The sequence below is a fragment of the Chelonia mydas genome, chromosome 6, assembly GCF_015237465.2.
Source record: "Chelonia mydas isolate rCheMyd1 chromosome 6, rCheMyd1.pri.v2, whole genome shotgun sequence".
NCBI lineage: Eukaryota > Metazoa > Chordata > Testudines > Cheloniidae > Chelonia > Chelonia mydas.
In genome coordinates this window covers 124,193,650-124,464,658 of record NC_051246.2, presented here as the reverse complement: position 1 = coordinate 124,464,658, position 271,009 = coordinate 124,193,650, and the positions used below count along the sequence as shown (strand labels likewise).

Genomic DNA, 271,009 nt, shown 5'->3' with positions numbered 1-271,009 from the left:
AAAGATGCATGTATCATGCACCTTCCCTTTACCACCCTGCACTGATGTCAGTGAAACGGCACTGGTGATCCATCAGCGCCTGCAAGACCATGGAGAAGTAGCCTTTTTATTTGATGTACTCTGTCGCAAGATGGTCAGGGTCCAAAACTGAGATATGCAATGCATTCCATCTATCGCCCTGCCACCGTTAGGGAATCCCATTGCCTCAAAGCCATCAGTTATTTCCTGCACATCACTGCGAGTCACAGTCCTTCATAGCAGGAGGCAATTAATGGCCCTGCACACTTGCATCACCACAACCCCCATGGTGGACTCTCCAACTCCAAATTGATTCACAACTGCCCAGTAGCAATCTGGAGTTGCCAGTTTCCACATAGCACTCACCACTTGCTTTTCCACAGTCAGGGCCGTATTAACTCTCCTGTGGGCCCGGGGCTATTAGATTCTGTGGGGCCTCTATACAAGTCTTTTTCCTAATTTAAAACGAAATGATCACAATTATGGCATCGAGGCTATTAACGCTGTACTAAACTTGCTTTTTAATTAACATAAAGCCGTTCTGTGGTTACATTTCAGTCTTAAAACACGTAGAATATAGTTAAGTTAATTCAAAATAGCCCACTTCTTACCTTAGAATAGCTGTTATATTAGTTTCTTTCTGGGAGGGAGTTTGGGTGCAGGAGCAGGCTCCAGGCTGGAGCAGAGTGTTGGGGTGTAGGAGAGGGTGAGGGGTGCGGGCTCTGGGAAGGAGCTTGGTGCAGGAGGGGATTCTGACCTGGGGCAAGGGGTTGGGGTGCAGGAGGGGGTGTGGGGTGCAGGCTCCAGCTGGGAGGTGCTTACCACAGGTGGCTCCCAGCCGGCGGCGCAGCTGGGCTCAGGCAGGCTGCATGCCGTGGCCCCACGCCACTCCTGGAAGTGGCCAGCTGCTGGCACGTCTCTGCTTGCCCCTGAGGAGAGGACGACAGCGTGTCTCCATCTGCTGCCTGTGCCCACAAGTGCCACACCCGCAGCTCCCAGTGGCCGGAGCTGTGGGGACGGTTCTGGGGGCAGTGGCAGCACGTGGAGCCACCTGCCCCTCCCCAGGGGCCACAGAAATGTGCCAGCAGCCAGCTGCTTCCTGAGCCCTGCTGTGCTGCTGGACCTTTAGCGGCCCAGAGATCGTGATCAACTGGCAGAGGCTCCAGGATTGACCAGTCGATCGCGATCAACGGGTTGGTGACCACTGAATTGTATATAATTATGGATTTATTTTTGTGGGGGCCCCCTTAGCCCGAGGGCCTGGGCTGCAGCCCCTAAAGCCCCTGCGTTAATCCAGCCCTGTCCACAGTGAGAGCAGTTCTCATTCTGGCGTCCTTGCACCAGAGTGCTGGGGTACGCTCTGCACACAGTTCGTCATCCCATACATGCATCACAATGCAACCGCGCCACTCAGTGCTTGTTTCCCGAGCCCAGTACTGACAGTCCATCATGGCAAGCTGTTCTGTGAATGCCAGCAGCAATCCTGAATTATTTGTTTTCATGGCAGACAGTAGGGTAGACATCACCAATTCACTCTCTGTTTCACAGTTCATGAAATACTGCAGGACCAGCCGTGTTCTGTTCATAACATTCATCACCACACCGGCCAGCAGCTCAGAATCCATGCTATCAGGCAGAGAGGGTGGTGCACAGTTTACAAGGGCTGTTGAAAAACGGTGCAAAACAAAGTAGGAAGCCCATGGAATTATGGGATGGAAAGAACTGCATCGCAGGATGGCGAGCATGTCCCCATGATGCACCATGATCCGTTCCCAGAGTTCCCACTAGCAGAGGGTGGCGAGTTGCATAGTGGGATAGCTACCCACCATACAATGCTCTTTCTCTCAATGCAAGAACAATGACTGTAAACATGCTCTGCCGACACAAGGAGCATTGTGTGGACATGCACAACTGATGTTATTAAAATGACTTATGATCATCGACATAATTTAAATGAACTTAACTCTGTAGTGTAGACATGACCTTAGCTTCTCCACAATGGCTTTGTGTGACATTATCTGATTAAAACATGAGCATGTAGATCATTGTTGCTACCACTGTTATATACAGTAATTGCAACAAATCTTGTACAAAGTGTGTCAAGGAAGGTGTCTATGGAAAGGTTATGATTGCTGAATATGATTATGCTATTTGTATGCATGTATAATTGTTGTATCTGAAGTTATGAATATTAACTATGTACCTGTATTTCAAATGTTTGCTCATATGGTAACACCCACAAGATATTTAGCCTGCACATCTTGAAGGGACTATTCAAATTAAATGGCTCACTTAAGTCACAGTGGACCATGGGAGACGCCTATCTACACTTAATGGCTTCTGCTATGACCAACCAAAATCATGCATGGACATGTGACTTGTCCTTGTGACTCCAAACACCATCTTGTTACCTGTAATTTTCCACAGTGAGAACAATGGGATTCCCTTCACTTGGCAGATTCTATAAAAGGCCTTGGAAACATCAACATTTTGCCTCTTTCCTGCTCAAACCTCTGGACTATGAACTTATGCTAATGGGAGCATTCTAACCAAGGGACTGAGGACCTTCCAGTGATTTGGAAGCAACCAGAGACTTAACAAGCCAGCAGTTTATTCCACCACTGCTACAAGCCTGAACCAAGAACTTTGCAATTATTGTATGTATTTGATTCCTTTAGCCAATTTTAACTCTCACCTTTCTTTCTTTCTTTTTATAAATAAACCTTTAGATTTCAGATACTAAAGGATTGGCAACACTGTGATTATTGGGTAAGATCAGAGTTATATATTGACCTGGATGTGTGGCTGGTCCTTTGGGATCAAAAGAACCCTTTTGTTTGATTAAATTGGTTGTAAACAGCCACTTATTATTAAGTCTAGTGTTTTTGGTGGTGGTACAAGGACTGGAATGCCTAAGAAAACTGCTTTTCTCACTTCTTGTTAGTCAGTGTGGTGAAACAGAAGTTTACTTTTGTTGCTGGTTTGGTATATCTTATAGGAAAATAACCACCAGTTTTGGGTGTATCTGCCCTATTTCTCAGCACTTTGTCCTGAATTTGGTATTTTCAGTTATGATCCATGAAGGCACCATGACACCTTGTCTCCTTCGAGTGCTCCTTTAGCAATTCAATCATCCAGTGGCTTCACTGACTGTTTGGCAGGCTTCCTGCTTGTGATGTACTTAAAAAAATGTTGCAATTAGTTTTTATGTCTTTTGGTAGTTGCTCTTCAAATTCTTTTTTGGCCTGTCTAAGTATATTTTTACACTTGACCTGCCAGAGTTTCATGCTCCGTTCTGTTTTCCTCAGTAGGATTTGACTTCCAATTTTTAAACGATGTCTTTTTGTCTCTAACCACTTCTCTTACTCTTTTGTTTAGCCATGGTGGCATTTTTTTGGTCCTCTTACTGTAGTTTTTTGTTTGGGATATACATTTAATTTGAGCCTCTATTATATTTAAAAAAATTTCCATGCAGCTTGCAGGCATTTCACACTTGTGACTGTTCCTTTTAATTTCTATTTAACTAGCTTCCTCATTTTTGTGTAATTCCTCTTTTGGAAGTTGAATACTACTGTGGTGGGTTTCTCTGACATTTTTGCCCCTACAAGGATGTTAAATTTAATAACTTTATGGTCACTATTACTGAGCAGTTCAGCTATATTCACCTCTTGGACTAGATCCTATCTCCACCTAGGATTAAACCAAACATTGCCTCTCTCCTTGTGGGTTCCAGGACTAGCTGCTCCAAGAAGCAGTCATTAATGGTGTCTAGAAATTTTATTTTTGCATCCCTTCCTGAAGTGACATATACCCAGTCCATATGGTGATAGTTGAAATCCCCATTACTGGGTTTTCTGTTTTTTTTAGTCTCTCTAATCTATCTGAGCATTTCATAATGCTTGTCACCATCCAGGTCAGATAGTTGGTAGTAGATTCCTGTTGCTACACTCATTATTCAAGCATGGCATTTCTATCCATAGAGATTCTATCGAGTACAGTTTAATTCATTTAAGATTATTCGCAAAAAGGAGTACTTGTGGCACCTTAGAGACTAACCAATTTATTTGAGCATAAGCTTTCGTGAGCTACAGCTCACTTCATCGGACATTCGATGAAGTGAGCTGTAGTTCACGAAAGCTTATGCTCAAATAAATTGGTTAGTCTCTAAGGTGCCACAAGTACTCCTTTTCTTTTTGCGAATTCAGACTAACACGGCTGCTACTCTGAAACCTTTAAGATTATTGTTATAGCTGACTTTATGCTTTCTTTCACATATACTGCCATTTCCCCACCAGCAAGACCTAGTCTCACATTCCAATATATTTTGTACTCTAGTATTACCATGTGCCATTGATTATCATCATGCCACCATGTTTCTGTAATGTCTATTATATCAATATCCTCATTTAATACCAGGCATGCAAGTCCACCCATCTTAGTATTTAGACTTCTAGCATTTGTATACAGGCACTTATACAATTTACCAATATTTAGTTATCTGCCTTCATGTGATGTAATTCAACGGGACTCTTTTTTGTTTGACTATTTCTCTTCAGTTCCCAGATCCACTAGATTTTTCTTGTTCCCTATTGGAAACTCAGATCAGAATTCTAAAGCCTATCTATATATTTATATTCTTCTCCATCTCTTCTCCATCATCCCACATCCCCTGCATATCTACGTCTCCTGGCCTCCATTCCCACATCATGCTCTCTCATCTCCTACTTTATCCATTCACAGCCTCTGAGCTGCTCCATCTGCCCACCCCCTCCACCAGAGTTGTTTCTTTGCCCTCCTGTTCCAGTCCAACTCCAAGCATTCAAAAACCACAAGCCAGGCTCCTACAAACCATGAAACTGGTTTAAAAATATATGATTTTTTTTTTAAAAGATAAGTCTGCAACAGTCATTTCATTCGGTTTCGGATTAGTCCTCGGAGTGCATCGAGATGGTCGTGTTTTCAAGTGCGCTCCGGGACCCTGAGCACTAGGCAGTGGCTTTTTTTTAAAAATGGAAGCTGAGAGTCTCACCTGCTCACTGTACTCCAGCAGCTGGGTCTTTAAGAAAACATCCCCTCAAGGGAGACTCCCAATCCAAGCAGGAGAACTAGCAACGCTTGCACATGCTGCCCTTCCCCCACCCCTCCCGATCACCCCCTTGCCCTACCCCTGCGTTCCACGTGCCATCCCCTGCTACGCTCCCGCTCCCGCACCAAACTCAGGGCAGACTAAGGGCAGCAGCTTCAGTGGGGCCTCACGTTCCTAGTGGGCATGCGCAAACGCCGTGCACATGCGCAGTAGAGCTGCAGCCGTCAGAGTTGGAACGAGCGCGGCCGGTTCGGAGGCCGGGCGGCTGGTTCCGCTGGCAGCCCCCCCCCCGCCCGAGCTGGGGAGGCCGCGGGGCCCCATGGCTGCCGTGTTCCTGGTGACGCTCTACGAATACTCCCCGCTCTTCTACATCGCTGTGGTGTTTGTCTGCTTCCTGGTCACCAGCGGCCTGGTGCTGGGCTGGTGAGCGCGGGGGGGCGGGGCTGGTGAGCGCGGGGGCCGGGAGCGGGCCGGGGGGCGGGGCTGGTGAGCGCGGGGGCCGGGAGCGGGCCGGCGGGGCGGGGCTGCTGAGGGCGGGGGCCGGGAGCGGGTCGGGGGGGCGGGGCTGCTGAGGGCGGGGGCCGGGAGCGGGCTGGGGGGGCGGGGCTGCTGAGGGCGGGGGCCGGGAGCGGGCCGGGGGGGCGGGGCTGCTGAGGGCGGGGGCCCGGGATAGGTCGGGGGGGCGGGCCTGGTGAGGGCGGGGCCCGGGATGGGGGCGGGGCTGGTGAGCTCGGGGGCCCGGGATAGGGCCGGGGAGGCGGGGCCGGTGAGCGCGTTGCCCGGTATCGGGGCTGGGGAGGGGAGCCCGGGGGCGGTGGGAGGCGGGGCCGGGGCCGGGTCTGGCTTAGAGGCCGCCTGAGGCCTGCTGAATGTGGAGAGGGCAGGGAGGGTCCCCTGTCAGAGTTACCCTGCCTGCCTTGGAAAGGATTCAGCAGCAGTCTTACTACTGTCAGCTACTTTCAGAAACAGCTACCCCTGTTCCCACAGAGATGGGCAACGCCTGCTAGACCCCTCTGTCCACATCTGACAAGACAGGATTGCTTCCTACAGGTCATAGCAATAAATGCAGATCTTAATCAAGTGGTAGGCTGGGATGCCATGCAGTTGCAGCTAATGAGGAATGTGGCCATTCCAGCAGAGCCTAGTCCCTGATGCTCAGTCGGTTAGTCAACTGATAAATAATCTAAAGCATCTAGGTGGCTGTTGCCTGGAAAGCCATGTTTGCATAGGAAATTCCAGGTTCGGAAATTGATTCAGCATAGATCATAAGAACATAAGAATGGCCATACTGGGTCAGACCAAAGGTCCATCAAGCCCAGTATCCTGTCCTCTGACAGTGGGAATGAACAGACAGGTTATCATCACGTGATCCATGCCCTGTCACCCATTCCCAGCTTCTGGCAAACAGAGGCTCTGGACACCATCCCTGCCCATCCTGGCCAATAGCCATTGATGGATCCTGCCTCTTTATTGAATTAGCATTGATACCTGTAGTACTGAGTCTCAATATTTTCCTCATCCTTTGAAACCAGTTGCTCTGGTTACTGGTATTGGTACTTTTGGTAGCTTATAAATATTCTGCTTGACTTTTCCTTTAGTGTAATATCCTTTCTATGTTATCACCTCTTATTTAGTAGTTGCTAGTTTAAATAAACTTGTAGCATTAATTCCTTTGAGTAGTATGTAAAGTTACCTCTTGATTTCTTTCCCAGTGATTAGAAGCATAAGCTTTTTGTATAACTGGGGTTCTCAAGTATGTTTTCGGATCAAATAATGTTCTCATTTTTGATTAACTCCCCTCGTATTATACTGGTGTAAATGAGAGCAGAATTAGATCCTTCCTTGCTTGCTAGTAAACACTCCAACCTTATTGTGCATCAGAGAATCTGCACAACAGAGATACTCCATAAATGTATTGAGTGTGGGAAAAGCTGTCATGGGAACTCTCCTTTTTCTTCCTTGTGGAATCCCTGCCTCATGGATGATACCAATGTTCTAAATGTAACCTGTATTGGGAGAGAATAAGAGATTGATTACAGGGACAGCATTTCTATAGTTGAGTTCTATCCTGCAAACACCACTCTGGTTCCCATCTCCCTTAATGGAAGATGCCGGGTGCTCAGCACTTCTGAAAATCAGGCTTCTTATTTAAGTACATGAATAATGGGGCCTAATTTTAGGAAAGTCTTATCTTAAATTGTATAGATTATAACATTTCTGTCACCTTATTAAACATCACAGAATCAACTCTGAGTATAAATCTGTGGTGGTTCTTCTCTTGGGGCATTGCATCATCTGAAGAAATACCTGATGGAAACCAGGCATTGTGTGTGCACGGGAGGTAGAACACAATTAAGGTGGTGTTTCCTTTTTAACATTCTCCTTCTCTCCCCCCTCACATGTTAACCTTAGAACACTGTTGTCTGCTTCTCACCTCTTGCACATTTTTGCACTCTCAGTTTTTAATATTTTTATAAAAACAGAAGAACTCACAATAGCAAATCACTACTTAAACAATTCCTCAGTGTGTATGTGTGTGCGTGCGTGGAAACATGTCTGCATATCTATGTAAGGGGATTTTATGAGTCACTGTGCTCCTAAGGGCAGCTAATCATCAACAGCGTCCCTCTGCTTTGGCTGCAGTGGGTTTCAGTGGCCTGGGTTCTTAGCCACTAACTGGTGGTGCTTCCACCTGACTGTTTACAGTAATCAGGAACCGTACCTTACCTCCCTATGTCATTTCGATTATTCATCACCCAGTACTTACTCTTGTGCCTACTCTGATACCTGATACATATATTCTTCTGACACCTCTCTAACGGATGAATCAACAATCAAAGTACACGGTACCTACAAGGGGAAATATAGAGGAAACATAAAGGGAAGAGGAAGACTGATTTGGACTGGGTACATCTGTAATACCATACAACTGCCAAGTAACACTATCCCCAGGGTGGATTTCCATAGATTCACAAGTCCAGTTTGCTCCATACTAGTGGGCTCTGTAATGTGGAGGAACCACATATCTTGATGAGTCATTCTAGGCCTGAAGGCGTTTGAGTGCGAGAAGGCGATGAGGGTGCCGATTTGCCTAGGGAGCTGGCCTCTCTTCGGCAACAATAGGCATTACTCATTGTGGAGAAAGTCTCCACAACATAGGAGGCCTCCTCAGTGTTTAAATCCAGTTGGTCGCTCCCAGAATAGTTCAACAAACCCCTTTAAGGGTAACATAGGCAACTCCCTCAGACAAAGGAAGAGAGGCAGGAGATTGCCCATGCCCCCTTGGGCAGAGCTCTCCTCCTTTCATCCCCCCTCTGATTGGCTCAGTCAGCCTTGTCTGTCATGTCCATTGGTGAGGTGAACACACTGTAGTCTTCCCCATCTCTCATCTACCCACCAATAAGCTTGGTTCCCTTTTGCATCAGACCCATTAACCCAGGTTACACACACACACACACATATATATATATATATATATATATATATATATATATATATATATATATAATAAAATGAAAAATTAGACTTGGAATGAACAAGATGTGCATGAAACATAAGCAATATCTTGTGATCCTTTGATATCTTAAAGATTACTTACCCTCTCACCTTTTGTTCATGGACATCCCTTGCTCTGTTATGTGTGATTTAGGCCCTAATCCTGTAATTAGGTGCATACAGGCAGACTCCTTTACTCACACAGGTTTCCGTTGGCCTCAGCAGGGCTACAAGTGTGTTTGGGAGCTCCCTGCATGTGTTTCATTGCAGAAACAGGATTTAAAATTGTAAACTCAGGGCAGGGAATTGCCGCTTTGTTCGTTCTGTAGAGTGCTGTGCATGCCTATGGTGCAATCTAAACAATAAATAATAATTTGATACAATCTCCTTTTCTATAATGTTGTTTGTCTCTTGTTTTCCAGTCATTTTCAGCAAGCAATCAGCAGTCCCATTTTATGGAGGTGTTCCTGACTAAGCAAGTCAACCTGAGGCACACCAACAAAGTATGAACGCTAAGGCTTACGTTTGCAAAAGCATCCACTATCTTTCCATGCCTCCATTTTCGTGGCATGCCTGAGACACCTAGGGTCTGATTTTCAGTGGAGCTGAGTACCTGCTTCCCGAAATGCTGCCAACAGGAACTGTGGGCGTAGCACTCTGAAAAAGACGTCCCAAGGGATTTCAAGTTGGGCATTCAAAATTAGTGGACAGTCTTTGAAAATGTTGGCCTTACTTGTTATGCAGATTTTTGACTCCTGAATTTTCACGTGGCTTCAGTCTAGTGTCACACGAGCAGTATTATAAGGCTTATACTTTTGAAAACCGGGGACAGACCCTTAGCCTGTATAAATTGATGTGGCTCCATTGATTTGAATGGAGCTACATGAGTTTCCACATGTTAAGGATCTGGCCTCTGATAACTAGAATGTCATATTCTAAACTTGATTACGCTCTCCTTACAGTGCTATTGTAATTTCAAATTTAGTATTCATAAGGCTCTTCATTTTCAGTTTTTACTTTCTTTTTAACTGAAAGATTCCCTGGTTTGATGGAAGCCATTATTAGGTTTTTACTACTACCTGAATTTTGGAATGCCAGAACTCCGAGGACTGCGCCAAGAAGAAGCTGTGGAAAAGGTGGAGGAAGCGAAGACACCATCTTCTCACACTGTCTCCTCTGCCTGTTCCACTTCTGTGCCCACTCCAGAAGGAGAGATGGTGGCGCAGTAACCAGGACCAGAGTGGGAAGCTTGGTCAGAAGTACTGGAATGACTTGAGCACTAGTGTATATACTGTTGTCAAATCCCCCACCCACCCCATATTCAGCCATCCTATATGTAAAAGTGGTAATCAGCATTCAAAGCAAATAAGTTAGTGAACTACTTTTTATGCTAAAATGGGTCAAAAATGAAAAACTGTTTACAACTATGTTTCAGAATGTTTTTAAGATTAAAAAAAAGGAAAAGAAAAGTGTTATTTACCTAAAAAACTGCAAAGTTAATTTTTTGCACTAATTTTTCACTTTTTAAAATATTTTTATAATCAACACTGATAAATTCCTGGGAAACTTTAAACAAGATAAAAGCTGAAAATGAGGGGCCTTGCATATTCATTACATCTAGTTGTTGATCAACACATTTTTTGCCTTTAGCTTCTGAAAAAACTCTATACCACAGGCTTGTTTTTCCATGTCTACTTGTCCTGGTGAATATCTTATTGCTACTGACCAATGAAAAATGCTTCCAAAGACAAAAGGCTTTTTGCCTTTGGAATCAACCAGGGGGCATAAAACAGCAGGTATATTAAAAAAAAAAAATCATTGGGGAGATTACCTGCAAAATACTAAATCCACCCCACTCAGGGTCAGGACTGCAACTAATGTAAATCAGTATAATACCAATGAAGTCAGTACAGCTATGCTGATTGAGGATTTGGCCCTTTGTGCACAAGTTGAACACTGCTGAATTACCAGGTTACTCAGTTTACTGTAGAAAAAGTGTGAACGTTGCTAACGTAGTGCAGTTAAATGTAAGCTTGGTTACCAAATATTGTTGTCTCCTTCTTTGAGTATGGTCATGAGAAAGCATTTTTATTTAAAAGATGAATGGGTATCGATTTTTCCAGCCTATTAGCCCTCCCTTCTGTGAATATGCACAATCCTGATATGCAGGCTAAGGAAGCTAATGGTTCTTAAGCTACTGGGAATGTATCGCTGCTACCAAGAACCATCTTGAGGGGTTTTTTCTTCTTAAAGAGACACTGTCAACCTGAAAATCACACATCTGTCTGATGTTTTACTTGCTATTGTTCCAAGTGACACCTTATGTTTTATAAAACGCTAACAGACTAGAGGAAAAACAAATCTCATTTTAGTTGTCCATTTGCCAGCACTTTGTGTATAGTTCTGCTTCCCCTGTTGTTTTTCGTGGTCCTTTCACACAGCAGCAGAGGAGGGCAGTGTTTTTAAAAACAGGACAAATTGGTTGCGAAGCCACAAAAATTCAGACAGGCTCAAAGACAGACCTTGTAGCTGAAACTTTTTTTTATCACTTTTTAAAACTGACTAGATTTAAACTGACAGTGTCCCTTTAAGCTTGAGTTGCTTGTATGAGACCCATCTCATTGTGACAGCAAACTATTCTAGCATATTTAATGGAAACAATAAATCTGGGGAAGTTCATACATTTCGTGCCATCCTTATCAGGGAGTTTGTTGTGAAGAAGCAGGTAGAGCACCCCAAAGAATTCCCCAGGGTGTAATATGCTGATGACTGAGGGAACCAACACTGTACACCCTTTAAAAGGGCCATCACTTCAGCTTTACAGCTAGCAGTGGCATATGTACTAGGTCATAAACGTTAATGGTGCAGCCGGAGCCAATAAATGACAATATATAAAATGAGGTGACCAAAAAAAAACCCCCTTCAAGCTATGTCTGCTGCCTCCTTTGTGTAAAATCTGGGATAGATGAATATAGAAACAAAACCTCTCCTGTTCAGTCCCTAAAATTGTCTTCTGAATTAGAATAACGTTTACAGGACTGCATCCCCAGTCACTTCTAAAGGTGAACTTATCTCTATCTGAAAACAGGAATGAGTGTGTATCTTGATCTTATATTGTGTACGTCACGGCTTTCTGTGGCTGGTGCATTTTAAAAGCTGCAGTCAAAGAATATGAAAATCCTGCCTTTTGTATTTGATAGATAGGATCCTCCTGCCGTGTTCCCTCTTGGTTCCTTCAGGTTGAATATCATGCTTAACTGTGCCTGTGAGTAAAGATAGGTAGGGAGTTGTGATTTTAAAAAATGGTGGCCAAGGATCCTGACTGATACAAATGACCTCACTTGGACTGGCATGCCAACCTCAGCCTTGAGGGTCTGATCCAAACCCTGTTGAAATCAATTGGAGCCTCCCCGTTGACTTCTTTGGGCTTTGATTCTGGGCCTGAAGCAGAAACTGAAGTCCCTGACTCAAAGAAACATCTTTATAATCAAGATTAAAATGTTAAACCTGGATCTTGTGGTCCTCATGAATGCAAATCCCAGTGGCTATAACAAAAGCTATACGAATTCAAGGGCTGCAGGATCAGGCTCTAATTTCTTAGTACTGCTGAAAGTACACAGTGCATCAGGTTTGTCCCAACACTGAAAGTAACTTCACTTGCCACTGAGCAGCCGCTCCCATAGATCTGGTTTTGGGGAAGTTTAGCTAAAACTTTACCACTAGAGGGCACCAATTATCTTCATTACTTTAGCTCTGCAAAACTTTGAAAAAGAGGGAAAATATTCTCCCTTCAAAAGTTTGTCTGTAACAGGATTCAAAAAGATCTAGATAAATTCATGGAGGATAGGTCCATCAATGACTATTAGCCAGGATCGGCTGAGGTGGTGTCGCTCTGTTTTCCAACAGCTGGGAATGGGCAACAGGGGAGAGATCACTTGATGATTACCTGTTCTGTTCATTCCCTCTGAAGCACCTGCCATTGGCGACTGTCAGAAGACAGGATACTGGGCTTTATGGACCTTTGGTCTGACCCAGGATGGCCGTTCGTATATTCTGACTAGAATTAAAGATTCCCACTTTTATTACTGTAAAGTACTGTATTGTATGGATCCAGCTTTGATTGACAGCATATACTATGCATGCATCCTAGCAAATATTCTGTAATTCCAAGATGTAGTTCTGTTTGTTTTGTTGCTTGTTATTGACATCTGAAAGGCAGTTCGAATATGCTAGCACTAACACATGCCCACTTATGCATCTGGTTGTTCCATGTTGCTTAGGTTTGGTTGGGATGTTCCTGTGATACTGAGAAATTCAGAAGAAATAGAATCCAGCGTAAGAATATCCAAAAAGCAGATGAGACAAGTGAAGAATCCTTTTGGCCTAGAAATTCCGCATCCTGCTGCAGTTTCCATAACAAGTCAGTGTATTTTTTTTGTTAGGTTTTATTGAGTTCCCTTTCCCCACCTATAGCTCCCAGCTCTGACTTTCATGGCCATAACGTGTTCCCTTACACAGTCGCCATAGATATAGCTCTATTGGTGCAGCTTACCGAAACGTTGTGTGTTTTAAAGTGCCACTGTCAATATTGTGGGGCTCACAAATTAGATTGGGCCCCATGCGGGTGAATTGCAGAGAGGCAGGGGATCTGTGCCCTTCTGCACCAATTGGGAACAGGGAGCTCAGCTGATAAGCAGCTTTCCACTGCTGCTGTTGCAGCTTATGGGCTGCTATAGGAGCCCCTTCATGCCCCTGGCACAAAGTGTGGGGCAGCTGGATCTATGTAAATGCAATGCCAGGTCCCAGCCCAGCCCCCTTACTCCCAATCTCCTCCCAGAATGGCCTTCCGTATGGCTGTCCACACCAGCCAACGAAAAAAGATATTTGTATGTGCTTGTGATGTAAACCTAAGTGGTGGCTTGCAGTTTGTCTGGGTGTTTTTTTAAAGTGCTGCTTTGTTCAAACATCCAGTACATTCCTGAGCCTCCGCAGAATTCAGGAGATCCTCTCCCAGCCTGTGTCAAAGTCAGGCAGCAAACCTGTAAAACCTTCCTGTAAGCAAATAAAACGCACTGCAGTAATGAGCTCAAGTCTCTTCATCCCTTTTCCCACAACGAGTCTTGGCGTTACAGGGCCAGAATTTCCAGAAGCACTGACAACTCCCGCTCAGGCACCAAAATAATTGATCAGAGTTTCAAAACAGCTCGGCATATTGGGTGTTGGGTGCTTCTGTAAATCTGACCATTATTTGCTGCTTAATGGGAGCTGAGCACCTCTGAAAATCTGTCCCAAGCTGTGGGTGCTGAGTTCTTGAAAGTCTGGCCTACACCTCTTTTTAAAATCTGTCCCTAATGGCTAATTATTGCTGTCTACTGCACTGATAACTAGTGGGGAAAGAAACATGACACATAGTTTTATCCCCACTGTACACACGCAGTAGGGCCTGATTCTTCCATAGAGCACAGGAACGTGCTAGGATGTGGGTCTAGTTAAATATCATTTTCCAAACGGCATAGTCTTTGGGGTAAGAGTCATACTCAGCCCCCTAGGAGAGCTAGTACATATAATGCTGTTAGCTGTAAACCTTACCTGGCACGAGGTGCATATGGAGCAACAAAAGGTACCTCATGGCCTTCCCCTTTCAAGTGCATGAAACCCACTCTAAATTAAAAAAAAAATCTGGGTACTGGCATTGCTTTCCCTCTGCTGCATTTAAGGAATTACAGCTGGTAAATTCAGGATTCCTGTATACTGGTGAGCTGATGAAGCTTGCATTGTGTAGGATGCATTTTCTGTCCATGTACTTATATGTTTTTCTCTAAGGGGGTATAACACTGACACCTGATTGTCTGGAAGACTGTATCCTTACATGCTACTGGGGATGCAGTGTTCAAAAACTACATGAAGCTTTGCAGAAACACGTCTATTGCTTCAGAATAAAGACTCCGCAGGCACTAGAAGATGCTCTCTACAGCGAATATATCTATCGACAGCAGTATTTGTATCCTTTTATTTAAAAACAATATTTTGACAAACTATGCTAATTTTCTGGCACGGTGAGAATTGAGCCTCATGAGCAGTCTGCAGCTTTTGGCACCATGTATTTATGAATGAATAAGATTGAGAATACTCTTAGTGCAAGTGCCACATTTGTCTTCAATTGCAGTGACATTGTTTTCCTTTACACAAATAAAGCATTAAAAAAACCAACAAGGAAGAAAAATACTGTCAGTTGCCAGAAGATGCTCAAATTGCAGGCTTTGGCCCAGTGCCTAGATCTCGTTACCCACTGGTAGCTTTGTTGACTTTAGCTGATGAAGAAAACAGAGAAATATACGACATTGTGAGTAATTTTAGAATGTATAGCAGGGCACTGTACTGATGCGTTTGGATGCTTCAGAACGTACGTTAGGATTGAGAAGAAAGACTGGCTTGCTCTTCGCACGTTGGCCGAAAAGAGAATCTAGCCCTCACCTCTGCACCAAGGGTGGCTCCCTAAACAGGAGAACCTGGGTGGTCCTGCTGTGCCTGGGGTAGGGATGAATGTATATGTGGGCCATTCAAGAAGTGCTCACCCTCTGCACAACACAGAGCTCATATCTGTGAAGGTCTTTGTGTGCTAGCACATTGAAGCAGGGCATGAGGGCTAAGGAAGTGTCAGGCCAGGGTATCAAAAACTGTGCAAATCTTTCTTTTCCCTACCGTATGGAGGTGCTGTGGAGCCTTTGATTTGGTTTAGCCTTTGTAACTTCTGTGGGTCAAGAAGAGGGATTCACCCCAGTACCTGGCAGAACTATTTGGACTGATCTCTGGGGAGAGGATTAAGACTGTAAGAATTGCCATACCAGATCAGACCCGTTGTTCATCTTGTCCAGTATTATGTCTCCGACAATTGCAACATTGGATGTTTCAGAGAAAGTTGTGAAAATCCCACAGGACATGGATACTCAGTAATCTACTCCCCATGAAGATCTTCTTCTAATTCCTAATAGTTAGAGATTAGCTTAAATGTTGAAGCAAGAGGTTTAATATCCCTTCCAAAACTCTTTTTTTCCACAGAGGAATTGATTCTAGTTCCTGAGTGTCCAATGTGCAATATGTATATTTATTCAGTGACTTTCTGAGTTTAAGTGTTATACTTTGTTCCAATAGCTTTAGGTGCATGAACATTAATGTATATTGAGGCATACACATTTGAAGGCAAACTCCCCAATCCGCTTGACCTTCTCCACATACTAATATAGAAATCAGTCATGGCCAAAATAATACCCAGGAGAACTTACATATTACCTTTTCCAACTCTTTCTATCCCTCAGCTTCCTGCCACCCCACCATAAAGGCCTCAAAAGAACAATGTATCCAGCTCCTCCCCCAATCAATACAGCCGAGTATGCTTATAATTCAGTTTAGTTTAATAAAGATAAAATGTAGATTTAACAAACTTGCAAGAAGGTTTCTTAAATTAACATGAGAAAGATGGATTGTTTAACATGACATTTTTTGCATCACTTACCATGGGGGGAAACCCACTTTATTTTCCTTTCTTTTCTTTTTTTTTCCTTTTGTAGAAGTTTTTCTTCCTGATTGTTGTCATTGTCAAACACCCTTCAATTGGCCAAAGCAGCAGAAGCAGAATCCACTTGTACATTAAAAGCAGAAACAGATTCTAGACTTTTTCATGGTCCAAATGGAAGGATTGACTCTAACTTTGTTGCAAAACTTCAAAAATATAACCACTAAATGAAAATGGTAAATGCTGAAATATCCTTAATCAAAAACATTTTTGATATGTAAAAATCTTAAGGAAACAATTATATATTTAAGTCTTACAATAGATCCAAGGTAAACCTCTGGTATATTCCCCTGCAAACACATGCTTGTTTTTTTTTTTTAATAGCTGTCACACAACTGGCATTTGTTGGTACGTAAATAATGTGTGGTTTTTTTAATTGAGCATGGGATTGTAGGAATCATGAGTTTTCATGCCTCAAAGGTCTCATCTATGTGGAGAAAACGAAATGTACTTATCAGAAATGTCAGCTAATACATTTAAAATATGTTTATTATTTAAAACACCACCAAATGTTTAAAAGACCACCAAAGACCACAGTGGGTTGACCCTGACCTGACCCAATTTTAAATGCCACTGATATTGTCTACAATAGTTAATTTATAATAGGTAGTGTTAATTTAAACACATGAGTTAATATGTTCTCAGTGTAGACAAGATCCAGGAGGGAGAATCCTATATAACGATGATACAGCTTGTAATTCCTGTGTTGTTGCACTTTATTACTCACCAAGTCCTGGTGTGTAGCAATGGCCTGAAATTCATAGAATCGTAGGCAGGGAGGGGACCTCGAGGGGTCATCTAGTCTAGTCCCCTGCACTCATGGTAGTACTAAGTATTATCTAGACCATCCCTCACAGGTGGTTGTCTAATATACTCTTTAAAATCTCCAATGGTGGACATTCCATAACCTCCCTAGGCAATTTATTCCAATGCCTAACTACCCTGATAGGAAGTTTTATCTGATGTCCAGTCTAAATCGCCCTTGCTGTAATTTAAGCCCGTTGCTTCTTGTCCTATCCTCAGTGTTTAAGGAGAACAATTTTTCTCCCTCCTCCTTGTAACAGTCTTTTATGTACTTGAAAACTGTTATCATGTCTTCTCCAGATTAACAAACCCAGTTTTTTCAGTCTTCCCTCATAGGTCATGTTTTCTAGACCTTTAATCATTTCTGTTACTCTTCTGTGGACATTCTCCAATTTGTCCACGTCTTTCCTGAAATGTGGTGTCCAGAACTGGACACAATAACTCCAGTTGAGGCGCAGAGTAAGAGCGGAAGAATTACTTCTCGTGTCTTGCTTACAACACTCCAGCTAATTCATCCCAGAATGATGTTCGCTTTTTTTTTGGCAACAGTGTTATACCACTCTTGGCACATCTTTTCCCGTAATCTTGTGGCATGGTGTTATTCTTTGGTCACTATCCTATGTCAAGCATTTCTTAAGCCTCTGGCCTAGTATGGCTAAGCTGACATTTTATAGGCCTCAGCCTGTAGGCTTTGCATTTCAATCCTACTTAGGTACCTAATACATACTTATCCCTTCTGACTACTGTTCAACTTTATACTTCGATAATTCTACACTTAAATCTATTCAACATACAATGACTATAAATGACGTGACATGTTAGTTAATCAGAATATCACACAATAAATAAACGATAAATAACAATGAGGGCAGGGGAATCATACAGAGCAGTCTGGGTTGTTTGGTAAGCTCAGCCCATTCAAACAAAATGTGTTTAAATACAGCCACATGCAAAGTTTTACATCAACAGATAAGGGGTGCAGCTCATGCCTACTGGAAAGCAGTGACTCTGAAAAGGATTTAGGGTTTACAGTGGGTAAGCAACTTAACATGAGCTCCCAGAGCCATGCCATGACTAGACAGACTAATGCGATCCTTGGATGTATAAACACGGGAGTAGTGAGTTACGCGTAAGTTGATGATGTTTACCTCTGTATACTGCATTGGTGAGACTAATAACTGTGTCCACGTTTTAAAAAGGAAGTTGCAAAATTGGAGAGGGTGCAGAAAAGAGCCACAGGAATGATTTGAGATCTGGAGAAAATGCATTTGAGAGAGGCTTAAAGAGCTCAATCTTTCTGATAAAATGAAACTGACTGAGAGTTGATTTGATTACAGTGTGTAAGTACTGAGTGGGGAGAAAAATACCAAGGGTTAAAATGCTCTTAATGTAGTGGAGAAAGCAGAACAAGAACCAATGTCTAGAAAACTGAACCCAGAGAAATTTAAATTAGAAATTAAGTACAAAAGTTAAGGTGATTGTTAAATCTACTAAGGGGAGTGGTGGATTTTCTATATCTTAACGTCTTCAAGACTGGTTGCCTTTCTGGAAAATATGATTAAGCCAAATGCACATTATGCTTTAGTCAAACAAGTTATTGGGCTCAATAACTAGGTGAAATTTAACAGCCTGTAATATCCAGGAAGTCAGATCTAATGGTCCTTTCTGGTCTTAAACTCTGTGAATCTATATACACTGCTGCTTCTCCTGGGTTTTTTAGCAGCTTCTGGAACATGGAGGATAGTGAGAACCCTAACAGTACGTCTACACTGCAGTTAGACACCCACTGCTGGCCCGTGCCAGCTGACTCAGGCTCGCGGGACTTGGGCTGCGGAGCTGTTTCATTGCAGTGTAGACTTCTGGGCTCAGACTGCAGCCTCAGCTCTGGGACCCTCCCACCTCGCAGGGTCCTTGGGCTCAGGCTGGAGCCCAGGCTCTAGGACCCTGCAAGGTGGGAGGGTCCCAGAGGTGAGGCTGCAGTCTGAGCCCGGAAGTCTACACTGCAGTGAAACAGCCCTACAGCCCAAGTCCCGCGAGCCTGAGTCAGCTGGCATGGGCCAGCTATAGATTTTTAATTGCAGTGTATAGATACCCATAGAGGGGTTGCAAACTATTTTAAGGGATACTACCCAATATATTCTATTGTTCTATTGTATATTTTTTTCTTGTGAACTAAAACATAGCTTTGGGAGTTTTGATAATGCAGCTGTAGACCAGGTCCCATTTATTAAGCGGGGATCTATGTAATAATCATTGCTTATTGCAAATCGACACAGTGTAATTGCACAAATAGAACTGGGGCTGTTGGCTCTTAAATTATTGTTATCTAATACCAAATCTGTCATTCTGAGAATTAGGGGCATCTTGATGCCAAAACTAAATAAATGGATCACTATTAAGATGTAAAATATACTGTGATTAAAAAATGAGGCTCTAGTTGGCCCTGGGGGATAGTAAATGTAATTAGTATAAATACATATGTTTAATTCATTTAATCTCTGCATGCTTTATATTTGCATTAGCTAACTAGAGGTATCCTAAGTGCATGTCTGATCCCCAAGCTTGTTAAATAACTTCAAACAAAAAACATCTTATAGATTCCTTTTTCTTCCGAGAGCCTTGGAATTTGCAATTATATTGGGCTTCTCTCTCTTCTTTACAATCAGTTATGGTTGGTTGGTTGGTTGTTTTCTTGGCTTGAAAACAATACATAAGCATAAAATACTATTATTGTCAGCAAAGTGACTGTAAAAATCATTCTGTGGTTCCATATCTTGTCCTTCTCAGTGACTTTTATGTCCAGTATTTGCTCTGTTTACAGGCTGAATGATGATACCTCTAAATGCCATCTGGAATCTGAAAACCAACATCTAAGTGTTTTGTGGTAGCAGGGAGAACACCTCCACTGTCACTTTCCTATTTGTGTTCTCCCTGCACATCATCAGTAACAGACATTCTGCAATCAGAACTTAGCTGAAAGGTTACTGCTATTGTCCAGGGCAGGATAGAATCCAGCCACAGAAGAGAAAGTCGTATTGGACTTGTACTATATACGGTTCTTTAAGGCCAGATTGTGACTGGCTTTTACTGGATACTCAGGGAGTTTCCTTCCCTCTCCCCCTCTTTGTGTGCCCCTGTGCAAGAGCCAGTCACAATTTCAGTCATGCTCTCTCTGGATGAAATTCATTGCTGTGCAGAGGTCCAGCATGGGGCACATACAATAGTAAATAGTAATGTATTATCGTAGCATCTAGGAGCTCTAGTCATGGACCAAGACCGCATTGTGCTAGGTGCTGTACAGACACAGAACTTAAAGACAGCTTCTGTCCCAAAGGGGTTATAATCATCGCTTAAGTCCCGAGTTAAGCAAGGTATTTAAGAAAAGGAGGACTTGTGGCACTTCAGAGACTAACCAGTTTATTTGAGCATAAGCTTTCGTGAGCTACAGCTCACACGAAAGCTTATGCTTGAATAAATTGGTTAGTCTCTAAGGTGCCACAAGTACTCCTTTTCTTTTTGCGAATACAGACTAACACGGCTGTTACTCTGAAAGGTATTTAAGCATTTGCCTGCCTTTGACTACATGTGCTTAAGTGTTTTTCTGGTTGGGGCCCAAGTCCATTAGCTGGGAGCAGTAGTAGGATAATCTTCTCTGTGGATTAGCCACAGAAGAAGTTACGCAGCACAGAGTGGCTGTAGAATCTGATGCTTGGATTGGTCTGTTTGATCACATGTTCAACAGCTATATGGGACAGTACCGTAAGCAGCCCTTAGAAACAAGGCAAACAGGCTATGAAGAGAAATAAACTGAACCATATACTTGTTTTACCTTGTCTAATCTCTTAATAGACTCCCTGTTGTTTGTATGTGATGTGCGTGTCACTGCACGTATATAAATCAACAAGCCATACACCTGAAAGGGGAGAGTGCTAAAGAAAACTTCTGTTTTTAGATTTCAATGGTGTCCGTAATTCATATTCCCGATGAGAGTTACAGACTTTCCTGCAGAATATTATATCAGTATCTACTTCTGGCGCAAGGTCAATTCCATGACCTTAAGGTAAGCTGTGTCCTGAATCTTACTTCACTCTGACTGCAATATTCATTTTGTTTGTGAAGACTATAGTTACCCTAAATTGGTACAGTATCTGGCTTTTTCAGTCTGTTATTATGCAAGGAACTGGATGATGGTTAAATTTATCTTGTCACTAAATTAGTTCCATGCAGACTTACAATGCAACCTACATTCGTATCTGAAAATATCTGAACTCTCCTACAGAAATCCCTTATTGTTATATATTTATATTCCAGGCAACCCCAGGCCCTCCTGATTTATCAAGGTGGCAGTAACAGATAGATAGGAATAATAGCTGCAAATATTATAGAGTATTCAGAATGGGCCTGATGCAAAGCCCATTGAGGTCAATGAAAGTGCTTCTGTTGACTTCCATGACTTTGGATCAGGCCCAGTGAGCAGCATAAATTCAGTATGCTGAAAGGAAACATAAGTTGTTATGATCACTTCTAAAGCCTTTGTTTTTATAGTATAACAGTAAAATATAATATATTTAATACACAGATAATGTCTATACAGTATCCATGAATTATAAACAATGGGCCAAATTCATTCCTTGATGAAACTCAGTTGACTTGAAGTTTAAGCCACGAATAGATTTGTCTCAATAAGTCCAGCAATTTGTGTGGTAGATATTTGCTCCACGTAACCCACCCTAAAAAATTCCCATATGCTTTAAGTGGGGGAATTGTTACCGCATCAAACATACTGTTGGCAATAAACAATAATGGATCTGCAAAATTGCTACAATTTTGAATTGTTTGTACAAATGTGTGTTTATATACATAGATATACACTCTCTGTGTATGCAAAAAGAAAAGGAGTACTAGTGGCACCGCAGAGACTAACCAATTTATTTGAGCATAAGCTTTCATGAGCTACAGCTCACTTCATCGGATGCATTCAGTGGAAAATACAGTGAGGAGATTTATATACACACAGAACATGAAAAAATGCGTGTTATCGTACACACTGTAAGGAGAGTGATCACTTAAGATGAGCTAATACCAGCAGGAGAGCGGGGGTCTCTAAGGTGCCACTAGTACTCCTTTTCTTTTTGTGAATACAGACTAACACGGCTGCTACTTTGAAATCTGGTGTATATGGTATCACAACTGCTTTTTTAAATAGAATATAAGAGCAGGTTTCCATGCAGATAAGTCAATAGCCAGATATCTTCAAAAAGTTCTGTTTCCCCTTGCAATTGAACACTTTAGGAAGTTTAATGTAGACTTCAGTGTTACCCATTCTCTTAATGAGTCAGGTGTTCCTTTTCCAGTGCCTAGGAATTATATGTTTGACATATGTCAGTAATGCTGTTGTTTTACACACAATGCTTATATAGCATCATAAGTGTTAGGTAGTTCTTCGTAAACACAGATCCTTTGCAAACATGAAAGACTTATTCCCCTGCCCTGAAGAACTTGCAGTCTAGATAAAATGAGACAGGAAAGCACAAGAGATGATAAAATGTGGTGGATTTGAAGGCAGAGAGAGTATGTGCTTGGTAGAAGAGGTTAGGGACATAACACCAGGCCTATGGAACAGCATGCTAGAAAGTACAAAGCCTTGACCAGAACCTCATCCATTGTAAACCTGTATAGCTCCACTGAAGTCAATGAACTATGCTGATTTGTGACAGCTGGGGATCTGGTCCCTTATCTCTAATTTTCCCCTTAGTGTTTCTGCACCTCTTTATCTTCCCCAAATATCCATAACTGAAGTCAAAGGAGTTGTGTCCTGTCACTCCAAGGCTGAATTTGAACTTGTGTTGAACTTAATAGGAAGCGTGTGTAGAGAGAAGAAAGGCCCCATTAGTTTGCCTTTGATCTTTTGTAGATCACATTAGAATATAAAGACAATGTGCAGTTACTGAATTCTGCTGAAACTTGTTTGTGTGTGTTTTGTCCATAGCAACTCTTTATGTCTGCAAGCAGCAGTGCCCCGCCCTCGAGCAATGCCTCTGGAGACAGCAGCACTGACAAAAGCTTGCTGGAAAAGGTTGGACTGGCCGAAGTTGAATCAGAATTACATGAGGAAAACAGTAAAGACTGTGTCGTCTGCCAGAACGGAACGGTGAACTGGGTCCTCCTGCCCTGCAGGCATACGTGTCTGTGCGATGGGTGTGTGAAATATTTTCAACAGTGTCCAATGTGTAGGCAGTTTGTTCAAGAATCTTTTCCACTTTGCAGTAAAAAGGAGCAAGATAAAGATGAACCCGAACACAGTTTCCAGGATGCTCCCCACGGAGCAGACTTATAGTGGAAAACGAAGAATGATCAGGTTGTACTCTCAAATGCGTGATGTAGAACCGAAAGCATTTTCTGTCCATGGAAAGATCTGCAGTGTAACTTTATGGTTTTGCTGGTAGTTACTAGACCAATTTAAGCATCCTTTTCACATCCACACTGCATACAATTGCTAGAACATTGCATATACACTGGGAATATGGACAGAAGAAGTATGTAGGAGATGTATGAAGAATGAGTTTTTTGATAACTGCTTACTGGATGTTCATGAAGTATTAGAGATTATTTTGACACATAGATTTAGGTGAGCTAAACATTAAAAAGAAAAGAACAAATGCTTACATACAACTGAAACTGAAAAATGCTTTTCATATATATATATGAATATATATATAGGCTTTTAAATGTGAAGTTAGAAGAAAATATAATTTTAATCCTGTATACTTTAGATATTTAGCACTTTAAAGAATGAAAAATGAAGGAAACCAAATATTTAAGAATCTGTTCTTAGTTTGGGTATAAATTGGTATGTATTTATTTTGTATCTGATGGACTTGGCCATGGGAAGTGCTGGGCTGCTCAACTCCTGTTCAAGTTACTGGGAGTTAAGGATATTCAAGTCATTAGTGGGTCTGGACCTCTTGTAATTGTATTTTGTTTCTACTGCTTTGGAAGAGATTTTCTGTGTGCACGGGGCCTGATCCAAAGCCCCTTGAAGTGATTGGAAATATTCCCATTGATGTTAGTGAGTTTTAGTTCAGGCCCCTACTGACTATTAAGCAAATAGAACATCTAAATGTGCCCACTGTTTATAGAGTTTCATACTGCACTTATAGGACTTTAACTCTTGCTAGTGTGACAGCTATGGATGATGAAGGGCTAACTTTTGCAAGGAGAAGAGACTAATTATTTTGCAGATGACATTAGTTTGGCAGCATGTCATGTTCCATAACATGGACAGCCTAGTCTGTGGGGTTGCCAACTCTCCCATATCTTTCATTACCTCTGCGTGGATGAGAACAGGCTAATCATATCACTTCCCTCATATCACTAGTGAGAAAAGGAGCTGAAAGACAGCAGAAAACACAGTTGTCTTCTTTCAAAAAGTAAAATAAAATAAAATAAAATAAAAATGGGTGTTGAGAAGAGAAATGATTCTGTTCACTTCTTAATACAGGAAGGGCTAATGTAATTCAGGGTGATGTAACTTCTAGGCCAAGACTTCTCATCTGGTGGGATGAGACACCAAAGTAAAAATAGCAAACTCCCACCCTCACAAGGGAGACAGGGGCTTGGAGAGAAGGAGCCATTTGCTCCCTCCTCCTTGCTCTGCCACTGCTCCACCAGCCCCTCCATTCCCAGAGCAGTTTCTCAGGCCTCCCCCTTCCCTCCACACAGCACTCACTTTGTGGAGAGAAAGCATGGCTTCAAGAGGCATCTCCCACAGCCTCTTCTACCGGTGCTGCCCTGGAGCTGAGCACTGTGCACAGAAGGAATCCCCAATCCAGAGCCCTAAATTATCTGCAGTTTCTTGCCATGACTCCAAATGCAAAAACCTTCATGGCTGGAATGGATTATGGGAGCTGGAAAGTCATGCCAAGAAGCCATGGGTGGTCTTCGGGAGGAAGGGGGGTGTTTGAGAGACAATGCACTAGGCCACCAGTGATTTATTAGGAAGTGGCATGGTTTATTAAAGTGAGTATTGGGATTGCCTCTAGAATTCTAATCTCAGCTCCCCCCTCACTCCCTTGGTAACTTTAAGGGAGCATCACTTGCACCATGTATCAAACAGAGATAACAGCCATGGGTGTTGTGAGGATTGAATAATGTTTGCAAAGAGCTTTGGAAAGTAGAAAGTGCTGGCTGGATGCTAAGTATTATTATTTCTAATTTAACTGTGTATTGAGTATGAGAACATCCCTCATCACACAGGTGCACTCCCAGAGACAAAGTTGCAGTGTCTCAGAGCCACTTGTCTGAGATTCCCTGAGCAGGGTTAGCCCCTTTGAACATTGAGCCTCCTGTGCCCTGCATTACGGATGCTCTCAGAAGCAGCGATGACTGTGATCTTATGCAGTCTCTGGCCAGATGATGGCCACCCATCAGCGTTTTACATCGATCAGACCAGAGCATATTTTAAAGTGGTAATAGTTCAGCATTTACAGATAATCACAGGTGGCTGGTATAGTGATACATAATGAGAAAGAGCCCCAAGCACTCAAGTGATGGACATCATAAATCCTATGGGCCCCATGTTCCTTTCTATTATACAGCCTACGGGGGAGTAAAAGGGATGGAATGATGGCATTAACCTCATGGAAAGGAAGGAGTAGAACTATGCAGCATGTTCCCCCACTTCACTGAGTCTGCAGGTGGCCGCCTGAATCTGCTTCACGAAGCTGGGACTGTGCAGTTTTCAGGCATGGAGCAGTGGCTGTCCCCAGCATGTTCCCCTCTAGACCCCACAGATTCTTGAGTGGAATTTCACAGCACAGTTAATGAGGGATTCCCCCAGCATCACTCTACTTTGCAGCTGCCACTACCCAATGTCAGCCTGGTTCCTGATGCTGTTTTGTGGTCAGGAGTCTGGGGGCCTGCAGAACAACGTAGCTGGGTGGACTCTTTATGCGGAAGTCCCAAGATTCCCAGGACTAGCCCCTGATTTTCCTGGAACTCAGTGCAATTTGGGGATTTTCCCCTCCAGCCTGTTCCAGGAAACCATTAACCTTTTTGCTCAAGAGGCCCCTAGACACCTGCCCCTTCAGACAGTTTAACTTCATTTTCCCGTGTCCACTGGCTTTTTTCATGGGCATGTAGTACCAGGCCATATAACATTAGGGGCTGGATCTCCCAAAGTCCTCAGCAATGTGAACTAACTGCTCCCATTGAAGCTAATGATAAATCTCTCTGTGACTTCAATGAGAGCAGAGTTCGGCTACCACTGAGCACTTGAGGAAATCCCATCCCAGATACCTATTTCTGGCATGAGCCGAAGTGGCACGTTTCAAAGCTGTTACAGAAACAGTTTGAACCAAACTCTTCCTCTGTCCATGATGACATTTCATGTCCTCCTACAAGTCCCACTCTTGGAGTCCCAGAAAGAAGTTTCTGAAACCCACTTTCCTGATGTGAGAGTTGTTCCTTTCGGCCTCGGGATGAGGTCAGAGCTCTGAAATGGCACTGGGTTTGCAGCTGGGGTTTCTCCCCATTAAGTATTTTGACTGGACTTCCTCTGACTGGTGAAGGAGCATCTGTGTCTACCTCAGACAAGAATAACACACAGGGATATTTCCCAGTTACCTCCCACTCTGTTCAAGTCTCATCATTGTGAAGAGGATCTTGATCTACCAAATTGAATATCTTCTTCAGGGGGTAGCCATGTTAGTCTGTATCCACAAAAACAACAAGGAGTCCTGTGGCACCTTAAAGACTAACAGATTTATTTGGGCATAAGCTTTTTGGACATGCATCTGAAGAAGTGGGTTTTTTTTACCCACAAAAGCTTATGCCCAAATAAATCTGTTAGTTTTTAAGGTGCCACCGGACTCCTTGTTTTTTCCACAAGAAGTGTTTCCCCTCAGCCCCTTACCACCTGATTATACCGATAGTTTTTCTTCCTTGATTCAGGGGCTATTTATTTATTTATTTTACAGGCGCATCTAGAGACACCAGCTGAGATCTGGCCCCATTGTGCTGCGTGCTGTGAATACACATAACCAGCTCGGAACAGCTAGCAATCTACATAGACAAATACAAATACAGGTGTAGAGAGGTGAGCTGATTTGCTTAAGGACACATAGTAGGTCAGTACCATGGGCGGCGGGTGACCTGCTGGCTCAGGGAGGCTAGCCCCCTCCCCTCCCTGTGGCTTCAAGCCTCTCCCCCCAGCTCGCCGGGCTGGGTGGTGTCCGGCCCCTGGCCCCAGAGTGTCAGAGAGGTAGCACACAGCCCCCCCCGTCCCCAAGCACCAGGCGGGCAGCACACGGCCCCGCAAGCGCTGGGTGGGTGGTGCACAGCCCCCACCCCTAGCGCAGAGGGGGCAGCCCCAGCGTCCGGGGGCCTCTCAGCATTTGGAGGCCCCAGCAACCCCAAGTCCCAGCCACAGGCCAGCCACGGCCTCCCTAACCCTGGCCCCAGCCCCAGCACGCTTCCCTGAAGACGAGTGACCAGCCTGCCTGGGCTGGGGCCAAAAGGGGAGGGCATTAGGGCAAGCAGGAGGGGGCCTTCTGGGCAGAGCGTGGGCAGGGCCACACCAGGCTCTTTGGGGAGGCATAGCCTTCCCCTACCTATGCTACGCGCTGCCCATGGTCAGTACCAGCTCTTGGAGGAGAACCCAGGCATCCTGAGTCCCACTCTAGTGCTCTGTACATCAGACCACACATGAGCGATTCCTCCCTGCAGTATAAGGGCTGGTTTACACAGTGTTTTTGTATTACTTTAACTTTGTCACTTTACAAATCAGCATAGTTAAAACTATAACCCCCTCTAGAGAATGCAGTTATACCAGTGTACAAGTGCTTATACCCTTGTAGCTTATTCTTCTTCAAGTGCTTGCACATGTCCAACGGATACCACTAAGGGAAACATCTCCGACAGCTGTGCTCAGGGTGCTTGCACACCTAAATCAGAATGGACACGTGCAACACATCTCAAAGAACATGTTACAAAAGGTAGGTAACCATTTGTTCCTGAACATTTATGGGAATAATCTATGCTGTTGTAGGCACCTTTACAGCGACATAACTGCATCCACACTAAGGAGGGGGTTGTAGTACTTTAATTAGGTCAGTTTCTAAACAGATACAGATAAAGCTGTCTATTAACAAGTCCTAAGACTGGCTGATGCCTTACAATGCCTTTCAATTTAAAATGAAGTAATCACCAGCCATGGCTTTTCCAATTAGATTGATCAAACATGTCCTGTTTATAATGCCTTCGGCCTTTTACTTTCCACGAGAAGATGGTCAAGAATATAGTTAGGGGGAAAAAAGCAAACAACCTAATGGATATATAACAACAACCCCGTGCTGCCCAGGGAGGAGAAATGTCCCCATTTATTCTGGATACATGTGGAAGGCCATCAGACATCCTACCATTGGCCGGCATCCTACCCCATCATCTGTCTGCCACAGTGAGTGATTGATAACCCAGGCTTTGGTTCCATGCGCTTGTTTCTGTGTATTTCCATCTGGTGCAAGGAATGTGCCATGGAGAGTAGCTGAGGGACAGCTGAGTTTGGGTATTGGAGAGGCAGCATTTACCATGAATGGGGGTGTATAAATACGTTACTGTTTACGACCTATCCGTAGGGCGAACAACATGTGATGCACGATTTGAGCTGAACGCATGGGTACCAATGTAGGCAGCCCTCGGAGGCTTACACATGTGAGCATCAGGTCTTATTTGTGAGGCAATCGAGCAGGGCATTGCCCAATTTGCTGTTTGTACTGAGCTTCTGGGCCTGTTGTCAAGCTGAAGTGCCAGCCACCACTTATGCAGCTCTGTTGAGGAGTAACAGAAAAACAGCAAAGAGTGCAAAGAGACTTTATTCTTGGCAATATTCTTGGAACAGGAGTGAGTCCTAATTTAATATATCCAGCTTCGCTACAGACTCTGTGAGAGGTCCCTGCAGAACAGGATTTAACAATCTTGACTCTATCTCCCATCTGCATGCTGCTTCCTAAGCATAAAGTGGCCTTCCTATCCCAGTTGCTAGTCTAGTTAATAGTCTGTTCACAGCCAAGACCCTCTTTAACCCTCACTTCTACCAGACATTCATGAAACGGAAAAATGTCACTCAAAATTATTCGTTCCTCTGGGCTCCTCAATGAGTCTTGTCTTCTTATTTCCATTGGGTCACATTCAGACACTCAGCCTGCTCCTCTGTGCAGACCTACGCATACCATAAGTAGAACTGGTTGAAAACTAAAAACTAGTTTTACAACAAAAGTTTCAAATTTCAACAATGATTTAATTTGAAAGGATTCAGAATAGACAAATTATTCACATATTTGAAATTCTGCAAGGATTTCTTTTAATCAAACTTTTTTCCACATTTTTTTATCAAAATGGTGTTTGGCATTTTTTCAGGACCTGAGCCCAGTTTTTATTAAACAAACAAACTCCCCAATAACCAGTTGAAGAATATTTTTGAATAAAATATACAAACATTTTCACACAAAATGAAAATTTTGGACAATGTTAACAATTTATCATGAAAAAAAATCCTCTTTTGAAAAAAGGGGAACGCAACACATAATTAGACTGTGGAACTCACTGCCACAGGATCCCATTGAGGCCAAGAACTTAACAGGATTCAAAAAGACTGGATAATTGTATGAATATCAAGAATATCCAGTTATAATAATTCATGATAACACAGATTTTGGAAGGTGTATTAAACCTCCTGCTTCAGGACTTAAGACAATATCTATTAAAGAGCTGAAGAACCTGAGTGGAGGACAGGTTATCTCACAGCTGCCTTCTGATGCATCTGCTGTTGACTGCCATCAGAGACCGGCAACTGGATAGATTATGTGAGTGATCCAGTCTGGGAGCTCCTATGGAATTTCCCCCTTAGATTATAACCACTTTGCAGCAGGGATGGCCTTCGTTCTCTGTCTCGTACAGTGCCAAGCACGTTACCAGCATTTAATTAATAATTAATTAAGAAAGCACTGATTGTGCTTGGTGCCACCCTCATTTGTTTACCAAGATCTAGTGGGCCAAGCTTCCCAAGAGAATTGCTGGCACAAAGGGGCTGTTACATGAGTGATTTCCCAGCCTGTGCAGATTTCTCAGCCCTTTGGGAACAGCTGGGCCCAAGCCCTCAAGCATTCAGTTGAACAGTGCCTCAGGAGAGATCAGCGTCTTGTTTCACCAAGCCCATGTGCCTGCAGCATACCCACATTCACCTCCGACTCCTCAGACAAGCCGCTGTCACTACCAGCAGAACTGACTGGAGATGTTTTGAAAAATCAGACTACTATGTGTAAACATGATGAGAGGATATGGGAGATAGCCATCTCGCCACCAGGCACGTACGGTGCAGGCCTATGCACGAAGGCCCCAATTCTGCAAACACTTATGCATGTGCTTGACTTTAATGGGTCTCCTCAGCTGGGCACAGTTAAGCGCGTGCAAAAGTGTTGGCACACTTGGGGCCCACACTTGTGTTTAAATGTAGGGGGTCAGTTGAAGTTGGAAGCTCAAAATATGACACCCGCCCTCTTTAAATAAATGCATCAGAGCCCATTTTTCCTTAGCTCCTCTTAATCAGGGATTGCGCAGATCACCATATTAGACAGCTGCCAAGAACATTTTTGTGAGGGGTGTTTTGTATGACCGGTTAGTCTATTCATTTTGTTTAAGTGTCAGTAGCCCAGTTCTCATGAGCAACCTTATACCAATGAATTAACACGGGCTTATGGCAGAGACAAACATTCCATGAAAGGCTGGAACTCTGGTTCATTCACTATAGACGTGTGATGGTCCATGAGGCAGGGGTTAACAAAACAACCACTTGACAATGATTTGGGAATAGGTGAATTATGACCACAGCCTATCCTGCTGACAAGTACTGCCTCACCATCTCCATGTGCTCCCCCTCTTTGGTGCATTTGCTTGTCATCTCTTGTCTGATATTAGATTGCAAGCGTGTCAGGGCAGGGACTGTTTTTTTTGTTCTGTGTTTGTACAGCGCCTAGCACCAGGAGGCCTTGATGCACGGTTGAGGTGTGTAGGTACTGCCAGAACAGAAATAATAATCATTAATAATAGAAAAATAATTCACTGCCTTATTCACTGTGGATTTGGAGGGATTGCAGGCTATGAATATGGGCAACACATTGAACGATGAGGATGAAAATAAATCATGAACGGCTGTCTCATCCAACTTGGGCACTGAGGGTGAAATTTAGCCCTCTTCAGAGAATAAGAATAAGGCTCATGCACCTCTGAAACTTAAATCATCAAAAAATAAGGCTTCCAGAGGACTAAAGTAGGGCCCAGACCTTTTGCCGACTCTCTGCATGGGGTTGAATTTCACCCGTAATGAGACAGGAATCCTTCAGGGAAAAATAGCTTGTGATCATGTTAAGGACTGTGTCATAATGCACAATGGGGAGGCATTAAGGTTGCTTTTTCTGACTTTGTGGGCTTGACTTTGCAAGTTTATGATTCTTTTACTGTAGTTCTTTGGTATAGATTTTTGTATGGAGTATGTATTTTAATTTCAGAATACAAAGTGGTTTAAACAGAAAGCCCTGGCATTTGGTTGACTGTTCCCTGTCGACCATTCCAGTAGTGAAGGCAGGAGGTTCTGTAGTTCATTATTTTATTATGCAGATACTAATGTTGTTATTAATGTTGGGTTTTAGTGAGATCAGACATGTGGGTTCTGATGTGATGGACACCACGGTACGCGTCTACGTACATAGATATGCTGTCATTTAGTGTCATCTGAGGTGAGCAATGGTTTCCATTTAACTCATATTAGAAATTTTTTCCTACTATCTGGGCATCAATGGGAGTTAGGCACATAAATATCTTTGAAAATCTGGGCCATAGTGATGCATCACTTGAGCTGATTGTTTCCAGCCAATTATGCACCAGGGTATTTCTTTTGTATGTAACAATAACACTTCTGTTTTAAAAATTGCCATAAACACCTACAGTCATGATTAAAAAGCATATAGGTGTAACAATAGCACGGCAGTGCTTTGGCTTCCTACTGTGGGTCAGCCCCATATTTCTTTTTATAAGGGTATGTATCTCACCAGGGCATTGCGAGAGTTAATTAATTAGTGTTTATCAAGTGTCCTGAGCTCCTTCAGATGATAGTTGCAATGGTTTATGAATAATAGTGATAAGTATTACTTTATTTATTTGTGTTGCAGAAGGGCAATAGATTAGTATTTCCACAAATGTGGCAAAATGTAAAACTTCATTGGAGTAGCCCCAAACCCAAGATCAGCCATTGGTAAAACTGTGCTATGTAACTATGAGCGAACTCTTGATGTTAGGTGTTCTGTCTTGAGCTCATTGTACTATGGATGAATATAGTTTATTATCCCTTGTAATATGTTCCTATGCAAGATGTGCACACAAACCCAGCAGATGGTGTATCCTCTCAGCTCCAGTTGCCATTCGTCAACACGTTATAACTGTATGAGTTCTGTCAGCACCAATGTAAGGAAATGGGAGATTCTTTGATTGACCATTTATTATGACTGAGTTATAGGTTTAACAGATGGCTCCATTTTGTTGGCAGGGAACATTTCATGTTTGTTTAATTAGCTGCAAGTCATATTGAAAACTAAAGCATGTTACATGCAGATACATAAGCGTGTCTGTGAGATGGATCTTTCGTGCGGGATGTATAGGGAGTTGTTGGAAAGTGCATTTCATACAACAGAGTTCCTGACTGGATTTCGTATCCTCAAATATAAACCTCTTGAAAAATGGAGGCTAGTGCATTCATTGGTTGACTAGAAGTCCTTATCTCACTGACGGTAAGATTTACGGCAATCATTTTCTCCCTTTAAGGGATGGCTGCATATAGTTTCATTATTTTAAATCAAGGCCTAGACAGTGTCATGAATTTCCCTTGCAATGCTAACGAATGGCGAAGATAGACTTGGAGAAAGCACTGTGCTAGGTTCAATTCCCAGTTCAGCCACAGACTACGTGGTTTTGCGTAAGTCACTTAACTTATCTGTGCCTCACTTTTTCTAGCTCCTTCCCTGCCACACAGAGGGGAAGATAGTGACTCCTGCTGCTTAGGTTCCCTGTTTGAAAAGCACTGTAAGACTCTGAGATGGAAGAGGCCGTTGAGGTGCCCATGGTATTATGACGATGAAGCACAAGCAGTGCATGGATTCCATGTTTCATATTTTTCCGCTGTGCTCCCTTGGGAGACAATAATTAAAACTTTCGTGTATTTGTACAGAGTTCTTGTCAGATTTCCACTTCTGCGTTTGAAATATTTGTTGAATTCTTTAACGTACATGCAGTGCAGTGTTCAGGCTCCTTCTGCTGGGGTTTATTTATTTAGTCCAGCAGCCAAGTACTAGGTACACTAAAATCTGAGGAATAAAATCAATATCCTGAAAGCCAAATCTTGCCCTCTGTTACACCCCTGCAGCCCCACTGTACTCAGTGCTGAGTTAAGCCCTCTATCCCTATTGATTCAATAGTGTTGCAGTGGCATAAGTGAGAGCAGAAGTTGACTTAGAGAGTTTGGAACATAAACATCAGAATCAGAACTACTTCCCCCAGTGTTCGTGCCCCAAACACCTACCAGGTAAAATGTTATTGATTCAGTAGAATCAATGCACCGCATTGTCAGGAGGCAGTGCTGATCTAGTGACTTGGGGTTAGAGCTGAGAATCAAGCAACCTGGATTCTGTTCCTGGTTCACTGTGTGATCCTGGGCAAGCTGCTTCACCTCCTGCCTCAGTTTCCCCCATCTGCAATGCAAGGCAAAGAAATTGTGCATGTCTGTAAAGTGCTCTGAGAGCTTTACATGAAAATACTATGTTAGGGCAAAGCATTATTATCATGGATTGTTCCGCTTTCTAACACTCCAGAATGGCTCCAGGGAAAAGCAATTGGCCACTATGGCAAACCCTGGTCTCCTCATCTTCTTTGGACTCCTTTTGGGAGACTAGGTGCTTGTGTTCCACAGAACAGGATGCAGAGGAATTCTTCCCGTCACCGGGGTCATTAGAGAGACAAGGTGGGTGAGGTGATATCTTTTACTGGACCAACTTCTGTTGGTGAGAGAGACAAGCTTTCGAGCTTACACAGAGCTCTTCTGCAGGATACAAGATACCTGGTCTCCCTAATATCCTGGGACCAACACAGCTACAACAATACTGCATGCATCGGTGTCATTGGCATTTGCGCATGCTCCTCTCCCAGGCTCAGTCATTTGCAGACAGACAGACAGACAGACGGCAGTGTGGGATGGAGATGTGGTTGCAGTAAGACAGTGGGCATGAATGTATTAACCCTGAACTGAGAATGACAAAAGCTAGATCTATACTAGAGACTTTTGCCGGTATAGCTACGTCCGTTGGGGGGGATGTTTTATGACATTTTTATACTGGCAAAAGGCTTACTGTCAGCTCAGCTTTACTGGCAATGCTTTTGCCAATATAGCTTATTTTGTTCAGGGAACCGCTATAAGCTGCGTCTACACGAGGTATAGACTGGTATTGTCACACCGCCTCGCTACACTGCCAAAGCTTTTCTAGTGTAGACTAGGCCTCAAACACCAGGGAGATAAATAGTCCTTACTGAGTTAATGCCATCAACCCTTCTAATACAGCTGCTGAGATGGCACAGATAGCACTATGCCCCCAGACCCCTCCATGGGCTCTGCGTGTACTACACTGGTCTACACTACAAAGTTAGGTCAATGTAAGTCACCTTGTGTCAACCTATATCTGCCTGTGTCTACACTCCAGTTTGTCTCTGGCTGAAGTGCTCCATTACAGCAGTGCATTAAAACCATCTGCTGAATGGTGCTGAGCCATGGTCCACATACTGTGATGGATGCAGTGCGAGTGTAGACACTGTGTGACCTATGTCAACTCTAACAGTCCTCCAGCATCTGTCCCACAATGCCCCACACTGTCCACTCTGGTCACAATTGTGAACTCCATTGCACAGGGGTCACGGAGACCAGCAGCCACCCCCACTCCTTTAAAACCGTCCCATGATTTTGCATGCCTCCTCCTGATTGCCCAGCCTGGTGACCCCAGTTAGGAGCTCTCCCTTGTTGTGTGCAACTGCCCAGCCAACCATAGTGGCTACACATTGCAGAGGAATCACAGAATCATAGAATATCAGGTTTGGAAGGGACCTCAGGAGGTCATCTAGTCCAACCCCCTATTTTTGTCCATATCCCTAAATGGTCCCCTCAAGGATTGAACTCACAACCCTGGGTTTAGCAGGCCAAAGCTCAAACCACTGAGCTATCCCTGGGAGCTGCTGCCTGGAGTAGACAGGAGGTATTGGATCTCCAGGGCTGTGGGGAGACGAGGCGGTGCAGGCGCAACTGCGGAGTTGTCAGAAGCACGCACACCTTAGGGTTGCCAGTTGTCCAGTTTTTGACCGGAAAGGTTTGACCTCGTAGAAAAGGGACGCTGGCAGCTCAGGTCAGCACTGTTGACTGGGCTGTTAAAAGTCCGGTTGGTGTGGGGCTGGCAGGCTCCCTACCCAGCTCCGCGCAGCTCCCGGGAAGTTGCTGGCATGTCCCTCCGGCTCCTAGGTGTAGGGGCAGCCATGGGGGCTCTGCGTGCTGCCCCTGCCCTGAGCACTGGCTCCACAGCGTCCATTGGCCCGGAACCGTGGCCAATAGGAGCTGCGGGGGCGGTGCCTTTGGGCGGGGGCAGCATGCAGAGCCCCGTGGCCACCCCTCCCTCTAGGAGCTGGAGGGACATGCCAGCAACTTCCCAGGAGCCGCCTGAGGTAAGTGCCACCCAGAGCCTGCACCCCTCATCCCCTCCTACACCCCAACCCCCTGCCTCAGCCCTCCCGCACTCCAAACCCTTCTGCCCCAGTCCAGAGACCCCTCCTACACCCCAAGCCCCTCATCCCTGACCCCACTCCAGAGCCTACACCCCCAGCTTGAGCCCTCATCCCCTCCCACACCCAAACCCCCTGCCCCAGACCGGAACCCCCTCCCACACCCTGAACCCCTCATTTCTGGTCCCAGCCCACAGCCCACAGCCGGAGCTCTCACTCCATCCCACACCCACACCCCCTGAGCCAGCCCAGTGAAAATGAGCGAGTGAGTGAGGGTTTGGGAGAGCGAGCGAGGAAGGGAGGGGGAATGGAGTGAGCAGGGACAGGGCCTCAGAGAGGGGGCGGGGCCTTGGGGAAGGGACAGGGCAGGGGGCGGGGCAAGAGTGTTCAGTTTTCTGTGATTAGAAAGTTGGCAACTATGAGCAGATTGCACAGGATGCAGGAGAACGGATACCACAAGGACCAACAGCAGACCCATGTGAAAGCCAAGGAACCGCAGCAGGTGTACCAGAAGGCCAGGGAAGCCAACAATTGATCCGGTGCTGAGCCACAGACCTGCCGCTTTCACCATGAGCTGCATATCATACTTAGCGGGGACCCCACCACCCCTCTGCAGGCCACTGTGAATACCAAGGATCCTGAGACATAGACCCCTGCCATGAAGGGTAAGGAGGAGGAAGTGAATGGGGGCAAGTGACAGGGGAGCCAGCTATGCCATGAGCCAAGTCCTGTTCAGGACACCACTGCAATCCCGTCAGTCCTAGCGGCTGAGCACGGATGGGCCCGATGCTGGAGCAGGAGCCTCGGCTAAGTGTGTGAAATCATTTTCCGTTACAATGTTTAAATGTACAGATGGCACCTGACCCCAACTTAGCAGAACCCAGCTATCAATTTTATTCCTGCTAGAAGAGGTCCTGGTACCGCAACGAGAGGTAGCACTGTTCTCTGCTTTTCATTCCCCTCTAGAGTTAGGTGGGCCAGGGTGTGTTGGGGAGGCGATGCAGAGCAATTTGTTTATGCGCACAGGGATGTCCCTTGAATCCTCCGGAGAGATCTCGATGAAACATTCAGGTACTCTGCAATCCTCTCCTGAAGGTTTCTAAGGATGTCAGCCTGTCATCGGGTCCACTCGCTGCATATGGCACCTCCTCCTGGCGGCTCTGGGGATTAGGTCTTGCCAGGTGCTGCCCTCCTCTGGCGGTGTCTCTTCCCGTCATCTCTTTCACCCTTCGGTCCCTCTCACTCCCAGAGCTGTAGCTTCCTGTTCGTGGCTTGGCCTTCCCCTTCCAGGAAAATCAAAGTCCTTCCAGACTAGCTGTCTGGCTGGTGTCTCCAATGCCCTGTGCCACTACCCAGTGGGTGGTAAGGGAATGCAGGCCTGCCCTTTAGGCTGGGTTCCAGCCCAGGGACCTTGTGACAGGCAGCCAAGTCTGTACGGCCCTACCCCTAGCTGCTGTTTCCCTGGGCTTCTTTCTACTTCTCTGGCTTCCCCCTCTTTCTGGGTTTGCCAGCCTAAGGTCCCTCCTCTAGGGCGTGGTTACAGATACTTCCTTATAGTCCTCGCTGCTCACAGCTCCTGGGCTTTATACAGGCCCATCCTGCTCCTGCTCAGCTGAGCCCATTTTCCCCACTTCTGAGCTGGGTTGCTCCCTGTCTCCCTCTTTAGGTGCAGCCTGGGCAGTTAATTGGCCTGCCTAGCCACTTTACCCCCTCCAGGCTTTGTGTGGGGTGGGCACTCCATCACACAGCTTTCTTTCTTTCTCCGCAGTAGGACACTTTCCCATGCCAGGCACCATTGCAGTAAACAAGCTAGCGGCATCCAAGCCCAGCCAGCTTCTAAATGCCAGCAACCACTGAGCTCTCCGTGCCTTTGTCACACTCAGGAATGAGATATCAGCTGAATCACCACCGCCTGTGGAAAACTGCCATTGCCCTGTACTCATACCCATGGAAATAGTGGGTGAACTTTTACTGTTTTGTGCAGCCGCACAATTCCCTTCTAATTTTCCTGGCCCCTCGCTCCTGGTGGGCCATACTCCCCATAGCTAAGACTGCAGAGTGGTGCTGTGCAGAGGTGCTCTGAAGCGTCTTGTTTGAAACTCTAGGGAAACAAGGGAAGGGAGTTCTGAAACCTAACTTTTGCTTGCCGTTGTGACTGCAAATACAATGACACCTCTGTGTGTTTTATCTGTAGCTGCTGCCGTTGTAGCCTTGAGGGGTGGCTATAACCACTGGGATGTTTTTTCACTGAGGTCCAATCTTCTGAGTAATCAACGCCAGTGTCCCTTCATTCTGCCAAAAGCCCATTTAGCTGTCATTCTGCACCTGCTGAGCCAGCAGTTGACTCTTTCCTTGGTGCTGTCGAGGTGGCTGGTGTAGAGTTTCATGAGGCCGGGGAGCAAGGGGTAGACTGGGTCCTCCAGGATCACTATGGGTATTTCAACATTGCCAATGGTAATTCAGCGGTCAGGAAAGAAAGTCCCTGCTTGTAGCTTTCTGAACAGTCCAGTGCTCTTAAAGATGGGAACATGCGGTGTAGTTGTAGCCATGTCGACCCCAGGATATTAGAGAATCACGGTGGGTGACGTAATCTCTTTTATTGGACTAACTTTGGTTTGTGAGAAGAACAGGAGGACTCGTGGCACCTTAGAGACTAACCAATTTATTTGAGCAGAAGCTTTCGTGAGCTACAGCTCACTTCATCGGATGCACAAGCTTTCAAGCCACACAGAGCTCGTCTTCAGGTCTGGGAAAGATGCTCTGAGCACCGCAGCTAAATGCAAGGTGGGAACAGATTGTTTAGCATAAGTAGTTAGCACATAGAATATGCTAAACAATCTGTTCCCATCTTGCATTTAGCTGTGACGCTTGGCGCTCCTTTCCCACACCTGCAGAAGAGCTCTGTGTGAGCTCGAAAGCTCGTCTCTCTCACCAACAGACGTCAGTCCAATAAATGCTGTTACCTCACCCACCTCGTTTCTCTAAAGATGCGAGAGTCACGCACTTCCCCTAACCAGCCAATGTTGATTTTGGTGGAGTGTCCCCAGTAATCCAATGCTTGCATAACCATAGAAAAGTTGCCCTTTCTGTTGCTGTACTCTGTGACAAGGGTGGCCTGGTGCCAAAATAGGGTGTAATAGAGTCCTCAGTGGGTTAGGGGGCCGAGTGGTTAGCACACGTAGTGCCACCTCCCAGTGGGGAGGTCTTGCGGTCCAGGCCCTCTTTTAATCAGAGGAGGGCAAGAGGCTTGGGTCCCTCTGGTCACAGGGCAGTGATAGGGGAGCCCGGGCCTACCCACTCCACCAGGCTCTGACCCAGGGCCCTAGGAAGGTCAACAGTGCCTGGCCCCCGAAGGTGCCCTGTGAGTTACCCTCCCTGGTCACTTCTTCCTGCTGCTTTCCTCTCCCAGCTTCCAGTTCAACATAAAGAGAAAAAGAAAGGGGAACCAAACTGCCAGCCCCAGCCGGGCTCAGCAGAGTCATATCCCCTTGGGGAGGCTTTTCTGGAGCCCTTGTCAGCAACCTTCAGGGTCGATATGTCCTCCTCCCCACTTCTGAGCTGGGTTGCTCCCTTTTCAACCCTTCCTCCAATAGGAGCATGCTCTGCAGGGCTGGCGGGGTGGAGCTACCTGGGCCCAGTACTGTCCTTTAATCCTTTCTGGCCCCGTGTGGGGTTTGTACACCCCATCACACAGGGATATTCAGGCCATCTATCACCCCCACCAAAGTCCGGGAACCCCACTGCTGCAAATCCATCCACCATGTCCTGCACAGTACTGAGACTCGCAGTCCTCCATAGCAGGAGTAGATTAATGGCCCTGCACGCTTGCATGACAACAGCCCCCACAGTGGCCTTTCTAGCTCCAAAGTCATTTCCCACTGACCAGTAGCATCCAGTGTTGCAAGCTTCCACAGTGCGATTGCCACTCACTTCGCCGCCGCTAGGACAGCTCTGATTTTGGTGTTGCTGTGCTGGAGGGGTGGGGTGAGCTAAGCGCACAGAACAAGGAACGTGGCCTTTTGCACTGAAAACTTCTGCATCCTCCCAAACCTGCATTATGATGAGATCCCACCAGTCAGGGCTTGGTTCTCAAGCCCAGAAGCAGCACCCCACCATCTGCAGCTGCTCCATGAACACCACCTTGACTTGGTTTTTGCTGTAGCCCACAGCAATCTGTCCTCCTTGAAATCATCATATCTCCTGCTGCTGCATTTCTTCTTGTGGCTCTTCAGATACCGTTGTATCGTGTTTTCCTGTGTTTGCAACGCTTACCACAATAGGGCAGAGCTGTGCAGCGTCCAACCTTCCGTCAGAGATGGCAGACAGCAAAATGTGCCACACAGGTGTGTGGGGTTTTTAAAAAAAGCACAAAAATTATGGGATATGGATGGCATTATGGGAGGGAGAAAGTTGCATGATGATAGCTTGATCCCTGGCTCCTACTCACTCCTGCATTACTCATTTCTGCCCCACTATGCATTGCCAGAATTTCCCAGGAGGCATTGTGCTGGATGATGGTGAGTTGCACACTGCGATACCCACCCATGGTGCACTGTAGTGGGCATCGACACGAGCACTCCTGCTGAGGACTATCAGCGCCGACAGAAGGAGTCAAGTATGCACACGCACGAGCAATATGCTAACTGCAGCGGCTTTACTCAGACATTACTTGCATTAACAAAAGTTTGTAGTGGAGACATGGTCATAGGCCCAGATCCCCAAAGCTATTTAGGCTCCTAACTTCTACTGGTTTCAGTGGAAGTTAGGAGCCAAAATACCTATATGTATCTGGGTCTAAGGGCCAGCCAGCCCCACCCTCTGGGTCAACTGTGCCTTGCGCCCACTATCCTGTGGAATCAGGCCATGGCCCGTAATGTGCAGCCTCACCTGTTAAAAATGGGCCAGATGGAAGCTGGGGGTGTCACCCATTAAGTGTGTCCCTTCCTCTCTGAAGGCCACCATTTCAGCAGTGGTCCTGCACCCCTCTTTGATGTAGCCTACTTCTTCCTGGCCCCACTCATTTCTACTGCTCCTCTCCCTGGCCCACCTTCCAGATCCCCTCATTGTCCAGATGCCTGTTCCCCCTGCCCCCCTGGGAACCTACTGACTTCTAGCTCCCTATGGCCTTCCCTCCAGCTCCTTCTACGTCCAGTGGCCTCTCAAACATCCTTCCTCATCTGTCTCTCCTCTCCATTTGCAGTTGCCACTCTGTCTCAGCTGTCAGCTTCATTTTCCACTTGATCTAACCTCTCTCCCACCACTTCCCACCTCCTCCACCTTCCAACTGCAGCTTTGCACAATTACACCCACTCCTTTGGCTCACAGGCTGTTCCTTCACCACCCACCATTGCCCACCACCCCATCTGCGGCCCAGTTGTCATTCCAGGCCCCTCTCTGTGTGGCATGATAAGAAAACACAAGCCATGGGGGATAGTAAAAGATCCCCTCTGTATACGATGCTATGATGTATGGGACCAAGCCTTGGGTTGTCCTACATCAAACCCCTTATTTGATCTTCCCAGTAGCCATCATTTTTTCTAACGGCTCCAAACTTCTTCACCTCCTGGACCTGCCTGGTACTCCAGAAAGCCCAACATCATCAGGGGCCAAGGGCACAGAGCATGTGGGGATTTGTGCTGCCGTGCTTCTAAAAAGGGAATGCATTAGCCAGACAGTTCCCAATATATCTGCTTTGTAAATCTTGTCCAGAAACTGATATGTGAAGGTAGAGAGCGGAGACCAAAAGCTCACACCAAATGCATGAGCTTCCCTGTTTAGGGGTGTCTGGTTATTACCAAAATAGATCAGGTGGGCCTGCATTATTCCCGCCCAGTGTGTAGGACTTGGGAACACTCTGTTGTCTTACCAATCAGTGGTGTGATTACCACTGCTGTCCACTAGATGGTGTTTTCCTCTAACAGCATCCAGGGAGTTGATTTGGAGATTATATTTTGGCAATTTTTTAGAATACCGTTAATTTTGTGTGTGAATTTGCTGCTCATCAAAGATGCTGGACCGACACTGGTGGAGATGGAAGTCCTCCATTTATCCACAGAACAGCTACAGGCATACCAATTCAAATTCCCCCACCAGCCTGTGCCTGGTGGGGGAACCAGTGCTAGGGACCAGACTAAGCCCAAGTCCACACTAGAAACTTTCGGCAGGAAAGCAATGTCAGCTAGGGATGGGAGCTTTGTGACATTTCTATGCTGACAGAAGCCCTAGTATCGACACAGCTGGCATAAAAGTGCTTTTCACTTGCCAAACCAGAGTAAGCTCTACAAGGAAAAGCACTTTTTTGCTGGTATAAGCTGCACCTATGCTAGAAAGATTTTGTTGTTATAGGTATAATGACAACATTTGTAAGTGGAGGCTAAGGCTAAATGTAGTCTCCTTGCCTTATAGGAAAATCCTACGGCATTTAAGTTTTTTTATAGGGTTGGGTTTTTGTTTGGCTCATCCTGTAGAATTTAACAGAAAATTAAATCCCTGAGGAAGAATTCAGTAGAATGGTTAGAAAGTCCAATGGGAAGAATGACATTCCCTACAAAATGACTATTCCACTTCTGATTTTGACTTTTGGCCCTTTTAGATTCAGAATGGTTCCCATTCATTCCTCAGTCTTTCTGCTGGGTCAGCCAGCCCGGTTTGCAACAAGTGTCAATTGTGTTGGCGGTTTTTATGATGCAGACACTCGTGCGTGGGGGAAAAGGCTGAAATCACTGAACTCAATGTACCTAGGCTATCAAATGGCCTTCATCTGCAGGCAACTGTTGGTCATTATTGCTACAAGCTGGATTCAAACTAACCCCTACAGATAAAGGCGGCAGAACCAATTACCTCTGCTGTAAACTACCCCATCCTCTTGGCTTTGCCCATTACTTTATTTTATGTCATTATCATAACGCCAGCTAGGGAAAATTTGCACAATCCTTTCACAATGTTGATTTTCATTTAAAATGTAGTGGAGTCAGTTTTACAATTGGTATCGATGAAACGTGCACCAGTCACAAACACTCTGCTGATACTTTGACACCTAAATCACAGCCAAGTGAGACTGAAATTGCTTACATAGTTGTGATTTGTGCCTGCTTGGCTGAATTCAGGTGACATGTTACAATGTGTGTACAGCTAGTCTCTGTGAAAATATGCTCATTTGATGGTCACGTCTTGTCTGCCCTCTCTCCCACCCCTACCCATCTGTTTGTTTTATTCACCTGGGATGTCTTGTCATTAACCAGGATCGTGAGCTGTCTGGGTCAGAGACGGTCTCTCTGCTACATGTTTATACAGTGCCCAGCACAATGGGGCCCTGCATTGTGATTGGAGCGTCTCAGTTCTATTATGCTATGAATAGTTAATGATTGCATAAATCATTTATGCATACAAAATATTAAGTTCATGTTTCATTTTTAAAATAAATATTTGCATATGATTGAAGTATAGCGGGTCATTATTATTATTTATTGGTCTTATCATAGTGCCTAGCTCTTGGTTACACGGGGGTACATCTGGAGTAGAACCACTGCAGTCATTGGAATTACTTCGAATTTACACTAGTGTAGCCTGACCCATTCACATTTGTGAAATTTCAAAGTGATTTTAATACCCATCTAAAAACAACAATGCAGCATGGGACTGGTTAATTTCCACAGGCACTTGGGTCTCCTACACCATACCATTTTGATCTCATTCACTTTTTTTTTCCCATATGTGCTACACAAATTGTTGATTTGTATCACCATCAGCAACTCATTGCACACCCTGGAAAGCATCATTTCACTGCACCAAGGAGTCAGCCCAGGCCACAGGGAATGTGTACTTTGCAGAATGGTTTCCACCCAGATTGTGGCAAGTTCTCCCTGCTTCATTCAAGTGGCTTAATCCACAGAGATGCTCCAAGCCAATGTGCTTGCATTGCAATGCTTTGGGACATCCTTATATGAGCATTTTCCACATTCGCCCCCCTGTCCTCTTGTATTTGCTGATAATGGTAAGTGGCGGTGATATTCCCTTTTTCGTTTTCCCTTGTGGATTGCTGTTACAGTCTTGCAGAGAATACACTCTGTGTGACTCTCATGCAAAGCTCCTGCTTACACTTGGTACATTGTTTCTCAAGCTGCAAGCTCTAGGCATTGCTTGGTTGATTTTTTTTTTTTTTTGAATGAGTATCCAATGGCTCAGTGTACCGTCTGACTAGCCATCCAAATAGGCTCTGCGGCAGCAACAGTGTGGAACCCCGCCTGCCCCATCCACAGCCATGCAGGCCTGCTTTCCGAACCCAGTGGAGATGCACTGGTGTAAAGGAGGGTGGATTTTTAACCCTCTCCCTTTAGCAAGAGAGGTGAGGCTTGCTCTCCCAGCCACCCAGAAAGCTTCCCTGAGTCACTTTAAAGGGCAATCAAAGGTCTTTACAGACCGGCTTTGTTACTTAGGAGAAAAGAACGTTTCTCCTCCACTCCCTGGTCAGTGGCCCATTGACAAGTGCTGCAATGTGTAACACACACACACACACTGGCATGAAAGGAGAGCTCATTCACAGTTGATATTTGCAATAAACCCTTATTAAGAGAGTCCTAGAGTATCTACAATCATGGTCCGAACATGGGCTTCCTATCTTCCCACTGCAGGGTTCTGAAGGATTGCCACCAACCTATGTTCTGCACATGTGCACGCACAATTTGATTCACAGAAAGATTGTGGTGCAAAGGGAAAAGTTCTTAGCCTGTGACATTTGCACCAATATGCATCCAGTGGTGCAAAGGGGAATCGCTGTCCAGTGGTGGTGTTTGCCCCATTTTACAAACAGAGGCAAACACACCTGCAGAACAGTGGAAAGGAAAGCTTTGCCAATTACAGTATTTGGAAAACATCTATATATTGTGCAAGGAAAAGCTCAGGTGATTGGGAGTACAGTATTTACAACATACACGCACAGTAGGTGTGAAGCACAGCTGGTGGTGTATTTGCAGCACACGCACACACACACTCTGAATATGAAACCCCGCTGCGGTGTATTTGCAGCACTCACACACACACACACACACACAGTGAGAAACCCTGCTGGAGTGTATTTGCAGCACACACACAGAGTGTGAAGCCCACTGGGGTGAATTTGCAGCACATACACGCACACACAGTGTGAAGCCCGCTGGGGTGCATTTGCAGCACACACACGCACAGAGTGTGAAACCCCACTGGAGTGTATTTGCAGCACACACACAGAGTGTGAAGCCCGCTGGGGTGAATTTGCAGCACACACACACACAGTGTGAAGCCCGCTGGGGTGTATTTGCAGCACACACACACACAGTGTGAAGCCCGCTGGGGTGTATTTGCAGCACACACACACACACAGTGTGAAACCCCACTGGAGTGTATTTGCAGCACACACACACACACAGTGTGAAGCCTGCTGGAGTGTATTTGCAACACACACACACACACACAGTGTGAAGCCCGCTGTAGTGTATTTGCAGCACACACACAGAGTGTGAAACCCCGCTGGAGTGTATTTGCAGCACACACACAGTGTGAAGCCTGCTGGGGTGCATTTGCACCACACATACACACACACACAGAGCGTGAACCCCGCTGGGGTGCATTTGCAGCACACACCCACCCCGGGACGCGGCGGGCCCCCGGCCCGGTCTCCCACACCCCGCGGCGCAGGGCAGGGCAGGGAGCGTGGCGGGCCCCGTGCCCGGGGTGCTGAGGCCCCGCAGCAGGGGCCGGCCGAGGCGGGAAGGAGCCGCCCCGCGGCCGCGAGCCCGGCCCGCTCCGGGCTCCCCTGGCGCTGCCCCGGCCCGGGGGGCGGGGGCCTCGCGCGGCGAGCCCATGACGTAATGGGTTATGCTAATGACTCGCATGTGGGGAGCTGGGGCGCGGGGCTCGGCGCGGCTCAGTCTCGCCCAGCCAGGCGCCCGGCGCTGCTGCACCGCCCGGCGGGATCGCCCGCTCCCCCGCCATGGCACGGCCGGGGCGCCGCCAGCCGCAGCCCGCGTGACAGCAGCGAGGCACCTGCCTCGGCCTCCCGAGAGAGCCGGGGGGCAGCATGGGGGTGAGCCCGGCGCAGGGCGCGATGGTGCAGCGGTGGGGCGGGAGGGGTCGTGCTTTCCCTGGGGCTGCACCAAGCTCTTCTCCCTGCCCTGGCCCTTGTCTGTGCCCTGCTCCGCGCTCGGCAATAGCTGGGGGTCCCCGGCAACTCCGGGGGGGGGCCCTTATTACTTATTACGTGTTGCATGTGGGGGGGTTCCCCAAAACATCCCTGCAGTGTTTAGAGCCCCCAATGGGCTGGCACTGCCCTGCCCACGTCTGTGCCACCCCCCATGGGCTGGGGGCAAAAGCGGGGGGGGGGGAGTGGAAGAAGCAGCTGCGGGGGGGTGTTGCTGAGAGCCATCCTAGGTGAAGCAGAAAAGCCGCAGGAGCCCAACTTTGGGGGGGGGGGTTGCAGTTATGTGGAGGGACGGGGCTCGTTGCTCTGCGCTCATGTGCAGTTTGCAAACCTCCCTCGAGGCGAATGGACCTGGTCGCTCCGTAGGTCACAAGGCGATGCCTTGACTGTGGAAAATGCGTATGTAAAACCGGGCTGATTTCATGAGCGCTTCAGTAGGACAGAGAGAGAGAGAGAGAGAGACATCCCCCTTCCCCCCCGCCCGCTCGAGCAGTGGATCGGTGAAGATATTTGGAAAATAGCTTGGGGGGGGGGGAAGAGGAGGGGGGGACCATTTTTTTTAGCAGCCTAAAAAGGGAGAGGGGGACCCGAAGACGCCCTGGGCTGGCCTGTGCCTGCCGGGCTGTGTGATGAAGTCGGGGGTGGGTAGAGTTTATTTTTGTCTCACGCTGCTGCTGCTTAGGGCCTCAATCCAAAGGGGCTGGCTAGAGATGCTGGATTGCTGTAGATGGAGCTGCAGCAACTCGGCTGCTTCCCGGGGAGGAGGAGGTGGAGAGGAAGGCACCAGGGCTGCTCCTGCTTTGCATTAGAGCTTTATAGCCGCAGTGTAAGTTTTCTTGTGCGCCAATGGTCTGTTGCAGCAGTTCCAGTTTAAAGCAGGTAGGTCCCTAAAGAACCTGCCCAGTACTAGGAGCCCTTTTCCGGCAGCAACAGGGAGCTCCCTCCTCCACTTTCTGTGGAGGAGGGAGGTTTCTTTAAACCGTTAGCTGCAAAGCCTGCATCTCTCAGTTGCTGTGTATGGGGGCTGAATTTTTAGAGGTTCGGTGTCTTCCTCCCTCCCCCTTTCTTCCTCATCCCCCCGTTATCCTTCCCTATGTTGTTGACCTGAAATCTCCTTCGGTACGTTAGGAAGCTGGCTCTGCTGCTGTCATGCTGAATCATAGCGTTTCCTTGCAAAGTGTGTCATCATCATCAGCAATTCTTTTCTCTTTCCAGTTGTGAACATTTGCTTTGGGAGGAATGCGGGTGTGGAAGGTCCAGATTGCCACCCAGGGGAGGAGAGAGCTGGAGACGCTAGGCTAAAATAACCCGAGGGGAAAGAAGAAGAAGCTATACACCCACTCCTGTGCCTTGTTGAGATTTATATATATAGATGTGTGTGTATATATAATATACAATTTCCCCTCCCTGTTTCCCTGTGCCACTTTGTGTCATCATCTTTGGGGAATTTAACAAGAAGCCACTAGGACACTGAACTGAAGATAGAAAGAGGAGAAGAGAAACCAGACCCACATCTGAGCTGACGGCTGTGTCCAAAAATCCATTTGATTAATAAATAAAATTGTGAGACAGACACGGGGGAAAAAACTTTGGAGGGAATTTTTTTTTCCCTGCAGAGGGTTTTTTTTTTCTTTTTTTTTTTCCCCCTCCACTCCCTACCCCAATCTAATCATGATGTTTCGAGATCAGGTTGGAGTGCTGGCTGGTTGGTTTAAAGGCTGGAATGAATGCGAGCAGACTGTTGCTTTGCTCTCCTTGTTGAAGCGGGTGAGTCGAACCCAAGCCCGTTTCCTCCAGCTCTGCCTGGAGCATTCATTGGCAGATTGCACTGAGCTGCACATTCTTGAAGGGGAAGCCAACAACCCTGGTAAGTTTTGGTGCAACCAATCCATTTTGAATGCTACATTGTTCTCTGATTGATACCCTAATGATGGCAAAAAAGGGGAGGTCAGGGAGCTGGGGCTCCAAATGAACCAGCCTCATTGTTAACAGCTTCCCTTTTCACATTTTATGTTTCAGACTAGTGATGACTTATTTCAGTTTGATTTTTCACAGCAAACTACTACAGTCTATTCAGTGGTGTAACTACGGTAGCATGAATGATTGATTTTTCTCTCATGCAGTTTCCTATGAAATAAGTAAGTCAGGTCACGTAGAGTCTGGATTTTCTAGGCTTCTTTTGGACAACGTGGCTTGCTTTGCTTTAAGCAACATGCAGAAGAATCTCCTCATTATCTTATACAAACGAGTATTTTCTTGAGCTGTGGCTAGCTGAGATATCTTAATCTTTTGTTAAATGGTAATTTGTTTCATCATTCAGGTCCTGTTTGAACACTTTTTTTCCTTGCAGCTCTGAATGCTCTATATAGTCCACAGAAGCTCTGGGAAGATATTAGTAGACCATTTAGGCTGCTATACACAATTCAGTTAGTGTATACTGTGCATGTACTTTCCCAGGGATGTACATTTAATATATATGGGCAATGATTTTGATCGCATTTATACATCAGTGAAAGTTAGGAGAACTAAAATGGTGTAAGTAAAATTTAAACTCATGCTTTGTGTGTGAACCCCAGTGTGTGCACACACTTTTTAAAAGAAACCTTCCAAAATAAAACCACAAACTACTCTTTGCAGAGATGAGGTTAAACACATAGCTAAATTACCTAGTTCTATTCCATTTGAAAAAAATCCCCCCCAAAATAAATATAATCCCTCCTATTCTTGTCTCAGATATTTTAATATAGCTTGTAGGATTAAATGTGTACACCTTGGACTTCTGCACACTGTTAAAATAACGCAAAAAGCATAGTCTGTGGAGGGGGGAAAGTCTGTCGGTTGATAGGTGAAATTCTTTAGGCTTTATTGCAGTAGGATACTGAACAGAGCCCCCAGTGTTTACTGAGAGAAAAGAATGCAGGGTCCTCTTCCAGCTGTTCCATATTAGAGCACTGAGCCTGCAAGATTTGGCAGCTGTCTATGCTGCCATTTGATGACAACGTCCAGTACAATGTTGTTAGGCCTAGGATATATTTAAGTACGCCTTTAGGAAACCAACTCAGGGGCTGCTCCAGTGTACAGAGCTCTATCCTCACAATGGTGAACACCCTGGAATTGGATATTTCCTTATATAGTTCGTATGAGTGCCGGGGAAGAATGTTGCAGTGTGCATTTCAGTGCAATACTGCATTTTATAAACAGCTGAACAGTCTAACCTCATACATTTGGGGGTGGAGTCCTAACTAAGAATAAATTGGGAAGGAGAGCACACTCTTTTAAACTGATCTTCCACAGCATAGAATCGCCATTCCTCTTACCTGCATTAGCACGGGTTATCTTTGGTTCCCAGTGTATGTGGCTGTGTACCATTGTATAAATGTCTGGTTTTTCGTTTTACCTGGATTTTCTGTAATAGTTACGTCACATTTATTTGTCAGAAGATTACACATGAATGATTTATGTGCAGACTGCAGTAGCAGTTGCATACCTGTTTAAATTATGGTAGAAAAATTTCCTCTAAAGCCCATCCAAATATTATGTATGAATGAAAGGGATTTCTGCATGATGATCAGTCTCTTGCCAAAACAGTAGTAGAAACCAAGGTCCTGATCATTCCAGTATTTACACGTGTGACTAATCCCATTGACCCCAGTGGGTATAAGGATTACTCCTGGGAATAAAGCTTGTGGAATTGGGCCCTTGGTTTGCCTCTTAATGATTACATTTGTGATGCTGATAGAACAAACATCTGAGCAAGTGCTAATAATCAGCTGTTCTTTTAGGGCTCTTATAGGCTCAATAGCAAAACTTAGGGTGACCAGATGTCCCGATTTTGGGGGCTTTTTCTTATATAGGTACCTATTTACCCCTCCCGTCCCAGTTTTTCACACTTGTTTTCTGGTCATCCTAGCAAGACTTGAGAACCTTTGTTAAATTTCTGATACCACTAGCCATTTCTTCTTCTTGTAACTTTGATGCTTGGTAAACATAAGGCAAACATCACTTTGCATCAGAGAGTCAAGATGTTTACTTTTTGATCAGGGTGATCCTATTGTTACAAAGGAATGCCTGGACTCTGTGTTTGGCAATGAAGAAATGATAGGAAGTGACTTTTAGTTTGGTATTAACATTACATACTTTGTAAAGACACCCGTCTTTTAAAGTGCTCTGAGGTCTCCTGTTGAAATAATATTAAATAGCCCTTATTCACCACACATTTCATACCGTGGCATTTGTCACTTGACTAGACATGAAATCACACCAGGTTCTCTTAACAACCACAACTTAATACTGCTAGATGCCAAATATCGTGGACTCAACAGGGACACTGATTTCATGGCTCATTACAACAATCTGTAACACACACCTGCCTGCTAACCCTTCGTGGCCCACTTCAAACCCCTTTTGCATAGCAACCCTTACTGCCCACTCCATCTCAAATGAACTTCTATGACATGCGTCACCTCTTACGTTTAACTCTTGGTCCCAACTTGTATTTAGCTTGGACACTCCAGTTTTGTTCCCCAGACCTGGAGAACTCTGTGTAGTTCGAAGGCTTATACCTGCCACTAACAGAATTTTGGTCAGATAAAAGTTATCTCACCTACCTTGTGTCTAACAACAATTAACTTTTTATTGCTCTTACTACTTGAATTCCACAATGTACACAATTAACCTGGGCTTGTTTCTTCCGGGGCTGGTGATGATGACAGTGATACCTACAGATCTCAATGTGTGCCCTACTTTTTGGCCTCATTTTTCCTCCTTGGTGAGAGTTGTGCCAATGACACAGGCCTGACCCTGCAACTTCTTGCATGGAAGCTGACCACTGTGCCTCTGTGTTTGAATTAATGGGTCTGCACTTGGATGCAGCAATCTGCCCAAATACAAGAGGTTTTGGGATCAGAGCTGTAACTTGGGAACAGTATTGGGCCATAAATTTTTACATGTGGTGTATTGATCTTACTGTCGGTTAAATTCCATGCTATCTCTAGCTTCCTCAGTGCAGTAAAAAGACAAAAATAGTGATGAGGGCACAAACATGGTCCTGTTTTCTCTAGTGAAGCTAGTGTGAAAGCAACATGTGAGTCTAAGATGCCAATGTGAATGTTTGAAATGACTTTAAAGTTGGTCTCTCATGGGAAAAGAGTCATTCTGTGGACACAGAGCCTATGCTGCTTGTGAAAATCTGACTGAAATGGACAGTGACTCTATCTGACCGCTGTTGAAATGAGTATGTCGACTCATCACATTTCTTATTGGATTGATGTCCACCTCACAAATATCACCATAGGTAACTGAAGTTAGCACAGAGGCCAATGGCTGAAGAGACATGGAAGGCAAAGTACCTTCTCTCCAGCAGATCCCACAAGACAGGGCTTGAGGCATGTTGACTGGGCATTGGGAGAGAACTTGATCTTTCACAGATGGGTTTTGTTTTTGTTGTTGTTGCTCTGTTGTGCGGACCCCAGTCTTCAGTGCTGCCTTCCTACCTCTTCTCGCAAGTATTGAAAATGAAACGAAAAACATTGAAAAAGAAAATTAATTTTTTAAAACGGATTGGTTTTAATAGTGAAGCCAGCACGTTTGGTAGACTTTCATCTCTCTGTTTTCTTCATGTGGTTTTCTTTACTATGTTTTTCCTTTGCCTATTAATGAAAATTTAGCTCTCATTTATAGCACCTGACACGTAAAATGTAAATCTGATTGGAATGCACAGCTGCAGCGTAACGCTCAAAAAGGGATTTTTCTAAGAAATCTACTGTTCCTGCAGCCATTTTGTTACCAGTGGCGCTTAACAGGCAAAATAGCTGCGTACAGAATCCTTAGAATGGGTCTCCATAGGCTTTGCCGGGTTGAAAGCTACTCTGTTGTCTCTGATGTAACTGAGGCACGTTTTGACTAGAAGTGATGCAGGTGCCACAGTGAACGTATATGTCGTTCTAAAACCACACGAAAATGTCGTCTTGTTTAAAATTACTGGTGGTTGATCGGAAACAAAAAAATCAAAGCAAAAAATCTCTACGGGTCACTTTTGGATAAGATGCACAATCCATGTCGGAGATCTTTAATGGTTGTAGCACACACAGTAAAATGCAATTTAGAAATCCGCAAAGATCAAACAAACAAAGCAAAGAGAACCCCAAACGAGCTTTGGCTCTTCAGCACTCAAACTGCTGGGGGGCTGGTAAGGAAAAAAACAACAACCAAACAACGAGTAAATAAATCCAGGCTGATGTGGGCAATGGGAACCGTAGCATCGAAGAAAACCGTCTGAGTCCCCTGGGAGTTTAAATGTGTACAAGGCCTGTTCCTGCTTCCACTGAGATCAGTGCCTACCGCTGTGAAGTCGTGGTCCATGACTAGGGCTCCTAGGTGCTATGGTAATATAAGTAATAATAGGGAAAATCCCATTGACTTCACTGGGAACAGGATTGGGTGTGCAGATAGCACCAGTGAGGAATTCAAGATACTTCCACCATGACTTAATGAATGAGAATGGTTTAGTGTGTGGGTGGGTGGGTGGGGGGTGTTGGAAACCAGGTTAGACACCAGAAGTTTCTCCCACTGCAAGTTACTGTTTTTCAGTATTATCAATTACATTTATTTTTTTATTTGTTTTCAAATGTGGTTTTGCTGTGGGGGCTTGTGACAGGGCGCTGAGCAGGAACTGCTGAGCCAGCCCTTTGTCATGCCAGCTCCAAGTAAGGTAGATTGGAGCTGTCTAGAGAAACCTGTACCTCACTGGCAAAGGGGAAAGAGCTGCCTGCTTAATTAGCCTGGGGCTGCATAAAAGCCTCCGAGGAAGGAAGCCGGGGGGCAGACAGAGAGGGGTAGCTCTTCCCTCCTGGCTGCAGAGATTGAGAAGCCCTTAAGGCTGAAACGCTCAAGCTGTAGATAGTAAGAAGGTGGTGGGATTCCATGCTGTAAATAAACTGCACCAGTGATTGCTGAGCCAGAAGGTCTCTGAGTGGTGTTTGGATCAGAGCAGGGGCAGGACCAGGGGTGGGCTCTGCTACATCCTGTTACAAGGCTACGTGGGTAGCTTCAAATCCAGCTGGAAAGAGCTGTCCGGACATAACAAATGTCTTGGAGTCACAAATAAAAGGTTTCAGAGTAGCAGCCGTGTTAGTCTGTATTCGCAAAAAGAAAAGGAGTACTTGTGGCACCTTAGAGACTAACAAATTTAAGGTGCCACAAGTACTCCTTTTCTTTTTACAAATAAAAGGGTTAGACAAGAGTGAAATTGAGCCCATGTAGCAAGGTGGCACAAGGGCTCTGCTTCGTTTGTGACCTCAGAATAGGGTTTAAGTGGGATTAAGTGGTTTGTAGATCTTATGCTGGCTCTCTGCACAGGAGCATTTCACCCTAAAAGTGACTATCACGCTCAGTTAATAGCTGAAAATGCTCTACTATGAGAACTGGGAAAAGAGGGCTCTGGGAGGAGATAGCAGATGGAGACTGGAGTAGCGTGTGTCTTGGTTTGGACACAGGGACGACCTCTGTAACTCAGGGTATGTCTGTGCGGCAATCACGGGGTGTGATTGCAGCTCGCATAGGCTTGCCTAAACTAGCTTTATACTGAGATAGCTCATGTGCTGGAGCTGTGATACCATGGCAGTACGGACTTCAGCACAGGTGGTACAAACCCAGTGGGAGCCTTGGGTAATTAGGTAGCTAGCTCATGCTGAAGCCCGTGCTGCTGATGCTTCTGCTTGGGTATCTGAGCTAGTGAGATTAAAGCTAGCTCGGGTATGTCTGCATGAGCTGCAGTCACTCTTCATGATTGTAGGATAGATGTACCCATAGGCTGCTTCTGCCTGGCTTCCTCCTGTTGATTCCCCTACATCAGAGCCATGCTAGGCTAAATAGGGCGCTAGGATTTAGAACAAAAATGTAGTAAAAAAGCCAGGTCTCTTTGTGCATCTGGACTGGCCTATGGTGGAATCTGCAGGACGTAACCAGGCTTCCTTCTTCTGCAGGCTGGCCCGTAGGGGCCACCGTGGGAATTTACATCCTCCTGGAGTTTAGAGCTTTCCCTTCCAAGTGCTCCCACCTCCTGACTGCACTGAAAGTCCCTGTCTGGTGGCCAGATGCCTGCATCGTGCTGAGTTCGCTCTAGGCTATTGGGCCAGTCCCCATGGAATGATTGAAAAACCTGTTTCTCTGAAGTGCTGAGCACCCTACGCTCGATCAGTCCATCAAATTTGTTTCCTTTGATTTCTGAGACGTGTGCTGACCAGACACTAAGAAAGAGCCCAAAAGGCTATTGCATCCATTTAACTCTTGCTCCCATCAGGTGCAACACCTAATAAAAGAAAGTTCCTACTGGCCATGGCTGTAAACGAAGCTCTGACAGAGCAGAGAGAGTCCCTAGCTGGGCCTGCGCTGCCCCAACTCCCCTGTGAGTCCTCAAACCTTCCACTAGCCAAGAACCCAGTCCTCATTAATAACAGAACGGGAAGGGAGGAGACTCACGGCTAGCACCTCCTGATGGCTGGGTGTGGTGTTGCAGCTCCATCTTTGCAGAGGCAGACCCTCTGGCCAGATCACTTCCAAGTCTCTCCCCTTGCAGGGTAGTCTGGGAACAAAAAGCAATGTTTGGGTGAACAATTTGTTTGTGTGAACAAACAAATTGAGTCAGTACAAGAGAGAGCGGGAATGCCTCCCTCTCAGGGTGTCCCAGGATCAGGCCCTCCAGGCAGTGGTTGACTGGGAAGCTCCTGCCCTTCAGTCAGCCCTTTCCTCAGGAGCTGAGGGCTGAAGATCTGTTGACTTCCCTGCTCTGCCCATATGTGAACAGCTCTGCTCCCCTTTTAAACTCCCCCTCCAGCTTGTGCCTTACTGGTGTGGCAGAGTGGGGCCAGCTGTGCCCAGAGCAGCTCCTTAACCCCTTGTCTAGTGTGGGGTTTGCATTACCCCATCATGCAGTGTAATGACTTTAAGCGCTTGGCGCCTAGGGACAAGAACCTTTCTTTGCCGTTTGCCCAGTGCACTGACTACTGGGTGTATGAAGACTCTCATCCTTATCTCACGCAAGCCATCTATGTCAAGCGCTAAGAGCGTCATCATTGCCTGGGTGTCTTGTTTTGGGGCAGATTGACTGGAGGAAGTCTCCTGGCAAGGCTCGGCTTAACGTGAACTGTGGGTACTGCTACATGGGTCCTGCCATCAGTGAAAGTCGCTTGAGCATTTATTTTAAAGAGGCTTATTTTTTTTAGCTTGGAGTTATGATGTACTGTGTCAGGCGCATCCTTTAAACTGAGCCATTGTGTTGACTCAAGCCAAGGTAGAACAACAGCACTCGCATTCCGAAAAGCCCTTGTACGCCATTAAGACATTGGCCTGCATTGTGGGTGGTATGGAGCAGGAACCAGGAGGCATTGCACCTTAGTGAACCCCAGTGCTTCCCTGAGGTCCTGGGTATACAGAAGGCGTACTGGTGCTTCCACCTCACCTAAGGGGGTGCAGCATGATCTCCATTCTTCACCTGCTCCTTTCGTCATCTGCTCTTTGGTGGGGCTAGTCGGGCCTCTGCTTCTTCCCTTCCTTCCTCTGAAACGATGAGGGCTAAAAGTTGCCCCTTTTAAAATTGAAAGCGAAGATTTTCATCTAGTCGCTAGTCTCCTGGAGCTGGGTTTTTAAGCACACCACCAAATATCACAAGCCATCAAATTACAACAGCTGGCAACACTGCATAGGTGTACAGGACTGGACTTAAAGGGGTCTCCAGAGCAGAATGAGCAGAATGGCTAATCCCAAATGTTTAAAATCATGAGTCATGCACTCCTAAATCATGAGATGTGCTTAAAAATCATGAACATTGGGATCTTTTAATTTACCAACTGGTTTTAGAGCCTTTAGAGTTCATATTTTCAAATTTTTGGCCCACAACTCTGACGGTTAAAATTTCACTTGTTAAATTTCATGGTTAAAATTTCACGAAAGCAGAGATTTGCGCACAGTAACATGACTCCAGGAGGTGGGCTTTAAGAGAGAGACCAAATAACATGAGACTTATAGTGAAATTGCAGGAGTTGGCAACACTGCGTGGGGTTTTGGAATGATAGCACAAAGCAGTGAAACGTCTTGCATTTTTGAACAGCCCTGCTACTTAATAGGTGCCCTTCTTTCTGCATAATTTTATAGCTAGAGTATAGGAAAAGGTTGTCTCTTTCTCCTCCTCCCACTTTTAATTTTAAGGAGGAGAATCAGTTTGCAATACTTATAGGTTTCAATATGAACTAGAGGAAATATTTTCTTTGAACTCTGTGGTTCATGATTCAACTCTGTATTGTCTTTTTTTTTAAAAAAATTATTCCTTGTCATTCTCAGTGTGTTTCTGTTGCATTCAGGAACACCGGAGGAGACCCTCATTGGCTAATTAACAATCAAAAGTTCCCAGAGGTGGGAAATGGAAACATAGGTCCTAAGGCTGCATTGAGAGCCGTGCCGGCAGAAAAAGCTGCAGGATCGGGGCCATAGTAGAGAATATGTTTGCTTCATATTTCAGAGTTAGTGTGTGGTACTTTTAAAAAAAAATCCTTTAACTTTTTCCCATTAGCAGCATAAAAATAGATTCTTATCTGGTGGGTGCATTGCATTCAATGCATATTTAGTATCTGATCTGAAATATTTCATGTGTAATAAAAGTTGCATTAGAAAAATAATTGTTCGTCCCTAGCAAAATGGGAACCGGTATGTGGTTATGGTAGTAGAAGCCGGTGAATCTAGAGAGTGGTGTTCTATCCCCTACTTTGCTACTAGTTCACAAGATGATGCTGGTCGAGTCACTCTCACCCTTTCTTGCCTCAGTTTCCCCATCTAGAGAATGGATAAAATAGTGAGCTAGTTTCCACACACACCTGTGAAATAAGAGTGGGATTGAAGGCAATGTTAAAACTCCCACAAACTTCGATGGGAGCAGAGTTATTCTAATGTTGAATGCTTTTGAAATCCCACCTGAAATGTTTGTAAAGTGCTTTGGGATCCTTAAAGGAAAAGTGCAAAGTATTATTCTATACATGACCTAGTTTCTTCTAACTTGGCTTCTTTCCAAGTGAAATATTTTTATTCAGTTAAATTTCTGTGATGCTTTTTTCTTTTCTAAAATGGAAAGAACTAAATCTACTCGCTTCTCTGCATAAATGGATGAAGAATAGCTGAGGAAATTAAATGTAAAGAAGAGGAAACGACAATAGGAGCTCAGTAGCTTATGGCAGTCTTGAATTTGATAAGCTACAGATTGATGGGCTAGGTCAGGAATTGTTTTAGATTGGTAGTTTAAAAAGGGCAAACCTCAGTGCTTTAAATTAGAATAAGTGCTCACAGTCTATTTGTAAATTGAGTTCTCTTAAAATGAGATTAAATGGGAGAATGGGGTAGCTTGTCCATGAGTGCAGTCAACATTCTTGCTAGTGGATGACAGTTTGTACGTGTGCTGCACAGCATAGCTAGCGTACTGGGCATGTTAGAGGCTAACAGTTGAACAAAATTGTCCACCAAGTTGGTCCCTGTATTTGATACATTTGTTTTTAGGTAAATGGCTTTCAGTATTCCAAACGAGCCTAGCAGAAGTGCATTGGGAAGAACATTCAGGCCCAAATTATTGAAAAAATCCACTCATTTTGGATCCTTCAATTTTTTGGGTGCCCAATCTGAGACACCTAGGTGGGCCTTCATCTCTCCCACTAGGAAGGACAGGGGGAAAAAAAAAGCTTACTAGCTTTGGAAGTGATGTAAAACCTACCTGATGCCACACACTAACTATAGGGGGTTAGGAAAAACCTTTTCCGGTGTGTAAGTTATCCCAGAACTGCCTACTTCAGGGTTTTATGCACGTTCATCTGAAGCAGCTGGTACTAGCTTCTGCTGGAAACAGGGTACTGGATCAGATGAACTATTGGTCTGATCCACTATGGTTATTCCTGTGTTCCTACTAGCTTTCAAGCCTGGCCTTCTTTTCTCCTGTAATCTTAGATGTTTTTGTGGTCCAAGAACATGAATTGTTCCAAGCTGGGAGTTCTGTTTGCAATCAGAGTGAGTAATTGAAATAGTAATTAGTTTGAATGCTTGCTTTATTTTAAGATGCATTAGTCAGTACTTTAGCTTCCATGCTTCACACTTGTATCTAATGTTAACCTCTTACCCTACTGGCAGGTTAAAGCCTTACAGGCTAGATCTCCCCATATATAGTTTATTCTTCTGCAGGGACTGAAAACTTTGTGAGTTGGATTCAAGCATAACCCAGATCCTCAGGTGTGTAAATCAGCATAGCTCCCAGCATAGCTCCATCAATATCAAAGAACTTATATTGATTGGCAGAGCTGAGGATCTGGGCCATGGATTGTCTGCCTCAGGGGTGGGCAAACTTTTTGGTCCAAGGGCCACATCTGGGTATGGCAATTGTATGGCGGGCCATGAATGCTCATGAAATTGGGTGTTGGGGTGCGGGGGGGGGGGAGGGGGAGGGCTACGGCTGGGGGTGCGGGCTCCGGAGTGAGGCGAGAAATGAGGAGTTCAGGGTGTGGGAGGGGGCACCGGGCTGGGGCAGAGGGCTGGGGTGCGGAGGGGGGGGGTGAGGGCTCTGGCTGGGGGTACAGACTCTGGGGTGGGGTTGGGGATGAGGAGATGGGAGTGCAGGAGGGTGCTCCAGGCTGGCACCAAGGGGTTTGGAGGGCGGGAGGGGTGCAGTTACCTTGTGACAGTAGGGTTGGGAAAAGGGAGGAGCAGGTCATGGAACATGTTCTCCCCGTGCTGGATTCACCGTGCTTTTAGCCTCTGTTTTCAAGAAATGGATGGGAGAGTTTGGCACTGAATGCGACTTTCAAGGCTAAGCCTGACATGAACCTTGCATGCCTGTTGCCCACTTTCTCTTTTGTATGATTGAGTGAATAAATACAAAGAACATGGTTCCTTTGTAACTCTGGGTTTCCTACAAAACATCCGCCTCCATGTCGGAGCCCCCAAAGTCCTGCCATGTCTCCCCCAGCCTCTGTCTATACTGGGTGTACTATTTCTACATGGCAGTGCACAGACCTGCCATTAGGCTGTTGGTCTTTCCCTCCTCTTGGGAGCTTTAGAAGTTTTAAACTTGCGTGCTTCCTTTATACAGTAATTGTTTAGGTTAGAGGGACAGACCTAAGGCCTCCGGTGTCAGTCAGAGAGGTGTTAATTGGGCAATTATGTAAACTGCTGAGATTTCAGCCTAAATGCTCAGGTCTGAGTTTTTGCACAACTGCTCGGTTAAAGCAGGCCGCATGGCATGGAGGTTTCCACGAGCAACGTGGCCAAAGCTGAGAGGACTTTAATATTCATGACAGTTTTCAAAATTATATTTTGCACATGGAGAGAATCATAGAATTGTAGGACTGGAAGGGACCTTGAGAAGTCATCTAGTCCAGTCCCCTGCAGGGCTAAGGCAGGACTAAATATTATACAGACCATCTAGAAGTCACTATCCGGGTGTGGTTCTTTTGTACACCTCAGTTTTTAGGGGAATTAATTGTTTGCCCCATCTTTGCCTTCCCAGCTCTGGGCCAGACTGTGGTTGTGTATCTGCACAGACAATGGCAGGAGGAAGGAGACGTTGTCTAGTGGATAGAGAACTCGACTGGGAGCTAGAAAACCTGGGCTCTGTTCCCAGCTCTCCCAGTGACCTGCTGTGTGACCTTGTGTGAATTATTTCCCCTCTCTACCTCTCAGCTGTAAGGTCTTTATACAGGGATGGTCTCTTGCCATGTATATATATGGTGCCTAGCACACTGGGGTCCCAAACTCCTTTGGGGCACCTGTACGTTACTGTGATACTACTGATAGTGAGGTACAGGTGCAAAAGGGGACATTGGGAGCACAAGGACAGCTATCCAAAGCGCAAGACAATGCGGGTACCAGCCACCGGAGGGGCGTGGAGCAGGGGTTGACTTGCATCAGTGACGGATGTAGCCATGACCATTCCATGGTGTTCTGGCTACCTTGGGCCAGAGAGGTGTCAAAATGCCTTTAGGACTGGCCATGGTGGCCACCCTGAAGACCCTCCCACAGGCTGTAGCATGGAAAGCTAGAACAGAGACATTTGTTACTTACGGTGACTAAGTGCTACTTAGGTACAAAGTCCCATTCTGAGCCCCTGCTCAACCATGTTTTCCTAATGGTTTGGAGGAGGCAGGATCGCCGTCATTGTAGGATTGCTGTAGTAGTTTCGAGAGAATCGGAGTGGCTTAGAAACAAGGGACACTTGGGGCCAAATCCACCTGGGCTTTTTGCATCTGTGGAAGGTCCAGAAAATCAGTGGAATCACAGTGGTTGTTTTTGTACTGAGAGCCTGAGATAGGAGAAACTTGCACACTCCCCGTGTAAACAGCAGAGATCAGCACTCAGCAGGAGTGCCAAAGTGGTTGGAGGTTTGATGGCCAATGGATCATGACCTGGAGCCACAAATCCCATGTGCAGGCTTCCAACCTGGCAGTGCGTTTGTCCTGGCTCTGGGTTATTGTGGACAATTCCATCCCCTCCTAGTCTCTGTGTTGGCTCCCTTTAAGGTGGGCTTTAAGCAGAGTCACCAAAATATGATTTAAATTATTTCTCTTTTGGAGACAGAGTATGAAGTTGGATTTTTAAAAAGGAGTTTTGTAGACAAAACAGTACGGTACAGCCCGGGTGTTAGGATTATTGTTTGATACCTAACACACCCTGCCCTTTTCAAAGTGGGGAGTGAGGAGACCCTTCAGAGTGGAGGAGGGAGGGTGTGAAGAAATGGCTGTGGGATTAAGGGATACAATTTCCTCTGTTTTACCTGGCTGAAGTTAAAATTTGAATGGAGTTCAGAGTCATTTATTGGCCTTTCCATATAGAAGGCAGTTGTGTTTGTCTCAAGTAAGAGAGCAGATGCAGGTCCAGAGTTTCTCTGTGCAGAAATTCACACATCAGATGCCTGGCTAAAGGCTTGTAATCTATTAATTTATTTTACAGCTAGATGCTTCTTTTCATGATACAGTTGTATCAAAGATTTTGGCAGGGGCTTTTTAAATACCAGCATTTTTCTGTTTTAGGCCCTTAACTTGAAAAGACTTTTTTACATGCATAAGGGGAAGGATTCATGTGCTTAAAGTTAAGCAACTTGCATAATTTGATTCAGGTTCAGGGCCCTAATCTGTAACAAGTCTGTGCCCTCTCTATGGGCCTGAGTCAGAGTTAGTGGACTTCACTGAGCTTTGGGTCAAGCCCTAGATGGTGATTTACTACTGTCCTATTGTTAATTTTATCTCTGATCCTGCAAGGTGCCGAGTGACCTCACCTCCTGCTGAAGTCAGTGGGAGTTGTGGGTGCTCAACATTTCTTAAGATTAGGCCACAGGACTTTTGAGACCTTTGAATATTCTCACCCAGTCTGATTAAGATGGATTGGGCGAGCCAGATATGGTTACTTTAAGGTGTATAGGCTCTCAGGAGCAATTTATGTTGGAGGAGGAATTGTTTATTACTGTGGTCTGTATACAGTGCCCTGGCAGAATGGATGAGCTGAGTTCTTACAGCTCTTCTCCCTTTGAACCAGTTTGTGATGTTTATGCAATTCTGGAACTGGAAGCATGAGATGTTTCTCTTACTGTCTACAATAATGCACCCAGGAAGTATGAGGCCCTTTCTCCTTCGCAGCTTAATGGCTAGCGGACAAGCATCAGCAGACACATGGCCATTTAGTGATCTGGATTCAGGAATCTCTGTAGGATGTGGTTGTTTTTTTCTGACAGTGCTGTTGCACTGCAGGGCTGAGCCAACTTTCACTGAGTGGAAAGGGTCTCCTTGACTTTAATGGCAGCTGGATCCACTCTCGTGTGCTGAGCTGCCATGCTTGATAAAGTGTGTTTTATTTTTTTAAAATTAAAATAATTTTTTTAATACTTCAAGTATCATCTGCAGGATCGATCCCTGATTCGCTCGACTCTGTGCTCCAAAGCAATAGATCATCCTAGGGTAGGGTGGAAGCAAATATAGGTCACTTTACAGAACTCTAGCTCTGTCTTGTTATTACTCTTCGTACATAATTGGTTCCAGATTTTCCTCTAAACTTTAGTTCAGTCAGATAATTAACCTGGCCTTGCTTGTGGCGTGTTAGTTTTCCTGCTGTTTGCCATGTTGTATGACTTGCTCTGCACTTCTGTGTTGTGTTAGTAAATGTTTTATTGTTATAAAAAGTAACACCGTGTGTAAAGTACAGTTGGTGAAAATTTCTCCCTTGAAACTTTTTTCCAGTGAGAAACAGTCTTTTTGTGAAAATGAAGATTTTCACAGAAATTTTCTTTAGATTTCTGATTTTAATGAAATTGAAAAACCACTGTGTTTGGGCTTTTTTTCAGTTTTTATTTATTTTTTGTTCTTTCTCTTGTTTTTCCCCCTTTGTCTTTCTTTCCCCCCACTGGCAAAATGGGAAGAAGGAAAAGGCGGGGGGAGAAGTTGGGGAAGCCAAAAAAGCCAGGTTTTCATTTCTTCGTTGAAAATTTTTTTTGTTTTGTTTTTGAAACATACTTCCCGTTTCTCAAACAGTATTTGTGTACAGCTAAATGTTTCCCTTACAGATTTTGTCTTTGCCTGCCATTGGGATATCCCCACACCGTAATCATGGAGCACAAGTCAGCATGATTTTTTTGCCTGCTGTCTAGTTGTGCATTGGGATGGCCAGTTGTGTCAGCACAGCTCTGAAAAGAGGGTTTGTTAACTTAAAAAACACCACACTTTACAGTGCCAGAGAAGTGGATTTTAAAAATAGAAACCTTAGGCTGTTTCCCTCCAGATAATGTGAATGTTGGTGAGATGCTGAGTTTTAACTACCTGCATGACCCTTTCAGATAAGAATTGTTATTGACTTGCACTGTTATGTTAAACTGATAAGAATTCTTTAAAAAAACCTAGAAAAAATTCTTTGTATAACAATCTGCTCAGCTCATAGCCAGTAGCCCAGTCTTCCTCCTCTCACACATTCTTTGAGGTTACGATGCTTGATCTCTAAGCGTCTGACCCAGCCAGATGCTGTGGGCCCTGAGCTTTTGGTGGGAAATGCCCAGCTCAGGAGTGGACCCTTAAGAATTTTATTATAGCTTAATCTGAATACCTTGAGAAATGCTAGAGCGCTTCCTGAAATGCCTAGAGTGAAATCCTGGCTCCATTGATGTCAATGACAAAATTCCCATTGACTTCAGCAAGGTTAAGATTTCACCCCTACAGTCCAAATTGTGGCTTCTTGGGGGTTTGATCCTGCACCCATGGTAATGAGTCCAGTGACTTCAGTATTATGGGATCAGATATGGGTGGTGATTCAATGCCCACTGAAGTCCATGAGAGTCTTTCCATTGACTTCAGTGGGTGTTGGATTGGGCTGTGGGTGAGAAAAGTGTGCAGGGAGCCTTGTTCACCTCTACCCCACCAGGACCATGAGTGTCAGCACAGGGCCTGGCAGCATCTGAGTGCTGGAGCTCCCCGAGCACAAAGGTGGGCTGGCTAGCATGGCTGATGGCACTTGGTGCCCCAAAGGGGCATGTCCAGCCAGGCCGCGAGGGTACATAGGTACACAGTACACTGTGTGTGTTTGTGTGCGTGTGCTCGCACGCGTGCAGGCAGGCAAGGTTGGTATGGTGAACACTAAGGATTGCATCCCCTGCAGATTCATAGATATTTAGGTCAGAAGGGACCACTATGATCATCTGCATCCCCTGCAGATAAATGGGCCTCTGCAGCTGCTTAGCTACTATCTCTTAGAGTGGCTATTGGGCTGGAAGGCACAAGTTAGCTGCTGGTATTAGGATGGATATTTGGATCCCTTCTGTGCACATCACTGGAGGAGGTGATGGTTGCTGTTATGGGCAGTTTCAAAGTCTTTTACATCTCTGATATCCGTGTGCACTTAAAGCCCCACACATCCCCCAACTGAATGGTGTTTTGCAAAGTTTTTGCATATAAATCCAGGGGCCACTGCCAACTTAAAAAAAAATCACACTTTCATCCGCATACTGTAGCTAGTGTTACAGGTAGCTGCTAAAGTTAAGTACTGGAGCTAAAAGAGATTGAGTGAGCAGGCAAGGGGGCTGGAACTGGGGGTGCTGAGGGCACAGTAGCACTTCCTGGTTTGAAGTGGTTTCCATCATACACTGGGTTTACAGTTCAATGGCTTTCAGCACCTCCACTATACAAATAGTTCCAACGCCTCTGTGAGTGAGTGGATTTTTTTTTTATTTTTTAGCCTCTGTTTTTCAGTTTGTTTACTTCAGATTTTTGACAACAGCTTGCGTATAGTCAGTTTCATTGCTGGTGGATGGTGCACACTCTTGCCAGGGCTCTACGTGATTGGGCATTTAGCAATAAGACGAGCGGCAGAATTGGAAGTGGAAAGTGAACGGGCACCAAGCAGCAAGGGTGTGAACAAAGAGAATGAAGATGGGAAGAGAAGGGGAAGTCCTAATTATGTTTGTTGTTTTTCTCAGGCCTTCCCAAAGGAGTCTTCTAAATATATCTGTGGGCGGAGGAGGGCAGAAATATCCTTATAACAATTTTTTAAGGATTATTTTTTAAATTCAGGTCATGCTATTTAAATGGTATCTTCTCAGGAAATTAATTATTTGCAATTCGTCAGCTAAAATAAATTCAAGTTTACAGTGTCCCCTTAGCAGTGCACAACTTTGTGGCTGTCAGTATTGTGTGACAGGTTTCAGAGCAACAGCCGTGTTAGTCTGTATGCGCAAAAAGAAAAGGAGTACTTGTGGCACCTTAGAGACTAACCAATTTATTTGAGCATAAGCTTTCGTGAGCTACAGCTCATGCATCCGATGAAGTGAGCTGTAGCTCACGAAAGCTAATGCTCAATAAATTGGTTAGTCTCTAAGGTGCCACAAGTATTGTGTGAAGAACACATTTTGGATGGCACATTTAGTAACCTTTCATCATAAAAGGATTCTGAAACAACCAGCTTGGCACTGAATGCTTTGTATAGTACATGTTAAACCTCCATTGTTAAGAGTATCTCTATAAATAAAGGTGTGTGGTACATTCAAATATATAATGGTAATAGCTATTATAATACCAGCTGTCCAGCCAAACTTCCCAGTCTTTTAAATGACCTACAAGAGATTCCACAAAGAATGAATATTTAGCGTGGCGGAGCTGCTAAAAGCAGTCTCTATACTAGTAAGTAACAGGTGGCCTGTATTCACACGTTTCAGTTGAGGTCCTGGTTTTATATTTCACACAAAGCAAATGTTATATTAATAGGACTTTTGTGTTGTGGTTAAAGTGCAAGGCTCTGTATTAGTTTTCTGCAAATTGCACTTGCAGCTTCAGTTTGTCCTGTCTTTTTTTGTGGGAGTGGGTAAACACTAAGAAGTCTTTCTGGACAAGTCACAGCAGCTGGAGGGTACGGGTTTCTCTGTGGAGTGAAGGAATTTCTTCAGAGAAGCTATTATTCAACTGTGTTCTCAGCATTTTGGCAACTGTTCTTCAGATTAACCCTTTGCTCTGCACAAAGAGTTTCAAAAATATAATCGGATGCTTTTGCATTGTTAGAAGTAAATATACTTTGGCCATGTCTGAGTGTGGAATAGAGGTTAAAGAGTGTGAGGTCACTGCTTTAAATCCCTCCTAACGCCATATTCATTGTCACCACTAATGTTCGGTTATTTTCTGATTTTAAAATAAAACCGTTCCTCTGATTTTTCCTGAGCAAACACAATACCAAAGAGAGATCCCAATTTAGGGGCCCTGAAGCGTGGCCCATGGAGTACTGAAGAGTGTCACCCTTCAAGTCAGAATATCCAAGACCTTGGGACTGAACATGCAACTTCATTTAGACCCATAAAGTGAAAGACATCTCTGTTCACAGCCGTTACTGTTCACCCCTTTGAGGTAATACTGGTTTGACCACTGCTAGAATGCTGTGCCCTGTTCTGGTGTCCCCAGTTCAGGAAGGATGTTGATAGTGTGGTGGGGGTTCTGAGAAGACCTGTGAGAATGATTAAAGGATTAGAAAATGTGCTTAATAGCGATAGACTCAAGGAGTTCAACATCTTTAGCTCAACAAAGGGAAGGTTAAGGGGTGACTGGATCACAGTTTATAAGTACCTAGATGGGGAACAAACCATTTGATAATGGGCTCGTCAGTCTAGCAGACAAAGGTATAACAAGAGTCAATGGTTGGAAGTTGAAGCTTGTCAAATTCAGATTGGAAATAAGTGTTGGAAAAAATTACCAAGGGTCATGGTGGATTCTCCATTATTTTTGATTTTTAAATCAAGATTGAACTACACCAGATCTTTTAGAAAAACAGCCAAACAGCAGTTAATTCAGCGAAGTCCTATGGTCTGTGCTATGCATGAGGTCAGACTAGATGATCACAATGGCCCCTACTAGCCTTGGACTCTATGAATATGTTCAGAACCACTGCAGAGCCCCCCTCCCCAATATCAGGGGGGGTGTAAGACCTGATCAGTGGCTTGCCCAGCCTGTCTCATTACACACAGGGGACTGCAGGGAGTTACAGCAGAGAGGGTATTATCAGTGGGCAGATTCCCGCTGAATGAAATAACACAGAAACCCACATAGAAGACCACTTGCTAGTTAATCCATTTTACTAGGTGCAGTGTCTACTGCATTAGGAATAAAGGTTTCATTGTGAGAGCAGTCATCAAAAAGGCTGCCTGGACTGTGCAGAAAGGAGAGAGACTTTGATGGCTGTCAGTCAGGCTTGAAATATTTATGCACTAAAGCAGATACGTGCAGGTTCTTTTTTCCCCTCCATCCTCTAGTCTGAATCTGACAGAACTGTTTACATCGCTGTACCCATTAAAGAGATGCATATCTCATTTCAGCGTTTGCATCTCCTCCAATAAACACTTCAGCAAATCTTTTCCTAGGAATGTCTCCTCCTGCGTATTAAAAAAGCCGGGAGAGTGCGTCGCTCGAGAAAATTAGCATTTCTGTTTTTAAAATGACTAACATAACAATACTAGCTCTTTCCCCATTCCTAGAAGCCTCCAGTGATGTCTCTGAAACTCCTTGGGTTGTGTGCACAAAGTAGGGCGTGGGGATGGGGGAATTTTCTCTCTCTTACCCACACACCCCCTGCCCCTTCCCCTGGTAAGTGTCAGGGGTGAGGCCAGCTGCTGGCCTGCTCCCTGCCTAACTTTGCTGCTAGGCAATCAGTGAGCTCGGCTGCACTGCCTTGATAAGTGTGGCCCCCACAGCAGATCAGTGGCTACTCAACATGTACCATGCCCACAGTTGCGCTTGCCCTGCTCCTGCTTCCGGTCCCTGCTCCTGCCTGGTTCCTGTCCTGCTTCGGCCTTGTTTCCAAACCTGCTTCTGGTCCCCCTACGGCCTGCTCCGGCTCCAGCCCCTGTTCCCCTCTGACTCCTGGCTTCGGTCCTTGACTTCCCTCCGACTTACAGCTTTGGTTGATCCTCCAGCTCTGGCGTTCGGCTACTGTCCCTCCGGTGCTGAGCCTTGGCTCGTTCCTGGACTATTCCCCTGGAACCCAGCTTTAACCAGTAGGACAAACTTTCGTTTCAAACCCTAGGTTGAGCACCCAGGGCCTAGTGGGCTACAGTAAGGGGTGCGCTCTGCGGTAACATCATAGCTGCTAGTCCAGCTTTCTGGGGGTAGCTGTCAGGGCTGCCCAGTGCAGGAGGACAGTTTGCCCCTGGCCCCCCATTTGAGAGGGCCCTCAAACCCCATCAGTTTGCGTGAGCGACATTGCGATGTGGTGTGGCAACACCATGTGCAGGGAGCTGGGCCCAGCCCTGTAAGACAGGAGCCACCATTGTGAGGGTGAGTGTGGGGCAGGCTCACTCTCCAGTCCCCATCGCGCCCCCCCACCCCACTCAGGCCTCAGTTTCAGATTTTGCCCCAGGCCCCTAAAAACCCCTGTGCAGCCTTGGCAGTTATCATTCTGCACCCCCTAGGTGGGGTGTTAGGTCACTGAATCTGTGAAGTCTCAAATCCTAGGGGGCAGGGGACCTCCCGTTGCTTGCTATCAAACCTGTTCTATGCCCAGGCGTGTTTGGGGCCAGCTTAGAGCTCCCTCCCACGGCTGGCAGTGAGCGTACACTGGAATAGGGAGGAGTCCCCTCTGTAGCTCCGTGATGGGAGAACAATAGCTTGGAAGGCCTTTTCCAGGCCAGGGGCATCATGGGAGAATCAAAGCCCACCACAGCACGGAGTTGCTTGTAAGGCATTTCCCTCTTGAGATCACCTCTGACCCTGACCATTCTTATCCATCCTTCTTCATTCTCTGCAGAACACAAGGGCTGTTGTCTTGTTCTCGCATCTAGCCTGGTCAGGAAACTGGTTTTTAAGCAATTGCTGTGCCCTGTCTTTTTTCCTGCACTTGATTTCCATTTCCTCTTCCCTGCCCATGTCACCAAAAATGTCCTTAGTTTTGTCTCTTGTGGGTCATAGGTGCCATCAGGTGTCGTATCATCTTTGCTCCCCCCCGGGTGTTATTGCATCCTGCAATTTACTGTTGTGGCAGTAGGCAGCCTCATTAGGGGCCAGACTTACTGCTTTTGTTCATGCTGAGTAGCGGTTCACTCCACGTGTAGCTGTTGATTTCAGAGGGATCACTCATGGGGTAAGATACTACACAGTGTGAGCAAGGGCATCAAAATCTGGTACTAAGTGAGGAGCATGAGGAACTGCAGTCATAGACCACGACCTGATTGTAGCTGCATCAGTGCAAACACCTAGTGCAGACACATTACATCAATGCAAAAAGTGGCTAACACCATTGCGGCTTAGCCTGAAAACTGCGGTACTGGAAACTGCCCCCCCAGACAAAACAATATTACAGTACTGCAAAAAACCCAAACTATCATCCCTTCGCTTTGTTGTCTCTGAAGTGCTAACAGGAGGGAAAGATAGTAAGTTATTTCTGGCATTAAAGGAAGCGGATCTGTCTCTAGACACAATCAGAGAGCAGTTATGTTAGGAAGGTGACATTTTTTGCGTTTGTCCAGAGTAGAACCTGTGTTTGGGATAAATTCCACTTACATTTACACTGGTGTAATGTGAAGTCAGTTGACCAGATTCTCAGTGGATGTAAATCAGTGTAGCTTCACTGACTTTAATGGAGGAAGAATGGTCTAGTGGATGGGGTGCTGGACAAGATTCAGTCCAATTTCTGACTCGGCCACAGATTTCCTGTGTGACTTTTGGCAAGTCACTTAAAATGCATCCGATTGAAGTGAGCTGTAGCTCACAAAAGCGTATGCTCAAATAAATTTGTTAGTCTCTAAGGTGCCACAAGTCCTCCTTTTCTTTTTGCGAATACAGATTAACACGGCTGCTACTCTTAAACTACTCTGCCTCACAGCCCCATTATGAGATAATACTTCCCTATCTCAATGGGGTGTTGGGAGGATAAAATCCATTAATGATTGATTGTGCCCAAATACTGGGTGATGAGGCCCAGATAAGTATTTGAATTGAAAGAAAAGGAGTACTTGTGGCACCTTAGAGACTAACCAATTTATCTGAGCATAAGCTTTCGTGAGCTACAGCTCACTTCATCGGATGAAGTACTCCTTTTCTTTTTGTGAATACAGACTAACACGGCTGTTACTCTGAAACCTATTTGAATTGAATCTGTCACAGTGTAGTAAATTGGGAGTAACTAGGGGCAGTGTTTTACTCTAAATTTATTTAACTATGAGTTCTACAAAATATAATTGAGATGTATTGATCTAATATGCGATTTTTGGTTTAATTTACCATTATAACATACGCCACTTTGTTTTATTAATATCGTATGTGAAGAGTTTAAAGATCTCTCTCTGGCAGTGAGGATTAAAAGCTAGTAATCTGTATGCTAAGAAACATCAATTTATGTTTGGGATTTCATTGGCGTTGAGAGTTCTGTAGGGTAAGAAAATCTGATTGTGTGTGTTGTTGCAGTTTTCACCAGGAGAGCATATTAAGGGCCGGTGCTAACTATTAAGTTAGCATGTTGATAGCACAAATAAAATGGAAGTGAATGAATTTCAAATATGAAACTAAATCCAACAGCATTAAGTGCTAGTGGTTATTTGTAAGAGTTTAATTTTTGCATGTGGAGTCAGAGTAATAGGTTTGCGTTATCTTTTTTAGGATTTAAGAAGTCACTCTTTAATTTTCTTTTAATGTTGCAGCACTTGAAAATAATACAGGGTCACACTAAGCGCAGTTAATTGTTGTTTAAATGCACGGTATTTTCCATTTCTCAATAGACTTGCAATTAGTGAAACAATACTTCTGTTTTCAAGAAGAACTTTACAGGAAATGGGACCACTAGAATCTTTACAGATAAAATACACACTTGTTTTGTTTGTAAGGGGAGAGAGAGCCCTTTAATGGTCTAGTTTTCATTTCAGTGTGCATAGTTTCCCACATAGCTCTCGCCCAAAAGCACTTAAAGGGAGACTCCCAATTTGAAATCTTGTTAGCTTCAACAAATAAGTTAAGTTTCATGTGGTACACCTGCCCTTTCCACCACCTGCCACTTTTTATGGTTTCACAGTCATCATATTTTCCTGTCTTTAAATATTTTTTTTCTCCCCCTTTGCTGCATGAAAGACCCACATGGGCTGGGGAACTGACTGCTTAACTATACAGGAGAAATGAGTGAACATGACTAGACACAAAGGTCCTCAGCTATGATTTGAGTCCAAAGCACTGCTCATTCTGTGTGTGTGTGTGTGTGTGTGTGTGTGTGTGAGACACACACAAAGGTAGCCTTTGCACTCCACTGACCCTGGGCACCCATGTGCCAGCCTGGTTCCCTAGATTACTTGAAAGCTGCCTAAGGGGCCGGTAGAGAAGTCAGGGAATGGTGGGAGAAGGTAAGGACATCCTGACCACACCCTCTCATCCTCAGCTCTGACACAGGAGCAGGATGGGTTGAGGCTGGTAGGTGCTCAGAACCTATGGTGATGGGTGGCAGTATAAGAGAGAGGAAAGCCACTTGGTGGCTTTGTACTTCCAGAAGCTCCTGGGAAATACACGAGTAACCTAATTCTGACATTGTTAGATTACCTCACTCACCTGCCCTTTTCTCTCCTGAAAAGGAGTTCTGGGGGCACTAGCCTAAGAGGAAGTCCATGGGAGCTCAGCAGCATGGAGGGTAGGGGGCCTGGAAGTACTGCTGTGGCACTCAGTCACTGTGCTGATGTCCCTGGCCTCTGTGGTGCCCAGAGGTCTGTGAGTCTAGGGGGCAGCTCTGCACGTGCACCTTGCTTCCTGACATCGTGATGCCATAGAAACTGTGGGTGGGGAATTGTGGCATTCCCTGTCCCCAGTGTGGGGTTTTCCCATGGGTGGACAGTCCGCCCTTAGGTTAGGAATGAATTTCTAGCAGTAAGGTTGAATACTCTAGATATGTGGTCAAAGGAGACAGCTGATGCACTGCTGGTGAAGGTCTCCCAGAGATAGAGCAATCTCTGAATTGTTTTAAGACCTCGGGTTTCAGAGTAGCAGCCGTGTTAGTCTGTGTTCGCAAAAAGAAAAGGAGGATTTAGTCTCTAAGGTGCCACAAGTACTCCTTTCCTTTCTAAGACCTCAGTGGTTCGGGGGCCAAATTAGCGGTCAGCATTACCCATGGGAGGCACAATAGTGTGAATTCATGGTTTCGTTTACTATAGTACGGTGTATTCTGATTTAAAGAGTATCATGGAGAAATATTTAGTTTATATATATAATTCTCACAGCAAAATGACTGATTTTATTTTGTCAACTGCAGTTGGTTAATAACATAGTAAAAGCCTCCTGATTGGTTAATAATTTAGATGGGTTAATAATTCAGTCACACAGTGTTTTAATATCCTGTGCTGGAAAGAGCCGCAGGAGGCGCATTAAAGAGCCACTTCTTGCTCCCAAGCCTCTGTCTGGGTATTGCTGCTCTAAGATAACCTGCACTAGGCAGGGTTTGAACTAATCCGCCACTGGAGATGTTTTTGTTTCTCAGGCATTCGGGAACCCAGTCCATGAATTACTGCGGCTGGAACCCCACTGGTAGTGGGTGTGTGGGTGTGGTGGTTGGAAGTGCTGCGTAGTTGTGGTGTGACAGGCGAGAGAGGAAGAGATGGGGGTGGGATGGGGGTTAGGGAAGAAGAGCACGTGGCAGTAGTGATAGGGTGGAGAGACCCATCACAGAAATGGGTCCAGTAGCAGAGGCAAAGGGAGCTCCAACCTGGAGAGGTAGGTGGGGAATGAGAAGGCCCAATGAGGGTTGTGAAGCAGGGAGCTCGCCCGCAGAGCCCTTCTCATTCTGTGATTGGGACCAAATTGTCAGGGCTGATTCTCTTCTCACTCTGCTATCTTAGTCCTGATTTGCACCAGGGTAAGTGAGAGCAGGATGTTTATTTGTGTGGGAATTGGATAAATACCGAATCGCTCTTATAATAACCTCGGGCAGTTCCAAACTGTTCTGACAGCTGTAGCGTAAGCAGACCTGGGCCGTCTCCAGTGCCCAGCCATGAGGGGTAAGGTTTGTTTCATTTTGCTGTATTTGTTGGGTCTTGTCCTTCACACTGCCCAATGACACTGTGTGCCCTTATCCTGGGCCCACATGGCTGTGACTGTATTATCAGGCCCTTGGGTTATAAGCCCTGCCATTGTGCTGTGGTTATTGTTTGTGTTATGGTTTGTAGTGCCTCGAAAGCCCAGTCATACATTAAGTGCTGGATTTCTTTATTATTTTTCAAACTGTTTTCATTGCTCCATTATAAAGTTTACACTGATCAGGTTGATTCCTCGATTTTAAGGCCAGACAACACCATTAGGATCGTTAGGTCTGACCTGCTGCATAGCACAGGCCAGAGATTTCCACCCATTTACCCCTGCCTTGAGCCCAGTAACTTGGTTGAACTATACAGTCCTGTGTGGTCCTGTTGGGTTTGCCCATGCCAACAAGATTGTTGTTTTGGCCAATGTTAACAGTAGTAACAGAGCATTTATATCTGTTGTGTATCATCTTAACATTTCAGGAATTCCTAGAATACATCATTGTGGTAATTTAGGAACAATTTCCAACGCGTTCTTTATTGCGTGTGTGACTTCTGTCCAAAAAGTTAGCATGAGTTGACATGATTATATTACTTTCCTTTCCAAATGGCGTAATGACTGAAGAGTTGGAGACAGTCATTCACAGTCAAAGCCACTGGAAGCAAAGACCAAGTCTTCTTAGTAGAGAGCCTAGTGACCTATGTGACTAACCAAAAAAAATAAAACTCCTATTGACTGCACTTTATTTTGTTTGCACTCTGTTCAATTCACTTTGTTTTCCTGCAGATATATTTTGGTTTAGTTGCAGCTTATGTAAAATTTAGACTGTGAATATGGAGTTTTAATCATAACTTAAGTTGATAATAACCATCGCAAATGCTTATGGAAGTGTAAACAATGCCATGCGTTAAAGAAAACTCTTGAGTGCCTTTCAGATAAGGAGGGGAATGCCCTGGGGGAGTTGTGCACCCACACCTGGTTACAGTGGGCTAAATTGTGGCTCTGGCACAAGCCCAACGTATGGGGTAGTGCTTTGTTGCGCTGTCTCAGGAACGGCCCTGGAGGCAGGTTATGAGCCAGAGAGTCGCACTCTGACTCCTGCTTCCCCTGTGCTCTGGTGGGGGGATACTCTGACAGCTCTTATTCCTGGCACAACATCCACCCCTTTTGTGTGTCGCTTAGTATGCTGCGGGGCAGAACCAGGCTCCACCCGTTCCACATCCCCATCCACCTGCACGGGAAGAGAAATAGCTGCTCTGTGAAGGACGCTGCTCTGTCTGTTCTTCTAACTGCTATGTAGTTAGCCAGTGGGGTGAGGTGGCGTTTTACCCACCCCATGTGGGTTTGCAGGATGAGTTACAGTCTGTCTCAATAAGCTTTAATCTCCATCACATTAAAATGACCCTGTACAATATTTTGAAATGACACAGTAAGTACTTCCCCAGCTCCATTGCATGAGTTAGATAGTTAATATCCTACATACCACTTGTTTGTGGGTGTGGGGCTAGTATAATAAATGGTGCTGCAGCCATTCTAGGGGAATACAGATCTCCCTTTGGTTTGAGAGACAAGGTGGGTGAGGTAATATTTTTTTATTGGACTGACTTCTGTTGTGGGGAGAGACAAGCTTTCAAGCCTCACAGAGCTCTTCTTCAGGTCTGGTTTACGATGCAGTTCCAGTTCCTAGGATGGATGATGATGGTAGCTTTTGAGCTGCATTGCTCCATTTGAATAGTGAGAAAGTGGCTGAGATTTGCTGCTTTAGGAACTGACTTTACTGGTTGTATCAGTAGCACTGTAGATTAATTTAATAATCTGATATAAAACTGGAGAGTGGTTCAATCGCTACAATTAAATCTGTTCCGAATCACTACTTTACAGATGACAGAGTTTCAGTAATTTTAATAAATACTAAATAGATTCCAGGAGAAGAAACTAGAGTTTGTAACGCCAACCTGGCAGCTAGCATTTAATATGATAAAAAGACCCCTCCTAAAGGTGCAGTTGACCAAGGCAACTGCTACACACAATATAATCTCTCAAACAGCAAAAACTATATTAAAACACTGGTTGTAATTTAAACAAAATACTTAGAATTGGTTAAAATGTTCCAAATTTTGACTTTTTCATGAAATTCTTCATTAGAAGTTTAATTTTCAAACAGAAAGGAAGAAAGAAGGGGGAAATTTTTTTACCGTGGCATTTGCGATTTTGTGTGTGTATGGATGGGGGGTGTTCAACCAAGGGTAGAGCTGGTTGGAATTTTAGATTTTTCTAAAAATTTAAAATGCCAAAAAAACTAGGAAAATGTTACTGTTGTGGCTTTATTTTTTAAATTGTGCTAAAAAATGCTCATGGGCTTTAGGCTCCATCCTGCAGACCATTACTCATGTGAGTAGTCTGCTTGCAGCTAATGGGGCTGCCCAGGTGAGTAAGCATTTGCAGGATCAGTTCCTTGCAGCTATGTCTGAGACTGTTAACTCAGCCTGTGGTGCTTATGTGCCCTAGTTTTCAGCGGTAGGTGCGCCTGTTGCAATCCGTGCCAGCACAACTGCCCACAACCCCCAAGTTTATGCAGCAGATCAGGTATGTCGGCAACAACCCGTCTGACTAGCGCATGCAGTTGGCTGATTGCATGAACAAATGCAGAGGCTCATCCCTGGTATCAGCTTTTGATAGTTTGACTCATTTTGTACCTTGCTATCTGAGGGATGTGCAGCTGGAGATGTGTTCCGGCAGATGAAACGTTCTAGCAAACTACAGATTCCACCCAATGGTGGGGATATTGGTCCTTGTTTACAGGCGAGGCAATTGGTTAACAGTGCAGGAGAGGAATTCATTCAAACTACATCTCATTGAGTAAAAGCTTAAGGTGGGAAGGGGACGTAGGGAAGTTCACCAAAGCCCAGGGAGTCTGAGGGAGAGCTCAACAGAGAATGTTGCTTTAGGATGAGTAAGTATTAGGGAGGGGTCAAATGGTTTCTGGGCCTATCAGAAGCAAGGGGGCCTGAGAGAGGATTTGGGGAAGGAGGCGTCTCACCCTTTAATAAAAAAAAAAAAAAAAAAAAAAGAGTTCCGAGCCTATCAGAACGTCCCTCTTAAACAGAATTTCAGTGTCCCTAGTTCAGAAATACCCATCAGAGTAAACTAATTGGCCTCTTTGTGTTTTATTATAGTGCCTAAATAAACTTGCTCAGAACAAGAACTCATGGCCGAGTTTTCCTTCCTTTTTATTATTATTATTTTATTTTATTATTTATTTGTATTACCACCATAGACCGGAGAAGTCCCAGTCATGGACCAGGATGCCATTTAGCTAGGTGCTGTTAAAAAAACAGAACAAAAAAAACACTCCCTGCCCCCCAAAATTTGTAGTCTTACCGTGTAATGCCACTAAAGTGATTTCCACAGAGTGGGTGAAGTGCAGTGATATCTTGGCCTCATTGAAGACAGTGTCAAAACTCTCATTGATGTCAGTGGAACGAGGATTTCACTCGTGGTGGTTATTGGCTACCAGAAAAGGGGTACATCTGCATCAAGGTAATTTGCCTGTTATGGAGTGTGCCTGGCTGAATGGATCTCCCACTTCTGGGGTCACTCTGCTTACTTTGGATAATTTCTTTTGCAAAGATTCCTAGAGTCATAGATTCCAAGGCCAGAAGGGAGCATTGTGATCATCTAATCTGACCTCCCGCATAGCACAGGCCATAGAACTTCCCCAAAATAATCCCTAGAGCAGAGCTTTTAGAAAAACATCCAATTTTGATTTAAACATTGTCAGTGACAGAGAATCTACCTTTGGCAAATTGTTCCACATGTTAATTACCCATCCCTCACTTTTAAGAACTTACACCTTATTTCCAATCTGAATTTGTCTAGTTTCAACTTCCAGCCATTGGATCGTGTTATACCTTTCTCTGTAGATTGAAGAGGTCATTATTCAATATTTGTTCTCCATATAGATATTTTTAGACTAATCAAGTCACCCTTGGCATTCTCTTTTTTAAGATAAATAGATTGAGCTCTTTGAGTCTTTCACTGTAGGGCAGGTTTTTTAATCCTTTAAACATTTCTGTGGCTTTTCTCTGAACCCTCTCCAATTTTTGAACACCCTTCTTGAATTGTGGGCACAAGAACTGGACACAGGATTCCAGCAATTGGTGCACCAGTGCCAAATATAGAGGTAAAATAACCTCTCCTACTTGAATTTCCCCTGTTCATGCATCCCAGGATCACATTAGCTCCTTTGGTCACAGTGTCACACTGGGAGCTCATATTCAGCTGATTATCCATCACGACACCTAAATCTGTTTCAGAGTCACTGTTTCCCAGGATAGAGTCCTCCATCCTGTAAATATGGCTTACATTCTCAGTTCTTAAATGTATACCTTTACATTTAGCCATATTAAAATGCATACTGTTTGCTTGCTTCCAAACCACTCTAATTCAGTGACCTGGTCTCTTCGTTATTTGCTGCTACTCCAATTTTTGTGTCCTCTGCAAACTTTATCAGTGATGATTTGATGTCTTCTTCCTGGTCATTGATAAAGATATTAAAAAGCATAGGACCAAAAACTGATCCCTCTATGACCCGGCAGGAAACACAGCTGCTCAGTGGTAATTCCCCATTTATAATAAATTTTGAGACCTATCAGTTAGCCAGTTTTTAATCCATTTAATGTGTGCCATGCTAATTTTATATGGTTCTAGTTTTTTAAATCAAAATGTAACGTGGTACCAAATCGAACACCTGAGAGAAGTCTAAGTATATTACGTCGCCACTATTACATTTATCAACCAAACTTATAATCGCATCCAAAAAGGATATCGAGTTAGGTTGATAAGATCTGTTTTCCATAAACCCCTGTTGATTTTCATTAAGTACATTATCCTCCTTTAATTCTGTATTAAATTGAGTCTCATGACAGCTGCTCCATTATCTTGACAGGGATCAATATCAGGCTGACAGGCCTATAATTACCTGGCTCATCCTGTTTACCCTTTCTAAAAACCAGCACAAGGTTCGCTTTCTTCCAATCTTCTGGAACTTCCCAGTGCTCCAAGACTTGTTGAAAAGCAACATTAACAGTCCATTCAGAAAGCTTATCAGTCAATTCCTTTAAAACTCTTGGGTGGAAGTTGTATACACTCGCTGTTTTAAAAATGTCGGATTTTAGTATCCTCTGTTTAACATCCTCCAGAGATCTACTGGAACGAAAAGAGTGTTATCATCAGCATATGATGAGACTATATCATCTGTTTTTTCCCCCAAATACAGAACAGAAATATTTATTGAACACTTCTGCCTTTTCTGTAGTATTCTGCTATTTCCATCTAGTAAGGGACCAATACCATTGTCAAGATTCTTTTTGTGCCTAGGTGCTCCAGTAATACAAATAATCATAACTTCTCAGTGGGTCACACATTGCTTTATTGTAGCTCTTGGAGGTGTCAAGATCAGAGCTTAAGATCATGATATTATTGTGTGTAGAAAAGGTATTTTTGGAGGTTTCCAAAGTCAGCTTTAATTCTGTTTCCAGGGAGCTCTGGTACTAAGGAAACATTTTTGAAAAACAATTTCAAAATCTAATACGTTCCTAAAATAGATTTTTTTGTAAATTATGTGGCACACACAGAATACATGACTTTATGATCATTTATTGTTACTCATTGCAGGTGACTTGCATGTGCATACCTGTCTTCTCCACTTGTGAATAAAGAGTGTCATGCTGATAACACTGTATAGCACACAACACTTATCATAATTTTTTCATTCTATAATATGTGTATTTTACATGTGTGATGATATATTTACAGTTGATAGGATGGCTATGCAGTTTGTCATGTGGACCCACAGTTTATCACATCAAGGAATTATGTATTGAGACCAGATAGCAGCATGACTTTAAAGATAAATATATCTGATTCTACATTTATTTTTTGCAAATATTCTGGTTTTCCGAAGATAGATCTTTCAGGGGCTCACCATTATCTGATCACATTTAATTGTACTACCTCTAGTGAATAAATAACTCACTGTTTCTTCAGTATGTTCTAGTAACCATTACTAGTAACAGGTGGAAATGAAAGATTCTGTGTTGCAGTTTGCAAGGGTAACCTTGTTGTCCAGGTCATCCTTCTTTCTAGTTTACCACCATAGGTTCAGATGGTATTAATGTTTTCAGCTGTTAGGAAATGTTGCTTAGTGCTTAATCTTCTGCATTTTCCTTCATACTGTTGATTCATTACCAGTATGTGATTGACTGCTCTTTATAAACTACTTTATTTTGAATACATGCAAAATAACTCATATATGGTAGTTAAGTTCTCAGCTTCATTTTGTTTCAAGCACTCCTGCCCTAAAAACATCTAGAATTCATTTGGTTTGCCTTAATTTATATTTTAATTTTCTATTTGGAAGTAAAGGTCAAGGATATTATTAGTTTCTTCCTATTATTATATTATAAAGGTTTCTAACAAGCAAATAACATGGGGATGCTTTACAATGTTCACAGCTGTTTGCTTGTATGTCATAGCCTCTCTCTGTGCGCGCGCGCACACACACACACATTTAAATGTAAGTAATTCCAATATATTTATATTTGAGTCCTTTAGTTGTATACTGCTGGAAGATTAAAGATGGAGGAGAAAGATTAATTGCAAGAAAATGTTTGTATTAATTTCTTTTTTAATCAGCATGTATCCTATTGTATTCATATGTGACCAACCATATGTGAGACGTTGAGATTTGAGGAAAAATCATATAACAACGTTTCAGCAACAGCTGCAACTTTAAACTTAATCTGAATTAGGAACGACTAAAGAGAACTGTCACATTTTGTTCGGGCAGTGTCACCAATACAGTCGAGAAATACTTGCAAGGAAGCATTTGTGTGCTGCTTACATTCGAGCACACTGTTTCATACAGAAAGGGGTTTGGCAGAGTTCAGTAGATGGAAGAGAAACCACACTTCTTAGTGAGAAAATTATATTTTTAGAGTGCCAAAAATGTATGCCAGGTGCTTTTACAAACAGCAAGAAGACAAAGGGTGACATCTTGGCCCATTGATAATCAGTGGACTTTTTGCTGTGGACTTCAGTGGAGACCAGATTTCACTCAAAGTCTGTCCTGAAGAACTGGAAACGTACGTATTTAGGTGGCCATTTCCCACACTTACTTTCGTCCTGTACATTTTCAGCAAATGTGTTGTTATGTAGGGTGTGTTCTCTGTCTCTTAACTTGTTTTTGCATTTCTCATTCATTAGAATTAATTTTTGGTATAAGCTGTAAAGAAACAAAGTAGCATATCATCTCTCCTTCTTCTTAACGTGTTACCATTTGAATACGTACGATTGAAACTATTACTTCTTATTTGATTATTTGAGGTGCCCTGCATGTTGTGAAGAAGGATTTGTCTGACTCTGCTGGCCATGTCTTTGTGGCTCTCCTCCATGGATCTGCATGTGTGCATGTCTTAGCTATTGAAAAATTTTATCCTTGTTGTATCACCTGCCAGCTCCTCCCCTAAGGTTTGAAAGTGGCTCCTTGTTTCTTGCCTTCTTTTGTAGTTATTTAGGCTCTACAGAAGCTTCCTCCACTAAGCTCTGGAGTCTCATCCTAATTGAACATGTGAACATTTTGTTTTTTACTGGACCAGATTCTGTTGGTTAGAGAGACAGGCTTTTGAGCTTACACAGAGCTCTTCTTCGGGTCTGGGAAACGTACTCCTGGTGTAACGCTCCGACAGTGACGGGAGAGCTTCTCCCATTAGCATTGTTAATCCACCTTCCTGAGAGGTGGTAGCTATGTCGATGGGAGAAGGTCTCCTGTTGATACAGTGTTCTCTACACAGGGGTGGAGGGGGAAGTTTAGGTCAGTGTAACTGTGTTGCTCCGGAGTGTGAATTTTCACATCCTTGAACAATGGAGTTATATTGATATCGGTCTGTAGTGTAGACCGGGCCACAATGAAATACAAGGTGGAACAAATTGTTTTTCATAAGTAGTTAACACATATTTCAAGGGACCATTCAAGGTAAAGTGGCCTGTTGTTACTTCTCCAGTCATGGGGTGAGGGGGAAAGGGAGAGAGGAGGAGGGGAAAGCTGGAGGGGAGATTAAGTGGGTTACAATTGTTGTAATAAACTATAAATCCAGTGTTTCTGTTCAGTCCATGATTTTCTGTTCAGTCCATGATTTTTAGTATCTGGCAAATTTATGAATTTAAGCTCCCAGGCTCGTCTTTTGCAGGTGTTGTGCAGGTTTCCTTTGAGGACGAGGACTGAGAAGTCAGGTATAGAATGATCACTTTGTGAAAATTGTTCACCTACAGGCAATATGGTGTTTTTGTCTTTTATCATATACTTAATATTAAAAGTAATTTTTAATGCAGTACAACTAACAAGTACTTTTGCATAAGACCCCCTTTATCGTAGCATAATCTCTGGTGTAGTGATCCTGGCAGATGGTTTTCTTTAACAGAGAATTTGACATTTAACTTGTACTGGTACGCAGACGCAGGATGACACAGACTTTTACCATTCTGTGCTCACTCAGTCTAAAAAGAGTGCTTTTTTTAATTTCCATAATCTTCAGGATGCACATAAGTGGGTACTTTATAGTTAGAAATAAAAACAAAAGTTTCATCAACACTAATGATTTTACAGGAGGAGGTTCCAAAAAGGAGTTCTCTCTTACCGAGGAGAATACGTGACTGGATTATTGCACAAAATAATGGTGATACATTTGGTTGTATTTGCTAAGGGCAAATTGCTGAGACCATCTTTTTTGCAGTCAGAAAAGTTAACCAACCTCTGGAATGCAGGTAATGCTATTCCCCGCCCCCCCCGCCCAGTTGCACTGTGCTAATTTTAGAAGGCCTATGTTTGCTGACTTCTTTGTATTGCCATGAAGTTGGCTTTACTGGTACCGTCCATTTGGTCATCCAGAACAATCTACCTCAGATGTTTGTGATCATACTCATATGAGTAGCCTCAGTACTGAATTTATACCTCCCACCCAGCAGGAGGAGACAAGATGAGAACTCTGATGGAGAAAGGATGAGAGCTGTGATAAGGCCACTGCCCCACATATGGAGCTTGCTGGCTGAGGCTCTGTTTGTTCTTGTCTCCTGCTGGTGGGAGCTGGTCTGCTGGCTGCCTTAGCTATTTTTGTTTTTAGTCCTAAGTTGCTGGAGTATTTTTAGTTTATGTTGATGAGTTTCCCCCCAGTTTTATATTCAGATTTGATAACTTTCAGGTTTTCTTTCCCCCTGTTTGACAGAGAACTCTTTGGCTGGGGATAGTAGCTTGGGTGCAAGATACTAAGACCTGCTTTTGATCTCCCTGGGCAGATCATGGTCCGCAGGGATCTGAGCAAATCAGGGTCCTTAGTTGTGAGAGCAGCTGTTGTTGAGTGAAAGAACAGACACTTCTTATCTCACAAGGAGACACTCCACCACCAAGGAGCAAGGAAAAAAGAGCTGACCTGCTCTTCCTCAGAACCATAGGTCACCTTGAATTCCAGTTCCAGGCTGTCACAACTCGGCCGTGGATGGCCTGGCATAGTGGGTAGGACCAGGAGTCAGGCTTCATTGTTGGAGCAGGTCTCAGAGTCAGAAACCAGGAGTCAAGCCAAAGATCAGAACTGGAATCAGGAGTCTAGTCAGAGGTTGTAGCTGGAGTCAGAGATCAGGAGTCAAGCCAAAGCTTGGAACCAGAGTCAGGAATCAGGAGTCTGCTTGGAGATCAGAGATCAGGAGTCAAGCTAAGGGCCACAGAACAGAGCCAGGGTCTGAAGCAGGGAACAAGAGCAGGGTCTGTTGCAGCAGCAGGTCAAGTACTGCTCGGTTGCACAGGCAGCTTCCTGGAACTTCCTCCATGCTTAAATAGTGTGCCTGGACCAATCTGGGGGGCAGGTGGAGGTGCTGCCAATCGGGTCTTCTGTAAGCAGCACTTCCTGTGGTACTTAGTCTCCCCGGGTTTATAGTGCATTGACTGCGGCATTCCCATTGCTGCCAGGTTGGGACGTTGAAGTGCTGGTCACGCGGAGGCCTGCAGACCTGGGTTCAGGTCCTCTTGATCCTTTCCTTCAAGCCAGTTTCTTCTCTCCTGCTGCAGTGGGAGCTCTAGCAGAGACCCTAGGGGAGCAGAAATCCATTCCCACCAATGTTCTCTCTGTGGGGGAGAGCTCCTAGTCCGTGAAAGGGCTGCCCTAAGACCTCAGGTTCTTCTTCGAGTGCTTGCTCATGTCGATCCCATTCTAGGTGTGCGTGCGCCCATGTGCACAGTTGTCGGAATTTTTTGCCTTAGCAGTATCTGTAGGGCTGGCGGTGGCTCCCTCTGCGGTGGCATGCTCCTGCGTTGGTATATGAGGCGCTGCCAGCCCTACGCCCTCTGTTCCTCCTTAGCGCCCATGACAGTTGGTCGGCAGCGTGATCCCCCAGAGGCAGGGGACGCCCTGGCTGGACCTCTTCGTGTCCAGACTGAACAGGAAATGCCACGTATTCTGCTCGATTCAGGGGATCGATAGAGGCTCCGTGTGCAACGCCTTCTTGCTCCCATGGTCGGGGGCCTAATGTACGCCTTTCTGCCAGTGCTTTTAGTCCAGAGTCCTCATGAAGACCAAGCAGGGCAAGGTGAAGGTAATCCTGTTAGCTCTGGCTTGGCCTTGCCAACACTGGTTTGGCACGCTGCTCAGCCTCTCGGTGGCTGCTCTGCTGTCCCAGAACCACGGCAGATTGCTGCACCCGAACCTGGCTGCGTTGCACCTGACAGCTTGGCTGCTGCATGGTTGAATGTGGAAGAACAGGAATGTGGAAGAACAGGAATGCCCAACAGGACCCGGGTCCAACGGGTCCTGTTGGGCAGCAGATGTCAGGTTCTTTTTAATTTCTGCTAGATCATGGAATCCATACTCACATCAATGTGCAGTGACTTGCATGAGTGGTCCCATTGGAGTCAATCAGATTTGATTCACTGTCTGACTTCCAGATTGTGTTTAAATCCCATTTAAATCAGTCTGGAATTGAGATTGTGAATCAAATCGTATTGTCTCCAAAAGGACTTTAGCACATGCTTAAAAGTAAGCTGGTGCCTAAGTGCTTTCCTGGGTAGGGATCTCTGTCATGGCACTAAAGATGGTCCAGCTAGCAGATAAGGTCTCAGAAGCTACAGTACCAACCGTCTCATCCGGTGTTTCTTTAAAAACGGTATGTTCCACAGTCCAAAGCCTGGGAGATAGATTTGACTCTTTTGAGTCCAAATCAGACATAGCTGCCAATAAGGTAGCTGAATAGGCCTTAAAAAGAACTTCAGAAATAGGAAATTTTCAGCTTTCGAAATGAAAGAGCATAATATGGAAACTTCAACAGGAATCCCATTGAAAGATAATTCATGACTGCCAGGAAAGTGTAAAACTTTGGTAAAGCATTGAGTGTTCAGATATGGAATGGTGGAGTTAGCTGATACTGCCACTTTATTGTTACATTCTTCAGAGGATTTCAACTCTTCCCTCATATATCAAATATCAGGTAAAGGAGAAGTACTGTGTGTACATTTTCTGACAAATCAGTTTCCTTCTGCATTACTGTTGTGGCTTTTATATCCGCCTTGGACTGGGAAGGTGTAATGTAGGCTGTGTGGGAGGAAAGATGGAAGGGAAAATTCTGCTTAATAATAAGAAAACTCTTATTATCCCAGATGTTTCTAGGGCCACACAGTCAGCTGTAAAGAGTACTTGTTCAGGGTTCAATTTATAGCTTTGTTTCTCAGTTTCAGTCCTTTTTCCCTCACTGCTGAAGGCCACACAAAGCTCAGAAACAAAATATTTTTTATTATTATCATGATAGGGGAAACTTTTCTTTTGTCTGAAATAACAAACAATATGATTCCTTGGGTAATATGAAGATGGTTCTGATATTGGATCATCTGACCTGAGTTGAATCTGTAATGGCTCCTTGTATACTTTAATGTTTGTTTCTCACGGATTCTTATGTCACTAAGAATAATGTTTAGTGCTTTATCGGGTATTTGGATCATACTCAAGATGTTCAAGCTCTGCTTGCTTTTTCTTTCCCCCTTGGTAGTTTGGGGAACCTTTGCTCCCTATACAATGTATTGCCATGTCTGTTTTGTAGCCTTTGCTTTCCCCCTACCCCCATTTATGTGTGCATATGCGCGTGTTTTAAGCTTATTAATCTGATGTAATAGCATGTAAAGTTAATAAAATAAAAGAGAGTGTAACAGGGTGACTGGGGAGGAGAGCCTGGGGTTAAGCCAACCCTGACTACAGAATAAGCCCCACCTGAGAGGGGTCAGGTGGCTGCCGTATAAAAGGAGCAGGAAGTTGTAGTGAAGGGGGGAAGTTTAGAAAACCACAGCTATGCCTGTAGACACTGTAAGGAGTAGTAAGGAGGGTCCTGCAGGCCGTGAGTCAGCAGTGGGAGTGCACCAGCTGAGAATGCCTGTGGAGAAGGACAAACTCCAGGCAGCAGGTATTGGGATGTAGGCAGACGGACCCCCAGGGAGGAGGGGCTGTGCCCAGCTGAAAGTGGGATGAAGACAAAAAGTTTGTGTTCTGTTTTCAAAGATTGTGTTATTTTTGAGCTACTGCAAGGGAGAGACCTGCAGGGTCGGTGTGTAGCCAGATGACTTAATTAACAGGACCGCTGGTGGGGACTGTTTGAATTACTAGGGGTCTGTAGAGTTTTGAAAGGGCACTGAAGAAGGGGAATGGATGCAGGCCATAGCAAAGGGAACTCTGGATATGAAAGGGACTCTCAGGAGGTGACTTCCCATGTTACCGGGAGAAAAAGACAAAACCTCCTATTCTACATTGAGGGCCTGATCCAATTTCCTTTACAATGAATGCAAATACTCCCATTGTAGGATCAGCCCCTGTGATCTCAACTTGATCCTGATTGATTTGTTTGAGCCTCAAGGAGGTTACAATTATTATATATTATTGTAGCACCTAGAGACCCCAACCAAGACTGAGGTGCCAATGTGCTAGACTCAACGTGTGAGGTAGTCCATGTCTTGAAGAGCTTACAGTCTAATGGTTCTAAAGACCATGTTCTTGGTGGCTCATTGAGAAGAGAAGAGGAGTTGTAGTCTCTCTCCTGCTTGGTTTTCTACCAAGACAAGGCATGGTCATGGTTGTTCCCCATTTTCTCCCTAATGTGGTCTCTTCCTTCCACCTTGAGTCTAGAAGAGTGACTCCCTATTCTCCCAAGAACCTTGCCCATTTTATTCAGGGGTCCTAAACAGAACATGGCATTGTCCTGTTTGGTAACATCATGAAGACTCGCGTGGGCCCAGGTGACCTCTGGGAGTAAAAACTTATCCTATTAAGACAGTGTCAACTTCGGAGGTGAAGATAGTGGGTGATTCTTCCCAAGGGTAGTGACTACACATACATTCACAAGTACAAGGTCTAGTCTGTTTTACCAGTTTTATTAAAATTATGATTACCCAAGCATATAGAAATTCTATACGGACCTATGCACAAGTTACAAATATAGTTATACTCACATCCTTAACAATGGTGTTAGGGTCTGATGGATCTCTCATGGATTGATCATCAATAGAAGGAGAGCTCCTGCTGGAGTTTCCTATAGGGAGCTCAATTTTCCTGCTCTGGGTACCCTCTTTTTGTAATGTGATTCTGTCTATACCTACATTCTGCGCATGTCCATAAAAGTGTCAACCCTCTTTTTCCTTACTGGTCTGATATCCCCTAGAAACTTAAGGGACCCCAATTTCTATTGGTTGTGTAGGCCCTCTGTATTCTGATTAGCATTCACGCACAACCTGTATCCTGTGGTTAAGGATACATGTTGGAAACAGATGCTCCTTTCCAGCATTTTTATGATTTAAAATTAAGCTTCCAGCTAATATTTTGCAGTATTACCACTTCGTATCTCTTTTTCCATAACCATAGGCCATTGGATTATTCTTCGGTCACTTAACTTATGTCAGCATTTCTTAGCTCCAAGGCCTAAAATAGCTAAGCTTAAAATCTTGCAGGCCTCAGCCTACAGGCTTTGCATTTCAGCCCTACTTGCTTAGATAGCTAATACGTGATCATTCCCTCTACATGCTGATAAGTCTTCTACTTCTATAATCCTACAGTTTAACTCTATGTAGCATTCAATGGCTATATATAATATAACATGTTAATTATAACCACACAATCACTGAACCATAAACTAAAATAATTGGCTATAGTAGTTACAGCTAGATTATTCAAAAAACAAGGTCTGGCCTAATCTGCTGCTTTTAGACCTTGCATTCTCCATTGGGTTAGGGTTTTTTTCACCAGGATCTGATTTCTGACCTGAAAAGGATTCACTCTGCTGTTGAAGAACAGTTTTCTGAAGCTAGCCGTTGATTTGTTAGACGAGGAAAGATCCGCTTGTCAGTGTTTGCAGCTCCTGGAGTTAAGGGCATGGTTGATTCCATCCCCCTCTGTTCTGGGCAGTTAGAATTGTCAAGAGGACAACCTCATTGATAGCGTCCCCTCCAGCTCTTCACTCACAGCTTTGGAGCTTTTCCAAGGAAAACATTGCTAGGGAAACCTCCTGCAAAGCCACAGCCAATACAGATAATATCAGAAGCCAGCCGCCAGGCCTGAGGGGTGGGCAGATGGGAATTCGCCCTTGTCACAATGAGAAGATAGTCACCTTCTGCAACTTGACTTGGTAAATTGCCTAGGCTTAAGAGTGACAAGTAAATACCTTTTGGGAGTGTGTGTAAATCACCAAGAGCTCTCAGCTCCAGCAAGAGGATCTCTCTTGTGCAGAAGGATGACCATGAGAGAGTGACTTATGTTTAGGAAGAGCTAAACCTGTAAGCTAGCTTTATGAGCTTTTTCCATCAGGCAAATGGGAAGTGCTTAGATCAGGGGACCTGCCATCAAGTGACAGAGATGTGGTATGTACCTCAAACAGACCTATTCACTTCCAGAAGCAGTAGGTTCAGAGGTACTGTTCCAGGCATTGGAGGAGAAAACCTGAGAGTCAAACCATATATGCTTCCCCTCATTTTCTACTGGCAGGAAGAGGAGCAATGAAAGAGCCATACTAACAACTCTGTGAGCACATGGACACTGGATTTCTCACTCAATTGAAATTCATGTGAATGATTTGGCTTCATACCCTGGTTACTTCGGCATTGCTATGAGCAGATAAATGTACAGCAAAAAGAATATATTATTATCTTTTTTGTCGGGATACCGTTGACTTGAAATCTTTTTGAAAAGAGAGCAAAAAGTTGTTACAAATACAGCACTTGTCCTTGAGTCCCCTATAGTATTATGAGTGGGACTGGAGAAAGAGGGTTAGGTTTCAGGAGGAACCGAGCTTCGTGAGACACCAGGGGCCAAAGCATACAAGCTGGGGCCAAGCTGCTACCGGACAGATACAGGCCTCAGTGTGTAGCCTTGGCGTTTATGCAAGCTCCATAAAGATCTGTTTCCTACAACTCTGGCTGCCAGCTGCATAACTTATTGCTAATGAAACATCATCTGCCAATTTTTACAAACACACATTCCTGTTATGGAAGTGTTTTTCTCACCCCTGTTGTGTGAAAGACCCACACAAATAACAGGGGAACCTAACTGACAGACCAGGGGAAAAAGTGACCCTGATTACACAAAAAGGGCTGTCAGATTCGTAAAATAAACAAGGAATTCTTTTCTCTGATTTGTTTTTGTTACATTATCGTCACTTAATGTATTTGCAAAAATAGCAGGAAAATAAGTTTCAGAAGTGTGATTTGTAAGTTGAAGCTTGATTTTAAAATGTGCAGTAAGTATAGCCTCATTGTGAATGCTGTTACAAATATGAACGATTTTCATGTGTTAAGCATTGTAGATTGGTTTTCTGTCCGAGCACATTACTGGGCAGAGCATTGGAGGAATAGTGACAATTTCCAAGACAGAGGAAAAGGTCTTTTCCCCCTGTGTTACCCCACTTTTCTTTCAAGATTTTAAGAGAAACCGAAGGAAAGCGTAGGGATATATTCATTCCCTTCCCTAGCATGCGAATAACTTTGAGATTTGGCTGTTGTTTCAAAGCGTCTGTCTGTTAGCTGTTTTAAATTTAGTAGGCAGCTCACACAGCATTCTATTGTAAATGCCTGCCAGGGAATAGGATCAGAACATGGTTTTTGGTAATAATAGGTGCTATGTTTGTTAATAATTTTGAATCCATTAAAATGTAAATCCAAATTATGACTCAAATATTTATTTCCATTTTACCTATTAAACACTCACTTCTACATTAAGGGAGGTCACAAGGAATTTTTTTTGCCTGCGTTTAGAGCATATGATGACACAAACAGGAAAATTTTAAAAGTGGTTCATGGGGGCTTTTAGGAATCTGATGCCTTTAGTGTCAGCAGGAGCTGTGCACCTAAGTCCCTGAGTTTATTTCTTTGAACTGTTACCACACAATCACCTTGCACTATAAAATGAATTCCTTCCAGATCTAAAATGTTGTCAGGTGAGAATGGACTAACTCATGTACATTGGTGTAGTTTGTTAGAACTTTTACATCCAGATTCTTGAGTTTAAGTCAGAATATCAAAATGTTGCTGTGTTTTGAGGATATAGGTAGTTGTTGATCCTGGCCCTCTATGTGCGGCCTTCATATTGGAAGTTGAGCTTTTAAAAAATAAATACATAAAGTTGCATGCCAAAGACAAATGGGGCTTTCCCGCTTTAAAGAACGCTACCAATAGTCTCCACAGTTTGCTACATAAAAGCTTATTAAGTGACCTTTTAATCTCATGTGATGCCAATAGCAGAATTAAGTTAAATAAGCATGGTAGAAATGCCAGGTATTATCCTCTCTTATATTAACCAAGGCTCTGGTGTGGGATTTGATAACATCAACTTTATACCTGCACGGAGCTCCACTGAGTTCATTATAGAATAGAGATCTCAAATATCATTTTGGTCACTGTGTCCCAGTGGAGAAAATGATGGTCTTGTGCTTTAGATGAGACTGTGTGTGAGAGGGCCAGGATTGTATTGTTGGCTCTGCCCAGTATGTTATGTGAGTCAGAACACATTCTCTCTCTCTCTCTCTCTGCCTCAGTTTCCATCTCTGTGAAATGGGGATAATTTGCTTGACAGGGTTGTTGTGAGGCTTAATTAATAAATTAAATAAAAGTTTATTAAAGCATGCTGGGCTTTTCAGACAAAGTGCAATCATAAGTACAAAGTTTGGGTATATGCAAAATACTATATAATACTTATATATAGTGTGCATATGTTTACATAAAATGTGCTGACATCTCAATTTGTCTTTTAACATAATTGCTAAAAACTAGGTGTAAAGTTGTAAGTGGGAAGGATAATCCATCAAGTGCTGCTCTGTTGACCTCTACCTTCTGGGGTGAGATTTTTTTCACCTTTCATTCTGACTTCCTAATTTTATGTTTCTTTGATCGCAGCATAGATTGGAAAGATTGTTTATTTTTTCCTATCTGACTGTTCCAAAAATTTACAACTTCTCAGTGAGCTTGGCCTTCTGTCATTGGGCGATCAGGATTAAAAGTTTCTCTGGATAGAAAAAAAAAATTTCCTGTTTTTATGTCAGAATGGCTTGAAATGTTCCTGGCTGTAAACAAATAAGTGCGGAGGTGTCTGGATGCAGTTTAACAATTATTTTGGGCACACTGTGGAAGTAGGGAGGATACAACAGATTTGTTGAGACTTTGGCAGTTCTTAATGTGATAGTTCAGTAGACTAAGGGGAGAACAGATGTGCTTTCGTCGCAGAATTTTGACAGCCTAATACAGAATGGGTCAAATTCTCCCTGTGCAGTGGGCCTGCATGAAGCCAACATGTAACTGAAGTCCCTCTGAAATCCTATTTTGAGACTTCCCTGATGCATAAACCCGTTTCTGGTACTTTGAACAGTGGTGAATTTCACTCTGGGTGAGTCAGGCCCAACTTAATATCTGACCTTTTAAAAATTTCATTTAATTTAATTTTTCTGCACAGAAAACACTTAGATTCATAGTTCTGAAAGCCAGAAGGGACCAGTAGGATCATCTGGTCTGACCTGCATAACACTTGCCAGAGAATTTCACACAGTAAGTAATTCCTGCATGAAGTCCATGCCTTCTGGTAGAGCTAAATCTTATTTCAGTGTTTTCCACAGAATCTGCAAAATGGGTCAATTTTTGCTTGTTTTTTCTTTCCCGGGGCATGGCTGATGTACTGTCCCAGCAGGGGAAAAAACCTGTAGTGTGGTTAGTATTGCTGATGATAGATGTCAGGTGCAGGTAGTTGCTTTTAGCATGAGATTTTAGTAGCTTCTAAAGCACGACAGGCTGGGAATGCTGTTTTCCCCCAGCCACTGATAAGAGCTTTCCTCTCTCTTTCTCTGTGTCTCACCCAAGGAAGGGGAAAGTGAATGTTACTCAAGCCAGTGCTTTCCCCTTTGCCACACAAATCTGATGGCTCAATGTCCCCAGCCACATGGAGATGTTGGTCACCACCATAAGGAGCAAATGTCATATGAAGTTTTAGTGCCAAATCCCTGTCCAGTTTAGAACAGACAGAATATGAAGTAAAATAGTTTCTTGTTAAACATTGTGACTGCTCTCGCTTTTGCCAAGGGGAGCCAGGTTGGATGAGAATGGCCACCTTGTTTCAGTTTATTGCTTAAGCTACATTTCCCCAGCTTTCGGTTTATTTACAGAGAATATTCAAACACATAATTCCACAGGCTTTGGCTTCTTACTGAGAAGGTTGGATTATTTGTGTTCCATTGCTCAGGCCAAGAAACGCTGGGTCCAGAACATTAAAAACCAGCTCTGAGTCTGTTTTAATGGGGTTCTCCCCATTAAATGCTTTTTCCTTGTCATGCTCTCATTTCCTTTTTTTTTTTTTTTTTTAAACCACTGTCATTCCTATCTCTGTGACCCTGGTGCTCTCCCACAGTCCATTAGCTGTGTGCGCGCGCGCGCCCTTTCAGCAGCATATTGGATGTGGAATATTCTGATTTCAGTATTTCAGGCTTTTTTGTTTATTTTATCCCTCAATGGCCATTCCTCCCCCGGTGCCCGCTGCCATTTTTTCACCCATTAAAATGACTTTTCCCCCACACCAGTTCTATTGATCCAGTTACATTCTGCTTCAGAAACTGTGTGTATGTTAAGTTCCATCAGGATTTATCGTAGTGTAAGCCTGACTTGAGATGTTACACTCCTAGCAGCTTGAAATTGTTACATTTCTCTGTGTTTATCAGGTTAGGCAGTAAAACCAGTAGAAGGATAGGTTGGAGGACAGTATGAAAACAGGGTTTCTTTTGTGAGTAAATAACTAAAACATTCTTTGCACCAAATCCTGAGGTCTTTATGGAGTTTTTACTCAGTCCTTACTCAGGCAAAGTTTAAACTAAGCAAGGACTTCAGCATTATCTCTTGTTTTGTACCTAGATTGTAAGCTCTTTTGGGAAGGGACTGTCTTTTTGCTCTGGGTTTGTACCATGCCTAGAGGGGTCATGGCCCATGACTGGGACTCCTCTGCTGTGGTAATACATTAATGAATAATAGTTGGGGTTAGACCCCATTGAGTGTCAATTAGATTATGGCAGATTTAAACTCTGTTTAAAGCATCATGAGCCAAGTGCATGTATAATGCACCCAGAGGCCCTTTAGAAAAAGAGTAGGCATAGTTAGGCATCTGATATAGGTGCATTCAGAATGGTTTTTCATAGACCCACCACATGGTGCGCCAGGATGAAGCTGTTCCACTGCGAGTTTTGCTTTTGCTCCCATCACCTCTCTTTAACACATCTGTTTTTCACTTCTGCCATTTACCCTTGAAGTAGGGCTAGCCTCAGACACCAGTGGAAAGAAAAGATTGGTTGCAGAATCCAGGGAAAGCTTTGTATAAATGACATAAGTAATAGCTGGGGTGAGGATTCAGAATTAATCTGCATTCAGTACAGCACAGGTGCCCTCCTTAGTCTTCGGCATCTAGCTAAGTATGCGATAGAGGGAGATCCTGTTAATTCCATAAATTTAATGAATAGCTGTCTCAGGGCTTGATGGTGTGAGCTGCTGAGCAGTGTGACCCTGGTTTATGTGAACATATACAAATTATACGTAGTGCTGCTAGAGTCAGTGCGGCCACTCGTGCTTAGAGCGAGGCATATGCTTACATACTGCGTTGGGACTTCAGCCCTCAGTAGAATTGAGCCCTTAAAGAACGTAACGCTGCCCATGAAAAGCGTTAATGCTTTTTGCAAGTGATCTCCGATGATGTCTTACAAAGCCACTGGAGAACTTGCTGGAATCCCTTGCATTGAAAGTCAGTAACATTAGTACAAACCCAGCTATGTGCTTAATTAAACAGAGACTCCTCAACTTCGTTAATAAGAATACTCAAAAGCATCAGCGCATGGGTGGAGGAGAGTTCCCCAAACCATGAGAGCTCTAATTCTGATTCCTAACACACTGAAGTTTGATCTTCAGGACCAAGACATCTGTATGATGTGAGAAAAAACAGTGGTGCCAGCATGTGAAGGGCATTAGTCCGGAGAATCAAAATTTTGAATTCTACTTGTCAGCAAATGCAGAAAGCCAGTTCGGCAAACAAAGTACAAATATAATGTGTTCCATCATTTTCACCAGAGAAGCCTAGGTCCACTACTGTCTTGGGTGAAGTTGGAAAGTGGGTATTAGGTGAGTTCAATAAAGTCCTAAGCAAAAGTCCCTTGAAGTCAGTGAAAAGACTCCTATTGACTTAATGAACTTTGGATCAAGCCCTAAGCTTCCTCTTTACACAGGGCTTTATAACAGCTAAGAGAACAATGCAAATGTATGGAGAGCTTATAAATGCTGAATGTGATTACATTTTAAATTTCTTTTTCTCTTACAACAATATTTCCTAGCAAAAATCTACCAATATCAGGCCTCAGACTTGAACATTAACCCAAGTGCCTCCACCTCTCTCCAGATGATTCAGTTTGCAATCTTGGTGTTACTTGGTCATGAGCTTTGTGGTGGACCTGCTTAGACTCACACATAGCTCACACAGACGAAGGATTATGACATGTGGGGACATCCAGACCACTGGTGCCATTAGTACTTGACCCAAAGGGCCTCTTCCATTCACAACATCAGACACATGCTCAAAATCCAAACGCCCAAGCTGAACCACAGAACTGGTGAGGAATGAGACAGTGACTTGTAAAGAAATGTGGTTTATAATCCCACAACCCTTACTCATGTATATAGTCCCATTGATTTTAAAGAGACTGCATATGTAAGAGCAACAGGATGAGTCCTGGATTCTTTGTTATTTTTTTAATTCATCTGGCCCGTTGCAATGTGGTGATCGAGTTCCGCAGGTTGACGGTGTGTTGTGTGAAGAAGTACTTCCTTATGTGTGTTTTAACCCTTCTGCCTGTTAAGTTCATTGGTTCTTGGGTTATGTGAAGAGATAAATAACACGTCCCTATTCACTTTCTCCCCACTGTCTATGGTTTTATAGACCTCGGTCGTATCCCCCTTAGTTGTCTCTTTTCTAAGATGAACAGTCCCAGTCTTATTAATCTCTCCTCATCTGGAAGCTGCTCCATCCACCTCATCATTTTTATTGCCCCTGTCTGTACTTTTTTCAGTTCTAATATCTTTTTTGAGATGTGGCGACTAGAACTGTATGCAGCATTCAAGGTGTAGGCATCCCATGGATTTATATAATGGCATTATGATATTTTATTTCTTACTTTCTATCCCATTCCTGATGGTTCCTACCATTCTGTTAGGTGTTCTTAAAGTTTCTGTGTTGCTTGCAGGCATTTCACTCTTGTGACTGTTCCTTTTAATTTCCTTTTAACTAGCTTCTTCTTTTTTGTGTAGTTCCTCTTTTTGAAATTATTGCTACTGTGGGTTTCTTTGGTATTCCACCCCCCGACATGCAAAGATGTTACATTTAATTATGGTTAAGGCTATGTTTTAGTCACTGGTTTTTTTTAGTAAAAGTCATGGACAGGTCACGGGCAGTAAACAAAATTCACGGCCCATGATGTGTCCATGACTTGTATTATATACCCCTGACTAAAACTTGAGCCGTGGGTGCTCTGGGAGGGTGGTCTGGGGGTGCTGGGGGGGGAGGGAGCGTGCAGTGGCATGCGGCCTGGGATCTCCGTTGCTGTGGGGGAGGGGGGCCGGGTGGCAGTGCATGGCCTGGGACCTCTGCTGGTGCTGGGAGAGTGGGGGCTGGGTGTCAGGGTACAGCCTGGGACCCCCGCTGGTGCTGGGCGAGGGGGGCTGGGTAGCGGCACGTGGCTCGGGACCCCCATTGGTGCTGGGGGAGTTGGGCCAGGTGGCGGTGCACGGCCCAGGGCCCCCCTGGTGCTGGGGGAGGGTTGGCTGGGCTGGCAGGCTCCCACTCTGGCCCTGCGTGTCCTTGCAGCTCCTAGGGGGAGAGAAGGCCAGGGGGGCTCCCCGGGCTGCCCCCACCATGAGCTCTGGCTCCACAGCTCCGATTGGCTGGGAACTGCAGCCAGTGGGAGCTGAGGGGGCAGCGCCTGCGAGCGCGGGCAGTGCGCGGAGCCCCCTGGCCCCTAGTATCTGCAGAGACATGTCATCTGCTTCTGGGGAGCCCCACACCCGTGCCCCAGCCCTGAACCCCCTTCCACACCCAAACGGCCCCAGCAGCAGCCAGTGAGCTGCTCGGACCGCCCCAGAGCCGCTGCAGAAGTCACGGAGGTCCGTGACAGACACGGAGCCTTAATTATGGTTGATGTTACTGAGCAGTTCAGCTATATTCCTCTCTTGGACCAGATCCTTTACACCACTTCAGACTAAATCAAGAATTGCCTCTCCTTTGGTGGGTTCCAGGACCAGCTGCTCCAAGAAGAAATTTTATTTCTGCATTCCATCCTGAAGCGATATGTATCCAGTCAATATGGGGATAGTTGAAATCCCTCATTCTTATTGGGTTGGGTTTTTTTGGTAGCCTTTCTAATCTCCCTGAGCATTTCACAGGTCATCGTCACCATCCTGGTCAGGTGGTTGGTAGTACATTCCTACTGCTACACCCTCATTATTCAAGCGTGGGATTTCTATCCATAGAGATTCTACGGTACAGTTTGATTCATTTAAGATTTTTACTATATTTGATTTTGTTTTCTTTCACAGGTAGTGCTACTCCCTCACCAGTGTGACCTATTCTATCATTCCTATATATTTTGTACTCTGGTATTACAGTGTCCCATTGATCATCGTTGTTCCACCAAGTTTCTGTGATACCTTTTACATCAATATCCTCATTTAATACCAGGCATGCAAGTTTACTCATCTTAGTATTTAGACTTTTAGCATTTGTATACCAGCACTTACAAAATGTATCAATACTCAGTTATGTGCCTTCATGTGATGTAATTGAGTAGGACTCTTTTTCACTTGCCTGTTTCTCTTCATTTCCTACCTTCATTCTGCTCTTTTCTAGGATGTAGAGGATTCCCTTTAATAAATCCTCCCCTAAGGGATGTCTCTGTCTGAACCATGTTCACCTCTACACCCATTGGGTCTCCTCCAGCCTTAGTTTAAGACCTTTTTTTAATGTTATGTGCCAGCAATCTAGTTCTGTTTTGGTTTAGGTGGAGCCCATCCTTCCTGTATCTCCCCCTCCGTTCCCAAAGTACAGCTAGGAAAAGCAAGAAAAATGCTGCGTGGGAACTTATTAGTTTGATTTAAGGATAACTACTCTATATATTTTGAGATGTGATGATGACAATTTGTGTTTGAATGGTTATAAACCTTTAGCTTTTGGAATCTACTGTCATTAAATAATTATTGTCTGACTCCTCCTTGTATTTTCCCACACCTGTAAAAATTTAAATGGATAAAAATAGGAAAAAGGCTTTAAAATAAACATCAATATTATCCATCAAAATTAGAAACAAATAAAAATTCTGTCAGGCCTGCCAAGCGAAAAGAAAGGAAGGTCTTAGGTTAAGGCAGTGGACTGAGCCTCATTAGGTCTGGGTTCAATTCCTGGCTGTCACGGGGGCATGCTCTACTCACTGCCTGCCAGTGCCGCCTCATGGCGCATCTGGGAAATTCGCTCGCCACTGTCTGTGCGCCATCCTGTAGTCGCTCAGCCCGTTGTCTCCATCACTCGCCTTGCGGCCCCTCTCTCGATGGTCAGGAGCTGCAGTGCCTTGCCTTCATGGCTTAGTCCTCCAGCCAAGTCACCATCATCCTCCCCTTATGGGGTATTATCAGAATACCTCATCACCACTTCTGTGGTGACTGTGGCACTCCCATAGTGGCTGGTACAGGAACCCGGGCCCGCCCTCTGCACCAGGTTCCAATTCAGGGACCTTTGAACTGGCAGTTCAGGTCTAGCCCTCTCAGACCTGACCACTCCTTCCTTGGACTGCTTCCTGGCCTGCCTTTCTCAGGTTTCTTCTCCCTTGTACCAGGGAGTGTGATTGCAAAGTTCCTCGCTGTGGTCTCCCACCCATCTACTGCCAACTTCCTTTCTTTATAAATCCTGCCCAGTTCCTCCCCCAGCAGGACTTCATCAACAACTAGGTCTTAGCACTTCCTGGCTTTCCTTCAGGTGCAGCCTGTAGGTTAATTGGCCTAATTTACCCCTTCACACTGGCTCTGCCATAGATGTCCTGTGTGACCTTGGGCAAGTCATTTAGCCTCTCTGAACCCCAGTTCCCCCTCTATAAAGTGGTGCCGAAGGAATCTCGTTTCATTAATGTATTTGAGGCACTCTTGTATGAAGGTGATGGAAGCCATAGAAATTAAGACTAGAAGGGTCTATGAGAACATCTAGTCTGACCTCCTGTATATTACAGTCCATTACATCTAGTTAAGCCAGTAGAGAACCCGGTAACTTGTATTTAGCTACAGCAAACTTCCAGAAAGTCAGACAGTCTTGATTTGAAGACAGCAAGAGATGGAGAATCCGCCATTTCCCTTGGTAGTTTGTTCCAGTGGTTAATCATCCTTGCTGTTAAACCTATGTGTCTAATTTCTAATTTGAATTTGTCTGGCTTCAGCTTCCAGACATTGGTTCTTGTTCAGTCTTTCTCTGCTAGATTAAAGAACTCTTTAGTAGCTAGAATCTGCTCCCGTGACGGTACTTACAAACAGTAATCGTACTTACAAACAGTAATCAAGTCACTTCTCAGTCGTCTTTTTGGTAAGCTAAACAGATCGAGCTCTTTAAGTCTCTCACTGTAAGGCATTTTCTGTAATCCTCAAATAATTTCTGGGCTCTTTTCTGCACTTTCTCCAGTTTTTCAACATCATTTTAAAAATGTGGACACCAGAACTTCAGACAGTATTTTAGTATTGGTATCACCAATGCCATACACCGAGATAAAATCACCTCCCTACTTCTATTCATTTACCCCCTGTTTATACATTGAACGATTGCATTAGCCCTTTTTGCCACAACATTGTCCTGGGAGTTCATGTTGAGTTGCCTGTTCAGTGTGACCCCTAAATCTTTTTCAGAGGAGCTGCTTTCCAGGATTGTCCACCATTTTGTAGGTATGGCCTTCATTCCTTATTCCTAGATGCATAACATTGCATCTGTCTGTACTAAAATGCATTTTGTTCGAATAGGACCATCTTATCAAGCTAGCCAGACTGCTTAGTATGACTTCCCTGTCATCATTGTTTACCACTCCGCCAAACTTTTGTTATCCACAAATTTGATCCCCAGCAATTTTGTATTTACTTCCAGATCATTGATGAAAATATTGATTAGTGTCAGAGCTCCTACTGATTACCGTGGAACTGCATTAGAAACAGCCCCATTCAATGATTCCTCAGTGTTGACCACTTTGAGATTTGTCAGTAACTTGTTAATCCATTTAACATGTGCTTTATTAATATTGTGTAGTGCTAATTTTCTAGTCAGAATGTAGTGCAGTGCTAAATCAAACACCTTACCAAGTCTAAGGCTTTTACATCTATACAGATACTTTTAATGACCAAACTTATCTCTTCAGAGAATGAATTCAGGTTTTTTAACAAGATCCATTTGCCATAAAAGTATGTTAGCTGGCATTAGTTATATTCCTATCCTTTATTTCTTTATCAGTTTAATCCTGTATTAACTTTTCCATTATTTTTCTTGGGATTGATGTTAGGTTAACCACCTCATAGTAACCCAGGTCATCTCGCTTGCCCTTTTTGAATACAGGCATGACATTAGCATTCTTCTAGTCTTCTGGAATTTCCCCAGTATTCCAAGATCTACAACAGCGGGCGAGAGATCTCCTCAGCCAGCTCTTTTAGGACTCTTTTCGGTGTAAGTTATCTGTGCCTGCTAATTTAAAAATATTTATTCTTAGTAGAAGTTGTTTAATATTCTTCTTAGTTACTAATGGATTGTAAAGTACTTCATCGTCCTCTTATGATACAAGTACATCATCCTGCTTCTTTCCAAATAGAAAAGAGATAGATATAACTGTTCCAGGAAGAGCTTTCAACAGTAAAGGAGGTTCTATGGTTGATAAAGCAGTATAATTACTGAGGTATTTCTTCCACACAAACAGCGCTTGAAATGTGCTTGGGGGATAGCAGGAGTATAAGTGATTATGATATACCCACATTGTTCATTGCTGCATGTTGGCACATACCATCCTCCCCGCAATTTGAGCTCTACACACACACACGAATAGCTGAACCGTGAAAAGTGTGGTCCAGTACAACTACTGAATTTTCTTTTTGTTCTGACCAACTGCATGTTACTCTCACTTGCTCTGCACTTCCTTTTGTGTTAAGATTACAGGACCTAGCTGTGGTAATTATGTATGTTTGGGAGACCAAGAGCACAAAACAAAAATCAGTAAGAAGCTCTTTGAGAAACTTTTCCTTTATTTTTAAGTAAAATATTTTTAAGAGTCTCCTTCTTCATCCTGAAGAAAACAAATCTTAGTTTTATTTGTTTTGTTTTTTGTTGGTCTTTACTTTTTAGTCCAGCACATTAAAAGTATGTTTTCTTTTACCAGCTTTTGTATCAAGGAGCAGTTGCTGCTGCTGATGTGTCAAGAGAGCCTGTACTTGACAGATTCTGTGTTTGCCAGTCTGGGGGCTAGGCATAATACTGGCAGTGCTTAGTACTTATTTAGCACTTTGCATCTTCAAAACACCATACAACTTTAAGTAATTAATCCAACAAATCTTTGAGCCCTGCAGTTCATTCTTCTCTTTGGTCAGCTTTGTTTCGAATCTTATAGTCTTTAATCAGATTGATGAGCAAGTTAATCACATGAGGAGCCCTGCTGACTTCAAGGGGGTTTCTTGTATGAGTAATGGCTCACCTGTGTAAGGACTGTCTACACTTGAAAGTTAACGCAGGTTAACTTAAAGTGGGTTAAGCTAAGCAGGAACAAGGTACCGTTCTTCTGGAATAAGTGTGTCCACACATGGAGTTGATCAGGAACAGCTCCACGGTATGTCTACATTGCACTCAGAGGTGTGACTGCAACATGTGTAGAAATATCCGAACTAGCTTTGATCTAGCTAGCGTAACAATAGCAATGATGCTTGTGACAGTTCAGGGGGTGGGCGCTCAACTATGTACCCAGGTTTCTGGGGGGAGGGAGAAAGAAGGCGGGGGGGGGGGGGGTCGTGCTAGCCAGTACAGCTGCTTCTGCTGCTTCATTGCTTTTATTACTTGAGTTCGCTCGGGTAAGTCTACAGGTGCTGCAGTCGTATCTTCGCATTGCCGTGTAGATGTACCCTGTGTGTAGACAAGTCCTTGGGAGATTCACACTCTGGCCTTACAATAGTTCTGCTTGCCTTTATTTAACAAGGCAGAAGAGACTGAGCTGGGAGATACTGTGCTTTAGTTTACTACAGATGCTTCTTAGTAGTTTCTGAGGTAAACACATTGAGGTTTGCATACACGTCAAGGTTTACGTACAGCAATTTGCAAAGGCCTCAGATCTCCTCCATCGGATCTCAGATTAGCCTTTTCCTTCTGCCTGATGTGTGCAGCTGAGGCGGAATAGAATGTCAGATCACAAAAGGAAGGAACTGTTCGAGTCCATAAAATGTTTGACATTTGAGAGTTGTTTTGAAGACATGACCTCCAGGCGACGGTTTGGTGCTTTTCAACTCCCAGATTTCCTGTTTGAATTTTTAAATAGTAACACTTGAGCTGCATAATCACAGGATAGTCCTTATGCTGACTACCACGGAGAGGCTGTGAGTGCAGATAATAAAGTCTATTAGACTTCTATATTTTTAAAAAATGCTCCGTATGGTGTTTCAAGTGGCAGTTTTGTTTCAAACTTGACTTTGCAATGAAAGGACAGAGCTAGGATCTAGAAATACCCAAGGCGTTAGCTGTGTCTTTCCTCTTCTTCACTTTCCATCCAAAGATAATAAAGGTTATAGGCCTAGCCCTCCTCCCCAAAGCTGCAGGGTTTGTGTTGCTTTTTACTGCATAATTTTGGCAGCAAAAATATCCTTGAAGTTTGGAGGAAGATAGAAACAGATTCCAAGAGCTTTTAATGTGCCAGAGCATCAAGAATGAAATAGATCTCTTTGGGGACAGAGTGAGATAACAGAGATTATTTTCTTTGTTTGCTGCTGCTGTGAAGTCATGATGAGCAAAGTTTTTGTTTTAGGGAAGGAATATCACAAATCTTTTCCTTGGTGGGAGAAATGGTTCAAACTGTTACAGCTTTCAAAGTGAAAACAGAACAAGTGAAGGGCTGGATTTTCAGCAACAAAATTCTTGCTCTGTTTGCACAATTTTCTTTTGTCTCCAAGTAACTTTTTAAAAAGTAACATTTGTTTTGCGGTTTTTATGATTTAGCAGCGTAATTGATCAGGCTGTGACTTAATGATGCAAAACCAATGTAATTCCTAAGTATTTCCTTAGATTCTGGTATTGTCAGTTTCCATAGGAGTGGGCAGAGGTATGTGTTCATTTGTTTCAGTACTTTTGTCTTTTTTTAAATGTAGTTCAGAATGAAGGAGCAGCCGCGGAGAGTGGAAAATTGTTGTTCTTATCTCCAAACTGCTGTCAGAAATCCACTTCAACCCCAGGGGCCGAGTCTCTTTTTCCCTCTCACCAATTGACACCAGAGTAAAAACTCCATTGGTTTAACTGGAGTCTCTCCTGATTTACACTGGCATGAGATGAGAATCTGGCTGTAGATTATTTAATAGAGGGACATGGAGCTCTGTTTCTATTCAAGTGTCCTGCAGATCTTTAAGGGCACTGAATTTACTTTGCCTGTGGGAGGTTCTGGGCTAGAGTCCCCTGTTTTTTGCAAATGTGAAATAAAATGAAAAACTCACCCCATAGCGGCAGCTTGTAGGGCTCCTGTCCCATGTGTGGCTGTGCCCAGCTCCCTGCTTCAAGCATTGTTGCCTGGTGCATGGGGTTGCAGCACCACTTGCTCAGGTTTGGCCCAACCTCCCGTCTGTCATGACATGGGGGTGCCTGGGCCAAACCTGAGTGGCACTGCAACCCTGGATGCCGGGTCGCAACACCTGGAGCAGGGAACTGGGCCTGACAGGCCAGGGGCTGCTGCTGTGGGGTGGGTTTACTTTGAAGCCCCCCACCAGGTCACAGCACCTGGAGCAGGGAGCCCAGCTCAGCCCCATGGGACAGGAACTGTAGAAGCTGCTGCTGTGGGGTGAGTGCAGAGTGGGCTCACTCTCCAACTCCCCACCCCCAGTCCCCACTGGACCTCCCCCCTCAGGGATAGGACCACCCCCACCTCCCCATGGATTAAATGAAATAAAAAAATTTAAACATACCGCAAAATTATTAAAAAATAAATAAATAAAAAGAATCTCCTGGGGCTGTAATCATGGCCACTTGAAAGGTCTTTCAGTGATGGGATGTTACTGCACCGAATTTTCCGGATACAGTGAATATAGGATAATAGATGTCCTGGATCAGGGAGTGAAAGGTGAGTCTGGATGTTAAAATTCCAGAACAGGATAGCTGGGGCCACTGGAAGTTAGGAGTGAGGTACATTTGCAGAGGACACACGCAGAGTGCTCCTCGAAGTCTGCCCGGGCCATTAGCTCCTCGAATTTCTAAGCACCAGACACACAAGCCAACCATACATATGTATATGAATGATTTAGGGCCAAATCAGCCCATTTCCTCAAAAGCATCGAGAGCAGGGAAACGGGGAAAACCTGATGAACTGCTCCCAGGTGTGTCTGGGGTAGGACAAAGTGAGACAGCACTTTCTTTTCCCTCTCGCGTTACGGAAATTGTGCAGTTGCAGTGGGTTTGTTTGCATTATGCATCATGAGATGTGTGGCAGGGCAGGGATGCGATGAGATTGGGAGAGAGCCACCATCCCTCAGCAACATGAGCCCTCTAAGCTCACTGAGGATTTCCCTGCAGAAGGTGATGCTGCATTTTCCAATACACCGTCACACCCCACACCTTTTGGGGGGCGGGCAGGACTGGGGCTCCATTGGCATGAGAGAGCCACGGTGCTGTGAAAGCTAAGGGGTGTGTAACCCTTCCTGTGGATGGGTCACACCTTATACCTGCTCTGTGGGGGAGTAATCCTGTCCCAAGACTGGTTGATTTGCAGGAAACTCTGTGAGTTGAAACTCAGATTTTCCTGGCCCTCCTATCTTGGGCTCTTCCTGCAGAGAGGATGATTGGGCACATAGATTTTGGTGAGTATGGTCTGGTCTGCACTTAAAATTTAGGTTGACATAGCTGCAGCGCTTAGGGGTATGAAAAACCCACACCCTGAGCACTATGCTCTGCTGACCTAACTCCAGGAGTAGATGCAGTTAAGTGAACAGAAAAATGTCTCTGGTGACCTAGCTGCTATCGCTTGGGGAGGCAATGTTCTTACAGCAATGGGAAAACCCCCTTTTTCCCTGTATGGCTGCGTCTACACTACGGGGTTATGCTGAAAAAGTAACGGTGCTGTAATTATGCTGGTGTAATCCCTGTAGTGTAGACATGGCCTAAGTATCGGTAGCTCTCATCTCTATGTTCACCCACAAACCACTCAGTGTGGGCTTCACTCTGACTTCAGTGGGGGCAGAGTTAGGCCAATGGCAAATGCTTTTTTAAAACTTGCTCCAAAATTTCTGCTTTATATCCTACTGAAACTGCTGGCGACCAGGAGAGCTTGCTCAGAGGACCCAAGCATCATTTTTGCTGTGTCAGGGCTTTTGGCTACATTAACAGCCTGGGAAAAACTTAAGTCTTCTTCCAATCAGCCCCATCAACCACTTCCGCTGAGCCAATCGTCACCATTGATGGTGCAAAACTAAAGAACAGAGATCATTTTACATACCTGGACAGGGCCATCTCCAGTGAGGGTTCCCTGGATCAGGAAATATCAAACAAAATATGGAAAGCAAGCCAGGCTTTTGTGGAAGACTTGGTCATCAGATTATTAACCATCATACCACCAAACCGTCAGTAAAACTGATGATTTGCAGCACGACGGGGATAGCATCCCTTTCATGCAGGTGTGAAACATGTACAGTTTTTACTACAGATACATCAAGCAACTTGAAACATTTTGCATGCGCTGTCTTTGGTCTGTTCTGAAGGTCCACTGGCAAGACAAAAAGAAAAGGAGTACTTGTGGCACCTTAGAGACTAACCAATTTATTTGAGCATAAGCTTTCATGAGCTACAGCTCACTTCATCGGATGCATTCACTGGATGTAGCTCACGAAAGCTTATGCTCAAATATATTGGTTAGTCTCTAAGGTGCCGCAAGTAGATGAAGTGAGCTGTAGCTCACGAAAGCTTATGCTCAAATATATTTGTTAATCTCTAAGATGCCACGAGTCCTCCTTTTCTTTTTGCGAATACAGACTAACATGGCTGCTACTCTGAAACCTGGCAAGACAAAGTGTCACACATTAACATCCCTGAGAGAGCAGAAACAAACAGTATTGAGGGAATGATTATCCAGGCTCATCTTAGATGAACAGGTCATGCCATCAGAATGGGCGATCCCGGACTCCTGAAGAAAGTCCACTATGGAGAGCTGAAACTTGGAAAGCACAGGAAGGGCAATCCACCAAAATGCTTCAGACACACCCTTAAGTAGAATATCAACTCATGCAGCATAAATATTGATCACTTCAAAGACACAGCCAAGGACACACCTGAATGGAAAGCAGCTATCAATAAAGGTTGTAAACACATCTAAGAAGGATAAATGTGAAAAACTGTTTGAAAAAGGTGCCAACCATCATGCTAAGTCTTCAGCGAGAACCCACAAGTACCATGTGACATTTGTTTATGACTTTGCTCTTCTCAGATGGGACTGTGCTGCTACAAGAGAACACACTAGATGCTGCGATGCCATCATCGGATATGATGGACAGTCACACACAGCAGCCGTGGTGAAGATTTTCCCTGCTGAGTTGAGAGATTCACAGCTGCTGAGGGCTTCTCTGCTAACTGTAGATACTGGCTCTTCCTCTTGTGAAGGCCCTTTAGCCATCGTGCCATTCTGCTGCAGAAAGGTTTGGCGTGTGAAAAGAGCTAGCAGGCATGGAACCGTAGGGTGACATCTGAAGACCTCTTGAGATCAACTGGTCTTGTTTTTTCACTTGTTTTTTCCCCAACACTGACATTATTTCCCAGCACTAATTTAAGTGAGTACACCTGACATGCCCATCTTGCATTAAAGACAGGCACTCATTTTCTGTGTTTTCAGCTGTATGCACTTCTGAATGCTCCCTGATAAGTAACTGACTGAAGACATTTAACAACCACTGGCTCAAATTCTGCTCTGTTACACCAACATAAATCTGGCTTAACTCCATCAAAGTCAATCGAGATTTGCCAAATTGACGCCCACTGTAACTGAGATCAGATTTTGGCCCAGGAGAAAAGTCATTTTGCTCTATTGCTCAACATGTTTCCTCAGTTAATTCTGTCTGGCTAGCTAATCTTGTACTGTGCCCATCACTACGCTAGTGTCTAAATTCAAATGACGAGTTTAATGATAAACATCAGACTCTTTGGGGAGGAAGAGAGGAGAGCTCTTTTGAAAAGTGACCAAGAAATGACCATTCATGATAAACCAGCACAGCCCTGATCTAAACAAGAGAGCTCTGTAGTTCAAAAAAAAAAAAAAGAGCAGAGAAAAATGCACAGTGTATCAGTGATGCCTTCAGCAAAAAAAAAAATTATTCCAGATCGCAAAATGCAAGGAATCTGTCTGCTACGGTACTTTTTGTGAAACATCTTGTGCATGCAGCAGATTACTCTCTCGCTATTGGGCGTCCTTTGTTTTAATTTACTGACTAGAGCCCTGTGAGCCGTATTTCATCACTGTGTTTTAATTCTGCTTTTACATAATACTGAGTCGCTTCTTTTGGAAATTCACCTTCTCTGCAAAAAGATACGTTTATAGCATACACAGTTTAATCAGTCTTTCAAGAGGTTATGCAACTCAAGAAAACAACTAGTGTTAGCATTTGGCTGGTCCTGACTGCATTTTTGTAATTGTGACTCCAAAGGCATATTAATTCCTTTCAGATTATCAGTGTGATTTCAGCCATTGGAGGAATGATTTCTCCTTCTGTCATATCTATTGTGATGGTTTCCCTCCAGACGTTTGCCTCAATATCACCTAACCTTGGTTCCCAATAGCAGGTGTAAAGAGAGCTTTGTATACTGGGCTGAATTCCGCGCTCATTTACACTTGTGCGACGCCACTGAACTCCTTGGGGTTGGTTGGGCGTAAACACAGAATTTACCACGTCATCAGAGCACCCACTTTTGTGGTACGTTCGTGCCATAACCAAACATTAAAAGAATATCCGTTCAGTCCCATCCCTGATTATTGATGCCGCTTGTCGAGGCAGGCTTCTCACTGTGTCTGCAGATTTCAGAGTAACAGCCGTGTTAGTCTGTATTTGCAAAAAGAAAAGGAGTACTTGTGGCACCTTAGAGACTAACCAGTTTATTTGAGCATGAGCTTTCGTGAGCTACCACTCACTTCATCGGATGCATACTGTGGAAGCTGCAGAAGACTTCTTTTTGTGTCTGCAGAGGAGACGGTGCCAGTCCTTCTGCAGCTGTTGCTATTAAGGGGAGTGCAACAGGACTGCTGATTAGTGACAATGACAGAGCTTCCTCTGCAGCAGCCTCCCTCTGTCCTCCCTTGTTAGGGCCCCTTACAGACTCGCACCCTCCAGCCTCTTTTAGGTCCTGCCACCCTCCGCTTGGGGATGGTTTAATGACTGCAAACAGTTCCAAACAGTCCCACCAGTAAAGTCCATCACTGAAATTCGAAGGTTCACGCTTTCTGGCTCTTCTGCTATAAACGCACAACTCTTCCCTGTCACAGCCGGCTCTTCACAGGGTCAGTTCTCATTGCAGTCTCCCGCTGGAGTTTAGCCTTCTGACCTGGCTTCCTTCTCTTACCAGTGTCTTCCATGATCTGAGAGAGAAGGTGGTCTATATACTGACCTCCTCCAGAGAACTCCTCCTGATTGGCTGGAAGAGGGGGGAGCCCTGCCCCACCCTACATTACAGGGCTCCTGATCCTGGGCCTTTAAAGGAACAGTGTCCTGGGGTTCCCCTCCATCCAGCTCCTAATTCCCCAGGACTGCTTCCTCGCTTCTGCTACCAGGCAATTTCCTGGGCCTTTGTTCATTCCAAATCCCTGGAATGGAGTTTTCTGCCCCCCCTCTACTACTAAAGGACCAGTATAGCCTATTACAAGAAGGCATACGCAAAGAGGTGTCTATCTTTGCACTCCACTGATGGCAAGACTAGTCTCTTGATCTGTAGTGGTAGGAATCTTCTGTGAGGTCCTCACTACTCACCAATACCAAATCTAAAACCTCTTGTTGGTTCAGCAACTATTTGTTGAAGAAATCTGTCAGCTATCACATCCAGGAAAAGCTGGGCCCTACTATTATTAGAAGCACTTGTCCTCCAATCCATATCTGGGAAGTTAAAGTCTCCCATAATCACACAATTCCCAGTAGTATTTATTTCATTAAAAACATTAAAGAGGTCTCTATCCATATTGAAATTGGATCCTGCGAGTCTGTAGCATACCCTATCAGGGGAACCTCTAGTACAGAGGTAGGAAAACTATGGCCCACGGGCCACATCCGGCCTGCAGGACCGTTCTGCCCGGCCCCTGAGCTCCTGGCCCGGGAGGCTGTCCCACTTCCCCCGCAGCCACGCCGCCACGCAGCGCAATGCTCTGGGCAGCGGGGCTGCAGAGCATGGCCTGACCCGGTGCTCTGTGCTGCACAGCGCGGCTGCCTGACCTGGTGCAGCCACGCTGTCAGCCACCGGTGTGCCAGGCAGCGAGGTAAGGGGGCAGGAAGTGGGGGGGGGGTTGGATAGAGGCCAGGGGAGTTCGGGGGGTGGTCGGGGCGTGGATAGGGGTCGGGGCAGTCAGAGGGCAGGGAATGGGGGTTGAATGGGGGCAAGGGTCCCGGGGGGGGCAGTCGGGAAGGAAAGGAGGGGTTGGATGGGGTGGCGGGGGGCGGTCAGGGAGCAGGGAGGGTGGATGGGGCAGGGGTCCTGGGGGCAGTCAGGAAAGGGGGGGTTGAATAGGGTGGTGGAGGGCAGTTAGGGGTAGGGGGCAGTTAGGGGCGAGGGATCTGGGGGCGGTCAGGGAGAAGGGGTGGTTGGCTGGGGCAGTCAGGAGGGGGGGGGGTTGGATGGGGCGGCGGGGGGCAGTTGGGGGCGGTCAGGGGACCGAGAGCAGGGGGTGTGTGGATGGGGCAGGGGTCCCCGGGGGGCCATCAGGGAACAGGGGGGTTTGGATGGGGCAGGAGTCCCGGGGGGGGCCGTCAGGTGGTGAGAAGCGGGGTGGGTGGGGTGTCAGATGGGGGCGGGGGCTGGGCTATGTCTGGCTGTTTGGGGAGGCACAGCCTCCCCTAACCGGCCCGCCATACAATTTCAGAAACCCGACGCGGCCCTCAGGCCAAAAAGTTTGCCCACCCCTGCTCTAGTAGCTTCTTTCCTCAAAGTGATTTTGGACCAAACAGACTCTCTTATCCATTCCATCACTTTTAATTTCTTTACAGTCTACCTCATCATTAATATACAATACTACTCCACCATCTTTGCCTTTATTTTTGTCTTTCCTGAACAGCACATACCCTTCAATACCTATACTCCAGTCATGACTCCTATTCCACCATGTTTCTGTTATCCCTATAATATATGGCTGAATTTACTGGCTCTTGTTAATTTGTCAGAATATTAATAGTGACCACGATTTGGCCCTTTAGTGAATTGAGCACTCGTGAAAGGTGCCATTCTCATGGCCCCGGAGACAGAGGGCTACATTCTCAAGAGTAGATAGGCAGCTAAAGATGAAGATAGGTACCATGTAGGATTTTCAAAAGCTCCTAAGCAAGTTAAGTACCTAACACCCATTGAAGCCGATGGGAGTTAGGTGCCTAAGTTGCACTGGTGCTGTTGTAAATCCAACAAAGTGCTTGGTTGCATTTTTCGACATCATTTAGGCTCAAAAGCTCTCTAGTGACCCACAGCATAAGATGGGGCTGGGAGGGACAGCTTAATCGGTGCAGTTACAATGCGTGGGACTCCTGCCACCCTGGACTGAAATGGTTTGAACTGAAGCAGTGTAGAAAAAGGTGTTTTCAAGGCTTGTAACAAATTACTAGGGACACTAGGGCAAAGGGCTTTTGTGGGAGGAGAGAATAGTGTCTGAAACAATCCTGGAAGGTCCAAATCCCTTGAGGTAGTATCTCTGTCTGTTTGTTGCTCTTCCCTTTGCCAGAGAAGTAGCGGGTAAAATTTTCAGAAGCTCCTGTGTGACTTAGCAGCCTGAGTTCCTGTGAAATCAATAGGACTTAGGCTGCTATGCAATGTAGGCACTTGTGAACACAGTACCCAGCATTCTTGGTTGTGGCACACCGGTGGTGGAAGATTTGGCATTTTGGCTTGTAGTCCACCCATCCACATCATCTAGTTTTCCATAAAGACAACAGATCCCTTAGCTTTGTGCTGGATTTCACCCCTGCCAGTTTTGTTTGTAACCCTGGCTTAAAAAAAGAAGGCCTAGCTCAGACCTATGTTAAGAAAAGTCTTAAGTGTTTTCCCAAGGCAGCATAGATATTCCACAAAGATGATTTCCGTTTTGCTCTCAGAGAGTAGGGAATAAGCAGCACAAGGCGTCTGGCCGCACTAGTAATTGAAGCCTGTGTAATGATGCAGAACGTGTCCTTTGCCTTTGTGGACTTGAGTTGCACCCAACAAGAGCTGTCTGAGCCTCTTGGTAGTCTAGACCAGTGGTTTTCAAACTTTTTTTTCTGGCGACCCAGTTGAAGAAAATTGTTGATGCCCGTGACCCAATGGAGCTGGGGATGAGGGGTTTGGGATTTGGGAGGGGGTCAGGGCTGGGCAGAGAGTTGGGGTGCGGGAGTGAGGGCTGTGGGGTGGGGCTGGGAATGAGGGGTTCAGGGTGTAGGAGGGGGCTCTGGGCTGGGGCAGGGGGTTGTAGTGTGGGAGGGGGTCAGGCCTCTGGGTTGGGAATGCAGACTCTGGGGCGGGGCTGGGGATGAGGGGTTTGGGGTGCATGAGGGGGCTCTGGGTTTGAGTGGGGGCTCAGAGCTGGAGGAGGGGACTGGGGCGCGGGCTTACCTTGGGCGGCTCCTGGTCAGCAGCGCAGCAGGGGTGCAGAGGCAGGCTTCCTGGCTGTCTTGGCACCGTGGACCGTGCTGTGCCTGGAAGCGGCCAGTAGCTGGTCCGGCTCCTAGGCGGAGGCGCGCAAATGGCTCCGCATGGCTCTTGCACGTAGGCACTGCCCTCCCCTCCCGCCCCCAGCTCCTGTTGGCCAGGAACCGACCACTGGGAGTGCGGAGCTGGTGCTTGGGGCGGGGGCAGCGCGCGGAGCCCAGTGGACCCCCACCTAGGAGCCGGAACTGCTGCTGGCCGGTTCCAGGACACAGTGCGGTGTTGGAACAGGTAGGGACTAGCCTGCCTTAGCTAGGCAGCACCGCCGACGGGACTTTTAACGGCCCAGTCGGTGGTGCTGACCAGAGCCGCCGCCACCCAGTGCCTTCCATTCCGCGACCCACAGGTTTTCAAAACACTGGTCTAAACAGGTTTTACTGAAGTCTCACGTATAAGCTGTCTTGTCATTTGCTGCATTTCTGTGGTGAGATCTCTGTGCCGTAGCAGATCCCTGAGTCATTTTCCTATCCCGGCCCGCCCTTCACAGGAGTTTCCATAAAGATTGTCATAACCTCTCATTCAGGATAGGTGGAGCTGAGGAAAAGCCGAGCCAGTGTTCTACCTTTGTGACTCAGAGCCCCTGTCTAGCGAAAGGCCCTGGCTTCAGTTTCCTCATGCTCTTTGTTTGATTCTAGTGCTTGACTTTTCTGGGAAGGATATGCTTCAGCTTCTCTCCGTCTCAAAAGCGCTGGACAAGGATTCCGCACAAGAAGCATGAGGACACAGGGGGTGGAGTGAGAAATGCTCAGTCTAGATCATGGATCTATCAGAGAGAGCACTGGGTTTTTAGGGAGGATTACCATCTCTCCTCTCAGGCTTCTCAAGCTGGGGCATGCCCCTCCCCACCCCAGTCAGCTGGGACACAGAACTCCTCCCAGGCAGGGAGAGTGAGCTCCTCCGCCCGGATGAGAGATGACAGTTCTTCCGGCCCTGGGGCCACAGGGGGAGATCCAGCTCCTCCAGCTGCCAGGGGAGAACCAGCTCCATGGGCACCATGGGTAGAATCAGCTCCACTGGCCCCAGGACTGTTACAGAAAGAGCCAGGTCCTGTGGCCATGGGGCGGGGGGAGAGGGGGAAGCCAGCTCCTCTGGTTGTGCAGGGTAGGGCGGCGCAGAAAGTGCCCCTCCAAAAGCAGCCACATTTTTATTCTTGTGCACACCCCTGTATGTATGAATGGGGTCAAGGAGATGCAATCCGGTGAAATTTTGGTGCGGTTTCCTTCTCATAGGAAAGGAGTCAGGGGAGGCATGTGGTGCAGCCTCCCAACTCTACTGGTCTCTACTTCACTAGTCACCCCATGCCCCTTGTGGCAGCACCAGCCCTGGAGGAACCATGCCGCCATCAGCCTGGTACCTTACACTCATGCGAAGAAACCGAAGAGGGGTGCAGGTGCAGAGACGGAGTTAGCACTGCTTGCAGTTGCAGGTGTCCACCAGGTGTCCCCAACCTTCCATTCCTGTAGAGCAGTGGTCCTCAAACTTTTGTACTGGTGACCCCTTTCACACAGCAGGGCTCTGAGTGCGACCCTCCTGCCATAAATTAGAAGCATGTTTAAAATATTGTTAACTATTATTAAATAATATTATTAACACTATTATAAATGTTGGAGGCAAAGCAGGGTTTGGGGGTGGAGACCGACAGCTCACAACTCCTACGTAATTACCTTGCAAAGCAATTCCCTGAGGGGTCACAACCCCCAGTTTGAGAACCCCTGCTGTGGATCCTGATCCGCACAGTGCATGCACGAGGTGGGGGCGGGGGGGGGGTGTTTCCATGGGAAGAAGCAGGGCTTAAATTCAGCTGGAGATGTCCAGAGTGCAGCTCCAGTAAATGTTTTCCAACCTGCGGGACAGAAGACCCGAGCCCCAGCACCTCCCATGGGGCTGAACCCCCGGGGCTCCGGGAAATACTCCGTGAGAATTTAAACCCTGGAAAGAGGGAACCATTCCATGGAAACCACTGCCCCATTTTTCCCCGACCTTCCCATGTCTGCCAGGTCTGAGTCCCCTGTGCCCATGGAAGCAGGTGGTGAAATCTGGTCCCTTGTTCAGGATGTGGGGCTTCACTATCATTTCCAGTCAGGCCCCTTTATACTGCTCTGGAAGTAGAGAGGGACCTTAAAAGGGCCGTAGTGGAAATGAGAATCTCTCCCTTGATGACATGACCTCCAAAGAATTTTATTTCTACTGCAGGAATAAAGAAAATGGTGTCTAATTTTTTTTACCTTGGCCACACATCTGTAGTGCACATTTGATTCAAGGACGCGCGCACACGTAACCACCAATGGCATGAAAGTCATTTTACCCAGTTCACTTTTCTAAGCAGGTCTTTGCTTCCGCTTATATTGTACAGCACAGAGGTTTCAGGGTTCAGCTGGTGCTGCCCAGCTCTTGGTGTTGGCATCATATCCTCCTGTCTCTGTGCGAGAAAGGATGCGTTTTGGTCAGGAAGTCTGAACAGCTGTGTTATTTATAGGCGAATATTTTTGTTTGGAAGGGAATAGCTTTGGCATTTGTCTCCAGCGCACCTATAGATCAGTGCTGTGTGCGCCTTATTGCTGCATCTCCACCAGCTAGAGAAAGCTGGGGAGACTCCGTTACCTCTTGAACCCACTTTTCTGGTCCATCAGATTTGTGTTAGCCGGGAGGGGTCAGCGTATACAGTGGAACCACAATTATCTGATCTAACTGGGGCCAGATCAGGTAACCAAAAATCTGGATAAACCAGAGAATAGGCGTCTGGGGCTCCCGCTATCAGCCCCACCCACCTGGGGCTGACAGTGGGAGCCTGAGCCCTCGTTGCCCGGGCCTGACAGCCCAAGGCCTGCCGCTGTCAGCCCCGGACAGCTGGTGGCTCCGTAAATGTGGAGAGCTGGCTAGTGGCGGCTCGGTTAAACAGGGTTCTCCTGTATCTGGTTCTCCACAGCTGCCCATTGCTTGGCTTCATGGCTCTGCATTGCAGTCTCTTTGGGCATCTCACTGACATGGCTTTTTAGCTCAGGGGTTTTAGATAGGCGTCAGCTGTGCTTCATAGCAACAAAGGCTGCTCTACGCTTGCCTGTGGCAGCTGCAGGGGTAGACTGTACCCCGTGGACAGAGGCCATGGTGCAGCATGGGAGGGATTCTGTCTCCAGTCCTGGGAAAATCCTAGGACTGTTCCTGGGAAGTGCGCGCTGTGCAAATAGCTTCACCAGCCTTGCAATGTGGGTGGTGTCCGCCCCAGCCAACTCCAGCAGCCAGTGCAGAAAGGGGCCTCAGGCCAGCTTACCTCACCTTTGTCTACTTCCTTTTGGGTAGCTAGCCCAGGGGGCAGTTCTTTGTGCCCAGATGGGTGTCCAAGGTACAGAAGCCTCCTGAGCTCTTTTCTCCACTCCTTGCTGCACAGTGTCTGGCCCACACTCTTTATGTCCTGCCGTTCGCACTCAGCTCTAATTCAGGCAGAGCTCCCAGTGGCAGCTGTATCGTTTGCTCGCGTGTTTGGATGACCAGTTAAGAAACAACACGCTTCATTTATCAGCGGGTGAAGGAGAAGGAGCATGTCAGATCCCATACTGCTTTTGGGGAATGCTGGCAGGTCTAACATCACCCTTCGGTAATCCCTGCCTCTCATGGCACTCACAGAGGGCTGGCTCACTTGTGTAGGGCCCTGTTGCCTCAGCATTATTCCCTGGGCCCACTCCCCCTTGGTAGTAAGTGGAGCTGGCTCTAGGCATGGGCGAACAGGAGGTTCCACGCCACTGTGCCGCTTGGCTGTCTTTTTTTCTCAGCCGCTCTAGAGGGCACCAAAAACGTTTTCTGCTCTGGCTGGCAAAACACCTACAATCATGCTCCCATTGGTTCTCTGCTAGGGACAAGCCCTTCCTCTCTGAAGTCTGCATGTTTGGAGCCAGATCCCGTGGCGGACAGGGGTTTGCCCTGTCTTCTTGCAGGACATTTGGAGGAGGGCACTGGAAGGGATTGATGTTCCGCCTTGCTTTGCTCCTGCCTTTCCTAGCCACTCTCCCTCGAGGAAGGAGTGCTCATACCCAGGGTCTTTTTCATGGTCCTGAGGAGGGGGCAGGAAGATGTCACTACCCGGCTCAGCTGCCTGTTCTACACTTCGGCGGGCTGCTGGTGGGTCCTGTAAATTGCACAACTCATGAGAGAGATTGCAGTGGGGAGCCTCACGGTGGTGTATTAAAAAGAGCAGTGAGTAACATTTGAAAGACTCTGGAAAAATACCTTGATAAGTGTTCACTTAATGGAACATATTTCAAGAATTCTCTTTAGCAGACTCTCCCCATACACAGCAGATAAACTTGTTCCAGTAGCTGTTAGAAACCCATTTTTTTAAAAAAAAAAAATAAATTCTGACTTAAAAATAGACACTAGTATGCGTGTGTTTGGCCATATCTTACTCATTTCACTGGTTTCCACATTTCACTTTTGAAATGAAATCATCCCTCAGCATTTAACTAATGGAAACTTGTTTTAGTTGCCAAGCGAGGTTCTCCTGCCATTGCAGCTATTTTTCCAAAGGACTGGAAACACTATGCAGCTACTATACATGAAGCAGAATGGAAATGTTCGAATTTGTTACCTCTGATACATATTTTCCAGAGAGAACCATTTAAGTCCCATGTACCGTGTTGCAATTAAATACATGTATTTTTTCTTTTTGGGATAACAGCAGAGGGCTTGATTCTCATTTACACTTTTTGCTTGTCTCCGTGATGGGATAATGCACTCTGGGGGTTGATTTCGAGAGCGCACTAACATGGTGTGCATTAATTGATCTATATAGATCCAGCTGGTGTGCTTTTAACATTCAGGTGCACTAGGGAATCTTCTTAGTGCTCACCAAGAGAGTCTACATGGGCCAATTAATGGCAACACATTAGTGTGCTTTTGAAATAATTCCCCCCATAGAGCGCAGTGCCCTTCAGTATAGACAAGCCCTCAGACCTCTTCACGCTATTCTGCCAATGTAAACTGGTCTTAAAGTGTGAGTGAATTCCATTTGCACCCACTCTAAGACCCTTTTGCACTGTCAGAGTGGTGTAAAGAGGTCTTAGCATAAATGGGAATCAAGCCCACCCTTTTTTATAAATGAAGTGTGAAAGTAAGATTTTTCACTTTATCCAAGTCAAAGTCCATATGAAATGAAATAGCATTTCTCATCGTTTTCATCTTAAATATGAAGTATGGTTGAGTAATGCAATGTTCACTGTTGACTTTAGCTGCTGTTTCCCCAAATGTGAGAATCAAGAAAAACAGGAGACTCAAAAAAAATGTGTGTGGTTTGTTTGTAGAAGGATTGGAAAACATCTGAAGTTCCTTTTCATTACATGTATATGTAATCGGCAAGCATAGTTGTTTGACTGTCCTGACTGCTTATTTAAAGGTCAGAGACTTGGAGGTGTCCCAATGTGTATCACATACCATGGTTTTTCCATATAAAAATAGTTATATTTGCCAATAATGTTTAAATTAATTTTTTTCCAATTCATTTAAATTCTAGCGGTGAAGTATTTACACTTGCACAGAACTTCATGGCGCTACAGACTGTCTCATGTGGGACGGGTACAGTGACAGCAACAACAATCTAAAGGGAAAAAGGTTTTTGAAATGCAGTTTGAGTCTCAAGTAAAAAAGTCTTTTATGGGGAAAAATAATGCATCAAAACATTTGCTTGTGGTTTTACCTCTCTCTCTCTCTCTCTCTCTCTCTCACACACACACACACACACACACACACACACACACACACACACACACACACACACACACACACACACACACACACACACACACAGAGAGAGAGAGAGAGAGAGAGAGAGAGAGAGAGAGAGAGAAAAGTAACAAAGAATTGCAGGCCAAAATGTTGTAGCATGGAACTGCCCGTGCTCAACACCTCTGAAAATCAGGCTACTTATTAAGGTGCCTAAGTAGAAATTAAATTGCCTACCTTAAGACACCCAAGTTTGCACACTCTGTCCATCAAGTTACCAGATTCTCAGTGCGAAAAAGTCCTCTCGCCACAAAACATACCCAGCACAGGCATGCAAGGTTTCCCACACTACTCCTGTGCCCCAGCTTTGATCTGGAGGTGCCACCTCACGGAGTGGGGAAGAGAACGTAGTCCCCGTTGCCATTCAGTCCTTGCTTCACTGCTGAGACTCCCAGCAAAGGTAGCAAATAACCATGATGATGGTTTTAGAATGAGTCTTTTCATGCTGTGTCTTAGAAGTTTGTTTATCTAAAGCCTTGTGTACATGCAGAAATTACACCAGTTTAATTTAAATCAATTTTCAAATTGATTTAGTTATACCTGTACAAGCCCCTGTGTGGATGCTCTTTTTTCAGTGTAAGGGTGCATCGACACTTTGCGCTGGAAGGTGTAAATTCCAGCTCAGGGAGACATACCTGCCCTATCTCTGATTGAGCTAGCACACTAAAAATAGAGCGTCGCTGTGGTGGTGCAAGTGGCGGGAGAGGCGAAGTGTCTCAGATGGGTACGTGCTCAGGGCAGCTAGCCCCTCCTGCTGCTCGTGTTGCTGCAGCTTCTTTCTGTTTTTAGCACACTAGCTTGATCAGAGCTAACACAGGTATGTCTCCTTGAGCTGGAATTTACACCTCCATCTCACAGTGTAGCCATACCCTGTGAATGACTTATATCAGTTGAGCTCACACCTGTTCCCAATCAAAGCAAAAGTGAAATAAACCTGGTTTAAACCATAATAAGTGTCCACACAACTTTTTGCACCAGTTTAACTAAATTAGTTGAAAATCTCACTTTAAGTTAAACTAGTGGCACTTTCCTAGTGTAGTAAAGCCCTTTTCTTCAAGATGAATGGGAGCATCTACAATTCACTCAGAGCAAGATAAAAGGAAGGAAGTCCTGTCTAATTACAGAGACTGTGGTTATGTTGTAGGCTTTTTCTAGAGCATTCATAGTGTATCCTGACTGTTCTTTAAGCTGGCTGGCACAATCCATGCTGATGCTGAAAGTTTTAAAATAGCACTTTACTTACCCAGCCCAGTGCAAATGAAAATACCTTTAGAAACCTGTTGGCCCTGATTCTTATTTTACTTACATAGGAATAATCCCATTGACTTCAATGGAATTTATTCCTTATTTACATCAGCACTGGGAGAAGAATTGGCCTGATGTCAAGTAAGAAGCAGCTGGTTACTGTATTGCCTGTTTTCCTCCAGGAAATTTGTTCGTGAGCACCTGGAATTTAGTAGGAATGTATTTCCTTCTCTGTGCTGTACCTTTATTTGTATACTAAACAGGGTTCCCAATCCCATTACGGTTTTGTGAATGTCGGAGACTGGTCAGAGCGCAAACACGCAGCTGGGTTAGCTTTATTTTTTTAATTGGTAACCTTACCAGGGGGTTAAAGGTCCGGAGTTGTTTTGGTGGATTGTATAAAGTATCACTGATAGAGGGAGAGTGAGGGTCAGATTGTGTGTATGTGGGTGTCCCAACAAAATAAAATTAAAAACATTTCTAAAATAGATTATCCATATTATATGCGGCATATGCAGTTGGGATGCGCTATGTAACGCACTCAAGGCTACACTCCCCACCCAGCTGTGTTTCTTTTTAACTTACCATGGGACTTAGTTAAAGGGCCTGCCCGGCTAGAGATGAACTCGTTTCAGGGAGTTGCTTTTATGTAGTTTGCAAGTGCCTATTATAAAGCAAAGTCTGTTCAGGTCTGAGCTCTGGCAGGGAGCCACTGCCGGTGTGGAGGGTGCAGAGGAAAACCCCATTGGATGACAGCTACTGGAGACATGCACAAACACTGGGGTGGCTCTCACTGCAGCTGTGCCCTGTAACTTGCTACAGTGTATACTGCCTCACTGATAGCCCCTTCACATCCCCGGTGTGGGTTTTTACTGCCACTGTTGGTGTTAGTGTCTCCTGGTTCTTATGGGCCATGGGCACAGGAATAGGTATCATGCTAGGCCTTTGGACAGGGTCACCGCAGGAGATTTAGGCTCCGGTGGTGAGCTAGGCAAAATCTAGCCCTACAAGTATAAATGCATGAGGCTGTGCACTAGCATCTGCAGGGTCAAATCTATTTAACCTGAAAACCACTAACCCTGCAATGTCCATGTGAATAACAGAGAAAGCAGTCAAAAGAATAAACTTTCTGGGCCTGATTCTCACACTAAGGCCCCTTTACACCTGTCCCTGGTAGATTTAACAGGCTGTAAAGTAAGTGGAAATGGCCCCCATAAAATACTCCCTGAGCAAAGGCCACTTTGGGTATGTCTGCACTTCAGTGTAAGCCCAGGGTTTGAACTCAGGCTAGAGGATAAGTTAGAACAGCCCTGAGGTTGCTCTGATTTACACTGGTAACTGTGTGGATCCTTTTCCAACCCCAGAATATGGGGTTGGCAAGGCTACTGTTACTCCCTTGGCCTGTCTCTGCATCATAGAATTCATATATTTTTAATAAATCGAACTGAGAAATTGTAGTTTTAAGGCCAGAAGGGACCGGTCTGACCTCTTGCCTAACACAGGCCATAGAATTTCACTTAGTAATCGCTGAATCATGTCCCTGGTGTGTATAATTGTACTGTGCACCTAGTTATGCCAGAGTTTTAGTCCAAGAAGCTTATTGTTGAATGAACACTGTTGAAAGGTGAATTTATTCTGTACACCCAGGCCCTCTCTGGGAAGCTTTCGGAGAGTGCTGGATAAGTGATGTCTCCTTTGGTCATGTGATTTTAGCCAATTGATTACACCTGGTTTTTGTACCACTTTGCTGAATGCTAAACGAATTAAAATGTCAGATCCCCAACCTATTTCCGTTGCCTGGTGTTATAAATGGATAACAGTGATCTCAAAGTGAAAGAATGTGGCTAACCACTGTCATTTGGGATCTTCTCAAGTACTACGGAAACTCCACATTCTTAAGGCCAACTTGTGGTATGCCAGCACATTCCAATACTGTGAGGTGGAAGGAATACTGGTAGTGTGTGCTGTGATTTGTATGACTGGGGTGGGGAAACACTGTTTTAAAAATACTCTTAATTATATTCTTTCTCGGCAATGCACTGATGCCATTTTTAGCCCATTACAGATGCTATGATTTTCGCTTAAAGGGAGCTCATTATCTTATTGACCTCGTTTTTATTTTTTGCTGTTGAAATGTTCTATTTTCAGACACTTCATAGCCTCTTTCACATTCAGCTCCTTGCTCGCCTGCCGATCGCAGGGCTTAGCTCTGAGTCTGGGAGCACAGATGCAGCACAAGTTGCTGTGAAGAGTCATCCTGTTTTTGTGTAATTGAACCAGTCCCCTAATTTCCTCCGGCCACAAAGCTCTAAGCAGCACTTGCCACTAACCTTCTGTCGCTCTGTTCCATTGGTCTTCCCCCGGCACCTAGCCAAGTGGTTATGCTGCAAGCCGGCCTCTTCATGCACCCGTACCCGTGAGGCCTTGAGTCAGAGCCTAAGGAGCACAGAGGGCCCCTGCTTCTGTGGTGGGCGAGGAAGCTCTGCACTAGCCTGCCTGATGCCCAAGGTTGTCAGTCTGAGATGGTAGCGGGTGCCGCTGGAGGGGCCCCGGAGGGAGAGAGGGCAGCTTGTTTTGGTGAGTTCTCTGCCCTTCCACTGAGCCAGTGCTGATCCTTTCCCGCACAGACCACACAGACTATTGCCAGCATGGGGCTGCTGGAGCTCCCCTCCATGGAGCGGGGCGGAAGAGGGAATAGAGACCAGGAGACTCAGACTCCCCCAGGGAGGTTAGCTGTCGGGTGAGGAGTAGTCAGGTAGGGGGGAAGAGTGTGGATGGATGGGTTGTGTTGCCATCTTGTCCCATGAATGCCTGTGGGGAGGGGTCCCCTGACAACTCTGCTGCTGTCAACTGGCCCTGCTTCATGAAGCAGAGGGGCTGCTCAGAGCTCTCACTGGCTGACAAAAGGCTGCTCGTCAGACAAAGCACCTCCTTCCCCCACCCTCACCATTTTTTTGCACAGGAACATAGGAGTTGTCATAGTGGACCAGAAACAACGTCCATCTCAGCCACCCTCCTGTCTGGCGGTGGGCAGGACCCAGCTGCTTCACGGGCAGGTGCAGCTACCCCAGAGTAGGTAGATGTGGGGTAATTTGCCCCCAGTAAAGTCTCTTGCCAGAGGTTGGCTTAAGCCCTGAAGCAGCAGCAGGGGTTTTTTATCCATTCCTGAATTTTCGTTAGGTGCACTCTTGGCGCTCTAGGGTGAGGTGTGTGCTGGGGGAGAGGCGGGGGGCACTTAGCCGCTAGACTAGAGGGAGGGACTGAGGTTGAGTAGCTTCAAAGCAACTCCCCTTCTCATGGCAGGGATGTGGTTTTTCTCCCTCTCTGCATCCACCTAGGACTCTGCAGGGGGAGAGCCTAGCTGGGCCACGGAGCTGTGGCCATGCTTGGGGCACACAGAGTCCCAAGATCAAGTTTTGGGCCTTTCCCTGGTATGACAATTCCCAGGGCCAGGTTCATGGTCTCTCTGGGTCGGGAATCAGTTTCTTTGGAGCCAGGAAGCTCTACAGACAATGGCTATGGACTCAGCGGTGAAATGGGGGTGGACACATGGATGGATTTAAGTGGCAGGCCGCAGCTTGTATTAAACTTTAACACGAGAGGGGCGCTACCTGCTTATCAGCCAGTCTCTCCTAACCAGGCATTTAATTGGTTCCAGTGCAGGGGTTACAGGGCTCTTACCTTATAACCCGTAACTCAGGGTAGTCTCTCCTCAGCGTAGCTGAAAGAACCACATGGTCCCCATTCCAGGTTAAATCCTGGGAGCTGGGGAATGCTGGCCAATCAGTACCCCTCCACCCCAGCTGGCCAGAGGTGCCAGAGACTCCCAAGGGGAGGGAGAGGAGCTAACTGGTGTCCCAGTCCCAGCAGTGGGAGAGGATCTCCCTTCACCGCCAGCCCCACGGAGGCAGGTAGGTAGCATTTGGAATATTTGGTCCAGGTGGGGCTCACTGGGCAGTAGAGGAGCCATAGAAACCTGCTCCTGCGTCGGCACTTAAGGTTCTGGGGATGCACAGTTGCTCCATGCTTTGCTTTCAGTTGGGGGACGGGGTGGATTTCTTCTCTTTCTGATCCCCGCAATATATTCTCCTGCACCAAACCAGGCTTTGTGAAAGGGGCTCGGCTTAAAGTAACAGTGTGTTGCCTTCTAGCCTGGAGAGAATAAACTATCTGAAACACTGATGCTCAAGCAGGTGGCTGTCTCTGGTGTGACCATCCAATTTGTAGAGAGTTTCGTGTGTATATTTATAATCTTCCTAGGTCCTGACCTAAGTACCCTCTCAGTTGCCACTCAGCAGCCTATTGAACGCCATGCAGGCGCTCAGGGCTGCGGCAGGGAGAGATGCCTCTCCCCGCCGGCCCCAGCCCTGGCCTGGACCTGCTGTGGCTGGGGGAGAGGCCCCCTCCCCCAGCCCCAACCCAGCCCAGCCCCAGAGCTGCCGTGGCAGGGAGAGGTGCCTCTCCCTCACAGCCCAGGTGCTGCTGGGGGGAGTCCTCTCTCCCCGCCATAGCCCCAGGGCATTTTTCATCCCAAACCCCTCATCCACAGCCCGCACCCACAGCCGGAGCCTTCCTCCCCGCACCCCAACCCTGTGCCCCAGCCCTGAGCCCCCTCCCACACTCCAAACCCCTTGGCCCCACCCCGCCACATGAATTTTGTTATGTGCACCAATATGGAGGTGCACATAACAAAATCCATTCTGCCCATGCGTGGGAAAAATTAGAGGGAACGCTGGTCCTGATACTTGCAGAGTGGAGCTGGGCTGTGTGCAGGTGACCTGACCTCATTGAAGGGCCAAGGAAGTCTTAAGAAAAGTTGACTTTTCCATTTTGCATGTTAGTGAAAGCGGCCTTCAGGAAAGGTGTTCAGTGCAATCTTCAACGATACAAGAGGCCAGAAGGTTTAGGTGAAACGAACAAAAGGTAACTGTCAGTTGGAGAATAAATCACTGTGGAGGACGTAGTGTAGTCATGTGTCACTCTATGGTTCTGCACCTGGAGGAGAGAAATTTGTGTGCCTTAGGGTGAGAGACTAAAGAAGCTCAATCTAATGTTTATCCCAGGCAAGGTTAAGAGGTGACTTGATCATGGTCTACACGGGGAAGTGATTTCTGACAGTAGATGGCTTTGATCTTGTAGAAAAAGACATGACAAGATCCAGTGTTTGGCGATAGGATGTCGGTCTTACCGATTCACTAGAACTCTAATAGAAGTTATACACTAGGTGCAGGAATCAGGGGGTGGAATCCTCTGCCCTGTGTTATGCAGGAGGTCAGACTTGATGATCATAAGGGCCACTTTTGGCCTTAATATCTAGGGGCCTATGGATATTCTCTCTAACCTCTGTGAAAGGAATGCCTCGCTCCACAGCCCACATGTATTTTGACATCGCACCGGGGCCTAGGCAATAAATGTATTTGTAAACACTGGCAGCTTCATATCAAGGGCAGAGGGTCCTGTAAGTGTGGGGGTCTAGGCACATGTTCCTTTGAAAGCAGGGCAGAGGAGCTGAATCATAGCGGAGAGACCATAAGCTGGCCTGGAAGTTGGGTAACTTTTATCTCTTTTAACTTTTTCCTACAAAGTTTGTTTTTTACTGCATCTGGGTCTTTCTGCATATTCTGTGCCCAAGCGTGTGTGCTCCCACCAGCTTATATTTTCGGTTTTTCTTTCTGCTCTGAAAAGCAAATCAATACTTCTTTGCTTGAAAGAGGATTTTGACTGCTTCATCTGGGGAAGGCATTGGCTGGTGTTGTTGTAGGACACGGCGCTCTGTGCTCAAGGGAGGCAGAGAACTGTGAATGGGATAACCTGTGTACTGGCCCTGAGCATGGAAAAAGCTGTGATCTTCCTCAGCAGCAGTGACAGAAAGGTACCAGTGTGAGCACAAGAGGGGCAGATGACCTAACTGCACAAGGTCTCTGTCCCAGGTTACCTGTAGTCCCCTAATTACAGGTGAAGTGTTACTGGCCTGTGAAGCAGTAGGTGCATCTGGTGCTGTTGATATTGCCAGATCACCCTTTGCTTGGATTTGCCCGGTCACAGGTGATGAACCTTTCCTTTCACCTGCATGTGGAGTTGGAGCTAAATTGTTTAGATTTGTCTTCCAAGACTAGTTTCCTGAAGTTACAGGCCCTGGTAGGCCTGTAAAGATAAAACAAAGAAGCAGAGTTACAAAGGACCCAACCCCTCCTGGGTCTATTCTTAGCCATGTACTGATACCAAGAGCATATTTTTAGAACTGCAATCATGTGTTTGCTATATCTAGTGTGCTATGCTGCCTTTTTCCCCTTCCAGTCAAATGGAAGTGGTCTTTCCTTCAGATTGCCATTCTGATGGATCTTTTCTTTACATGTGGGCTTTATTTAAAAAACAAAACAAAATCTTAACGGGATACAGTCAACTTGAATATTTTTAATTGACTTATTAAAAATAATTCAGTTTCTGATAATGCACGCTTGAAATAGTGCTATTGTAAAACAAACAAACAGAGCCCTTCAGTTTTTTCTGTAAGAGCTTTTTCTGCTCCCCTTTATGAAGTTATTTTCCTCTGTGGAGAAACTGGTTTATTGATTGACAATACAATGGGAAACGGTGAAATTAATTAGGCGTACAAAGTAAACAAACTTTTTCACCAACATCTTTCAATGATGGCGATCTTAGGTGTTAATTGTAGCTATGGCAGCTACAAAATTCTCAGACAGAAATATAATTTTCCTGGTGTTCCTTTAACCCTTGTGGACAGGAAACATAGTTTCATGGAATGAAGCTTAATTGTGCAACAGCTATTTTTTCCTGTTGAACAAATGAAAGGTAACTGAATGCAAGCCCCATGCAGATTTTAATCTGCAGGCTGCTATATTACCTGTACAGACATGAAGATCTCAAAGAAACAGTCAACATAATACAAAGAATATGCCAGTGGTATAGCTATAAAACAGAATGTAGCTGCACACTGAATGGTGGTAATCAAACTTTAATCAATATGGGATCACTCGTATTCCAAAGAGCTGCTCAAGACAGTCTTTGCACAACTCCAGACAGATGGATGGGAGTATAAGATTTACTCAAAAATAGGAAATGGAGAAACCTTTTAATACTAACTCCTCTCAAGTACATTTTTATTGACTCATTTAAAATACGATGCAGGCAAAATCTGTTTCTCCAGAGTGACTTATGTTGCAGTTAAAAACAGAAAGCCATTCTAGTCTGTCAGCCAAGTAAAACTTGGATTGCCTATCAAATCCAGAATTTCTTTGGCTAGTCATTGTATCTGGTCACATTAAAGCCAGTGCTTTGTAAACCTATTTTTCCAGCCCTTATGATGCCACCTTATCACCTCCTGTACTTGATCAATAGGCTTTCCTCTGTCACCATATGTACGCATTTTAATTAAACCTACACGTCTCAGGAAGTTTAGACAAAATGGTGTTTGTTTTTTTAAATAATTGTAGCTGAAATTCTAAACAAAAGAACTTGTAAATATTCTGTTTGGGGTTACAAGTGTGTATTCTGAGCAATGGAGTAGATACGGAACCTCACTGATTCTAAGGGTCCGAACATTCATATGATTTAAGCCAGAGATCTCAAGCTCAAATCACTGTGAAGACCACATGAGGACTAGTACATTGGCCCGAGGGCCACATTACTGAAACCTTTTCATACAAAGATACAAAAGCTGTCCCCTCTGCCCCGCCCCCGCTCCACCCCTTCCAGGAGGCCCCACCCCTTTCCCACCCCTGCCCCGCCCCCAATCCAACCCCTTCCCCAAAGTCCCCACCCCAACTCCGCCCCCTCCCTGCACCTATTCCAACCCATTTCCCAAATCCCCACCCCGGCCCTGCCTCTTCTCCACCTCCTCCCCTGAGCGCGCCGCATCCCCGCTCCTCCCTCCTGGAAAGTCCTAAGCGCCGTCAAACAGCTGTTTGGCGGCAGGAAGCACTGGGAGGTAGGTGGAGGAGCGGGGGTGGGGGGGCGCTGCGGGAAAGTTGGGGGTGAGGGGAGCTTGGCTGCCGGTGGAGTCAGCGCCTATGGCGGGCCGCAGGAAATAACTTGCGGGCCGCGTGTTTGAGACTCCTGATTTAAGCCATCTTAGGCTAGATCCTCAGATGACATATATCATTGTTGCTCTATTGGAGTCTATAGAGCTATACCAGTTTAAAGCAGTTGAGGGTCTAGCCCTAAATTCCAATGCATTTGAGAGGCTCTACCTGCATACTAATTCTGTTTTTAGAATGGAGATCCACGTCAGATCAGTTTTTTCAGAAATATATAGGAAAACTTACATGTTCCTGTTGCACTTGGAGCGGATCAACTGCTGCATTACAGGATCCTCGGGAAAAGCAAGTTTGGCACATGCATCTTTGGAAGTCGGTTAACAATTACTATTGGCTGGATTGGTATTTTTATCTTATGAAGATGACAAAGAATAACATATATGCATAACGCAAAAAAAGGTAACAGATCCTTCTAATTGGTATCAAAGCATCTTGGAAAATACTATCCATAATCATGAGATTTTGGGCAGGACACACAGCAGGAATGAAAATCAGCAGAGATGGGGCCAAGATGTATCCACTCTGCAAGTTATGTTGGGAGGGGCTTTAACACCTGCCCACACTTTTGAATGTAACATTGAAAGGAAAGTTATGCTCTTTTTATTTGACGCCTTTACAAAGGGCCCTGTAAGAGTCACCAAATTCATTCTCAACTTTCAAGGCTTGATTAAGACTATTGTGGGACAAGACCAGCACAACAACACAAAAATATTTTGAAGCTTAGAATCATGTGTAGATGAATGACCCTGATCCTGCGAAGGTATCCACCAGCATGCATATTATACCTGCATGGAGTACTGCTGAAGATAATACTGTTGAAGATAATGGGAACATAAATTATTAGGGGGCTGGAGCACATGATTTATGAGGTGAGGCTGAGGGAACTGGGATTATTTAGTCTGCGGAAGAGAAGAATGAGGGGGGATTTGATAGCTGCTTTCAACTACCTGAAAGGGGGTTCCAGAGAGGCTGGATCTAGGCTGTTCTCAGTGGTAGCAGATGATAGAACAAGGAGTAATGGTCTCAAGTTGCAGTGGGGGAGGTTTAGGTTGTATATTAGGAAAAACTTTTTCACTAGGAGGGTAGTGAAGCACTGGAATGGGTTACCTAGGGAAGTGGTGGAATCTCCTTCCTTAGATATTTTTAAGGTCAGGCTTGACAAAGCCCTGGCTGGGATGATTTAGTTGGGGATAGGTCCTGCTTTGAGCAGGGGGTTGGACTAGATGACCTCCTGAGGTCCCTTCTAACCTTGATATTCTATGATTCCATGACTTTCTGTGGCCATTAGGGCTCAAACTGGTTGTTCCCATCTCAGGATTGGGATCAGTATGGCCTGGTCTACACTACAGAGTTAGGTCAGTGTAAGGCAGCTTACGTTGACCTAACTCTGTAAGCATCTACACTAAAATGCAGCTCCCACCAATGTAACTCGCTCATGACACCAACTTAATAACTCCACCTTCGCGAGAGGTGTAGTGCTTAGGTCAATGCAATATCAGTGTAGACACTGCATTGCTTGTATCGACTGTTACTGCCTTTCAGAAGCCATCCCAAAGTCCCCCACGCTGACAGTTCAATTTGTGCAAGTGCACCTGGTGCGGATGTGCACCGTCGACACCAGGAGCGTAGTGTGGACCTGCAGAAGTGATTTAATTACCGTGGTGGCTGTATGTCAACGTAATTTAGGTCGACATAGTTTTGTAGTGTAGACATACCCACAGACTTACGGAAAAACATGACCTGCTTCTAGCACCAGAAGACACTCTGGGAAGAATCTGTTTTTCTTCTCTTCTTTATCATGCGTAAGCCATTTAATGCAATACTGTGATGCTTTCATTGCAATCAAATTATAAAAACTTGAAGCCCCTGTTGCATCAATTTAATTTAATCAATTTAAATGATTGCATTTCTGTAAACTGTTCTAAAGAGGAAGAGGGGGAAATTTTGATTCCGAATTATGGACGTTTCTGTAAGCTAAGATCTTTCCAAAGCATGGACATATAAGAGGGATGTGCTATCCCTTTCATCTCTAGAGAACGGGGGTTCAAATCTGGCAGAGATGAATTGACTAATCTCACTGAGATGAAATCTTGAATTGACTCTGTCTATATAATTCTTACCTCATATTTGTCTGAACCTCGTGTTCTTTCTCCTCTCTTCAGGAAGACAATTAATGATGTTTTCTCAATGACAGTTCCAGGACTGGAACAGCAGGAGGGTTGCAATATAAAACTGAAAAGCATTTACCACGTTGTTTGGTCATACTATGGTTGGTTGAAGCCAAAGCACTGTTAATCCTTCACCATCATAAACACTAATGTCAGGGCTCAGAGTCAGCCAGTACAGTGTCCTGGCACCTCTTTCAAACTGCCATTTTGTTCTCCAGAATCTAAGCTTTCATTTAAAAAGAAAAAATAAGTCTCTAGCAGTTACGATTGCTGGGAGCCTGGAAGATGTGTAAGGGATGTGTAATGGATGCAGTGACTTTTGTCTGTTTTCAGAATCAGAGACAGTCCTCTGAGAGATGTGAACTTCCCCATTCATCCATTGGAGGCTAACATAGAAACCCAGTAGTTACAATGCTGACATTTGCGAGCAAAAAAAAATTTTCTCAACCACCTCTGATTTTCATCACTTATGAGTCCTGCGGTGCTAGGTTAGCAGTAACTAAGCACCAGCCCATTTATAGAGGAAGGCTGTAAAATATAATCCCCAGATTTTTTTAAAATAAGATTTTCTGTAATGTCTTTGGTATATCTCATCGCATCTGATTTCCCTGGAGCTCATTCTCATCTCCTCCCTTACTCTTCTCCTTAAACCTTCACTCTCATCTGGCTCCGTTCCCTCACAATACAAGCATGCTTTAGACTCTTCCATCTTAAATCCCCCCCACCTTGACTCCACTTGTCTCTCCAACCGTCACCCCATATCCTCTTTCCCTTTTCACCTCTAAACTCATTTAACTCCTACTCTACAGTCTGTGCCTGGAATTCCTCTTCTCTAATTCCATCCTAAACCCTCTCTATTCCAGCTTCCACTCCTGGCACTCCACTGAAACCGCTCTCACCAAATAAATAATACTTAATAATAATGATGATGATGGGATGGTGTGGAAAAAATATTCAAGGCTGGATTTTCAAAACCACCTAAGTGATATAGGACCACAAATCCTGTATTGGTTTTCTGTACTCATCTGCACTTGTGGACCTGCATAATTTGCTGTACTGCTTGTGAGGAATGTGTCCATCCCAAATTCATGCTGATAAAACTATTAAACCACACCATCGTGCATTCTATCTAGAGACAGGGTCAATGAAAAAGTTCTCATTCTTGGTCCCATTTTGCTGGCAGTCTGGAAAATGCCAGTATTCTACTTACTGGTAGCCGACTAGGGTGCGTTCATAGGGTACCGGTAATGTAAAGGTGCTGGGTATTAAAAAAAATAACGAGGAGTCCTTGTGGCACCTTAGAGACTAACAAATTTATGTGGGCATAAGCTTTCGTGGGCTAGAACCACTTCATCAGATGCATGGAATGAAAAGACAGGAGCAGGTATAAATACATGAAAGGATGGGGGTTGCTTTACCAAGTGTGAGGTCAGTCTAACGAGATAAATCAATTAACAGCAGGATACCAAGGGAGGAAAAATAACTTTTGAAGTGGGTCATTACAAAACCTAAACTTACTTTCCCCAATACTAATTTCTTCCTACTGTTACTCACACCTTGTCAACTGTCTGTAATGGGACACTCTCTTACCACTTCAGAAGTTATTTTTCCTCCCTTGGTATTCTGCTGTTAATTGATTTATCTCGTTAGAGTGACCTCACACTTGGTAAACCATCCCCCATCCTTTCATGTATTTATACCTGCTCCTGTATTTTCACTCCATGCATCTGATGAAGTGGGTTCTAGCCCACGAAAGCTTATGCCCAAATAAATTTGTTAGTCGCTAAGGTGCCTCAAGGACTCCTCATTGTTTTTGCTGATACAGACTAAGATGGCTACCACTCTGAAACTTTTAAAGAAATTCAGTAGCAAAAGTGAGATTTTTGATTATTCTCTTCTTCTTTTCCCTTGGGCTAGATTTTGTTGATGTCAGACCGATTTCACTCGAGTTGCTGAAGGCATAAACTGGTATCAGTAGCAAGTTCTTGTAGTGTATGTTAGGTGTGAGTTCATGTAGACATAGAACTGTTATTCTCTCCCTCCTAAAGCCTGTTTGTCTGGCATGGCAGCTTTTGTTCAGCTCTGAGGGGACATGAAAGAGCATGATTGTCTAAGACAGACACTGAGTCCACTGGCAGATTTCTCGAGTGAAGAGTGGGAACAAATTTGCTCTGCCCATCCCTGCTAGACAGAACAGCACATCAACTTCGTTAAGTTAGGTCTCCAGTGCCCAAGAGAACAACAGCACCAGTTCCTTCTCTGAAGCCAGCTCGTCTGCATACAGCTGTCATGGAATCACAGAAGTGTAGGACTGGAAAGGACTTCAGTAGGTCATCTCGTCCAGTCTCCTGCGCTCAAGGCAGGACTAAATCATACACTGTTTTGGAAGGCCTTTCTCTACTGCACTGGATCCACTGCAGTGTGGATTGTCTGAGCATCCCTCCAAATAATTTTCTGCGAGATGGGACCAGTCCGCACCCTCCCAGTCTTCCCACATCCCAGTCCCTACGGTAAAGCAATATTTACTGGGAGGCTGCCGTGCCCGGTGCTGTCGATTTCACAGCTGCAGAGGGGCAGCTGTAACGTGTTGGCTTCAGGGGTGGCTCTTGAGTGTGTCTTTTCTCCTACGGACACCTAGGTAGAGAAGGAATCGGTAACTGAAAGGTTTGATCTCTGTAACTGCAGACAGTTGCACTGCATTGCTTTTTTTTAAATGTGCCATCGGTGCCCGTGCCAGAACAGCAGCCTCAGATCTTATGAAATCGGCCAGTAAGAAATAACAAACACATCTCATCAGGACATGCTCCTTCAAACCACGCATGCCCTCCAAACCCACCTCTTCCTCAACAGCTTGAGGAGGAAGGTTGGCCCTGCAGAATGCCCTGAGGCTCAGGAGACTCGGGCTCTATCAGAACAAGGCGGGACGCATGTTGCCCTGTCAGGGGCTGCCACTGACAAAACTCGGTGACCCATGTAAACTGAGGCCGGGGTTCTCGGCCTTTTTCTTTCTGAGCCTCCCCCCTCGCCACCCTCCGACATGCTATGAAACCCCCATGGCTCACAGGAGCCACAACAAACTTTTTTTGCATGTAAAAGCCAGGGCCGGCGTTAGGGGATAGCAAGCCGGGCAATGGCCTGGGGCCCCGTGAAGCTACATGGCTCAGGCTTTGTCTTCAGCCCCAGGTGGCGGGACTTGGGGCCCTGGGCTTCAGCTCCATGTGGCGGGGCTTTGGCTTTCTGCCCTGGGCCCCAGCAAGTCTCATGCCAGCCCTGCATGGCGGCCCCCCCGGAACCTACTCACGGCCCCCCAGAAGGCCCGGACCCCTAATTGAGAGCCACTGAACTAAGGGATTGGTTGCCTGAACACCTCTGCTGATCTCTGCTGCTACTGGACCCCAGGAAGAGAGTCAGGGAGGCAGGGCTCCAGCCATTTAGGGCTTTGTTGCTCACCTTGAACTGTGCCCAGAGAGGACCTGGACGCCGGTGCAGAGCTCAGAGCACCTATGTTAAGGATGGCTGAGCACACAGGCCACTGCATTCTGCACCAAAACCGCCTCAATGCATTGCTCCTAACCCACTCTCAAGGTGACAAAGGCCTGGGTAGCTGTAGGGAGTTCCACATCCAGAAGTAGAAGCTGCAGCTTTCTAGCCTGAGCCTGAAGCAGATAAGGGTTGAACAAGGCCTCTAGGTTGCCTTCTGTTCGCTACACAGGTTGGCATGCTGTCAATAAAGGGGGCCAAATTAGCTTTGCTTTATTATTATTATTTTATTTTATTTTTGTTTGTTTGTATGATGGCAGCACTTATCAGGGCCCCGTTGTGCTGGCTGCTATACAAACACAGAAAAAAAGACGTTAACTTACAGTCTACGTCTAAGAGGAGAGACAACAGGTGGACACAACAACCAGACAGAGGCAGCACAAGGTAACAGTGAGACCTTTATGAGGCCTCAGTCTTGCTCTCCATGCTCAGAAAAGGGCTGGATCCTCCCCTCCTACAGAAAATCCTTCAGGGAAGTGGCACTGGGGCTACCCAATTCAGCAGGCTTCCTGATCATTTTCCCACAAGGTAAGACGGTTTTTCTGGATGGTGGGGGTCAGGAGAGTGAGGAATTCACAACTCTGTAGATCCTGGGAATCCTAGAGGAAAGAAGCCATCAAATTCCCAGAGGCAGAAGGGACTGCCTCTCTGCCCTGCTCCCTGCCCCAGGCAGCGTTGGCAGGGGACCACGATTCTTGGAAGGTGGTGTAAATGGAAAGTCATTGAGAGCACTGAAATGCTATATGGTTGAGTAATGCATAAAGTTTGAACAAGCAATATTTGCATAAGAAGTGTTTGGAAAGGTGTTTTATCTTTAGAAGCATTGATGCTTCATTAATCTCTTTAAACAACACTAGCCCATAAATTATATTTACATAATAGGTGTATTTACATAATGAGAGGTAGCTTAACTTGGGCATTACATGAATTAGAAGCAACTGTATCCTCAGGCAGCCTGATCATCCTCCATAAGTGTGTACCAAGCGTTCCAATTAGGGCTGTCGATTAATCGCAGTTAGCTCACGCGATTAACTCAAAAAATTAATTGTGATTAATTGCAGTTTTAATCACCCTGTTAAACAACAGAATACCAATTGAAGTGTATTAAATATTTTTAGATGTTTTTCTACATTTTCAAATATATTGATTTCAGTTACAACACAGAATACAGAGTGTACACTGTTCACTTTATATTATTATTTGTATTTCAAATATTTGCACTGTAAATGTGATAAAAGAAACAGTATTTTTCAATTCACCTCATACAAGTACCGTAGTGCAATCTCTTTATGGTGAAAATGCAACTTACAAATGGAGATTTTTTTTGTTACATAACTGCACTCAAAAACAAAACAATGCAAAACTTTAGCGACAACAAGTCCACTCAGTCCTACTTCTTGTTCAGCCAAACAAGTTTGTTTACATTTACTGGAGATAATGTTGCCCACTTCTTATTTACAGTGTCACCAGAAAGTGAGAACAGGCGTTTGCATGGGACTTTTATAGCTGGCATTGTAGGGTATTTATATGCCAGATGTGCTAAACATTCATATGCCCCTTCATTCTTCGGCCACCATTCCAGACAGCATGCTTCCATGCTGATGATGCTCATGAAAAAAATAATGCATTTTAACATTTTTTTCCCTATTTCAAAACCCAAACCTCCCACATCCGCTTGCCACACTTACAATTCATATCCTCTGGCATGTGGTCTTCCATAGCCAGGGACGTGCTCTTTGGAGTGTGCAGGTGCTGTGGATTCTGCTGTTACTGAAGAGAGACAGATATTACCACAGACTGTGAGTATGTTTGTCACAGAAATTGGCCAGAATTGCTGCTGTGGTGACAAGTCCTGATGTTTGATAGGAGAGCTGAGAAATACACTAGTGCAACTGCCTGTCTTCAACTCCACATCTGGCTAAGAGCCCAGTGTGTGCTTGGAACCTGGGCTGCGTTAGTGAAACTGCAACACTAAAGTGTACCGTTTCTGCAACCTTGTGTGCGTACTTTAAGATTCTGTATAACACCAGGGTGGGGGGAAGATCAGAGGGGGAAATCTCTGTTTCCTTGTGTGAATTTTTTGAATGGGAAGAATTTTCAGGCCCTGATTGAGTAAGGTCCATCAATGGCTATTAGCCAGGATGGGCAGGGATGGTGTCCCTAGCCTCTGTTTGCCAGAAGCTGGGAATGGGTGACAGGGGATGGATTGCTTGATGATTCCCTGTTCTGTTCATTCCCTCTGGGGCACCTGGCATTGGCCACTATCAGACAACAGGATACTGGGCTAGATGGATCTTTGGTCTGACGCAGTGTGGTCGTTCTTATGTTCTTTGGACAGTGGGTAGGCATGTGTATTTGAAGACTGGGGTTTTTTTGTTACATAAAAAAAGCCCTTTGTCTTAAATCTGTACATTTGTTGGTTTTTATTAGAGCGCTGAAAACAGAATAGTTATTTGTATATCCTTCATGTATGTACAATTAGAAAGCCTCTGTTTGGATGCAGGTGTGCATAGCTCAGAGGGACTTCAGTGGGAGCTGTGTGCGTGCGTGCGTGCGCATCCCGGGGCAGATTGTGCACAAGTCTAATGTTTTTAACATGCCATGAACCGTTACAGCTCCTAACCCGAAACACAGAAAAGGCCCTCTTTGTTACAGGTGCTGGTACAATTAGAAAATAATACAAGCATTGGAAGTCCCTTTGGGATGCATGGAGAAAATAGAGGCCGTCTTGTACGCAGTAGTCTGTCCTTGTTTGTGGAGGTGTCAGCAAAGCAATTCAGATGCAGTCCTTTATGCCTGGAGCTGGGCTAGTTTTCAGTGTACTTAGCAGCAGCCTTGCTTATGCTCTGGGGCCCAATCCTGTAGACCTTTACTGATTAAGGGCCTGATCCAAAGCCTGCCAAAGTCAATGCGAGTCTTGTTATGGACTTCCTTGGCTTTGGTTCAGGCACTAACAGAGCTAGTCCCATAGAGCGAGCACTTATGTAAGTATGCCTACACTACAATCAAACACCTCTGGCTGGCTCATGTCAGCTGACCTGGGTTTGCGGGGCTGTCTGATTGTAGTGTAGATGTTCAGGCTTGGGCTGGAGTCTAGGCTCTGGGACCCCACAAGGGGGAGGGTCCCAGCTCTCCAGCCTAAGCCCAAATGTCTACACTGCCGTTGAACAGCCCGAGCCCCATGAACCCACGCCGGCTGACATGGGCCAGCTGCAGGTGTAATTTCAGAGTAGACATACCCTAAGAGTGTGGAGAGTCAAGCCTTTAAACAGAAGTAAAATTCAGGTTAACATCAAGTTAATACCTCGCAATGCAGGGTGCATTGTTGCATCAAGGTGTTCAGACGGGCACTGTGCGCTGCTGCCAGGTGGAGGAAGACGAGGCTGTCGGGGAGGAGAGCAGCTCTGCTGGCACAGGTAGCGTTGACTTGTGGTTTACATAGGTCTTTGGCAGCCTCATCCGAGAAAGAACAGCGACACACTTCTTCCAGATCTTCCTGCTGGCGGGGCTGAAAGCAGATCAGGTTTCACCCTTAAATAACTTTCTTCTGTGCATGTAAAATGTGGCAGTTGCAAGGTTTGAAACCTAAGTTTGCCTCTGGATTGGTTACTTTATCAAGTCAGGGATTGGTTTTCTTTCTTTCTTTCTTTCTTTCTTTCTTTCTTTCTTTCTTTCTTTCTTTCTTTCTTTCTTTTTCTTTCTTTTTCTTTCTTTCTTTCTTTCTTTCTTTCTTTCTTTCTTTCTCCAAAATACTATTTCTACCTTTCAAAAAAACTACCACCAAACCCAAAACAGCCCCCTCAACCCCAAACTTCATAATACTGGGTCAGAGACTAGAGTCATTCAGCATCCTGCTGTCTTCCAGGTCTGAATCCTCTGTTGCTGTAAATTGGCGTGGCTCCATTGAAGTTAATGCAACTTCACCATTTGACACCAGCCCAGGAACTGACCCTCAGTATATCACCAAGGGGGTTTCACACTTTGGACAAACATTTCCAGCATGTCAGGTTTAGAAAAAAAGCCACCTCATTGTTTGTTTTTCATAGTTTTTCCTGACCACTTACTGATTTTCTGTCATGACACTGTGTGTGTGTGTGTTTGTTTACATATAGGTGTATGTTATACGTATGTATATATATTTTTGTGGCTTTATTCTTTTCTCCTTTCTAGCGTACTTTCCCCATTCTACTTGATCCTTTCAGTTAAACCTATTATACTCTGTTTGTGGCATTGTGTACACCACCAGGCCGAGACTGGGCAGTTGTAAACACAGGATTATGATGTCCCTGGAGGAGCAAGGAGGAGGAGAAAGTTGGATGTGAGGGCACTTGCTCTTAGTTGCTTTTCATGTCAAATTTTCTGCTCTTTCAGTGTGCTCTGATATGAAGTGCTGGTTATAAAAGTAGCACAAAATGGGGCCCAATCCTTGGAAGCCTTACTCACGTGAGTAAACCTCTTAATGGGAATACTGATATGAGTAAGGATGGCAGGACCAAGCGCCAGTTTATTGGAGGCTTATCTCTGCTAGTATGCCCAGGATGACTAGAACCGAAAGGAGAAATACTCTTGATTGTGTTTAGTGCAAAGGCCCCGGGGCAGTGAGTACAGTCCTTCCTTTGGAGGAGCATGTAATACAAAAAAATCATCACATCCTTTTCTGAGGATGGCGGGAGAGGCTGGTCCAGGGCTGAGGAGGTGGATGGTACATGAAAACATAAGAGTGGCCATACTGAGTCAGACCAATGGTCCATCTAGCCCAGTATCCTGTCTTCCGGCAGTGCCCATTGCCTATGGGAAACTGATGACTAGAGGTCTTCAGGGAAGTACGTTTTCCCCACCAAAAAATTCAATGAAAATGAAAAGTACTCATTTTTTGATGAAAATTTTCTACAGTTGTGGGGGGGATTGCATCCAAAAATGGAACATGCAAATCCACACAATTTTCAACATCTTTTCAGTGCCTGAAAACTGGAAAGTTTCTGTCAGTTGGGAGGAAAAAAATGGATCTGATTGAAAATTATCACCCAACTGGCCAAATCTTTTCAGCTTTCAGGTACCACCCACCAACACATTTATGAAAATGCTTGGGTTTTGCTAGTCAAAAAACAAAATGTTTTGGGGGGTTTTAGGTGCTCACAAACAGGGAAGAATTAGTGGGGGAAGCAAAAGTGGACGGAAATCTGGGAGGCAGTGACCATGAGTTGGTTGAGTTCAGGATCCTGACACAGGGAAGAAAGGTAAGCAGCAGGATACGGACCCTGGACTTCAGGAAAGCAGACTTCGACTCCCTCAGGGAGCGGATGGGTAGGATCCCCCGGGGGACTAACATGAAGGGGAAAGGAGTCCAGGAGAGCTGGCTGTATTTCACGGAATCCCTGTTGAGGTTACAGGGACAAACCATCCCGATGAGTCGAAAGAATAGTAAATATGGCAGGCGACCAGCTTGGCTTAACGGTGAAATCCTAGCGGATCTTAAACATAAAAAAGAAGCTTACAAGAAGTGGAAGGTTGGACATATGACCAGGGAAGAGTATAAAAATATTGCTCGGGCATGTAGGAATGAAATCAGGAGGGCCAAATCGCACCTGGAGCTGCAGCTAGCAAGAGATGTCAAGAGTAACAAGAAGGGTTTCTTCAGGTACGTTGGCAACAAGAAGAAAGCCAAGGAAAGTGTGGGCCGCTTACTGAATGAGGGAGGCAACCTAGTGACAGAGGATGTGGAAAAAGCTAATGTACTCAATGCTTTTTTTGCCTCTGTCTTCACTAACAAGGACAGCTCCCAGACTGCTGCGCTGGGCATCACAACATGGGGAGTAGATGGCCATCCCTCTGTGGAGAAAGAGGTGGTTCGGGACTATTTAGAAAAGCTGGACGTGCACAAGTCCATGGGGCCGGACGAGTTGCATCCGAGAGTGCTAAAGGAATTGGCAGATGTGATTGCAGAGCCATTGGCCATTATCTTTGAAAACTCGTGGCGAACGGGGGAAGTCCCGGATGACTGGAAAAAGGCTAATGTAGTGCCCTTTTTAAAAAAGGGAAGAAGGAGGATCCTGGGAACTACAGGCCAGTCAGCCTCACCTCAGTCCCCGGAAAAATCATGGAGCAGGTCCTCAAGGAATCAATCCTGAAGCACTTACACGAGAGGAAAGTGATCAGGAACGGTCAGCATGGATTCACCAAGGGTAGGTCATGCCTGACTAATCTAATCGCCTTCTATGATGAGATTACTGGTTCTGTGGATGAAGGGAAAGCAGTGGATGTATTGTTCCTTGACTTTAGCAAAGCTTTTGACACGGTCTCCCACAGTATTCTTGTCAGCAAGTTAAAGAAGTATGGGCTGAATGAATGCACTATAAGGTGGGTAGAAAGTTGGCTAGATTGTCGGGCTCAACGGGTAGTGATCAATGGCTCCATGTCTAGTTGGCAGCCGGTGTCAAGTGGAGTGCCCCAGGGGTCGATCCTGGGGCCGGTTTTGTTCAATATCTTCATAAATGATCTGGAGGATGGTGTGGATTGCACTCTCAGCAAATTTGCGGATGATACTAAACTGGGAGGAGTGGTAGATACGCTGGAGGGCAGGGATAGGATACAGAGGGACCTAGACAAATTGGAGGATTGGGCCAAAAGAAATCTGATGAGGTTCAATAAGGATGAGTGCAGGGTCCTGCACTTAGGACGGAAGAACCCAATGCACAGCTACAGACTAGGGACCGAATGGCTAGGCAGCAGTTCTGCGGAAAAGGACCTAGGGGTGACAGTGGACGAGAAGCTGGATATGAGTCAGCAGTGTGCCCTTGTTGCCAAGAAGGCCAGTGGCATTTTGGGATGTATAAGTAGGGGCATAGCGAGCAGATCGAGGGACGTGATCGTTCCCCTCTATTCGACATTGGTGAGGCCTCATCTGGAGTAGTGTGCCCAATTTTGGGCCCCACACTACAAGAAGGATGTGGATAAATTGGAGAGAGTCCAGCGAAGGGCAACAAAAATGATTAGGGGTCTGGAACACATGACTTATGAGGAGAGGCTGAGGGAACTGGGATTGTTTAGTCTGCAGAAGAGAAGAATGAGGGGGGATTTGATAGCTGCTTTCAACTATCTGAGAGGTGGTTCCAGAAAGGATGGTTCTAGACTATTCCCAGTGGTAGAAGAGGACAGGACAAAGAGTAATGGTCTCAAGTTGCAGTGGGGGAGGTTTAGGTTGGATATTAGGAAAAACTTTTTCACTAGGAGGGTGGTGAAACACTGGAATGCGTTACCTAGGGAGGTGGTAGAATCTCCTTCCTTAGAAGTTTTTAAGGTCAGGCTTGACAAAGCCCTGGCTGGGATGATTTAGTTGGGGATTGGTCCTGCTTTGAGCAGGGGGTTGGACTAGATGACCTCCTGAGGTCCCTTCCAACCCTGATATTCTATGATTCTATGAAATGTAGTCATAAGCAGACATTTCCCATGGAAATCTTCATTTTTTTATGAAGAAGCCATTTTAATTGTAAAACATTTTGAATGAAAAATTCTCTTCAGCTCCATTAATGAGGCTTTTGAGCAGGTGCAACACAGACTAGATCAGCTCTGTTTTGTTTCCTTCTTTCCCCTCTACCCCGAAAATCAAACGTTTTATTAGCTGGATTAATTCTGTTAGATGTGATGGGCCTGACTCTTCCCACACAGGGTTCACACCAGTATTACTCCATCTACTTTTGGTGGAGTTACTCCTGATTTACACCGCTGTGAATGAGGGCAAAATCGGGCCAGGCGGGTTTAAATCAAGTTTGTGTGTGTTGTGTGTTTGTGTTCTGTCTTAATTCTGGATTTACACCTGGATGTTGCGTGTTTTATTCTTGCGAAGTTTTGATGATGGCATGAGTACAAGAGAAAATGAACACACACTTTCAGTGCAAAAACAAACAGCAAAACATCAGGAGCATATAATTACATTGGGGTAGTATCTTCCTTTGTGTTTTTTAATCAGGTCTCCCCACTGACCTCATGTAATTTAATGTTCCAAATTATACAATCATTAGGAAATGTTCCTAATGAAACAGTTGTTATTGCTGTTAAGAGGACACTGCCAGGTCCGTTTAGCCCCAAAACCTGAATCACAGCTCAGCATCAATAAATAGTTCCATGAAACATAACATTTTTAAAAAGTCAATTACAAACTTTTTAGTTCTGAAGGAACCACATTCCTCTTTGATTTGCAACCCAAGCAGTGAAACTGACTGTAAACAGAAGTGAAACTGACCCGGCCTGTCATGCTCTAATCTGCATGCATTGCTGAAAGGCAATAGGATGAGCAGTGAGAGATGAGTTTTAACCTCACATATTTGCCTTTAGAATTATCACTACAGTAACACCTAACAGCGACAATAAAGGATCAAATTCCCAATTTGCCAAGCACTGTACAAGTCAGGTATGTCGACACTGCAGCTGGGAGCGAGCCCCCCAGCCTGAATATGCAGATTCACGCTAGCGCCACTCAAACTAGCATGCTAAAAATTGCCGTGTAGATATTGCAGTAGCAGCAGTGGTTACCCACCCAAGTGACCCACCCGAGTCCAAGCCCACCCGACCCTCTGGTCCAAGCTCGGGTGACTAACCCAAGCCATTGTCCAAGCCGCAATGACCATACTGCTATTTTTAGTGTGCTAGCTCGAGTGGAGCTAGCGCGAGTCTGTCTGTTCGGGCTGGGACACGTGGTCCCAGCTGCAGTGTAGGCATACCCCTAAAAGACAGTCACTGCCTCAGAGAGCTTACAGTCTGCAGCCAATCCTGCAGCTGTCTCTGTGTGGACGCAGGCATCTGCTGCACTTTAGGATCAGGGGCCCAAAAGTAGTAAGATGCAACAGGTGGAAGAGTTAAAACAAGTTAAGTTGCTTTAACAAGTTGCTCTGCTACAAACTGTTTAGCAGCTAGTTTTAGCCTGCTCTTTGCATACTTTAATGCAGTTTTAGAGCAATCGATGTTTTTGCTGTCCTAAGGAAAAAAATTAAAACATTTCTTTTACAAATGCATCTATTAAGTCCTCCTTTCCCACCACACATAGATGTCATATTTTAATAAAGCATGTTCCCTGTAATAGCTGACGCAGCTATTTTCCCCCCTGGAAGTTGTCATTTTCAAGTAGGATAAAAATGGGGAAATTAGTACTCTCTCCACGTTGCACATTACGATGACTCATTACTGGCTTTGTAGAGTGTTTTGTTATGGGAAATGTATTCATACATGGCACTGGCAGAGTGGATATGTGAATAAACAATGATGTAAAAAGAAAGTTGTATAGGCTGGATTTTTTGCATCTGGGGTAGAAAATGTAGAGTCTTGTGTGGTGGATTGTCCATTTCTCTGAGTTATGCATGCTGGAGTACCACAATATTGATTTAATCACGCTTTACAGCTACAGCAAAGTGTTTGGCTTCATATCCAGAGAGGAAATCCTGTTGAATCTTAGATCAGATCAGTTAAAGGACATTTTGTCTTTAGCATTTGTTCCGTTACTATTATAGAGTTTTTTAAGTGATGATGAACAGACCTAGTAGCTGTCTGGAGTTTCATGTTGCAGAGCCAGCTTTAGTTCCTGGGTTCCAGTTGGCAGGCTCTAGGAATTCGGAGGCAGTCTTCTGTCATGATGTTATTTTAACCACAGCCCTCGGGGGTAAAGAACACCTTGCTAGTCTGGTCCCTTCTGAGTAGTCTATAAGAGCAGCAGTGACATGCAACGTGAACTTTACTCAAGGACCTTGTCTACACTATAGAGTTTTAAGGTGCAAGTTCCACCAACGATCAAAACCCGCTGTAATTACATTGCTTTTGCATGTTCACACAACGCTCCTTCTGTCGGCGGAGCGTGTCCAAGGTTAGTGCTCTAGCGTCAACAGTGAGAGCAGTGCACTGTGGGTAGTTATCCCACTGTGTGCAACGCGCCACCTTCTGCAGCTAAGAGTTGTGGGAAGGAGGAGTGGATCAAAGCGCGTCATGGGTGCGGAGTCAACGTCCCACAATGCAGTTTTTTCTGCCCCATCATTCCATGGGCTTCCGATTAGGTTTTACGCTGTTTTTCAATGGCCCCTGTTTACTGTGCACCCACCATCTCTGCCTGAAAGGATGGGTCCTGCACCTCTCTGTACTGTTGTGGTCACTGTTATGAAGACATCGCAGATGGTCAGGCAGTATATCATGCGCTCGCCCATCATCCAGAATGAGAGCTGCCCTGTTGGTGGAGATGTGTGTGGCCACCACTGTGTGGAAGCTGGCAACTCCAGACTGCTACTGGTCAGTCGCAAATCCATTTGGAGTCAGGAAGTCCACCATTGGGGTTGCATTAATGCAAGTGTGCAGGGGCGTTAATCGCATCTTGCTACGAAGGACTGTGACTCTTGGAAATGTGCGTGAAATAATGGGTGGCCTTGCGGCAACGGGATTCCCTAACTGCAGCAGGGTGATAGATGGCATGTATATCCCAATTTTGGCCCTAGACCATCTTGCGACAGAGTACATCAATAGAAGGGGTACTTCTCTTTGGTATTGCAGACACTTGTGGATCACCGTGGGCGTTTCAGTGACATCCATGCAGGGTGGTCAGGGAAGGTGCACGATGCAGGCATCTTCAGGAACGCTGGCCTGTACAGAAAACTCCAAGCAGGGACTTTCTTTCCAGACCAGAAGATTCCAGTGGGAGATGTTGAAATGCCCATAGTGATCCAGGGAGACTCAGCGTACCCCTTACTCCTGTGGCTCATGAAGGCTTACATGGGAAACCTGGACAGCGGCAAGGAACACTTCAACAATAGGCCAAGCAGGTGTAGAATGACTGTTGAATGTGTATTTGGCAGATTAAAAGTTTGCTGGCACTGCCTTTATGACAGGTTAGACCTAAATGAGGAAAATATTCTCATGGTCATAGCAGCCTGCTGTGCTATATAATGTTTGTGAGGCAGGGTGAAAAGTGGAGTATGGAGGCAGATCCAAGGTGGAGTATGGAGGCAGATCGCCTGGCAGCTGATTTTGAACAGCCAGGTATAAGGGCTAATGGAGGGGCACAATAGGGGGCTATTTGAGTCAAGGAGGCTTTGAGGCACCATTTTGACAATGAGCACCAGTAATGCATCTTCCTATAAAGCACTCTGCCATGCTTTGTTAACTTTCCTCCTTGCATGAAAATTTTGATGATTGCTTCCTGACCATGATTTGTAGTCTGTAAATGTTCCCATTGCCACTGTGTGTTAATTCCAGCAGCAATCACCGTGTGTGGGAGACGCATAAAGATTGATTATCTTTCAGAGAGAATGTTTTTATTAAATACCAAGTAACAACACTCAGAAGAAGCTTGGTGGAAAGGGAGATTACAGTGAAGGGCAGTCTCCTGATGTAGGCTCCCATAGCTATGTGTAACTCCAGCTATCATTTTGGAAGCTGGGGTGGAGTGAACAGGGTACTGCGACGGGCCAGCAAGATGCAAGGAATGTGTTGGAGGAATTTGGGGAGGGCATAGAAGTAGTTCTGTATCGGCTGTAGAGGGGGTGAGCAGGGATGTATTCTGCTTGGAGCGTGATTAGGGGCTTCAGCATCTCCGTTTGCTCCTCCATCACTTTTGTTATCTGCTCCTGGCCCACTAAAATTTGCTCCTGGCTCTCCTTCCTCTACTGTTTGTCTATTTTATAATTTTCATTAACAGTCTCTCTCCGCACCCTGTGTTCTAGTTTTGCAGCATCAGAGGATTGGAGCACCTCTCGAAACATTTCCTCCTTGCTCCTTCTTGGTCGCATCCTTACCTGGCAGAGAGACTCCGCCAGTGTGTAGGAGGTTCCCATGAAGGCCACATCTGGAGAATCACAAGAAACAATAAACAGAAGCATGATTGTTAGTGCACTCACAGCAGCGAATCATTATAGTAAAATACATCTCTGTCTCACTGTCCCTTGGCAAGCACACAGCTTGGCGAGCGCCCTAACTGTGGTGAGTTTGGCCCCGAGGGGGAGGGGAGACAGCTCTCAAGATGGGGGAAAAAGGTCTTGGCAGTTTTCTAAGGAGATTGCTGCAAGAAATTAGGGACCAAGTTGTAAATTCTGCCACCATTTTTCACAGGCAGCACTCATTAAAGCCGATATCTCGGGTAAGCAAGGATGTACAGGTGCATCTCCTGCATGCGTGCAGCTTCAGACCAGGTTCCTAGGCTGTTCACCTGTGTGCCGCTTTGGTCCCTGCACAAGTGATTGCCGATTGGCATGGGAAAGTTTCCTACAACGGGGGAAGTAGCAAAGCAGCTCTGCCAAGGAATCTTCAGCAGAGGATTGGCAAGTGCCTCCAGGAAAGTTTCATTGAGATCTCTCTGGAAGATTCCTGTGAAATCTTTGTGTATTAACTCACTGTTCCACCCCACTGCGTAGCTGCACAGGGGAATGTGAAGCAGACGCAAACACAGCTAGTCTTGTACATTTCTATTCCTTAACCCACATCCAGCATGTAACAAAGCAGAGGACAGCTCTACCTCATAACTGAGCAGCATCAACTCAAAAAGATCACTTACCAGAGCTTTGCTCTCCTGCATCATGCGCATCAGAGATGGAGTGCTAGCTCAAACCCCCCTGTGTCGAGAAGAGGTCCTGGTTCACCATGGTACTGGACAACCCTGTCACCTTTCCCATCTCATCCTCCAACTCCACTTCGTCGTCCACCACTTCATCCGTGGGGTTGAGTCTGCTGTCTCCAGCTCTCCGAAGGGGCTCTTGGCAGTGGAGTGGCAGGTCTTCGGCGCAGCTCCAGAGCAACAGTTTGCCTCCCTTGCCTTCTGGTATGCTTACCTCAGCTCCTTTATCTTTGTACGGCACTGATGCGTGTCCTGTTCATAGCTCTTATCCAACATGCCACGAGAAATCTGCCTGTAGGTATCAAAGTTCCTATGGCTGGAGCGGAGCTGGGAATGTACAGCCTCCTCTCCCCACAGAGCCAGCAGATCTAACAACTGAGGTGTGCTCCAAGCAGGAGAGCATTTGCTGTGTGGAGCTGCCATGGTCAGCTGGGAAGATGTGATGCGAGCTCTCCATGCCAAGCAAACAGGAAGTCGAATTTCAAAAATTCCCGGGCCTTTAAACGGAGAGGGAGAGGATTCCTGTGTACCTGGGTGCAGGGCAGCGGAGTTTGAATTGCAGACCAGAGCGGTCAGGATGGGCATTGTGGGACACTTCCTGGAGGCCGTTTACAGCAACGTAACCAAGCGTAGCATCTACACCGCCTCTTTGTCAATGTAACTTTGCTGCAAAAAGCTCTCCGCCTCTCATCGAGGTGGTTTTATTTTGTCTGCAAAGCAGGAGAGTTTTGTCAGCGGAAGCTGTGTTATGTTATTGTACTGTGTTATGCCTCCACTGTTTTGTCAACGAAAGCCGACTTTTGTCGACAAAACTCTGTAGTGGAGACAAGGCCCTCGGTGAGGCATTGCAGTGGCTTTGCCGGGATTTTAATAGCTACAGTAGCAGAATGTGCATTTTAAAAAAAAGGCAGCATGACTCCTCTCATCTCTTATATGGGAGCCGTGGTTTCTTACCAAGGGCTTTATGCTGCAAATGCTTGCATCCCTGTGTAACTTTACTCACTGGAGCAGTGCCATTGATTTCAGTGTGATACTCAGGGTGTATCAAGTTGCTTAGGTGTGTATTCACGGCAATAGACTCTTGGTGCTCTTTGAACTGTTCTAAGATGGTAATTGAATTATATTAGAAACCCCATTCCTTTCTATAAGAAGAACACTTTTAAAAATAGCCAGTTTGGGGCCCGATCTTGTGAGTTGCTAAACTCGTACTGTGAGGTATTTCTCTCCATCTCCCATTGAGTTTCCTACAAACTGCAGGGTGTTTGGCACTCTTAAAAATCAGTCCGCTTGTTCAGGTGCCTAAATGTGAATTTAGGAATCTAATTTCATTTCCCAGTGTTTGAAAAACTTGGTCTGCAGTGCTAATATTGTTGACAATGAAAAGCCTTTTAACAATGTATCCACATCTAGAGATATTTTGTAGTACCGTAATGAAAAATATCTTTTTCCTATCTTCCAACACAATGCTGAACCATCTCTGTCATTTTAATAGGAAGCAGAGATGGGAAAAGATGCAATTGTAATGTGTAATTTTAAGTTTTAGATCCATTTTTTAGTTTTAATGAAGAAGTACTAATCATTTAAAGGGACACTGGTTTGAAGGACTGAGGTCTGACGATGTTACATAAGAACGGTCATACTGGGTCAGACCAAAGGTCCATCTAGCCCAGTATCCTGTCTTCCAACAGTGGCCAATGCAGGTGCCCCAGAGGGAATGAACAGAACAGATCATCATCAAGTGATCCATGTTATAGATAATTTACTCTTTTAATATATTATTTTAATATGACAGTGTCCCTGTTGAATTTTTGTTGTTGTCTGTTTTGTTACAGACATAGTTGCTGACAGTTATTTTGAAATAAATTACCAAAATAATTGAAACTGGCATGACTATATAGTGTTATTTTGACAAATAAAATATGCAGAATTTTAAAATATTATGAGCAGAATTTTAATTTTTGGTGCAGAATTTTTAATTTTTTGGTGCAGAATTCCCCAAGGGGTAGAATATTTAAATATTTCTATTCATGTTAGGCTTATGAAACTTTTCTTTAAATTACAGTTTGCTCCCAACCTACTGGCAAGTGGCCCTATGTATAAGAAAAGAAACAAAGAAAGAAAGAAACTGAATTCTACTATCATTAGATCAAATCTTGCTCACCTTACACACCTAAATAGTTCCATTAAAGTCAGTGGGCCACTTATAAATAGGACATGTATGATTTAGCTCAAATTCCCAATCCTGGGAGTTCTTTGTACCAATCTGATCTTGTATTGATGCTGTGAGATGCCCAGTAATAATGTCACTTTCTGTTTTGAGGTTGTCCCTCTGCTCTTAAATCTTTCATACACAGTACACTGCAGAAAAGACCCTGGCACATTTTGTAAGCAGCTTTGATATTTTATTTCTGACACTTCCCTGCGACAGGCTGAGGTAGTTGTGTGAAAGTCTTCCATTTCATTCGCCAAATGAGAATATTGGGCTAATGGTACTTGGAAGAGACTGTGTGAACCTCGGTAGAAAAAGCAAACTGATCACCTACATGAGTGGATGTGACACTATAGACTCACCTTATCACTGCTAATCCATCCTTACTAGAACACTGTCTTCAACCCCAAACATTCAAAAATCAGGAATCAGCCTCTCCCAAAATCTTAAAAATTATTAGATTTCTAAAGAATACATTTTGGTTCATTTTATTTGCCTTCTGGGTTTTGAGCTTTCAGGTGCACGTTTTCAAGCTTTTCTTTTCAACCATGAGGGCAAGAAACTTCCTTTTTTTAAAAAAAAATTAAAAGCTCAGAGTCTCCTGTAATCACCTGACTCTGGGAACTGGGACTTTAAGAAAAACACAAAATATTGCAAGATTCGCAATAAAATCATGAGAGTTGGCAATGCTGCCCCAGAAAGCAGAATGGTCACGGCAGGCTGATGGTCTGAGGTTTGAGTTTACACCTCAGTCACTATTCTACAGAAATGCCTGCTAATTGGCAGGGACATTTTCACTGAGGTGTGCAGGTGCCACATAGCCTGGCAGTGAAATATCTGTGCTGTAGTGGTAACTTGCGCTGTTTAGTGTGTACAGAATCAGGCTGTAGAGGTCTGTTTCTGCATGTCAGAGTTCTTCTGTGTTCAGTATACGTCAGGGGTGCGTGTGCGCTAGAGAAAGACGCACACAGAGTAAATAGATTATAGCACTGTGGCAATGTTGTGTAGCAATAGACTCCATGACCCTGTGGTTTGCAGGGATAGACAAATGGGTTCAGTTGAATTAAGAACCAGGCCAAACCTCAAATTGAACCACAACCTTTTCCAGTGTTTAAAAAAGTTTGGAGAGCTCTTTAATTTTTGCCCTCCCTGGTTTGGGCAAGAAGTAAAACAAGCATAGGACGGGCTATTTTTTGCAGTATTTTTTTCCGCCCAGTCCAGACACTACTTGAAATTTCAGCAAAAGGGGGTGAATACTTAACTGAATCTTCTGTGCTATGCCCATCACAGATGGACCCCTGTCTTGAGAGCTGCAGTGCAGTCTAATGGACAGAGAATGACATTAGTGCCCGGAAGTCCTGAGTTCCAGTCTTGTTTCTGACTTTCTATGGGACTTCGAACAAGTTATTAGGCCTTTAACAATACCTGCTTTGCAGTGGTGTTACAGGGAGAAGCTAATGAATGTTTGCAAAGCGTTGTGAAGAGCTAGAGAGCCAGGAAATGATCCATGATTGGAGGACAGGACAAGAGCTACGGCTGGGGTTCCTTTAATAAGGTGGAGGTGACAGGGGAGGGGGATGGTAGAAGTAAAAAATGGGAAATACAGATACACAGACCTAAGATTACATGAGGTGAGAGCCAGGTAGGGTGAAAGGAATTAGCACCTGGTCGGAGAGTGAGCGCAACATTGCTTCTCTGTGAGGAGGCCCAGTTAGTCTGGTTTTCCTGGATGCTGAAGTGGATTAAACAAAGACCTACACCAGGGCTAACCTCGCCTCCGACCTGCCAGTTGCACGAAGCTGAGGCTTGCGGGGCTTTACTTGCACACATCTAAGAAGAACCATTTGGGCACCTGGGGCCAGAGTCGGCCCTGCGGACCCAGGAAGGTGCATATTGCACCTGCCTGAACCAGTGGGGAGTGCCACGCCTGGGGGATCCATCCCAGGGGAAGGCAGGCACAGGGGAGGAGCACTGAAGTGGCCAGCCCAATCCCATCCCTTTCATCAGCTTCCTGTGGGGTTCTTTGGTAGAAGGGAAGAGAATGTTGTGCTGCCACGGCCCACCTCCAGATGGATTTTCTACTGCCGGGGACCCTGCACCAGAGCCTGTGTTTGCTTCCTCTCAGAGGCGGTGCAGTCCAGTGGGCAGGGAACTGGGCTGGGACTGAGACAACCAGACTCCTTTCCCCAGCTCTGCCACTGACCTGATGTGTGACCGTGGACACGTCACTTCATCTCTCTCTTCCTCTGTTTCCCTTCCCAGCTCTTGTCCATATAGACGGCAAGCTCTTTGGGGCAGGGCCTGTCTCTTACTGTGGGTTTGTACGGCACCAAGCACAATGGGGCCCTGATCTTGGTTGGGTGCCTCTTGACACTACCACAATTACAATCAGTAATAACTGTGGAGTAGACCCTGTGGAGTGAATCCACCCACTGGAAGTTTAAATGGAGAGTGTTACTTTTAACAAATGATCTAGTAACTGCCCATATATGGCTGATATAAAACCCAAATAAAGCTACTCCTGGGCCACGGCCTTCCCAAGATAATTAGTTACCTTGATTGTTCTCTGTTTATTTACCTACCTCCGCCTCACTTTCTGCCCCAGCTTTGGTAGCCTGAGGGAATACTCTTAACACACAGAGTATTCTGCCTCGTGATCAAGGAAGAGACACTAGAAAACTGGTAAGGGATCTGCTGGGAGCAGTTTGCCGGCAGTGGGATAGAAAATTTAAGCTGAATCATGAAGGAAAGAGACTGGTTTTAATGATGGTTTTCATATCCTTGAATGTTGAGAAATCAGAGATCGTCACAAATATTTAGAGTAATTAATTGAAGCTGAAACAGGGTGGTTTGGGTGCTGATTCACACCCAGAAACTAGAGACTGATAATGCAGCCATATTTGCATATATACTGTACCAACATAGAGCCATTAAATGTAGCAACCGGCAGAATAGGAGAGGACTTCCAGAGGCTCAAAACTCCATGCATCCTTCGAAGTGCAGAAGTTCTAAATTCTAAGGTCTGTTTGATTTTGACTCCTATTGCCTGATGTATGTTGTTGTATAATAGTAATTCAAGGAGGAATGGGGTGAGGTAGTTGCTAATGTGGTATTATTCAAACTTGATTCAGATTAGCTGGCTACGTGGATAGGGTAAATCTGATGTGGTTGGATTAGCTTCAGTGTTTGAAGACACCAAGGATTTTCAAAGACCTACAGGATTTGAGCACCCAACTCTCACTGAATTCCAGCTGCAGTTGGGCACCTGAGTTTGGCAGCTGCTTTAAAATCCCAGTCTAAGTTATGTAATGTAAGACCCTTCTCAGTGTGTTGCTGGCTGCAGACAGTTGTGCATGCCTTGGGAGCTATCGTTCCCCCATGCCTGGATGAGCACTCACTGATATATTCTGAATGTCATTTCATCCACTAAAGGTCTGTGTGGAAACTGAACCTTGGATAAGATTGTCTTTTTCAGCAGTTTCTATCTCCTAAATCATAACCTCTAAAGCAGGTCACTCAAGGTTCCCTGGAAGGCTCAGACTGTTCTCATTTCCTGTCTCTGGATTCCCTGCTGAAGTGGGTTTGCCATGTTGCTGCAACCTGGCTTTCTTAGAAACCGGGAATGTCCCTAAATATCAGCATCTAATTTACACCATTCCCAAGGACTATTGAAAAAATTGGGTGATACATCTGAGGAGAACTGGCTTGCAGGTTGGTAAACAGACCTGGAATCACACTATGAAAAATGGTGAGGACCTCCCTGGTCTGTTCCATACAAGGCTATCTAGATTGGTTTTCTAAAGGCAGCATGGCCTAGTAGCGGATATTGGAACCTCTTGGTTCTACTTCCAGTTCTGCCACACACCTAGGGTAGGTCTACACTGCGAGTGAAGGTGCGAGTGTAGCATGGATAGCCATACCCAGGCTGGTTTTAATCTGGTTAGCGTGGGTAACAATAGTATAGATGTGATGGTACAGGATTCAGTGTGGGCTAGCAAACCAGAATTCATATCCAGGGGCCCTGGCGTGGCAGGCTTGTACTCTGGCAGCTAGCCCTGTGCTGAAGCCCATCTACACTTCTAATGTTAACTCAAGATAGCTATGTTAAAGCTAACATGGGTAAATCTACCCATTCTACAACCATACCTTCACATGTAGTACATAAGAACAACCATACTGGGTCAGACCAAAGGTCCATCTAGCCCAGTATCCTGTCTTCTGACAGTGGCCAATGCCAGGTGCCCCAGAGGGAATGAACAGAACAGGTAACCATCAAGTGATCCATCCCCTGTCGCCCATTCCCAGATTCTGGCAAACAGAGGCGAGGGACACCATCCCCCCATCCTGGTTAATAGCCATTGATGGACCTATCCTCCATGAATTTATCTAGTTCTTTTTTGAACCCTATTATAATCTTGGCCTTCACAACATCCTCTGGCAAAGAGTTCCACAGTGTGCATTGTGTGAAGAAATACTTCCTTTTGTTTGTTTTAAGCCTGCTGCCTCTTAATTTCATTTGGTGACCCCTAGTTCTTGTGTTATGAGAAGGAGTAAATAACACTTCCTTATTTACTTTCTCCACACCAGTCATGACTTTATAGATCTCTATCATATCTCTCCTTAGTCTCTGTTCCAAGCTGAAAAGTCCCAGTCTTATTAATCTCTCCTCATACGGAAGCCATTCCATATCCCTAATCATTTTTGTTGCCCTTTTCTGTACCTTTTCCAATCCCAATATATCTTCTTTGAGACGTGGCGACCACATCTGCATGCAGTATTCAAGATGTGGGCGTACCATGGATTTATAAAGAGGCAATATGATAGTTTGTCTCATTATCTATCCCTTTCTTAATGATTCCCAACATTCTGTTCACTTTTTTTGACTGCCACTGCACATTGAGTGGACGTTTTCAGAGAACTATCCACAACGATCCTAAGATCTCTTTCTTGAGTGGTAACAGCTAAATTAGACGCCATCATTTTATATGTGTAGTATAAATATACCCTTGCTGAACTGACTTGCTTTGCGGCCATGGCTAATTCATTCAATTTTTCTGTGCCTCAAATTCTGCTTCTTACTCTCACGAGTGGTTGCACTGAAGCCAGTGGGACTAACGACGTGCAAGATGAGCAGGATTTGGTCCTTGGTCCATCTGTAGAAGGAGAAGAAGAATTTTACATAGCTTCTATTGAAAACACTTCTGTGGAATAGGTATGGATTCAATTACTAGGTGAAATCCAGCTTGCCTTGCTCATTTATATGGTCCCACTGAAGTCCATGATGAGTAGGATTTGGTCCAGTGTTTGAGACTTTGAAGTATTATGGGATTGCTCGGTAGTATTACAAAAGAATCCACAATCTAAAATCAGTGGCTCCCCTGACGGCAAAGAGAGTTTTGCCGTTGAGTTGAACAGGGCCAGGATTTTGCGCTGTGGGTTTGAGGTTAAGCTGGACTGTCTCCCCCTAACCCCCTCCCTTTTTACATATACATAGGGGGTTTTTGGGGGGTTTTTTAGTGAAATATTTTGCTAGGAAAGCCCATTTAGATCTGGCAGCCCAATGTTCCCCCTTGGTCCCTGTCCTTTAGAACAGCTTGAGAGATTGGTATGTGACAGAGCGAATCATGCAGATTATTAAGAATGATGAGTGATAGCATGAGGAATGGGTGGGAGAAAGCCATGGGAGGGCTGGGGATGTTCTCACTACAATTAACTTCCCTCTTTTGTGTTTCCTGTTAACTGGGGGAGTCTGGTAGATGTCATTGCTTTTCCAGTCTTCCAAGATGAATTTAATTGTGAATGATTTCATTCTGCCCTTGTGTATGTTGTAGCCAATGGTTTGCGTCATACACAGTGAATTTAGGCAGATTTTATTTGTATGTGAGTCACTGAGCTTTTCCAGCTGAATGTCACTTACTTGGAATTTTTGTCCGATTTTGTTTGTGTTTTCATCTCTTGGTGGTTTTCCACTGTGCTCTTTCACTACCCAGAGGAAAAAAAGGTATAGGAAAAGCTAAATCTGACTCCAGCAGGGCTTTGAATTGGCAACTGACAAGGAGAGTATTATGAATGTGCAAAAAACAAAAACCAACAACAAAAACGGATGCTGTATTTTGCTTTGAGGGAGGGACTGAGGCCAAGTCAAATTGAGGACTCTAATTTGGGAGTGGTGTTATTACAGGTCAAATGGAGTCAGTTACTAGCTAAATTGAGAGGACAGTCACATGCAGGAGCTGTAAATGCTGATCACATGACCGTAGTACAGAGTCTCTTTTACAACTCACTTTTATTTTGTTTACAACACTAAAAAGTTTATTAATTTTACATCTATATATTGGTCATCCCCCACAGTCTCCAACATTTGCCTGCCCTTTACACAGAAGGGTTTATAAATAGACCAGCTCCTGTATTATGTGCAACTTCAGTCTCTTTATTTTTGTACTGGAATCTGTTCAATGATTAACAGTTTAAACCATGTGCTGTATATCAATACCTCACATACCCTTCATATCTTATTTTTAGTATTATTTTTTCCCCTTCTAAATCCTTTATCCATGTTAGGCAATGCACTACTGACATTCAGATAATTTTTTTAGCCTTTGATTAAACGTGTCTGCATTTCACTGGAGCTTTTACTAAAAAGTTTGCATGAAATATAAAAATGCCAAAGGAAGATTTCCTGTGTGCGATGTGTTTATGTGCATCATATTCCACTGAAAACTATGAAGGTTTTTATCATTCTTGTGGATTAGCTATAAACGAGGGATCTAGAAACTCCAGATTTTTTAAAATTACAGTTCAGGCTCTTATATCCTACGAAGTTCCTGTAAAAATCTGAAGTTAAATTAGTGCAGGGGCATATAGGACAGTAGAGTTCTGATGTGAGGAAAAGTGGAGAGGGAATTCATAGACATCTGGTTCTTCTAGTGCCTCTTAAAGCGGCAAAGCAAACAACGTCTGGAGCATTGCTTAGGTGCGCGGTCTCCAAGAGGTCGTGGAGACTTACGGAAGCTTTCTGTAAAAATGGCTGTTCAGTTATGCCTTTAATCCTCTTTGACCAGGTCTATTGCTGTGCCTTCTGGGCTTGGCAGAGTCGTGTGTGGTTTGAAGCTGAATGCTGTTCAATCTGAGATAACTTTGTGGCACTTTGCACACCAGCCAACGAAAGCTGTTTGACACAGGAGCCAGAATGGATGTCTGTTGTCTATTGGGCCAATGGCAGCCAGTCCACCGGGCCTGACATCCCATGTTTGATAATTCCACTTCCTCACTATATTCATTGGAAACTGATAAATGACTTGTACTCCTCTCATGGTCGGAGGGCAGCAGCCCACCCAAAGTAAAGTTTGGTGCCATTTCTAGATTCCTCTGCATGTGCTGTGATGTCCTTCCTTCCCCCTCTCCAGGGAAGGACACTTGTGGCACTGGTGCTCTTGCTTTCTGTGTTCCAGTGCCTCTTTCCTGTGCAGATGACCCGAAGCAGAAGAACGTATCCATCCTGAGTGATTCCACAGCCTCTGCCCAGAATGCAGCTGGACCACACTTGTTGTTCTTGAGCTTCCATTTGCCTTGAGTGAGAAGGATCAAGCTAAGCATCTTATAGTTTGAAAGGAGTCCTCCTCACCTAATTGAGGTCAGAAACAGGATGGCCCTGGTGCACAGGAGGTCACCTGCCCAAGGAAGTGTTGAGGAAATATCAACTGGCCTTTGTGGGTTTATTCCTTAGGCTGCCGGTCCAGCAAGGCAAAGACACCCATGCTGGCTCCTATGCCCAACAGATTGCTGTAGGTCTCTTGCTGCTGTTGGAGACCAACTCTATTGGGGATGGCAAGGGCCTCTGAGTGAGGCTGCTTGTTTGTCACTGGCTGGAAATGTTTCTGCCCTCAAAAAGACGATGTTGGTTGGGAGACTAGCAAGGTTGGCTTAATTCTGCTTTCGCTTAGAAAGTGGGTCTTCTCGTTGTTTGTCACTGCCTGATATCAAGCTGTTTTAAATCCTGAGGGGAGCTTTTCCTAGTCATCTGTCCCTCAGAATGGTCCTGGAGTCCAAGCTATTTCTATGGAGTCTAAAGGAATGCTGCTCTCTCACTGGCTGCCACCATGTTTCTGTCTAATTTACCTTCTACGCTGTTTTGTACCTGTGCTTTGGGAGTACCTAGGAACCTTCAGAGGGACCCTCAGCCCATCTCGCTCTCAGGCTCACAATTGCTGCTGTCCCAGGTTTGCCAGGTTTCTTTTTGCCTGTGTCTGACCCACTCTGCATCCAGATTCTAGCGTATGAGTTTGAGAGAGGCGAGTTGTGACCTTTGGATCAACCCCGCGATGCCTGGCCTGTCGAGTTTAGAACATTCATTTCTGACAGTGAGCTTTTTCCAGCCAATCCCTCTAGCCTCTTGGCAACTGCGATGTTCTTCAGAGCCCCTGGCTCGGCCGTGCACCTTGCTGCAGCTCGCAGTGGTAAGTGCGCTAATCAGTTGGGCAGGATTCTCAGTCTCTCCATCTGTTGCTCAGGTTTGTGTGCCCTCCCTTCTCTCCAGATATTAGCAACACTTTCACTGTCACATCCGCTGCTCAGTGGGACCCTGTCTGCTGGGCCACAGCTTGTGAAATGAGTGCAGAGGATTATCTCTCCCGTGATGTGCTCGGAGCCAGTGGAGAGAGAACAGGCAAAATGTTGAAAAGCAACTGAGGGTTTGCTACATGGACACTTAGTCTGCAGCAAGCTGGGGTGTAAATCTGCATCGCACTAACATACCACTCCTTAAGTGTCTGTCTGCACTTTGGTGCCATGTACCAATTGTTCCCCAGTCCACTTTGACCTACTCCTGTTTCAAAGGTTGTGACTTGGGTGTGTTAGAAAATTTTACCAGCATGTCTTTTCCCTCTTCTGAGTAAGCCAGATGCCCTGAGGTGCTCTCCACTGACAAACGTCACATCCAAGCGTTCTAGTGCCAAGCTTAGAGTAATATTTCTAAGTAACTCTCCCGTTTTCATGGTATCTGAAGCAAAAGTGTGCAACAGCTCTGGCCTAGAAATAAAACTTCCTACCAGATGCATGGCAAGAAAATTCAAAGTCTCCGTATATTTTGGTTTGGTATTAAATATTTCTTGGAAAAAAAGACTTTATCTCCCCCCCACTCTGCTTTTGGAGTGAAACTTATAGCGTCTGTATTCAATTTAGAAAAGAAAAAATCCTGTTACTGGTACTCTCTCTCCAGAAGCACACTTAATGGGGAAGCTGATTGTAGCTTGCCATTAACAAGCACTGGAAATCTATTCCTTCTGGTCTTACACAGACCACCTTACAATAACATGAGCACTGCTAAGTTTGCTAATTACGGGGGGAAATATAGCCAAAAGTAGGAAAATCCTTGTTCTTCTGCACGCATTATAGTTCAGTAGAACCAGATTACTTTGTGGTTGCAGATGTCTATATGAAGTGCGGGACACATTGTGAAGGTTCTTCCCTTTAATACAATATGTAAACAAAATAGTTAATTTTTTCTTCATAATACTTTTTTTCTTAATGAAGAGCAATGAGCTCCCTCCATTGGCTAATTCAGCACCAGCAGAGGCCTGCATCTGTGCATTCACTGGGCTGGTTAAGTATTTGTTTATTAGGCTGTTTGGGACACAATTTCATGAAGAGTCCTCATGGCTTTTTCTCCGTCTGACCTTGGCGACTTACCCTTTGTCTTTATCATCCCCAGACTTGCTGTTGTCTTTCTGAAATATCCCAAGAACTTTTGTTCAAGCTGAACACAATAAGTTAAAGGGCTGCTCCTCCAGGCTTTCCTCACACAAAATCAGTAAGTCTCCTCACGGGAGTAAGAAATACCCCCCATGTGTCAGGGATACAGGCCTGGGCCCGAACTGTCATTGCCCTGGAGAACTGAGTGGAAAGATGAGTTCCCAGCAGCACAGAACCAAGTTTTTCATCTCCCCCAACCTGGCTTCAAAAGCAAAAATGAATTTGCTGCTCTTATTCTAGTCCCCAGTGGACATTTGTACACACCATGAAAACACCGCCCAGCATGACACACAGTTTCAGGAGTGGAATAGTAGGGTTGTTGTAGGGTAAAAGTGGGATGCATTGACAGAGCTGCACCAACAAGCTTGCTTATGTGATGCTAGCCTCAGACACTGCTCCTATCTTCTATCTTCCATAACTCCATTTTCGCAAACACATTACCATGAGACACCCTATATATGTTCCATATAATACATAGTATATGTAGAGGCTGATGTGACTTAGGGAACATACCTGTTTATGACCCTGTACTCATTTGTTGTTGAATCCTGTTCTCTGTGTATTTCTGTGTTTACATGGACATTCAGTGAATGCATACCACATATGTTCCGTACACGTATAACTACTACATCAGGCAACTATGAAATTGTTAATGTTTTTGCTGATGTCCATATGGTATCTTTTTGACAATGCCTACAAGCTAAATTAATCCCTATCGTAACTCCATTGATTTCAATGAACGAATTAGGGCCAATATGTTTAACAATCAAAGGGACATCAGGGCTTATTCTGGTGGTTAACACATATGAAACTTCTTAATCATAGAACCATCATGGACGTTAAAGCCAGAAATGACCTACTTTAGTAAATGATCTAATCTGTGCTCCTGTCAGTACAGGAGTGTTCCCTACTATAGATTTTCTAGCGCTTTGTCTTTGTTTGCTTTCGACTCTTGTCTTTGTTTTATTATCTGTGTAGCCAGAGGTGGGCAGACTACGGCTCCTGGCTGGGGAGGCTAGCCCCGGGCCCCTCCCCCACCGTTCCCCCTTCCCCGCAGCCTCAGCCGAGCAGCGTGGGCGGTGTGGCTGGCTCCGGCCAGGCAGTGGGGCTGCGAGCTCCTGCTGCTCTGAGAGGCATGGTAAGGGGACGGGGGGGGAGGTTTGGATAAGAAGCAGGGGGTTCCGGGGGACAGTCAGGGGACAGGAGGCAGGGGGTGGTTGGATAAGCGTGGGAGTCCCGGGGGGCCTGTCAGGGGTCGGGGGTGTGGACAGGGGTTGGGGCAGTCAGGGAACAGGCAGTGGGGGGGCTGGATAGGGGGTGAGGTCCCGGGGGGGGGGCGGTTATGGTCGGGGGGGTCTCGGGAGGGGGTGGTCAGGGGTCAAGGAGCAGGCAGAGGGTTGGATGGGTCAGGAGTTCTGAGGGGGGCAGTCCATTTGGGGAGGCACAGCCTTCCCTACCCGGCCCTCCATAGCGTTTCACAACGCCGATGTGGCCCTCAGGCCAAACAGTTTGCCTACCCCTGGTGTAGCCTAAAGTAGGGAGCTTTCAAACTCCTTCTTAGCATGGACTACATCTAATGGTCCATCTTCCTACCACTAGACCACTTGCCCTGCTATTCTCCATAGCATATTCACCTCTCCTCCCATTAGCAGTCGCATAACTTCTCTGCAGCTACCGTAGCAATTGCTTCTGTGGAAAAGGAACATTAGGAAAGTATTTAATGTATTTTTAGCTTCCTTTAATGTGATGTAGCAGCTGGAAATGAGGAGGGCCAGCACCGTGTGACCAGATAGCTTTCAGTGGATCACTGGCAAGTTTTCCATGGATCACTGGTGGCCCTTGGATGCAGTTTTAAGAGTCACTGGCCTACAGTGTGAGGTTGCTGAAATTGCTGTTGCAGAATGCAGATTCCAAGCCTGTGTGGGTGTGTTTTCATGTTTCAGTTTGTGCAGTATTATTTATCTATATTGCCTCTCATTGTGGTATTGATAGCTCAGTTCTCACTTATTTTTCAAAGATGGCACCTACTCTGTAAATGCTTAACATGTCCAAAAACAGACCAGTTAGAAAAAGAATGAAGTCACTCCTGTAATGAGATACAGAAAGACAGTCACATAAATGGCCAGCTGGGGCCAATGTGAATTCCTTCATGGGTTCATAAATCTAGATATGGGAGCTTTGGGAGGTAAAGAATAGAGCCCTATTTACCTTCTTTAACATTCCGTGAACAGTTCTGCTCTTTGATACTCTTTACTGAGTTCTGCTGGCCTCTACTAGCCTTTAGTGAGGCTTGAGACTTGTTCTGGTAGGGGATCTTGGCCTACTCTTCCCATATAGGCCCAAATGTTTCCATGTGCCTGCGGGCAGGTGAGAGACCTGCAGGGGAGGGGCTGCAGGGAAACAGGCCTCTAACAGATGTCCCTGGCCTCTGGCAGATCCTGTGACATGTGCTGGGACTGGACATGTCATTGGTCTGGGATAGGAATGGCCCCTGGCTGTTTTTGGCACAGATTAGAGCAGCCCCTGAGTTGGTGTGCTAACCTGTCGTGGGGACTGACTTGGCCCGCAGGAAAACAGTAGTCCAAAAGGTGGCACAAAGCCACCCTCTCTCCAGTGCTTCAACTTGTATCTATTGAAATTAATGGCAAAACTTCAGTGGTGAAGGATCCAGGTCCCCAGACCCTGTGCTCAGCTCAGCTCCAGTGCAAGGATGAGCAGCCCTAAGGAGTGTCATGGGGTCTGATTCACACCACCTTCTGCATCACTGCTGCATTGTCTGGCCCCATACCTAGACTTCTTTAGAAATGCTGTCGGCGCACTGGGTCCGGATGTTACTCGCTTTGCCCTCAGTGGCAATTTTGCGTGGACTTCGATGGAGCAGGAGCAGTCCCCAGTGTTCCTGGCAGAGACATTTAGAAGTCAGTTTCATTAAGTGCATCTAATTCTGCTATCTCTCAATATTGTTTTAAATGGCATCAGTTACCGTATGGAAAAGGCACTAATTGAAGTTCTTATTCTATGGAGCTGGAGGATTGATAGATTTCAACAACAGAAAGAAGGGATGTTCTGGATGGATATACTGAGTGATTCTAAAAGATTTAGCTGATTCGTTTTATTCCCATTTTGTTAACATTGCTCTTTTGATATCAAGTTAACTCAGGAAGAAAAGATAAGGCACCATTTCACCCATACTAAGTATAACATTTTAAAAGTTCAAGGTGCAGGTGGTAACAATTAATAATAACTAATAATTTAAATATTTTTATCTGGATGCCAGTTTTTTTCCTAACAAACGCTATATAAGGATCTCTTCACACATCATCAAAATTCAGCCACTCTTGGGGTGGAATATGGCAGCTGTTTAACGGGGCACAGCAAGAGTACACAAGAATTTAGCACAAGCAGCGAAGAATTATCTAACTGATAGTGCAGCGCGAATTAGGTCGGGAGAAGGTGGGTAGTTACCTACTGTAATAGAAATTTAGACAAGCTGGGCCAGGATCCTCTTTGGTGTAAATTGTTATAGTTTCATTGATTTCAATGTCACTATGACAGCTTACACAAGTTGAGGATTTGGCCCATGGAGGTTAATCAAACTACTTGTGCGATGCCGTAGGATCTTTATGGCCACAAGTGGTCTGGACATTATTTGTTATGCCTCAGCTGAAAGGTGGTGCGTACAATAGCACAGTCCTTCCTAAAGCCATACCAATCCTGCAAGGAACTGAAAATTGTGGGATCTGGGAGCACCCAGCTCCTTGTAGAAAACACTCAGAACCTCCCAGGATCAGGCCCTACTGAGTAAAGCTTTGTCCACACTGGAACTTTCACCACCGGTGCAAACTCTTAGTGTAGATACAATTTACACCAGTGCTGCACCAGACTGAAATTAGGGTAAATTGCACCAGCATAAATAATATCTATACTAGTAGTTTGCACCATTGGCTAGAATCCCAGTGTAGGTCGGGCTTAATCGTGCTAACTGCTGTATCACCAGTTCCACTCCCTTTGGTACACTTGCGCGTTCCTTGTAGGACTTCCATCTAGGTACTAGTCAGGCTTGGCACTGCTTAGCTTACAAGATACGAAGTGATCACAGCCTGAAGGGGTTATGCAAATAGAGGGAAAGATAAGCTGTGGCTGTTCTGGAATCACTCCTGAGGGGTTTTGGACTACTTACCAAGATGGATATTTTTTAGAGTTTATTAAAAATTCAATGAAAAAAATTACATAATTTCTAATTTTTCTCTTAGATTGCATCCCACTTGGAATATTGTTGCCATTTCGCAGTATTGTTCCATTATTCCATTTAGCCAGTAACTTTGGGATGTGCGCATCTAATTCTTAGCCATTTCTTCCCTGAACAAATTATCTGAATGCACTTGTGAGCCTTCTTTTATAATAAATGTTGTTAAACTGAAAGCAAGAGTATAATTAAAACAGCAATTTAAGTGTAATTTACTAATGATTGGAGCCCTTAAATGCGCTGACTTGCCATTGTGCAGTAATAATACCAGACTTTGTATTTAAACATGCTCTCTGCCACTCCGAGAGTCCTTGAGCAGTTTTTAAAATCATCATCGTCTTTAATTATAGTCCTTGTTACTTATTATAAGATGTCATCTAGTTTATAAATTGCAAATCATTAGTTTTTACCTCTCTGTCAATGCCCCAGATGACATATTTGTGTGCCCTCTTTGTGAAATCTGATAAACCATACATGACAGTTTGAGGATAGCCTCCTTTCTGCTGCAAAACTTTCCATTCTGTTTTGAAAATGACAGGATTTGTGTTGAGCGGTTCTTTAAAAACACTTCACGGTGGTCTCATGTTTTGAAATGGTCCCTTTCAGGTGACTCATCTAATGAGATGAATCTCTTTGTGTGCATGCTATCAACTACCCTTTCCTTTCTTCCGTACAGGGCTGATATTTTAAAAATGGAAGCCTGAGACTCCCAGGCAAAAGAAAAAAAGAATGCTTGTGCCCCCATGCACTCACAGTTGCTGCATCTCCATCTTCAAATTGCTGGACTGCAAGCACAAATCACTACGTAGCGCCAAACTTGCACGTACATTGGCCTATTTTCGTGCACATTTGCAGTAACTGTGCAAACAGTTGCGTGTCCATGTATATATTGACATTTTTCATGGATCCAGGTTGGCATTTACCTTTTGAAAAGTATAGAGCCCTGCTGTGATTGGTCTTTTTCATTGGGGGCATTAGAAAATCCACATGTCTGGCATGTGGCTGGAGTGACTACATGGCAGTCCACTTTGGGATGACCTTTTGGAATTGATTCCTTATGGTCAGCAAAGGTTTATGTTCTCGTAGTCTCCAGGCATGGATGATATTCCTTTTCATAAAGTCTTGGAAGAGGGACACTGTTGTATTTGATGGCTAGCCACTGGGGAGAGAAGATGGTGGCAGCGTAGGTACTGGAATTGAGCAGTGAAAATTTAGCAGTTCAACTCTCCTACCCTTGTTGTTCTCCTACTATACAGGTATATTACATACAAAAATATGTTAAAAGAATTGTATTTAGGTTGCAAAGTTACCTAAAGGTGCAAAAGCACTCAAAAGTTACAAAATGGCTGCCCAAGTAACCTTAATTCTGCCTCCTTGTACATCCATCCTGGGCACTGAACATGGCAGGGGTCATGTGGAAATCATAGTATGTGATCATGTAATTAACATGTGTATCATAACGCATATATACACGGAGATTGAATTAAGGTTGCACAGGCAGCCATAAATGTGGCATTTCCTAACGTCTGAGCGCTTGACTTTGCAAACTAAAGTGGCAGCTCTTTACATACATACTCTGCCTTCCTGGCTGCATCTGCTCTGAGAGCGCCCAGGCATACCCAGAACAACATGTGCTGCAGCTCTGGCTGTGGGCTGAGCCCGGCTCTTTAGAACGTTCATGTTTGGTTACTGATGTTCCTGAGCAATTAAAGCGAAATAGGTAGCAAGAATCTTGTAAGAATCTTGTAATGGAAGTTAGATAGCCAAGTGGCTACCAACACCCCCTATAATGAGGGAAAGAGAGATACTGTAATATGAATAGTGTCTGTTTGGAGACAAACGACTGTAAGACACTGCTTGGGTAGAGTGACTAGATCTCTGAAACAGGAAAGGGAGGTACTTTTCTTAACATTGTTTTATCAGGCTGGAGATGGGGAACTCTGGGAGGGAGTTTGGACAGACTGGGAAGAGGGGTTTAGGAGCTGAGGGGAAGGAAGGATCAGGACATGGGTACTTGGGAATGATTGATAACTGGTAGGGAGTCGAATTGGGGGCTCCTGTGGGAGGTGAGAGTGAGTCTGGTTGTGGGGAGTTGGTACCAGTTGGTGTTGCTGCTGGGACTGGGTGGAACTGGGAGCTTGTCACCAGGAGAGGGGAGGCAGGAGCGTTGCTTGGGAGATGAACATGCTGGTGAGCTGCTCCTGTCTCCCTGGTCAGTCACTGCCCTGCCCATCTAGTCTTCCCTCCTTCCCAGTGCCTATCACGTTCCCAGTGCCCTGCTAGTAATGGGCAACAGAACAGGCCTGACTCTTGCCCTGAACTCAGAGGGAACCAAATCCTTTTCAGATCTAATTGTTTGCCATTTCAGCTAAATTTGGCACTTCCTAGTTCTGGCCAAGAAGCAGAAAGGATTTTGCAGTTCACTGGGCCTTTGCAGAGCAGGGAGCCTTTTTTTTTTTTTTTTTTTTTACAAGATTTCTGATCCTGTTTTGCAGACTAGAGAGGTTCAGAGCCACATCTAGTCATTTTGGAATGTTGCATTGAACCTCTGGATCTCTTGGAAACCAGTCCCACTCCTGCCTGAGCTTTCCAGCATTAGTCCTTTCTCCATACCTCAGAGAGGCTCTCAGGGCGCAGGTGCCACTGTGTTTCCTTTGGCCTACACTGCTCCCCACTGAACTGTACATGTGCTGTGGGACCAGGGAGCCTTTCTGACAACATTCTAGGTACTTTCCCTAGTCCCTGGGCTGTGTCTGGTCAAGGTCCTATTTGTTTTCTTTATGCTTATCAGTGTGTACGTTTTATTTGTCAGTGGTGCCGGGCATTTTGTGGTTTCTTTGAAATCCCAGTTTATTTGAGCATGCATGGTGCACTGTTTCCTGGGTCAGAAAACCACACTGTCCTGCTTCACACAGTCTCTAGAGAGAGGGTGGAGTGCAGCGGGGGGCTGAGTGTTTTAGGGAGAGAGTGCGGAAGATGTATGCTCTGTAAGTTGGTGCATGTGTTGGGGGAGCAGATAGGTTGGAGGCACATGTCAAATGGGGGAGAGCTGGAAGGAAGACACATGTAATTGAGATGAGGTGCTCAGGATTCTCCTCCTCCACACACGCCTTCCAGCTTCCTTCCTTCTGTTGTCGCTTACCTCCGGTGCCCCTGCCCACCTTAGCCCTTGCCCTAGATGCAGCTGCCTCTCCGCTGCATTATGAGCACACTACCACAGGGGAGTGTGGAACATAATCCAGGATATCCCGTGTGAGCATACTCAGAATTCAGCGTGGAGGTGGGCAGCTGACAGGCAGGCAGCGCAGCTGGCCGGCAGTTGGACTTGAGTTGGGAAGAGCGTAGTAGGTGGAAAGCAACCAGAGCGGCAACAGTTAGCATGCCAATGATCTATTGCGATTGAAAGTATCTAGTTGGCGGGCCACTGGGAATGCCCCACCAGATAGATAGCTAGTCTCTCTGCCTGGGGGGCAGGGACACAGCCAGGGGCTGCTCTCAGCCTCCCCCTGCACCGTGGGCAGGTGGAGGGTCCACGGCAGTTCCCCATGGCTGCCCGAGCTCCCCAGCTGGGCTGCACGCTGGTCTGGCTGGGGAGGGTCCCGCAAATCCGCAGACCGTTTCTGCGGCTCATGGGTCGCATGCGGATACACATTTTTGTATCCACGCCGGGCTCTACGTGTGACGTTCACTCTCTCAGCTTGAGGATATAAAGTATTGCATGACAATAAGGACATAAAAATTGCCACACTGCATCAGACATGGGGCCTGCCTAGTCCAGGATCCTGTCCCTGAAAACGGTCAGCGCCGTTTGCGTCAGAGGAAGGTGCAAGAAACCCTGTATCGACAATTCTGGAATAAATAGCTGTCGGGGGTAGTTTGTTCCTAAGCCACATCAGTTAGAGATTATGGAAAAGGAGTGGGTCATCATAGATTTCCCATCATTTCCCACAGGGAAAAGCAAAGGAAATTGTTCTTCTCCCTCTCCATCAACAACCCTGCCCCATGGACCTTTCCCCACCCCTCATCCTCAGATTTTTGTACTGGTACTATCTTGTATGCTTATAGTCACTACCTCTGAGTGATGGGACAATTGGGACAATCGGAATTATGTGCAAAAGTGAAATTGCTGACCTATACACACATGCAATGTACTCAAATCGCGGTTCTGTTACCCAATTAAACATTTTTCCTTTTTGCTCGAGTTTGTATAGCTTTGTCACTAAATCCAGTTCACACGTTTGTCAGTTTGATGTGCAAAGAGAAATCAGACAATTTGGAAGTGATTTCGAAGAAATAAAAAGTGTAGAGTTACACTGGGGTGAGGGGAGGAAATATCTCTGCACAAAGTTTGAATTGGAATGATCAATGTTTCCAGAAAGCCATCTAGTGGTTTTGTGCTAAAACAGTTGTTTGCCGTTACACACTCTTACCAGCGTCAGATTCCTGTTTATTATGTTCTGAGAAACTGTCAACACTCATACAAGGAAATATAAGTTTAGAGCACAAATTTTGGCTCAGTTTTGCATAGATTCTATAGCAGAATCCGAGCCTTTAATAGTATGTTTTGGAATGACTCTTTCTGAATTTGAGAGACAGGGTGGGTGAGGTAATATCTTTTATTGGACCAACTTCTGTTGGTGAAGGAGAGAAGCTTTCAAACTACACAGAGCTCTTCTTCAGGTCGATAATTGTATTATGCCAATCAAAAATATGTAAATTACTGAAAGTACCAACACCTGTCTTTTCTGAAGAATTAGTTCGACGCTGTGTGGACATTCTTACAAACACAGGGCCAAATCTTCAGCTGACATAGATCGGCAGAGGTCCACTGACAGTTTACACAGGCTAGGTATTGGGCATGTGTAGAAGTCATCGTTTTATATATTGTAGGTTCTCTCTGTATCAAAACTGTCCGCTGCTTTCACAAAGAAGTAATCAGCTGGTGTTTAAAAATTGTGCTTCTGTAGTGAAATCATTCCATGGTTTTCCGTTGCAATTATAAATAACTTTCAGAGGAGACAAATTTTGCTACTAGTGTGTAGGTGCTGGGTGGTTTTGGTGGCCTGTGATATACAGAAGGTCGACCAGATGATCTGGTGATCCATTCTGGCCTTAAACTCTAGGACTGTGTGACTTCATGCATTAATAGTATTCATTTTCCCTTTTACTGAATGTAATTTTTAATCTGTGTCTTTGAAGGTGTATTTCAGTGCGTTAGTACATGAAACTATTTTCTGTATAACATATAATGTTAACAAATGTTGGGCCAAATTCTGCCATTGGTTACATCAGTGCAACCTCATTAAAGTCAGTAGAGTAACAGAGGGCAGAATTTGGGCTGCTAGCCAAAGTCTCCACATGAGCAGAGATTAAAACGACTAGGACTGTTCATCTTAGAAAAGAGACGAAGGGGGGATATGATAGAGGTCTATAAAATCGTGACTGGTGTGGAGAAAGTGAAGCGATATTTACCCCTTGATGTAACACAAGACCCAGGGGTCACCAATGACATTAATAGGCAGCAGGTTTAAAACAAACATAAGGAAGTACTTCTTCACACAACGCACAGTCATCCTGTGGAACTTGTTGCCAAGGGATATTGTGAAGGCCAAAACTGGGTTTTGAACTGGGTTCAAAAAAGAATTCGATAAGTTCATGGAGGATAGATCCATCAGTGACTATTAGCCAAGATGTTCAGGGATGCAACCCCATGTTCTAGGTGTCCCTAAATCTCCGACTGCTGGAAACTGGAACTGGATGACGGGGGACGGATAATTTGATAATTGCCCTGTTTTGTTCATTCTCTCTGAAGCATCTGGCACTGACCTCTGTCAGAAGACAGGATACAGGACTAGATAGACCATTGGTCTGACCTTCTATGGACATTCTTATGTTATGTTATGTTTTTATATTAAGATTTTCAGAAATGACTGGTAATTTTGGGTGTCCATCTTGAGATATCTTAAAAGGAGCTTAATTTTCAAAAAGTGCTGAGCCCCCCTTAAAATCAGACCTCTTTAAGGAGTTTCAAATTAGGCACCCAAAATCACAGTTACTTAAATATGTGCCATAAAAGAGAATTCCACATAGCACAGGGCATCACACACAGAAATCTCTTTGTAATGTTATATGTACCTTGTAGGAATCTATTTATTTATTTGCTGATTTCACAACTCTTTTTTTTTTACCCCTCCAACAGGAATCATTAACCAATGGCAACAGGAATCCAAGGATAAAGTGATCTCCCTATTGTTAACCCATCTGCCTTTACTGAAACCGGGAAACATTGAAGCAAAAGTGGAATACATGAAACTGTTGCCTAAAATCCTGGCTCATTCGATTGAACACAACCAACACATAGAAGAGAGCAGGCAGCTTTTGTCCTATGCTTTGATCCATCCTGCCACTTCACTGGAAGACAGGAGCGCTCTGGCCATGTGGCTCAATCACTTAGAGGATCGCACATCGGGTAGTTTTGGCAACCAAAACAGAGGTCGGTCCGATTCTGTGGATTATGGACAGACGCATTACTATCACCAAAGACAGAACTCTGACGACAAGCTGAATGGGTGGCAGAACTCTCGAGATTCTGGGATATGTGTCAGTGCTTCCAGCTGGCAGGACAAAAACCTGGGGTGTGAGAATGGCCATTTGCCCCTCTACTCCTCCTCTTCTGTTCCCACGACGATCAATACTATCGGAACTAATACAAGCACAAGTAAGTACCATAAACGTAAACCACTGCCGAGAGCCGTTTCTGGCTAGTTTCTGTGGCATGTCCGCCCCACAACTGTTTCCTTGCAGCACTTATCGTATTAGAAGAGGGGCCAGTTTTAGCTTGGCCCTGGAAAAACCCTTCTTTATGCTTGATTGCCCAGAATAGTCATTTTGCTGTTTTGCATAGTGTAGGATTTTAAACACGAAGCTGCTTGGAACAAAGATTGAACAGCTAAGAGGTTATAAGAGCAAAAACATCCGTTGTTGGAGGCCGCCACTTTCCTTTCATGCTATTAACCCCAATTCTGGGTAACATTTTCAGACGTGCCTAAGTGATTTAGAAGCCTAAGTTCCATTTTCAGAAGTGACTGAGGCACTTAGATGCCTAAGTCTCATTGGAAGTAATGGAACAAGACTCTCAAGTACCTAAGTCATTTTTGAAAATGGTACATGGCTCCTAATTCAGATGAGCACTTTATAAAACATTAGCTTTTATCTCTATTAGGCAGAGATGTGACTCTGACTGGTAACAGTGGATCTTAGCCGTGCAGTCTTCAGTGTTCTTTATTTCAGTGTTCTTTATTTCTAATGATGCAAAATTCTGGAGTCTTTCCCCATGCAAAGCTCTGACAGACTTCAGTGGGACCTACACAGGCTACGGTACTGCAGGTCTGGGCCCCAGAATTGGATAATGCAGATAAGCCAGGGCATTGTGACTGGCATTTTTAAACAAAGGTTTATGTAGCTTTTGTGTAGAGACTCATTATGGCTCTCCCCCCCTTCCCCCAAACTTTTGTGCCTGCTTACATCTTGGGTGGAGAACAAATGTAGCATCTTCACAGTACAGTTGGAGCCTGTTCTATTGACTGGCGCTTGGTCTTTGTGTCGAAAGATGTTACGAGGGCTGGCATGCCTTTTACCCTGATGAAGGGCAATCTATACCCAGAGACCTTCCTTAAGATACATTACGAGGAATTGTTGTGTCTTCATATAGTGGGTACCAGGGTTTTACAAAGACAGCCCAGATAGTTTTTTTCATAACCAGGTTTCTATCTCAGTTTTAATGGGATCAGCAAATCAGACACTTGCCCTCCCCTCCCTGCCTCTGCTATACCTTTTCCTTGCTCCCCTGCCTGACTTCAGCCTTCACAATCTCCCGCTTACAGTGCTCTTGCTTTCTAGCACTGACAGACATCTCCACTTCCCATGCCTCAAAATGATCCCAGGGTCCAACTGGGTGCTGTTCTTCATATTCAGGGCCCTGTTTTCTATTGCTACCTGAGCACAAGTGCCTGTACGTTAATGGAGAAGTTGACATCCTTCCCCATACTCCCCTGCTCCCATAATAGGAAGTTTCAACTCATCTTCCCCCTCCCTCATCCTTGTCCCCTCATGGCAGACCCCTTTAAACCCATCCGTCTACACATGCCCTTGGACAAGTCCACCCTCTCTCACCCTCTAGTTGCACAAATATCTCACACACAAATCTCCAGGCCTTCGCTGGTGAGCAGATTTAGAAAGTGCTCCTGGTCTTTCCTTTTGATGATTCTGAACACAGTAATTGTACAGAATGTAGAGATCGCTTTCTGGAGGGAAAGCTGCTTGCAGTAAAGAAACTTAACTTGTCTGTCAACCTGTGGAAATTCACAATGAAAAGTTCTGAGAGCATTAGAATGGTTATTAAAGACTTTGTGGTCTCTGTGGATAGAAAATCCATGCTTGAACAATAAGAGTATAGCAGTAGGTATAGGCCACCAAGCACCTGACCAGGATGATGATGGTGATTGTGAAATGCTATGGGAGATTAAGGAGGCTACAAAGGCAGAAAACTCAATAATATTGCGGGATTTCAACTTATCTTCATATTGTCTGTGTGTGTGTCACATCAGGAAGGGATGCAGAGAAAAAATTTCTAGACACGTTAAGTAAATGCTTCTTGGAGCACCTTGTCCTGGAAATCCACAAGGGGAGAGGCAATTCTTGATATATTTCTAAGTGGAACACAGGATCTGGTCCAAGAGGTGCATATAGCTGAATAGCTTGGTAATAGCAACCACGGTGTAATTAAATTTTTCATCCTTGTAGGGGGGAAAATTGTCAAAGAAATCCACCACAGTAGCATTTAGCTTCAGAAATGGGAACTATATACAAATGAAGAAGCTAGTTAAAGAGAAATTAAAAGGAACAGTCTCAAGGGTGAAATGCCTGCAAACCGCATGGAGAAAATTTAAAAACACCATAAAAGAGGCTCAAACTAAATGTATACCCCAATTAAAAAAAAAAACAGTAAGAGGACCAAAAAAAATGTCACCGTGGCTAAACAGCAGAGTTAAAGAGGCGGTTAGAGGCAAAAAGGCATCCTTTCAAAATTGGAAATCAAATCCTAGTGAGGAGAAATGAGAATAAATTCTGGCAAGTTAAGTGTAAAAGTATAACAAGGCAGGCCAAGAAAGAATTTGCAGAGCAACTAGCAAAAGACACAATAGCGAATAGCAATTTTTTTTTAAAATACATCAAAAGCAGGAAACCTGCCAGACTGGGGCCTTTGAATGATCAAGGTGCTGAAGGAAGATGAGGCTGTTTCAGAGAAGCTAAATTAATAATTTTCATTGGTCTTCGCTGTAGAGGCTATGCGGGAGATCCTTGCACCCCAGCCATCCTTTTTAGGTGACAGATCTGAGGAACTGTCCCAGATTGAGGTGTCAATAGAGGAAGTGTTGGAACTAACGGATCAATTAAACAGTAATAAGTCACCAGGACCAGAGGGTATCACCCGAGAGTTCTGAACAAACTCAGATATGAAATTACAGAACTACTAACTGTGATATGTAACCTGTTGCTTAAATCAGCCTCTGAACCAGATGACTGGAGGGTGGCTAATATAACACCTATTTTTTAAAAGGTGGTCCAAAGGCGATCCCACTAACTTCAGAACCAGGCAGATTGGTTGAAACCAATATTAAAGTACAGAATTATCAGACACGTAGATAAACAAAATACGTTGGGGAAGAGTCAATGCGGCTTTTGTAAAAGGAAATCATGCCTCACCAATCTATTAGACTTATTTGAGGGGGCCAACAAGCATGTGGGAAAGGGTGATCCATTGGATATAGTGTAATTGGACTTTCAGAAAGCCTTTGACAAGGTCCCTTACCAATGGCCCTTAAGCAAACTAAGCAGTCATGGGATAAGAGGGAAGATCCTCTCATGGATCAGTAACTGGGTGAAAGAAAGGCTGTTGTTTCTCTCCTTAGCTCTTGTAGCTAGGGCCCTCTTTAAGGTGGAATTTCAAATCCCCAATGATGGTTATGAATTACCATTATGACATGCATTGTTAAAGTCCCCATCCCCATGGTGTGGAGGTGCTCCCATATATATTTGGCTGGTGCATAGAATGCCATGTGGCAGGAACATTGCTCTGTCCTGCTGCACAGATTCTTTGCTGACGGGTCAGACCCCAAGTGCTCCAGGCATGATGTATGTTGAGATTCCTATCTGACTTGCCCCTTTGCCTCATCTTCAGCTAGTGCAGAAATTAAATGGCTCTTGCTGCAAGCACCTGCTGTGCAGAAAATTCTATTAGGTTGTTTCACAGACGAGTCACCCAAGAGGGGATCGTTTTCACTAGGCCCTGGTGGGAGGGTGCATGAGAGGCTGATTGTGAAAAGAGCTGTGCGAAGGATCCAGTTGCATGGCCAGTGCTTCCCAAGTTAATAATAACCACAGCCTGTTTCACTTTTGCCACACACGCTTCCTAATGGTCCTGAATGTACCGCAGCCCTTCTCTCAGCTACTGTCTTTTGCACTGGGGCCTATATTGCATGAAGGATTTAACCAGCCACTACAAAATATACGTTCATTACACCTCTGCACTGAACTAGCAAGCACTGGTCACACACCCGCGGTATCCAGGGCGTTACACCAAGGCGCCTAACCAGTCTCTGGTGATGAAAATGACCCTGTAGGTTTTTAAATGCATGGGAGATTTAAAGGAGAGGGGGAGTGTCTGCAGTGCGTGGATAGGAAGTGTCCATGTTGACAGGCAGATGTGCATTTTATTCTCTCTTTAGCAAAAGAATGGGGCATATTGTGCCTGCCCCCTGCGGAGGTGCACAAAATGGTGTAGTGGGGGAGCTTTTCTCCAGTAGGCACATCCCAGGAGCCAGGCATAGCTTCAGTCCCTGCAGTTTTCTGATCCCAGAGACCTCACCCTCCTAGCTCCCACCAGGGTGCAAGCCACCCCAAAGCGGGAGGGAGATGATAGGGTCATCCCTCCCCCTGACTGACCTGCAGGGAGTGCCTTCTGCACCCTCCTTAGGTGTGGCACAGTGGGCATGCTTCCATGCATGGGCAAGCTCCATGAAGGATAAGACCTCTGCCCAGGTGGTGCATGCACAGTCTGGCCCAGTGTCCGCAGGTTTGGAATGATGCTAGATGAGACTGCTCTGTAAGCTGCAGCATTGCCAGCGCTCGCTATTTGATCGTGAATCTTGCAATATTTGGCATTCTTCTTAAAGCCCCAGCTCCCGGAATCTGGTGATCATGAGAGAATCTCAGCTTTCGTTAAATAAAAGCAAATTCCTAGCCTTCCTGGTTGTGCTGGAAAGCTGGCAGATGGCAGATGTGTGCTGTAAAGGCTCAGAACAAGAAGGCAAATAAAAAGATAAAAAGATCCCTAAATTTATTATTATTTTTAAAAATCTTGTGATTTTGAGGGGGGGGGGCGATTTGTGATTCTTGAACGCTTTGTGTGGCAATGCTGAAATTACAAGAGGTATGTTCACACAGTGCTTTGGTCCCTTATGTTATGGGCTGAAAATGGGGCGGGTACAACACAGAGTTTAGTCTCTGGAGAGGAGGGAGAAGAGCTTGCTCTAGATGCCCTTTCTGAGTAGCTGAAGAGGAACAGAAAGACTGGGGGCACTGATAATCGGGTTTGAAAGGCAGCTGCATCAAACTCTCCTAAGGAAGAAGAGACCTGAGACCAGAGTGATGATCAGGACATTTACCTAAGGGAAAACAGACATGAAAAGGCGAAACCAGGTTGGAGAGAAATAGCTTCTGAGAAGATGGCTACGACATTCTGGCTGCAGCAGGTGAATCATTGCAGGTGGAGATATCCAGCAAGAAATTTTAAGTTCTTCGAATGCTTGCTCATGTCCATTCTGTACTAGGTCTGGGCACTCGCCACATGCACCAGTGCTGGAAACTTTTCCCTCAGTAGTATCCGTAGGGGACCGGCTCTGGCGCCCTGTGGAGTGGCACCCGTATGGCGCAGTATAAGGAGAGCCACCGGCTCCCCCCACTCTCAGTTCCTTCTTGCTGCCAGTGACGGTGCTGGAACATCTGCTGCTTCGACTAGCAGTGTTTCGTTTTCTGTTCTTGTGAACTTTGAAAATCTGTAATGTAGTTGTATATAGTTAGCAGTTTCTTAGTTACCCGTAGTAGTAGTTCTCAACTTTTCATTAGTCCCACAAGTGACAAGTGCCATATCTGCAAGTCCTTTAAAGCTAGGATCAAGAAGGAGCGCATTATCCATCTGAAAGCGCTCCTAATGGAGTCAGCACTCACTCCGGTTCCGGAGCAGCAGTCCGACTCCGCACTGAGCACCGCGGCCTCCATGCGCAGTGCTCCGCCAGCGGCATCCATGAGCCGGCACCCCTCCTCATCCACAGCTCCAGGGAAGAAGCCACTAAAGACTGGGAGAGGAAGATCCCCTACCCCCCGTAAGGGACAGGAGAGGGCTGCGGGTGAGCCACGACCCGTGCCGGGAAGTTCAACACCCCCTTTGGGAAGTCAGTCCTCATCTCAAGTCAAGCGGTGCAGCCCATCCCATGCTTTGCCTACAAGCTTGGATAGCGGTGCAGGCCCTAGGCAGCTTCAGGTGCCATTGACGCCAGAAGCTCTTCAAGTGGCTCAAGACATCCTGATGATCCTGGTACCGCCCTCACCGGCTCCCGCGGTACCCCAGTCTTGGGGAAAACCCGTGCTGGGACCTATGAGTGTCCCCACCTCAGCAGTACTGATCTCCATCAAGAGGGACGTCCCACCAGCAATTGCCCGCCTGAAGCCGTTGCCTCAGGACTGGAGGGTAGACTCAGTGGAGCCCTCTTCAGTCCCCACACCCGGGGCACCGATCGAGGAACTTGAGATGTACCTCGCCTGTAGATTGGTGCAGACCCTCTGAGGCACGCGCCACCCGGCAAGAGCTCTGGGACTGGCCCCGACCATCTCCAAGGGCCTGGTGCCGATCACAGGACCAATTGGACACCAGAGACCGCCAACGGCAGCAGACTCAGGGCCGGGGAGCCAGCCTCGGCAGGACCAGCCCCATAAACGAGCCAAAGGTTACAAGCGCTGCCCGAGCCACCCGCCTCCACCCTCGGCCCAGTCGGGCTTGAGCCGTAATAAGCAGGGGGCCAAACGGACGTTTTGAGGGTGCGACCGAGGCCAACCTACCAGACTATTCCCCAGATCCCTCTTTCCCAGTGTTCTCCGACTGCCTTTTCCCTTTCCTCCTGTCGTGGACCACTATAACTTCGGACCTTTGGGTCCTCAGTACAGTGGAACAGGTTATATCCTCCAGTTCCTTTCTATCCCCTCTCCCACCTGCCTTCCCCATCCCTCTTCAGGGACCCCTTTCACGAGAGTCTCCTCACAGAGGAGGTAAATGGGTTACTACAGCTAGGTGTGGTGGAGTGGTTCTATTCCTGGTACTTTTTAATCCCAAAGGCCATGGGTAGTCTGTGGCCCATCCTGGACCAGCCAGACTTCAACAAGTACTTTCAAAAGCTAAAGTCCCGCATGGTCTCTCTGGCTTCTATTATCCCCTTCCTGGATCCAGGAGCCTGGTATGCTGCCCTTGACTTGAAGGACGCATACTTCCACATAGCAATCTTTGGAGGACACAGACGCTTCCTCCGGTTTATGGTGGGGCCCCACCACTGCCAGTTTACAGTCCTCCCGTTCGGCCTAGTGACAGCACCGAGGGTGTTTACCAAGTGCATGTTGGTGGCGGCGGCTTACCTCAGGCGCCAGGGTATCCAGATCTACCCATACCTCGATGACTGGCTTGTTAAGGGGGGCTCCAAGTCTCAAGTCTGAAGGGATGTTGTGGTGCTTCAAGCCACGTGCCGCTCTCTGGGCCTACTGGTGAATGACAAAAAGTTGACGTTCGTCCCAGTGCAGAGGATAGAGTTCTTCGGAGCGGTCCTCGACTCTATCTGCGCCAGAGCATTCCTGCCCCTGAAAAGGTTCCACACAATGGCAAACCTCATCGCAGAAGTCTCTGCGTTCCCTCTGACTGCAGCCAGGGTCTGCCTGCGCCTGCTAGGCCACATGGCAGCGTGCATTTACGTGATCCACCATGCCAGACTCCAGATGCGACGATCTATTCCCAGTCCCGAGACCTCCTGGGGAAGACCATTACCATTCCCCAGGCAATACAAACCTTGCTGAGATAGTGGACCGACCGCAGGACAGTCCTCGAAGGGGTTCCATTCGACAACCCTCCTCACTCCATTGAGCTGGTGTCAGACGTCTTGGACCTCAGCTTGGGGGCACATCTCAGCAAACCTCCAGACACAGGGGATGTGGTCCCCCGGAGGAGGCACAGTTACACATGAATGTCAAAGAGCTCCGAGCGGTCCGGTTGGCGTGTGGAGTCTTCTTTCCCCACCTGTCGGGCAAGGTGGTATGAGTCCTGACGGACAACACAGCCTCAATGTTCTACATCAATAGGCAAGGGGGAGCCCGCTCGTCGGCTCTCTGTCAGGTCTGTGGGACTTCTGCATCAGCCATGTAATCCACCTGGAAGCTTGTCACCTTCTCAGCGTCAGGAATATGCTGGCAGACCAGCTCAGCAGGGACTTCTCCTCTCACCATGAGTGGTCACTCCATCCAGAGGTAGCCTGCAGGATCTTCCAAAGGTGGGGAACTCCCCAAGTGGACCTGTTCCCTACCAGACAGAACAGGAAATGCCACCGGTTTTGTTCTCGACAGGGTCTGAGCAAGGACTCTCTCCCTGATGACTTCCTCCTGTCGTGGTCATGGAGCCTGATGTGTGAGTTCCCTCCGATTCCTCTCATCAGCAGGGCCCTGGCATAGATCAAGAGAGACCAGGTGCAGGTTATCATGATTGCCCTGGCGTGGGCTCGTCAGCATTGGTTCAGCACACTCATGAGCCTGTCAGTGGCCCCTCCCTGACCCCTGCCCAACCGACCAGACCTGCTGTTGCAGGACCACAGTTGGCTCTTACACCCCAACCTCTGGTCCCTCCACTTCTCGGCATGGATGCTGCAGGGCTGAACCCAGAGAAGCGGATGCAAGGAGTCCAACAGGCCTTCCTGGAAAGTAGAAAGCCCTCAACTAGACTGACTTATCTGGCCAAGTGGATGAGGTTTTCCCTCTGGGCATCCGAATGGGGCATCTCTCCCTCGCGTTCCTCCATACAGGCTGTCCTGGACTACTTGCTCTGCTCTAGGCTCACTGGCCTGCCCTCTGAACCACTGGGGTCCTGCTCCCTTTCCCTTCTGTCATGGAAGGTCACGTTCCTGGTGGCGGTGACATGGTGAGACAGGTCTCAGAAATTAAAGCCTTGATCTCAGAACCGCCGTACGCTGTCTTCTACAAAGATAAGGTTCAGTTGTGGCCCCACCCAGCCTTCCTGCCAAAGGTGGTCTCCACCTTCCATATGAACCAGGACATCTTCCTCCCAGTGTTCTGTCCCAAACTGCACAAGACCAGTGAGAAAAGGCATCTTCACGCCCTGGACTTCTGGAGGGCCTTGGCTTTTTACTTAGAACGTACCAACCCTTTCTGTAAATCGACTCAACTCTTCATCGCTACAGCAGATAGGATGAAGGGTCCTCGCAGAGGATTTCCAATTGGATCACTTCGTGCATAAGGACCTATTACGACCTGGCAGTGATTTCAGGGGCATATTCAGGGGGGCGCCAGAGTCAGTCCCCTTTGGATACTGCTGAGGGGAAAACTTCTGGCACCAGTGCATGTGGAGAGCAAGCACACCACAGTGGAATGGACATGAGCAACGCATCTCGAAGAATACCAGTTACAGAAAAGGTGACTGTCTTTTCTAAAGTACTTGGCCCTCTTTTCAAAAGAAACCGTTAAACGCTTTGATGCAAAGACTCGTCCCTTCTGTTATGTTTGCACAGAGCCTAGCTCAGATCCTGATCGGGACCTTTAAGTGTTGCCACAATGCGTAGAAATAAACAAGGAGAGAATTATAAATAATTACTCCATTTTCTGAAATGCTGAGACTTTTTTGAAGTCACAGAGAATGCAAAAAAGCATCTAACTCAGCAGGCCACCCCAGGTGATTCAGCAGAAGCATCCAAGAGTAGCAGCCCGTTTTGCTGGATGGATCTGACATGGTTGGATTCCTCAGAATTGTTCTTCGTCCTGGGATTTTGTTGGGAAGCCCCCGTACTTGTCTCTCTCTCCCCGCTACCCCTTCCTATTCCATTTGTCTTTGCTCCCTCTTCCTAGTTCACCTCACCACTGATGTGGCTTGCTGTACTTTACCTCTCCTTTACATCAACGCTCCCTCACATAGCTTCCCTGCACAAACACCCCTCTCCCAGGCGAGCGATTTCCTGGCACATTACAATGACCTCTTTTTGCATCGCCAGAGCCCTCATGCCTGCCATCAAACGGCTCTGATTCCACTGAAAGATTTATAGAGCCTATATTCATGGAACCTTTCCACCAAGTTTAATGCCAGGGGCAAGTGTTCACGTTTATGAAGCCGAGTGGGTTTGCAATGTATCTAAATGTTCCCTCAGCCCAGCCCCAACCTTTAATGTTACGCTGTAACTTTGATAAACATTTGCAGTAATGGCTGCAGTGGTTCACTAATATCCTGTGAACACTGAGCTCTAGCTGTGGCCCTGTGTTTGTTTCCAATGTATTTATATAACCACATGTTCCATTGAGGGAAGCACATCGAATTCTGTGGAGAGAACCACGGGAGGGGCAGCGGCAGCCAGTCACTTTCCCCTAGCACGTTGCACTGGATCACTCATGAGAATCACAGCGTTATAAGGTGCTGACATTCAAGCCGATATGAGGTGGCAAAGCCTGCTGATGTTTTTTGATGGCAACATGTTCTGACAATCTGCAGGCACAGCTGGAGACAACCCAGTTGTACTTCATACGCTCGTCCATAACCTTCCTTAACACAATATTTGCTTGGACATGAAGCACAGTAAGTCCACAAACAGATGCTAAAAAATAAACACGGCTAGTCAGCCTTTGTCCCAGCCCCTCGATACAATCAATATGCCCATTAATCTTCTATTCCAAAGCAAATCCCTCAAATACTTAGTGTTTGTTTAGTTTTTAAAAAAAGTTCCTGTTTTATCCATAATAGCTTCTGTCCAGCCGGTGGTCTAAACAGTGTGTTCCAGGGCACAGATTTCAGCATGCTGTCTCTGCAAAGGTACTGCTTGTTTCTGACGTCAAATCTGGTCAAAGTCTTTCTCAGAGGAGTGGTGAGCTTGCTCTAGGGACACTTTGTCTGGTGCCTGGGCATATTGTTATTATACACTACTATGTGTAACCCTTCTGCCCATCAGAGTTGGCAGCAACAAGGGCCGGGTTCAATATCTAGGGGATCCATTCCAATAACAAAATGCAAACCGGCTCGAGCCCCCACCCAGTGACCTGGGACAAATATATACCACCCCCGCTGGGCGCCTCCAAGAGGCAATACTTCCCCTCTCGCAAGCACATAGTCTGAGTGTAGCAAAAAGCCTTTTAATAACAGAGAGAAACAATGTGGCATTATGTTGGGGAAACACCACCAACAGGATTCATAACACAACCCATGAGCAAAAAGAAACCACCCCAAGCAAATTGGGGCATGCCCCTTTCCCTCGGGTTCTTGAGTCCCAGCACCCAAACGTCTCTTGAGTCCAGCAATCCACAAATCACCCAAAGTCCAAAAAGTCCAGCCCCAGAGTTCAAAAGTTCATCTGCATAGTGTTACTCCCCAGTCTGGCTAAAATGTGCCTGTGTGTGGGGGGAAAGGGGTAAGGGGCACCTTACGTGTCCTGAAGCTGACTGCCCCACAGGGCTCTGCTCTGCTACGCTGTCTCACGAACGGCTCTGCTCCACCACGACCGGCTCTGCTCTGCACAGCTCGCCGTCTCACAAACACACCGCTGTCTCACGGATGGCTCCGCTCCACCACGACCGGCTCCACTCCGCACAGCTCGCCGTCTCACGAACAGCTCTGCTCAGCTCGCCGTCTCACGAACACGCCGCTGTCTCACGAACGGCTCCGCTCCACCACGACCGGCTCTGCTCTGCACAGCTCGCTGTCTCACGAACGGCTCCGCTCTGCACAGCTTGCCGTCTCACGAACAGCTCTGCTCAGCTCGCCATCTCACGAATACACCGCTGTCTCACGGACTGCTCCGCTCCACCACGACCGGCTCTGCTCGACACAGCTCGCTGTCTCACAAACAGCTCTGCTCAGCTCGCTGTCTCACGAACGGCTCCGCTCTGCACAGCTCGCCGTCTCACGAACAGCACCACTGCACGCTAGATCTTCCGGCTCCCCACTACTTGACACAGTGCTCAGTGATTTCAGCTCTCAGTGATTTCAGCTCATAGTAGTGGGGGCCTTAGTGCTGGTGCACCATAAGGCCAACGTGAATGCAGCCCAGTACCTGTAGCAAGACTCTTAATAGACCCAAAATTAGCTCTGACATTCCACAGTGGAGAGAGACAGAGGTGCAATTGGTGCTTCAGGCCCTCACAAAGGGGCCCACACCACCAGGTACTAATACCTGTCTCAAGTCTCTCTCAATTCACACAGTTTTGGAACCCATGACCCTTGCCTAGCAAGTGCTACTCAGTTGATGGTGAGTCCCTCCATCATAACAAAAGGCCAAGTACAGTTCCAAGCACAGTTCCCATAATCAGGGTAATAACAATTTACTCTTCCCGCCCCAATAACAAAGACACTGGGGATCCCACAACAGCTGAAGTGACCATTTGGGCAGCTATGGCCTCAGTCTAGGCGGGGTGGGTGTGCCTATGCAAATGAGATCGGCCCCTGAAGTTTTTTTTTCCACAACTTGCCACACCTCACCACCAGATGTCAGGGTGGAGCTCATCCTGACACTGCTTACATCCTCCCCCCAGCCGAGAATTTGTCGTCCCGACAAATCACACGCCCTTTATACCAACTCATTGGTTTCCTCCAAAGGGCCTCAGGAAGCCCACTTTAGCTTCCACAAGCCTGTGTGCTAAATGTATTGGCTCCTCACTAGTCACCCCAGGTGCATCATAAGTTAACCGTTTCACTGGTCTTATCACCCTGTCTCGTCTATTGAGACTCTCTGTTGCCGAGGTAGGGGGAACATCCTCTTGAGTGACGGATGGAGAGGCTTCCCTGGAGGGTCCCTCGGCTACTGGCGTAGGCCCCTGCACTCCTAGTTCTAATGCTGGAGGGTTCAAGGTGCCCAGGGCATCCTCTACCTGTGTGTCTCCACTGTCCAATAACCTGTGTGTGTCATCACAGGGGGGTCTCATCAGCGGCACCGGGGTGTCAGAAAGGGGCCTAAATAATTCCGCCATGGGGTTTAGGGCGGAAGAGGGAAAAATCTCGTTTGGTTCAGCTGATCGAGACTGAAATCTTGTCTCCATCCCAGGATACACCAGGGTTGTGTCTTCCTCCTCAGACTCACTCTCAGATGTGCAGAATAGGGGTAAGTTAGCTGCAGGGGGCCCGCTGTCTGTTTTGGATGGCGGCTTGGGTCTAGCACCTCTGTTCTGCCCGGCTGCCCTGTCGTGGCCCGTCTCATAAGGGATGCTTACCAATTCCCCCACAGGGAGCAAAAGGTTTCTATGCACCGTCTTTATTTGCCCTGGGCCGTCTTCAGGTTTGATCTTGTAGACCGGCAGATCTCCCAGCTTTTCCATCACCAGGTAAGGTATTGCCTTCCATCTGTCAGCTATCTTGTGTTTGCCAGCAATACCCAAATTTCGCAGCAGGACTCTGTCCCCCGGCTGGAGCTCCTGCGAACGCACTCTAGCATCATATCGATGTTTGTTGCGGTCTGCGTTCTTCCGAGCCGCAGCGGTAGCTAAGCGATAAGCATCCTGCAGCTTTTCTCTTAGTCGGGATACATATTGCTGGTGAGTTTCATAGCTATCTCCATCCTCTGATACACCAAAGCACAAGTCTATGGGTAATCTTGGTTCTCGCCCAAACATCAAGAGATATGGGGTGACTCCCGTAGCATCGTTCTTTGTGGCATTGTAGGCATGCACCAGAAATGCGACATGCTGGCTCCAGGTTGCCTTCTGCTCTGGTCGCAAAGTTCCCAACATATCTAATAGGGTTCGGTTGAACCTCTCTGGCTGAGGATCACCTTGGGGGTGATAAGGCGTTGTCCTAGACTTTTTAATTCCTGCTATCTTCAGCACCTCCTTCAGAAGGTGACTCTCAAAATCCCGCCCCTGATCAGAGTGTATCCGAGCCGGGAATCCATAGACTGAGAAATATTTGTCCCACAATACTCGAGCGACGGTGGTGGCCCTCTGATCACGTGTGGGATATGCCTGTGCATACCGCGTAAAATGGTCAGTCACTACTAGAATGTTCCCAACATTCCTCTTGTCTACCTCTACAGACAAGAAATCAATGCATACCAATTCCAAAGGTTTGTTGCTGGTGATGTTCTTGAGATATGCAGCCCTCGTGGGCAGAGTTTTCCTTTGAACACATCGAGCGCAAGTCTCACATTTCCTGCGAACATCTTCAGCCATTCGGGGCCAATAGAACCTACTACGAATAAGTTCCAGGGTCCTCTCCATCCCTAAATGCCCAAAGTCATCATGCAGAGCCCTCATGGCCAGGGCTCTGTACTTTTTTGGCAGCACTAGTTGTGCTCGTTGTTTTTGTAAAGGGTCAGTGGTCATTCGGTGTAGCACTCCCTGAATCAGTTTTAGTTTGGTCCATTCTCTCAATAGTAGTTTACCCTCCGGGTTAGGTGGGACAACCGCAGCTGGGCTTCGCCCCTCCCTTTTGGCAAGTAGTGTATCACGAATGTCAATATCTTGCCGCTGGGCTTCTTGCCAGTCCGCCGCATTGAGCATGGGCAAAGGAGATTGGTCCAATGCAATATAGTTCACTGAAGCAGAAGGCATGCATTCAGGGGGCAGGCCCAAAGCTTCTGCAACACATCCCTGAAGGCTCTCACGGGCCTCTGGCTCTCGGCGACTCACACTGCAAATAGCTCTCACTCCATCTGTGGGTATCACCGCAACTTCTGGAGCCTGTGGACGCCTGGACAATGCATCTGCATCTACATTGCTTCTCCCTGATCGGTACTGAATGCTGAACTCATAGCTAGCCAAGGCGGCTACCCATCTCTGCCCTGTAGCATCCAGCTTAGCACTTGTTAACACATAAGTCAGTGGATTGTTGTCTGTCCACACCTGGAACTGAGCACCATACAAGTAGTCTCGAAATTTCTCAGTGATGGCCCATTTCAGGGCCAAAAATTCCAGCTTGTGGGTGGGATAGCGAGTTTCACTATCAGACAATCCTCGGCTGGCAAAGGCTACAGGTTTACGTTTGCCTTCCACTTCCTGGTACAGGACTGCTCCCAGACCCTCCAAACTGGCATCAGTATGCAGGATAAAGGGTTTGCTTGGGTCAGCAAAAACTAGGACTGGAGCATGAGTTAGGCAAGTAATGATTTCTCGAAAAGCCCTTTCACATCTCTCATCCCACCGTGGCCCAAATGGTTCAAATGGGCCATAGTGTCTCTGCACAGGGGGCTTTGGAGACCTCCCCTTATTCTTGGACTTAGATTTGTTCTTGCTGGACTGATGTCCCCTGGTGAGATCGTTCAGAGGCTTTACAATCGTAGCATAGTTTTTCACAAATCTGCGGTAGTAGCCACTAAATCCGAGAAAGGTCTTGAGTTCTCTGTAGTTACTGGGACGTGGCCATGTAGTGAGTGCTTCTATTTTATCAGGATCAGTACTCACACCCTCTTGGGACACGATGTGACCCACATACTTCACTGAGGTTCTGCAGAACTGGCATTTGTCAATTGAAAGCTTCAGACCATAATCCTCCAACCTATCAAGCACTTTAAGAAGTCTTTCTTCATGCTCCTCTAAGGTTCTTCCAAACACAATCAGGTCATCCAAATAAACTAACACTTGCAGTAAATTCATGTCTCCCACAACTTTCTCCATGAGACGTTGAAAGGTGGCAGGTGCTCCAGAAATCCCTTGGGGCATGCGTTCGAACTGATAAAACCCTAATGGGCAGATGAAGGCTGTCTTCTCCTTATCTTCTTCTCCCAGAGGGATCTGGTAGTATCCACTTCGAAGATCCAACACAGAGAACCACTGGCTTCCCAGCAAACAGTCTAAGGCATCTTGCACTCGAGGCATAGTGTACTGGTCGACCACAGTACGGCTGTTTAGGGTGCGGTAGTCAATACACATCCGAATTTTCCCATTCTTTTTACGGACTACCACAATGGGTGAGGCGTATGGGCTGCGGGACTCTGTAATGATGCCATTCGCAGCCAGCTCCTGAAGATGATGTCGCACATCTTCCATCTCAGAGAGAGCAATCTTCCTAGATCTCTCCCTGAAAGGTCGAGAGTCATGGAGTCTGATATTGTGCTCTACTCCTTTTGCACATCCCACATCCCACTCATGCAGTGAGAACACCTTGGATCTTTCACAAAGTTTCTTCCTCAGGCGATCTTTCCAGTCCTCGGACACTGGTGAATCTCCAAAGTCAAACTTTGCTGGGTCTATTGTGGGAACTTGAGTTTCACACTGGGGTTTTACAATCGACTCAGGCTCAAAGAGGTCTGCTATCTTTTGTCCTTGCTTCACAACAACATCACGACTCGTTTCATTAGCAATCAGTATAGTCACCCTTTCCTGGGCTTCAGCAGGTAGGGTTATGACTCCACTGGGGACCAGCACTCCTTCAGGGAGCTCTCCTCCCATCGGCTGCTCTATCATTGCTAACGTCCCTTTACTGCCTTTCAGACAGGTACTCATGACAAGCACCTCTTGCTCCGTCCTTGCAGGCACTACTAAGGGGGTCGTGCCCGCGTACTTCAGTGCCCCAAGCGGTAGCTCAGATGTCTCCCTTTTAGAGCTCTCAATTTTCCTATAGGCTTCAGCACAAAGCGTATGGATCATCAGGGTATTCAGGTACTGGTCCCCAGCCCGCCTTCTGCAGTAATCCGCGAGTACCTTGAAGAGACTGGAGTTGGTCCCTATCAGCACAGACATATCAGAGGTCCCTTTAGGGTCAGGGCATATTAAGGCAGCTGTGTCTACCTCTTCTCTTACCCCAGCAACCTCCTCTGGGAATTCCAGGTGCACTATGACATACCCTTGGTAGGGGTATTCATCCATGCTGAGGCCACACAGGCCAAGGCCAGTCAGTGGCTGTATAGGCAGGTGCCTAAGCATCTGCTGGTAGAATGACTGAAATATAATAGTCACTTGAGATCCAGTGTCAAGCACTGCTTTACACTCCACCCCTTCAATCCTCACCGTGACCTCTGCTCGAGGCCCTATCAGTCCTGCGGGGATCCCAGCTGGACAGTCTTTTCTGGGGGAATCTTCAAATCCTGCAGAACTGGGGGGTCCCCGTCCCCAGACCCTCTGGCAGCTACCGGATCTCTCCCAACTGATCCTCAGCTTTCCATACACCAAGGAGGGGTTTTCTTCCTTACGGCACTTGGCAGCACTGTGTCCATCCTGACCACATCGGTAGCAGAAGAATTGACCTTTCCCCCTTCGCCTGGGTGGGATGGTGGCTCTAAGTGCGGGCTTCTCAATTGCCACCGGTTGAGGCTTCTTATTCCTGGAAGTCTTAACTTGGTCAATGGTACTTTGCAGCTCAGCTATCCGTTCCGTCAGGACCTGCATTTGTTGGGCAAGTTCCTCTCTGGTGCTCACCATCAGTACACTGGCCGCTTGCAGTGGTGTTGTGCTGGCTGGATCCGATGTTTGGGCTTCCCAAAACTCACTGGCAGCCTGCCTTTCTTCCTCCTCTCTGACCTCTTTCATCAGCTGGGAGTAACTTGGGGGATGTTCCCGTCGTTCTCTTAGCTGGAGATGAAGTAGAATCGGGTTCTGATACTGAGTTCCTCTTACAATTTGAGCCAGTCTGGTCCGATCCATCTGCTCAGCAGTCACTGCTCCCCTCATGACAGCTCTCTGAAGCAGTCTCTCCAGTCTCTGTATGTAGGCTGAAGCCTTCTCGCCCTTTTGTTGTCGGGAATTAAGGAACTTACAGTAGCTGTCTTCAGGGTCCTCTACACTCCCAAAGTTGTGTTCAAGGGCCTCTAGGCAGTCCTTCACACTGACCCCAGGGTCAGTGAGCTTCAGGGTGCGAATCACATCTAATGCTGGGCCGCCAAGGCTCTCTATGAGGCATCTTCGCTTTTCTGCATCTGGTACGGCCCACTCTTGCAGCATTTCAGTGGTATGCTCTAACCAGGGTTCAAACTCCTCCTCCCCAGCAAATAATCTTAACTTACGACAAGAGTTTGACGCAGCATGGGACAGCACAACCTTTTCCAATGTTTGCTCCAGAGCTTTTCTCCAATCAGCCCAGGCTGCAGCCTCTGAGCTAGAAGCTGCTGAGCCAGGGCCCAACAAACCTGACAAATTAGCCATTATACAAACAGTAATTTCCTCAAAATATAAGCACAAACAAAAAAATATATAAATTGTTTTCCAATGTAGTGGATCACTCAACAGGTGCTTGCGAGGGGTACTGACCCAGGGATCCCGGACGAGCCCCCAAAAATGTAACCCTTCTGCCCATCAGAGTTGGCAGCAACAAGGGCCGGGTTCAATATCTAGGGGATCCATTCCAATAACAAAATGCAAACCGGCTCGAGCCCCCACCCAGTGACCTGGGACAAATATATACCACCCCCGCTGGGCGCCTCCAAGAGGCAATACTTCCCCTCTCGCAAGCACATAGTCTGAGTGTAGCAAAAAGCCTTTTAATAACAGAGAGAAACAATGTGGCATTATGTTGGGGAAACACCACCAACAGGATTCATAACACAACCCATGAGCAAAAAGAAACCACCCCAAGCAAATTGGGGCATGCCCCTTTCCCTCGGGTTCTTGAGTCCCAGCACCCAAACGTCTCTTGAGTCCAGCAATCCACAAATCACCCAAAGTCCAAAAAGTCCAGCCCCAGAGTTCAAAAGTTCATCTGCATAGTGTTACTCCCCAGTCTGGCTAAAATGTGCCTGTGTGTGGGGGGAAAGGGGTAAGGGGCACCTTACGTGTCCTGAAGCTGACTGCCCCACAGGGCTCTGCTCTGCTACGCTGTCTCACGAACGGCTCTGCTCCACCACGACCGGCTCTGCTCTGCACAGCTCGCCGTCTCACAAACACACCGCTGTCTCACGGATGGCTCCGCTCCACCACGACCGGCTCCACTCCGCACAGCTCGCCGTCTCACGAACAGCTCTGCTCAGCTCGCCGTCTCACGAACACGCCGCTGTCTCACGAACGGCTCCGCTCCACCACGACCGGCTCTGCTCTGCACAGCTCGCTGTCTCACGAACGGCTCCGCTCTGCACAGCTTGCCGTCTCACGAACAGCTCTGCTCAGCTCGCCATCTCACGAATACACCGCTGTCTCACGGACTGCTCCGCTCCACCACGACCGGCTCTGCTCGACACAGCTCGCTGTCTCACAAACAGCTCTGCTCAGCTCGCTGTCTCACGAACGGCTCCGCTCTGCACAGCTCGCCGTCTCACGAACAGCACCACTGCACGCTAGATCTTCCGGCTCCCCACTACTTGACACAGTGCTCAGTGATTTCAGCTCTCAGTGATTTCAGCTCATAGTAGTGGGGGCCTTAGTGCTGGTGCACCATAAGGCCAACGTGAATGCAGCCCAGTACCTGTAGCAAGACTCTTAATAGACCCAAAATTAGCTCTGACATTCCACAGTGGAGAGAGACAGAGGTGCAATTGGTGCTTCAGGCCCTCACAAAGGGGCCCACACCACCAGGTACTAATACCTGTCTCAAGTCTCTCTCAATTCACACAGTTTTGGAACCCATGACCCTTGCCTAGCGAGTGCTACTCAGTTGATGGTGAGTCCCTCCATCATAACAAAAGGCCAAGTACAGTTCCAAGCACAGTTCCCATAATCAGGGTAATAACAATTTACTCTTCCCGCCCCAATAACAAAGACACTGGGGATCCCACAACAGCTGAAGTGACCATTTGGGCAGCTATGGCCTCAGTCTAGGCGGGGTGGGTGTGCCTATGCAAATGAGATCGGCCCCTGAAGTTTTTTTTTCCACAACTTGCCACACCTCACCACCAGATGTCAGGGTGGAGCTCATCCTGACACTGCTTACATATGTTTCAGGTTTTAAATACGATAAATTGATGTCCATTAAAGAATCCCCTTTGTGAGATGTTCCAATATTGTTTACTTCCCCATGATTCAATCTGGACCCAGAGTGACACCCCTGAGATCAGATTCTGCCCTGTCGAGTGGCTCAGCAGGCATATCAATGGCTTTGGAACATCTTCCTCTATTGCTAGTTTGCACTTCTGTTGCTGTCTTATGTGATCACAGAGTTGAGAAAATGGCCAGCAAAGGGTATTACATATATCATTTATAGGTACAATAACTATGGGCCAAATTCTGTTCTCCATTCCAACAAGTGTAAATCTAGATTAAGGCTATTTAATGGAGTTACTCTAGGTTTGCACTAATGTAAATGATATGAGAGTCCAACCCAATGTTAACAGCCGGTCGGTCACAACTGTCTGACAGTGGTCAGTCCCTACTGTTTGTGGGAAGGGTAGTAAGTGACATAGTTTTTCCTCTGTACTTAATTTACAGTGTCCCATTAATAGATGTATCTGTTTCTATGGCTGGAGAACACAAGTGGACATTAGACAAAACTTCCAGTAGGCCCAGGGAAGGAAGAAACAAAGGGCCCTTGACTGCGGATAGAACGTTGGGAGCTCTTTATAGATTTGCTCTAGTCACTGTTGTTTCAGGCTCCCAGACTGTTCAGATTCCCTACTGTCCTCAGTGCGACAGGATGCCAAGCAGAAAACCCACCCCCTTTAAAAAGCGACTGAAAAATTATGAAGTCCATATTTAATCAGGAAAAATTCCCATTGACTTTGGCGAGAGGGTCTTCTGGGTAAAGACTGAATAAAATTTAATGAAGAACTTTAAGATCTGGCCTGGGGATTGAATAGCAATTTTAGGGAAGAGTGATGCTCAAGAGAGAGATTGAAGACTCAGAGGAAGAGAGAGCAAAGGATAAGGAAGGGCAGTCCATATGGGGCTCTTAAAGGTACAGTTTTTCAAGGCACTGCTGTGTTCTCAGGATCATTGACATCATCAATTTTGTGTCCTAACACTATAGGACAGTGATGATGTCTGGTTATTCTGCTCAGCAGTCCAAGAATGAAGATCATGAGCTGGACTCTTCTCAGCTACACCAGTGCACACCCACCAGGTCTGATTGTGATCTCATGCTGGTGTAAATAGGAGCAGAATCTGGCTCATTAACTTCAATGGAGTTACTCCAGATTGACCCCAGCATAGCTGAGAGCAGAATCTTGCTCTGTGTTTTCTCACAGTGCCCCAGTTTCCTTACAAGACTATAAAGAGTCTGTTGTTTTTAAAATTTCAGTTACTGCATGTCGAATGCCAGACCATGGACGACATTTAGGCCTTGTCTTATACTTCAGTTCTTACCTGAGCTTGCAAGTTAACCAATTAATGATATGTTTGACTCTAAGCATGCTTTCTGTCTGCACACAACATGTTAATTCTTGGTTAGTAAACATGGCACCTTGCCATGTGTCATTCCTACAGGGCTAGTACATGGTTGACTTCCTGTACCCAGATCACAATGCTGTTATTTTGCAGTGTAGACAGGAGTGTACCCTTTCCCCTTACAATGTCTCTGTAACTGGTTTGATTAATTCTCCTTCCTCCTAGCTCTCTGTGCGATAAAACACCCCAGAGCACATTGCCCCATGTGTGGCTGATGACATTCTGTGTGCATGTCCTCCCTAACCCACACTGAGGCATTATGGGGTAGATGCCCGGTTTTTCCCAGAATGCACAGGTTCATACGCAGGCAGGATGATTGATGTGGGTTGCAAACTCATTTGACACATGGTTGCATTATGGAAAAAAATGACAGTATAGACCCAGCCATGGTTGTTGCAGCTGAGTCAGAGGATAATTACAAAATGACCTGGTTACAAAATCACGGCTGCATTTGCAGTGTAAATGGAGCTTTAAAAAAAATCCCAACATGAAACAATGAAAACTAAAGATCCTTTTTGCATAAAGCAAGGGGGCAGTTGTGAAGAACTGCCTTCTCTCAATGGGATTCTTACTATGCCAGCCTTCACAGAGACAAACTGTCTGTAATTTGCCCTCTCTGTTCTTGTACCTACACAAACACAATTCCTTTTAAAGTTATTAATGCATCGTTAAATATTCTGCTGTGCAGCTGGCACTGGAATGAGCAGAGTCTTTTAAAAACTCAATTTAATAAAACCAGTACAAATCTTTGGCTCCTCTCTCAAGATGTATGACAGAGAGGTAAGAAATGAAAGTTCCAGACCCATAGTTTATTACATTCAGGCACTCACTTTTTTTGCCTATGTAATTGGTTCCACCTGAAAATGAGCTTGCTGCATATGAGTTTTCATTTGTCAACTGGAAATACAGTACAGTTTAACTCCATATTCATTGTTAAGAAGCAAAATTACTCTACACCCTTTGCCTTCAGGAGAAAGGATGATTAACACCCTAGGCTGACACTGAAGAGATAGGAGTTCTGTTCCCATCTCTGCCAGACACCTCCTGTCACTCAGTGCCCTACTCCCAATATATAACATAGGAATAATATCGCCTTCTTTGTCTTTTTAGGGTGGATTTTTCACAAGTGCTTATTGCTGGCCTCACTTTGCTCCCACTGAGGTCAGTGTTAAAATCCCAGTGGGTTGTAAGCTCGGAGGGACTGTCTCACTTTCATAGACGCATAGAATATCAGGGTTGAAGGGGACCTCAGGAGATCATGTAGTCCAACCCCCTGCTCAAAGCAGGACCAATCCCCAACTAAATCATCCCAGCCAGGGCTTTGTCAAGCCTGACCTTAAAACCCTCTAAGGAAGGAGATTCCACCACCTCCCTAGGTAACCCAGTCCAGTGCTTCACCACCCTCCTAGTGAAAATGTTTTTCCTAAAATCCAACCTAAACCTCCCCCACTGCAACTTGAGACCATTACTCCTTGCTCTGTCATCTGGTACCACTAGAACTGTCTAGATCTATCCTCTTTGGAACCCCCACTTCAGGTAGTTGAAGGCTGCTATCAAATCCCCCCCTCACTCTTCTCTTCTGCAGATTAAATAACCCCAGTTACCTCAGCCTCTCCTCATAAGTCATGTGCTCTAGCCCCCTAATCATTTTTGTTGCTCTCCACTGAACTCTTTCCAATTTTTCCTCATCCTTCTTGTACTGTGGGGACCAAAACTGGACGCAGTACTCCAGATGAGGCCTCATCCACAGAGCCAGTTATCTCATCATATACTTTATATATGTACAGCCCCTAGCCCCTAGATGTTACTGTAATGAGAATAATAATTTACTCCCAAATGCTCTAATTAAACTTAAGGTCTGCCAGCCTCACCCGCAATGAGTAGTACCTGGCCGTGGAAGAAGTCCCCTTGGTTTATTAAGGAGGCCATAAATATGAGGATAAATGCAAAAAAAGACTCTTCCATGCAACAAGGCTGAGAAATCAAACACTGAACTCAGTAAATCCCAGTGGGTTGTAAGCCACTCCTACAGTGTTAACTTGGCACACCACACATCCTATAATATTAAATGAGCAACATTCATAATATAAACAATAATATATCCAAGTTTATATTGGCATCACCAGAGGGGCTCAGGGGAATCCACTGCATCCCCTCCGCCCCAGCCCTCAGATCAGTTCTGTTTAGGGTGGATTGACTTAAAACAAAGTGATTTAAATCACAGATTAAAACCAGCAAGCCAGAAACCTCCATTTAAATCATCAATTCTAATCATCTTTTGCATTTGTTATACTTTTTAAGTTATTTTCCTAAAGAAAAGTTGGTCTGATTGGTTGGTAACCATTAAAATGTGTTGAATTGCCACTAAACATAGCCTTAACACTAAATTTCATGCTTCTTTTTGCTAATCCAGGAACATACACTATGTCCTATATACATTTATTTAATCAATTATGTATCTTAACTTTTTACTAGATTATGATTAATTTTCTGCTTGTGATTTGTGTCAAGTTCTATTTGAATGGAAATTTAAATTCAATTAAAATGCACATAACCAGCATGTTTAAAAAATTATTTGATAAAACTATTTTAAATGTGCTGGATACATAAGAAAAAAGTTTATCAAAACATGCTTTGCTTTTAAAACTAAGTGATTTATTAAACAAAGGCAGCATTATCTGTAATTAGTGAATTGAACTGATTGTTTCTAGTCACTGCGTCCTTCAAGATTTTAGGGCTAGTAGATCTCATCCCCTCACACCTAGTTTTCATTCACAGGTTGGAAGAGGAAAACAAGCTTTCCAGGTTTTTAAACTGCCAGTTGGTTTCATAACTTTGAATGAACTAGTCACTGAACTGATCTAGTTGAATAAACTGTAGTAAAGAAAATATTCTCTCTGCACCTCCAGCGGAAGCTACTGCTGTCAAAAGCTGGTTTAGCACTTCAGCAAACTCAGATTCCAGTTGCTTAGCCAGTGACTTCCACCGTTTTCTTTAAAAGTTAGGGTAAACTGGGGTTCCATGGGTTGAGCTGTATGAAAATATCATTCTGGGCAGGGCAAGAGGTCAAGTGAGAGTGGGGTATGTGTTTGCTAGGAGGAAAGAAGGGATTATGGAGTAAACAAAACATTCCCTAGAGGGATGCTGCAGTGGTTTACATTTCTGTTTGGCTGTAACAGACTGGTTCTAGCACTATTGCCTCTGGGGATCTACAACTCGAGCCTCCAGCTTTGGTGACTGCAACCCTTTGATGACCGGTGACAGGTGGCAGAAGAAGTGGCAAGGTAATTGCCAGGGGTTTGGACAGATTACTTCAGAAGAGAGGGATTGTTATTATTTCAGTCACTTTCCCAACTGGCATGGGGAGAATAGACTGGAGAAGCACAGGATAGGCAAGGTGCTAGGTAGCCATTTATTATCAGTTTCACTGAGCCAGAAGTGCTAAAATATTTAGGCTCCTAAAGATGCAGAGAGGCCTAGTGGTATTTCCAGAAGTGCCTGAACATGGTAGGTGCCCAACTCCCACATAATTTCATAACACCTTAGGCTGTCAGCTCTTCAGGGCAAGTCCTGTCTCTTTGACTTATGTTTGTACAGCGTAGCCCAGTGGGGATGGAGTCTCTGGGCGCTACCACAATACAGAAGTAACAATAAGAATTAATAATAACAACAATGAGTCAGCCCATTGCACATTGACCCTGTCAAAGTGGGACAAAGTGCCATTTTCCCTCAAATGAGAGGTTGTTAAGCTCATGCTTAAGAAACTGTCTCTTAGCTTTGCCACTCAATAGCCCAGTTTTTAACTTCCCTTTTTCAGGGGAAGGTTACTAAGAAGGGAATAGTGGGGTAACTATGTTGCTTCTGAGTCCTCTGGCTTCTTGACCTCCTGTCAAGCTGGCTTTTGATCTGGGTATGGTGCAGATATGGTTAGTTTTGTTGATGGATGACCTGCTAGCAATGGAAAGACGTCAGCCATCCATGATAATTCTTTATAGGTCATAGAATATCAGGGTTGGAAGAGACCTCAGGAGGTCATCTAGTCCAACCCCCTGCTCAGAGCAGGACCAATCCCCAATTTTTGCCCCAGATCCCAAATGGCCCCCTCAAGGATTGAACTCACAACCCTGGGTTTAGCAGGCCAATGCTCAAACCACTGAGCTATCCCTCCCCCGCTCAGCAGCCTTCGGTACCTTTGACCAGGAGGTTTTGACGACTTTTCTGCAGTCCCCAAAAAGCATAGACATCCCCATGCTCACACCTGCCCCAACAGCCTGCTGTTTACAAGGTTCCATAGGTTTCTCTTCTGTCACTCCTCAGTGCATACCTGAGGCTCCTGGGAAAGGAGGAGAGAATAGTTGAGATGCACCGAGATGATGGATTTCTCAGAACTGTGGTGCACTTTCCCAGCCGCTCCAGGAACTAGCAGAAATTGTGGCATGGGTGACAGTAAGCTGCAGTGGGACTCACTCCAGAAAAGACTGTTGCCCATGCAAATGAAGAGAGATGTCTTTCTGGCTTTTCTCTGCATCCTGGGGGAATTTCTAGGTCCCCCTTTGCTCCAAAAGTGCCTTTATGCGTCTGCACTAGGTTAGGAAATGCAGTTATTGCTGATGTTCTCCCCACCAGTCTTACACCTTTGAGCTGTAGATTGGATTATTGCAATGTATTCTGCATGAGTTACCCTTGACTTCTACTCAGAAGCTAAATTTAGTGCAGAGTTCAGGGTCTACTTAATTAGTGCAGCTAGCCACAAGGAGCATATTAAAGCTATCCCTCCTTGGCTTCCAGTTTGCTTGCTGTGCAATATAAAATGGCAATGTTGATCTGTAAAGCCTGATGTTGTTTGAGTCCTGGCTATCTAAGCACTGCCTCATTCCCTCTTTGTTACATGACCGTTGAGATCAGATGGGTTGGTTTTATTGGCCTGGTTTTGCTAAGCCTTAGGCCATGTCTATATGTGCAGCCCTGCGGCAGCGCGTATGGTGAAGATGCTCTATGCTGGTGGGAGAGAGTTCTCCTGTCGGTATAAAAATACCATCTCCACAAGCGGCATAAGCTATGTTGGCGGGAGACGCTCTCCTGCTGACATAGCGCTGTGCACACAAGCACTTATGTCGGCATAACTTATGTCATTCGGGGGGGTGGAAAAGTCACATCCCTGAGCAACATACGTTTTGCTGACATAGGCTGTAGTGTAGACATAGCCTCAGATTTGAATATCTGGGGAATGGTGGCTGGGCATCCTCAATGGAGGGCCCTCGGCTGTGGACGTTCACTTCCCTTGCTGGTTCAGTGGAGCCAGAAGGCTTGCTACAAAGCTCATCTGTTCCTTTCCAGGCTTTGGTGTGGGTGAGGAATATGCTCCGTTTATCCTGGGAGGCTGCTTAGAACAGACATTGGTCAGCATGTTATGTTTTATTTTAAGCTCTTTAGACGTACCCAGAGAATGCTGGATGGATGAGACCAATAAATCTGCAAATAAATAAAACATCTTTGTCTCCCCCTCCTACTGTAGTAGGAGGTAGGTCTGATTCTGGTTTTGCCTTTCATGGCCTGGCTCAGATTGACCAGTTTAGCTTGTGAGACACCCATGGAATGGCTGACATGCTCAGGGCATTAAGAGGGAGCAGCCTCTTTGATTTCAGAGTACAGAGACTATGATTATCCCTGGCTGGTGCATGAGGGGTGCTAGGGCTTGTGAACACACACCTGCTCTCTGCACACCTGTGCAGCAGCTGGGCATAATCTGGTCCTCAGAGAGCTACCTTTCTCATCCCCCTAGCATTCCCTCCAACAGCAACCTGCTGGCAGTGTCATGAGAACTGGCTTTCCTGTGACATTTCCAGCACTTCCCAGTTTGTCTGGTGGGAAGTCCCCAGGAACTATCTCCCCACCCCATGTCGTGTTTTGCTGAACTGCGAGGCAAGCGAAAGGCGTGAAAAATGTACAAATATTAGAGATGGTTGAAAAAAATTCTAATTTCAAAATGTTTTGACCAAAAGGGTCAAATTTTTCCATGAAAATTTTCACAAAAAATGTTCCTATTTGACTATTTAGCTCTAAAAACTATATAGAAATTGCTATAGATAATATTATATACAAACCGCTTCTCTGAACATCGGGAAAAAATAGAGTGGACTGGCTCTTATTTTATCTGAATTGGATCTGGTCTGGATTTTGGTCGAACTGGATTTTGGCCGTCAGATGTTGCCTGTCAGTAACATTTGGAATGGCTGCATTACACTGATTCAGTAACACACACTGAACTAACCTCTGACTTATGGTTTAAAGAAGCAGTGTACAAAATAGTTATTTTGCTTCATTTACTAAGACTTTGAACAGCTCCCATAATTATAGCTTCCTTCCCCTTTTCAGATATTTTTTGGGGGGAAATGTTTGCTGTTATGCTTACTGATATCACATCCTTCAAATTGCTAAAGGAGGGTTGGATAATAGGTCCAGTGATTTGATGTTTCCATACTTTGTGTAAGCAACATCTGCTTCATGACTGCTTCCTATGAAAGTGCAGTGGGGAGACTGCAGCAAGGATGTTTCCTTTCCAGCTATATTAAGACTTTGTGTCTGTCTCAGATTCAAAGCAGAGCTATCCAAGCGCAAATGGATAAAATGCACGGCAATTAATGGCTCGTTATTGGCAGTCCTGAAGTTGAACTATTTGCATTAAGTGTGTTGCTCTCATTTGTTATGTAATTCTATTAGACACTGGTTGATGTTCAGTGTTCTCTTGTGACTTCTGACTTTCCAATTGGCCGATCAATATAGTTTGAGAATTTGTTTTGTTACATAGCAGATATATGTTTGCGTCAGCTTCTAGCGGGAGGAAATCTGCAATGCTGATAGAGATTGGGGCAGACTTTTTACACCTGTAAACTCTCACCTTTTGGAGAAGGTAGCAGGATGGTTAGTGAGTTTGGCTGGGGTTCTGCTGAGTAGGACTGATACGTGTGTTGTGGTAGGTTGGACAGCAGGGCTGGCGTTACCAGTGGAAGTACCAAGTATCCTTGTTAAATATTGAGTTGGGGATTATCAAGAAGCATTACCAACCAGTGCTGTTTGTGATGGAGTCAGACTAGCTTTCTGGGTAACGTGTGATGTGTAGTATCAGTTAAGTATCTTTCACATCCTCTAGTGGGGGACTGTATCCTGCATTTGCCAGGGAAAGGGCTCAGGTCTTTCCCACCGCTAACTTACATAATGCGATGGTCTGTTCAGAGCCCCCTTTGAAGCAAGAGATGTATGCAAGGGAATCTAACAAGCCTCAGCAGGTCAGGAAGGACAGATCACAACCCTTCTGGGAACAGAGCACACACAGTTGGGGCAGTGCATCTAGTGCAGCAGTTCTCAAACTTCATTGCACTGCAACCCCCTTATGACAACAAAAATTATGACACAACCTGAGGAGAGGGGACCAAAGCCTGAGCCCGCCCAAGCCCCGCTGTCCCAGGCAGGGGGGCCAAAGCCTGAGCCCAGGTCCTGCCACCCTTGGGCATTGGCTTCAGCCCCTGGCCCCACCAAGTTTAACGTCAGCCTTGGCAACCCTGTCAAAATGGGATTGTGGTCCACTTTGGGGTCCGGACCCACAGTTTGAGAACCATTGATCTAGTGTATACAAGAGAACAGGACAGAGTGAGAGCATGAGATAGGGTGAAAAGAAAAGAAAAATAATAGAAGAAGAAAAACTAACAAGTAGCCCGGATGGGAGGAGGACAGAATGATTTAATGACAAATGACAAAGGCAGTAAGTAATTCTTTTACATTCATGTAACTTCCTGTGTGGTATTTCCTAGACAGTTGTATATGATGTGACTTATACATACATCATTTTTTTTCAGTGGTTCATTACTGTCAAAAACATGCATTTTCCAAGTAGTACGTCCACTTTAGCGGTTTCTATGTGAATATTAATGACTGTTTATGGTTCTCAGGCACTATGGGAATGGACCAAAGGTTGCCCAATGCTGTGTACAGGCAGATTTCTGAAATCCACCCTACTGCGTGCTTTCCAGGATGATTGTGTAGCTTGCCCAGGGGAGGCGGAGGCACGGTGCAGGGCTATCCATCTAAAGTGTATTCCGGTATAGAAGCTAATGCTAACAAATCTACCTCTTCTTCTGAAGGGAAACATTTTCTCAAAGATGGAGTTTTTGTTGAACAGTCCCCAGCAAGTGATCGATGCATGATGCAGCTAATAAATCCACAAATAAATATCAGCACCTTTGCCTTCTCTTGCCACTGAGGCGGGGACTGGTACTTAATACCTCATCACCAGTAGCCTGCCAAGTATCTTTAATAACCTAGAGGCCAGATTTTCAGCAGATATAAATGGACACAGCTCCATTGACTTTCAGTGAAACTAGACTGATGTAAACAAGCCACAGATTTGGCCCAGAATCTCTTCATCGCTGGTTAGAGCTTTTTAAATGTTGATGCAGTGTTGCAGGAAAAGACAGTTTGATTTAGAAGTTTCCCTCTGGGAGGAGGAAGAACAAACTAGACCTCCCTCAGCTTTCTTTTGTGATTTGAGTCCCTCCAGCCTGCTGTGTAGCATCCTCAGCAGAACCTTGGGGGCTGGGAAGCTCGAGCGTGGAACACGTCAGCACAGAGCACATGGGTCCAGATTTCCAAAGGTATTTAGGTGTCTAAAGATGCAGATAGGTGCCCAGTGGAATTTTCAAAAGCATCTAAGCAGGTTAGGTGCCTAATTCCTATGGATTTCAGTAGGAGTTAGGTGCCTGACCTGCCTTGGAGCGTTTGAAAATCCCACTGGGCATCTATCTGTATCTTTAGGCACCTAGATACCTTTGGAAATATGGCCCCTGGTGAACAGGGATCTAAGGACTTGGTGAGAAAATTGTGGTATAACTTGAATATAAAGGATTGTGAAGTCCTCTGAGATTTACTGATGAAAAGTGCTATGTAAGAGCCAGGGATCATTATTATTAGTATTATCTAATATTATTATAATTATAAACCAGTATAGTTAAACTGATGTAAAAGGCTGGTGGACACTCTTATTTCAGGATATGAGTGGCTTATTCCTATTTAGTTAACCCTGTTCCTAATCAGCTTCAGCTAAACCAAAATAAGCCCCTCATACTGAAATAAGAGCATCCACAAAGACTTTTGCACCACTTTAGGTATCAGTTTAAATTCACACTTTAAGTTATATCGGTGCAGCTTTCTCAGAAAGAAACCCCAAGTTGCTTACCAGTATTTCTAAGTGACAGCTGTGAGGGAAGATCATGTGTGAAGGGAAGATAATATGAAGAAGTTCAAGTGAGAACAGGTAGTTTGGTAGCACTTCTATATGGAAGCTTACAGGAGTTTTCAACTCTTTGTGTTTCTGATTCTATTCTGGGGAGTGAAACAGAATTTACTGTCCTTTGAGGTCTCCACCTGTTAAGGGGAAAGAGAAGACGAGAGGAGATTTGCTGAGTCACCAGAGAGTTTATTTAGGAGAGCTTGGTCAGCAAGCTGGTAGGAACCCTCCCTAGGAACCAACAGCAAAATCAGCAAATTGTGGAGCAATTATTGAGACTTGGGTTAACAATGAAATGTTGCTATTCATGAACAGCCCTGGGAACTAAGATTCTTTTCATCCACAGAACAGATACAGCATGGACAGGGGTAGAGCTTTCTTGCAAAACTCCCGTAATGCCCATAACCTAGTCACTGAATACTGACCGAGAAGCCGGTGGGTGAAATCCTGGCCCCACTGAAGTCAATGGGAGTTTTGTTATTGACTTCAGTACAGCCAGGAGTTCATCCTGAGACTTTCGGTTTTTTTTTATCCCACATTTTAAATGATCACCTGAATTTAAAACTGACAGACATTAGTCACATTAATCCGCAACTGGAAGGCTTTCAGATATATTATAGTGATAAGTTTTTAAGGTCAGGCTTGACAAAGCCTTGGCTGGGATGATTTGATTGGGGATTGGTCCTGCTTTGAGCAGGGGGTTGGACTAGATGACCTCCTGAGGTCCCTTCCAACCCTGATATTCTATGATTCTATGATAAGTGTGGGTATAAGAATCTGTAGAATAGAATATTACAAGGCCTCTGCTGTTCAGTAGAATTTGCAGGGTCCCTCTCCAGAGATCGCTACTTTTTGTTTACTACAGCTGTGGGATAGCTGTGTCCATGCCTTTGGAAGCAACCAGGACACGAAGACTTAGCCGTGGTTGTGGATTTGCTCCATGTGTCAGGGCAATGACAGTGTAGCGTCAGCGTCTGTGTTTGTCCCGTGCTTAGCTCAAAAGGGTCCCAGTCCTTACTGGGGCATGTGCATGCTGCTGTCCTATGAATGAGCAAATAATAATAATACTAGCTGTGCAGTGAATTGCAACTGAAACCAAACTACCAGGTAAGAGATCACTGCTTATCGTATTTCGAAAGATTCCTACTGACTTCAGTGGACTCTGTATTAGGCCCTACAGGATCTACTTTAAAAGATCAGCAGTACTAGTAACGAATGCATTATTGCTACTGTATCTAATCTTTATCTTTTATGGGCAACCGTGCCATCATTTAAAAGAGTCAGGTTTTAGTTTGCTTGAAAAAGCTGAGCTGCAGAACGATAACGGGTTTTGGGTTGTGATTTTATTCCCCTCAGCTGTTGGTATACAGTTCAGAGACCAGAGTTTGCTTCTTTGATGCTTCAAAACTGAAGTTACAATCACAACAACAAAAGCCGGAGCATGGAGTGTAAAGAGAAGGCCTCAAGGGTTAGGGGATACATTTTTCAACACAGTAGTTTCATCAAGATCTGCTTCATACAAGCCTGAGCTTTTCCATTCGTCTGTATGTCACTGGCTATGTGAGTGAACTACTGCAGGAAAAGGGACCAATAGCAGGACAGCCTGTATGATTCATACTGGCTTTTGTTTCTGGGTTCTTTGCTAGAGAAAGCAGGAGAAACTGTGAAAGAGGCAAGCAATTTGTTTGCCTTAACAGGGTGCTTTTCCTGGAACAGACTCTTCCTAATGATTTGAATAGCAGTCGGGGGAAAAGGGCCTGTTCTGTTCTGAACTTGCTGTTTCCTTGCAAATGAACAAAAGGAGCTGTTCAGTATTGTCCCAGTCTGGTCCACGAACTGAGCAGTGCATAGAGGTGCAAGGAGCCAGGACGGGCTGAGAACACAGTGATTTCAAATGGGAAACTAGTTGGGATCAAACTGCTGCGTTATGTGTCTATTTTCTTGGGCTTTAGCTTATAACCACAGAGTTGCAGAGTCAAAAAAATACAGTAGGTGACAGGGCAACATCATTTGGTGACATATCCTAAGGAAACATGATTTACACACATGCCCCCAGAGGGCACACTGCTTCTTAAATTAAAAACAAAAAACCCCACCCAAGTGCCAGTAGGGTTAGAGATGTGCTTTGGACCATGTTTTCTTACTCCATCAACTAGAGAACTGTGTTCCACATTGTATCCACATAGTTTAGAGCCACTGCAGAACCACTCTAAATTATGCATGGCTGCAGTGGCCCTCAGGAGCCATCCAGCTAGGGTGACCCGTAGGGACGGGGGTGTGGGGTAATAGGAGCCTATATCAGAATAAGTCCCAAATATTGGGACTGTCCCTCTAAAATCGGGACATCTGGTCACCCTTCACCCAGCAATTGAAAATAGGGTGTTCTGGCCAGGTTTCCCTACCCCAGCAATATCCCTGGCAGGCCCCTTGCCCTGGAAGTTCTGAGGATGGGGGAAGCAAAGGGCCGTTCCAACAACTCCGCACCACCCAGCAAACCACCTTGCACCATGGGATTTCCCCCAGGGGCCAGGGCTGGAGTGACACAATGGGGCCTGGGAGGACCATAAATCAGGCCATTTGTGTCAAATTCAGCCACTGCAGCGTGACATCGAGGAATTTCTAGTTCAGTTTTAGAGGTAAATCTTAGTGATGGAATCACTAATATCTCCACCATTGTGCTGTGCAGAGAGTCTCACAGCACTTTAAAATATTCTTCTCCACATTTTGAGATGGGCGAACGGAGGCAGAGAAAAGTTAAGCCACTTGTCCCAGGCTGCACATTGCATCGATGGCAGAGCTGATTATAGAACCCAAGCCCCATGCTCTAATTACGGGAGGGGCTGCTTTTTGCCTTCTGAACATTTGGTCTGCCCTCCCAAGAAGCCGCAGCATAAACATCGTTTGCTGTTCCTCATGGTCATTAGTGAAAAATGCTCCTGAAATTAGCCCTTGTGTATAAAAAAGGCAACCCCACTTCAAAAAGGGAGAGAGAATAAACAAACCCCAGTCTGCATGGCCCACATCCTACACGGATCAACAGTATGGGATAAAGAGCCAGTCAGTTTGGGAGCGAACAGAGTCTGTTTCACAGAGAAAGCGATCAAAGAGATAAACCATCCCACCTCAGAATTGCCCTAAATAAGTTTCAGGATCTTCCTGCACGTCAGTCTTTTAACTGTAATGCAGTTAGTGTTATCTAATGTGCCAAAGGAGCTATGCAGATTGACAGCAGCTGAGGAGCTGGCCTTGACTGGCTACCACAGACCACACACCAGGGTTCCTGAATAAAGGATTGCAAATTTCAAGTCTTTCTCCAGTAGCTGTTTCTGCAGACTAGATGAAAATGTCTTCTCTGTTGTAAACCATAGCCTCAATCATCTGGAGAAGAAGTTATTAGCCTCTCTTTGCTACAGTACATTCAAAATCCTGGCTCTGCTAGGAAGAGTTCTGCATCCCAGCAGTGTCTGGAGTAGGTCAGGGCGTTGTCATGAGGTTTTTTTCTATTAATTTTAAGTCTAAATTGGTTTGAAACCTGAGAGATAGACTGCAGTATCTGGCAATTCCAAACACCATTGGGGAAAATTGGCTCCAGATCATTTAGTGCAACTTTCCCTGGGACACAAACCATTTAATGAGCCTATCTAGGCCCTCACAATTAATAATTAACTCCCAGAGTGTGGCTGGCCTTCGCTCAGGTGCCTCAGGGTGTGTTTGGGGGGATGAACTGACCTTTCTTGCTTCTTCCAAGTGCGGGGGACAGACCCATTTGCAGTGCATGTGCTTTCCTCATCGCTGCCTGCCAGCTCCCCTTGGGGAACAAAGCACAGCAGAGGGAACACTGGCTTATGGACCCCAATCCCTTCACCATGCTATCGAGGGAAGCTACACTACACCCTCATAAGGGCTAGGTGTGTCTACAACACACAGCTAAGCTCCCCCTGAAGGCAATGAGATCTTGGCATGAGTGTGGGCTGCAGGATCAGAGCAGCAACAGAGAAGCGAATTAATGATCTAAATTAGGACTGACAAACGAATGGCTTACCTCCCCACAGACAACGATCTGCATGCTCTGGGCCCTGCCCCATTAAACCCCAGTGCTCCAAATAAAGAGTGTCTGAGGAAGGTCTCCCCAGAATGATTCAGGAGGAGCAATAACCTAGTCCACCATCTTGGGTAGCATTCAGAGTGATAGGATGTACTGCTGCAGATGCATGAGTATCTCATGAAGAAGGTCAGGGAAAGTGTTGGACCCTTACTGAATGGGGGAGGCAACCTAGTGACGGACGATGTGGAAAAAGCTGGAGTACTCAATGCTTTTTTGCCTCGGTCTTCACAGACAAGGTCAGCTCCCAGACTGCTGCACTGCGCAGCACAGTATAGGGAGAAGATGAGCAGCCCTCAGTGGTGAAAAGAACAGGTTAAGGATTATTTTAAAAAGCTAGACATGCACAAGTCCATGGGTCCAGATCTAATACATCCAAGGATGCTGAGAGAGTTGGCTGATGTGATTGCAGAGCCATTGGCCATTATCTTTGAAAACACGTGGTGATTGGGGGAGGTTCTGGACGATTGGGAAATGGCAAATATAGTGCCCATCCTTTAAAAAGGGAAGAAGGAGAATCCAGGGAACTACAGACTGGTCAGCCTCACCTCAGTCCCTGGAAAAATCATGGAGCAGGTCCTCAAGGAATCCATTTTGAAGCACTTGGAGGAGAGGAAGGTGATTAGGAACAGTCAACATGGATTCACCAAGGGCAAGTCATGCCTGACCAACCTGATTGCCTTCTCTGATGAGATAACTGGCTCTGTGGATATGGGGAAAGCAGTGGACGTGATATAACTTGACTTTAGCAAAGCTTTTGATATGGTACGATATTCTTGTCAGCAAATTAAAGAAGTATGGGCTGGATGAATGGACTATAAGGTGGATAGAAAGCTGGCTAGATCGTCGGGCTCAACATATAGTGATCAGTGGCTCGATGTCTAGTTGGCAGCCGATACCAAGCGGAGTGCACCAGGGGTCGGTCCTGGGGCCGGTTTTGTTCAACATCTTCATTAATGATCTGGATGGTGAGATGAATTGCACCCTCAAGAAGTTCGTGGATGACACTAAGCTGTGGGAAGAGGTAGATACGCTGGAGGGATAGGGTCCAGAGTGACCTAGACAAATTGGAGGATTGGGCCAAAAGAAATCTGATGAGGTTCAGCAAGGAGAAGTGCAGAGTTGAAGTGTGTCACTAACTTTCAGAGTATGATTGCAAAGGCAAGGATGCCTCATTCATCTTCCCTGCACTTTTATCAGGGCTCACTGACCCGTCTTGTCCAACCAGAGATTCTTAAATGTATCTAGCTTCCCGGCAAGAAACCCACAACCCTTAGGAATGTTTAATTCTTCTTTGAGGTAGATGCAGACGTGTATTCCACTTAGATGTGTACATGCCCAGGGCGCCACAGCCGGAGATTTTGTCTAGCAGTACGTATAGGGGGGTGGCACTCACACCTCGGGGCTGTGACTCCTCCCCTAGCTTTATGAGGCGGCACTGCCTCGACCCCCCTCAGTTCCTTCTTACTGCCTGTGGTTGGAGTCAGAGCTCTGTGTGAGTTTTAGCCTCACAACCTTGCAAATAGACTTAGTCTCGCTTCTTATTGTATATAAACTAGTAGTTAGTGTTAGTTAGTAGTCTGTTCCCGCGGTGATGCACTCACTGGGAGTTAAACATTGTCCTTACTGTGGAGGAGCAATCCCCACCCGTGGTGCTTGCTCTGTCTCAGCACAGCTCGCCTCCAGGGGCATTGCATGATCTGTAGATTGTTCAAGAAAAGAACTTGGGTAGCTTGGGACCTTCGCCTTACGCACCATCTGCTCGGACAGGCCATGTGGCCTGATCTGGTACTGAGTCCCTCATCTGGTGGATGATGACCCTCGGGCCCCGAGAGCGCTGCCTCTTCACGTTCTGGAGCAGGTGCCTCTCTGAAGAAATGGAGGAGCCTTTCCCCGTTGACTGCGCCGAGGAAGAGGTCACATAAGACTGATCGAGATCTCGCCAGGTCTTGGGCCGACTGTTCTGCCTCCCTCAGGAAAAGCACGGACTGGCACAGAGCTGGCGCCAGCGTGCAGGACAGTGTGGGTACTTCTGACCCTTCCTTGTACTGTTGACTCCAGTTCTGACCTCCTGGCATCCTTCGAGTCTGGTAAGGACGAGGGAGATGCCGGTACCCACTGTATACGGGAGAACACCATTTTCAATACAACATCCTCCCGTTCAGCCTCTCTTCCACCCCTGAGTTTTCACCAAATGTGTGATCGTGGTTACGGCACATCTCAGAAAAAAGGGAATCCACATCTTCCTGTACCTCAACGACTGGTCACCGAGGGGCAGATCCAGAGAGGAAGTTCTTGCTCACATCAGTCCCACTCTGCATGTGCTTAACTGTGTTTGGGTCTCATTCTAAATACCAGAAAATCATCTTTGGCTCCCACTCAAAAAATGGAGTTAATTGGGATGCTATTATATTCCATGACATAGAGAGTATTCTTGCCGACCGACAGTTTTCAGATAATTTGAAATCTTTGCCTCAGTCTGCAATTTCAGCCTTCCATGACCATTCAAATGTGTCTGAGACTGCTGGAGCACATGTCCGCTTGCATGCAGGTGGTCCCGTTTGCAAGGTTGTGCCCTCGCCCCCTTCAAATGTGGCTCAGGACAATCTACTGTCCTACTCTTCATTCTCTGGACAGACTTGATTGTCTTCCTCCACCGGTCCTAGACTCCTTGCAGTGGTGGACCTATCCACAGAATGTTTGCCAAGGCATTTTCTTTGTCCGGCCATCGTCAACCAAGTCACTTATTACCAACGCCTCTTTGCTGGGTTGGAGGCATACCTGGGGTCGCTGAAGGTACAGAGACTGTGGTCTGAGCAGGAGGCCTCACTCCATATCAATGTGCTGGAACTTCAGGTCATCCACAAGGCATGTCGTGCCTTCCATGACCATATCAGACAGTGGTTCACATACTTACCGACAATACCACCATGATGTACTATGTGAATAAAAAAAGAGGAGCATACTCCAGGGCACTCTGCCTAGAGGCAATGAATTTGCATTGAGGAGAACATTACTCCAAGAGCTGTCCACTTGCCCGGGGTACAGAATCATCTCGTGGACCATCACAAGTGGTCCCTGAAGATAGGTGGTGTCCTGCAGGTCATCTTTGCATCATGGGGCATTCCTACAGTCAACCTGTTTGCTATAAGGGAGAACAGGAAATGTCACCTGTTCTACTCTCTGGGTGGGGGCTTCAGTCCAAGCTCCCCCTCAGACGCTTTCCACTGCAGTTTGTAGTCGACTAGCTTATACGCCTTTCCCCCATCCCGATAATTTCTTAGGTAACCCTCGAGCTCAGGGCAGATGAGGCCAAGCTCAGTCTCCTTGCACGGGCATGGCCAAGCCAGTGCTGGTTCTCCGACCTTCTCACGCTGTCGATTCAGCCTCCCATGTTGCTTCCTCTCCATCCCAATCTCTGCTCCCTGCATCTCATGGCATGGCTGCTGCATGGTTGAACGAAGAAGAGCTGTGCTCAGTGGCTGTCCAACAAGTCCTCATCTGTAGGAAGTCCCTACCAGGATGGCCTACTTAGCGAAGTGGAAGAGGTTTTCAGTATGGTCTTTGGCCCACATGATCCAACCAATGCAGACTTCAGTCCAGGACATCTTGGGGTACCTGCTACACCGTCAGAAGTTGGGGCTTGTGCTTAGTTCATTGAGAGTACATCTGGCAGCAGTATCTGCATTTCACCCACATGTCCAGGGAAAAATCCGTCTTCCCCAATGCCATGGTGATGAGATTTCTGAAAGGGCTTCTCCATCTACATCTATATCTTGCGCTATGAGAGCCAGTCCTAAACACTGCTCTGATGGTTCTAATGGGTCCCCCATTCGAGCCCCTAGCATCTGGTCTACTGCCCGTTTGATGTCAGAAAACTGAGTTCCTGGTAGCGATTATTATCTGCAACAAGGGTGTAAGAGTTGCAGGCTCTGATGGCAAGATCTCCTTACACACAGTTCTCTGAAGACCAGGTGACTTTGTGACCACACCCTAAATTTTTGATTGAAGTGGTTTCTCAGTTTCATTTGCACCATGCAGTATATTTACCTGTGTTGTTTCCTAAGCTGTATTCATCTCCAGAGGAGCAGCCTCTACGTACCTTGGATGTCAGGTGATGTGTAGCTTCCTATCTGGATAGGACTGAACCATTTCATGCTTTACCTCGCCTGTTCATGTCATATGCAAACCACATGAAGGGCCCAGCCGTCTCTTCACAGGCCATCTCTAGATGGATAACATCCTATATCAAGACTGCATATGAAATAGCTTCGGCTATGTCTCCTCAGTGAATGCGAGCTCCTTCAACAAGAGCTCAAGCAACTTCAATAGTGGTCCTCAGTGACATTTCCATATTGGATATTTGCAAGGCTGCCACATGGTCCTCCATCATACAGTTACAGGCCATTATGCCATTACTGCATCTTCCAGAGTGGATGCAAACTTCAGAAGGGCGCTCCTGTGATCCTTATTTCAATAGACTCCGAGCACCGCTGCTTGGAGGTGACCTAAGTGGAATACACATCTGCATGTACTCAAAGAAGAAGGAATGGTTACTTATTTTAACTGTGATTCTTTGAGATGTAATGCAGACATGTATTCCACGACCCACCCTCTGTCTCCTCTGCATCAGAGTCCCCTCTTATAGGTGTTCAGTTCAAAGGAGCTAAGGAGGGGGTCAGAGCAGCGCTGCCACATCTAGTCAGGGGAGGGGGGCTGCAGCCACAAGGCGCAAGCACCACCCCTCTATGGGTACCTCTAGACAAAATCTCCAGCTCCAGCGTGCTGGGCGCGTACATACTTAAATGGAATACACATCTGCAGCACTCCTCAAAGAACCACGGTAACAGTAAGTAACCATTTAATATTTAGCACTGCTCTTAAAGTAATACCAAGTACCCATTGACGCATCTTTTACTGTGTCATGAAAAGTTTGGAGGGAGTCACTTTCTTCAAATTGTTTAATTGAGAGAGAACCAATTAGTCTACCTGCACAATGTTCTGCTACGTTCTCAAGAGGCACCAGATTCTCTTACAGCAAGAACCTGAAGACCAAGGAACTCTTTAGAAGTTGGAGGAGTCTACGTGCTCGTGTTGTCATCTATTAGATTATGCACAGGAGCAGGCCACTTTTAAATAAATAATACCAGCCGCGAAATAAACAAAGTTACTGAGTTTCTCACTCACTTTTCCCCCTTTTTACACTATTTGTTCGTCTTGTCTCTGTGCTTCTGGTCAGTCAAGAATGTCTTGGTGACATGCTTTCACCAGAGAAATAGCTGAAATTGAAACCTGGGGTATTTTTACTGCATATCTCCTCTTCTGAGCCTGATGATGAAACTTACAGTTAAAGCAGTCAGAAATCAGGGATGTGAAGGAATCTGCCTGTGTTGTGTAATGAGCTTCTTCCGGCAGAATTTGCTCTTTTCTGCAGAAATTAAGCCTTCCTCTGGAAATATATAAATCAGAGCCATTTCTGGTAGCCATCACAACATAACCCATCCTGTCTTGAGTTTACATCCGGACCGATTTAGGAACTTGTGCCTGAGGTTCTGAACACAGAAGACTAATTGCCAACACTTAAATATTAAGAAAGTTAACTACATTTCCCCTGGCCAGTCTGTCAGTAGGCCCATCAAACAGACTTCCCCAGCACAGCTGGAATTTTCTGATGTTCTGTTTGTTTTAACAGATGTGCCACCGAGAGACCACTATTAAAACTCAAGATCACCAGTTAGAGCAGTTTACTAGAACCTGCAAACAAGTGGATCCAGAAGTATTTTGACTTGGAGCAAACAGCCCCCCCAAAAACTGACCACTTCCATTCAATGCACTATAATAAAACGTGTTTAAATGGACGTTTAAACCTTACTTATCTAGATTAAAACAAATACCCTAAATGCATCTGTAGTTCAGTCAGTCTGTGTCAAATTAATGACTCTACAAATAATTGAATTTGAATTTTCTGAAGCAAAACAGAGCAATCTTTTCAGATACATTTAACCCATAGAAAACAGAGATAAGTCCTCAGTTTCCCTCCTCTCCCCCACACACTTCAAGTTGCCCCTATTTACAACCAAAATGAACTGACGAGAGAGGCTCATTGACAGGCCCCTAAAAATTAATTAGATGGTACCTTGAAAGGTCACTGAAAAAATGTTGAAATGTATTTGAGTAGTAGCCTGAAACTCAGATCCTTCAATAAAATAATTGCATTTAAATTATATTCAGAATTAAACACTCTTCCAGAAAAGTCTCAGAAATCCTAAAACTTCTTTTTTTTTAACTTCTCAAGCAAGAGCATCTGCATTGCTATTTAAACTCAAAGCCAGGTAAATACACACCCAGCTTTGAAATCTCTCAGATGTTGCTAAAACTCTCCAAGAAATAATCCCAAATCACAGGAGTTTGCATTGTTCTTCTTTTCCCTAGTATTGTAAATGTTAGTTGCCAAAAACAAATTGAACAGGGTTATGTTAATATATCAGTCAGGGAAAATGTAAATACATATATAACCGGAGAGAAAAACCTCAAACGGTTCTAAGAGAGAGATTCTTGGGAATCTGATTAATCTGTTTGTCACATAGGCATATTTATAGCATAATTTCTGATGTCTGTTTTTTCTGGAAGGTTGAAAGACATGCACTTTATAGCCCACCTGCTAGGCTCCTCTCTGTTGTGATGCTCTCATTATTAATCATAGATTGGTTGGGTATGACTACACTGCAAAGAAAGACCCACAGCACAGAGTGTCAGAACCTGGGTTAAAAGAAAAGGAGGACTTGTGGCACCTTAGAGACTAACAAATTTATTTGAGCATAAGCTTTCGTGAGCTACAGCTCACTTCATCGGATGCATTCTGATGTAGCTCACGAAAGCTTATGCTCAAATAAATTTGTTAGTCTCTAAGGTGCCACAAGTCCTCCTTTTCTTTTTGCGGATACAGACTAACACGGCTGCTACTCTAGAACCTGGGTTATTTGTCTCTGGCTGACAGGCTAAGAATAGCATTGTAGATATTCAGGCTTGGGCTGGAGCCCAAGCTCTGAAACCCGGCAAGGGGGAGGGCCTCAGAGCCTGGGCTCCAACCCAAGTTGAAACGTCTACACTGCTGTTTTTAGCCCTGCAGCCCAAACCCCACGAATCCAGGTGAATTGACCTGGGCTCAAAGATTTGGTACCGTTCTTTGCAGTGTAGACATACTCTTTGAGTCCAAGAGATTAGTAGGATTCAAAAAGGAGTAGACATTTATATGGATGATGAGCCATCCAATTACATTAGATAGGATAACAACTATAAGGGATGTAAATGCTCATGCTTTGGTGCATAAGCTGACCACTTGCCTAAGGGAAGTAAGAAGAAACTTCCCCTATGGCCAAGGTGTTGCATAATTGCATTATGGGGATTTTATTTCACCTTTTTCAGAAACATCTGGTGCAGGCCACCAGAGAGGATGCAGAACTAGGGGGAGTATGGGTCTGATCCACTGTGGCAAGTTCTGTGGTCCTAAGTGTAGCTGTCTGAAAATTCCTGCTCCATCTAAAACTTTACCACTGCATCTTTTATGCAAGACAGATAATAGTCTGTGCAGAAATGAAGACAAATGGTAGCAACAGAATATATGTAGCCTCATACTACCTGTGTTTTCTGTCCTGCATGTAACTATGCCCTTGATGCCAGGAAAAAATAATTTTAGAGTGAAAAACTTAACGATTTTTTAAAAATTAGAAATCAAGTCCGTGCAACATTTTTTCCTAAGCGATTAGATCTGGATCGTGTGATCCCATCCTGCTTGAGGTGTTGTGTCTTTCCTGTTTCTGAGAAGGTAAAAGAAAGATCAGGCTATGATTCAGGTACTAGCAGCCAGTCATGAAATTGTTCTGGAAGCAAGCAGTACACACCATGATTAACTAATTAGCTTCACTGGGGATTCTGCTGCATCCCAGAACGTGAGGGGGGGAATAACCTGTTTAATTTTATTTTTTTTCAGTTCTCTCAGGCCAGACACACCACAGCCCTTTGAAACGATCTGTGTCCCTTACCCCACCCATGAATGTGCCAAACCAGCCTCTAGGACATGGATGGATGTCTCATGAGGATTTACGAGCTAGAGGACCCCAGTGCATCCCCTCCGATCACGCCCCCCTGTCTCCACAGAGCAGTGTAGCCTCTTCGGGAAGTGGTGGGAGTGAACATTTAGAAGATCAGCCTTCTGCTCGTAACACATTCCAGGAAGAAGGGAGTGGTATGAAAGGTGAGTGAAAATGAGACACCCTGCTGCCCCCGCCCCCCAGAAACAGGCTCTGCTCCAATTATATATGGTTCCCAATTTGAAAAGAAAAGATGGCAAGACAGGGATAGATAGAAGGAAAAGATATTCCCCTAACTTTCCGTAAGATGACAGCTTTTTTTCATTTTCATTGAGAATCCAGCCAGTGTATACTTAAGATACATTTATGTGCTCTTTGTACTAGTGAATATTAATGTTTTAATACCAGTATCTTTGCACAAAGCTTAATTTGAGTGGAGAAATAAACATTGCCTTGCAAAAGATTATTTTCATTTCAGCATTAGTTTCAGGCTAAGCAAATGAGTGCTACCCAGTACCATAGGGTTAGTGGAGCAAGTGGGCATTTCTCTACACAAAGTATGTTCTTCGATCTGTGCCGCCTTCATGGTGTATTACAAGATGCTCTGATGTGTCAATATGCCATCTGACCACAATTCACTTCACACCATCAGCTATTTTAAAAGCTAGGTTGTATCTCTATAATGTGCAGCCTTAAGTTCAGAATTGATCCTCTTGGGCAGGGTGGAGGGTTGTATTGTTTTGTTTTTTATTATTGTCTAAAGTAGCATAGTATAAGCTTAGCATGCCATGTGTGATTTACCATTGTGGAGTTTGGTGGAACAAGAATACCACCAGGTATTTGGAAAAGTTGTAGTTGAGAAAGAATATTTATTTGAATTGAATTTCTTCTGTGCGGTTTGGTTGAATTTTCCACTACGCCTGCATTTTTAACTGCTTTTTAGCAATAAAACTAACTATCCTTTGAGAGGATGCAGAATTCTAAGTAACCCATTAAGGCCCCTACCCAGCAATCAGATCTTCAGGGTGGACTTGACTGCAGGATCTGGGCCTCAAATGTCAAGGGGTTTTTTTTAAATTATTATTATATAGAATGTATTTTAAAATGATACTGTGTTTGAGAATGGCAATACTGTACTGAGGTTGACTGAATCCTGCAAACCAGATGCTTGGAAATGTCTCATGGACTCCGCAAAGATATCACCTACTGGCCCCATTTCAGTTTCACATTAGTTCTGACATGCACCTTTCTCTGTCACTGGCCTCCACACTCTAGTGTTGCTTTGGATTAGTGAGTTCTATTCCCTGTGCTGTGAACAGGGGCAAGTCACTTCCTGCCTCTGTTTCTCCCCCACCCTTTATCTGTCTTGTCTATTTACGTTATAAGCTTTTTGAGGCAGGGACTGTGTGTTAGGGCTTGTTTGCACAGGGAGATTTACTGGTATAGTTACACCAGTGCAACTCCCCATGTGGACACTCATATTCTGGAATAAGAATTACCCATATGGCTATGTTAGTAAATTTCCCCATGTAGACAAGCCCGATGCAATGCACACAGTGTCCAGCAAAATGGGATCCTAATCTCAGTTAGGACTACCAGTTCTTGTAATATAAACACTAAATAATAATCAAATACAGCATGTACTAAAGAGCCTGGAGAGATCAGTGCGGAGCAGCTAATCAGAATCAGCAGAGGAGTGTCCCTTCACTAATTCCTCTAGGAGCTGTGCTGCCATTAGCCAAGGACACTTGAGGAAAACACAGTGGTGTAGTACTTTTCCTTTGTCCGTATTGAATTTCATCCTGTTTATTTCAGACCATTTCCTTCAGTTTGTCGAGATCATTTTGAATTCTAAACCTGTCCTCCAAAGCGCTTGCAACCCCTTACAGCTTGGTATCATTTGCAAACTTTATAAGTGTGCTCTCTATGCCATTATCCAAATAATTTATGAAGATATTGAATAGAACCAGACCCATGACAGAGCCTGGTGGGACCCCACTCGTTATACCCTTCCAACTTGAGTGTGAACCATTGATAACTCTCTGAGTATGGTTTTCCAACCAGTTGTGCACCCACCTTATAGTAGGTTTGTGTAGGCTATATTTCCCTAGTTTGTTTATGAGACAGTCATGTGAGACAGTATCAAGAGTCTTACTTAAGTCAAGATAGCTCACATCTACTGCTTCCATCCTATCCACAAGGCTTGTTACCCTGTCAAAAAGGGATATTAGGTTGGTTTGACATGATTTGTTCTTGATAAATCCCTGTTGACTTTTCCTTCTAACCTTATTATCTTCGGGTGCTTACAAATCAATTGTTTGATTATTTGCTCCATAATATTTCCAGGTACCAAAGTTAAGTTACTGGTCTACAATTCCCTGGGTTGTTCTTATTCACCCTTTTATAGATAGGTACTATATTTGCCCTTTTCCTGGCCTCTGGGATCTCTCCCATCCTCCTCTCAAAGATAATCACTGATAGCTCAGAGATCTCTTCTGCCAGTTCCTTAAGTATTCTAGGATGTATTGTGTCAGCCCCTGCCAACTTGAAGACATCTAACTTGTCTAAATAATTCTTAACTTGTTCTTTCCCTATTTTAGTTACTTATATATGTATGTAGTATAAAGACAAAGGGGCAGAAATTGCTTAATCTTTCTCCACCCATCATCATCATCATCATCATCCTTGTTTTGCACCAACAATGTGCCCAGCATTGTCTGGTACACAAAAATAAAGAAATTCCCTGCTCCAAAGAGAAACAGGCTTAGGGAAAGGAAACTCATTTCCCCTCTCCTTTTTTCAAAGCAAACATTATTTACAAGACTGTTTGTCAGCAACTACAACCACTGGATTCCGCTGACCAAGCATAAATATGTACACTTTCAACTCCTTGCTTCTTTGCCTAGTTCTTCCAAGGTCCTCTCCTAGAACGATCTATGAGCAAAGTTGTTCTTGCATTCAGCCAGGATGTTCAGATTCCTTTGTTTCATGGCGATTGCTCAACAGAGTAAATGTACCCATTAGCTCTTTCCTTTCTTCAGCATGTTGCCTCTCAGCTTCCTCATCTACAACAGCAGGGCGATGGTGTTTTAAACATAGGCTTCTGGTTCTGCTATGCTCTTGAGCTGTTATGTGACACTAGAGCACATCATCAGGCTGCAGCGAAACATATACCAATAAAAAGAATAATATGGAGGACAGGCAAGCAGGACCGGAAGCTCTGTGTCTCGATATTTTATCCAGAATCTCACCAACCATACAGTGGGAGCTGCCAAAAATATTGCAATGGTTTGAGAGCTGCTGTTCAAAAGTTTTGTAACTTTCTGGCCTTTCAGATCTACCTATCCTGATGTTGGGGGTTCCATCTTTCATCATGACAGATTTCAGAGTAGAAGTGAGCTGTAGCTCACGAAAGCTTATGCTCAAATCAATTTGTTAGTCTCTAAGGTGCCACAAGTCCTCCTTATCTTTCATCATGTTAGTGCCAGGCAGTGGCTCCGGTGGTTGTCACTAGGAACTGGATATTTTGCATTATCTCCCAAGGTCCGTAGTCTCTGAGTTTTGTGTGCAGGTGGTCTCAGTGCAGGAAGGTATGATTGCCAGTTCTCCTGTGCACTCTAGACATGTTCTGAAATGGACATCAAAAAGAGAAGTCAAGATTCTGAGTTACAATGCTAGCATTTTGATCATATTTTTGGTGGAACTAAATATTGGGCTGGATCCTCAGCTGATGCAAACCAGCGTTCTCCATAGCCCATTATCCTCTCATCTAAACTATCAGATTATGCACTGCTACAATGTGTAACTGGGCTGGCAGCATGAAGTCTACACCCTAAGAATGAGAAAGAGTAAGTGGATTAGCATCAGCAACATACAACGAGATGCATTATTCATTCAGAAATGCAACTTGTGAATTTTCTATGTCTAGCGTTCCATTACCAGCCCAGTCCTGGAACCCAAACTCACATGGGTGCGCTTTGTTCACATAAGTAGCAGTTGAAGCTGGTGGAACTGTCCATGTGAGTAAGGGTCGCTTGCGTGCATACAGTGTCAGGAGTGGATCCCAGCACGTTGCAGAGGTGTCCATTTCGTATTCGAGTATGATAAAAATGATGCATAGTGAGTGGCTTTGAAATTGTGAAAAGACAGAGTTCTAAGATGCAGCTGCAAACCGTTGATTCAGCTGCAGCAGAAGTGCAGGTGAGAGTCGCTGATTTAGCCCCATAATTTAATATCTTCCACCCAGTTCCCTTACCTTTGCAGAAGACATTGCCTTGCAGCTAAAGGAAGGCGTGGTCTCTTCGGAAACTACATGCTGTGGGCCAAACTTTGCTTTTAGATATATTGGTGCAAATCCAGGGTCTCTCCTGAATTACTTTAGTTTATATCGTAGCATTATCTTACCTTTGCTGTAGCGGTCAGTGGAGTTTATACTGATGTATCTGAGGGTAGGTCTACCCTTACAATCTCTGCCAGCATATTTGTGGGTTTGTCTACACTGCAGTTAAACACCCGTGGCTCACTTGGGCTCATGGGTCTCAGGCTGCAGGGCTGATCAATAGTGGTGTAGATATTCGGGCTCAGGCTGGAGTACAGGCTCTGGGACCCTCCTGAGCATCTACATTACAATTAAACAGCCTCATAGCCCATGTAGACATACCCTATCTGTCTATTTTAGGGTTTTATACTGACGCCCATTTGAGTACCTTCTACATAAAATCAATAGCAAAAGTGAAGCCTCTCGTGGATTTTATGGAGTCTCTGGCACTTCTCCCTTTACAGGCTCTAAACTCTGCTTGGGGTTGGATTTGGGGAGCGGTTGAGGGGAGAGGCTGGCAAGGGTTTGAGAATAGTTGTGAGGTGTTCATAGCATGGTTCGCTAGGTCTGTTAGGGGTGCGATTATTTTGGTGGCATAACTATGGTGGCCAAACCCCTAGTGTAGATGCAGCTCTCCTGGCATAAGAGAACTTACGACTAGACTCGGGTACGCTCACCAAACCAGAATAAACTCTGCTGTCAGAAGCACTTTTTTGCCAGTGTAAGTGCACCTACATTAGAAGGGTTTTCCGGTATGATTATACCGGTATAGCTATATAGCATATTACCAGTATAGTACACCCACAGAGTGAAGACAAGGCCTGAGAGCAGAATTTGGCCCGTTAGCTCCAGACTTCTGTTCAAAATATAGAGGACGAATTTTCTGAATAACTGATTAGAAACACCTGGCATGAAAAAACACTCAGTTAACGCTGGGCGCAGTGTTTCAGAACTATCACACGGTGACTGAGTAATGAACTATTAGTAACGGGTGAGTCAAGAGTAACCCTGCATGTGTGCAGAATAGCTCAGCACTTGGCCGTGCGGCAGATCATTAGGGAGTAATAACTGTATCCTGCATGGTGATTTTCCAGGTACTGCCATTAAATGGTCTAAAAGAGCTCAACACCTTGTAATTTCCCCCCCTTTGCACCCTATTTTCCTTTCATGGGGCTAGAGTCTATCTGGCCCTTTTGCCGGTGCACAGTCGGGAGGGGGAGTAAGGAGCTTTCCTCTGCCCCCGGCCCAGCTCATAGAATTGCGGACTCTGCACTGAGGGGAACTTAAGGATTCTCCTGCCTAGTTCAAGAAAGCAGGGTGGAAGGCGTAATCATACCACCTAAGGTATAATCATACTGCCACCACTATGTGCCCCCCATTGGAGCTGGCTGGCCAGGTGCAGGGTGGGGGCGTATGCTGAGTCTGCGACAGGGATGTCACGGTTTGCATACACTCTATGCGCACAGGGGCGCTGAAGACCCCTGGTGCTCCCCTTGGGGTCGTGCGGCTCTGCACTGCAGCCCCTTATGATGGGCTCAGTGCTGTGAGCACCGTCTGGCCCTTCCCGCTCCAGTTTCCTCAAGGCTACACGTCGGACTTCCTGTGGAAGCATCACCAGTGAGAAGGGCCCCATCACAGGCAGAGGTGGGCCCCAGCTGGGTGAGCTGAAGTTCTGCCGACCATGAGGGTGGTTCTGACCTGAGGTTCAGTGCCATCTTTTATGGAGAATAATCGCGTACATCGAGCTGGCACCTTCGTCCTGACTCGTCCCAACATGCTTTACTGGCAGCGTATGCATATGTTGAGGACAGATGCCCACTGGGGACATGGGGACAGATGTGGCTCCTCCATCTAAAACAGGTGCTCATGCTGGGTTGGGTTACATCCATTTACACTAGAAACCAGAGGCTTGCTGTTGCTGTACTCTTCAGCTTGCCGTTGGGGTAAGGGTCTAACTGGAGCGTTTGTAAAACAGTTGCATGTCAGGGGTTTTTGGAATAGTGCTTACTTTAGACCTTCCGGCTTGGTGTGTACCTGGCTCCCATGTTTGCTTTGCAATTATCATTTTCTTCCTTCCCTCTCAAAATCTAGCATTTAAGTCATTTAATTTAAATGACCTGGGATGGTGACTGAGGCCAAGGAACTTGAGCTAAATACTGCTGATTGGGCTACTTGGCATTTCCTCTGTTTACTTTCGAATTGAGTTTGGGGTGAGACCTTCAGCAAACAGCTCCTCTGTGTGCAGGAGCCAAGGTCAAGCAGGAAGATGCTGGGACGCTCTCACTAAGACGTACTAACGCGCAGAACACAGGGTAAACGTCTCCATGTACCCAGACCTGGAGAAATAGCTGCACTGGTATGACTTGCTGAGGAAGGTGCTGTGAGATGGTTTTCCAATGGAGAGAGGGGGCGGGTTAGACATATTGGGCTAAACTGTCAAGTGAAGGAGCTTAGGTTGCTCTTCTGTCCATTGTGCTCCTAAATACTGTATTTGTATGGGCCTTGTCATGTCTTTATGCACAAAGTTATCCAGGGAGTGGGCCTCATTTAGGTAACTGCATTTGACGCTTCACCCCACTGACTCTTTCTGGAGTGTTAGGTGAACTGAGCGTCTCAGAACCATTTTGGTAAGAAACGTACTTCAAGGCTTTCCAACCCAGTGACAGCTGGCACTAGGTAACTTTCAGCCCTGGGAATCACGACTCAGAGTCTGAGATTGTGGGAACGTGCCCTTCTGACGCTGATGGAACTGGTTAAAGTTGAACTGTCTGCAGCTGTAACATGCCTTTGTAATTTACAACCCCCTGAGAAATATTTCCTGAAGGGCCTAGTGCACTCTAGCGAATAACCCAAGCAACCAGGGTAAGGAGGAGTGCTTTCCAACATGCTGCAGTCACTGCACAGCTGTTACTGCAGCCTCAGGGCGGTGGGAATCTCACCCCCTTTCCTTTGCCAAGGGGGAAACAGGCTGATGTCCCCACTCAGTTGCAGACCCACCAGTCCTGACCCTAATCCTCTCCCAGCCCATCACCAAGCTCTCTGTATGTGGCACGCCCATAGAATGGGTCTCTGCAGCACAGAGAGTTCTCCCATCCGGAGCAGGCTACCACCGTCCTGCCCCAGCAGCCGAAGCCGTCCCGAGTAGTTCCAGCAAGGAGAGGGCTTGCCCCGACCAGCATATAAGACTTGACGGTCTAGTGACACTGCAGCAATCAGAATGCCCTCTCTGCTCCAGTTCAGCCCAATGGGAGTTTTGCCATTGGTTTCAGTAAGCGAAGGATCAAAGCAGAAGTCCGTCCGGCTTCCAGGCTGCAGTGAGCTGAGCGTGTGCTGGGTTCTTTGTAGGGGGAGCGCTTAGTGTCTCAATTCAGGAATATACTGAACACCTCTGCAGAGGGAGATTTGTCCAGCCCTCCCTTCCGAAAGGAAGGTCATAGTGACATGGAGCCATTTGGATATGTGTCAGGGGTGGGAAATCTTGGAAGATGAGCTCACCCTGACCCTTGACAGGAATAGACTGCAAACAAGCCCCAAAGGTCTAAGTAGCCTCCTCACCCAGTGGCTTTTTACCTACCATTTCTATATGCATTTATTGCTTGATCTGGGAGCTAGTCAGTCGCCCATTATAACCATGCCATTTCTACGTGACTGGAAAAAAAGTACGGCAAAATAAGAAATCACCACAACTTTTTATGTTGTCAGAAATTCTGTAAAGAGGGTGTGTGTTGGAAATGTCCATAGTCTAAATGGAAACGTGATGCTAAAACAAAAATTCAGGTAGATTCAGGTTCTGATATTAGGCCCCAATTAAGCAACGCATTTAAGTGTATGCGTAGCCATAAGCACGTGCTTAAATTCATCCCTGCTTAGCAAAGTACTTAGGTGTATACCTAACAACAGTGGAACTTAAGCATGTGTTTAAGTGCTTTGCAGAACCAGGGCTGTAGGATGTTGTACAGCAGAATAGAACTGGGAAGAAAGCAAGTTTCAGGTAATATGATGGAGTTTGGATTTTATACTAAGCTACACTTCTGAATTTTGAATTTTTCCCCCTTTTCATCAATCTGTGTGTGTGTATGTGTGTGTGTGTGAGCGTGAGTGGTGGTGGAAGTAGTGTTTTGCTCATTTTCATTAAAACCCACTCACTAATTTCTCAGAGTCCAGAAAATATGGAAACGAAGGTCTTCCCTTTCCTGGGGGGTATTTGCAGTATTGTAGCTACTCTGATGTAACTGTACCACACAAGCCCCATGGAGAGGCACCCTGCACGCACATTAAATAGGGTTTCCATCCAGGCATTGATCTCTCATTGCGCAACAGTGGAGTTTTATGAGTTCTTAGGCCTCATTTAGGGCTTGGACAGCTATTTAAATATGTAGATTATGCCCATCCCCAGTGACCAAAGGGGTCTGGTCCGCTGAAGTTAATGGAAGCCCGTCCGTTGAGTTCAGGGAGTATCGGATCAAGCTCCAGTCGACCTCATGACTCTAAGGGCCAGCCTGACGGGTGGGTGACCACCCAAGAGGGTGCGGTGGCGAAGCAGGACTGGGGACTGGTGAGTCTGGGGGACAGGGCTGGGGCATGGAGAGTCTGGGGGCAGGGCTGTGTAATGGGCCCACTGGGACCCTGGGATACAGACCTTTTGGACAGGCAAGTCAAGGAAAAGGATTTTGTTCAGGAGCTAGTGATTCCTCGAGCAGGAGAGAGAAGCAAAGAAACTGGAGTTGGGGGGTGAGGAAGAAGAGCGGAGAAGGGCCACCCTGTGCCATGCAGGCGAGGGAAGGAGCAGAGGAAGAGGAGGGAAGCGTGGGCTGGGGGCAGACCCGCTGCATCTTTACACAGTGAGCCCAGAAGAGGCCCAAGGTGGCAGCAGCAGCAAGATAAAGGGGGCGTGAGAGTTGCGGGCAGCAGCGGTGCAGAGCAGCGCCCAGTGGATGGGCGCATGCCGCCATGGAGCTCAGTTCCCCCCGGGTACTGCCTTTTGCTTGCCCGCGGGGCTGGCTCTCTGCTCCCGCCAGCGCCATCAGAGTCTGGGCTCCCCCAGCCTCCAGGGTGTAGGGAAGGGGACTGTGGCCCCACAAAGCTCTGCAGTGGGGTGTGCTGCACTGCGGGAGCCCCTTCCCCATTCAGTGTGTCTGTGGGGCCATTATGGGGTTGGGGTATCGTGCTATCAGTGCTCTCCATCTCCACGCAGCTCTTCAGCCAGGGTCAAGCTGTGATGGGGGCGTGGAGGGGATCAAGTTGGCTGCCCAGGCCTGGCGGGCACTGGAGCGTTGAGGGAAGCATTAAGGGCAGGAGCCAAAATACAAGTTCGTCCAGGGCACCATTCTCCCTAAGGTCGGCCCTGAGTCTAATTATTTATTTGCCAAGTTTGCAACTCTGTAAGACCTGACTCTTGATCAGAAGGCCACGCCATTTCCTCTGTCTTGTCTCAGTGCGGTGAATACATTTCTGTCTAAGATGTAACACTATTTAAAAACAATAATGTGAATAGGGAATTAAGAAGAATCTTCAAAAGACAGTAAACTACTTCACCGTGGCTCATAAAGGGCAATCAGATCCAATAGGAAATGCCCCACATCAAGGGACTGATCCTGCCAATGAATATGCATCTGAAACACCATTGAAATCAGTGGGAACTTGGGACGTATATCCTTAGGCACATTCCAGCCTTCGTTGCTAACATCAAAGTGCAATAAAACTTTTGGAGCTATCAGTACAAGAGTCCTGTGGAAAACAAAAGGAATCCATTGCCTAATAAACTCCTCATGTTGTTGTTGATTTTATGTTATGTTGTTAAATAGTGTCATCAAATAACAGGGCGTTTTGTCGACTTGCCTTTGTGCTGCAGATGTTCCTGCCTGGCTGAAGAGTCTCCGCCTGCACAAGTATGCAGCTCTTTTCTCCCAGATGACATATGAAGAAATGATGGCACTTACTGAATGCCAGCTCGAGGCACAAGTATGTCTCAAATTAGCTATAAAACAGTTAGTCACGTACTTTTTCTAGTGTTGTCATGATTAAAAACGCTCTGTTTGTTCAGTTTGTTGATAGGTTTCCCTGAAAACTTTGCATCATTTGTGAACATTGCAAAAAAATGCCAAAAACACACTGGGGGAGAGGGGTGAGGGGCAAACGACACCTTGTATCCAAAAATGACTTGGCCAAAAGCTTGTCAGTGAAGTCATGGGGTGAAATCCTCATCTCATCAAAGTCAATGGGAGATGTGCACTGGCTTTCACCACTGAACTTTAAGGAGGACACTTTCAGAGGCACAAATGGCATTCAGACATCCAACACCCATTGAAAATCAACGGGAATTTGGTGACTGACTTATTTGTTCCTTTTAAAATCTCCTTAATAGATTGCTATCCATGTTATCCCTGGGATAAATAGATCTGATTAGCATCTTTATAAATCAAATGCTGCTGCCGTGTTGCAAATAGATTTGTTTTTCCTCTGAGCTATGATTCCAAAAGTTTGATGGAATGAATGATCTGGTAACACTTTCATTGCCGGAGAAGGATACTCTCCTCTTTTTGGGTTCAAGGCCTATATAGGTGCTCAGCTGATTTTTGACAGGGTCTTTTTTTTAACTTCCAATTTCTTCAGCCCCTTCTAAACTTTCCAGAGCCTTCACTGAGGCCGTGTCTACACTTACAAGCTGTGCCGCTGTAAGAGCGCTTGTTTAGCCGCGTTATGCTGATGGGAGAGAGTTCTCCCATCGACAGAATAAAACCAGCTCAACGAGCTGTGGTAGCTATGTCAGCAGAGAGCGTCTCCTGCTGACGCAGCGTTCTGCACACAAGTGCTTATGCCTGCAAAATTTATGTTGCTCAGGGGTGTGGATTTTTTTCACACTCCTGAGTGACAAAAGTTTTGCCTACGTAAGTGCTAGTGTAGACATGGCCTAAACACTGACTTGCACTGGAGGAAGGAAACTGGCAATGTCCGAGCCAAGCTTTCCTTAAAATGAAAGGGACCAGGCAGCTTTCTAAGGGCATGTCAATGGAGTTAATCCACCCCTCCGAGAGGCGGTAACTAGGTCAATGGAGGAATTCTTCCGCTGTCCTAGGTGTGTCTACACTGGACTTAGGGCTGCCCAACTATAGTGCTCGGGGCATGAAATTTTTTAAGTGTAGACTAATTTTGAAGTGTAGACCAGGCCTAAGCTTCTCACACCTCTCTTAGAGCCAGGGGGCCTGATTCACCACACTCTTACTCCAGTTTTATGTCAGGGTATGAGTGGAGATACACCAATGTGGAGCTGGGATAACACTGTTGAATTACCCCAGCATAAACTGGACTACCACGGTAGTGAATCAGGCTGGGTGCCGCTATTTCGGTTCCTAACTCTGAGGGTTTTTTGTTTTTTTTTTGAGGATTGCTTTTCTCAACGTTGCCACACCTTGTGCAAAATAGTTTAAAACTGTAGTGAGATCTGTACATTTAATGACACAAGTGGTCCCATTGGAATCAGTGGGCCTTCTCTTCGTGTCAGTGTATAGTACATTCTACTCTGCCAGAGTAAGGCTTGCCGAGTCAGCTCCCTAGAGAACTGTGAACAACTGCAAACAAACTGTGATCAAAGGCAGCAGGTGGCAGAGGGCAATTTTTTCAGTTTCGGCCAAGTGTTTGTTTGATTTGAATCACAGAAAACTGTGTGCTGGCACCGAGAGCTGTAGCTCTGCTCCCAGACCTGACACTGGATTTAAAAACATCTTTCTTAAGTCTCTGAGAAGACCTTTCGTCCCTTGTGAGCACTTATAAATATTGCCACTCCAAAGGAGGGTGCACAAGCCAGTGAGAAATCTATATCTTCAATGGGTTTCTAAGCTGTTTCCTTAGACCCTGTGCCTCTCTGATTATCCCTGAATTCAGAGGTTTCTTGAATTAACAGCAGCTCTTTTCACTTACGAAAGAAAGGATTTTTGTGCATCCTGCTGGCTGGTGGAGATGTGAATGTCACATTGTACTGTATCTTCACAGAATGTTACCAAAGGTGCAAGGCACAAAATAGTCATCAGTATCCAAAAGCTGAAAGAGAGGCAGAATCTTCTCAAGTCTTTAGAAAGGGTAAGTTATTTCTGCTTCTTTTTCAATTAAAATAATAGCCAGGAATTAATTCTCCGATAAAGTCCTTTTTGGTTATTGCTGGGTATTTCCCACAGAGTGCATCTTTTTCATTGAGCATTTTCTTCGTTGGGTTTGCCACATTTGGTTAAGTGTATCACAAACGCACTGCTGTACCAACCACTGCATTTTATCAGCAGGCTGCCCCACTGGCTTTTGTACCGAGGTGTAAGCTGCCTCCTGGTTCTCCCCCAGCTCCGGGAGGTTGTAACCTGCACCAGTCCTGTACCTAGCACAGCGTACATGCCCTGGCACTGCCTGGCCAGTTTGAGTTGTGGCCAGTGCTCCGCCCGTTCCTTGACCCTGCCTGCCCACTCTCGGTGGGTACGTCTACACAGCAGCAGGGAAGATGATTCCTAACTTGGGTGGACGTACACGTCCTAGGGCTGCTTGAGCTAGCACTCTAAAAACAATCGTGTGGCCACGGCAGCCAAGGCGGTGGCTCAGGCAAGCAACCCAAGTACCAACCCCCAAGTTATACACTCGGACAGCTAGCCTGAGCCACCGCCCATCCCACCACAGCCACACTGTCATTTTTAGTGTGCTGCGTCGAGCAGAGCTCGCATACGTATGTCTGCCCGAGCTGGGAGACCCCCTTCCAGATCCTGGGTAGATGCACCCTGTGTGAGACAGGGAGTGCCACTCCACGTCACCAGTGTTACTGGTACTTGCGCCCCTGACCCTGTGTGACACATGGAGGTGAAACCACATGATCACCTGCAGGTCCCTCTGCTGCTCTGTTCCCTCGCACACACCGTAGAGGAGAGAGCCCCTGTGAGCAGCGCTTTGGCATGCATGGGATTCAAGACCCCCCCGGGTGGGATCCCACAGCCCTGCCCTCCCCCTCTTTCTCAGCAGAACTGGTGTGGTTCCGGGCTGTCAGCAGGCCCTCACTGCAGAGGAGGAGCACGACCTGGCTGTCACAGTGAGCTTTCTAGGCTGGCTGGCTGACGACTCAGGAAAGCCGCACTGCATCCGTTCACATTCAGCAGGTTCTCTAGGCAGCCAGAGAGGTCAAACTTCTTTTTGTTCTTTGTAATGAAAGTTTAAATTCTGCTGAAACTGATGGAGCCATCGGAAAAGAACCAGCAATAGCACACCCACCAGTATCAACTCAGTCCAACACCTCGCTGTTTGTTGTTCCTCTGTTGTGTTATATCGCATCAATCTTTCTATGCACAGCTTCTGACTAGGAGCTGTTCAATAATTATGCTGCGCATTGCGATTTATTGGTGTTTTGGTTCACTCACCACTTTATTTTGCATGTTTAAACTATGGGATTTTATTTATGGAACTGTAGGAGTTAGTAAAGCTGTATTTCCCTCTGTACATTAATAACAATCATTACATCCAATAGACAGACGACTGGATTGAGTTTGCTTTTTGGATGTGTTTTCTAGGCAGTTTCACAGCCTTTCTTCCCCCTCCTCTTCATGAAGTTTGAAATACAGTATTGATTGACTGTCGTTACTACAGGAATGTAACCCAAGTTTGGCTGACACAATGAGCTACACAGGCTATCCAATAAGATGGGATAAATAGTAGTGTTTGCTCTTGACTGCCAGCGATATAGTGGGATTTGCCTGGACTCTGGGGCTGTGGTTCTGTGGATGGTTTGAGTGGGGCCCAGGAGTAAAAGCTGGCCGTGGGCTGTATTACTTAGGAGCATGTGTCTCTGTTTTTCTAGTTTTCCTTCCTTTATTTTAACTAACCAGGAGCATGTGTGTGACTTGATCTTCTGGGCAAGCACCTCCTGTGAACATTTCTTTCTTCCCGTAAAGGAGCTGCACCCGGCTAACACAATGGGTCCCCGACTAGCTGCACACCGACTCCATGTAATTCAGAGCGATGGAGCCGGGAGTGCAGGTGGTGAAGAGTGATGGGGAAAATAAACAATCACCCCACAGGTCAGGCTGGCTTGTGACACCACATGTGCTTTCTCTTAATGTATCTTTCATATGTTCATCCATCGCGCTTTCCCCAGGAGCTTGTCTGCTCTGGTTTTGTGTCGGAAGTGATGCCTCAAGAGTAGTTTGAGTGAGACCCAGTAGCCTGAGAAACGGGAGACGAGTCTGGCCCATATTAAGAGCAAGATGCAGTCCTTCCCGCCTTCCTCACTGGCGTTTCCCTGCGGGCGGGAGGGAGGATTGAACCCGAACTGCGGAAGGAGAACGGCTGTGACGCACACAAATATGCAGTCAGCCGGGATTAAGAAGCCAACATTTTTCATTCTGAACCACTGGAAGGAATACAAACGTTGGGAGGGTTTTAAGATCACGTTTGAAATATGGGGTGGAATTCTGGCCCCACTGACAAAATTCCCATTCACTTTAGCGTGGCCAGGATTTCACCCATGGAGGATTCCAGTGAAATATCTCCCTCTCCAATCACTCCTCATTCACAGAAATGACCCAAAGACCAGCTGTGTCTTCAAAGCACTGTGATTCTATAGGCGGGTTCCAGACTACAGTAATAAACTGCCCCGGCCACTTCAAAGCTGAGAAACCATATGTGGTGGTGGTAGTACTATTACCATGACTCCCAGGAGCCCTAGTCACGGACCAGGACCCCATTGTGCTAGGTGCTGTACAAACACAGAACAAAGAGGCAGTCCCTGCTCCACGGAGCTTACAGTCTAAGTGTAAGATGAGAGACACCTAGTGATAGAAACAGACGGGGAGGACAAGGAGACAATATGGGTCAGCATCACAGGAAGTGATCACAGGGCACCAGCAGCCTAACCACTGTCAAGCAAGCAGGGGTTTGAAGGAGAATGAAGAAGTGACTTTGTGGATGTTTACAGGGAGCTCCTGCCAGGGGGTGGGGCAGCATGGGAGAAAACAGGAAGGCGCTTGCTTGAAAATGTAACAAGTGGGTGATGGAGTCTGGCATTGTGGGAGGCAGGAATCAGCCTTTCAACAGTGAATGAGAGACGAGATCAGCTGGGGTTAGGCCATGCATGGCCTTGCAAGTGAGGACAAGTAGTTTATGTTTGATGTGGTAGAGAAGGGGGAGCCAGTGAAGGGGCGACATGGTCAAAACAACTGGGTAGGAAAATGATCTTAGCAGCATTTTGAATGGAGATGAGCACGGCAAGATTGCGTTTGTCAAGTCCAGAGAGAGCCATGTTGCAGCATTTGAGACACAAGTTGATAAGAGCCTGGACAAGGGTTTTAGGTATGTGGGTGGATAGCTGGGCCAGACATGGGCCAAGAAGGCAGTACTGAGAGCCAGAGCCAGGATAGGGTTAGGTTAGAGACTGAATTTTGTGCACGGTAGGCAGCACTGAAATGTCATGTGCTGTTCTCATGTGATTCCTGTGGAAATTGCAAGGTCTCTGCTTTCTTGAAGGGTGGGAATCTCACCAGATCAGCTGCTGTCATGGGATTTCACCCCTCTTGGGCTGCATCTGCAGTGGATCTGGACGCCATGCTCGCACTGGTTTTGGATCCCACCTGATTCATGGGGAGGGTTCAGATTTAGGAGTTCAAATCTGAACACACACACCTTAAAATGGGGAAGGGGGTTTGCAGGTGGCTTCAGACTTGAAGTTCTAGTTCTTGCCTGTTTCTGTTAAAACGGTTCTGTGAAAGACTCAGTTAATTAAATGGACCAACTTACTGAACGTGGATCACACAGTACAAGTAAGTCCTGGAGTAGGAACAATAGAAGAGGCTTCTGCGGGGGTTGTTTTTCTGGAAGCAATGTCCTAGTGTTGCCAGCTTTGCTGAGGCAGCATGGCTGAGCTCAGTGCAACTAGCGGCATATTGAGATTGCAGACATACCAGCTGCTAATCATTTTTGTTGTCTGGAATCTGCAGGACATCCTGGAAGGTGGCAACCTGCGCATCCCACTGCAGGAGCTACACCAAATGATCCTCACCCCAATCAAAGCCTACTGCTCCCAGAACTCAAACACAGACGAGCAGAGCCGGGACCTGGATTCCCACCACCTGCCTTCTCTGATCGGCTCGGACAGCCAAGGGTCTGACTGCAAGGACTCTGCCTCTGGGTGCATACAGCAGCACCACTTGCCTGGCTGCGAGGGCGAGTCTGGAGGGGCACCTTTGCCTGAAGGGGATCTCCCTGGGCAGTTCACAAGAGTCATGGGGAAAGGTCAGCTGCTCCAATTGTCATTATTCCTTCTATTAGGAGTAAATGGTTAAGAACAGCGTTTATTTCATAGCCGCTCTGGTCCCCATCCACCCTCCTTGTGTCCTGCTCATCATAATATTCTCAGGGCCCCATTGTGCTAGGTGCTGTATCAACACTTAGTAAGAAAACAGTCCCTGCCCCAAAGGGCCTGCAGTCTAATTAGGGAAGATGGACAGAGGTGAAATGATGTACTCAGGGTGACACAGCAGAGACAGGACTGCACCCAGCTCTCCGGAGTCCCATTGTACCATGCTGCCATCATTCACACGTGCTCAAGCGCTGTTCATGGCTAGTGCTGGCGAAAAGGGAAGGTTAGGAGGAGATGAGGACGTAGCCTTACTCTCTCCCCCAGCCAGTAGAGCTGGCTGGCTATAGAGGCAGGTGAGCTCACTGCCCCGCATTGTAGCAGGGGGGCCCTTCCTTCTCCTATGTGCTGAGGAGCTCCAGAAGGCATCATGCCTGTCTGAGTCTCCAAGCCTCCTTGGCCTACTGCACTGCTTCCAATGTTAGAGGGTACATCTGCACTGCACACTAAGCCTGGGCTCTGACTCCGGTTTGAGCCCAAGTCCCCTTTCTGGCCGCACAGATCAGTCTGACTCGGGTCAGCAAGCCCTCAGGACCCTGCAAGTGGGGTGGGTCAGAGTCCAAGTCCCACTGCAACTCACATTTTGCAACGCGGATGCAGGTCAGGCTGCAGACATGAGTCAGAGTGGTGCAGTATGGACATGTTACCACGGCTCTGAGACCAGGTCCAGCAAGTGCAAATCCTGGTTTACAAGACAGCGTGGATGTTCAAGCAGGAGCTTGGAACCATTGAGTCCACAAGCGCGGATCCCACAGACCCAGGCTCACTGTGCAGTGTAGACATAACTAGGCAGGCCCTAGCAAGTACAGCTGAGCCCTATACAAATAGGCATGTTGGAAGCTTGAATCAGAATGAGCCTTTAGTGTTTGACTATGCACCATTATTTTTTAAAGCCTGTGGAAAGATCTTCCTCTTTGTGGTGCATGATCCTAGAATCGAGTGGCTGCTCTGGGGTTACCTTCGGTCTGGCTACTTGCTTTCATTGCCAGCGCTGGTCCCCTGCTGCTCACTGGTCCCATGTCCTCCTGTGGAGTTTTTTATAGCCCTGACTTGCAGTACGAGGGAGTGCACGTACAGAGCAGTTGCTTCCTTTCGATCCGTGATCATGTGACACGGATAGAGAGAGAGTGCCTGGGACTGGCATTTGTGTAATGTGAAAGTTGGGGGAGGGTTGGGCTTTTTAAAACACTTTCTTTGGTGGCTTGGGCCCTGACTGTACATGCTTAAGTGCTTTGCTGAACTGGGGCCTTAAAGCAGATTGCCCAAGCAGTCTCCGCTCCTGTAATGGTGCTGCCCATGGTCTCTGCGTGTCCCTGCCTCACCGCTGTCACTGCACTGTGAAATACAGGGGAAACAATCATACCCAGCAAAACCCTTTGATGCTGGTGTAAATGGCTTCATTGACTTCAATAGCATTTTGCCCATTTATACCAGCAAGGAATTTGTCCTGCTGTGGTCAGTATAAAACAAAACAAGTTTCTTGAACTGAGGAATGATTTAAAAGAATATCTACGAGGGATGGGGGAGTCCATTCAGCCTCATTTTTGAATCATGCAAACCTCTCTAAATCGTTCCTAAACTAGCTTTTCTGTAATAAAAATGGTGGATATAGAGCATGTGACGGGGTGCCCTTCACACACTTTTGGGAGGACCTGCATAACTTACTCAGAGCTTTACCGCTCCTGGGTAATTCAGACTGCCCACTCCCAGCACTGCGAGTGGGGACTGTTTTGTGTAGCAGCTTGCTGTGTGGAGAATGGAGCAGTTTGGTAACGGGGGGGAGGGAGGCTATTCAAAAAAAAAAAAAAAAAAAAAAAGGTCAGACTTCCATGGAGAAATGTCAGCCCCGATCCAGTTCCAGCACTTTCTGTTTAAAATGTGTGAATAGACATGAAATACAAATTACCTAGAAACTTCAAAGGGCAGAACATTGAGCCCGGTGTGTAATTTCACACTGATTGGCCACCTACTTTGAGAAAAATGTTTTTTTGTGCCGCATTTTAAGCCCATATCAGACCTCACTGCTAACTCTGGTGCCATGACCAGCACCTCCATCATGCGTGAAGTTGAGTGGTATGGAGATTTATCAGTCGAAGTTGGGGAAACGGCATTGTTAGCAGGCACACTCCCAGGCCTTCTCTGAAAACTGGAGATATTTACTGCTCACCATGAGGGTTAAAATTGATGGAAGCCATAATGTAGAGAAGGCTCCTGTGACCAGTTGTTTTGATGATGCTTGCTTTCCAGCGGGTTTAACTAAGATGGCAGTTCTGGCTGTAGAATTCTGCAGCTCCTACGGACTTTAACACCAGTTCAGTTGAGCCAGGGTTAGAATGGGTGGGAGTGTTCGGGTAAATTCCCCCAATGCAGACACTGTCTTATTCTGTAAGTTAATTTGCACACACTTTTGTGGTATTATTTCAAAAATTTGCTATCAGTCAAATCAGTGGGAATTTTGCCATTGACTTCAGTGAGACCAGATTTTGACCCTGGAAGCAATAGATTTTAACACCACACTCTTTGTGTGACAGTGTCTTTCACATGTGAGAATAGGATAAGATGGGGGAACCAGATTCTACTCTGTTACTGTTGATTTGCACATGTATAACTCTAATGGAGTTACTCTGGATTTACAGCAATGTAACTGAGAGCAAAATCTGGCCCTAAATATAGACTGGCATGGCTGGAATTGTAAAAGGGAGTCTTTCTACACAAGTGCTCCATTGATAACTCATTTCAGACAATTGCAATGGAAGTCTAAGACCATTCTTAAAAACAACACATTGATGTCAGTCCCATTTCCTGGTCACCATGTGTTTTGCTAGCTATCCTTTTTTTGTTTGTTTATTTGCAGTATGTACACAACTTTTAGTTTCCAGACCTGATGAAGAGAATATAAGTTCCTATTTACAGCTCATAGACAAATGTCTAATTCATGAGGTGAGTTGTGTCAGATCTTATAAAACTGTTGTTCTCATTGCTTAGAAACTGTTTCCAAAGTTTCTGTTTATGTAAACGTTTTGGTTTCTAACACAAATATTTTTGGGAGTATTAATAGTAATTCTGACTGTGGCAGACTGTAAATGCAATGTGGTGCACAGAAGTGTAGGTCACTATGTCCCTGTACAACATCAAAGAACTGGAATTGAGAAATTCATCATGCTTGTGACATTATGATCAACAGCTGGATGACAGAAAAACCCAGGATAAATGTGCATGGGGTTTCAAGCAGAGAGACTAAACTATCATTCAGCATTTCCAGTTTCTGTTTTGTAGCAAACATTTTGTGATTTGGCACCTACCATTCTGTGTGCCTCTTCATGAGAGCTGCTTGTGCATGGATTTTTATTTTGAACTGTAACTTTCTCTAAAAGGTACATTACCACGTGTCCTTCAGGGTGACTGAAACATATTTTGAGCTCCATATGCCATAGATCTGAGGCACAAGCCACCCTGCTGTGTATATTTATCCCCTATGTGTACCAAGTTCCTGTTGCACTTGTTACTCCTGGGAAAATTCGGTGCCAAAAAATTAAAAATTCTGCGCACAATATTTTAAAATTCTGCATATTTTGTATGTCAAAATAACACAATATAATCACACCAGTTTCAGTTATTTTGGTAATTTATTTCAAATACCTGTCACCGAGTATGTCTGTAACAATACAGACTGGGGAAAAAAAAGATTCAGGAAATGTTTTTTTGACAAATAGATTCCTTACTAAGCATATGAATAGAGAACGCTGAGTAATTCATCTAAACTACAGTACAAAACTGTGTTTCCTGCACTCCTCAGAAGCAGTGAAAAGGCTTTGGGGGATTCAGGGGTAACAGAGGAGCTGAGGGAGAGGGAAGGAGCCTGGAGTGAACCTGGAGGGTTATTGGGTGTGGGTGGGTGAAGTATGGGACAGGTTTGGGGAGGGAGAGGGATTGTTAGGGAGTTGGGGAGCCTCCCCCATGCAGACCCTGGCTGACCCCTAACCTCTCCCATTCAGTCAAGCACATCTGCTCTTATCCCCGTGTGTCCTTGCAGCCCTCCTCCCCCATCCACATGGGCCCTGCACCCCCCTACCCTCTGTCCCCATGTGGCCCTTCAGCCCACCTCCCATTCAGCCTCTGGCTCAGTGCTGTCACCCCACTGATCCTGCATCCAAGTCTGTCCCCCACTAGCTCTTCTGAACCCCAATCTGTGATCCCCCCAGCAGCCCCACTCTGTCTGTCCAGTGCCTCCTCACCTGACCCCACTGTGAGGAAAGCAGCCTCTCTGGCTGACTGCCCTCTCTTCTGGCGCCATAGCAGCCTCTGGTGGGCGAAAGATGTAACTGTAATGCCTCTCCAGCAGAATCTATATTCTGTGGAGAAAAAAAATCTGCGAGGGACATTAATTCTTCATGCGTGCAGTAGTGTGGAATTCCCCCAGGAGTAACTTGTGTACATATGTGCTGCACCTGATCTTACAAGATGCATGGCATTATTTGGCCATGCATCTGAAATCTGGATGGATCTCTGAATATTTTCCAGTGTCAAAAGATCTACAGTTTAGTCTTTACTGTCTTTACATGGTCACTTGTGTATAAAAGTGGAGTCTAGAATCACTAAGAAATCTGTACTATCCTACAGGAAAAGGAGTGGCAGCATTTTGGCAAAAGTACGTTGACTGCTGTAAACACAGGTATATACAGTGTGCTAAGTGAAAAAAGGGTTAAATTACAGAGTTCTGAATCCTCCATGTGAGACGCTATTGCCTAAATAATAGAGCTCTCATCTGGTTCTTGGGCATTTCCCATCCTCACAAAAGCTCTGATTCAGGAAAGCACTAAGTATGTGCTAGGGTAATTAACCATTGGAACAATTTATCAAGGGCCATGGTGGAGTCTCCATCACTGGTAAATTTTAAATTAAGATTGGGTTTTTTAAAAAGATATTCTCTAGTTCAAAAGGAATTATTCTGAAGAAGTTCTGTGACCTGTGATATACTAGAGGTCAGACAAGATGATCACAATGGTCTGTTGTGGCCTGGAATCTCTGAAGGGTTTTCCTGAATCTGGGACAAAGACAGAGATTTCCAGCTCTGAAGGGAAGTCACTGACATTCAGGGTTTAAAAAAACAAACACTGTGCTCCCAGAATGCTTCTGTCCACAATAGTAACAAGTTTGCCAAGAGTTTTTCAGTGAATGGTAGTGAACTGTCAGCATACATTGTCAACGTACAGTTTGCCACTTGAAATATACAGCAGCTGCGTTAGGAAATTTCATTTTACTATGAAGTGAGTGGTTAGTTTGCTTTCTCACCTCAGCAATGGTTCTGTCTGAGCCAGGCACATAGTTTAAATATAATCAAAGCTTCTAATATGTGAGTGTACAAAGAACTCTTCCACCTGAGTCCAAGTTCCCGGAGATCCCATGAAAAGCTCCTTTCACTCTAATTCTTCATGTATTTCCAGACATAGCAAGATTTTTTTCCCCTTGATTGCTCCATGATGAGTCTTGAAGTCAATGCAGCATTACGAACTGCATCCATCCTAGCCTAGTCTCTCCCCCTGTCTTCTTTATATTTCTGACATTAACCCATGTTAATGAAAAGTGATTCTGGCTTGGCACATCCCAGCTGTATAGGACAACTGTACAGGGTGCAACTCCAAACTCATTTTCTGGGTGGTGTAACCAGATGCACTGCTCTGGCTGCAATGGTATAAAGGAAGTGCTTGTTGGTATTCTCAAGAAATGCCTTAAGTGGAACAACATTTCCTTCCAGGCAAAGCAGGGGCAGGAGGGAATAGATTCTCCATGCTCTGTGAAGCCCCAGATTTTCCCTTGCATATTATACATAAAATGTAAATGAAGAGTTTGTGAAAGGTGCAGGATTGAGTGGCAGAGAAACCACAGACCTCTCTTTACCCTCTGACCACACCCAGCAGAGGCAGTGTTGTGCACAATTCCCCACACCACCCAGCCAGTGTGGCTAAACCTTCCCCTGGAAAGACCACCTTTTATGGGGGAGAGGATAGTTCATTCTCCATCTCCATTCAGCTCTTGGGGGGTTGAGACTGCCCATGAGGTGCCGATGACTGCCAGCTGTCACAGCGGTGGGTTTTTTGGTGGACACTGGTCCCCTGGGAGCTAGGGAGAGAGCATCAAACTCATGGCACGTTTGCTACTTCACAGCCATCAGATGAGGGACAGTTTTCAGTCACAAAGCTTGATTCCAGCTGGAGACCTTGAGAGGAAAGGGACAGTTCCCTTCCCCCCCATACTTCAGACACATACCTTCTTCTTCGAGTGCTTGCACATGTCCATTCCAATGTAGGTGCATGCTCCAAGCACAGCCGCTGGAATATTTTCCCCTAGCGGTATCTGTTAGGTCAGCTCCAATGCCCTCTGGTACTGCGCACTCATAGCTCTGGTATAAAAGGCCCTGTCGAGCCTGCTCTCCTTCATTTCCTCCTTACCGCCCGTTACAGCGGCTGGAACTCCTCATCGCTTCTGCGATCGTTCTCTTAGTGGTTCTTCTTTGAGGGATTGCTCATGTGTATTCCACAATAGGTGTGCGTGCTCGCCACGTGCACCGGTGGCAGAAGTTTTTCCCCTAGCAGTACCCATGGGGGGGAGCACCCCCTGCAACCTCTGGAGTGGCGCCTGCCTGGCGCGGTATAAGGGGAGATGCACGCTCCCCCCACCCTCAGTTCCTTCTTGCCGCCAGTGAAGGTGCATCGGAACTGCTCTGCTCCAGCTTTGCTGTAGCTTGTCCCCAGAACTGTTCGTTCGTTCAGTGTTAGTACCTGTAGTTAGTTTAGTTAGTCAATGAGCCCGGGCGGGGGCGTGCCCCGGCGTTTAGGTCGTGCGGCTCTTGTAGGCATTCTGTGCCAAGAAGTGACCCACAAGCAGACTGTTTGGGAGAAACCCATGTCAGCGAAAGGTGCAAGATTTGCAAGTTGTTTAAGCCTCGCCTCAGACCAAAAGAGTCAGGGACATTAGGCTCCGGACCATCCTGATGGAGTCGGCGCTGACCCTGACCCTGGCACGCCGCTCCGAACCAGTACCCGGCACCTCAGCGCTGGTACGTGGCGACCCTCCGGTGCCATCAACCAGTCGGCACTGGTCCCCATCTGTGGGGCACGCCAAGGGGGCCAGAAAGACTCCCTCTTCACAGTGGCATCGAGGGAAGTCTGGGACAGCGGCTAGTCCCATGTCGGGCAGTCCTCAATTCCCACCGGGCCTCAGGCCTCTGACTCACGTTGAGAGGAATAGCCTGGCCCCATCGGAACAGGCTTCTCCGGATGACCGGATGCCGTCCACGCTTGAAGCCCTCCAGGCAGCCCGGGATGTTATGTCCATGCTGGTGCTGGGAGCGCCGCCAATGTCGGCCCCACGCTCCAGAGGCAAGCCACCGCTGGGATCTCCCCAGTCGCCTCCGGCCCGGTACCGGTCTCAGTTGAGGGAACGTTCCCGACGCCATTCACCGCCCAGTGACCGTTCAGGGAAGAGTCCATGTGGATCGCCCTCGACGCTGACCAGACTGTCCGGCTGGGTTCCGGCCGGCCGGGACTCTCGGCAACGTTCGTCCTCAAGGAACAAAGGGTACCGCAGTCGGTCATGGCACGTTGTCAATGCCATTCCTGCTCGGACTCCCACTCCAAATCTCCGCCAAGACATTGCAGCCCCGGGCGTCGATCGCCGGCATCTCGCTGTCGCGGGTCCGCCTGTCGAGGCCGTTCCCGGAGTAGCTCTTACCGTCGGTACCAGTCCTCCACGTCAAGATGGCGGTCCCGCGGCCGATGTAGATCCTGGCACCGGCACTCCTCCTGGTCCAGAGACAGCAGCAGATCTTACACCAGCCCGGCCTCCATTCGTAGCCGTCCTTCAATGGGCCAGGCCAGCCAAGCCAAACAGCCAGCCCTGCCGGTGCGACAGCAGGTGTCGTGGCACCGAGCGTTGTGGCCGGCCCAATGGTACCAGTGGGCACCGTGGCCTCCGGCGCAGCCCCTGATGGGAGCTCACTTGGTGGCCAAAGCTTCGGAAGCACCGTTGGCCTCCCTCTCCAAACCCCCAAGAAAGGAGTCGGTGGGACGTATGTCCTTAGCACCGTGCCCGGAGTCTGACCAGGTAGTGGACCCTCCGGTGCCGGCCGATACCCAGAGCACTTCACCGGCCTCCTCGCTCCACCCAGAAGAGGCGATTGCAGCCCTGCCCCCTCCACCCCGCAGGAGGACTTCAGGGCCCATCAAGAACTCTTAAAGAGGGTGGCAGCAAGCCTCCATCTCCGGGCAGAGGAGATGGAGGAGTCCTCAGACTCCCTGTTTAACGTGCTGTCCCCGCTGGGACTGGGTAAGGTGGCCTTGCCCCTCCATGAAGGGGTGGCTAAGATTTCAAAAGCCCTGTGGGAAACACCGGCCTCGTTGGCCCCCATCTCTAAGAAGGCGGAATGCAAGTACTTGTATACCCACCCGGCGCCCAACTCCCTGGTGGTTGAGCCGGTCAACCACAGGGAACGGCAGAGTCAGCCAGCTCTGACCCCAAAGAACAAAGACTCTCGGAGACTGGATTCTTTCAGAAGGAAAATTTATTTGTCTTCGAGCTTCCAGTTACGAGTGGCAAACCATGAGGCTCTCCTGGGCCCGTACGAATTCAATCTGTGGGGCTCCCTGCCCAAGTTTGAGGACTCTCTCCAGGATCATGATAGGAAGGAGTTTCAGGCGCTAGTGGAGGAAGGGGCAGCGGATGCTAGGGTGTCCCTGCAGGCAGCCTCAGATGCTGCGGACATGGCCACACGATCCATGGCCTCCGTGGTGTCCATGAAATGGGCGTCATGGTTCCTGCTCTCTGGGCTGTCCAGCAAGGTGCAGTCTTCCATGCGGGATCTCCCGTTTGACGGGAAAGCTCTGTTTGCGGCGAAAACAGATACAAGGCTGCATGGCATGAAGGAATCCCGCACGACCCTCTAGACTCGGAGCCTCTATGTCCCGGCTCTGGCAAAACCTAAGTTCAGGCCGCAGCAGACTCCCGCCCAGGCCGCTGTCCCAAAGTATGAGGCCGCCCATAAGAAGCCCCAGGTTTGGACCGTCTTTTTCCGTATTCTAGACCCCCGGTCCCGCAGTGGGACCTAAACCTGGTGTTGGCTCGTCTCACGAGGCCCCCGTTTGAACCACTGGCCATGTGCTCCTGGTCTCACCTCTCATGGAAGGTGGCCTTCCTGGTTGCAATCACATCGGCCAGGTGAGTCTCGGAGCTTAGGGTCCTGACCTCCGAGCCACCGTACATGGTCTGTCATAAGGACACGGTCCAGCTCTGCCCACACCCCGTGTTCCTGCCAAAAGTGGTCTCCTCCTACCATATGGGTCAGGACTTTTTTCTGCCGGTCCTCTGCCCCAAGCCTCACGCGTCCAGTGAGGAGCGCTGTCTCCACATGCTCCATGTGTGGCGGGCTCTGGTTTTCTACTCCGAGCGGACCAAGCCGTTCAGGAAGTACGCACAACTGTTCGTCGCCTCGGCTGAGCATGCGAGGGGCCAGCCGATTTCCACTCAGTGGCTTTCCAATTGGATCACTTCGTGTATGCCGGGCCCTGGCCTTCTACATCCAAAGGACCAAAGCATTCCACAGATCCACTCAGGTGTTGATAGCAGAAAGAATGAAAGTTTCTCCCCATTTCTGCGCGGAGAATCTCATTGTGCATCACTTCGTGCATCAGGGCATGTTACGACCTCGCGAACATCTCGCCGCTTGCTCACTTAACAGCTCACTTTACAGGGTCTCAGGCCTCCGCCGCTGCTTTTTTAGCGCAAGTTCCAATTCAGGACATGGACAGGGGGCAACCTGGTTGTCGGTTCACGACACACTACGTCATTACACAGCAGGCTAGAGACCATGCTGGCTTCGGCAGGGCGGCGTTACAATCAGCCTGCCCTTGATCTCCGAACCCACCTCTGGGGCAATTGCTTGTGAGTCACTTACATTGGAATGGACGTGTGCGAGCACTCGAAGAAGAAACGGCTACTAACCTTTCTGTAGCTGTTGTTGTTCGAGAGGCATTGCGCATGTCCATTCCAAAACCCACCCTCTGTCAGAGGTAGTCGGCAAGAAGAAACTGAAGGGGAGCAGGGTCGGAAGGGCTCTTTATGCCGGCGCTATGAGAGCGTACACCAGAGGGCGCTGGAGCCAAGCCAACGGATACCACTAAGGGAAAAAATTCCGGCAGCTGCACTCGGGGCGCGCACACACCTACGTTGGAATGGACGTGTGTGACACGTCTCGAAGAACAACAGTTACAGAAAGGTTAGTAACCATTTTTTCTGAGGTTCCATGTGGCAAGTCACCGTCTCGGTAGCCCGGGCAAGTGACCGGGCATTCCAGAGCCATCCCTGTAACACCTAGAGTGGGAGCTGTGGAATGGCTTGTGACATTCGGCTCCTCCCCAGGTTGGAGGGATGAGAACATTGGTTCCATAATGCATCCTGATCTCTGAGGTATGGGGTGGGACCAGGGTTGGAAATTGTGCCCGGTACTTCAGCAAGGCAGCGTGGAGTACTGCTGAGAGAGCAGGAAGTCATGAGAGCAGAGATATAAAAAGGGAGCCTGGAAGGTGAGGACCGGATGCTTGAGCTTGATGTGCAATGTGAGAGGAAACCAGGGAAAGGATTGGGAAGGGAGGGGCATAGTCTGAGCTGCAAGAGGGGGAGGTGATCTTTGCAGCTGAATCTTGGATAGGCGTCTTGCTCAGACCCTGTGGTGATGGGTGTATGACAGGTAGTAACAACACCACTTAGCTCTTGTGTAGCTAGTGCTTTTCAGCCATAGATTTCAAAGCACCTTTACAAAGGAGGTATCTTTATTCCCAAACTGACTTGGCAGAGGTCCCCAGCAAGGTCAGTGGCAGAGCCAGGAATGGAAACCAGGTATCTTGTGTCCCAGTCCAGTTCTCTCTAGATAGAATTGAAGAGAGGTCAGAATCTGAGATGCTGGAGAGAAAACATTGATTGAGTCCTGTATTCCTAAAGCCAATAGTTTTTCATTGGTCTCCAACCAGAGCTGAAGTGAATTGCTCCACAGTAACATGTCTACAGTGGTTTTCATTTGCATTATACATGAATATGTTAATAATACTGGGATGCAAGGTAAGTAGATTGAGCATTAAATGTGACAGTCAAAAGGATAAAATTAAGATGGCTCATGTGATATTGGTTAAACTGCCCATAAATATATGTATTATAGTTAATAATTGTCTGTAGGCCTCTGCTATCGTGGGGCATGAACAGGAAAACATTCACATAATAATGTGTTAGGAGCACAGGGGGTCCAGATGGCTCAGGAGATTGGTAGTGGAGTAAGGGGACTTCCAGTGCCAAGCTCAGGTTAACTCTAACCTGGGACAGTAGCAACCAAATGCCATTACAATCTCAAGGCTCTTTGGTCTCAGTGTAATAGACTGTGGTATAAAAACCTCGAATAGAATAGAAAATAAATGGAAGGTCTTAATCCATTTCCTGGGGAAACAAGTGTCCACCTCACAGAAACCACTGCAGTTGGTTCCGGCTGGCAGCTCCCATCAGTAAGGAGATTGAGGATTTTGCTCTCTTGTTATCATGGGAGAAAGTCCCTCCAGGTCCAACCAAGACACGCTGGCAGGGCAGTGTATGGACTGTTGCATTGCAAAATGCTAGCACTGTACCTGTTGAATAGCTGAGCCGGAAGCCACCAGTTCCCAGGGCTGTCAAGCCAGCGCCTTTCATGAACACTGTACTTACTTTAAAAGGTTTTTTTTAAAGAACTCAGAAGTTTGTTTATTTTTAGAGATGTCTTGAAAATTTTAGGGTGTGCACTGGGGGATGAAAATGCCAGTTGCTTACTAGAGCGTAGCTATTAAACAATCAGGAGCATTCATTTAGCATTAATAAACTGAGCACTCAGGGAATTTTATGTACATACTATGATCTGAGTCATAGACTTGAAGGTCAGACGGAACCTTCATGGAAATAATTATGACCATTATCTGTCCCTAAGCCCCAGTATAACTGAATTTCTTTTCATAGGCAACATGCAGTATGTTGCTAATTACTCTGTTTTTTAAATAAACGTGAATTTTGGTTAAAAGTTACAACAAGCAAAATCAATTCTTTTTACTTCTTTTAGTATCAGTAGGATGTTTTTTGTAGCATCACCAAAGTGTTGTACATTTTGGCATTCGTAATGATGTAGCAGTAATAATAATTGTCTCCAACCTTTATGTATCTGTCATCCTGGTGGACCCACAGCACTTCACACATACACAGTACCACTGAATTGTAGGCGTGGTGGGCAGCCAGGCGATGGTAAAGCATGCCTCACAGTGATGGGGAGAGCAGAAATTAGGGTCCAGGACTCCAGGGAAACCCTTTCTCCTACAGGAAATGTCATGGGATCTTTAACACCCAGGCACAGCAGGAGCTTTGCTCTTAAGATTTCATCAGAAAGAGCTACGCATAGAAAACTGCTTGGTGCTCAGTTTGTCTTTCTCAAAAGTGTAATGGGCTGAGCCAACTCTGCCAGGAGTTAAACCTGCACGTCAGGGCTTCTGTGTGTTTGCAGCCTGAAGCTTGGATCGCTCAGCTCTCTACTTTGGGTGCATGTTAACTGCCTGTTGTTTTCTTTATTTTTATACCCAACTGCATCATCCATAAGATGTTTACCTTTTTTTTTTAATTCCTTTTTTTTGGGGGGCAGGCATTTACAGAGACACAGAAGAAAAGATTGTTGTCATGGAAACAGCAGGTGCAAAAACTCTTCAGGTCTTTCCCTCGGAAATCCCTTCTAGACATATCAGGATATCGGCAGCAAAGAAAGTACGTTGGGATTTCATCTCTCTGATGCAATGCTTGTACTTTGTGGGTTGGTATCTTGGCCAAGACTACGCCAAAGGGGATAATTACATTAACGTTCACACTGTACTAACTGGAACCGTCTGCTGGGTCTGATTCATGAGGCCAGTTACCTCGAGTGCCAGCAGGGCTGGAATATTTCACCTTGTTCTGTTTTAATGCTGTATATCCCAGCCACCTCTCAAATGTCACTGTAGAGCAGTGGTTCCTGTTATTAGCTCTGATTTGCATTATACTGGCATTATACTTGAGGTTCCAGCTTAGATCAGGGCTCCATTATACTAGATGTTAAACTGAGAGACAGTCCCTGCCTCAAAGAGCTTACAGTATAAACAGACAAAACCAAACGGTGGGTAAAAAGTACCATTGTCCCCATCTTACAGATGGTGATTTAAGTCATAGAAAGATTCAGTGACTTGCCCCAGGTGACAAAAGCTGCCTGTGGTGGTGCTGGGATTTGAACCCAGATTTCCTGAGTCCCACTTTGGTGGCTTACCAACAACGCAGTCCTTCCTCTATGTAGCGCCCTCCTTAAATTGGGGATTCTGATCGGCCCATCTCCCAACCTACACTTTCCCCAGGGTAATTAGAGCACTTGAAAAGATTAAAAAGTAGGGCTGTCAAGTGATTAAAAAAATGAATCACAATTGTGCGATTACTCACTCTGTTAAACAATATTAGATACCATTTATTTAAATATTTTTGGATATTTTCTACATTTTCAAATATATTGATTTTAGTTACAACACAGAATACAAAGTGTATAGTGCTCACTTTATATTTATTTTTATCACTGTAAAAAAGAAAATAAGTAGTATTTTTCAATTCACCTAATACAACTAGTGTCGTTCAATTTCTTTATCATGGAAGTTGAACTTACAAATGTAGAATTACGTACAAAAAAATAACTGCACTCAAAAATAAAATCAGGGTGACCAGTTGTCCCGATTTTATAAGGACAGTCCCAATTTTTGGGTCTTTTTCTTATATGGGCTCCTATTACCCCTCACCCCCATCCCGATTTTTCACACTTGCTATCTGGTCACCCTAAATAAAATAATGTAAAATTTTAGAGCCTACAAGTCCACTCAGTCCTATTTGTTCAGCCAATCACTCAGACAAACAAATTTGTTTACATTTGCAGGAGATAATACTGCCCACTTCTTGTTTACAGTGTCATCTGAAAGTGAGAACAGGTGTTCACCTGGCACTGTTGTAGCTGGCGTCACAAGATATTTATGTGCCAGATCCAGTAAAGATTCATATGTCCCTTCATGCTTCGCCCACCATTCCAGAGGACATGCGTCCATACTGATTCTGCTCGATAGCAGTCCAAAACAGAGCGGACTGACACATGTTCATTTTCATCATCTGAGTCAGATGCCACCAGCAGAAGGTTGACTTTCTTTTTTTGGTGGTTCAGTTTCCACATCTGACTGGTGCTTTTTTAAGACTTATGAAAACATGCTCCACACCTCGTCTCTCTCAGATTTTGGAAGGCACTTCTGATTCTTAAACCTTGGATCGAGTGCTGTAGCTATCTTTAGAAATCTCACATTGATACCCTTCTTTGCATTTTGTCAAATCTGCAGTGAAAGTGTTCTTAACTCGAACAACATGTACTGGGTTGTCATCCAAGACTGCCATAACACAAAATATATAGCAGAATGCAGGTAAACAGAGCAGGAGACATACAATTCTCCCCCAAGGAGTTTAGTCAAAAATTTAATTAATTTTTTTAACGAGCATCAGTGGCATGGAAGCTTGTCCTCTGGAGTGGTGGATGAACCATAAGGGGCATACGAATGTTTAGTATATCTGGCACATAAATACCTTGCAATGCCAGCTACAAAAGTGCCAGGCGAACGCCTGTTCTCACTTTCAAGTGCCATTGTAAATAAGAAGAAGGCAGCATTATCTCTTGCAAATGTAAACAAATGTCTTAGCAATTGGCTGAACAAGAAGTAGGACTGAGTGGACTTGTAGGCTCTAAAGTTTTACATTGTTTTGTTTTTGAGTGCAGTTATGTAACAAAAAATATCTACATTTGTAAGTTGCTCTTTCACTATAAAGAGATTGCACTACAGTACTTGTATGAGGTGAATTGAAAAATACTATTTCTTTTGTTTATCATTTTACAGTGCAAATATTTGTAATAAAAATAATCTGGAGTGAGCAGTGTACAGTTTGTATTCTGTGTTGTAAATTGAAATCAAATATTTGAAAATATAGAAAAACATCCAAAATATTTAATACATTTCAATTGGTATTCGATTGTTTAACAGTGCAATTAAAACTGCGATTAATTGCGATTAATTTTTTTGATTGCAACTGATTCTTTATTGGTTAATCGCATGAATTAACTGCGATTAATCGACAGCCTTATTAAAAAGTAATAACAGCACTGTCCCTCTCTGCAGGTTAGTTTTCTCTCCTGTGTTTGCTGCCCCTCCAGTTTTGGTGTCATCTGCAAATTAAATCACTGTTGGATAGACACCAGAAAAAGCAATCAGCAAGGGTGCAGCGAGGCTCTTGGGCTTGTTCAGATTAGTTAATCAGAAAAAACTCAAGAGGGCCCTGTAACGGGCTACAAATGAATGGAATCATCACAGCTTAAACACTGAGACTTGCTCCTCCACTGTGACTGGAGAAGCACTACACCAAAGACCAGGGCCTTGGCTAGAGAAGCACTTATCAGGAGATACTCCATTAGGGTGACATTCACCCCTGTGCAGACACCAGCATACAGCGGGTGTGCCACTTAACGTCATGCCTAAATGCTCAGAATAGGGCATAAGTAGGGTATCAACTGAGACTGGCTTCTCTGCACCCTGCAAGGCGTGAAATTCACCCTTGCTGATCTAGATCAACTGTGTCATTTTCTTGTACTTTCTTTGCTCTTCCAGTCTGGGTGAAGATGTAGGCTAAGAATACAATGGTGCAGCTCTGCCTTTCACATAGTTCCGTAGGTATAATGGCAAAATCGCTTCCTGCATGAGGTTTAAAGAAACTTTGTTGTGTGTCATGATGGGTAGATTTATACTGGTTTGGATTCCATAATCGTATTATTTTGGGAGTCTTGTTCACTATAGCATGCACAAGCAGGAGAGATTAGAGGAAGGTGAGTTGAAACGTCAAGTGTTGGAGAAGGGGCAGGGCGATACAGGAACTGCACAAGTGATAAGAGTTGTTAATCTCCAAATAGCTACTCTCATTTGTCATGTTTCAAACGTCAGCAGGTAAATAATAAGTATCACAGCAACACTACCCATCTCTTTGTGTAATCATTTTAAACAATTGGGCAAGAACACTAGGAAGACTTTACACCGCAGTGAAATCGGCATGATCTATTTGTTCTGTGGGGTCAACTGGTTCTTTTATTTTTTTGGTGCTGTTGCTTTGTGTGTTGTTTCAATTTGGCATCCCAGTAACTAACGGTGGCTATGTCTACACTACCACAGTAAGTCGACTTACGCTACGCAACTCCAGCTGTGTGAATAACGTAGCTGGAGTTGACGTACCTTAGGCCGAGTTAACACGGAGTCTACACTGAGGGGAGTCGACAGGAGAAAATCTCCTGTCGACTTACCTTACTCTTCTCATTGGGGATAGAGTACAGGGGTCGACTGGAGAGCAATCTGCAGTTGATTTGGCGGGTCTTTGCTAGACCCGCTAAATCGACCGCTGGTGGATCAGTCTCAGAGCGTGGATCCCCGCTGTAGTATAGACCTGCCCGGTGTTACATAGAAATGGGTTAAATGTCCTAATTACGAACCAAGAATGGTCTACCTCTAGAGATGTGTGTTTAAAAGACACACATTAACCAAAATTCCCTCAACTTCACTACTGCAAAATGCCTCCATACTAGAGCCATCAAACTGTGGGAGAAACTGGATCTGCAAATACTTGTTTTTCACATGGCAAATGAAAACAAATTCCACTCCTTGTTCATCTATAGTTCAGACTGCCCCTCATTTTCATCATCATGTCCCGTTACCCCTAAATCAAAGAATGTAGTTTATTGGGCTGTTGCTCCCGCCATACATGTTGGGGAGGTGAGTTAATGAGATTTAAGGGCCTGATTGTTCACTCCCGTCCGCTGGTGCAAATCAAGAATAACTCTACTAAAATCAGTGAAGTAACTAACACTGGTGTATCATCAGAATCAGGGAGATGAGAAGCAGGCCCTGAGAGTCAGAATCATGAACTCAGCTTGTCATGGGAGCTTTTATTCATGGATTCTAAGGCCAGAAGGGACCACTGTGATCATCTAGTCTGACCTCCTGCATAACAGAGGCCAGAGAACTGCCCCAAAACAATACCTGTTTGAACTAGAGCAGATCTTTTAGAAAAACATCCCACCTTGACTATATGTAGTTACACATAGTCTAAGGACCAGACTATGTTCTGCTGACTTCAGGGAAGTTACTCTGGTTCAAACTGCTGTAACTGAGATCAGAATCCAGTTCTAAGCAGGTAACATTTGTTATCCGCTTGCTCCCCATCTCCATTAGTGTCAGGATGCCAACCCAAGCAAGACTGCATCGTACTGGTTTACAGAGAAAGTGCTTTTCACAACCAAATGGGCTAAAAGATCTGTAAACTTTCTGGCCCCATTTACTCTGGGTTTTCAAACCGTGTTAGCGCTATCCTAAAGAACTGTGTTTAAACCTGGCTCTTGCTAGGGAGGTGTTAATGCAGTTTGACATCTTAGTGTTGATGGAGCCTTTGAGACTGACAAGTCCTTTTCTAACAATTGTCACTCACATAAGCACAAACAGGAAGATTTGATATCGGGTGCAATGCCTGTGTCTCATTCTGTGCAGAAGTTGTCTTTGTTCATCATTTCTTTTCTCTCTCTCTCTCTTTTTTTTTTAAAGTTTTCATTTAAAATGAGCACTTTTTAAACCAGCCAAATAAACCAAAAACATAAACCTCAAACTCCTAACACAAAACCAAATATAGAAATCAGATAAATTAAAGCCTTAATTAACCCAAAGGAAAAACACGTACACACCAGAAACAAGCAGGAATGCAAGTGACTTCAAAGAGGCTTGGATCTGGCCCTGAGGACCCAAATCTTGAGATGCTGAGTGTTATGTTCACACCATGCACACAGAGAAGTTAGAGTAAAAACATAAAATACTTGTGCTGGATGCTTGCAACATAACACTACTTTATTTCTTAGAATTTGAAGTGGTAACACACAAGAACCAAAAACAGAGAGAGAGAAAGCAGGCTGCTCCCTAACACAGAGGAACAATTCACCTCACTTGCTCGGCTGCCTTCTTGCAAACTGACTGACAGATCTGCATGCTTGGTGCTTCCCTATAGAGCCCCCTAGCCTGCAAACCAGACCAGTAAACCCCTTAAAAATTAAAGTGATGGCTTATTTTCCATACACCACACTCCGCACTGTCAGCTCTCATTTCATGGGAGGCAAAGGCGCTCAGCAACTCACAGCGTCAGGTACTCAGTAGTAAAGAGCCACGAGGGAAGAGAAAACTAGAATGCAAATATAGCTCAGAGAGGAACCAAGAATCAGTTTAGGACCCTTCCTTATCACTGTGGGAAATGCAGAGCATCAGAGGCATCTTGAGCAGGCTGCATGGGGCTTGCAAGCCGTGAATTGCCGAGTGCCGGTATATCAGCTTTTTATTTCCAGTGCAAGCTGAGATTCTGGAGAATATACCAAAACCCCCAGGGCACTGCCAGAATCCATATACTTCTCCAGGCTAAGTGACAGGTTTTCTCCCTGTTTAGCACTTAAAAGGTCATTTACATCTCACCAGCCATCATCGAAAGCAAATCCCTCCTGCCTCTCTCCCACTGACTGCTTTGACTCACTCACAGGAGTATGGTAAGCAGGATATGGCCTCAAGGGGCTAAACCAAAGTTTAATGCTAGCCCCAGGGCTTACATGTGCAGCTGTCCTCTAAATCCAGGGAAAGCAATTATGTTCCCTCTTGTGGCGATCCTCGGTAAGACACTTTGGCTAATTTGGCGTTAAAGAGCCCTGCCCTACTACACTGAAGTGAGGGTGAGTTTTTCCATTGATTTTAGTGGGAGATGGGTCAAGGCGAAAGCTTGTTAGGCTGTGCTGATTTCCAAACCCATCTTTAATCAGTACTAACCACATGCCATTTGAATATAGTCTTAAAGTATTTAGAAGTCTGCTCCTGCTTGCATTTTAAAAGGTTAAGATTCTGAATTTTCAGACCTGTTATTTTTTCCTCTTTCCAGTCGAGGCTTTGGCCAGTCGAACTCCTTACCAACAGCTGGATCTGTAGGTGCAGGAATGGGCAGACGGAACCCACGCCAGTTCCAGATTCCCTCCCGGAATCTCCCCCCCACCCGGCTGGGTCTGCTGGGCCCCAGTGGACTCCTGGGGGCTGCACAACGCAGCGCAGCTACCAATCCAACAATCTTGAAACAAGGAAGACAGGTGTGTGTCAGTCTGTCTGTCTGTTGTTGCATGTCAGGCCACCAGTGCTACAGGATGGTTATTAGCTGCAGAGCTGCAAGGGAGGGTCCATATTTTTTGTGCCTGATGAGAAATGCTTTGGGTCTGATCTGACAAGATGCTGAGCACCAGCTGCATGGCAGGGAGCATCCCTGATTGCCAGTTTAGTCAGGTGTGGGGGGCTCACAGGACTTGGCAGGATCAGGCCCATATACATGACAAGGGATTGGTCCAAATGTAGCTATTTACTCCCCAATGGCTGAATAGAAAACTGCTACTAAAGAAAACAAGTTCATGAGCTCTTTGCTAAGGTTAGCGTGCAATGACTTTTCTGATTTTCCTCATCTGACTAATGTGTCTGGATACTCCTTTTTTACACACGAACCCAGTGAGAACCGTCTGCAGGCATTTCCTGTTTTTGCTCTTTTTAGTGGAGCAGGGTACTGAAAGGGACAAGGAGAGCAGGGGGAGAGGGACAAATCAGGCTTCAGAGAGGGATGGAGGAAGAGAAATGAGCCAAGGGTTTTTTACAAATCCATCACTCAGTGAGTAAGTGTCACTCGCAGAAAAAGCCCTTCGCAGGGAGAGAGTGACCCAGCGACTAGAAGGTGTAAGGCTGGGGAGATCAGGAAAGCATTAGCATACAGAGCGTGCTGAGGTTTTTAACACACACAGATTGTGTTCTACATTAGCGTGGCACTGGTATTTGTTTTACAGTATTGTTGCTGTGTTTGTTTTCCATAGAATCTCTGGTTCGCAAACCCCGGGGGTAGTAACAGCATGCCAAGCCGGACCCATAGCTCAGTGCAGAGGACGCGTTCCCTGCCTGTTCACACATCCCCACAGACCATGCTGATGTTTCAGCAACCAGGTAGGAAGAAGTCATTTGTCTTTTGCTTATTCATCCCCTTGTCATCTGGGAGTACAGTATATTAAAATAGCTGCACTAGTGAACCCTGCCTGCAAGTGCTTAGCCTCAACTCTCACAATACATTCTTGGGTGCTTATCGAAAGCTTTCTTTTTTTAAACTGTGCATTGCAAGATGAACAGTGGTGGGCTGGCAGCAAGCCAGACGCTGCAAGCTCAGAGTCTGTTGCAATCTGACCAAGATATTTTTTGACACTAGTCAGATTACTGGATTGATTAAACTAGAGACATCACTGGAGGGATTTTGACCCTATATATAACAGACTGACTGCTAGTGCCCAACATAGCTTCCTTCGGCGCGGCTTTGTGTTACATGGGGAATGTTGTAACTCTTGGATCACCTTTTTTGCTTTTACATGGACTGGAAAATCCAGTGCAGAAGAGAAATGACTTCATGCGTTTTAGGGAAATTCTTTTGAGAGAGACATTCTGAGGCAGAATTTCAACACATTTGGGGATTTTAATTGTTTCCTTGCATGCTTTAAATACCCTTCCATGTGTAAGAACATCGTGTCGTTCTTTTTGGTTTGCTGAGTGTCCATCTGAATCCAGAGGAAAAAGCTCGGAGACTTCAGTGCATTTTTTTCTAGTATATCTTAACTATGTATGTTGCTCTACTATCCCTTTAATGCAGCCTTTCTGCTAATGTCCAGTAGTATTAATAACCTGCATTGTTCCAGCGATCATTCACCATAGAAACAAATCTCATTCAAAAGATGTTTACCACACCAGAAACTTACACCCTTCTTTCAGCCTGGGCCTCCATCTCGCCTTCTCGTGTATTAAGAGTCCGCGTTGTTTTGACTGTCTGTTCTAGATTGCAAGCCTCTTGTCGCAGGGACTGCGTCTGCCTCTATGTATCATCCAGAGCCCAGTGTAATGGCAAAGTGCGGTAAATATTACAGAATAAGAAATAGGTGGTTCTTGCATGTTAGCCTTCAGGTGATGAGGACTCAAGAGGACTGGAAAGTGGCATTGTTGAAAAAATATGTGTAGAGTAGCCAAGAAAATGATGTGTTTATTTAGTAGTATCATTAATAGTTTGCATTTATACAACACTTTTCTTTGGAGGAGCTCAAAACACATTGTAAACACTAATGAATTAATCCCCACAACAATCCTGTGAAGTAGGAAAGTATTATACTTGTGAGGTAAACTGAACAGAGAGATTAACTGAGTTGCCTAAAGTCTTACAGCAAATTGGTCTGAAGTTAGAACTGCAACCCAGGAGTCCTGACTCTGTCCCTGCTCTGAATATTAGACTTACAGTACCATCTAGTCAGCCTTATTTCTTACATCTCATTTATGTAAACTTGAGATGCATTTAATATGAATGTCTGTTCAGTCAGAACAAAGCTGGTCTGTTTGTTCAAGCAGAATACTGCCTGGGGTAAAAACATGGCGGATCTAACTCTGCTGGCTTTGTAGCATTCAGCCTTAGTTCCCTTACCCATGGATCTGTGGGATCCCTGCAAACTCCACAGGGTGTCACACCTCTCTCCCTTGAGGAGGACTATTTGCAGAGAACTCAAAGAGTGGAGTTTCAGGGAGCTTTTCTGCTGCCCTAGCCCCATCCTGCAGAGAATCCAGCAGAGGGGACCTCACCTGGGTGACAGGACAAAGGAGAGGAATCTAAAGGGATTGTTTAAATTCAGAATAAAGCCATAAGAACGAGCCAAAACCATCCTACAAATGCTACGTTTAATAATAATAATACTTAGCTCTTAGAATTTGGTGCCAATGTCTTGCCTAGCACACTCCCCCAGCTCCTGCAAGCCGGGCACAAACATCTGAGGGCAGAATGTTGGCTCTAAATTTATGTGCTATTTAAAACTAGCACCAAAATTTGTTTCTACCGGGGATTAAAATATCACCTGAACTAGGAATGCACATCGATGACTGTCCAGGAGGGATTTAAGGAAATACTGCCAGCGTCTTCATCTTGTGTGCATTAAGCCCGGATTAAAAGGCGATCTGGAAGAAAGAGGGGAAGCAGGTCGTATAAATTAGTGGGCTATTCCACTAATTCATCTTCAGAGCTGTTGGGGTCACCACCTGCCCTTAATTTCCAGTCATCTGACGGCTGATTTGGAACCCTAAAACACAAGCCTTCCCAGGTAGCTCACAACCTTACTGGGTTCGCAACTGCAGCATGTCAAGTTTTTAAGCCACAGATGATGGTTTCAGATAAACAAGCTCTTTCCTTCCACCTGCTTGGAGTGGAGTGGGTGAAAAAAATAATAATCTTGATATTGCTCCCATAAAATGCCAGATATCCTCAATCCATTGAAGTCAAGGGATGTTTCTTTAGGTGTCTGGGGTAAGATCACATTTCTTTTAAGCTGTGCTGTGGGCTTCTCTCCTGCTGGTTATATTTATCTCCATATGAATCAGGGAAGTTAAAGTTGGAGGAGACCTCTTAGGTCACACCTCGGTTATCCCTTGGGGACCAGCCCAGATCTCCACGGTAACCCAGGATGCGTCAGAGGAAGGGAAAAAGATCCCGCATAAGGCACCTGCACAGTCTGTTCTCCAGGGCTTTGTCCAGCCTGGTTTCAAATGACCCCAGCAAAGGAGCTTATTTTTAGTTTCACTTCTGTCATTTGTACAGACAAGTTTTACAGCCCTCGTGTCCCTGGCACAGAGGAGTTTCTGATTTTGCCCTACATGAAACTTACAAGTTGATAAAAAAAAATCAAGTCCCCGTCTCTACAGACGCTATGGCAAATGTAATCAACCTGACACAAACTATGTGTAAACAGGGAATAGCCAATATTATGCCTCACGTTTGTTTTAGGCGTAAAATACTTTTGTTCTAGAGCATAATCATAACATTATCAATTACAGTATACTCCTCTTTATCCGAAACCCCATGTGATGGGGTTCGGTCCACCACTGCGGCGCCTCCTGCTGGCGGTCCTGGGGATTAGCTCTGTACGCCAGTGCGCCCTCTTCTGGTGGTGGTCTGCCGCTGTCACTTCTGCTCCAGGGGCCCATGTCACTCCCAGGACCGCGACGTCCTGTGCATGACACAGCCCTCCAGCTATGCCGCATTCTGTGCTCCCACCTTCCGGGGGATAGTATCGCAGTCCCTCAGTCCAGCCACTTCCTCAGTGGGGGCAGGGGGAGACCTGGGCCCACCCACTACCCTGAGTCCTGGCCAAGGGACCCTGAAGATGGCCGCCACTTACTGCGTCCCCTCCGACTCCTCTGTAGATCTCCCTGGGCCACTTTCCCACAGCCCCAGCACCCTCTTTGCCCTGGCCTCAGCGTGTAGCACTGGTCTGTCTAGGGTGCTTGCTGCCCTCCACCTGCAAGGCACCCAGATCTCCCTCCTCAAGCTCCAGGAAGTGACTGACGCTACTCTGCTCTGCAGCCTTTCTTATATGGGCCAGCCCGGCCCTGGTTGGCTGCTCCCCGCAGCCCCTCTCCAATTGGCTGCCTCCTGCGCAGCCTCCATCACACCCCATTATCCAAACCTCCACGCTGTCCCAACCCCTTCCTTGCCTCCCTTGTGTCTCATGCTGGGGGACCAGGAAGGGATTTGGAGAATGGGGAGGTTCAGATAATAGAGCAGAGTGCCCCGGCCAGGACTTCAAGGAGGGGGACAAGCCCCCGGCTTCAGGGAGGCCAGCCCGCTGCTGTACGACTCCTATGACAGTGCAGGGAGCCCTCTGCAGCCCCACTGTCACAGGAGTGAGGGAGCGGGGCCATGACAATGGAGTTGCATAGGCCCAGTGACACCCGCTCCCTGCAGGCGCAAGGTGCAGGGATGGCTGCAGTGTTGGCGGGACAGAGCACAGTCCTGGCGGGGGGGGGGGGGGTCTCTGCTTTGCCCAACACCTTGCACCTGCAGGGTCTGGGCGTCACTGGCCCTGCAGCAGCGCAGAGACCCCCAGCCAGGACTGCAAGGAGGAGGAGAAGCCCCCAGCTGCAGGGGAGGCCACCCCGCTGCTGAACGGCTCCTCTCCACTGTCCCGATAAAATCCTTCTCGCCTAGGCTAGTTGGATAATGGGGATTGTACTATTTGCATTGTAGTGCGGGAATGTTACAGTCAAAATCAGGGCCCCATTGTGTTAGGGGCTGTTGAAGTGCGTGCTGAGAGAGAGTCCCTGCCGCAAAGCACTTCCTTCGTCTACCTTGTCTAGTTAGACTGTAAGTGCTCTTGTCTTCATTGTGCAGATGGAGCACAGAGAAGCTGGGACTCAGATCCCCAGAGGTATGTAGGCTTCCAATTCCCATTGATTTCAGCAGAAGTTAGGAGCCTAACGACCTTTGTGGATGTGGAGCTGTGTGACTTCCTCGGCGTCATGCAGGGAATCTGTGGAAATGAACCCAGCTCTCCTACGTCCCGCTCCAGGGCCTTGACCTCAAGACCATCCATCCTCATCTGATAGCAACAGTTATGTTCGTGCAAACCCCATGCCATGCATTTCCCCCCGGGGAAATCAGCTCAGCAGTTGCCTGGAGAGAGTTTCCTTTCAGAGCTGCACTGTCACTGCTGACCCCGTCCACAAAACTCTAGGGACCTTGGGATAAGAGGATCAGATAGACCATATCCTCGGACAGCTGTGCCTCAGTGCTGCCTTTGTACTCCTGAGCGCTGTGTTTCCAGATGATCTGATGAGGGAGTTTAGATTTATGCAGCTCTGAGGCCTTACAATGCACATGTACCATTCTGTTCAGCTGTTGGCAGACCAACAGCTTTGAGGACGCTGGGGCTCCTTCAGTAATGCCCAGCTATGGGATTTCACAATTCCTTTACGACTCTAACGACCTTTACAGTCACTGCGGAGCGGTACCTTCATAACAGAGACATTTTACTGTCTTTCTTCATTGGCCTTGCATTTTCAAACCACGTGAGCATCTCTCTAATACAAACCTTGTTGAAACATTTAAACCTTTCACTTACATCAGTTCGTCTCTGGTGGAGCTCCATTGAACTCCTCCTGGTTTACACTAACAGAGGATCGGATCCTTAGTTTCTAATATGGAAAGTGCTGCAATAGAAAAGTGTGCCCATTTTAAAAAAACAGTCCTTGCTAGAAAGTTAGTAGGGTTGAAATCTCAGTCCTGGTTTAGCAGTCCAATAAAACAGTTTATAGGCCCATGGTATATAGGCCAAGGCCCAGATCCTCAAAGGTATTTGAGGAATTAATGGAAGTTAGACTCAGAGTCTCAAAAGTGTTTAGGCTTCTACCTCTCTGCCTAGGCCTAAACCTTCAAGCAAAGGATGAAGTTAGCCTTGTTGTTTCAGTTCATATGAGTAAAACAAGGTTAGTGGATTATGAAAGGATTTGAGGGTTTTCCCCCTAAGTGTGCTGGGGTTATTTCCTTCTAAACTCTTGCTGCCTAACCTACAGCTTTCATCGCCTTGCCCTGCAATGGCCAGTCTGAAACCAAGCCTCTAATCATCGTTCATTATTATGGGAGCACGTAGAGGCCGATGGGCTTGGCGCCTGTATGAACACATAACAAAGAGACAGTCCCTGCCCTGAAGAGCTTACAATCTAGGTATAAGGCTGTAGACAAATCTAAGGTTTGGGTTTCATGATTCTGTACTACATCACTGCAAATGTGTGACTCTCCATCAGTGATATTAGTTAGCGGCTGGGATGGTGTTTGCAAATAAAAACGGATATTAAACAGTTTTACGTGTGTGTGTGTGTGTGTATGTAAGAAAGTCAATATGTTTGCACATATAAATGAGCTTAAAAACATCCAATATCTACTTGGGAATGAAAGCTCAATTGCAGTCTTTAGAGGGAGTTGTCAGAGGGACACAAGCAAAGTAATGCTCCAGTCATCACGTTTGCACAGGGCGAATGTCAGTGCAGAACGGATTCCTACCTGCCCAACTATTGTATTTACCCCTTAGATTTGTTGTGACTTTGCTTCTGCCATTGTGGGTCTCCCGAGTAACAGTCTGTTCCATTTCCTTTGCAGAGTTCCAGGTACCAGTGACAGAACCTGACATCAACAACAGGCTGGAGTCCTTGTGCCTGAGTATGACTGAACATGCCCTGGGGGGTGAGTGCCCCCTTTTCCCTTCCCTCCATTCTGTTGTCGGCCACGGTGCCTCTGGCACAGCCAGGAGGATTCCCCATTTTAATTCTTTCCTCATCTCCTCGAGGCCGCCTGTCACAGCCACCATCCTCTTGACTGAAGGAGACAGGACAAGACGGTGGTGGGAACTAATCAGTGCTACCCATTAAGTTGCTGAGCAGCAGGTAGGGGCACCTCTGCCATCAGGGCAACTGGGCAACGCCCCAGGCTGAAAAAGGAGCGAATAGAACGAAAGGAAAATAGCCAGCAGCCAAGCCACGCTCTGGAACACGCTCACTGCTAACAAGCAGGTGAGGAGCAAAGGAGGGTTACACTGCCCCGGCCAAAACGGTGACCTCTGTAGGCACCAAGATGAGAGAACCTTTCAACAATTCTGAGCGCCGGCAGCTCCCTCTTGAAGCTAATGGGAACTGTCAGTGCTGAGCGCCCCTGAAATTCAGGAGACTATTGTTAAGGATATGTGGTGGGAGCTTTGGCATATGGACTAAAATGAGAGCAGGATTAGACTCTAAGGGCCAGACGCTCAGCTGGTGTAAACTGGCATGGAAGTCAATAGATGCAGGCTGATTTACACAGCTGAGGAGCCGGCCCTGTGTATGGATTTGGGCATCTGGCCTGAGCACGCTGTTTCTGTATCACTGCAAGAGCCTGCCAACATGGCGGGGAGAAGCAGGTAAGTGAAACTTGGGCTTCCCAAAAGGCCTTTCCATCCTAGTGCCGCTAAATCCAGTGTAAATCTGAATACAGTTATGGTTCTTTTAGCCTGTGCCTTTCTAAAAATGCCCATCACCGTCGTGTCTGGGTGCCCTACAGACTAATAGCTGTCAGTTTTCCAGTAGAAGGGAGAATTCTCCTCAGGGATCGGCTGCCAGGAGCTGATTGCCGGGAGAGCTGCATTAGCTGTCCGATGTGGTCGACTGTGGCAATTTAACCCTAAATAGATGCATCTTCCACAGGCCCTTAAGGATTCTGGCTCAGGCTGAGCTCTGGAGAAAGCAAGGCCCATGATCTCCACTGAGAAAACCCTGACCATTACTGTTGTTACTGTGTATCACGGTAACGCCTACAAACCCCATTCAGGGATCAGGGCCCTGTTGTGCTAGACACCATAAATAGCAAAGACAAGAGGCCCTGTCCCACCGAGCTCACAGTGTAGATGACAGACAGGACACAGTCGATGGACCAAACAGACAAATGGGGTGGAGGTGGGTGAGTGGAGCAGATACCAGAACCAATGGCTTAGCAGAAAGATGGACGTCTCAGCTGGGCCAGGGCCTGGTGGAAACCAGAGGAAGATCTGACTGCATCACAGCACACACAGGGTTTGTGAGTTGTTTTATTTCGATTTAGATAACAAGCTGAAACGTCCCCGCGCAACACTCCAGGTGCCCTTAGCAATGAACTGGCCGTGACTCTCCCAAACCACGGCCACCCAGCTACAAAAAAACCATCAGAATGAACCAAGTCAGCCAATCGATCACTGCAGCAAAGTAATCCTTCAAACCACTCCCCCAACCATGTCAAACAAAGAGTTTGTGCAGCATGCCTAGAAATCTGTGGCCGATGGCAGGGGGGAGCGGGGATCCAATCCCAGAGTCTTGAGGGGAGAGAACATCCTGTTGGCAGCCCCTGCCTGGCAGCATGTTGTGGGGAGAGAGGCAGATGCTCAGACTGGGAGGGGCCAGGCCAGTTGGGGCTTGGACCCGCATTGCCTTGGCCCAGGCCTCTCTACACGAACAGTGCTAGAAATAGCTTTCAATCAACAAACAAATCAGAGCTTAACAAACCTGCTTGTTTTTAGCCTTAACGTTCCAGCGGGAGGAACTGAAGCGTGTGTGTGAAGCGATTTCCATGGTGAGCTGAGCAGGGGAACAGGGAGCGCCGTGTGCCGGGCCCTGCGTTAGGAATAGCTCACTTGGCAATTGCCCGAGTCAGTAATGTGGTGGGCTGTGGTATGAAGGGCTGCTGCCCTTCTGCGGAGCTCTAGCTTTGTAACAAAACAACCAGTGTCCTGACACCAGCTGCTGCTGTGTCTCTTAGAAGTCGGATCATTACGGCAGCCCTCCTAGGTATTTCCTCAGTCTCGCTCACGCACTAAATGGGCTGCATTATGTGGGATGACGGGGCGAGGTGGGGAGAGGGGAGCTGCTGCTTTTCTGGGATGATCACCTCTGCCATTCGCAGCACCTGATTCCCTTCTCCGTGTTCAACGGGGTCTCCCAGGGGAGCTCTCCCAGTGCCATCGTTCTCGGTCGCCTTGCATCACTGGGCATCATCTCTGACGCTCTGGGCAGCACTGGGCAAAGTACTGCGGCAGGAACCACCCCACAGCGTACCGCTCACGTCGTTCTCCCAGAACAGGGGCACATCTGAGCTGGGCTATCCATCTCTTACTGTGCCTACTCTAGGAGGGGGCCAGGAACAGTGCTGTAACCTGCATCTGAACTTCCCACAGCCTGGCAGGTGTTTGGATCCAGGTTTTGGTTCAGCCCATCCTAGAGATGAGCCAGCCACTGGCTTTGGATCCACACTGTCCCCAAGTTTGGGGGGTGCGGTGGCAGGTTGATCTGATGTTTCAGATCATGCCCATTTTTGGCCTACATCCATAATTCCAGGTAGGGTTGGAAATGCAATATTTTTATCTCCGAGGAAGACTCTCCGTAGCCCAAAGCCTGCTGTTGTGTTTCTAAAAGCCACCCTAATGCGTTCACAAGCAACAACTGAGCACAGAGGAGCCGCATCAACGAATACGTGTTCAAAGACAGTGAATCTGTGTAAAAAGCTTGCACCCCAAATGCATTTGTCATAACTTGTGTCTGGTTTAAAACCCTTCTGCAGCATTAATCCTCACCCAGGCTTTTCACTGTTGTTCTCTCTCTCCGTACTTCATCCCCTTGTAGAGAGCTGTGCATGGAGCGTCATAGGCACTGTGGATTTCATTGGCGGGAGCAGGCATGATAAGCCCACGCACACCTCTCAGCGCTTTCTGACTGGTCAGTTGGCTCATTAAGGCCTTGCTGAGACATCACACCTGTCTGAGGAGTTTTCTGCTCCAACCCCTCATCCCCAACCACTGTGTCCCCAGATGTCCTGACTCCTGGGCTGTCATGGGACAGGGCCCCGTGTGAAAAGAGTTGGGAACAGTACATTACCAGGAGGCTGTCAGGAATCTGTAGAAATAGAGGAGGCCAGAAATGATCTGAGGGGAATTTAGCGCCAGACGCCTCAGTCCTGGCCCCTGTGACTTGTTCGGGGAGCACCCTTGGCTGCCACTGAAATGAGATGGAGTTGAGAGCACTCAGTGCCTCGGGCACGGCATGAAAGCTTCCTCTGTGACATTACTGGCCTCTGTTTCTAATTGTTCCTTTCACTTGCTTGTCCTATTTTGTTGCATTTTAAAAGCAAAATAAACCCCAGGCCATGGGAAGAAATCCACCCAGCAGCTGCCATTCCTCGGGGCAGGACTGCATTTCCAAACGCTTCCTGGAACAGGGTCCGATCCTGCAGTCCCACTCACGCTGACATAAAGGGGAGTTTGGCCTGTTCAGAGTGCACAGGGCAAAATCTGAGAGGATAACAGAGATGTGCACCTCCTACTCTTGCCTATTAATTTAGGGCAAGACCGTCTCTTTTGCTGTATTCTGGTAGATGGAGCCAGGGGCTATAAAGTACTTGCATGGGCCCTCTGCATTGTAGGTCACTGCACAGGTCTGCATGGCCACTGTTCCCTGACCCACACAGGATGGGGGTGGGGGAATGGGCAAACAGGGACAGGAAAGGGGCAATAGACCGGAAGCAGATTACTTCCTTCCTGGAGCACAGGAGGAACCAGGGCATGCATGGTGACTCTGAGCCCCGCTGCGTACCCTTGGCTGCTCCTGGAGCAGCAGACCAACGCACAACCCTTACTCAGAGCGGATTGTAAAGATACATTTGAGCCCCTCCTGCCTGCCAGCACAGAAATGATATTCACAACTAGTGAGGGCATGGCAGTGCCTGCTGACTGGCACACAGATATGGAAGGTAGGTAGGTGGACCTGAGCCACCAAGTTTGGATCCAGATCTGAACTTCCCCCACATTCGGATCTCCCCACTGGATTCAGGCCAGTCTGCTGTGTTTATTTAAATTGGGTATGTGGAACATGCCCATGATGGTAGTGTTGAGGCAATGCGATTTAAAGTGACGTGTGGCTACTTCTGATTATGACTTAAATCTTTCAGATGGCGTTGACCGAACCTCTACGATATAGAAGATGAATGTGTAACGGTGACAGCGCTGGCCGTGAGAATGACTGCTGCGGGTCCAGTGGCAACAGTCTCCAGACTTGCACAGGATTCTCAAAGAGATTTTGCATTCTCTCTCTCTCTCTTTCTCTCTCTCGTTTTAATTTTGTGAACGTGTAGATTGTCTTTGTGAACATATCATTAGAATTGGACTTTGTTTTGTCATTTATTACATCCTCTCTAGAGGAAAAGTGTGGGGGAAAGGAAAAGTGCTGGTAAATGAGGTGTTAATCTCCAGCTGGGGAGGACGGAGAGTACCAGAGGCAAACCCTGTTTCTGAAGGAGGAAATTAACAAATATCACACGTGTGACCAAAAAACAAGGGGGTAACTTATTGTTCAGAGTTTACAACTCTTGTATTTCACTGGAGCTCAAACATCTACTGGAGCTGCAGTGCAGTCAAAAAGAAAAATAAAAACCAACAACAACCAAATGTCCTTTCAACCAAATTTAAAACAACTAAATTTCAATTTGTGTATTGTTTACGTAAGGGCAGATATAAAGGGTACATAAATGTGTAAAAATGTCAAGTAGGCCTTTGTCTCATATTCCTGTTGTAAAGGATTTTTTTGTTTTACTTCTGTTATTAGCAGCAGGTTTGCATTTTACATAGCAACCGAGCTATGCGCCTAGGGGCAGGCCTTGGGTTTTCATCTTCTCAGCTGGGATGGAGAGGGCATCAGAGAAGGGAGCGAGGGATGTTGTGCAGTGGGCAGGACTATATGTGATTGGGCGTGGAGAGCAAGTGGGATCAGTTTCTTGTTTCTTGTCTTGTGTATGTGAATACCTAAAAGATGCTGCATCGTGGCATTTACAGACCTGCCACTACATCCCAGACTGACAGGATCATTTTCAGAACTAGCTACAGTTTGCCAGCTAAATTACAGGGGGTGGGGGGCTGGGCCTTTTCTTGCCCTGGGAGGTAACAAGAGGATGTGAGGAGGTAGAGAAGGATTAAAGGGAAAGCATGAGCTTCCTGTGCTAAGGGACCATGCGGGAGAGCGGCAAAATGGAAGCAGTGCTGGACTGCAGCTCTCAGTCTGAATAGTGAGTACTCTCTGTTCGGTGTTTATACTGGCTCACAAACACTGCTGCCTTTTTCTTGGTCCTGGCAGATAATGAACATGCATGTGGCCACAGAGTAATAGCACAGGCTAAACTGGACGTTACGTGTAAGGGAAGGAAGGTCAACATGGGGGTGGATTAAAGATTTAAGAGCCAGTCGTTTGGATGCACATCTATCTGTGCTGCTGTCATCCCAGAACTGTAGCTATAACACATTGCTTTTTATAACTGAGTTAAGGGGGCCCTGGTTCATTTCATACGTGAATCGGATACACCTTTGAACCAGCAAGTGTTTAAACTGAGATCTGAGCCAGAATCAAGTCTCATTCATATCAGCCTGCATCCATAGTTGTTCCATTGAATATAGTGGGTTAAGTCCATTTTTACACCCAAATGAGAGCAGAATCTTCACCTAACATTTCAGTAACACATGGTTATTGAATCCCCATTGCTTGCTTGACACACAGAGGGCCTGGTCCTTTCTTTTTTTTCTTTTTCTTACACCAGTTTTACCCCAATGCAGCTCCATTAGCTTTAGTGGTGTTACTCCAGATTCACCCTGGTGTAAGTAAGAAATTATTTGGTGTGTACAATTTTTCTTTTTTTATATAAAGAAAAGTAACATTGATGCATACCGTGGCTATGGGACTCTGTACAAGACTTTAGAAATCAGGTCTGTCGTTTGGATGGTTGACATTCTCTGAAAGTAGTTATGGAATTGCTCAAAGAAGCAAATATTTTCAGTGCCAAACATTCAACGTGACTATTTTAAAAGGGGGGACTAAGGGCTAAACCGCAGCTTCAAAGAGGTGTTCTTACATGTACAATAAGGTTTGTAAATCCAATTTAGATGCAGCATTTTTACTTAACTTTATAAAAACAAAAAGTGCCAAAATGTGATTTTTCATGCTGATTGACATAAAGTTGATATTTCTTGGTTTCCTGTTTACCAGAATGCATGATACAATGTAACTGAGCATGATTCGGTGGAGTAATGAGGGAAGACAATACGAGGGGACTTTGGAATGTGTTAGAAGGAGCTTAAAACAAAGTTAATGAAGAGGATAATGAACTGCAGGATTACACAACTTGGATAGGAAATGAGAAGGTATTCAAATCTGAGTTGCATCTTGAGCATTCATAGCTATATACAATGTGCAGCTTCAGAAAATGAATTGTGAACACAATCACCTTAGCATGAATCTTTTGGAAGGAAGACAAAGTATTTACAAATCTGAAATTCTATTTATTCCTTTGCTGAATATAGAAACAGAGGTTATCTGATTATTAGATATATTATTTTGGATATATTACTTATTAACTTGCTATGGCTGGTAACCATGATAATGTCTGTTATTAACAACCACATAATTCAATTTTTCTTTTCTTTTCTTTTTTTAAAAAAAGCTTATTTTCCATTGGGAGTGTATAGGTTAATGATAGACTTTGTTGTGTTTGGCTGTTTTTTGTTTTAATTAAAAAGTAGCTTTGGTTAAATTTTGGAATTCCTTCCCAGCTCCGTTTTGAGGCCTGTGTTGAGTGCAGGTGTAGAGCTCAATTTAAAAATCAAATTCTAAAGTAAAATAAATTTATTTATAAAAACCAGTTGCATGCATAAGGCTGTGAAGTCAAATATTTAGTAATAAAGCGGCAGTGCCTTTCGTTTTTGTATTTACCCATTTACCCCAAATGCAACTGTTTTATAATAAGCAAGTATCAAATTATTTCAAATCTCAGAGTAACAAATATTTCACTACATATAAATGGTTTTTTTTCTGTTTTCTAACTAAAGCAGTGTGTACGTGGTATCTCTGCAAGCATCTCTTCCAGTGACGGTAGTTTGCTACACTATTATCATGTATGAGGTTTTATTGGTGCTTTTATCCTTAGCGGTTTCTTACAGTTATTAACAGTAGGGGGCAGACACACACAAGGGGCTGAGACATACAAGGAATGAACCGCTGCTGATGGTTTTTCGCTGCTTCGGGTTTCACTTCTGAATGACGGCCGACAAGAAAAACAAAATAGCTTTTGTCTGCTTGGTGATGCTGTCTGCAATGAGTAGCTAACCAATTCCCTATATCCAAGTGTCCTTGGCTGTGTTCACACTGCAGAAATGAACCTCCTTTGCCCCCGGGTCAAGCTTGGCTGCCCCACCCATCAGATTGCCCTGCTGAGCTGGACAGGATCAGCAGAGTCCAGCGCTGGTAGCGAAGTGTGCCAGGCCCTTGGCAGTTTCACCACAGGGCACCCCTCCTCGGAAAGCACATCTGTTAAGTGCTTAAGTTCCACGGACGTCAAGGGGACCTACGCATTGGTTTAAAGTTAAGCACATGCTTCGCTGAATAGGAGCTGGAATAAGATGTGTCGCACGAGTGCTCAACGGGGCTCACTCTGACCGCTGCAGCCAGACACAAGTGTTTGCCTGTTGAGAGTGTCTCCCTGTTGTCAGACACGGCTCATTTTTGCAGTGGACACAGCCTTTTAATTGTCCCAAATTAGGGCTAAGCTGCCCCTTTCCTCCCACCTTCCTGGTAAGGGACAAGTAAGTATTCATGACACTGAGGAAACCCTGCTTTTCCTTTGAGGTGCCATGAGCTAACCCTTTCATGGACAAGATCTTTGTCTAAGTAGTAATGCAGGTACCTGAGCTGGGGATCAGCCTGTTTTTCTCAGATGGTGGAAGTGCGGGGATTTTTCCCCTGTCACCAACAGGCCTTCACAGAACTGTTGCTTTGTTCAGCTAGATCTGTGACATGCACACGGTGCAGAACGAGTATCATGCAGACCCTGTTCCACACACGTAAGAACATAGGACTGAGAACCAGAGCTCAGATTTTAGTCAGCACTTAAAAATATTTCTATTGTCAACTTTCTCTCTCTTGGGGTGCAGAAACATGACCCATTTTAGGCTTTCTGAATGTGCCTGATGAAAAGTAGATCCTGCAGAAGTATAATTTGCACACAGTTATGATAACACTAAAGTTGATTTTATACAAGTCATCAGAGTTTGCAAAGTGAGTTTTATTTTTTGTATTCCTTTATCTTTACTTAAAGGTGAATGTGTATTCCTCTGGGAGGAATAGGAAGAAAACAGGAATGTTAATAATGTTAAACAGAATACTTCCTCCCTTATTAATATATAACCCTTATGTATTTATGCATAATGTAAGCTTACTTTAAAAAGCTTTGAACTTTCTTTTGTTGCATGCCATCTTCTGGCAGCTCCGTATTGTACATGCATGCATTTAGACCAGTTTTTTCTGTATAAAGTTAGTGCACAAAGAAATATTTTTGCCTAGTTAATGTTGCCAAGCAAATGCATATTTTTTAAATTTGTCATATATGGAAATAGCATGTTTGTTACATGTAAAAGCTTCCCAATATAAAGAAATACTAATGTTTGAAGATGCTGTTCTTTGCAAGTGTACAGTTTTCAAATGTTGTTACCAGTGAAACACCCTTGTGATTTAAACTTGCTACAATGTATTTATTACTCATTTCCTCCCATGTAACTAGGAATCATGGCTATATTTCATATCAACATTATATTGAAAGTGAAGGGAGATGATTAATACAAGGTTTTGTAACACTGGGGTGTGTAGTCTTTTTATTGGTTTGTTTGTTTGGATTGGGGGGGGTGACATCTGGTTTTCCTTTTTTTTTTTTTTTTTAAGGCCAGCATCGTGGCTCAAAGGAATGAAGAAAAACAGCTATTTAGTTTTGTAGAAAAGTTTTATTATATTTATGTAAAAATCCTGTGGTTGCAGTTGAGGCCCAGATGAAGGTATTGAGGTACCTAGCTCCCATTGATTTCATTATTTAGGTGCCTAAATACCTTTGAGAATCTGGGCTTTAGGGCTTATGAATGCCAAAATATTGCTCCAATGTTTAACTAACTATCCCTTGTGAGGTAGGTGCAGAAAGTTAGCAGAAATCCTATATGCAAATGGGGAAACTGAGGCACAAATCAGTATCCACTTTTCCAAGGAGACAAAAGAAGTGAATAGCAGAGCCAGGATTAGAACTCAGGAACCTCTGGTCTGTTAATCTGAGTCCACTAGGCCATCCTGCCCTTCTATAAACCCTGTCTTCTGCATCACCACCCTCCACAAGAAAGATCTCTAGCTGTTGGTTTTTCTGTATTTTTTCCAACTTCCAAGCAGCTAAAATAATTGCAAAGCTTGGCCTGACATTCAGCTTTGAAGATAAACAGAGAGCTTCTCTTCTATGTATATTTTGAAAATGCTGAATCTAATCTGGAAATCAAGGGTACATTTTTAGTGGTGAGAGTAATTAACCATTGGGACGATTTACCCAAAGGTCATGCTGGATTCTCCATCACGGGCAATTGTTAAATCAAGCTTGGAGGTTTTTCTAAAAGCTTTGCTCTAGGGATTATTTTGGGAAGTTCTCTAGACTTGGCTATAGAGGAGGTCTGATTAGATGATCACAGTGGTCCCTTCTGACTTCGGAATCTAAGAATTGCTCCAGTGTAAATTTGGTTTAGACTCCTGCTAAAGTCAGGGGGACTGTTCCCATAAGTAAGGGCTGCAGGAGCAGAGGTCCAGATCCAAGGCATAAGGTGATGCCTTTGTCATGGTGTTAGAGGGCAGCGGGTTTGCAGAGGCCTACGGGCTGTGATCCATCGAACAGGTAAACTTCATAAATTACAAGAAGAGGCGGATTAACTTCTCCTAGACAAGCCTCTTTTTCGTGTGCATGTAGCCCTCCCCAGAAGCACTGGATTTACTCCCCTGGAGGCCCAGTCTCAGTATTACCAGCCCCAAGGGTTCAAAAATCAGGAGCCAGGCCTCCAAAAACTGTCAACTTGCCTTTAAAATCATGCAGGGTTTTAATAAACAAGGAGGATGCTTCTTGCTGGCCTGACTAGCTCCGGCAGCATGCATTCTTCACATTTTCAGGCTCTTCTCTGCAACCCTAAGGGTGTGAAACCTGCTTTAGCGCGCGCGCACACACACACACACACACACATATTTCATACCCCTTTTACTCCAGGAGCTGGGGCGCTCAGTAGACCATCACAGCATGAGCCTGATGATAGTTCAAGGGTGAGAGTTGGCAATGCCGCTAGCCACGGAACAAATATCGAGAAACGTCAGTAGAGCTTGGGAGCTCATGGGTTAATCTCTCATTGTCTCAGTTTGACCATCAGGAGGAGGATGACGCTGATCGTCACCTACCCACAAAGGGCTGTGGGCTTGGGAGAGAGTCCAGAGAAGTGACTCAGAGGGAGTGTGGAAGTGATTTGAGTAATACCTTGTATTTTTTTCTGTGCCTTCCATGCAGCGAGCTCCAGGTGGTTGATTATTACAAGCAGGAGATCCCCATTCTGCTGGCAAACTCATGGGAAGGGGCCCAGGAGGAGACACTGCCATGAAGAACTGATCACCTCATTCCTCCCTGTCCGTTCCATGGGGCAGGGGGCTCTGCCTCCTGCAGAAAAGGCTGCAGGGGACAGCCCCAAACCCAGCAGCTCCCAGGGGGACGCCAGAGATGAGGCCATGTGCCCTTAGCACCACCAACCGCTCCGTGCCTCAGCAGGACCACCCTAATGGGGACAGCTGCTGCCGACTCCCGCTAGCCACAGCTCCCCCCGCCCCTTAAACAGGGATCCCCTCCCCAGAAAAGATACTGCAGCCCAGAGGCTGTAACCTCCACTGGCTGTGGGGGAGGCAGGAGGATGAACAACATGTAGCCCTCTCAATCCTGCCCCTCACAGCTCCTTGGACCAGTGGAGGGATTGCTACAGGGTCCAGGGGCTGGTAACTGCATCCCCATCCATGGGTAGGGGGGGAGATTGTGCACCAAGGATTTGCTCCACACAGCTGGGGGGGGGGCATGATTCCCCCCCAATGAATTAACCCTCATTACACCTCTATGCAGCAGTATTCTCCTTTTACAGGTGATGGAGCAGAGGCTCAGAGAGGAGCTGGGACGTGCCCCGTAACACCCAGGGTGTGGGTGGCAGAACTAGGCGCCCAGCTCGGCAATGAGCTGGGTCTGTTCTCCAGTTGTCACTGGGGCAAGGCCAAGCTGCAGCAGCAAAGACTGATCCTCAGGGTGGCAGGGGAAGCGAACACCCCCCCCCCCCCCCCCAGGATGTGGGGGGGGGACAGAGCTACCTGACAGGAGGGTGCCCCAGGGGAGCCGTGCTGCATAAAGCACTAAGAGCAGCTCCTGTGCGTAGCGCTGGTCTTTCTGGGGCAAGGCTGCCAACCGCCCATTCCTGGCCACAGGCTTGGCAGCATGGAAACACAAGCGCGTTAGACTGTCCGAGCTAGTAATGCCCTTTGGGCCGCACCCCCAGCACGGCGATGGCGTGACATGGCTCTGAGCTGGGACGTGGTGTCAGCCTCCCCTAGGTGTCCAACAGCCTCGTCCCAGGGCAGCGGCCGCAGAGCCGCCTTGGCTGGGTGGAGGGAGGCACCCAGGACAACTGTTTGGCCCGGCAAAACCTGAGTGGCGCTGCAACCCCATGTGCCAGGTCGCAGTGGAGGAAGAGGGTGGCGGGGGCTCATGGGCTGGCCAGGGGGGCAGCCTGAGAGGAGCTAAGGTGGGATGGGCAAAATTTTAGCGGGCTCTTGGACACACCTGCAGGGAGGTGGCAATGGCCAGTGTAACCATCATAAGCCCTGGCCACGTCCCCCACCCTCCTACCCTGATGGCCCAGGGATGGTGGATGGGCCCCCCCCGAATAGCTAACAGCTCTGCAAGGTGCTGGGGCTGCAGAACGCTGCTTTCCTCCCATTCTGAATGGTGCCACTGCAGTTCTGTGGTTCCTAGCCCCTACACCGCAGATGCAGCAGCGGGGAGGTAAGCTTCATCCTGGTAAGTGTATCGGGGGGGGGGAGGGAGGGAGGGGGGAATGTGTGATCACACCCTCACTAAACTCCATAGGCCGTCTGCCAGAGTAAGCAGCACAGTGGCAGTCCCCACCTTAGCCAGCAGTGAAGGACGTGTTAGTTTTCACCCTCTCAGAGCCATGAGCAAGGGCTTTTCCTTCCATAAACAATTCGCCTGCCCATGGACGTGCAGCTGCCATTTGGCTTGCAGAGCAAGTGTTTGTTGCACTAATGGAAAATGAAAGGGGGGGGGGGGAACGGCCGTCCCCATGGGGAGCTGGCGCAGAGCAGGGTTGAAAATCTCCAAGGAGAGCTTTGCTGGCGGCGGGTGGGTCAGTCAGGAAGGCCGCGGGGCTCCCGGCAATGAGGTGGTTTGCCATTTAACTAAAGGCCCATGCTGTAAATTTAACTGGGCGCCTTCGCAAAGTGGCTGGAGGAATCACTCACACTGCATAAGTCAGTTATTAATCTGCTCTCCCCGATTACTCCATACTTGACCCCGAGCCCGTTAGTTAAAGTGTGCAGTGGCTCCGGCCCCTTTTCTGAGGGCTGCTTTGCATTGTGCGAGGTGCCCATATTTACACTAAACCATGGGGTCCAATTCATCCCAGGGTAATGCCCCTAAGGGTGAAGGAGTTTACAACAGGGGTGAACTTGACCCATTGCTTTTGTAGCAGCTTAATTCTAAAGGGCTCTTCTGCAACCCCTCGTTAGTCCCGAGTGGGGCAGCCTTGAGCATGTGGGAGTGGGGCTGCATGCAGATGGGACTATGCAGTTCTCTCTGTCTCTGACACAAACACACACTCTGCAGGCCTGATGCCCTGACTGTTTTTCACACTTAGCTCAGGTGCGCTGCCGTCAATTGCTGGCTCTCTGCATTTATTCTAAGCAAATGCATTCCTGCAAAAGAGCCCTCCCCCTTACAAAGTGCCATTGAAAAGAGAGCGAATAGCCCCTCACCGGTGCACAAGGATTAGTGACTGGGGGGTGGGTGGCAGGGAGTGCTCCCATCTGTCCAGCAGTGCACCCGTGCCTGGGTATGTTGTACAGGATTTTTGCTGATTCTGGCCCCTCCGGGAGGCATGGCCCATGTGCCTAGCAGTCACTGGTCTCCATTCTGCAGTTTCACAGGCTGAGTCCCTCGGGGGTCTGGTTCACTGAGGGATTCCCCAGGGCCTTGTCTAGAGAGCTACAAATGGCCTTTTGTTAGGAGCAGCCCAAAAGTGTTTGCAAATCCTGTTGCTGTTTTGCAACCTGGTCCCTCTAGTGGACGGTTCTTGGGACCAGCTGCTGTCCGGTCACAGAGATGCCAACAGGCAGCTGAGCAGTTGTGGAGACAGGGCGAAAAGACCTTTTTGTGGGACGAATGAGCTTGTGCTGCAGTGCAAAGAGGGTCTCTGGCTGGGCTCTGCTGGGCGCTCCTGGCCCATAGTAAATACTGAATGTTTTGTAAAGCGTTTACTAGCCACAGATTGGCACAACCAGTGATGCAAACCAGGCAGTTCACGAGCCAGCCTTTCTGCCAGTGCAGGGCTAAAGAACCCTGTTTAGCTTCTGAGCAAGGGAGCTTCCTCACTCCGGCCGCAGGCCCCACCCAACCAGGACCCTGGCCTAGGGACCACCCGTGCCTCTGTAAAACTGGGATTGAGACACAGGGTCACGCCCAGCTAGGGGGAGGGGATACTCACCTTCCCCTTGGAAACAAGACACGGCTATGTGTCCATCCCTCCTGCTTGGTGGGAATGTGGCAGGCATACACCCCTGAGCAGGAAAACTGCATCATCGCTGCAGAACTGGTAGCCCCACGCTGTGAGGTTGTTCCTGGCCTTCCTGCAGCTGCATGCATCTTGCTACCCACTGAGTCTTGGCCTCCCACGTTTAGTGAATCTGCCTCAGATCTGCCTGCTGGCGGTGACTACAACTTCCCTCTCCCTTCTCGGAGAGATCAGCGCTGCTCCCGAACAGAGCATGCCAGAGAGAGGGGGGCACCCACATTTTGCTTCTCTCTAATTTTCCGCTAAGATCTCGCTCTCTGCCTGGCACACTCCAGCCCCTCCTGAGTCTGTCTGTGCCTTACCTCTGGGGCTGCCCCTTCCTGAATAACTCTCAAAGCACCAGGCACAGAGCAGCACTAGCCGCCGTCCTGGAGCATGTCGCATCTTTATTAAAATCTCTCGCGCACACTCAGTGTTCCCAGCTTGCTCTAGCTTTGTCCCTGGTATCTCTAGCTACACTATCTACAATACAGACGTTACAGATCAGGCAGGTACGGCTGGCACATGGAAAGCATTGGAAAAGAGGTATCCGTATCCCTGGGAACCATCTGCGCCAGGCTCCTGATAACAAATATTGCTCAGATAGCCTCCTGGAGCTTGAATGTCTTCGCTACCTGCTGCATCTTGGGGCCTGGTTCCACGTTTTCCACTCTCCTCTTTCCCACCACGTCCGTCAGTCAATAATACATGGCGGGCCAAATGCTTTTGATGCTGTTCAATGAGCACTGCTGGAAACGCCAGCTCTTATAATCAACACATCGACTATACACGGGTAATAATTCCACTGTGTTCCTTTCAACACCTTGCCAAGGAAGCCAATTTCTTACTTAGACAGATTGCAGATCTCAGCTGGAGCAAACAGGCTGTTTTGTTCTCCCTTGTTAACTCATTAGAAGTCTCTTGTGAAGGGACCGGTGAATGGAAATTGCTCTCAATGATCCTTTAGGAATGAAGTCTGATAGAAACCAGGGAGAAAATTTCTCAGCCACTTTAACTGGCTGGCTGGGAAGTAAAAATACAGTCAGCTGGTGCTACTTGGGTATTTGACCCTTGACTCGGTCCGTCCCTGGAAGCTGCCAAGTGATGACCTGCTGGGTGGGGCTGGCCAAAAATTTTTGATCGATTTTTTTTTTTTGATGGAAGTTTGGATTTTTGACTTAAACAAACTTCTTTGCAGGGTCTGCTTTTCTCCCAGCCATGTGATGGTTTGTTGGCAAATTGAAAACCCTAAAAAACCGAAAAATTGTCTCTGTTTTGGCAGTTCCAGCTGAATATATTTCATTTTGGGGGTAGTTTTGGTGGTTTTTCAGTTTTTTTCAACCAAAAAAAAATCAAAATTTTATGGGTGGGGGGGACCCATCTTCCGCCTCGCTCTGCGGCTGAACACTAAATACCGCCGCCACCGTGCTAAATCTGTTCAGTTCTGTTAACCCAAAAAGATGCCAGCCTGTTCGAAAGGCCCGGACGGCTGCCCCCGGCCTGGCGGGGTGGGCCGCACAGAGATGGCCCCTAACACTGTTCAGACTAGCAGTTACACATCGAGGGAAACAAAATTAAATGCACGTGAAAGAAATCCTTCTCTTGATCCCTGCCTAGCCACAGATTCCTGCTGGGCACAGCAGAGGGCCCCACAGACTGGTGGATCTCCGGGCCTGCTGGGGGAGTGCTCAGCCCAGTCAGGCAGCCTGGAAGTCGCAATGCAAAGGAGCTGGCTAGGCAGCCTGGTCAGCCTTTCCTGGAAGCCCCACCTCCTCCTGGCTGCTCCCCTTCCCCGCAGGGGAGGAGTTGCAGGCTGGCTGCCTTGGCAGGAAAAGGCACCAGTCAGACTCCACCACAGCTCATTGAAGGGGGGCCCAACCTCCAGGGAGCTGGGGTTTGGCTCAGACTGCTCCCTGCTGAGCCCTCTGGCTGTGCTAAAGGACCCACTCAGACAGGACCCTTATCTTCCCCTCCCTAGAAGGCCAGGGGAGGAGACCCGTTCAACTGGGGTGCTTCCCTCCCCTCTCCTGAGAAGGGTGGGGAGCAGCAGGATGTATTGCCCCCTGCCCCGAGGGGAGGGGACATGGCAAAAGTCAGAGATTTGTCTCTGTATAATACATAAATAAATATAACAGAAGTCCTGAAAGCACTAAGCTTTGGTCTGTACCCCAGCAGAGAGGTAAGGGGAAGTTACTCACCTTGCAGTAACTGAAGTTCTTCGAGATGTGTGTCCCTGTGTGACACTCTAGGTGTCAGTGCATCCTGGCGCCGTCGATCGGAGATTTTCGGTAGCAATGCCTGGTCGGGACGCAGGCGCTCAGTTGGTATCTCCTGTTTTGTTGGAATCTTCCTGAGCGCCTGTGTCCTGCACCCCGCCCGCTTCCTTCTTTACCGTAGAGCGATTATACTAGTACTCCAAAGTAGAGGGGAGGAGGCTGGGGAGTGGAGCACCCACAGGGACACACATCTCAAAGAACTTCAGTTACTGCAAGGTGAGTAACTTCCTCTTCTTCTTCAAGTGCTGTCCCTGTGGGCGCTCCACTTTAGGTGAATGTGTAGCAGTTCCCACTATGGTCGGTGGGACTTAGATGCGGCAGTGAGTACTGTAGAGAGTACTGTATGGCCTACTATGGTGTCTGCCATGGTATCTTGCGTGATAGCACAGTGCTTGGCAAACGTGTGTTCAGATGACCTTGTAGCCGCTCTACAGATGTCAGAAATGGGTACGTTATGTTGGAAGGCAAAGGATGTCGACATAGCTCGAGTGGAATGAGTTCTAATGCCTTTGGGCAGTTGAATATTTTGAATATGGTAAGAGGATCTAATGCAGTCAGAGATCCACTTGGACAGACGTTGTTTAGAGATAGCCGCACCTTTCAATCTTTCAGTGATGGAGACAAAGAGTCGTGGAGATTTACCAAATGGCTTAGTCCTGTCTAAGTAAAAAGCGATTGCTTGCCTGACATCGAGAATATGCAGGGTTGCCTTGTGTGGGGTCTTGTGAGGTTTGGGATAGAAAGTAGGTAAGTATATAGGTTAGTTAAGGTGGAAGGTGGATACCACCTTTGGGAGAAATTTAGGATGTGGTCTCAGAGTGACTTTGTCTTTGGAGAAAATTGTGTAGGGAGGATGGGCCACCAGGGCGCTTATTTCACCTACTCTCCTTGCTGATGTTATTGCAACTAAGAGCTACCTTCATGGACATATGGAGATGAGAGGAGGTAGCCAAGGGCTCAAATGGAGGTTTCATGAGAGCGTGAAGAACAAGGTTAAGATTCCATGTAGCTGCCGTTGGGTAAATTTCAGGGTAGAGATTTTGCAGGCCCGTGAGAAATCATTTTATGGTGGGGTGGGTAAAGAGTGAATAACTTTCTAACAGGTCATGGAAGGTGGTAAGCGCCACCAGGTGTACTTTGATGGAGCTGAGCGAAAGTCGGTCCTGTTTTAGTTTCAGGAGGTAGTCTAGAATGTCAGGGAGGGTCACCGTATTGGGCATTAAGTGATTACGTGAGCACCAGAGGGCGAAACGCTTCCACTTCTGCAGGTAAGTTTTATGAGTGGAGTCTTTTCTACTGGGCAGGAGGATGTATCGGACTTGTTCGGAACAGGCCAGTTCATGGGTTTGGAACCACGAAGGAACCAGGCTGTCGGGTGGAGCTTTTGGAGCTGGGGGTGAAGAACCCGTCCGTTGTCCTGGGAAAGGAGATCTGGCCTGTTGGGGAGAGCCCGTGGATGACGGGAGGACATGCGGAGTAGGTAAGGATACCACGTCTGTCTCGGCCAAGCCGGGGCAATAAGGATGACCCGGGCCTTGTTGTCTACGAACTTCTGAAGAACCCTGTGTAGCAGAGGGATTGGTGGGAAGTCGTAGAGGAGAGAGTTGTTCCATGGGATGAGGAACACGTTTCCTAGGGATGCAGTCCCGAGTCCCTCTCTGGAGCAAAACAGACGACATTTCCGATTCTGGGGTGTGGCAAAGAGGTCTATTGACAGGGTGCCCCAGAGGGAGAAGAGCTGTTGAAGTATTGCAGGATGCAGTTCCCATTCGTTCTGTCGAGAAGTACCTGCTGAGTGCGTCAGCAGTAGTGTTGTGGCAGCCTTGTAGGCAGGAAGCGATGATTTGTATTTGATGTTGCATGCACCAATTCCATAGTCGGATGGCTTCCATGCAAAGGGAATGTGATCGGGCTTCCCCTTGTCTGTTGATGTAGTACATACATGCTATGTTGTCTGTTAAGACCTGAATAGATTTGTTCTTTATGAGGGGAAGAAAGTGAAGGCATGCTCGCCTCATTGCTCTGAGCTCTAAGAGATTTATGTGTAGGTGCGTCTCTGATGCGGACCATCAGCATTGTGCCCTGTGTCCCCCAAGATGCGCTTCCCAACTAATTAGGGAAGAGTTTGTGGTGAGCATGAGCATTGGGGGTGGTTGCTGGAAGGAAACCCCGGTGCAGAGGTTTTCTGGTCTTGTCCACCACTGTAAGGAAGCTAGAACATTGGGAAGAGGAGTTAGCAGCGTCCCTAAGGTGTGTCTGTTGGGTTTGAAATTGGAATTGAGCCAGCCCTGAAGACATCTCATGTGTAGCCTGGCGTACTGGACCACAATGGTGGTGGCTGCCATGTGACCAAGGAGCTGTAGACAATTCTTGCCTGTGTCCTGGGACGAATAGAGAGTGTGCGTATGAGCTGCGTGATAGCGAGGAATCTGTGATATGGGAGCGAGGCTCTGCTCTGTATTGAGTCGAGATGAGCTCCGATGAACTCGATCTGTTGTGTAGGTGTCAGGGTGGATTTTTGGATATTTATTTGGAGGCCTAGGCTGTGAAAGAGGGAGATGGCAAAATGCGTAGCTTGAAGTGTCTCGCCACAGGAATTGCCCTTGATGAGGCAATCGTCCAGGTAGGGGAAAAGTGTGATCCCATGTCTGTGGAGGTGAGCCACGACCACGGCTAGAGTTTTGGAAAAGACTCTTGGTGCTGTGGAGAGGCCGAAAGGAAGAACTCTGTATTGAAAATGGTTGTGACCAATTGTGAATTGTAGGAAGCGTCTGTGAGCTGGATGAATTGATATATGAAAATAAGTGTCCTGTAGGTTGGGGGCTGTGAACCAGTCCCCTTGATCCAGTGCAGGAATTATTGTGCCCAGTGTGACCATCTTGAATGTTTGTATCCTCACGAAT

At 45.9% G+C, this 271,009-nt stretch overlaps 2 protein-coding genes across 16 annotated transcripts; both read left to right on the top strand.

Annotated features, from left to right (window-relative positions):
• Window positions 1-5,305: 5,305 nt before the first annotated feature.
• CGRRF1 (cell growth regulator with ring finger domain 1) lies at window positions 5,306-33,246 on the top strand. Of its 8 annotated transcripts, XR_006291523.1 has the most exons (10): window positions 5,310-5,527; window positions 12,880-13,019; window positions 14,423-14,600; window positions 14,795-14,942; window positions 20,929-21,036; window positions 22,966-23,174; window positions 26,954-27,072; window positions 27,833-27,970; window positions 31,679-31,765; window positions 33,036-33,246. XR_006291523.1 is itself a non-coding variant. In XM_037901266.2 (6 exons), the coding sequence occupies exons 1-6, from the start codon at window positions 5,307-5,309 to the stop codon at window positions 23,311-23,313; spliced, it is 1,143 nt and encodes a 380-aa protein (XP_037757194.1). In that variant the 5' UTR covers window position 5,306; the 3' UTR covers window positions 23,314-24,446. The 8 variants fall into 8 exon arrangements, 1 of the variants encoding a protein (XP_037757194.1); XR_006291526.1 differs by lacking the exon at window positions 31,679-31,765 and having other exon boundaries at window positions 27,849-27,970; XR_005225654.2 differs by having other exon boundaries at window positions 27,849-27,970; window positions 31,679-33,246.
• A 12,441-nt stretch (window positions 33,247-45,687) lies between these two features.
• Window positions 45,688-260,802, top strand: SAMD4A (sterile alpha motif domain containing 4A). Of its 8 annotated transcripts, none has more exons than XM_043548838.1 (14): window positions 46,640-46,834; window positions 47,224-47,875; window positions 166,000-166,518; window positions 208,764-209,027; window positions 219,033-219,142; window positions 221,171-221,257; window positions 225,136-225,430; window positions 228,409-228,494; window positions 238,249-238,367; window positions 244,647-244,848; window positions 245,611-245,737; window positions 251,742-251,825; window positions 254,762-254,854; window positions 256,083-260,802. In XM_043548838.1, the coding sequence occupies exons 2-14, from the start codon at window positions 47,680-47,682 to the stop codon at window positions 256,109-256,111; spliced, it is 2,211 nt and encodes a 736-aa protein (XP_043404773.1). In that variant the 5' UTR covers window positions 46,640-46,834; window positions 47,224-47,679; the 3' UTR covers window positions 256,112-260,802. The 8 variants fall into 8 exon arrangements, with proteins under 8 accessions (XP_043404774.1, XP_043404773.1, XP_037757190.1 ...); XM_037901262.2 differs by having other exon boundaries at window positions 46,640-46,887; XM_043548842.1 differs by lacking the exon at window positions 208,764-209,027 and having other exon boundaries at window positions 46,640-46,887.
• The last annotated feature ends 10,207 nt before the right edge of the window (window positions 260,803-271,009 follow it).

Coding starts and splice junctions, on each gene's coding strand:
- SAMD4A (XM_043548838.1), top strand. CDS start 47,680: ATGATGTTTCGAGATCAGGTTGGAGTGCTGGCTGGTTGGTTTAAAGGC. Junction 225,431..228,408: donor CACAAGAGTCATGGGGAAAG/GTCAGCTGCTCC, acceptor GTTTATTTGCAG/TATGTACACAACTTTTAGTT. Junction 244,849..245,610: donor TCTTGAAACAAGGAAGACAG/GTGTGTGTCAGT, acceptor TGTTTTCCATAG/AATCTCTGGTTCGCAAACCC.
- CGRRF1 (XM_037901266.2), top strand. CDS start 5,307: ATGCGCAGTAGAGCTGCAGCCGTCAGAGTTGGAACGAGCGCGGCCGGT. Junction 14,943..20,928: donor ACAGAGAAATATACGACATT/GTGAGTAATTTT, acceptor TTCTGTTTTTAG/ATTTCAATGGTGTCCGTAAT. Junction 21,037..22,965: donor GTCAATTCCATGACCTTAAG/GTAAGCTGTGTC, acceptor TTTTGTCCATAG/CAACTCTTTATGTCTGCAAG.